General features: G+C 43.6%; 3 protein-coding genes across 11 annotated transcripts; 2 read left to right on the top strand and 1 right to left on the bottom strand.

Moving 5' to 3' along the window:
- Positions 1-126,983: 126,983 nt before the first annotated feature.
- RAF1 (Raf-1 proto-oncogene, serine/threonine kinase) lies at positions 126,984-242,806 on the top strand. Of its 7 annotated transcripts, XM_039547712.1 has the most exons (20): positions 127,335-127,462; positions 159,182-159,279; positions 167,199-167,251; positions 170,686-170,918; positions 174,693-174,805; positions 176,697-176,799; positions 179,021-179,178; positions 180,814-180,912; positions 182,587-182,740; positions 186,831-186,858; positions 186,956-187,083; positions 192,703-192,820; positions 219,084-219,168; positions 220,275-220,451; positions 222,646-222,692; positions 225,481-225,599; positions 234,925-235,056; positions 235,235-235,363; positions 237,126-237,260; positions 241,671-242,806. In XM_039547712.1, exons 4-20 carry the CDS (start codon positions 170,712-170,714, stop codon positions 241,809-241,811), a joined length of 2,073 nt encoding a protein of 690 aa, XP_039403646.1. In that variant the 5' UTR covers positions 127,335-127,462; positions 159,182-159,279; positions 167,199-167,251; positions 170,686-170,711; the 3' UTR covers positions 241,812-242,806. The 7 variants fall into 7 exon arrangements, with proteins under 7 accessions (XP_039403648.1, XP_039403647.1, XP_039403646.1 ...); XM_039547716.1 differs by lacking the exon at positions 159,182-159,279 and having other exon boundaries at positions 127,384-127,462; positions 235,238-235,363; XM_039547711.1 differs by lacking the exon at positions 159,182-159,279 and having other exon boundaries at positions 127,384-127,462.
- A 5,083-nt stretch (positions 242,807-247,889) lies between these two features.
- MKRN2 (makorin ring finger protein 2) lies at positions 247,890-269,653 on the bottom strand. Of its 3 annotated transcripts, none has more exons than XM_039546331.1 (8): positions 269,629-269,653; positions 268,254-268,382; positions 264,720-264,898; positions 262,272-262,579; positions 259,463-259,677; positions 256,856-256,966; positions 249,575-249,719; positions 247,890-248,506 (listed from the first exon to the last, which is right to left on the bottom strand). In XM_039546331.1, the coding sequence occupies exons 2-8, from the start codon at positions 268,373-268,375 to the stop codon at positions 248,366-248,368; spliced, it is 1,221 nt and encodes a 406-aa protein (XP_039402265.1). In that variant the 5' UTR covers positions 268,376-268,382; positions 269,629-269,653; the 3' UTR covers positions 247,890-248,365. The 3 variants fall into 3 exon arrangements, with proteins under 3 accessions (XP_039402265.1, XP_039402264.1, XP_039402266.1); XM_039546330.1 differs by lacking the exon at positions 269,629-269,653 and adding an exon at positions 269,153-269,337; XM_039546332.1 differs by lacking the exon at positions 269,629-269,653 and adding an exon at positions 269,157-269,335.
- Positions 269,654-271,697: 2,044 nt separating this feature from the next.
- On the top strand, positions 271,698-288,103 carry MKRN2OS (MKRN2 opposite strand). The gene is made up of 4 exons (XM_039546333.1): positions 271,698-271,948; positions 278,791-278,840; positions 280,092-280,254; positions 287,187-288,103. Exons 1-4 carry the CDS (start codon positions 271,731-271,733, stop codon positions 287,428-287,430), a joined length of 675 nt encoding a protein of 224 aa, XP_039402267.1. The 5' UTR covers positions 271,698-271,730; the 3' UTR covers positions 287,431-288,103.
- The last annotated feature ends 255 nt before the right edge of the window (positions 288,104-288,358 follow it).

Here is a 288,358-nt window from a genome sequence, read left to right as displayed (position 1 = left end):
GAACATTTCTTCTCAATACAACATGTTTTTGTTAATGGTAAAATAAATCTTATTCCATCTTGCAAGTAACATTTTTGCCAAATACAATAAACCAAGCAGAACCTAAAAACATTCAGTATGGATTATAGCTGACCTTCAGAAAATTATAAAACCCTACTGCTTTTATGTAATTGAAATATTGCTAATTTTAATCCCCATTTTAAAGAAAAAAAATATAATAAAGGGGAAAGGATTTGTGTCCAAATATTGACCAGTGACATTATCTAGCTGTCGTTATGCTCCTCAGAGTCTTTGTAACACACTTGGTCTTAAATCATAGTCTACAGGCTAGCACATATTGTTCCAAATTCTCATATGTGTGGTTCAGCAACACGCACATAGCTCACTTAGGAAGAACTGGCATCATTTGGTCCTGGGAGGCCAAGTAGCTTCAGGATATAGCTGCATCAGTGACCCTTACACAGAGAGTTTAAATAATATGCAGCATAGATAGAGGTTCTCAGAACTCAGTCCAAAGTATAAGCCTAGACCAGTGGATGCTGGTGGCATATGAAAGTGGAAAGCATAACTGACATATATCAGTATATTTAGAGCTAATGCCTAGCATAGTGATCACTGTATCTGGCTTTAAAACATGTTGGGTAAAGTCTACCTTAAGGAGCCTCTACTGGCCTGAAAAACCCGAAGTCTTTTGCTGCTCCTCTTGTCCCATTCTTAAAGAATTCATGGGGGAGAGGGGTGCACCTTTTCACTCCTCACTAATCAAGACATTTTAATCTCTCACCCTATTCCTATACTTTCTCACAATGGCATTTAGAAGCAGGAGCAGTTGCACCATGTTCTCATGGCCATTGATATGTGTAGGTCAGTCAGCCTGCATTTATTCAAATAGTTATATTACTCCTAGCCCAAATGATACATTTAAAAATACATTGGTGTTTGGTTTGACGGTATGACCACCATTAAAAATAATCATTCAGAGCATGATCCTGCAGCTCTTATTCACCAGAATAGTCCCGTTGAACTCCTTGGGACCACGCACATAAATAAGGACTGTAGACTAGCCTAGATAATCTGAAGTGTAATATAACATGGAGGCCATTCCATGATAATAATAAGACACAAAGTATGTTCATTTATTAATTCAAGACATATGATTTCTTCATAGAACTCTGACACCCCCAACACTTAAAGAGGATCTTCGACGAGAAAGTCAGATTTTGTAATGCTGTTGTGGCAGCTATCTCAATGTAATGTTCTAATGTTAAAACATTACAGTGCAGAACCAAGGTCATGAGGTAGTCTTGATTTTACAGATGAATGCATTGAAGCAGATGGAAGTATATTATCAGCTGTCAGACGCTAAAGCATCTGCTGCAGTCAATCTGTAGCCTTGGCTGCTTTCAAATACTTTTCTCTCCTAACCCAGTGATTAATACAAGTGATTCCAGAGCTCAAAATTTTGCTGAACCAGAAGCAGCAGATCAATATTCAATTTTTTTTTCTGAAACTATCTGACTCAAAGCAATTGTGAATGTTTTTGATCTTTGACTGTTAATTAAGATGCCCTCACTCTAAGAGCCTGATTCTCCTCTCATGTACATATCCGTTTAACACAAGTGCAACTTCATTTACTTCAGTGAAGTTACTCCTGATTTAGACCATCAGGAGAGGAGACTCAGACCCTATAGCTAAATCTTGCCTTTACTGGGCAGCTATGCTAACCTGTATAGACATAATCCTGGAGTCCTTTCCCAGGGTCCAATTCATGGTTGCTATCCCAGCTCTGCCAGCCTAAAGCTGCTGTATAGCCATTGTACCTGGGCACTGGAGAATTTTCCTGGTATAGAGGGACTCTTCAGATGGCTACTGTGGTAAAAGGGAGTTCCTGGAGGGGAAATATCATGGTCTGAGTGCTGCTGCAATCTAGATATTCCCAACTGCTAGACAGCCCCTTGGGACTACAGGTGGCTTAGTGCAAGGTAGAGAAGACGCTGAGTTCTGCTCTACCTCTGCTGCTGGTGGGTGAGATGTCTCCAGCCAACCCCAGAAGAGACATGAAAGTGAGGTCAAGTTCCCTTTGCCTTTCCTGTCCCCAGCCCTCCTTCTCCAGCCCTCCAACTCAGTTTGGTTGCAACAATAAGTTGGGTCTTCACTATTGACTAGACTTCAGTTGATTTCAGTGGGAGGAAGGCTGGGTAAGAACTTGGCCCTAGTTGTACCAGAAACTTTTAGCAATACTTGTTTACTCAATATATCCCATTATCTTTCTTGTTTATAGTCTGCTAAATTGAAATGAAAGGCGGCTATTTATTACTACATCTCAAACTGGTGAAATAACCCACCAGGAAACCATTTTACCTACTGATATTATGATGAAGACATTGCTTCTCTAAGAAAAGTTGATCAGCATGATAATGTAATGAAAAACATTATAGATACCTTCCTATCAAATACACACTCTACAAACAAGATGTTCATTTAATTGGTAAGAGGAAGTATGTTTCTGGTATTCATCTGTTGTGACAACTGTTAAAACGTGTTGTGCAAAGATTAATCTGACTTGTTGGCTTTAATCTTTTCAAGTTTGTTGTTTTACTTATATATACTCCAGGGGTCAGCAACCTTTCAGAAGTGGTGTGCCGAGTCTTCATTTATTCACTCTAATTTAAGGTTTTGCGTGCCAGCAATACATTTTAATGTTTGTAGAATGTCTCTTTCTATAAGTCTATAATATATAACTAAACTATTGTTGTATGTAAAGTAAATAAAGTTTAAAAAATGTTTAAGAAGCTTCATTTAAAATTGAATTAAAATGCAGAGCCCCTCGGACCAGTGGCCAGGACCCAGGCAGTGTGAGTGCCACTGAAAATCAGCTCGTGTGCCGCCTTCGGCACTCGTGCCATAGGTGGCCTACCCCTGATCTACTCTAAAGAGTGTAATAATTTAGGCAGCACAGAACAACATTCATAGATACAGTTCAATAAAGTTACACAAAGCTCTTACATTGTTGTGGGTATGAAATTGTATGTCCCTGTGACTACCACAAATGAATTTTTTTTAAGCCCTCACTAATACAAAGTCTCAATTGGTACCAAAAGGTTAGAATATTTTTTAAATTAGAAATGGTTAAAAAAGTAAGCATGTGTAAAGTATTTATAGTTATCTGTCTCATCCTATACCAGGGTGGTATGCTTTCAGTGAGTAAGCAGTGTGGGTAACTTCCAGGCAAGGTTGACATTTATTTAAAAATATAAATCTTAATATATATAACAACCCCCCCCCCCCGATTTTGTTAGAATACTTCCATGTTCATTTCAACCAAAAATGAAGACTATTAGGCTCTACCAACACAGATGAGGAAGAGTTTTGTAGTTCTTGCATATTTTGTATGCTAAAAATAGCCATGTTCTCATTTTAGTACCATGAGAAACCTCAAGCTGAGGGTTAGCAAAGGACCATAAAAAAGTGCATGATTAAGAGGTCAAAACAGCAACAGAGCAGACATGAAAAGTTAGGAGGGAGATGGGCAAGTCAGATATTCTGCATGATTGAGTTAATGGAGTTGCTTCATCGCCACAGCAAAATGCTTATAAACTAGACCAGAGGTGAGCAAACTATGGCCCACGTAACCCTCCTGCCTGGCCCCTGTGCTTCTGGCCCGGGAGGCTAGCCACCGGCCCTGCCCCTGCTGTTCCCCCTCCCCTGCGGCCTCAGCTTGCCCTGCCACTGGCGCGATGCTCTGGGCAGCGGGGCTGCAAGCTCCTGGGGCAGCGCAGCTGCAGAGCTGGGGCCTGACCCGGTGCTCTGTGCTGCACGGTGGCATGTCTGGCTCCAGCTGGGTGGTGAGGCTGCCTGTCTTGGTGCTCTGGGCGGCGCAGCTGTAGTGCTGCCAGCCACCAGTTCTCCAGGCAGTGCGGTACGGGGGCAGGGAGCGGGAGGGGGTGGGTGTTGATAGAGGGCAGGGGAGTTCAGGGTGGTGGTCAGGGGGCGGGGGTGTGGATAGGGGTCAGGGTGGTCAGAGGGCAGGGAACAGGGGGGTTGAATGGGGGCAGGGGTTCCCAGGGAGCAGTCAGGAAGGAGGGGGGGTTGGAGGGGGTGGTGGGGGGCAGTCAGGGGCAGGGGTTCCGGGGGTGGTCAGGGGACAGGGAGAAGGGGTGGTTGGATGGGGCAGGAGTCCCGGGGGGGCCGTCAGGGGCGAGAAGCAGGAGGGGTTGGATAGGGGGTGGGGCCAGGCCACACCTGGCTGTTTGGGGAGGCACAGCCTCCACTAACCAGTTCTCCATACAATTTTGGAAACCCAATGTGGCCCTCAGGCCAAAAAGTTTGTCCACCTCTGAACTAGACAGAGCTATGACATAGGTGAGGCAGCCATTAAAGCTCAAGAAAAAAAGAAGGTATGGCTCACCAGGAAACCAGAGGTGGTGTGTTTGGAGTAATAATATTTAAAAGTGTACAGAGGAATTAGGAAGACGCCTGTGAATAATCCCACTTTCTAGTTCTGGTGTAACAATTCCATCTAGTTTGTAGAAGGATGAAACGTATTTCCTTTAGTAATACAAAACTTTTGATACCGTCTCCCACAGTATTCTTTCCAGCAAGTTAAAAAAGTATGGATTGGATAAATGGACTATAAAATGGATAGAAAGCTGGCTAGATTGTCGGGCTCAACAGGTAGTGATCAATGGCTTGATATCTAGTTGGCAGACGGTATCAAGCGGATTGCCCCAGGGGTTGGTCCTGGGGCCGGTTTTGTTCAACATCTTTATTAATGATCTGGAAGATGGGATTAATTGCACCCCCAGCAAGTTTTCAAATGACACTAAGATGTGGGGAGAGGTAGATATGCTGGAGGGTAGGAATAGGGTCCAAAGTGACCTAGACAAATTGGAGGATTGGGCCAAAAGAAATCAGATGCGGTTCAATAAGGACAAGTACAGAGTCCTGCACTTAGGAAGAAAGAATCCCATGCACCATTACAGGCTGGGGACCGACTGGCTAAACAGCAGTTCTGCAGAAAAGGACCTGGGGATTACAGTGGACGAGAAGCTGGATATGAGTCAGCAGTGAGACCTCTTTGCCAAGAAGGCCAACAGCATATTGGGCTGTATTAGTAGGAGCACTGCCAGCAGATCGAGGGAAGTGATTATTCCCCTCTGTTCGACACTGACGAGGCCACACCTGGAGTATTGCACCCAGTTTTGGTCTCCCCACTACAGAAGGGATGTGGACAAATTGGAGAGAGTCCAGCAGAGGGCAACGAAAATGATTTCGGGGGCTGGGGCACATGACTTACGAGGAGAGCCTGAGGGAACTGGGGTTATTTAGTCTGCGGAAGAGAAGAGTGAGGGGGGAATTTGATAGCAGCCTTCAACTACCTGAAGGAGGGTTCCAAAGAGGATGGAGCTCGGCTGTTCTAAGTGGTGGCAGATGACAGAACAAGAAGCAATGGTCTCAAATTGCAGTGGGGGAGGTCTAGGTTGGATATTAGGAAACACTATTTCACTAGGAGCGTGGTGAAGCACTGGAATGGGTTACCTAGGGAGATGGTAGAATCTCCATCCTTAGAGGTTTTTAAGGTCCAGCTTGACAAAGCCTTGTCTGGGATGATTTAGTTCAGGGATTCTCAGACTTTTGTACTGGTGACCCCTTTCACACAGCAAGCCTCTAAGTGTGACCTCCCTTATACATTAAAAACACTTTTTTATATATTTAACACCATTATAAATGCTGGAGGCAAAGTGGGGTTTGGAGTGGAGGCTGACAGCTTGCGACCTCCCCATGTAATAACCTCATGACCCCTGAGGGGTCCTGACCCCCAGTTTGAGAACCCCTGATTTAGTTGGTGTTGGTCCTGCTTTGAGCAGGGGATTCAACAAGATGACCTCTTGAGGTATCTTCCAACCCTAATATTCTATGATTCTCTGAATAATTTACCAATGGCAAGGAATTCCCTAGTTCAGTAACACTGGTAACGAGGCTAACTTTATACATTCAGTTTATTGCTATAACTGGAGGAATTCCTTCAGTGTCAATTCTGTTTTTAATAAGTTATATTATCCTAAAAAAAGCCCACCCCAGTTTGTTTTCTGTGCTCTCAACACACAGCACCACACTCCAGTATTCCTCTATTGAAGAATCCTCCAATTGCATAGGGCTGTCACAGTTGGGTCCTATGCCCTATCCCCTCCCAGCTTAAAGGACACAGGCACAGTAAATGGGCATTACCAGGGTACAGGAATGTCCTAGTAGTTCCAGTTGCTGGGCAGCCAGGTCAGTAGCCCCAGGATCAGAGAAGTATAAAGTTGGCTTAAAGCTTAAAGTTTAGTTCAGGAATCTGGTCCATAGTCTTGCACTCTGCTTACTGCTGCTTCCAGTTAACATGAGTGCACATCAGTGATTTAAAAATAACTCACATACCAGCCATCCACAGCAAGGCACTATTTAGATTTACTATCCTGGGCCATTTACTGGTTAGCTTGTATCAAATCCAACATGGTGAACTTCTTTTCTCCTGCTAACACTGAACACATAAGTGATCTACATCTTAGCCAGTATTGTCACTCTATAGTCTCCACAAATTCATGTTTCTGCATCATTTTGAGGTATCCACTCTCTATGAGAAGCAGGGGAGATTGCTCTCTCATTTTCCTGCTCTTTGAATTGCTGATTCACAATGCCATGATGCATAAGGCACTTTATAAAATTTTGGAATGGTTTTATCTGAAACAACACAGTTTTATCTCAGTTCTTCTAAGTAAATCCATTCCTGGCTTTAAATGCAGGTACAGCTTCTGATTCATTCTTGACAATTCATATTTTTCTTGTCTGTATAAACACTTTTCAAAATACCTTTGCTCTACACACATTAAAACTGTGAAATTTACTACCTCATCTAGAAACATTCCAGTTACTGGCATTTAATTTCTAACTGCTGCTAGAACAAATTACCAGCCTATACATTTCAGAATTTATTCCTGAATGGTTTTTTTTTCCAAATCTAGCTCTTATTGCTGTCCCTGGATCTAGTTCCATTTTGAGATTTCTACCATTACATTTCAGTATCACAAGGTATAGGTATCTCTCACAATCTGCATTCATATCAGTGATTTCATTCTCTATAGTTTCTGTTTTACAGTCTCGGGAATGTGGAGAATTAGCAGAAAGTGATTTGTTGCCTGCTACTGTTATTGCTACAGTAGAAACACTGGGTTTCATTCAGCTCTGACATATACAAGTGTACTGCATTTAGTGGAGGTACTCCTGATTTAGTATAGCCAAAGCTGGTAGCCCTGCCTATTATTAAGACTGCTTGACACTTCCCATTATAAGACACTGTTTTCAGTTGCTCACTACTTTGCCAACCATTAACAGTTCAGACTAAAATTTTCCATGACGGGTGTCTGCCTCAGATTTGTTGTTGTTGTTGGTTAAGTTTCAGCAAAAATAGTTCTGCTGTTTCCAATACAGGAAAATATGTTTTTTGGCCCATGTTAAAAACTCTTACAATCATTTCAAGGGTGCTGGGACAACTTGTATAGGGGGGTGCTCAGAGCCATTAAACCAAACTGTAAACCTTGTATATGATGGAAATCACTTCAAGCCAGGGGCAGCAACGTCCCCCGCACCCTTAGTTCCAGCACTTATGAACCATTTAACTGACAAACTCTAGTACCCCTTGCCTTTTGAGCAAGTGCTTGAAATCTGGTCGAGGAGGCCTGCTGTCAGGGATGTGCCTTTTGTGTTCCTGTAAAAAATGACACAAGTTTGGCCAAGCTATAAGTCTTTGAAAAATTTCACTTCACACTTGCTGACATGCCCATGTTATGTGTTCCTTGTTACCCAGGTGTCCAAAATCAGGCTCTAGACATCCCAAATTGGGTATCCAAAATTACAGGCCATGTCTACGCCATAAACTTTGGTCAACACAAGTTACATTGATGCACAGATGCCAAAGTTAGTGTATCGCTTGTGCAAGTTTATGTTCTTGGCTTGCAGGGTTGGTGCTGAGCATACTCACCAGGAGTGCTTGCATCAATGTAAAGTGCAGTGCACCACAGGTAGGTATTCCACTGTGCCACACACTCCCATCTGGTGCAATGCCTTCTGGGAAGTTTTTGCAATGTGTTGTGGGATGGAAATAACTCATCCAAGGAACTCTGGGAACTAGGGATCAAGTCCCCAGCATTCAACTTTCTCCATCTCATATTACCATTCATATCCCATAACTTTCACACTTCTTTTTAATCCCACAAAGTCACCCAGCACCGTTCAGTGTCCAACATCTCTGACAGAAATATGGAGCCTACACAGCTATGCACTAGTGTTATGTATGTTGCAAATAGACAAAATTATCTGGTATTATCAGAGCCTGAGGAAGACCCACAGCAATGGGGGAAATGATTTCTTTGAGGACAGTTTGCTGAGGGACATAGTAAAAAAAAACAACAATTCAAGTTTGTTGATGGAGTTCACAAAGCAGATGCAGATGGTAGAGTGCTACTTCTGGACCTGAGGAACAAGAACTGACTGGTTGGATCACATTGTAATGCAGGTTTGGGACGACAAGCAGTAGCTACAGAGCCTTCAGACGTGAAAAGGCCCTATTCCTGGATCTGTGTGCTGAGTTTGTCCCAACACTTCAGTGGAGGGACACCAGAATGAGAGTTGCATTGACAAAGGAGAAGACAGTGGTGATTGCGCTCGGGAGTGCACGATTACTACTGATCAGTGGAAAAACATTTTGGAGTTGGAAAATCCACATTGGGGGCCATTTGTCATGCAAGTGTGCAGAGCCATTAATCATGTCCTGTGATGCACGACTATGCCTCTCATCAATGTGAGGACATAGAAGCAATGGGGCTCCTGAACTGCCATGGGGCAATAGATGGCACATATCTCTGTTTTGGCACCTGTCCACCTTGCTACAGAGTACTTCAGTAGAAAGGGCTACATTTTCATGGTTATGCAAGCACTTGGGGAAGCTTCACCAATATCAGTGTGGGCTGGTCAGGGAAGGTGCATGACACTCGCATCTTTAAGAACACAGGACTGTTCAGAAAGCAGCAAATGGCAACATTCTTTCCAGACCAGAGGATTGTCATCATCGCCAATGGTGAAATGCCAATAGTGATTCTGGCTCACGAAGTCATACATTGGCCACCTTGACAGCACCAAGGAAAGATTCAGCTACTTGCTCAGGTTCAGAATGACAGTTGAATAGGCTTTTGGTAGATTGAAGCGACATGGGTGGAGTTTACTCATAAGATTTGATCTAAGTGAGAACAAATATCCCGATAGCTATAGCTGCCTGTTGCATGCTGCATAATATATGTGAGGCAAAGGGAGAAATGCTGCTGCTGGTATGGAGGGTAGAGGTAGAGGCTGAGCAGATGTCTGCTGAGTTTGAACAGCCAGACACAAGGGCAATTACAAGAACCAAACATGGAGCAATGCGGTTGTGGGAGGCTTTGAAAGAGCACTTTAATGGTCAGCCACATTAACGTGCTGTGCTTGACTGCACCCTGGCCTTGAAAGTTTTTGGGCGGTTAGGAATTGTGTAGTGCTTTAGTGTACATATAATACAGTGTCTTACAATGAACCTATTAATTATTGTGTTTTGCTGTACATTTATAACTATTACATTGTCTTTCACTGAAACTATGAATAATGTGGCGCTTGCAGTACATTTACACGTATGACTGGTTGTTTTCTTGACCCTACAAGTCCTGTCTGTGGTGATGTACACTTACAAGCACTGGCTGCTTTGAGTACCGCAGTAGGTGTGGTGAACTAATTAATGTTTATTTATTTTAAAAAATAGTTTGACTGACAAAAGGAGTGAAAAAATATGCAAATAAAAAAGGGCAATGCAAATTTCAAACATAAATGAACCAAATGAAACTTTAAATTTAGAAAGGCAGCATTTCAGTGCACTAATGTAGTCCATTTTGATTACACAGACATTGACTTGTGAGAGGCATAGTTAGTTTGTGAAGCTGTGGTTGTCCACAGCTGGGGACAGGAAGGACGGGCAGGGGTAGGGATGAGACCCCGACGACATATGGAATGTTGCGGGTGTGTAAGGAGGTGTTGAAGTGTAGTTCTCCATTGGCTGTAGTGGGAGGCAAGCCCATGACTGTTGATAGCCTGTAGGTCAACAAGAGTTTGCAGCATTTATGTTTCCTAATGGAGAAGCCCCATTAAACCCTGGTGCAACTCCCTCTCTAACTCATGAACCTTTCCCTCTACATACCAGCTGTAATATTCACCATCCAGGGAGTCTGTTCACAGTATGGTGCAGCAATGACTTGCAGTATCTCACTGAACATATCCTCCTGTGTTCTCTTATTTCTTCTCCTCATGGTCAGCTGTTCTACAGATGTGGCGTGGGGTAGAACCGCTCAAGGCAGCTACAGATAACACACACAGAGGTGTCATCGTATTTATAGTCCCATCAGAAAGCAAATGTTAAGTTCCGGAACTCCCTTCCCTTGCTCCCCAAAAGTTTTAAACAAGGCATGATTATTGACATTTCAGCTGTGGAGCGTCTTGTCACAGCACCTCCCTCCAGTCTCAGTCATGGTGAGCATGGCCCAGCTGGAGGTTGGGGACAGGGAAAGAGGAGGGAATTAACATTTTCAGTTGCATAAAGTAGTAACATTTTGGTCCCTAGTTCCATGGGTACAAATAGAGAGCCATGGCACTGAAAATTGGCACTATTTTCCATAGGCAGTGATGATTTTATCTGGTATCTCACTTCTGACAGTAACAAAGGCACAGAGAGCACAGCTGCAGCTGGTGTCCTGAAGCTGCCGTGGCCCGTATGCCACTAGCCTCTTTACTGCAATGGTGCCAGCTGAACTCACTGGGAAGTGGTGTGGGAAAGTGTCCTACAGCAGAGGAAGAAATAAGGCAATCAACCCTAGAAACCCTCAGAAGAAGATTACAGAGTATGTCCATGACAATTTCATAGAGATCTCTTAAGAGTATTCAGGGGACAGTCCCCGCCACCCCAATCCTCCAAGGGAATGAAAAACAGATAACTCTACTTCTGTTTATTGTACCACTACCTCTTCTCATATGAGTAAAAAAAAAAGAAGAAGAAGAGTTGATACCTGTGTCTTGGTAACTTCAGGACAGGATGGGTGCCATCTTTACATCTAAACACTGTTAGGAAAAATGCATGCACACAGTTACCCAATGTTCCCTCTCCTGTATTGGGCTCATCCTTGTTTGGCTGTTGGGCATTGTGGGATAGCTGCTGGAGGGCTGTTGGTGACATAGTGCAAATGAAAGCACTACATGACCTGTGCCAACCACAGTACATCAACCATGACTTAAGGTCATTTGGGGAGGTGGTTTTACTGTGTTGCCATAATGGCGCTTACATCAGCAGGAGACAAATTTGAGGATAGACAGATGCATAAGTAGGTCAATGGAAGGTGTCTTGTGTTAACCTAACTTTATAAAGTAAACCAAGCCACACAGTTTTTTTCTCCTCAGCTTCACACCTGCCCCTCCTACCCTATCCTACCTTGCCTCCCCCTACCCTCTTTCCCTTCCTTTCTGTTGTCTTATACCTAGATTGTAAGCTCTTTGTAACAGGGACTGTCTTTTTGTTCTGTGTTTGTATAGCACCTAGCACAATAGAGTTCTGGTCCATGACTGGGACTTCTAGGTGCTATGATAATATAAATAATAATAATGATGGATACTTCTGACACTACTCTTTTGGAGCCTGTTAGCCATCTAAAATGGGAATAACAAGACCCCTTCATCTCCCAGAGGTGGTGTAACATAAATTCATGTTTGTGAACCACTCAGATGCTATAGTGATGAGTGTCATAGGATAGTCATGAGAAAAATAATACTATCTTCACAACAGAGTTTAATTAGCATGCAGTAAATAAGACAGGGGGCCACCCACTGAACAATGAGGATAAAACGAAACATTGAATAGCTGTTTATTCAGTGAGCACTGTCTATTCCATGCAGGGCCGCCCAGAGGATTCCGGGGACCTGGGGTCTTCGGCAGTGGGGGGCTCCTGCTTCGGTGGTAATTTGGCGGCGGGGGGTCCTTCCACTCCAAGACCCGCCGCCGAAGTGCCCCGAGGACCCGCCGCCGAATTACCGCCGAAGCGGGACCCAGTACTTCGGCAGTGGGTCCCGCTTCAGCGGTAATTTGGCGGCAGGGGGTCCCTGCCGCAGGTCTTTGGGGCACTTCGGCGGTGGGTCCCAGAGCGGAAGGACCCCCCCGCCGCTGCAGACCCGGAGCGGAAGAAGCTCCGGGGGCCCGGTCCCCGTGAGAATTTTCCAGGGCTCCCGGAGCGAGTGAAGGACCCCGAAAAATTCTCGTGGGGGCCCCTGCAGGGCCCAGGGCCTGGGGCAAATTGCCCCACATGCCCCCCCTCTGGGCGGCCCTGATTCCATGTGCTGAATAAGGCAGAGTGGAAAAATAGTATGTAACATTAAAAACTGTATCATTATGCATTTGCACGAGGGACAAATTAAGGTTGCATGGGCAACTGTTCTTAACTTTTGAGCACTTGAACCTTAATGTTCTTTTAACATAGTTTGTCTGTAATACAACCATAAGGCAGAGGAGAAACAGGCCTATTATCTTGTTAGAGTTTCTGGTGTGCGATGCTTCAGACCAGCCCTGGGGGCTTGGCTACACTTGCGAGTTAGAGCGCATGAAAGCAGCCCTGACCCCCTAACTCATGACACATCCACACTGGCAAGGCACGTAGAGCGCCCGGACTCTGCACCTGGAGCTCTCCTAGTAATCCACCTCGATGAGAAGCATAATGCTTGCTGCACCCCCGCTGGAGCGCCGCGACACCAATGTGGATGCCCTGATCTATGAATGCACTCTGATTGGCCTCCAGAAAGGTCCCACAATGCCTGTTCTAGTCATTCTGGCTATCATTTTGAACTCTACTGCCCTGCCCTCAGGTGACCAACCATCAGTCCCGCCCTTTAAATTCTCTGGGAATTTTGAAAATCCCCTTCCTGTTTGCTCAGCAAGGCATGGAGTGCTCTCAGTGAATCTTTCCAGGTGACCATGCCTCCACACACCAGGTGATCCTCAGTATGGAGCAATGGCAAGGTGATGGACCTCATCAGTGTTTGGGGGAAGGAAGCTGTCCAGTCCCAGCTGCACTCCAGCCATAGGAATTAGGATACCTTCGGGCAGATATCAAGGGACATGATGGAAAGGGACCATGACCGGGACGCACTGCAGTGCAGGGTTAAAGTGAAGGAGCTGCGGAATGCCTACCACAAAGCTCGCGAGGCAAACCGCTGCTCCGGTGCTGCCCCCACAACCTGCCAACCTGGTCGCAATACTTGGGGGAGACCCCACCTCCACTCTGAAGACCACCATGTACACTTCAGAGCCCAGTTCAACCAGGCAGGAGGAGGAGGAAAGCGGGAGCGAGGGTGCTGAGGAGGAGGGAGACAGTCCGGCATCCCTAGATGCGTGCAGCCAGGAGCTGTTTTCAAGCCAGGAGGAAGGTAGATAGTCACAGCGGACGGTGCTTGGGGATAAAAGATATCTTAGCCCAGGAAAGCAACAGGCACTGCAAGTCAGTGTATCATATGTAGCAAACACAGATTCCTACTAACATTGGAACCACTGCACTTCACTCCCGTGCAGGGCACCAAACATTACTGGTGGCTTTCAGGCTCAAATTGCTCCTTCAAGGCATCCCTAGCCCTTGCAGCCCCGTGCTGGGGCCTTCTAATAGCCCTGCTCTCTGGCTGTTCAAATTCAGCCCCCAGGTGTTGAACCTCCAAGGTCCACGCCTGAGTGAAGCTTTCACCCTTCCCTTCACAAATGTTATGGAGGGTACAGCACGTGGATATAACAGTGGGGATGTTGTCATCAGCCAGGTCCAGCTTCCCATACAGACAGCACCAGCGGCCCTTTAAATGGCCAAAAGCACACTCAAATAGTCATTCTGCACCGACTCAGCCTGTTGTTGAACTGCTCCTTGCTGCTGTCAAGGCTCCCTGTGTAGGGTTTCATGAGCCACGGCATTAAAGGGTAAGCGGAGTCTCCAAGGATCACAATGAGCATTTCGACTTCCTCTACTGTGATCTTCTGGTCTGGGAGGAAAGTCCCGGCTTGCAGCTTCCTGAACAGGCCTGTGTTCTGTAAGATGTGTGTATCATGCATCTTTCCAGACCAGCCTGTGTTAATGTCCATGAAACACCCACAGTGATCCACAAGCACCTGGAGAACCATAGGGAAATACCCCTTCCAATTTATGTATTCGGAGGCTAGGTGGTCTGGTGCCAGAATTGGAACATGCATCCCATCTATCGCCCCTCCACAGTTAGGGAAACCCATTTGTGCAAAGCCAGCCACAATATCATGTGCGTTACCCAGAGTCAAGGTTCTTCTAAGCAGGATGTGGTTAATGGCCCTGCAAACTTGCATCAACACGATTCCAACGGTCGACTTTCCCACTCCAAACTGGTTAGCGACCTATTGGTAGCTATCTGGAGTTGCCAGCTTCCAGATTGCAAGAGCCACCCGCTTCTCCACCAGCAGGGCAGCTCTCAATCTCGGGTCCTTGCGCCGCAGGGTGGGGGCGAGCTCAGCACAGTCCCATGAAAGTGGCTTTCCTCATCCGAAAGTTCTGCAGCCACTGCTCGTCATCCCAGACTTGCATGATGATGTGATCCCACCACTTAGTGCTTGTTTCCCGAGCCCAAAAGCAGCGTTCCACTGTGGTGAGCATGCCTGTGAATGCCACAAGCAATCTTGTGTCTTCTGCTTTATGCGAGTCAACATCATTGTTGGACTCCTCACTGTCACTTTGTAACTTAAGGAGTAACTCAACTGCAATTCGTGATGTGCTGGCGAGACCCATCAGCATATTCCTCACAAGTTCAGGATCCATTCCTGCAGACCGAAAGGGAAGACAGAGTGCACAGTACAAAAAACGTTGAAAGATGGCGCCAAATGCGGACGGAAGCACAGGGATTGCTGGGATGCAAAATGATGCTTCATGGGGCAATGGGACTGTACACAGAATGCCCCGCACCTCCCTGCCCTCTTCCCACAAGCCACAACACCAGAATGGGAAGAGGTGCTCTGTGGGATAGCTGCCCATAATGCAGCGCTCCGAATGCCACTGCAAGTGCCGCAAATGTGGTCACGCCACTGCGCTTGCAGCTGACAGTGTGAACACTCTGCAACACTTTCCGTGCTGTGGTCTCCGAGAGCTGCTTTAACTCACAGCGCTCTACATCTGCAAGTGTAGCTATGCCCTAATTCTTCTATTGACCTACTTGCATTTACACCAGCAGAGAGGCTGGCATAGCTGTGGTGCTCAGTGGGATTTTTCACATCCCTGAGCACTGCAGATATGTCAATCATAGGCTTTGTCTACACTGGCAACTGAACGACAAAACTGTTGTTGTTCAGAGGTGTTAAAAAACCACACACCCTGAAAGACAAAACTTTTGTCGATGAAAAGCACCAGTGTGAACAGCGCTTTGTTGGCAGGAGTGCTCTCCTGCCGACAAAGCTGCCACCACTCATTGGGAGTGGTAGTTTTTTGTCGGCAGGAGAGCTCTCTTCTGTCACCAAACAGTGGCTACACTGCGCACGTTTTAGCGGCATGGCTGTACAGGAAAGCTGTGTTGCTAAAAGGTGCGTAGTGTAGACATAGCCTAAGTGTTAAGGGTATTCCAGGCCTCAGCTCTCCAATTTCTCATGTATTCAGGCATCCCACACACTGAATTCTGTCACTGTTGAAAAGATAGTTTCCTAACTGATACGTTTTTTATTTTAAAGTTGCCATTTTGTTAGCCACTTATTCTTCATAATGATCTTTGGATGGAAAGGTACAGTAGGAGTGAATAGCTTCTCTTCTTTAGAGTGTGGCTTTCTTCAGCTAATGATCAGAATATGTGGATGAACAGAAACACTTGTGTCTACAAAGCTTCCCACCCAACTGATCCTCAAAGCAGGTGGAAGTTCTCCCAAAGGGGAATGATCAAGCAGGTGGTGCTTTTACATAATTAAAAATAAAATCACAAAAAAAGGTGACACCATCCCTAGCAAACCTATAACTGACCAACTGGCAATGGAAACCCAAATACTACTGCACATGGAGACATCATGCCTTTCTTTCTTCACAAGTTTGGGGTAAACAAGGCTAGCATGGTGCCCTGAAAGTCAACCATTCTGAGCTATGTATATGTTCTAATACAGGGGGTCCCTTCCTGGAGGGGTTTCTGTTAGAATTCCTCTTCTACATGGAGGACTCTGCAACATCTTTGCTGACTTCAGCTGTGGTGATAAAACACGAGGGAAGGCAGCCTCAGGCTGGCAGGCCCTAAACCATTTAGGACCTTGTAGACTGCGTGAATGGTGGAATTTACCTATTCCCTCAGAACTATGCTCCAGAATCTCAGCTTTCATTTTTAAGCATGTTTCTAGCCACTCTGGTTGTAGAGATAACTTTGAAGATGTGACGAGAGTACGAACATGCAGACTCTGCAGAGAGCATGGAACTATAGCTCAGAGGGGTGAACTCCCCCTTCATGGACTCTGCTGAGCAGTGATAATGGAATCTGGCCTTTTCCCAAGAGTCTTTTTTCAAATCAGCATCTTTTCCAGAAAGTTTCCCATTTTGCTGCAGTTAGGTACACATCCCACTTTCCTTGGTTTCCCTGCTACGACTTACCTGCAGTGGCTTCTTGCTCTCCACCTCTTCCCACTGGTGCACTAACGGAGAACAGGGCATGCTGCTTACAGTGTTACAGCTGGTCAAGGACCCACAGTTAGAGCCCAGCTTGTGACCAAACCTTTCTGCTCCTGATGGAGCCAATGAAGTCAGAAATGTAGGCTGGCCTGCTCAACTGCTGGATGAATAGTACAGCAGAAGAGGCCAAGGGAAATGAGCTGCTGAAGCTGACTACAAAGCTCCCTCCACCCTGAGGAAGGAGGCATGGGACTGGGCTGCCTGGATAACATCCTGGGAGCTGGGCACCAGGGAATAGGAGCCAGGCTTCTTGGTGAGCACAACAAGAAATCCCTCCTTAAAACTGGCCACTGCTGAAAGAAACCAATTAATCTTACATTAATTACCTTATTTTCAACTATGAGTGATAGCTGTGTGGGTTTGTAGTGGAGAAGAGGAATGGGAATAGAGAGTATTTCACGGCAATAGAATAAATGTTGCTGTGGAATTTATGGTTTGTTGCAATGGAGTATAAAAGGGGCCTGCTTATGTCTATCTTCTCCCCAAACCAGTAAGCTGCCAAAACAGATCATGGAGCACTAGTAACATTCTCCTAGGTGAGAATCCACTAGTTAAGCACCCTGCCACATTCTTCATCCACTTCAGTTTTCAGGTAGACTGAAGGAGTCACCACATAGAGCACTTTGCAAAATCAAACTCTGAGGTGAGGAGATGGGCAGGAATTATCAAGGAATTAGGTTCTCAGATTGGGAGAAAAGGCACTGTTACTTAGACTAGTCCTTTGTGATTATTTCACATTTACAACAGAAGTTTGGTTTCAAATGGCATTTACCTTGCTCTGATTGCGCAGCTTGGTTTTTAAATACTAATTATGTAAGTTAAAGGATAGTACATCCTTGACCTAAACGTTCATGGCCACCGGTATTGTGACATCCACATACTTTCATCGTGGTTTAGAAGCCCACATGTTTTCTCTTGCTCCACTAACAGAAATGACTATAATAGCAGTTGTGAAAGTGAATGAACTTAATACAGCAGTGTTTCTCAAATTGGGGTCGCCACTTGTGTAGGGAAAGCCCCTGTCCACAGGTCCAGCTGATCACGGCTCCCACTGGCCATGGTTTGCCGCTGCAAGCCAATGGGGCTGCTGGAAGTGGCGACCAGTAAGTCCCTCGGCCTGCACCGCTTCCAGCAGCTCCCACTGGCCTGGAGCAGCGAACCGCAACCAGTGGGAGCCCGATCAGCCAGACCCGCGGATGGGGCAGGTAAACAAACTGGCCCGGCCCACCAGGGGCTTTCCCTACACAAGAGACAACCCCAGTTTGAGAAACACTGTAATACAGTATTTTGTTAAAAGGGACAAACTCAAAATCTAGTCAAATTAAGAAGTGAGTTAAAAGTACTTTTAGGTACCAAACCTGCCCTTCGATCTAGCAGTTTTTGCAGGGACTTACAATAATGTTAAAATGTTTTTCTGTCCATTTGCTGCTGTGTGCAAGACCCACACATATATCAAGAGAAGCTATAAGGGGAATAACAGTAAAATGGATGACAAATCTTCAAAGTAAACAAACTGGGGGGAAATGGGGGTCTTTAGCTGTTACTTGCAACACTGGGTTTAAAAAAAATCAAAAGTACTTTGAGAGTATTTTTTAAATGAATGAAGAGGATTTATGGGATTGGCCTTGTAGAGTAATACTTTAGTCCATAAAAAGATATTTACTGCACTCAAAACAAATTCCATACATAAGAAACCTGGCTGAGATTCTCAAAGCCGCGTAGGGGATTTAAATGCCTCTCTCACTAAATTTAAATGGAAAGTGTGTCTAAAATAAATCTCCTAAACTGCTTTGATAATCTCAGCATATGTCTTCTCTTTCACTCAATCTCTGTTCTTCTGATTGTCAAAATGTTCAGTCGTACTCATGTGATCAGTCCATTGGGCCTGTCTGGTGTAGTCACTTCTGCCTGTGAAGCAAGTGTAAAATATTACACAATCAGAAAGTTAGCATTCTATACCTCCTTTGCACAGGAGTAATTAAGTGACTACCCAAGGTGCAAAGCAGGGATGAGGCAAGCCTCTGCCTTTGAAGTGGTAGGTTACATGATTACTAGTTTATTCCATTACCTAAACAATTAAAAAAAACATTTACAAGTCTTGGTTTTGAAATGGAAGAGATTTATCTAATGGTTCAAACTTAAGTATTTCAAAACATTTGAAAAAATCCTGTGTATGTATAAGACTCAGCACAACAGCAATAAGGCCATGTCTACACTAGAGAGCTTACAGTGGCACAGCTGTACTGATGCCGCTGCATCAATGTAAGATCTGGTTGTAGAGATAACCTTGAAGATATGACGAGAGTATGAACATGCAGACTCTGCAGAGAGCATGGAACTATAGCTCAGAGGGGTGTAAGATCTCCCATGCAGCTGCACCATGCCAACAGGAGAGAGCTCTCCTGTCGACATAATTAAACCCACCCCAACAAGTGGCGGTAGCTATGTCAGCAAGACAGTCTCCCACTGACATAGCATCCACACCGGCACTTCTGTCAATGTAACTTATATCATTCAGGCAGAGGCGGCTCTAGAAATCACGCTGCCCCAAGCAGCGCGGTGCGCTGCGCCGCCTTTCCCCGGTCCTGCGGCGGGTCCCTTCTTCCCGCGGCTCCGGTTGAGCTCCCGCTGCAGCAGGTCGACCGGAGCCCGGGACGAGTGGACCTGACGCAGGCATGACTGCGGCGGGTGCCGTGGTCCCGCGGCTCCGGTTGACCTGCCGCAGTCATGACGGTGGCAGGTCCGCCGGCCCAGACTCCCGCCCTCCCCGGCGGCAGGGGACGCCCCCTACATTTTGCCGCCCTAGGCACCAGCTTGTTTTGCTGGTGCCTAGAGCCGCCCCTGCATTCAGGGGTGTGAAACAAGTTATACCGAAAGAAGTGCTAGTGTAGACATAACCTAATACTTCACACTTCTACGGCATCTATCTTCAAGGATCTCTGTGTTCCACAAACGTTAGCAAGGCATTTCAGCCCCCCTGTGATGGAAGTGCAAGATAAATAGAATCCACCACTGAAGTACAAATACCTCTCAGGTAGGAAATGGCATCTGCTTAAAAGCTTCTGTAATTTGTTTTGACCAATATTTTATATTGTGATCCTTTTTAGGGGAAAAAATTGGCAATACAGGGTCATATATAATTTGATTTTCAAAAAAGCTCACAGCAAAGTTCTTTAATTGTATTTAATGTCAGGTACCGATGAAGGCAAGAAGATGGTGATTATTCATATCTCAAGAAGGGGATCCATATGAACAAAAGACAAGGTCACTGATCTATCCAATAAAGAGATAAAGGAGCTACAGCTGCACACAGACTTAACAGTTAAGGTATATTACACATGCAGCTCTTGCCTTCCGGAGATCTTTGATTTCAGACTAGCAGTACAAAACATATCTTATGCTTAAGATTGTTTCTTAAGTAAGCTTAGAGGTACGGTGGGAAAGAGTTACCTGCAAAGATACTGTTGGAACAGCATCCATCTATGGCATTCATTATTCTAGAACAGAATGGCATTTCCTCTTTGCCCAAGAGCATCTGTTTCCTGACTAAATTCTGACTTCACAAGGTCTTATTACAACAGAAGTTAACTATAAGGAGAAAAAAAAATCTAATTTATTTGGGGCTAACTTAGCCCCAAATAATCAGTAATAGCACCTTCCTTTATAGTTCTTGGTTAATGGTTTATTCAAAAATAAATTCTCCTTTTATCTTCAGTTCACTGAACTGTGAGAGTCTAGGTATACTTTACAAGTACAAATATCAACGAAGAGTCCTGTGGCACCTTATAGACTAACAGACGTATTGGAGCATAAGCTTTTGTGGGTGAATACCCACTTCGGCAGATGCATGTCAGCTTTTTACAGATCCAGACTAACACTTTGATACTAAGTACAAATATGTTGGTCAAAAACAAATACGTTTTCTAGTACAAGATTTTAACCATGCAAATGTGTAATTCCACAAGAGTACATTTCACCGGCCCTTTTTGGAAAGAGGCACAATGTTACTGACTAACAGAGTGTGGAGGGTGAAGGTACCTGACTTGTCTTACCTTCACACAAAGATATGCTAGGGTACGACTCAAAACTGAAGGATGAATAAAATTCATTGATAGCTGTAGTAAAAAATGGAAGCCAAGTATCCTTTCAGAAAAGCCACTGTATGCTGTCTTTTAAACTGCTGAAATTATGCTGAAATACTCGAGCCTACAGGGCAATGATTCTAGAAATGTTATTCAGAAGTCACTTTTCCTTGAAACAGCTCTCTCTGTATGGTCAGTTTTACTGTGAGAGGAGGAAAGCTAAGTGCTATCCAACACCAGGCAAACCAAAACTTTTGCTTATCTTACAATGAAAATAACCTTAGGTGTTACTTGCACCTACTATTGGTACAAAGTGTTCAGACAGTGACTTAAATTGACAGTGTAATGAGTGCATGAGTTAGGCAGCATACAGACCTGATGAACAGGTTTTTGATCATGAAACTCCAGCTTCAATAGGAGCTGAGCAGCTAAAACCTCCATGCATCTACTCTGGAATGCAGTCCAAGCTTTCAGGATCCACATAGTGTGGCTTACACAGTAGGTTAACTTCCATATATTTTCCTTTGCACAGCTGAAAGCTGCAGCATAGACAGCTGACAATTGAAATCTGTATTAGCTACATCACTGAGAGCAGCTTTGCCAGTATGTCTCAACTCCATAAAGGCAAAATGACATAGGGCCTGCAAGCCGCAGCAGGTTTTAAGTTTCAGGGGGGAGGGAGTGCACACACACTCACACTAACCAATTGGCTCCTCTATCTGCCTCCTGTATGGCCAACTTCATAGGCTTTAATGCAGATTTCTTCTCATTCACCAGTAGACTCAAATGTGCAAACAGCTGGAAGATGGACATGATGCTGGCCCACACCTGAACGGCCAAAGTACAGGAACAGCTGGATGCCCATCTTCCTGCAAGGCAGGTGATAAATACAAGGCGTGCTAGGCAGAATCCAAAGGCAGAATCCGGTATAGGTTGTGTTTGTTCAACACAAACCTCAAGAAGCACCTGTACGCTAGGTGCATCAGTGTGAAAATTTGCATCCTTGAGCTAGAGAGCAGCATATCAGTCTTTCTGGCCTAGGGAGGGGTTGATGGATGTGAGGGAGACCACAAAGTGAGGAGAAAGATCCAAGAGGGAGAGTAAAAAAGTTACCATCAACATAGCCATCCCATTACCAGCTTTACGGGGTGGGGGTGGGGGAGAAACGGAAGGGAGAAAAAATGGTATTAAAGTTAATAGGCCTGTTTTCAAATGGACTATTATAAACATCCAACACTACTTTCTCTAAAGTAGTGCATATTCTGTCCAAATATTCTGCTCCAGCAGACAGTTTTTGCGATTTATAACTGATGGCGCTCATGACCACCTGAGCGATGTAAATATAATGAAAGCCATCAGTCTATGGCTGTGATGGTTTTCATTATTATACTACTCAGGGTGGTTACAAACTCTGTACTACAGTTTAGAAGCCATGGTGTAATTTTCCAATCTTTGTATAAAAAAAGCCCCTCCTTCTCTTGAAAGCATCATTAAGCTCCACCCTAAACCAACACTATCATTACTACCATAGAAACTAAGTGGGAGGGGTGCGGAGCAGAGAAAAGTGTAAACAAATAAAAAGCAAAAAAGGCATGCTTAGTGTTTTTATTGCGCTTTTGGGGCAGCCATGTTATTCATGTAGCCTAGCCAATGCAGCAGAGATGGTTTTTCCAGACTCACGGCCATAAAAATCCTTTAAAGCACCAATATCATCTTTCTCTGTCATAGAGTTGCCACGTCTCAGTTTGCACAAGATAACCTTCTTCACAATTGGGCTGTCCAATGTCATTACAAGAAATTGGAAGAGCGGTCTTGCGCACAAGTTGCAGAGCAGGGTATCAGACCTGGACTCTATTCTTGGGACCACCCCGGTCTTGGTATGACCATAAGAAAGTTGTTTAAGCTGTGTGCCTCAGTTTCCCCATCTGTGAAGTGAGGGAAACGCCTGCTTTACAGCAGTGTTATGGGGTTGAATTCATTAACATCTGTAAAGTTTTAGGGTGGTAGCTACTATGGAAGTGCAAAGTGTTTAGATTTCTGATTATTTTATTTATTTCAAATCCTGAGTCTCAGGGGCTGATTCCACATCACATGGTGTTACTGGTGTCATGGGGTAGCAACACATCAGAGAATCACAACTCCATATTGTGTCATTATGAAAGAATGACTAAGACAGAGTTAACAAGGTGGCAACTGTACATTTCTGTGCTCTCTTTCCTCCATTCCCCTAATCCTGTGTTTTCTCTTCTGCTGTGCCACCTCCCTGCTCTTCTACAGCTGCCAGTCCTCTGCATCTCTCACTGTTTCTCAACTCTTCTTCTCCAGGACTCTCTCTCCTCTGATGTCCAATGATGCAACAGTAAAGTGTCCCCCCCGAAACAGCATCACCAGTAGGGGAAACTGAAGCACTGAGTCTAGACTATATGCCACCAAGGAGCTTCAGAACCATGATGACAGCAGAGCACTAGGAACAGACCAACTCATGGTTTGGGACCTTTGGGCCTGCTATTCAGCATCCTTGGCAGCCAAGGCCAGCCCTGGCACCAAGTGAAATTCGGTAGCTTTAGTCAGATTTAAACACTATTGATTCAGTGTATTTCACTGCTAAGCTGCTCATTAGGAGGAGAATGATAAAGATATGAGAAAAACTGGTTCAATTACAACAAGAACCAAACCTTCTCCTTACTGCCTGGCAACTCACTGAACCCATGTTTTTTCAGGTTAGAAAATGTTTTTCTTAAGGGGCTCCTCTCTCTCTCACTGAGACCCTGGGCTCCAGCCATGCCCCCCCCCCACCAGTCTCCTTTTTCCGCCCCTCCCCGCCCCCCCAAAAAAGGTTCTTGCGGCTCCCCTTCCTCTGAAAGCCAAAAGGTGAACTTAACCCTTCCCCATGCCAATCCTTCAATAGTTTCTTGGCTCTCCAGTAGGTGATGTGGTTCCCAGCTCTGAAATACAGCCCCCCCCACAGGCACTCCCTATCTGCAATCTCTCAACTCCAAATAGGCTTCCTTCCTCCTGCTCTGTTATCTCCTCTGCAGCCCTACTCCACTCCTTTGTCTGTCCTTGCCATCTCCTCCCCAACTTCCCCTTCCTCTTTCTAGTACCCTTCCAGTGCGTGACTCAACAGGCTGTAGTGACTTGACTTATACCTCTTTATTCCATACAGAACACAAGGCCTTCACTACTGCCTTCCATCTGTGACGGTCTCTTGCTGCAGCCTTAGCTTCTTCCTATGTCATTTTGAGAGCTTTCAGTGTTGCTTCTATTGTGCGGTTCTGTGTTGTCATTGGTCTACCTCATCACCTTTTACCTGGGGGTTCCTGTCTAACGCCTGTCTTATGCTATTTGTATCTTTCCTCCATGTGTGTCCTATCCATCGCATTTTCATCCTGTAATTTCCTATCTTATCAGTTTCTGTTTTGTCCTCCTCCAGAGTTCTTTGTTTATAACTTTTTTCTGGTAATCTGATACTGAAGATTTGTCTAAGGCAGTTTATGAAAGTTTGGAGTTTAGACAGTCAGATCTTAAGTCTCCAAGTTTCAGCACTATACAGTAAAGAAACTATAATGGTGTTAAATATTCTAAGTTTAGCTTGTAGGGCAAGAGTTCTGTTTCTTCAGATTGTTATGAAGGCATGTCTGGCTTTCATGATCCTCTGTTCCACTTACAATGCTGCTAAGATATGTGAAATGTCAGAGTTCTTCTACATCAGCTCCAGAAAAGGTTATGGATGTTTCTTGTTGCGTGTTGATTCCCAAGTTTTAGTTTTTTCACTGTTCGTTGGCAACCCTACTAATTGTGAATAGGACTGGAGATCATTTGTTTTGCCTTGTATGTCTCTATGGGCATAGGATAGCAAGCTGAGATCATCTACATAGTCAAGATCTTCTAACTCGTTTCCCAATCCACTACTAGTAAAGAGATCATGGGTCATATAAGGCATCCTTATCTGATGCTGGTAGTAACCTCTAATGGCTTAGTCAGTTCACTGTTCTGTATTATTTAGCATGTCATATTTTCACAGCAGCTCTGAATGATGTGGGGATTCCATAGTTCCACAAAATTGATCCATTTGATCTATACACGATTTCTCCTGTCTGAACCCTGCCTGTTCTTCCCATCATCTTGGGATCTTCCCATCAAACTTGAATCTACTGTGTTCTTTATTCTGTCTAGAATAATATGTGTAAATACCTGACAATAACTGAATGCGCCTCTATTTTTTTGATAGCTTCATCATATGACACTTTCTCCGCCTGTTTGTTATTTTTTTTCTTCCCATATCTTTTGTAACAGGCCTATCAAAATGTCTGTGTTCTTCAAGTCTGCCTTAAGAACCTCCACTGGGACCTGGTGCCTTTCCACTTTTTAACCAGTTGATTGCCCTCTCTACTCCTACTATGGTGATAGGCCTTAGTTAGATGTACAGATCTTCTCTGCCTGGAGGGTTGGTCACTGGCTCACCATTCAATAGTTGACTAAAGTTCATCTGTATAATGATATTGTACCGTGTCTTCATGTCACTTTGTGCTGCATCAGTCTGTGTATCTGTTGCCATTTTGTCTATCTATAAAATCTTGCTTGTCTTTCCTAGCACTCTTTTTGGCATCTTTGTTCTGCATAGCATATTCCTCCTAGAGTCATGGAGTCCGTGTACTTGACTGATTTAGTTTAAATTTCAGTCTCTATTTTCTGCCATGTATCCTCAGCTAACTATTCTTTGTGGTGTTTCTTCCTGAAGCCCAGTACTTTACAAACTTTCACTAAAGTTTCCTTTAAAAGGCAAATGAAAATACATACTGTTCCATCATCCTCATCCTCAAGCAACTGGTATCTATTTAGTGATGTTATAAAATGCTCAGATCTCTTTTTTGTTCTTATTTTTATTCTCAGTTTAGTTACTACTAAAGCATGGTCCATTTCTACATCTGCTCCATTTCTGCTTTTAAAGTTCGTCTCCATTTACACCAAACTGTAATGTGATCAATATGGTTCCTTGTTCTGTGATCTGGTGACCTCCAAGTTATATTATGAACTGTCTGGTGAGGGAAGATAGTACCTCCAATGACCAGGTGATTCATTCCACACAAATCAGCAAACGTTTCACCATTTTCATTCATTTCACCAAGGCCTTATTTCTTCCCTGCCAGTTTTGTTGCTTCCTACTTTAGTATTCATATCTCCCGTTACAAGGAGGGCATCTCTTTCGAGGACCTTATCTGTTATGTTCTGTAGCTGCTCATGGAAGTTCTTTTTTGTCTTGGCTTGCGTCATTAGTTGGAGCAGCACATTAAATACAAAACACTTTCTGGAACTTTGATATAAGTTGTACTATTATAATCCTCTCCAAAACTGGTGTCTATTCTATCAGATTTTGGCTGCCCTCCTTGATAGTATCAGACCCACACCATCTCTGTGTATATCACTGGCATTCAGTAGCCTAGAATATAGTAAATATGTCCAGCTGGCAAAGTTATTTGTCCTCATGTTACCCATCTTAGTACAGGCTGTGTTAGCATCATTAATATTTGAATGGAAAATACTTCTTGATATAACTTATTTCACAGCTAGGTATTTTATTCTGAAAGTCTTCTAAATAATTAGATTGCAGTTAGTAGCACATGAGTATCCAACTTCAATGTTCCACCTATTTAAAAAAAATGAGATCATTTTCTAGAACTGTAATTAGGATAAGCTACTAGCTGCTGTCTTTCTGGACACCTTACCAAGTCATTGTTAAGGGCAGTCTAACTTGTAACCCAAGCTTAGCTTGACTATTTTATTAAAAAAAAAATCTAAACTGAATCTGTGTATCAACCACAAGAGGGAGCAAATGGCATGAGGTAGAATGAAATCAGCTACTTAGGGCTTTGTCTACAGGCCAGGAAAAAGTTGCACAAGTTCAATTTAAGGTGCTATTTTAAATCAACTTATTTAAAACCAGTGCAAAATACTATATGGACACTCTTAGTTTAAAAATGGCTTATTGTTGTTCATTTGTTCATTTTAAATAGATTCCAGATTGACTTAGAGTAAGTCAAAAGGGCTTTTGTACTGGTTTAATAACATAGTTTTCAAAACCCATTTAAATTTAACCAGTTCAAAACCCATTTAAATTTAAATGCAGTTTTTGCATTTAGACAAGGCTTAAATCTGAAATATATTAAATAAGCTTAGAGATGTGTGAATTTGAAAACTTAACTTGAAAAGTAAATTGTGTTACATTCATTAGCAACTTCACACATATTCCCATCTTCAGAAGAAACTACTCACCTCCTCTTGAACTTTTCATACTGATTTTATTGTGTTTGGCATATTTCATAACAACTACATCTCAGAATACTGGAATTACTGTAAATACAGTGAGAGAGCCAGTCAGAGAGGGAGAGAGAAATTAGCAAGTAAAAACAACAGAGAAGAGATGTTCTATCCAAGGATTTTATGTTGCCACCCATTACCATCAGATCTGAGCACCTTCCATATTAAATTAACAGCAAAAGCAAAAATTTCTTGGAGTCTCTGGTAAATCTCCCTTTCTGGAGTAAAAATTCAGATTGGGGCAGAGTTTGTGTTTTTAGAAAATGTGTATGGTGGCAGGGGGATTAGTGTAGAAAGATCCATCAATATTAAGTGTTGTCTTATGGTGAAAAGCCTTTTACACAGAGGAAAGTTGTGATTTTCCTAAAGATTGTTGAACTCCTGATATATCTAATCTCCTCTGGATGTTTGATCCATAGCCAGACTCCACTTAAGTGATAATGCTTTGTCCCCAGTTCTCATGCATTTCCCCCTTAGCTTTGTGATTTGCATTGTCCCAGGGGAGCTCAGATGTCATGGCAGTTCATAGATCAAATTTAAGCCTTTACTGCAGCTTGGACTTGACCCATTAATTCCTTTGAAGATTATAACAAAAGCCTTAAGTTTCATATTTCAGACACCAGTTTAATCATGAGAGTCAAGGAGGCAGAGACACAGGAAAAGCTGTTCTAGATATTGAGAGGCAAAGGACGAAGCTATTGTACCCAGTGTGATAAGATTATATAGAAAGATACAGGAAACCACTATTAGAGAAGAGGAGGAAGTGGGGAGTAGAGCAAAGTAAGGTCTAAGGGAGGCTGAGGCGAGGCGACGGATAGATAGCTTTGAAAGCAAGAGGGTAGTTTTGAAATGGAACCTGAACTGAACGGAGGAGCCAGTGGAGTCTGAGAATGAGAATGATGTGGAATACTTTGTACTCATAAGTCAGACAATTGCATTCTCCATGTTTTGGAGTCAAGAATTTGGTGATAAAGCAAACTTACCAACAAGGGAAAGTAGGGTGACCGGATGTCCCGATTTTATAGGGACAGTGCCGATTTGGGGGGCTTTTTCTTATATAGGCACCTATTACCCCCCACCCTGTCCTGATTTTTTACACTTGCTGTCTGGTCGCCCTAAGGGAAAGGGAGAGAGTTCAGTGGGAGGATGTTAAGGAGGCAGATAATCTGAGTTCAGAAGGGAGCTAGAAGTGACAGCTCTATATTCCTTTTGACCACAAAAACTAGTGTTCTAGAATCATCAAGCTTCCTTCTGCTAGATCTAGGTATTTATTTGATCCCCATCAGCATAGCACCCAAGTAACTGAGATGGATCCACATTTATTGGGTCATGGCCAGCAAAGAAAATGGACGTGAAGGAGTCGTTAAGGTGTCAGATGTGTTTGGTACATTTCAGTATCATCAGCATGAAGATAGTTGGGTTATCTTGAGTCCACCCTTAATGCTAAAAGAAATAAATTAGAAAGTGAATAGACAAAAAAGTAGAGAATTAAAGAATATGTATGCTAGAGGCAGTGTTCTTAGAGCAGAGGTGAAACCAACAGAGCCAGAAGGGGAGTGTTTAGAATGAACACCCATTTAATTCATCCAGTTACTTCTAAAATAAGAGCTTTTTGATGATCAGTAAGGCTATGATTTTGTCATGGAGGTCACGGATTCCGTGACTTCTGCAGACCTCTGTGACTTCAGCCCTGGAGGCTGGGAGCTGCAGGGTCCTGCCGCCTCCCACAGTGGCAGGGAGCTATAAGGTACCCCCACTGCCTGAGGCAGCAGGCCCCAAAGCTCCCAGACACCATAGGCAGTTGGGGTACCCCACAGCTCCCGGCCTCTGTGGGGAACAGGGGAACCCTGACAGCTCCCTGTCACCAGGCAGGGGGACCCTGGCTGCTGCCCGCTGCCATGGGGCAGGGGGACCCTGACAGTTCCCTACTGCAGCCATGGGGCAGGGGGATTCTGGCAGTTCCCCTGTCGCTGCCACGGGGCAAGGGGACCCTGGCTGATCCTTCCCACCCCCCCGCCATCGCTGCCAGACAAGGGGACCCCAGCTGCTCCCCATGGCTGGGCAGGGGGAACCTGGCTGCTCCCCGCTGGGGGGCAGGAGGACTCAGGAAGCTCCTCATTGCCGCCATGGGGCTGGGGGACCCAAAGTTCACCTCTGCTGCAGGGGGGGGAGCAGGGGGACCTTCACAGCCCCTGGCCCCCATGGGGGGCAGGGGGACCCCCGCAGCTCCCCACTGCAGTGGTGGCAGGGGGGATTCCCACAGCTCACCACCACTGGGGAGGGGGAAGGGGGACCCTGCAGCTCCTATCCACCGCTGGGGGCAGTTGGACCCTGGAGCTCTGAGTCCCCATGGGTGGTGGGTGCCCCAGAGCTCCCAGCCACCCTGCAGCTGCTCAGTCCCTTCCCATTTTATCATGGATAATTTTAGTAAAAGTCAGGGACAGGTCACGGGCTTCTGTGAATTTTTCTTTATTGCCCATAACCTGTCCATGACTTTTACTAAAAATATCCATGACAAAATCTTAGCCTTAATTATCAGGAAGAGGCCAGATTAAGGCAGGGGCTTTAGGGGCTGCAGCCCAGGGCCCCAGCTTGAGGGGGGCCCACAAAAATAAATCACAGGCAGCGATCTCCAACTCCGGGCCGCTAAAAGTCCTGCAGTGCAGCAGGGCTCAGGCAGGTTGCCTGCCTGCCATAGCCCCATGCCGCTTCCGGAAGCGGCTGGCTGCTGCTAGCATGTCTCTGTGGCCCCTGGCAGGAGGGGGGCGGGAGGCAGCTCTGCTTGCTGACCCCACCCCCAGCACCATCCTCACAGCTCCCATTGACTGGAAACTGGCCAATGGGAACTATGGGGGGTGATGCTTGTGGGCACAGGCAGCGCGTGGAGACATGCTGTCCCCCTCCCCACAGGGGCCGCAGAGATGTGCTAGGAGCCAGCTGCTTCTGGGAGTAGCATGGGGCTATGGCAAGCAGGCAGCCTGCATGAGCCCTGCTGTACCGCCGGCCAGGAGCCGCTTGCAGTAAGCACCTCCTGGCCGGAGCCAGCACCTCACACCCCTTCCTAAAGCCCAACCCCCAGTCAGAATCCCCTCTCCTGCATCCCAACCCCCTGGCCCATCCCCCTCCTACACCCCAACCCCCTCCCAGGAAAAAGACTTGTATACAGGGGCCCCACAAAATCTAATAGCCCCAGGCCCACAGAAGAGTTAATCCAGCCCTGATCAGGAACATCAGCTTTGGTTTTTCCTGGTTTTGCCACAAGATTTGTTGGTCCACAGAGAATGAGTTGTTAGCCCGCAGACCTTCATTGAAGGGGCAGAGGTGCTGGATCTTCAAAGGCTTCTTTGCCATAAAATACTTAAATCATTGGTGTTAAGAACAAGGGGGGGGATTTTTTAGTCTAAAGCTCCCTTCTTGACTCGTGTGATGTCATAATTCAGCTAGTTCTCTAGTCAGAGTCTCCGAGTAAGACAGAACCTCAATTTCTAATATAACAAACTTCAGGCAAACTTGAGAGTAATGGTGGCAGAGAGTGCAGGTGGGAGGTGGGGAAAGGGCCAGGGTTGGGGCAGCTTTCATCAGAGATGAGAACGATGTGAATGTGGGGTGAAAGTGCAGGTAGAGTGGGTGGGAGCAATGATAGGATTTGGGTATGATGGAGGGGAGGGATGGAGGCTGTAGGAGAATGAAAGAGTTGAGGGAAGGAGTAGGATGGTAGAGGCTATATGTCAGAAGAGAAGTGTGGTAAGAGAAAGCCACAGGTGAGCAGCAGATAGAAGTGATTTCCAAACCCTCAAGCAGTGAATCAATAAGTCGGGTTAAATCTATCAGTAAATTGATAAGCAACCGGATGAAATAAGAAGTCATTTATTTCAGCTGACAGTCACACAATGAGTGGAGATGCAGTGAGCAGTCCGCTGAGTGGGACAGTGGTAGCCAATGAGGGATAGTTACTCTGAGATGATCAGGTGGCAGTTCAGAGAAAGCAGGAACCGACTGAGGCCAGCACTTAGAGGAAGTTTTTGGATGCAGCTGGGAGCTCAGCGGCAGGAGGTAGGGGCAGATGGTGGCCACTCTGAAGGGCCAAAAAGAGTCAGCCATGAAAGAGGTGAGATGGGACTGGGGCAGGTAGGAGAGGCCATTTGTATGGCAATGCAGTCAGATGACAGGATGTGGCGCAGCCAATGGGAGTAAAGGGAAGTTGGAAGGTGCTGATCTTGTAGGAGAAAAATCCTCTAAGGTTTGAAAAGGCTACAAATTGGGTGTGTAGCCCCTCCACTGCTGGATGGATGGTGTGAATTCTGACCCTCGGAGGGAGAGGGAAGAAAGCAGCCTGGCACAGGTACTCGGGAGTAACTGGGGCAGGGGGAGGCATGGGATGCAGACTGTCTCCCTGGGGCTTGTGAATCCCATTGCTGGAAAGTTGGAGAACAGCACAGCAGAATGCACGTGCAGCAGCTCGGACTGGCTGACCTTCCCCAGGAGGAAGAAGAAAAGGTATTGCCACTTTAATGTAACACATCAGTTCCTGCTGTTACAAAATTCAGACTGTGTTCCCATGAGTCTCTTCCATTTCACTGGTTAAAACTGAATGTTTCGTCTGCTTAAGGGGCCCAGAAGCTACCCAAGGGATTGGTTGTTACCGTTCAGTGGACCAAAAGCGCTGGTTTGAGCACTGGCCTGCTAACCCCTGGGTTGTGAGTTCAATCCTTGAGGGGGCCATTTAGGGAACTGGGGTAAAAAATCTGTCTAAGGATTGGTCCTGCTTTGAGCAGGGGGTTGGACTAGATAACCTCCTGAGGTCCCTTCCAACCCTGATATTCTATGATTCTACTATGCAGACCAGGAAAGAAATGTCCAGTCTTATTCTTCCCTTAAATCCTTCAAATGCAGTTCTTTTCTGATGCTTTCTGATTCCTTTCATTACTTCAAGAGCCAACACCAAACTTTGTATACCGTGGAGGCTTGATTCAGCCAATTTCATTAACACTCTGGTTAGAATTGTGTGGGAACTGGAATTTGTTCCCTGGAAAAATTTGCATTTCTGAAAAAAAAAACTGTTCCAAACTGGAAAACAGTCAGAAATGTAGCTACAGAACAGAAGTTTTCAGAAGAATGGAATTTTTCAAAGATTTCCAGACAGCTCCCCCCGCAGCCCAAGAAGCCTGGTGGGCTGGTAGGAAACTGAACATGCCTGCAGCCAACCCAGCCTGGTTTCATGAAAACTTTAGATACAGCAGATGCGGTCCTGCAGATCATTTAGATTCCACCCAGTCAACATTTTCTGATGGAAAACTGTCCCATGTACATTTTTCAACCAATTCTATCTGTGGCATTGGAAATATTAGGTACCACTTCTACATTCTTTAAATATTAGTTGCTGCTGATCATTTTCCATTACACATTTAGCTGCTACCATAGGAAATTATACAAGTTGTGATACATTTGGCAGACTAAGTGACAGAAGCTCAGGGGGAGGTAGAGTCTTTCTAAAACATTCCTAGGCAATTTTAGGTATTAGAATTACTCAGTATGGTTCTTACTATATATGAACTCCTATTATGAAAGTATTTTGTTCACTACTTACTAAGGGTATTTTCTATCCAAAGCACTGTCATAATGCACCTGGGTCATAATGTGCATATTGACTGATCATTATGTTCTAAGTTACAATAAAACGTTAACATACTACATTGTACATTACTTACTTAAGATCAGGTTAATATTCAGAGAACCTAACTAAAAATTCTGGCTTACTGGCCAGGGAGCCCTCCTTTTTTGAGTACACTACAAAGGATAACCACATTTCTAAATACCTATCCTCTTTTTGGCGCTTCTCTTATGTATGTACTTGGTGTGAAAACTTTTCCTTTACAAAGACACTCCCTATTTTACTGTACCACAATTCTATAGGAAGTCATCACATTTTTTTCAGTAATGTGCAATACAAAGTCTAGCTGCTAATAATAAAAAAAAGAAATTCACTTGTCATTCTGTTTAAAATGGAGAGCCTTTACTGGATCATTAAGTAAGCAGGTCAGGGGATCCTTAGGAAGCTGCAACCGTGTTTTCCTGCCAGCTTCATTTTTTCATTTGGAGAAATTAATCGACTGCATAACAATATATTAATTTGATCTTGTATTGGACAAAGTTGGCAAGGCTTGGTCATGTAACTAGTCCTACTAAAGCCTAAGGGGCTACTCGTGCAAAGGGGGAAGGATTTAGATCTTTAGAATAATATTTTCAAACTGGGTATGTACTTTTGAAATGCCTCAGTTATTGCATACAAAATATTTACAGCAGAGTAAATCCATAGTGGGACATTAGTGTCAGGATAAATGTTATGTAGGCATTACACTGTGTACCTCTATTTGATGCTGGGGCTGCAGGGAGGAGATTGGTAAAGCTAGACAGTTTTCAGAGATCTATCTTTTAATTAATTAATGGATTTACATTAGCAGGCTGACTGAATTCTTTTCTTATTGCTATTTTTTTTACTAGCAATTATTAGTCAGTGCTGCTCTTTTTCAGTTATTCAACTGCCAGCCATACAGATGGCTTGACACGTTTGCTTTCAGCAGCTGAGAAGATGAGTGTAAAAGCAGCTTAATTTCCCATAAGGCTTTTTTTTAACATTGGCAGTTAGACCACAAAATAAACCACATCTGACTAATTTTATAATACACCAAATATTTTCTTCATATGTACCACACACCATAGAGGTGAACAGGATACCATGATTCCTTACTCCCATACCCCCTTTCACAATCTCACACACACACTCCACAAATCACAGACACTAGAAGTTGCTAACCACAACTGTTTTCAGCAGTTGTGAAAATATCCTCAAAGCTAGTCCATGTTGTCCAAACCAACTCAGCCAGTTGTACCACCACAGCAGCTCGCGTTTGACACAGTAATACCAATCCTAAAAGACATCTAAAGATACATAGTCCTCTGGCTACATGTACAGTTCTGTCCACTCATTAATCTGAAGGAAGGACAGACAGATTGATCCTAATACATACACCAAACTTGTACATACACCTAGTACATACAGCAGCTCTCACTTGCTCTTTACATCTCCGTTGTCAGAGGACCTTCTTCAGTCTGTAGTCAGTAGAGCCAGCTCCTGTACTCTAGGAGCACTACTATAGTTAAGACTGAGGCCTAGTCTACACTATTCTATTAAACTATATTAAACTATAAGTTAAAGTGCTAACATCCACATGGTTACTGGGTGAGTCTTGAAAATTGCTGTACCTTTGGAGTCCAGGGCTGGATTAAGTCATTTGAACAAGGGTTTTCCCCAATACAGTCTCCATAAGAGAAAAAACAACTCATGGCATCAAATTACATTGTTTCTAACTTTTTGCCCACACCTGGGGCTCAAAATACGGCCTGCTACTAACCAAACTGCTCTAAACCACTCAGCCCTTGACTTTGAGGGTCTGGATACCCACTGCCCTTTTGGGGAAGCAATATTTAAAAAGTTACGTAAGGTAAAACTTGCATCTCAAGCCATGTTATCCATCCAGAGAAAGTCAGTTGTGCACATACAGCAGGATTAGGCCTCCACTGCAAACATTCTGGCATGCAACCAACTATTTCCTGGTATTCAGAGGTTTAAGTAAATGGGCATTCAATGTTCTGAAAGGGTACAAGGCACTGCCAGTCAGCCTTAACTGTGTAAAGTTTTTGGGCAGCTAATATGTATATTATAAACCAGGGGTCAGCAACCTTTCAGAAGTGCTGTGCCGAGTCTTCACTTATTCACTCTAATTTAAGGTCTTGCTAGCCAGTAATACATTTTAATGTTTTTAGAAGGTCTCTTTCTATAAGTCTATAATATATAACTAAACTATTGTTTTATGTAAAGTAAATAAGGTTTTTAAAATGTTTAAGAAGCTTCATTTAAAATTAAATTAAAATATAGAGCCCCCCGGACCGGTGGCCAGGACTTGGGCAATGTGAGTACCACTGAAAACCAGCTCGCGTGCCGCCTTCAGCACCCATGCCATAGGTTGCTTACCCCTGTTATAAACACTACTGTTCTAACTGGGCTGTCTTTTCCCAGGACTGTTTATTCATTTATCAGTGATGTTTGATATGATGTATGTCAACTTATTGACTTAACAAAATCACCATCTGCACTGAGAAAATGCACGTGTAACGATTGCTAAGTCTTCCCCTTGCATGTTGGGCAACCACAAGCTAGATATTGCTGTGCTTATTGGAGCTTCCCAAATCTTCAGTCCAAAGTTTGACCAGCTTTTTAGAAATAAAGGACCTCTTAATATAAATAGCTGAATATATAGTTAAAGTTGGTTTACTAATGGCATACTAATTAGATTGACTGATAAGAGGTTGATTGAGAGAGAAGGTAATGATGATGTCATAGTAACTGAGATAATTATGATGCAACTAGATGTGATGCTGTACCAAACATAATATACCTAAACCCCTGCCCTTCTGACCCGTGAACCCACTATGACATCCTTCCTTTCTAGTGCCTGGCCTATCCCTTTCAACCATCCTTACCAAAAGAGGGAAGCAACTAGGATTGGGTGTGGGGCCTAAGCCCCTAAACCAGTGACTGACCATCACGCCTGAAAATACAGAATCACAGCAAACAAGTTTTAAGATACTTGGAGAGACTTGTTAAGGACTATAGATTTTGTAAAGAAGCTCTACTAGAATCTAAAGGCTGTCTAAAATCCTAATGTATTTTCTTGCATGGATAATGGAAAAGTAAATTGTAAGAGACCTTATAATCTTTGATGCAAGTTATGTATATCTGCTTTTGAACAACAAAAAGCGTAATAAATGCAGTTCAGTTATTTTGAATTTCCTCACTCCTTCCAGGAAATGGCTAATGCTAGCTGGGACCAAACATTGTCATGGAGAAACAAAACACACATTTTACAGAAGACACAATCTAACCCCATAGTCTATACAAATGAGTCTGCATGAGCCAGTGTTAAAGAAAACCCTTTTTCTAGGCAGATCAAAGTAGTAGTATAATATCTAATTTGAGGCTACAACTAGTATATATATATATACATATATACACACACACACACACACACACACACACACAAGCTACTGTTTTGTTTTAAAGTGTTTGTACTGACTTGGTGGCTGCTTATAAATTCAAGTTATTGTAATTATGAGAAATAGGATGTTCTGTGCAGGTCTAATAATTTTAAGGTCTTCCATTCATACCTTTAAGAAACTATAGGCAGTAACAACTGAACAGCACCTAGAACAATGTTGTCCTGGTCCATGACTAGAGCTTCAAGGTGCTACAGTAATACAAATAAATAATCATTACAACAACTAGATTTTATTAAGATTTGTGTTAATTTTTGTTTTCCAATACAATCACAATGCAAAAAGAAAAAAAATGAAAATTATAACCTTAATTACTATCTACGTGGTTAGAAGTTATCCTCACCTATTTGAAAGCTCTACTCTGAACAAAACTGGCATAGGTCTCTCGATTGAGCTGGATCCAAGATGTCCAAAGCTGTCTTTTAAAATTGACAACTGTAGCAGGCACAGGCGGTAACCACTAGGAAACAGTTCTACTTTCCAGTTTAACAACCCCTCTTCAGTTGCTTTTAACTTTATTAAACAAATTCCTTTTTGGCTGAAACTTTCCATGCTTAGTCCTAGATCAAAGGCTAACTTTCTCTTTTGAAAGCCTGAATGAAATGAGTTGTCAGTTTTGAGTTATTCAAATGGGTGTGTGTGTGTGAGGGGGGAATGATACTATTATGTTGCGGTCAGAAATTTTGCATTCTGGTTACTCAAAAGCTGTTTAAGTAGTTTAAGATCCCCTAAGAAGCTTAAACAGTTTAATCCACTTTAACCGTCTATTCAGCAGTACATCTGGATTGTGGAAGATCAGTGAAATATGGTTTAGTTCAATAAAAATCAGTTTAAGTTGGCTTCAGGTCAGAGTCTCTTCTGTGTTCCAGTGCCTAGGCTACAGAGAGGCTGGTGTAAGTGTGCTATGAGGATCAGGGGCTGTGTCATGCTGTTTGGAGTAGCTCACGAATGTGAGTGTGTACCTCAGGGCAGACTGTCAGAAAACAGAACAGTCACCCCAAGCTCATGGTATGTTCTGTAACTAGATTCCACCAAGGCAGTAACAAATGTGAACTCCTGGATCACTGTACCAGTCATACCACAGAGTCACAGCAGCCCCCTTAGGCTTTGTCTATACTAACACTTTTGTCTGCAAACCTTTGGTCAGTCTGGGATGTGGGGAAAAAACAAACACCACCAAACAACATAAGTGTCACTGACAAAAGCACCGGTATGGACAGTGCTATGTCGCTGCTCGTTGGGGGTGGTTTAATGATGCCGGCACAGAGCGGCTACACAGGACACGTCATAGCGGTGCAGCTGCAGCAGTACAGCTGGGCTGTTGTAAGGTCTGTAGTATAGATATAGACTGGAGAGTCTAAGGGTATGTCTACACTACGAAATCAGGTCGAATTTATAGAAGTCGATTTTTTTAGAAATCGATTTTATACAGTCGATTGTGTGTGTCCCTACTTAAGACCATTAAGACCATTAACTCGGTGGAGTGTGTCCACAGTACCAAGGCTAGCGTCGACTTCCAGAGCATTGCACTGAGTAGCTATCCCACAGTTCCCGCAGTCTCCACCGCCCATTGGAATTCTAGGTTGAGCTCCCAATGCCTGATGGGGCAAAAATATTGTTGCAGGTAGTTCTAGGTAAATGTCGTCACCCCCCCCCCCCCCTGGTGAAAGCAATGGCAATAAATCATTTCTCGCCTTTTTTACTGGGTTACCCGTGCAGATGACATACCACGGCAAGCCTGGAGCCCGCCCAGCTCACAGTCACCGTATGTCTCCTGGGTGCTGCCAGACGTGGTACTGCATTGCTACACAGCAGCAGCTCCTTGCCTTTTGGCAGCAGACGGTGCATTATGACTGATAGCCATCATCATTGTCTCCTGGGTGCTCTTTTAGCCGACCTCAGTGAGGTCGGTCGGGGCACCTGGGCAGATATGTGTTCTCCTGGCTGGCCTCGATGAGGTTGGCTGGGAGCGCCTGGACATAAATGGGAGACAACAATGGCTAGCAGTCGTACTGCACTGTCTGCTGCCAGCCTAAGATGTGTAAGAGAGATGGAGTGGATCAAAACAATAAGAGACCAGATTTGTTTTGTATTCATTTGTATTCATTTGCTCCCCCTTCCCTCCCTCCCTCCCTCCATGAATAGTGGGGGGAGGGATAGCTCAGCGGTTTGAGCATTGGCCTGCTAAACCCAGGGTTATGAGCTCAATCCTTGAGGGGGCCATTCTGTGTGACAACCCTATAAGCCATGTCATCAGTCGCCGCTCCCTCCGTCAGAGCAACAGCAGACAATAGTTTCATGCCTTTTTTCAGTGCAGACGCCATAGCACAGCAAGCATGGAGCCCGCTCAGATCACCGCCGCAATTATGAGCACTGTAAACACCACACACATTATCTTGCAGTATATGCAGAACCAGAACCTGCAAAAGCAAAACCATTCGAGGCGGCGATGGCAGCACAGTGATGAGAACATGGACACAGACTTCTCTCAAAGTACGGGCCCCAGCAATGTGGACATCATGGTGGTAATGGGGCAGGTTCATGCCGTGGAACGCCAATTCTGGGCCTGGGAAACAAGCACAGACTGGTGGGACTGCATAGTGTTGCATGTCTGGGATGATTCCCAGTGGCTGTGAAACTTTTGCATGTGTAAGGGCACTTTCATGGAACTTTGTGACTTGCTTTCCCCTGCCCTGAAGCACAAGAATACCAAGACGAGAGCAGCCCTCACAGTTCACAAGTGAGTGGCGATAGCTCTGTGGAAGCTTGCAATGCCAGACAGCTACCGGTCAGTTGGGCATCAATTTGGAGTGGGCAAATCTACTGTGGGGGCTGCTGTGATCCAAGTAGCTAACACAATTAAAGAGCTGCTGATATCAATGGTAGTCCCGATATTTCACCTTTGTCATCTGGTCACCCTAGGGAGGAGGGAAGGACAAGGCCACACTGCACTTTAAAATTTATTGAATGCCAGCTTTCTGTTGCTTGGGCAGTCCTCTGGGGTGGAGTGGTTGGGTGCTTGGAGGCTCCCCCACCGCGTTCTGGGTGAGGAGGCTATGGAACTTGGGGAGGAGGGCAGTTGGTTACACAGGGGCTGTAGTGGCGGTCTGTGTTCCTGCTGCCTTTCCTGTGCTCAACCATATGCTGGAGCATATCAGTTTGTTCCTCCAGAAGCCTCAGCATTGCCTCTTGCCTTCTGTCACCAAGCTGACGCCACGTATCATCTTCAGCCTGCCACTTATTATATTCAGCCTGTCACCTGTCCTTGTGTTCATATTGTGTTTTTCTGGACTCTGACATTGTCTGCCTTCACACATTCTGCTGGGCTTCTTCAGTGTGGGAGGACTGCATGAGCTCAGAGAACATTTCATTGCGAGTGCGTTTTTTTCACCTTCTAATCTTCGCTAGCCTCTGGGAAGGAGAAGATAGTGTGGGCGTTGAAACATTAGCAGCTGGTGGAGGAAAAAAATGGGAGAGTGGTAGTTAAAAAGACACATTTTAGAGAAGAATGGGTACACTCCTTCACGGTAAACCTTGCTGTTAACATTACATAGCACATGTGCTTTTGGTACAAGGTCGCATTTTGCCTCTTATTGAGGGTATGCCAGTTTGGTGTGAGAGATCTTTCATGCAGGGCCAGGCAACAGAATTTGTCTTGCAGGCAGCCATGGTAAGACACAGTCTTTTGGCTTCTTTAACCTTCATAACATGTGGGAATGGTTTCAAACAGCAGCACCCTCATTTCCTATACCAAGCAGCCGGTGAGTTGGCCATTTAAAAGGAGGAGGGGCTGCACAGGTTAACGTGCAGCACAAACCCAACTAAACCCCCCACACACATCCCCAATTCTCTGGGATGATTGCTTCACTCCTCCCCGCACCGCATGGCTAACAGCGGGCAACATTTCTGTTCAGCCACAGGCAAACAGCCCAGTAGGAACGGGCACCTCTGAATGTCCCCTTAATAAAATCAACCTAGTTCAACCAGGTGACCAGGAATGATATCACTCTCCTGAGGATAACACAGAGAGATAAAGAACAGATGCTGTTTGAATGCCAGCAAACACTGGGACCATACGCTGCTATGCTTTGTTATGCAATGATTCCAGACTACGTGCTACTGGCCTGGCATGGTAAAGTGTCTTACCATGGAGGACGGAATAAGGCTGCCCTCCCCAGAAATCTTTTGCAAAGGCTTTGGGAGTACATCCAGGAGAACTTTATGGAACTGTCTCTGGAGGATTTCCGCTCCATCCCCAGACACGTTAACAGACTTTTCCAGTAGCTGTACTGGCCACGAATGCCAGGACAAATTAATCATTAAACACACTTGCTTTTAAACCACATATAATATTTACAAAGGTACACTCACCAGAGGTCCCTTCTCCGCCTGGCAGGTCCGGGAGGCAGCCTTGAGTGGGTTTGGGGGGTACTGACTCCAGGTCCAGGGTGAGAAACAGTTCCTGGCTGTCGGGAAAAACGGTTTCTCCGCTTCCTTGCTGTGAGCTATCTTCCTCATCCCCAAAACCCACATCCCTGTTGCGTGCTACTCCATTGACTGAGTCAAAGCACAGGGGTGGGTAGTGGTGGCTGCACCACCTAGAATGGCATGCAGCTCATCATAGAAGTGGCATGTCTGGGGCTCTGACCGGGAGCAGCCGTTTGCCTCTCTGGTTTTTTGGTAGGCTTGCCTCAGCTCCTTAAGTTTCATGCGGCACTGCTGCAGGTCCCTGTTATAGCCTCTGTCCTTCATGCCCTTTGAGATTTTTTCAAATGTTTGAGCATTTTGTCTTTTAGAACGGAGTTCTGATAGCACGGATTCATCTCCCCATTCAATGATCAGATCCCATACCTCCCGTTTGGTCCATGCTGGAGCTCTTTTGCAATTCTGGGACTCCATCATGGTCACCTCTGCTGATGAGATCTGCACTCACCTGCAGATCTCCATGCTGGCCAAACAGGAAATGAGATTCAAAAGTTCACGGGCCTTTTCCTGTCTACCTGGCCAGTGCATCGGAGTTGAGAGCGCTGTCCAGAGCGGTCACAATGGAGCACTCTGGGATAGCTCCCAGAGGCCAATACCGTTGAATTGCGACCACACTACCCCAAATTCGACCTGACAAGGTTGACTTCAGCGCTAATTCCTTTTAAGTTGAAAATAACGGCTTCTTCGTGTGGACGGGTGCAGGGTTAAATCAATCTAACGCTGCTAAATTTGACCTAAACTCATAGTGTAGACCAGGGCTAAGGCTATCTTGCCACCCAGACAAACTGGACTTTGTGATAAAAGGTCACTTAAACCAACTGCGCAGTGAACCACATCAGGTTGCTCCCAGTCCCAAGAGACTAGTCACTTACCCAGATCAATTGGCACTCTACATCTTACACCAAAGACAATGCTGGCAGCCAATTCTATAGACAACTAACTAAAGGTTTATTAGCTGAGAAAAGGAAATGAGAGTTACTGAGAGGTTAAAGCAGGTAAAATATATGCACAGGTGAGTCACAGTTCATAATTCAAAATGGTGGCAGTGATGTAATAAACTGCCAGTTTCCCTGACAACCACCCCAGTGTTGCACTGAGCAGATTTGCAAAGAACAGAATCTGGCCTTTTAAATCAAATAACTCCACCTTCAAGGTGATGCACAAACTCCCTCATCGGGAGAGCTCTAGATTTTCTTCTAAAGGGACGTTAAAAATGCAATACTAAGGGCTGGTCTACACTGGGGGGGGGGTAATCGATCTAAGATACGCAACTTCAGCTACGTGAATAGCGTAGCTGAAGTCGAAGTATCTTAGATCGATTTACCTCGGGTCTCACAGCGCGGGATCAATGTCCGCAGCTCCCCATGTCGACTCCGCTACCGCCGCTCGCTCCGGAGGAGTTCCGGAGTCGACGGGAGCACGTTCGGGGATCGATATATCGCGTCTAGATGAGACGCGATATATCGATCCCCGAAAAATCGACTGCTACCCGCCGATACAGCGGGTAGTCTGGACGTACCCTAAGATTGATTACTCAAAAGGGGGGCAATTCCAGAGTTCAGGTTGTTGCCACACGAACTTGCGCATATTTCCCTTTGTGATGCAAACCTCAATTATTATTGTTTGCTCTTAGGGTAGACCATAAAATATGCATGATGCACAATGTGGCAGAGCAACCTTGCGTTTGAGAATTTCCTGAATTGTGTACTTTGTATCTCCACCTTCGGGTGCATTGAAAAGAGAATTTTGCTTTTAGATTGCTATGTTCCCCCACACCTCTGTGTGCAGTGCCTATCTCACTTGATTCCACAGTGCTTCCATTACAAAGTTCCTCTTCTAGGCCATGAAGACATGGGACTAATGTAAATTGTAGCTTGTGTGGTGCAGCACCTAAGTCAGCAGTATGCACTTGGCCTTGTTAGACAGACTGGCTGAAGAAACAAAAAAAATATGCAAAGCAGTTCAGCTTGTTTTACCATGTGTGCAAAAGCCCAGTTACCCTTATGTAAAAAGCCCAAGGAGGAGGTGTAACCTGGAATTTAGGTCCAGTCTGAAAATAGCTAAAAGTATTTAGGTAATGTAATGAATCATAGATAATAGCTCTGGAAAAGACATAGCATATCCACACATGCAGGACGTACTTAGTCTCTTACCTTTCAGATCCCTGCCTGTGCCTTTAAAGAGATTGACATTCTGCATACCAGGGAGGTTGTCAGTCAGATAAACTAAAGCTATGCTGAACAATAGATGCCGACCAGAAAAACCTGCAAAGGAACAAGCCAGGTTTATATCAGGCATTTTCCATGTGGCATTTTGAAAAGTTACACTGCCCTAGACCTAAGAAACTGAGGAAACAGTACAGGCAATAATTGCACTTAGCAAGGTGTACAATAAACAGACTCAGTTAAAGTGCAGTTCTAATCTGAAAACTGATTGTAAAAGTGACATTGTGTGGTGTATTTCAGGCATCTGTCATTTATTTAATTAATAAATAAGCTTTATAAACGGCCTGTAACTGACAACCCGGCCAGTTCCCCCTGAGTGTATGTCTTCACTGCAGTTAACTTGGGCTCCTACCCAAGTTTTAGGCCCAAATCCCCTATTGTTCCCACACGCAACTCTTTAATCTGAATTAATACAAGCTTTGAACCCAAGCTTGCTGGCCCAACTAGGTCAGATGAGCATGCAGACTCATGAATGCTTATCTGAACTTTGAGCTTTTTCAGGTTTACTCATTATTTGTAATGCCAAAAGCATCTGGTGTTATAATGGAGTGTATACTAATTACATTGGGTTAGACTGCCTAGGTCTCTCTCTTAGGCTAGCTCAAATTGACCTACTTTGCAGTGTACACACAGCTGAAGCACAGCCTGTGGAGCCTGGTAGTCCTCCAATCCCATTTCATAATTCCCTGGACCTGTATTTTCCAGCCTATCTACTCACTTCCCACATGCCTCCTATGTGTCTGAAGCCATTACTGGTTATCACACATCTGATCAGCATAAAAATTCTCATTCTACATGACCTTCTCCATTTCTGCAAAGTTCATCTGAACACTGCACTAAGATGACATCTAGGGTTGCCAACTTTCTAATGGCACAAAAGTCAAAATGAACACCCTTGCCCCACCTTAGGCCCTGCCCCTTCTCCCAGGCCCTGCCCCCACCCTCACTCACTTTGGGTATTGGGGAGTGGGAGGGGGTGAAGGCTCCAGCTGGGGGTGCAGACTCCAGGGTGGGGCCAGAAATGAGGGGGTTCAGGGTGTGAAAGGGGGCTCCGGGCTGGGGCAGGGGAATAGGGTGCAGGAGGGGGTGTGGGCTGGGGCCAAGGGATTCAGAATGTGGGAGGGGGCTCAGGACTAGGGCGGGGTTCAGGAGAGGGTGTGGGCTTTGGTCTGGGGCTGAGGGGTTTGGAGTGTGGGAGGGTGCTCTGCACTGGGGCAGGGGGTTGGGGTGCAGGAGGAGGAGAGGACTCTGGCTGTGGGTGTGGGGTTTGGGCTGTGGCAGGGGATGAGGGATTTAGGGTGTAAGAGGGGGCTCTGAGCTGGGCCTGAGGGGTTCATGGTGCAGGACAGGGCTCAGGGCTGGGGCAGGGGGCTAGGGTGCAGGAATGGGTTTGGGGTGAGGGCTCTGGGAGGGAGTTTGGGTGTGGGAGCAGGCTCAGGGCTGAGGCAGGGGTGCGGGCTCCAGTCGGGCAGTGCTTACCTTGGGTGGCTCCCGGACACAACCAGCATGTCCCTCCAGCTTCTAGGCTCAGGGGCGACCAAGTGGCTCTGCACGCTGCCTCTGCCTGCAGGCACTGCTCCCACAGCTCCAACTGGCCGTGGTTCCCAGCCAACGGGAGCTGCAAAGTCAGCACTCAGGGTGGGGGCAGCACTCAGAGACTTGCTGGCCACCCCTGTGCCTAGGAGCCAGACATGCCGGCCGCTTCCAGGAGCCTGGGCAGGTAGGGAGCCTGCCTTACCCCGCTGCGCCGCCAACCGGACTTTTAGTGGTCTATTAAAATGTCCCAAATTACTTTCAACAGTCACCAGGAGATCAGTGCCAATTTCGGTAGACTCCTGGCCAGTCTGGGAGGGTTGGCAACCCTCATCCATCCCAGAGACCCTCATCCCAGCATGCACCTAGCTAGCCAGAGGATCACATCAGAGTTCTGGTTTCCCTCTGATGCAAGTACAGGAAAGCATATTGATCTGATTGCCCTAACCACCCCTCAACCAGACCCAAAAATTCTCTTAATTTTTTAAATGAAGAAAATCTGAAATACTCTACGGTAAGTATCTGGGGGCTGGTAACCTGCTCTGCATCAGCTCCTGAACAGGTTAGCCTGAGGAAATGAAATAAAGGCATACCAAGTATCAACTTTGGGCCTTGCCTCGATGCAGAAGATAAAAGGGGAAATTCTTTTCTTTCCATGGACAAAATATAATGTTCTTGCATTGTCTTGGCAGGACCGTCCACCTCAGATGGACTGAGGTACTCATGCAGGCCTCTGAGGAAAGGACCGTGATCGAACAAGGAACAAATAAAGTATACAGGGTTGATTTGCTGCAAGAAATGTTTAATGACTTTGGACACATGTCAGACCAGCACCTGGGGTACCAAAAGGAGAAGCGGGACAAGGAGAGAGCAGAGAAGGGCATGTAGAGTGAGGACAAAATGGCACGAAAGTACCTAGAGCACAACCAGAGGGTAAGGAAGAAGGATCAGCTGCCACAGAGGGAGTTGTTTGAGCAGCTGCTCACCCTGAGCATGCTCAGTAAGAAGTGCTTTATGCGACTGTGTTGGTGGGCTATGATCATTGCTGCACGAGGGCTCAGGAAGAACAGACTAGTTCTGACAGTACACTGCAAAACAATTCCCAGGTAAACTCTGCAGTGAAGACACCCGAGAGGCTTAAGTCAAGCTGGTTTCTTCATGGCTCATACATCACCACCAGTAGTATGGGGTTGCACAATTGTAATGTAGTTAACAGTTCTGTTGATAAACAGTAGGCACTGTCCCATAGCTGTGTCTGCTGTAGCGTTAACAGTAGTAGAAACTTATTTTTGTCTGAAGAGCAATTAGGCATGACTGAATACAGACGGAGTTGATTTCTAGGTATAGTTCTATCTATAACAGCACTTTAGGACTGGATTTTGAAGTGAGCATGACTAAAACCATGCAAGCAAAGTAAAGAAAATAGCTGCTACAGCTGAATCAACAGATGTCTCCTGTAGTACATTAGCCATCACAGATAGGGTAAACTCAGATTAGCTCATAAAAATCACAATGTTAAAAATGGTCAGAGGGTCTCCATAACACCAGTTGTATTTACTGTCCCATTCCTCCTGCAAATCAGTTGAGACTGATCATTGTAATTAATATATACTCTATTATAACACCATTCTTTCAGAACCATATGCTCTTGGCTTTATAAATAATGAGTAAACCTGAAAAAGCTCAAAGTTCAGATAAGCATTCATGAGTCTGCATGCTCATCTGATATTTAGGGCTAGCCCCGTGCTGCACAGGGTCTGCACACAACCTCTTGCCTTGCAGCAAGCCCTGCAACTCTCCCAACCTTCCTCTCTTAAAGGGCTCAGTTCCCCAGTACTTGGCAAGTTTAAATAAAGTAGTCAGCTAAGATACAGAACTCTTGTAGCAACAGTTCCTTAGAACTAATATATCTAAGAACCAAACATCATGATGTGATTTAGAAGAGCTTGCATGGAAGAAGGAGAGCTGATCAAAGGTCTGGCAGCAGTCTCTAACCTCACATTCTTAGCAAATTCATGTTTGTTGCTAAAGTCATATTTTAAAAGATAGCCAGTAGCCTTGTATAGCATTCTCTAGCTATGACTCAGTCCAGGGGAGTTCTGTTATGGTAGTAGCTCTCCTAAATTATACTTGTCTCAATATGCAATCCAGGCTCTGCATTTTTAAAGCAGCCCTGTAAAGTCAAAAGCTACCTGTTTTTGAAAAAAAGTTCATTGTTACTAGTAAATTAGATTAAGTGGTTAATTTCAGATTTAATAATGCACTGGTGTTTCTATCAGAATTTGTCTGCTTGGAGAATGAGGCTCGACTAGAAACAAATGACATTGACCAGACAGTTTCTAGTTCTCTTGCATTAGTTCAGTATTGCAATAGTTAATTTGCAAATACTGTAAAAGACTCTTTATATCCAGAAACTGTTTTAATGTACTTGATTTCCGGCTCTTCCTTTGCAAAATCTGAACATTGAACTTAAACAACTCAACAAAGCATACACATTTGGAAAACTTTTTCCCTCTCTTTACACGAGGGGAGGGCCAAGCTTGCCAAGGTAAGGGCTACAGAATCAGTCCCAATAGGGAAACATGTGAAGTCTCTACTTCTGGGCTGACAACAGGCAGGCTGAGGCAGGGGGAGCCACATGGGGGACAGAGATTTCCTTTACTCCCATTGCTGGAGCAAGGAGTTTTGGGACCTAAAGTGATTCTGATTTCAGAGTAGCTGCTATAGATACTAGAGACAAAGGCAAATACTTTCATGATACGGAACATGTTTCTCACGTTGACAGTTGCTGACATGATCCACACCTTATGGCTTTATCTTCCTAAGAGCTTTTAGTCCATCAGATTGGAGAGAACAGATAATGATTATAATCCTTAAAAAGTCTGAAAATCCTTGACCCACCAAATCTGGGTGAAGACCAATTTAGCAGACCCAGACATTCTACTTGGTGGTCTGGAGAGCTAAGTGATGTATGTCTAGTAGGGCTGTCAATTAATCGTAGTTAACTCACACGATTAACTGAAAAAATTAATCATGATGAATCACACTGTTAAACAATAGAATACCAATTGAAATTTATTAAATATTTTCGGATGTTCTTCTACATTTTCAAATATATTGATTTCTATTACAACACAGAATACAAAGTGTACCGTGCTCACTTTATATTATTATTTTTATTACAAATATTTGCACTATAAAAATGATTAAAAAAATAGTATTTTTCAATTCGCCTCATACAAGTACTGTAGTGCAATCTCTTTATCATGAAAGTGCAACTTACAAATGTAGATTTTTTTGTTTGTTACATAACTGCACTCAAAAACAAAACAATGTAAAACTTTAGCGCCTACAAGTCCACTCAGTCCTACTTGTCAGCCAATCGCTAAGAGAAACAAGTTTGTTTATATTTACGGAAGATAATGCTGCCTGCTTCTTATTTACAATGTCACCTGAAAGTGAGAACAGGTGTTCGCATGGCACTTCTGTAGCTGGCGTTGCAATGTTTTTATGTGCCAGATCTGCTAAACATTCGTATGCCCCTTCATGCTTCAGCATGGGAGCATCTCCTCTGGAATGGTGGCCGATGATGCGCGTTAAAAAATAATGCATTGATTAAATTTGTGACTGAATTCCTTGGGAGAGAACTGTATGTCTTCAGCTCTGTTTTACCCACATTCTGCCATATATTTCATGTTATAGCAGCCTTGCACGTTTGTTTTAAGAACACTTTCACAGCAGATTTGACAAAACTCAAAGAAGATACCAATGTGAGATTTCTAAAAATAGCTACAGCACTTGACCCAGGGTTTAAGAATCTGAAGTGCCTTCCAAAATCTGAGATGGACAAGGTGTGGAGCATCCTTTCAGAAATCTTAAAAGAGCAACACTCAAATGCGGAAACTACAGAACCTGAACCACCAAAAAAGAAAATCAACCTTCTGCTGGTGGCATCTGACTCAGAAAATGAACATGCATCGGTCTGCTCTGCTTTGGATCATTATCGAGCAGAACCCATCATCAGCATGGACACATGTCCTATGGAATGGTGGTTGAAGATGAAGGAACATATGAATCTTTAGCGCATCGGGCATGTAAATATCTTGCGACACTGGCTACAAGGTAGCATTATCTCCTGCAAATTGTAACCAAGTTTGTTTGTCTGAGCGATTGGCTGAAGTAGGACTGAATGGACTTGTAGGCTCTAAAGTTTTACATTGTTTTATTTTTCAACGCAGTTATTTTTTATACATAATTCTACATTTGTAAGTTCAACTTTCATGATTAAGAGATTCCACTACAGTACTTTTATGAGGTGAATTGAAAAATACTATTTATTTTGTTTTTTACAGTGCAAATATTTGTAATCAAAAATATAAAGTGAGCACTGTACACTTTGTATTCTGTGTTGTAATTGAAATCAATATATTTGAAAATGTAGAAAACATCCAAAAATATTTAAATAAATGGTATTCCATTATTGTTTAACAACGCGATTAATTGTGATTAATTTTTTTAACCGCTTGACAGATCTAATGTCTAGCATACAACATTCTCTGCCAAATTCTCAGGCTCTCTTAAAGTACCTGCAGTAGTAATACTCTGCACTTACCATATATACAGTAGTACTTCAGCCAGTGATCTCGAAATGTTTTACAAAGATTGACTAAGCTTCACACCATTCAGGAGCGCCGCCAGCTTTTTTGGCGCCCTAGGCGGCGGAAGGTCCCGCCCTGAAGTACCACCCCGACAGAGGTGGCGGAAGGTCTCGCCCCCCGAAATACCGCCGACGACCGGGGTGGCCAAAGATCTGGCCGCCACAGTCACCGCCCCCCAAATGTTAGCGCCCTAGGTGACCGCCTAGGTCGCCTAATGAGTTGCGCCGGCCCTGACACTATCTTAAGTACAGTAGAGTTCTGCTTACCTGAACCTCCTTTTCTAACAAATTGCCAGTTTTCTCTATTGATTTAGTTTTCCAAACTCTTGATTATCCAAACATATTTACTGCTGCTACACAAGCAGTTTCAAAAAGTGATTCTACTGTATTTTCCATTTTACAAATGGAGAAACTGGCAGAGAAGTTACGTGACTTGTCCCCACAATCACATGACAAGTCAGTTGCAGAGCGAAAACTAAAACCCAGAAGTCCTGGTTCACAGGCCCTTGCTTTAAATTAAATGTTACACCACAATGTTGAATTTGTCTGTTCATTAGTTTTTCTGATGCATAAAAAATAGAGAAGCCTATTACCTCCAGTATATTTCCTTCTGCATTGTTTATTCTATGCCATCATTTCCAGAATTATCTGTGTCCCAGACATTTATTAATCGTGGTTTGTCATTGAGTCACATTGGGTGATTTACCTCTTGGAAGTAGAAAGACAGAGCTTGGGTGACTATTCTAGAGATGATGTATCAGTCTGATTAGAATTCTCTTCCCAGCTCAGACTTGGTTCCCGTGTCTCTTATCTTGTGTGCCTCAGTTTCTCAGTCTGTAAAATGATAATGATATTTAATATAATTCTGAGAATTAGAGAGTATCAAGTACTTTGAAATCCTGTATGGAAGGTACTAGAGAAATTGTAAGTATTATAGCTGCTTTAGATACTACAGTGATCAATGCTATGGAAATTTGTATAAGAAGACCATGTAATTCTTGATGTGTATTTTTGCCCCCAAAACAAGCTAACCACTATTTTTTTCCTTAAAAACAAAACTTGTAGTAGGGCTGCTCACAGAGGCTAGCCAACAACAAAACCTGTTGGACTGATGGAATAAAATCCATTTTCATAAAAAGGAAGAATTTGATTAAGCTTCCAAGAGATTACAAAAAAAAAAAACAACCCTGAGAAAAAAGGATCAGACTATGAATTGTTATTTGGCCTTTTAATTAAGTTTTATCTTTAATCTCACTATCAGATTGTGGAATCTGAAAATTTATGTAGTAGATTTGCTATTTCTTTGCATCAGCAGATTTATACGCTTTGGTCCTGAAGCTAATCACACAATCAGGGTCCTTAACTGCTGCAGTTATCCAAGTCTGTCTGTCTGATGCCAGTCTCTATTCTTGAAAATGTGCACACTCCTCCCTGGCAGAAGAGCTTGTCTGACAGGTTGGTGGTCCTGATCCGAAGGAGCACGTGTAGGTCAGACTGAAAACTAATAGGATATTAACAAAGTAAAGAAACTACACCAAGAGTCACAAAGCATATGCAAGTCAGTGGCAAAGCTGTATGTTTGGAAATTAAGTTGCCTTTGTTTTATATAAGTCTTTGCAAATACAGTGTTCTTTTTGGTCACCAGAAAGGCCGGAGTCATTCTATTTGATGCAGTAATCTTCCTTTACTTAAGCAATTAGTTATGATGAAGTACAAAGTATGTTATGGTATTATAAAAAAAAATCTGTCAGTGTATTGACAAGAACAGACTAAGATAACTCTATATCCATAAATTATCAGAGTTTGAGAGAAGGCGAATATTTCTTAAGGCAAGAGTACATTCAAAGTCCTTCAGAATTGACAGTTTAAGTGGTCACTTTACAATATATCCATTCCCACATGTGGGAACATCCTGACATGTAACTACTTCAAAAGGTCTCTCCCCACTAGTAAGTGTGGGTGACCAGCATTCCATGTAAAATGTAAATCCTGAAGGCCAAAAATTAGCATAGAAGCAAAGGATTTACCCCCGTCTGAGCATACCTAGCTGGACTACATCTGGCTGTGTTGTGTGGGTATCACAGGACTTCTGTATAGTCCTTCACTCCAAGGTGGCAATGTTCCCCAGCCCTCATGTGGTAGCTCCAGAGGCACGCAAATATAGCCTTTCTTTGGACTTCTCACTCTTCCAGGATTGGGCTCCATAAGAGTAAGGAGTAATTCTGAATACAGTAACTCCTTGCTTAACGTTGTAGTTATGTTCTTGAAAAATGCGACTTTATGTGAAACGATTTTAAGTGAATCCAATTTCCCCATAAGAATTAATGTAAATGGGGGCAGGGGTTAGGTTCTAGGGAAATTTTTTTCAACAAACAAAAGACATTATAGATATATACAGTGTAAGTTTTAAACAGGTTCTAATCAGAGGATTATCTGGGGGCCTGCTCATGAGCTCCCTGAGCATCTCCTAAAGCAACTGTGCTAATATCAGGTGGGATATTTCCCAGGGAATGCCTTGCTGCTAAATGATGAACTAGCATTTGGCTGAGCCCTCAAGGGTTACTACGTTGTTGTTAATGTAGTTTCACACTCTACAAGGCAGCACCGAGGGAGGCAGGAGGAAGGAGACACAATAGATGCACCACAGCGACTGCAAACACTTCCCTGCGGAAACTGAATGTGATGATGAACCCATGCTATCCCACTGGAGCACACCACTCCCTCCTCTGGAGGGCGTATGCACGGCTGCACAGGTGCCGACTTTCCAAAGTGCCAGGGGGTGCTTAACCCCCAGCTCTGCCCCAGGCCCACCCCCACTCCACCCGCTCCCCCCGAGCGTGCCATGTCCTCACTCCTCTCCCCTCCCCCCCCCCCCGAGCCTCCTGAACCAAGCAAAACAGGTGATTGCTGGGGCAGGAGGCACAGAGACGGAGGGGGAAGTTGCTGATCCGCAGGGCTCACCAGCAGGCAGGAGGCGCTGGGAGTGGTGGAGGGGAGCTGAGAGGGGGGCTGCCAGACTACCCTGGTTCCAAGCCCCCCTACCCGTTAGCAGGTGGCAGCCAAACCATGTTAGAAGCAAACGTTGCACAACTTTAAACGAGTATGTCCTCTAATAGATGAGTGACATAACAACAAAACAATATTCACTGGGACGATGTTAAGTGCGGAGTTACTGTAGAGCCAGGTGCCATGCAAGCTTCCCTCCAGCCAATCTCTGAAGGCTGAAATCTGTCCCTAAATGGGCTAGTGTCATCTACAGTACACAATTTCCCTTGGCAGTTAAACAAAAAGATCCTGGACTGCTGAAGCTCTTTCAAATCAAGCACAGCATTGTTGGAATAGTTTAACTGTTAAATATAGATTTATACTTGCAAACATTATACTTCATTAATGAAGTGGTTAGTGTTGGTACGGTGCTCTGAAGCCTTAAGTGTTACTTATTTTTCATTTCCATTATTTTTGCTCCACTGATGGCCAAATTCTTTAAATTCAAAACTAGGATCAGATTCTGGGAGAGTCTAAGAGCCTCCTGTGAAGAGCGCATAAGAATAGCCATACTGGATCAGACCAATGGTTAAGGCTACGATTTAATAATGGATATTTTTAGTAAAAGTCATGGATAGGTCACAGACAAGAAACAAAATAATCACGGCCCATGACCTGTCCATGACTCATACCATAAATACCCCTGATTTAATCTTAGGAGGGTGCCAGGATGGGGGAGCTCCGGGGGGCCCGGGGCTGCTCTGTCCGCCACCAAAGGCAGGGAACCCTAGGGCCAGCCGCTGCTTCAGCTGCCCCAGGACCGCTGCCAGGAGCCACTGAGCTAAGGCTGCTCCCATTGCCCCTGGGCCACTCCTCAGGCAGTCCCCAAGGACAGCCACATTGGCCACTGCTTGGGCAGCTCTGGGGTCAGCCACACTGGCCACTGCAGAAGTCATGGAGGTCACAGGAAGTCACGGAATCCATGACTTCTGTGACCTCCATGACAAACACGGAGCCTTACCAATGGTTCATCTAGCCCAGTATCCTGTCTTCCGACAGTGGTCAGTGCCAGATGCTTCAGAGGGAATGGAAAGAACAGTGAAAAGAACAAATTTATCAAGTGATCCATCCCCTGTTCTCCAGTACAGAACCTTTGGAGACCCCACTAATTACCTCTCTCCACTCTGAAAACTGACCATTTATTCCTACCTGTTGTTTCTGTCTTTTAACTAGTTATTGATCTAGGAGAGGACCTTCCCTCTTATCCCACGACACCTTACTTTGCTCAGAGCCTTTGGTGAGGGACCTTGTCAAAGGCTTTCTGAAAGTCCAAGTACACTATATTACCCTTGTCCACGTGTTTGTTGACCCTCTAAAAGAACTCTAATAGTTTGGTGAGGCAAGATTTCCCTTTACAAAAGCCATGTTGACTCCACCCCAACATATAGCGTTCACAGAGACCACCTGTGCCTGCCAGTCGGGGGGACAGGGTGAGACAGACTGAGAGCTGCCAGCTTCAGCAGTGTTACTGAGTATGCTCTGTGTGAGCATGCTCAGTACAAGCCAAACAACAAATCTGAGGGGGCATGTGACCCCACATGTCCCTCCTGCCACGTCACCTCTCAGTGTTCACCTGCATATCTGATATTTCTGTTCTTTACTATGGTTTCAACCAGTTTGTATGATACTGTTGACTGTTGTCAGGCTTACCAGCCTGTAATTGCCAGGATCGCCTCTGGAACCTTTTTTGAAAAATTGGCATAATATTAGCAATCCACCAGTCATCTGGTACAGATGCTGATTTAAGCAGTAGGTTACATACCAGTTAGTAATGCAATTTGATATTTGAGTTCCTTCAGAATTCTCAGGTGAACACCAACTAGTCCTGGTGGCTTATTTCTGTTTAATTTATCAATCTGTTCCAAAACGTCCTCTATTGACACCTCAATTCAAGACACTTCCCCAGAATTGTCAGCTAAAAAGAATTGCTCAGGTGTGGGAATCTGCCTCAGATCCTCTGCAGTGAAGACTGATGCAAATAATTCATTTAGCTTCTCTGCAACGGTTTTGTCTTCCATGACTGCTCCTTTAGTACCTCAATTCTCCGCTGGTCCCAGCGATTGGCAGGCTTCCTGCTTCTGCTGTACTTACAAAAACTAGCTGCTAATTTTTATTCTATTTTGCTAGGTGCTCTTCAACTTCTTTTTTGGACTGCCTAATTATACTTTTACATTTGATTTGCTAGAATTTATGTTCCTTTCTATTTTCTTCAGTAGGATTTGACTTCCAGTTTTTAAAGGATGTCTTTGTTTCTATCCACCTCTTTCACTGTGTTGTTTAAACATTGTGGCTTTTTGGGGGGGTCCTTTCACAATTTTTTTTATTTGCGGTGCACATATGTATTTTGAAGCTCTATTATGGTGTTTTTAAAAAGTTTTGATGCAGCTTGCAGGCACCAATGCAAAGTGCTCAGTCATGCCTATGCATTTTGTACTGTTCTACTATGTCCTGGAAAGTCTCAGGTATGTCCTTCTGTCTCCAGTAGTTCCTCCAGTTCAGACACTTTGGTTTCAAGAGCCCACACTCTGAGGGCCATGAGCTGTGTGCCCCGAATACACACATATGCCACCTGCCAACAAGGCAGGTAATCACATATACGCCATTCAGCACAATAAACTGGATAGCCCCCACTCGGCTGCTGGACTTATGGATATAAGTGCTGGAACTAGAGGTCTGGGGGTGCTGCAGCACCCCTTGGCTTGAAATGGTTTCCATCATATACAGGGTTTACAATTTGATTCAATGGCTCTCAGCACTCCCACTATACAAATTGTTCCAGCAGCCCTGCTTCTACCTGCATTAGTTTTACTCTTGCTGAGGATTTTTTGTTTGTTCTTTGTGTGTGGGGGGGGGTTGTATTTTGGGGGGGATTTCTTGGGGGTGGGGTGTTATTGACCTAAGTTTAGAGAGTGTTTAGGTGTATCTTGCTTTCACATTTCATTCATTCTCCTGTTCTGCTGCTCCTGTTTGCTAGCTCGTCTGGTCATTTATGAGGTGGCTTTTTAAACTCTTGTTCTCCCTGAGTAAGCCCCAACCCCTCATCAAGGGATCCTAAGGGACTAGGGATCAAAGGATGGCAGGTTCGAGCCTCATTAGAGAGCTCATAACCTTGCCAAGCAGGCCACTAAGCTCAGTGCACAGCCCCCCCAAATAGATCACACTATAAACTTCAATCAAGCAGGCACACAGCAAGCAACCACACAACAATTAAAACTCACCCCAAGAGTCACATTGTTACTCTCCTTCACTTGGAGAACTCCCTTGCCAAACTCCCCTGTTTGCTTATGAGCTGACTGTTCTCCCTGAGTTAGCCTCATCCCCTCATCAAGAGATTCTAACGGGATTAGGGATCAACTCTCAGTGACCTCTGATTTGGAATTTTTGAATATTAATAAAATAAAAGCATGAGCTTAGTTTTATAGTAGATAAGTGACTTTCATACACCATGTTTTGCATTAACTGACCTAGATTTGAATTCTGCAACCACAGCAGGTGCAGATATTTATTGTATTGGTTAATATTTGATGGACATATAATTTCTCACCACCAATTAAAGAGAAGTGTGAACAGGTGCATTCCCCATTGGGGTCTAAAAGTCCATGCCTGCTTAAGTCAACTCACCTTTTCAGAGGGTTTGGCTCCATTAACAATAAGATCAGATAGCACTCAAGTTTTCTCCATTAGGATTTGTCAGCCTTTGCCAGAGATCCTCTCTAGGGAGAGACTCTCACCCATCTTATGTCAGAGTGGGGTCATGAGTCTGCCTTGTCAACATAAGCCTTTCACCCTCCCTCCATTAAAACCACCATGATGACTGCTTCAATGGTAGGAGCAATAGCATAGGCTGGGAGGGGGTGGGGGTTTCAAAAGCACTGAGGAGCCTAAGTCACTTAGGAACTTTTGAACATTTCACCCGAGGTACCTGCGGCCACAGGCATTTTAAATCAATGTCACCTAGACTTGCTCTGAGCAGGATTAGATGACTGGTTCCAGTTATCTAGATTCTAGTATTGGTGTCATCAATGCAGTATTCAGCAGAATACACTTAAGCCTTTCCCAAGAGGAGCAACAACATGCCAACAGGGTGTGGTACTACAGGCCTATTACCAGAAGGAAGAAATAGGAGATAGTGTTCTTATACCATTTTAAACAATTCAGCTACTGTTTCACAGCATAGCTTCAGTGTGACCTTTCATTTTAACTGTGCAAGATAAAAATCTCAGAGGAACAAGTATAGGTTTGTACCATGTCTAGCACAGAAGGGCTGGACGGCCTCTCGATGCTATTTTAATACAAGTAATAAGTATTGGTAGATGATACTGGGAGTAGAAGAGTATTCATCTGGGGTCCTGGAAAGGATGGGTGAGGAAAGACTGTAAATTGACAAAGATACTGTACAGGCATTTGCTCATCTTTGTCTATCATAACTCTTAATTTTGTAAGTTAGTGACAAGACCTATAGAAATACATGAGTTCAAACAGTCTTTACTATTGTAAAACTAAGTCTTTAAAAACTGGAATAATTTGCATTTTCAAGTGGTTTCTCCATGACATCTGCTGTTTTGTGTGCTTTATGTCATCTCCACAGTTTCCTTTTTAAACCAGCAACAGTTGCTAGGTACATGTCCTGGCTCAAATTAGTACTCTCATTGAGCTTGTTCTGATGATTGATGCTTGTACTATAAATATCCCAGGGCTTTTTTTTCAGTTTGAGTTCTATTAGAAGTAGCCTGAATTGGTTTCTCTAGATTAGAACACTCCAGCTCTCGACTGTGCAGCTGAATCCACCTCTCAGTATAAAGCCAGTGGCTTAATTATAGCCTATGTTTTGTGTTTCCCAAACTTTTGAAAGTTTACATGTGCCATACTAGTCAGACTTCCCTGCAATCCCTCCATGTGATGTTAAAGGCCTATCCATCTTACTTTATACAATCTTCTGCACTCCCCTCCCCACTAGTTCTTTACACCACCTCCCCACCATGTAGGAAGGTTCAGGTGGGTATTGTCAGTTGTTTCCTTCACTGCAGCCATTTTTAATCCATTCAGGTGTGACGGAAGTAGAGTGACCAGACGTCCTGATAAAATTGGGACTGTCCCAATATTTAGGTGTTTGTCCCAGCGCAGGTGAGGGATGTGCTGGCTGTGGCTTCCTGCCACCCCCATTGGCCTCGGACGGTGAACTGTGGCCAGTGGGAGCCGCCATCCGCCGAACCTGCTGATGCGGCAGGTAAACAAACTGGCCCAGCCCGCCAGGGTGCTTACCCTGGCGAGCCATGTGCCAGAGGTTGCTGACCCCGGCCCTAGACGGAAGTCAATGTGAGCTGTGTATATTCAAGAATAGACCTGGAACAGTTTATGACCAAGAAATTGAAAATTGAAGTTTGAATGATTTCAAATACAAAAACTATTCCTAAATTTCTGTCTGTTACCATGTTACAGAGCTCTCACTGGGGCAGCCTATAACAAACTCCTACTATCAATATAGTCACATTTAGTCAGATCTTGAGGTACTACATTTTGACTCAGCCCAAACCCCCACTGAAGCTTCTGTTTTGTCTCAAAGAGGACGGAGTCAGGAACTCACAATTTGGTCGTATCTTTTTTTTTTTCTTCTGAACCATGCAACTGCACCCTCAGTGGTATTTCTCCAGTTTCAGTTTAGAATCTCCTTTAGATACATAGTTTAAATCAGTAACGCTTAACTGAAATATAGTGAAACAAGTCTCTCAGGGGTTAAATATTAAGCAAATATCACCCCTTGCCTAGATTTCTAGTTCCCCTCTACTGCATCCAATCACTGGACAGGGAGAAGAAAGGTCACTCAGGGAAAGCTTATAACAAGTCTGTATACAAATGCAGGAAACATGACAGTGTGGGAAGCTATCTTTCCTAGAGATTAGTTTAAAGAAACTGTTTACTGAAGGAGATTACACAGCACAATGATTACGGTCACAACAAAACACACTCGCATTTGAGTGTATAACAGAAGAACTTATGTTTACCCTAATGCACAGGATTTGCCATCAACACTAGAAATATTTACATACACAGGGCTTACAGGCTTCTTGGGTGTCCAGCAGCTCTAACATAAATTCACCCCCTGTGGTTCTGTGTCAGAGGTGCTGTGATTTGCTCTGCTATAGAAATCATGGCCGTCACCGCTAACTCAGCTCTTATTGCTTGAGGCACTGATGATTTAACAACATTTGCACTGTCCTCAGGAACCTGCCTTAGGCCACAGTCCAAGCCTCCCAGCATATTTAGCTGCATTCCTACCCAGCACAAACATCAGTTTCCTTAGTGCAGCACCCAAAACTCACATGGTGAGAGCACTGCTATGTATAATCTGATGGCTCTGAAAAGATACCAAGTTAAAGGGCTCGCTTCAGGCAGACTGGCTAAAGTATGGAGGTGCAATATACACCTCCATACAACAGTCTGGCCCTCTGTATTACAGGGCATTAGCTGCTGCCATCCTCATTCTCCTGAGGGTTTCTGCCTGGCTAGGGCAGCCTTAAATTATAGTTTGGGATCTAAGAGCCCTGCTAGAAGAGGCTAATCTGGGAACGTGCTGATTCCAGGCATCCTCTACCAAAGTGGTCACACCCATTCCCTAGCCAGTACTACCCACTTTTAAGGTTGTGCTAATCCACACAGGTTCCCTCGTGGAGGAGAGTCTGTGGTTGCTTTCTACAACTGCAGTTTCACATAGCACAGGTCGGTGGGCTTTCTGCCCTGGGATCCTTCTCCAAAGTCTCAGCAAATACCCTCATAATATGGCTGTGGGACAACGTTAGAGCTTCTGAGCCTCCTGCTAGCAGCTACAGACTGGGCCCAGTGCCGGAGACCATAAAGGAGTTTCTAATCTACTAGAGTCTTCTAAAAAAAGTCAATTTTACCAGTTTAGGAATTTTTTCAAATACTCAGTAAATACCCAAACAGTATGGGTAGTGTCAACTTTGTTGATACAAGCCTTTAAAAAAGGGATCTACATTGTGCGTGTCTGTCCTGTTACATTACTAGAAGGGGAACTAGCTCTATTTTCTGTAAATATCGCTGGGCTTAGTTTTGATCACAGAAATCTACAGCACTTTGCATCTTTGATTTCTATTTACACACCACTAAACCTTCCCAGCTCTTCCTCTATGCCTTTTGATGAACTTCTCCTGATCCCTTTCCAGGTCCTGATGTAAGATAAATAGAGGATTCAGACTATTCGGTTTTAGCCAGTGCCAAGGTTTGTGCCCTTGGCAGCATGCTGATCATGGCTGCAATTCCTGGCTCTCAGGGGCTTGATATCTAGTTACATTTGCTGGCGTCAAGCAGACTGTACAGGCCACTGTGAAATCTAGAATCTAAAAATAAAATAGTGAAAAAGCATAAAACTAAAAAAAGGAGACTATTAAAATCCAGGGAAAACTGCAGGCAATTTTGGAAAAGACACAGTAAACTAGCTCAAGAGAAAATGCTAACATCTTGGGTTTAGTTTAAATTAAGATTGTGGGTTTGCCTTTTTTAGCTCTATCACCCATGTGACACTTAAGAGTTTAGTGTGTGGGGGTCCAGTGTCCAGGTATTTCTGCTAACAAAGAGTGCATGAGAGCCTTTTGGAAAGGCAAATCATTCTGACTGTCTCAGGCTATTCCCCTCATTCTCCCTTGTCTTAGAATTGTTAACCCTCTGTGTGCATCCTTCCAGTCACTTTGGGGCGCTTTCTCAGCCCTCTTGATTTCTCTCTCAGATCACAAAACAGGATGATGGCAGTAAATAGAAGCTTTTTTCTGCTAGCTATTGGGGGAAAGGAAGTTTCAGGCCTCCTTTGGTAAGTCTTACAGGGATGGATGGTAGGACTAATTTTTTGACTTCCATGTTTTAACAGGAGTTTGTTGGTTGTGAACTGACATAGAGAGGACAATTTCAGCTGGAAATTACCAAAGTTAAAGGTCAAAGATCATGACTAGGTGGGTGTTGAGTTTGTTTTGGAAAACTGGGAGGACGAGGCTGAGAAAAAGACAAGTGCTAGTCAGCAGCATATTTTTCTCCTTTCACTAAGTTTGGGGTTGCACCTTCCTGATCTTTAGGAAAAAATAAATGGGACAGGTCAAGTGATCTGTGAGGTTGTCTTTCCCTGTTTGAAGATTAAACCAGTAATAGGAATTAGCTTTTATGAAGCATATGCCCTTTTTTGTGCCTGTTTCTCTTCCCCCTAGTATGACTCCATTTTGAGATTTTATTAATAAAGCCCCATTTTTGAAAGGTTTATAACCAAACTGTAAGAATTCACTAAACAAGGTCTCATTGCAGAAGCAATTAAAAACAGTTACATCTTCAGTTAGCCCATGGCAGGGGTGAGCTGCAGCGGGTTCGCACGGGTTCGCGGGAACCCGTTGTTAAATTTTAGCAGCCATTTTAGAACCGCTTGTTAAGGGCTGCTAAATTTAACAAAAGTTCCCGCCCACTCCTCTCCTGCTCCGCCCCCTTCTCCTCCCCCTCCCCTGCTTCCCACGAATCAGATGTTCGCGGGAAGCCTGAACAAGCAGCATGGAGGCAGCCAGCAGGTAAGCTGGGGCACGGAGGGGGAGGGGAGGTGCGGCTGGCTCAGCAGCTCCCGGTCCCAGACCGCGGCTCCCTCCAGCCCAGCGCCCGGCCGAGTCGGGCCCAGCGGCTGCCGCCCGGCGGCCGGGCCCGGTGCTGGCCCGGGAGTCGGGCGGCGGCCGGGCCCCAGTGCCGGCCCGGCCGGTCGGGCCGAGCGGCTCGGCGGTCGGGCCCAGTGCCGGCCCGGCCAGCGAGTCGGGCCGAGCGGCCCGGCGAAGTCGGGCCCGGTGCCGGCCCGGCCGAGTCGGGCCGAGCGGCGCCGGTCGTGGTCCTGGCAGAGTGGACCCGGTCCCCAGGCAGTGTGGTAAGGGGGCAGGGAGGGTGGGTTGTGGGGGTGGATAGGGGTCAGGGCAGTCAGAGGGCAGGGAACAGGGGGATTGAATGGGGGCAAGGGTCCCGGGGAGCAGTCAGGAAACAGCAGGGTTGGATGAGGTGGTGGGGGCACTCAGGGACAGAGAGAAGGGGTAGTTGTATGGGGTAGGGGTTCTGGGGGGCCATTGAGAATGAGAGGAGGGGTTGGGTGGGGCGGCAAGGGGCAGTCAGGGGACAGGGAAGGGGGGGATGGGTTATGGGTCTCGGAGTGTGTGTGTTAAGGAACATGAGGGGTTGGATGGGGCACGACCCCCCCCCCACGGAGGGGGGGGGGAAGGAGGGAACCTGTTGTTAAATTTTGGAGGGAGGAGGGAACCCGTTGTTAAAAATTTGGCAGCTCATCACTGGCCCATGGTGTGCTGTGTCGCCTTGAAACTATAATAATGAAACGTCTGATACTGAGGTTTAAAAATAAGTGTGTGTTTACATAACCATTTATTGCTTATTCAGTGCTATGGCTCCATAACTGGAGTTGATTGCAGTAACAATGCATTCACAGTGGTAGCTCCTTTGGAAGTTTGCCTACAGGTTAGAGTTCTCCAAATGGTTTGCCAGATATAGATCTATTACTGGGTTCATTTTCATCAATCTGTGCAGAAATTTTGCTATGTGACTCATGGGAGTTGTGAAGTTATATCCCTGCATGCTAGACTGAAAATGCAGCCCTGCATGCACTGTAATCCTTCAGCACAGTTAAGTGAACTCAGGAGATTTCTAGGCTTAACTCTTAATCAAATTCCAGTTCTTTGCTGAAGGGGTTGTCTTAGTGGTCTAAACATCAGGTATGAAATATCTAGCTTCCCTACAAATCACAGGTTTGGATATTGTTAGAATCGACTTGGCCCCCTTTATCTTGAATACTGTAGCTCATGCTCTTTATTGCCTAAAGAAACTCTAAAATTAATCTTCCAAGCTATTTTGAATGAACATTAAAAATCCCATGGCTTTTTCAGTAAGGGTTAGGTCCAGTGTCCTCAGCTGAAACATAGCGGGGATGGGAGGTAACCTGCCATGTACTTCATATAAAGGATTTTCTTCTATAATGTTGTTTTGATTTTTAGTGGGAGATTAGAGAATTTAATTAGCCAAAACAATTCACTTTACTAAAATAGTCAGCATATTCCGTGTTAAACCTCTATTGGTAATCTGTTTCCCCTCCTTTCACCTTACTAACTCTGTGGAGTAGATTAGAACCATATGTTTTAACTTATGTTGTGGCGAAGCTAATACAACCATCAAGCAGTCATTTGGGGTTGGATTACTGTAGCTCACTGTGTGTTCTAAACATGAATCAACCTACACTAAGTTTGCAAACTATTTGGTACTTACATACACAAAAGGCCTTCCTCATTATCGTTCAATATAACACCAGGGTTCCAGCTTTACATCTGATATTAAGAGTAACTTTCAGTGTTGGATATTTGAGAGTACAAACAAGGGGCTAACTCACTTCTGTTACACTCATGCAACACACTGAGGACTGTGTAAATGAGGGCAGAGTTTGCCTTGAGGACTCCCATTTGCTAGTTACTACATAACAACGGTCCAAGCCAAGATCAAGGCCCATTTGTGCTTGGTGCTGTACATATACAGCTGAGGTGCAGTTTGTTGCACACCACCCTGTTGGGTGCCACTAATACCTGGACTATTAACCTGTCACCAGAGCAATCACCCTGCCAAATTTCAAGCACTTGCTTCATAGGCTGGAGGCAAGAGAACTTCTTAATGGAGCATTTGTAAGAACTTTTGATGTTGGGGGCGGGGAGGAAATTCCCCTACCTTGTCCTGAGAAACAGATTAACTTTTTGCTAAACTTTCCAGAAAGATTCAACCTGAGCAGAGACCCAACGAGGAAAATTTCAGCCCAAACAGTTAATGTTGGGCAAAGTTATAAGGAACTGAAAACAAAGTCTTATAATGGGAAGTGTAAGGCAACCTTAGCTAGAGGCATCACTACAGGTACCACTTATAATGCATAATTTATATTAATGCGCTGTTGTTTGTGGGGATGCTTTAAATTCCAGCTTACTATCTGCATATGCTTCAGGGATCATGCTTATCCTTGGTGCAAACTTCTGAAGACATTTTTTATGTCTTTGGAATGCACCAGATTGGCATTTATTAAATAAAACAAGAACCATCCTCCTCCAGAGAGGAGCAGGGAAAAGAGAGCTCCAGACTCCCTTCTAATGGTTTTATTACCCGCTGCCTCCTTCTCCTCTATTCATATTCAGAAGCATGTTAATGTTTAAAAACTAAGCATAAAGAAATCCAGAAACCGTGTGTGTTTGCTTTTATTTAAATGCGAGAACCAATCCATATGCTGACAAATCCTCCCTTCTGGCATTCAAGTTTTATCACCAAATAAAGTCATTCAGGATCAAAATGTTGGTAAGTCTGACTCATGTTTCTGGTTTGAAGGACAAAGTCCAGAGGGATGCATGCACAAGTGCTTTTTTTTGTGCAAATCAGGTTTTTTGCACATACAAATTTGGACAATTACAGAGGCTGAGTTGACACAACTTCAAGAATTTGTCCCTTTGGGTTTATGCAGTTACAGAGCTTCAATTTAAAGCACTGTGCATACTGGGAATTTGTTCTACTGTAGAGAAAACTCTTGAAAATAAAGATTTCTGCTAAATGATTGGTGGTAGACATGCCTCTATCCTACAGTAGCTTTGCATGCCATTGGAATTAGTGAAGGCTGGGAGTGGAGGAGGGAGAGAAATGCAGAGATATTGCTCAAACTGCTTATCAAAACATCTAAAAACCTGAGGATTGTGGGTACCAGGCTGGAATCTTGACAAGGTAAATTTAAATTGGTCCTTTTTGCTTTCCACCAGCTTTATTTTTGTTTTAATTTCTTTCCTTCCTGTCACTTATTGCCATGGAAGTTAATAGCAATTTTACAATTGATTTTAAAGGGACAAGCATTGGGCCTGTTTATCTCTTGCTTCAGCTGGTTATAGAGCTTCCTGAAAGGCAATACTGTTCTGTAATGGCTCCTTGTAAATGCACATTTTCCCTGATGACCTCTGAAAAGCAATTCAGGTTTTTTTGGTCAAGAAAGCCATAGAGAAGTTGAAGTGGAACTTGAGGGTAACAGGAAGTAAGGAATGTGAAACAGTTATAGATGCAGTCAGAGCTAATAGCACCATCTAGATTTAAAGGCTGTCCAAAATTTCCCATTATAAGGCCTTTTTTTCAGTTTCTTATAACTGCCACACTATTTGGAACTGAAATTTTTCATGCCAAGTATTTGTCTCTCAGGCTTTAAGTTTCAGCAAAAAAGGGGTTCAGTCTTTTGAGAATTTGATTAGGGAAAAATACATTCTCTTGAACACAGTAACATTTTTTTTTACAACAGTTTCATTGAGAAACTCTTGCACCTCCATGCTTTAGTGCAATGGCTTGAAATTTGACATGGGTTCTTTGGCATGGGCAACCTTAATTCTGTATTTCTTAGGCCTGGTCTACACTAGGACTTTAATTCGAATTTAGCAGCGTTAATTCGAATTAACCGCGCACCCGTCCACACCAGGAAGCCATTTAATTCGACCTAGAGGGTTCTTTAGTTCGAATTCTGTACTCCTCCCCGACGAGGGGAGTAGCGCTAAATTCGACATGGCCATGTCGAATTAGGCTAGGTGTGGATGCAAATCGAACTTAGTAGCTCCGGGAGCTATCCCACACTGCACCACTCTGTTGACGCTCTGGACAGCAGTCCGAGCTTGGATGCTCTGACCAGCCACACAGGAAACGACCCGGGAAAATTTGAATTCCTTTTCCTGTCTGGGCACTTTGAATCTCATGTCCTGGTTGGACATCGGGGCGAGCTCAGCAGCACCGGCAACGATGCAGAGCTCTCCAGCAGAGGAGTCCAGGCAATCCCAGAATAGAAAGAGGTCCCCAGCATGGACTGACTGGGAAGTCTTGGATCTGATCGGTGTGTGGGGCGATGAGTCTGTGCTTTCGGAGCTGCGCTCCAACAAACGGAATGCGAAGACCTACGAGAAGGTCTCCAAAGCCATGACAGACAGAGGATACAGCCGGGATGCAATGCAGTGCCGCGTGAAAGTCAAGGAGCTGAGACAAGGCTACCATAAAATCAAAGCAGCAAACGGACGCTCCGGAGCCCAGCCCCAGACATGCCGCTTCTACGAGGCACTGCATGCCATTCTCGGTGGGACTGCCACCACTGCCCCACCAGTATGCGTGGACTCTGACGAAGGGATAGTGTCGACAGCCAGTTCCTCATCGACGTTCGCAGATGGGGAAGATGAGGAAGGAGATGAGGAGGGGGAGGCAGTCGACAGCGCTTACAACGCTGATTTCCCCGACAGCCAGGATCTCTTCATCACCGTCACTGAGATCCCCTACCAACCCTCCGCAGCCGTTACCACGGACCCTGAATCAGGAGAAGGATCAGTCGGTAAGTGCTTTAAACATGTAAACTTTTATTATTAATGGAACAGGAAAATAGACTAGGCAAACAGAAGGTCTACATGCAGGGGACTGGAACAGGAATCTTCTGCGGAGATCTCCACGAAGCTCTCCTGGAGGTAGTCAAAAAGCCTATGGAGGAGGTTCCTGGGGAGAGCTGGCTTATTGGGTGCTCCGAGGTAGCACACTTTTCCACGCCACGCTCTCAGCTGGTACTCCGGGACCAGTGCCTTGATGAGCATCGCAGCATAGGGCCCTGGCTTGTGCTGGCGTTCATTCAGCATGCGCTCCCTGTCTCTCCGTGACACCCTCCTCAGGGTGATCTCGCGCGCAGACTCCTGCATGGAAGTAGAGTGATTTGTGTACTATTACTATTGGTAGTGCTTCACTGTTCCTTAGAACAACAAGAAGCGTCACTTTAGAGCCACGTGCTGGAGGCTACAGAGTGGCAGGGATCTTTTCCAAGGGAAAACCGCGAGGGGGTGGAACAGGGGCAGAGTTTATGCTTTCAGGATTGCCTGCAGCAAGAGGACAGAGCTGGACATTGACTTTTAAGCAGCCAAAAGCCTTTGGCTTACCATGCCTGGCTGCTCCACGGATTCAGCTTTCCTGCCCCGCTTGTCTGGTCTGCAGTGCAATACCCCAGGCAATGAAAGCGAATGCAGATAAATCGAACTTTCCCTGAGTGAGTGCTCAGGAGATAGGTGCCGTCCATGGTCTGGTTCACAGGCAATGAGTAGACTATGTTTCATTTTTAAGAAAAGGCATATTTGTAAGCAATTCACTCCCTTTTCCCCCTCACACAGCTGCAACAGTATCCTGACCTGCTCCACCATGCCCCTCACAGAGGCTGGCGCAAATTAGGTGTCGTAAGAAAAGGACCCGGGACAAGATGTTTGCAGAACTTATGGGCTGCTCCAGAGCAGAAGCGGACCAGCAGAGCCAGTGGAGGGAGAACCTCACACAGCAGCAGCGCTCACACAGCGAACGGGAGGACAGATGGCGTCAGGAGGACCAGCAGGCGACTCAAACGCTGCTTGGACTACTGAGGGAGCAAACGGACACGCTCAGGCGCCTTGTCGATGTTCTGCAGGACTGCAGGCAGGAGGACAGAGCCCCCCTGCACTGTGTCTGCAACCGCCCTCCCCCGCCACACACTCCAATACCCACCTCTCCCAGAATAACAAGAAGGAGGGGTACCAAGGGCCGTGAAAACTGTCACTGCACCACAGCGGACTGCTAAATTACCCAAAAGTTCTCAGTCCCTAGATTTTGAAAAGTTCTCACCTTTACTGTGTTGTCGAGTATTAAAAGTAGTTTGCTGTTAATTACTGTTTCTGTCCTGTTTGTTTGCTGAAGACTTTCTGTGAAAGGGGGAGAGGGATTTGGTAATTGCATAGGACAGTCACCATGAACAGGGTACAGACATGAGGGCAGGATCAACAGCAGGTTACTCACTGAGTGCAGTCACTAGGCACCCTGGTCAGTCTGTGAGGTGTTTTTAATGTTCTGTTCATAGGCGGCAGGTGCCCTGCTCCAGGTATACTTGGAGGTGGGTCTCTCCCCCGGCCCTGCCTGGATCGGGCCCTGGCCCACGCGGGTCTCCCCCCACCCCGTCAATTCCCTGCCTGGAGCAGGTCCCAGTGCCCACCTGCCACCCTTCCTCCGGCGTGTCCTCTCCCCGCCCCGCCCCCGGTGCTGCGTCCCTACCTGACAGTAGAGCGGCTACCGGCACAAATGCTGTCTGCTGCCCCAGGGTACTAGCACCTGCCATCCACAAATGGCAAGGCAGGTTGCCATCACCCTGCCCTTCTACCATTGCCCTGAGCCTCCACAATGCCCCAAACCCTCAGCCCCAGCCACAGCCCGCAACCCCCTACGCCTCCTCCCCTTCCCACACACCCCTCACCCCTTCCTACGCCCCCACCCCCAGCCCTGAGGCTGCACCCAAACTCCGTCCCAAAGCCTACACCCCTCACCCCTTCCTGCACACCCACCTGTAACCGTCCTCCCCCCAGAGACCGCTGTAGGAGCAGTAGGCTATCATTCCTAGAGTCTAGAAGCAGTCTCTACATCACTGCACACCCTACCTACCACAGTCCGCGTCCCTTTTTCAACCCTTTGACGCGAAATCATTATTAAAGAAAAGGTTTTTAAATAACAATGCTCCATTACCTTTATTTTTACATGTGTGTTGGAAGTGGGCAAACGGGGTGAACGGGGTATGAGACTGCAGAGGAGAGTCAACAGTAAATGGGTAAAGAAACAGGGGCAGGTTCAGCTTCTCTGTAAAGCAACTGGACAGTCATAGGTTACCCTGCTCTCTGAGGAACCTAGCTTTCAAAGCCTCCCGGATGCACAGCGCTTCCCGCTGGGATCTTCTAATGGCACGGGTGTCTGGCTGAGCGTAATCTGCAGCCAGGCGATTTGCCTCAATCTCCCAGCCCGCCATAAAGGTCTCCCCCTTGCTCTCACAGAGATTGTGGAGCACACAGCAAGCTGCAATAACAATGGGGATATTGTTTTCGATGAGATCCGAGCGAGTCAGTAAGCTCTGCCATCTCCCCTTGAGACATCCGAAAGCACACTCCACCACCATTCTGCACTTGCTCAGCCGGTAGTTGAAGAGTTCCTTCTCACTGTCCAAGGCGCCTGTATAGGGCTTCATGAGCCAGGGCATTAGCGGGTAGGCTGGGTCCCCGAGGATCACTGTAGGCATCTGCACATCCCCAACAGTTATTTTGTGGTCCGGGAAGAAAGTACCTGCCTGGAGGCGTTTAAACAGACCAGAGTTCCTGAACACACGCACGTCATGAACCTTGCCCGGCCACCCGACGTTGATGTTGGTAAAGCGTCCCCTATGGTCCACCAGTGCTTGCAGCACCATTGAAAAGTAGCCCTTTCGGTTAATGTACTGGCTGGCCTGGTGGTCCGGTCCCAGGATAGGGATGTGAGTCCCATCTATAGCCCCACCGCAGTTTGGGAATCCCATCGCAGCGAAGCCAGCTACGACGACCTGGACGTTTCCCAGGGTCACTACCTTCGAGAGCAGGAGTTCAACGATTGCGTTGGCTACTTGCATCACAGCAACCCCCACGGTAGATTTGCCCACGCCAAAGTGGTTCACTACTGACCGGTAGCTGTCTGGCATGGCAAGTTTCCAGAGGGCTATGGCCACTCACTTCTGCACTGTCAGGGCTGATCGCATCCTGGTGTCCTTGCGCTTCAGGGCAGGGGACAGCAAGTCACACAGTTCAAGGAAAGTGCCCTTACGCATCCTGAAGTTTAGCAGCCACTGTGATTCATCCCAGACCTGCAGCACTATGCGGTCCCACCAGTCCGTGCTTGTTTCCCGGGCCCAGAATTGCCGTTCCATAGCATGAACATGACCCAGTGCCACCATGATCTCCACGGCGCGGCGTCCCGTGCTTTCTGACAGGTCTGTGCCAGTCTGAGACTTCATGTCCTCACCGCGCTGCCGTTGCCTCCTTGCCCGATTTCTCAGCATCTGACTGCTGAGGAGGTGTACGATAAGGTGCGAGGAGTTGACAACGGCCATAAGTGCAGCGATGATCGCAGCGGGCTCCATAATCGCAGTGGAGTGCTGTGGCGTCCGCGCTGTCACTTATAACAGGAAAAGTGCGCGAACTGATTTCCCGCCAGCGGGAGTGACGGTTGAATGCTGACAGTTACCAAGGACCACCCTCGACACAGTTTTCCCCCCCAGCATGCACTGGGGGGAAATCCCAGAATTCCAATGGGCAGCGGGGAGTGCGGGAACTGTGGAATAGCTTCCCACAGTGCACCGCTTCCAAAGTCGACGTTTGCCCCATTACTATGGACTCACACAGTCGAATTAGTGTATTTAGTGTGGATACACAAATTCGACTTCATAAGGTCGATTCCACAAATTCGACTTAAGTTGATTCGAAATAGTCTTGTAGTGTAGACATACCTTTAGATTTTAAGTGCCTGATTTTGTAGCCTTAACATTTTTTAGTGTATTTTTGTATGCAATATATGTTGGGTTCCCATATTTCAGGTTCCCAAAAAGAGGACACTGCTGGGGGTAGGAAGAGAGCTGTGGGGTAGGTGCAGAAGGGGGGTTGTATGTACTGTGAAGGGATATTTGGGGGGTGCTGGAGGGGATACCTGCAGCCTCACTCTTGAAGTGGGGGGCAGTGTTGCTCCCTGACACAGTGGCGGGATGACTGGCGCTGTGTTCTTCGGGCCTCTCGCTCTTCCCAGGGCTGGGAGCAGGGGCCTGGGTTGGCAGGATCTGGCAGCTACGGCTGCAGGGAAGGGACTAATCGGGACACAGAGATAGTTCTTTTTGAGCTGCAACGTCTGCTCACAAAAATCCCAGACATTGCCTCTTATTTGAAAAATCCACCTGGACAAAGGGCAGAGGACCAAAAAAAGAGGAAATGTCCAGGAAAACCTAGACATATGGTAACCCTCTATATATAAGCATATTCAGTATGTATTTTCAGTTGGATCCTGCACGGATACATACCAAGCTACTCTTTGTGAATCACTTGTAGCAAGTCTCCAGTGCACCGCTAATAGTATGCAACAGGTCAACCCAGCAGAACATTGGTTACTCCACATACTACACAGGGCCTAACTGAGTTGCTATTGTCTGCAGATCCAGATAAGGGGGCGTGTTGGAGTGAGCGAGTGTCAGGCCAAAGGCCACTTTGCATGCTAAACATGGTAAATATATGGCTGCTTAGTATGCCACAAGTACTCCTCCTTCTTTTTAGTGGCTGAAGTCATTTCACACTCCCCACAACAGGCATTCTTTCCCACCCATGGCCATCTTGCCAAAGGGGCCTGTTGGCCGTCACCCCTATCCTCCTCCCAGGATTTCATACTTCCCCCTTGACTGGACTGAGAAGAGAAGACGAGCATGTTGTGAGGTTCTGTAGTGGGGTGGTCACCCCACTCCTGCCCAGAGGGGTTAAAAACAGCCCTGGAGAGGGCTGTGGCTGGGGAAAGGCTGATTGGGGAAGCAGCCTCAGCTGGGTCCACACCCCAGTCAGGTTAGAGCTAAATCAGTCTCTCTCTAGAGGTTGAGAGGGATGGGCCTGGCTGCTGTGGAGCTGAGCAGGGTAACTAGACTGTAGCAGTGCTGGGAAAAGGCCAGAGGAGCTGGGGAGCTCTGGCCTGGAAAACCCCCAGGCTGCAGGCTTGTTAAAGGCCAAGAAAGGTACTGGGGTTGCAGAGGGGCAGCCCAAGGGTAGGCAGAGGCAGCAGGTCCAGACCCTCCTTGCCAATGATGAGTGGCAATTATACTGCAGTCCACCCCAGTGAGTGGGGGCTAGATGGTGACTGGCAGTAGCCCCAGGCTGAGGCAAGGTGGGGATATGGGGTTGGGGGTTCTCTGGGGAGGAAGCAGCAAAGAATCCTGTGGCACCTTATAGACTAACAGACGTTTTGCAGCATGAGCTTTCGTGGGTGAATACCCACTTCTTCGGATGCAAGCAGTGGAAATTTCCAGGGGCAGGTGTATATATAAGCAAGCAAGAAGCAAGCTAGAGATAAGGAGGTTAGATCAATCAGGGAGGATGAGGCCCTGTTCCAGCAGCTGAGGTGTGAAAACCAAGGGAGGAGAAACTGGTTCTGTAATTGGCAAGCCATTCACAGTCTTTGTTTAGTCCTGAGCTGATGGTGTTAAATTTGCAGATGAACTGGAGCTCAGCAGTTTCTCTTTGAAGTCTGGTCCTAAAGTTTTTTTCCTGTAGGATGGCCACCTTAAAATCTGCTATTGTGTGGCCAGGAAGGTTGAAGTGTTCTCCTACAGGTTTTTGTATATTGCCATTCCTAATGTCTGATTTGTGTCCATTTATCCTTTTCCTTAGAGACTGTCCAGTTTGGCCGATGTACATAGCAGAGGGGCATTGCTGGCATATGATGGCATATATTACATTGGTGGACGTGCAGGTGAATGAACCGGTGATGGTGTGGCTGATCTGGTTAGGTCCTGTGATGGTGTTGCTGGTGTAGATATGTGGGCAGAGTTGGCATCGAGGTTTGTTGCATGGGTTGGTTCCTGAGCTAGAGTTACTATGGTGCGGTGTGCAGTTGCTGGTGAGAATATGCTTCAGGTTGGCAGGTTGTCTGTGGGCGAGGACTGGCCTGCCACCCAAGGCCTGTGAAAGTGTGGGATCATTGTCCAGGATGGGTTGTAGATCCCTGATGATGCGTTGGAGGGGTTTGAGCAGGGGACTGTATGTGATGGCCAGTGGAGTCCTGTTGGTTTCTTTCTTGGGTTTGTCTTGCAGTAGGAGGCTTCTGGGTACACATCTGGCTCTGTTGATCTGTTTCCTTATTTCCTCGTGTGGGTACTGTAGTCTTGAGAATGCTTGGTGGAGATTTTGTAGGTGTTGGTCTCTGTCTGCGGGGTTAGAGCAGATACGGTTGTATCTGGGGAGGGGAGACCCAGTGAGACTGCGGGGTACTGTAGGGGGCAGAAACTCTGAGCAAAGGGCACCAGGGGCCAGCAGCAAGGTGAGACACCGGCCTGCAGAGAGCACTCTGGCGGCTGGTGAGCTAATTCTCTGGACAACCAGCAGGAGGCGCCACAGCTGTGAGTCGTCGTGCCGCCACGGGTTCACTCTTCTTGTTAGAATTAACAAACAGTATCAAGTGGAAACATCAGATCTCTCTTGCCTGAGGATGTTACTGAAGCCTTCTCTCTACCTCGTAAATTGATACTTATATCAGGTAATGGCAACTCCCAATCTCAAATCACCTGCGGCAGATTAGGAATACCTTGGGTGTATCAGATACTGGATTTAACTTTGAGGAGGTGAGAAGAAGAATTACTGGTTAGTTAAGGAGTTCAGAAGGGGGGAAAATTGCAATGTAATTGGATCAGCCCATTATGAGCAATGCACCAAAACCAGCCTAACTACATTCTCTGATCTTTTCCAAATTCCATCAGATGACAGGAGGTAGAAGGTGCAATGGTAACTGTACATGTGCTACGTGTAAGTCTTTTAATGTAAAAACCATACAAATAATTTTATCTGGGGAAGATTCTTATCACTATTTTATTTGGGGTAATGTTCTGCAAGGTAAAAGGTAGCCCTGCTCTCCCTCAAGTCAGTATAGAGTGTAAATTCAGAAATCTCACTTTGGGAGGTAATTCTAATCTATTTGTCATAACCCCAAGAGTTTCAGAACCACCACAAATTTTATGAAGCATTTTTTAAAAAGCTATTCAAGCAGGGGCTGTCTTCTGTTCTAGGTATACAATGTGTGTAGTTATTTAATGTACAATGTGTTTTGTATATTACTAATTTAATATTCTAAGTGATAAAGCTATAGCTGGATATTGTAAATAACTTGAATTAAACATTAAATACCACACATAATACTGTTCATGATAAACAGTGTATTATCTGTGCTGTTAAATCCCATGATCTGGGAACATTAAAGTTATTAAAATAATACAGTTTTGAAATATTTGATTTGTGCACACATTCCTGAACCCCATTAGCAGCACTGACATAGCTTTGCCCATGCATTTGCACAATCTATGTATTTATTTCACAACATAGTGCTTATGCAAACATCTCTGTTATGATTGTCTATTGAAAATCGCTCTGCTCAGATTAGCCATCATCCTTAGACTCTTCCATCCATATACTAACAAAGATCCACCTAAACTTCTTTCCTCCCCAAATCTATTCCTCACATATTAAGCACAATTCAAATTTAATAGAGACTCAGAAGGGATGGAGGACCAACTGGTATGAAGTGTATTAAGAAGCAAGAAGGCGTATAATGGGAGAGAAAGCTGGGATTAAGCAGGTTGACAGTGTGGAAAGAAGATCTAAAATTGAGCAGACATTTGTGGGCATTTAGTGGAATTATGAGGGTAGCAGCAAGACAGAGCAGAGGGACTGTGGTAGCCAATGGGAAGGTGTGGGAAATTGGAGTTTGATTTGGGAGTGTTTCCTCTTGACAGAATGAGCAATTTGCCAGGTTTGGGGCAGGTCACACAAAATGGGGCATAACCCAGTTCCCAGAAGGGCAAGGGATCCTCACAGCAGAGCCCCAGAGCTTGCTTCCATAGGTTTCATTGCAGGAGGGAATGATCTTGCATCTTGGGCTTATAGAAAGCGCATCCTTTGATTATCACTGTTCCATTATACATGGATGACACTGTCTGAAGGACTGGAATATTAAGAATGCCCAAGTGAACACTGCACTGAGTTCACCTCAAATGCATACTGCAGATCGATGGACTACATTTTGAAGTCTTATACCATGAGACTCCATTCCTAGTAGTTTGGGAAGTTCACATGTGTATATCCAGAGCTCCAAAGTAAGTGTATTTAGCACCCTAGTAAGTTGTGAGGTAACCTATTTACCTGATCCACTAGCAAAGTCTTGCTCTGAGAAAACCAAAGCTGTGTTACTTAGAGAATGCTACCTCTAGGGGTATGTCTACATTGCTTAGAAAACGTGGGCTTGACTTGGGTTAAGCCCAAGCTTCTCTATCATTCATATACAAATCAGTCTGACTCATGCCAGAAAGTCCTTGGGATTGAGGCTCATGAACCTGGCCAGAAATATGGGTCCAAGCTTGAGTCCCGCTTTGAGGTGGGTCCAAGCCTATGCTCTTTGCAGCGTATACAGGGTGCAAATCAGGATCTTGGGAGTTTGCCAACACGATCCCACAATCCCCAGGGCCTGTGTTTCCCCATCCTATCCCAAAACTTCCCATTTGATTCCTAGGAACCAGACACAAGCACCTGGTTCAAATACACTGCTCAGCGTCTAACCCTTCATTTTCACCAGGAGTGCTCAGCTGGAAATGCAGTTAACCATGTGCGTGAGCTATGGCTGGCACTAACAAGAAGTTCTGCATCAAATGAACTACTAGCTGGTCAGAGAGACAGATTCTGATTAACCTCTGGGTGCAAGGCGAGCAAGACATTAGACTTCTTCAAAAGCACAAGAAGTGATCATGTTTACAAAGCTGTATCCAAGTGGTTGGCTGCTTTGGCGAGTCTATCAGACCAACAATCAATGCAGAGAGTGCAGCTCAAGACTGACTACTGCAAAGTCAAGGATGCTAATGGCACTTCTGGGTACTCCCCACCTTTGTCTCTAACATGATTAATGTGTTATGTTACCATTGAAAGGAAATCCCAGTTCAGGCCCATCAAACCCATATGACCCTCCTGAGCACACAAGCCTCAGCCTCCCACTCAGCTGTCTGGACTGAAGGTCTCTCCCTCAGACACTGTAATCGCTCAGCCCCTTTCTGGCTTCATCCAAAATCTCCTCTACCCCTTTCTGGGCTCAGTCTGAGACCATCCCTCAGACCCCTCTGGATTCATTCAGATTCCCTTGGACATTGTCAGAATCTGTCAGTGCCTTCCCCTAAGAGTCTGGTCAGTCACACAACCCAAAACAGCTGCTTTGCCTCAGTTTCTTTTTGCCCCTCCCCTGACCATAGGCACCAGTCCCACACAAAGTTAGGGGGTATGGTGAAACAGTAATCCTCTTCAATAAGCAATTAGATATTTAAACAATGAAATCCTAATTGTGTGAAATTCACACAACACATTTGGAACTGTTGTACTACTCCTAGCAGTTCACTGGCTTCCAATTTCAACACCAATTTCCTCCAAGATATAACTGCTTGGCTGCTTCTTGAAAGAAGTGACTCAAATTCCCAAGAGAGGTTCATGAAAAGTAAGGCTTTACACATGCAAAAAAAAGTTCTGCACATGTACAACTGACATTCAACTATCATATCCGCTGAGGTTTTAAACAGCTAGAGGAAAAAGAAATGGTCTCTTATAGTAAGTCAATACCAGAAAATTTAGGTCTTGGCTTAGTAAAAGACTAGAGCCTTCTTTGACTAAGGGAGCAAAGATGAGATGTAGCATAGACATGACAAATGAGCTCCCAAAAAGAACAGACCTAATTGATGCATGAAAGCATGTTCCCTGGTATCTAGCCAAACAGTGGGTTGAGACAGCATGGACTGATTAAGTAACAGTGATTTTAAGAATCACCAGTAAAAAACTCTCTGATTTTTATCAGGGTTTCACTTTAAATGAGTTTTCTAGAGTTAACTCACATGGGTTGGAATGATCCCCTAAAGTATCCTTGTTCAAGCATTCAGACTGCTTGACTTTTAAAGGATATTTATTCATATTTTAAATTGTGAATGTTATTTTATTAACTAGAACTTTTACATAAAAAATGAGAGCTGCAATGTTAGAATTAACAAAGGAACTTCACTCAAATAGATGTGCATTTATCTAAATATGAAGGGCTAGGTTATTCTCCCTGTGGAGAAAACCCAGGGAAGTGGGCAGAGGTAACTCAGCTGTGAGCATCTTCTCAGTTTTCATGTAACTTTCCATTTACCTGAGGGTACAAATTTAGAGAATATGGCCTCTCACCCATATAGATCCCAGGATCCCCAGGTCCAGAGAAAGATATAGACCACTTATTCAGCACTGCTCTGCTGGCCACCCTTCTTTCCACCAACTCCTTGATGAAGCCTGTTGGAAAAAAAATCCTAGTAAGTTTAAGGTTTACCATGACACTGTTTCCACACACGCATTCTTTTATTATTCCAAAGGCCACTTGCTGTTGGTTACATCCAAGGTACAAATATAAGCATATACATTCCTGTACTCTATGCCTTTGCAATAATACAGTTAAAAGTATTAGCTGAATATTCACAACCAAATCAGGCCCAGGAGACATCTTCCCATCATGGCATGACTCCAGAAGGTAAGGGAAAGCTCTGACAAAACCCCTAGAAAACCTTGCTTTTTATAATTAAAACAAGTAAGTGATGTCATTTCTGGTCATTGGACCTGAGCTAAAAAAAGCAGAAGCAGTTTAGGACTCTGCTCTCTTCAAAGTTCTGTCCCCTTATCTCTTTTTGTCATATTTCCCCACCACGCACACACACTACTAGACCAAGCATTTCTAACCAATTATTTACGGCACCTGGTGCCCTATTAACCATGCTTGCTTTATTTCTATTGCTTAGCCCAAACCTTAAATAAGATAACACTGGTGGGATCACATCATCATGCAGACCTGGAATGACCAGCAGTGGCTCCAGAACTTGTGCATGAAGAAGCAGATGTTCCTGCAGGCTTGTGATCAGCTTGCCCTGACCCTTCAGTACCATGACACATGCATGAGGGAGGCCATTCAACTCTGCTCCAACAATTGACTAGACACAGATTAAGGCAGAGAGCAAACTCTTGCTGTTTGCAACAGCTTATCCAAAAGAAACTCCATCCAAAAAGCATGGCATTTCTTCACCATCCCCCAGAAACCCCACCCCAACCAGCACCCCTGGACCCCACCCCTGCTCCCTGTCCCCTGACTGCCCCGACCCCTATCCACCCCCTTGCTGAGTCCTGACAGACTCCTGGGCATACGATCCAACCCCTGTTCCCTGTCCCCTGACTGGCCCCCAACCTCTGCCCCCTCCCGGTGCCCTGACAGTCCCTGGGACTCCCTGCCCCTTAGCCAAACCCCCCCCCCCCACCGCCCCATATCCCCGGCTCTCCCATCACCCGGCGCCGTAGCACATCCAGGAGCTTCCCTCGACAGCGGCAGCATGTCTCCAGCGGGGCCTGAGCTCCTCCCTGCTCAGAGCTGCGTGGTAACGGGGCGGGGCTGTGAGCTCCGGGCCAAGCAGAGGGAACTCAGGCCCCGCTGGAGCTCGCAGCCCCGCCCCCTGACCACGCCGCTCTGAGCGGGCCGGAGCTCAGGGGCCCCACCGTAGCCACGCTGCAGCGCTATCCAGGGACGCTGCTGGATGCGCTGAGGCTCCGGGAGAGGGGCGGAGACGGGGTCGGGTCGGGCTGGAGCTTGGGAGAGAGCCTCAGCGATTCTCGTGGGGGCCCCTGCAGAGCCCGGGGCCTGGGGCAAATTGCCCCATTTGCCCCCCCTCTGGGCGGCCCTGGCGCCACCCCCTGCAGCGCTTGTACTCACTGGGTGGTGCTTCAAGTCTTCGGCAGCGGCAGTGGCGGGGGGTCCTTCACTCGCTTCGCGTCTTCAGCAGCACTGAAGGACCCACTGCTGAAGTGCCGCCGAAGACCCGGACCGCCGCTGGGTAAGTAAAAATTAAAAAGGTGCCTCTAGCCAGGGAAGGGATTCTCGGCCAGGCTTGTGCAGCAGTGCTCTAATTGGTGCAGAACTGAGTGCCCCTGAACTCTCTGTCCTGCTAATCACTTTACCTTGCACCTACACTACACAGGATCAAACCCAAATAAAAAGATTGCTCTTTATAGTATCCAGGGCCACCCAGAAGAGGGGGCAAGTGGGGCCCAGGACCTGGGGCAAATTGCCCCACTTGCCCCCCTTCTGGGTGGCCCTGGATACTATAAAGTGCAATCTTTTTATTTGGGTTTGATCCTGTGTAGTGTAGGTGCAAGGTAAAGTGATTAGCAGGACAGAGAGTTCAGGGGCACTCAGTTCTGCACCAATTAGAGCACTGCTGCACAACCACCAAGTTACTCTAACAGGACTGACCCCCTAAGAAGAGGCCCTGTAACCTAAGTCCAGGTCTTGATTTGCTAATCACCCTTTTTTTTACCCTGTGCACTTTGGGCATGTGCAGGGCCGCCCAGAGGGGGGCACAAGAGGGGCAATTTGCCCCAGGCCCCGAGCCCCACAGGGGCCCCCACCAGAGTTTTTCGGGGCCCCTGGAGCGGGGTCCCCCACTCGCTCCGGGGGGCCCGGAAAACTCTTGTGGGGCCGGGCGCAGTAGCTTCTTCGCTCCCGGTCTTCGCCGGCGGGGTCCTTCGCTCCGGGCGGAAGGACCCCGCTGGCGAATTATCGCCCGAGCAGGCGGGACCCGCCGCCAACGTGCAGCCCGGTCTTTGGCGGTAATTCGGCGGCGGGGGACCCTTCCCTTCCGGGACCCGCCGCCGAAGTGCCCGGTAGACCAGCGGCGGGGGCCCCCCGCCGCAGAATTACCGCCGAAGACCGGGCTGCACTTCGGCAGCGGGTCCCGCTTCGGCGGTAATTCGGCGAGACTTACTACAGTTCACTGTTAACAATTCCTAGCTCATTAACTTGACTTCCCCAGGCATTCACACTTGTGAATGAAGCACACCAATCTTGCATGTGCTCCTGTGCACTGCAGGATTGCAAATTGCCCCACTTGCCCCCTCTTCTGGGTGGCCCTGGATACTATAAAGAGCAATCTTTTTATTTGGGTTTGATCCTGTGTAGTGTAGGTGCAAGGTAAAGTGATTAGCAGGACAGAGAGTTCAGGGGCACTCAGTTCTGCACCAATTAGAGCACTGCTGCACAACCACCAAGTTACTCTAACAGGACTGACCCCCTAAGAAGAGGCCCTGTAACCTAAGTCCAGGTCTTGATTTGCTAATCACCCTTTTTTTTACCCTGTGCACTTTGGGCATGTGCAGGGCCGCCCAGAGGGGGGCACAAGAGGGGCAATTTGCCCCAGGCCCCGAGCCCCACAGGGGCCCCCACCAGAGTTTTTCGGGGCCCCTGGAGCGGGGTCCTTCACTCGCTCTGGGGGCCCCGGAAAACTCTTGTGGGGCCGGGCGCAGGAGCTTCTTCGCTCCCGGTCTTCGCCGGCGGGGGGTCCTTCCGCTCCGGGGCGGAAGGACCCCCCGCTGGCGAATTACCGCCGAAGACGGAGCGGGACCCGCCGCCGAAGTGCAGCCCGGTCTTCGGCGGTAATTCGGCGGCGGGGGGCCCTTCCCTTCCGGGACCCGCCGCCGAAGTGCCCCGAAGACCCGCGGCGGGGGCCCCCCGCCGCAGAATTACCGCCGAAGACCGGGCTGCACTTCGGCAGCGGGTCCCGCTTCGGCGGTAATTCGGCGAGACTTACTACAGTTCACTGTTAACAATTCCTAGCTCATTAACTTGACTTCCCCAGGCATTCACACTTGTGAATGAAGCACACCAATCTTGCATGTGCTCCTGTGCACTGCAGGATCTTGCAACATGTAGTTCTTGTGGCAGTATATGATGTACTGACTACCAGCACTCCAGACTTCAAATATGAAACGCCTTTAATTTGAGAAATTGCCATATTTCATCTGAATACTATCACAATTAATGGGAAATCTCAGTCCCATCTACTGAATGCAATTAACATCATTCATTCATTCATGCCCGTCACCCCAACCGGGGTATGGGCCGCCAACAACAGATCTCCATAGTCTTCTATCCTGGGCCATTCGCTCTAGCTGGTTCCAGGTATAGCCCATTTTTTTGCTATCAACCTGAAGGTCGCGTCGCCAGGTATTTCTTGGGCGGCCTCTTTTCCGCTTGCCTTGGGGGTTCCACTGCAGTGCCTGTCTGGTGATGTTGGTTGGCTGCTTGCGTAGTGTATGTCCTATCCAGCCCCACCTTCTCCTTCTAATTTCTTCCTCTGCTGGGAGTTGATGGGTCCTCTCCAAGAGGTGGATGTTACTGATGGTGTCTGGCCAGCGGATCTGGAGAATCCTTCTGAGGCAGCTATTAATGAAGGTCTGGATCTTCCTTGTGGTTGTTTTGGTTGTCCTCCAGGTTTCAGCTCCATACAGTAAGACTGATTTCACGTTGGAGTTGAACAGTCGAATCTTTATTGCCAAAGACAGCTCTCTGGAGCTCCAGATGTTCTTGAGCTGTAAGAAGGCTGCTCTTGCCTTACCAATCCTTACTTTGATGTCTGCGTCTGTGCCACCCTGCTGGTCGATGATGCTACCTAGGTAGGTGAAGGACTGCACTTCTTCCAGGGAGCTTCCAGGTGAAGGACTGCACTTCTTCCATTCAGTGTGACTGGGTCGTTGCTGATGGAATTGATCCTAAGGATCTTGGTCTTGTCCTTGTGGATGTTGAGGCCAACCTGTGATGACGTGGCTGCCACTACGTTGGTCTTCTCTTGCATCTGCTGTTTACTGTGCGAAAGGAGTGCAAGGTCGTCGGCAAAGTCCAGGTCATCAAGCTGGGTCCACAATGACCATTGGATTCCATTCCTACGCTTGTAAGTGGATGTCTTCATAATCCAATCGATGACGAGAAGAAAGAGAAGTGGTGACAACAAGCATCCTTGTCTGACTCCGGTTCGCACCTGGAAGCTGTTTGTGAGCTGCCCTCCATGGATCACTCTACAGTGTATGCCGTCAGATGAATTCTTGATCAGGTTGACCACCTTTGCTGGGATGCCATAGTGCGAAGGAGCTTCCAGAGGGTCTCTCGATCCACGCTATCGAATGCTTTCTCATAGTCAACAAAGTTGATGTACAACGAGGAGTTCCACTCCATAGACTGCTCGACTATGATGCGGAGCGTTGCTATCTGGTCCGTGCATGATCTGTTCTGCCGAAACCTGCCTGTTCATCTCGTAGCTGTGGATCGACGGCATCCTTCATTCTCTCTAAGAGGACTCGGTTGAAGACCTTCCCTGGCACCGACAGGAGTGTGATTCCTCTATAGTTGGCACAGTTGCTGAGGTCTCCTTTCTTGGGGATTTTGATGAGATATCCCTCTTTCCAGTCAGCCGGAATCACTTCTTCTTCCCATATTTTCTCAAAGAGGGGGTACAGCATTTCCACTGAGGCATCCAGGTCTGCTTTCAGGGCCTCTGCTGGGATATCGTCAGGTCCAGCCGCCTTCCTGTTCTTCATCATGGTGATGGCTTTTCTGATCTCGTCTCTGGTTGGTTTATCGCAATTGATTGGGAGGTCCTCGTTGGCTGGGTCGATGTCTGGTGGATTTGGTGGTGCTGGTCTGTTCAGGAGTTCCTCAAAGTGCTCCGCCCATCTGTTCATCTGTAGTTCTATTCCTGTTATAGACTTTCCCTGCTTGTCTTTAACGGGACGTTCTGGCTTGCTGAACTTTCCAGACAGTCGCTTGGTAGTATCGTACAGCTGTTTCATGTTGCCGCTGTATGCTGCCTGCTCCGCTTCTGCTGCCAGTCCATCCACATAATCTCTCTTATCCTTCCTAATACTCCTCTTCACTACTCTGTGAGCTTCAGCATACTCTTTTTGAGCTTTGGCCTTTGCTGCTCTAGTCCTGCTGTTGTTGACTGCTGCCTTCTTCTTCTTTCTGTCTTCTATCTTTGTCAAGGACTCTGCTGTGATCCACTCTTTCTGCTGGTGTTTCTTAATTCCAAGCACTTCCTGGCATGCTGACCTAAGTGTGTCTCTCACTTTCTGCCATCTGTTGAGTACGCTGTCTTCCTCTTCCTCAGACCGATCCTGTAGTACTGAAAACTTATTCTTCAGCGTCAATCCAAAATCTTCCTTGGTCTTATGGTCCTTCAGAAGGTTGACGTTGTACTTCGCTCTTCTGTCTGACGCGTCTATCCAGTTCTTCTTCAGCTTCAGCTTCAATCTGGCCACCACTAAGTGATGGTCGGACGCCACGTCTGCTCCTCTTCTAACTCTAACGTCCTGCAAGGATCTTCTGAACTTCTTGCTAATGCAGACATGGTCGATCTGGTTTTCTGTGATGCCTGCTGGCGATACCCAGGTACTCTTGTGGATCCGCTTGTGAGGAAAGATGCTGCCTCCTATGACCAGGTTGTTAAGTGCACACAGATCCACAAATCTCTCTCCATTCTCACTCATCTCTCCCAGAGCATGGGTCCCCATGACTTGTTCGTATCCTGTGTTATCAGGTCCAATTTTGGCATTAAAGTCTCCCATAAGGATGGTAATGTCTTTGTCTGGGAGAGTCTCTAATATTTCCTGGAGTCTGTTGTAAAAGTAGTCTTTGTCCTCCTCTTCACTGTCATTGGTTGGAGCGTAGCACTGAACAACATTCATCTTAATCCTCTTCATTTTAGTTCTGAAGGATGCTGTGATGATCCTGGGACCATGTGCCTCCCAACCAATCAGTGCTCTCTGTGCCTGCTTGGACAACATGAAGCCTACTCCCTGTGTGTGGTGTGCGTTGCTCTCTTCATGTCCTGAATACAGCAACAGCTCTCCTGTCAACAGTCGTCTCTGTCCAGCTTGCGTCCATCTTGTCTCGCTAATGCCTAGTAGGGTCAGGTTGTTGCTCCTCATCTCTGCTGCAACCTGCGCCGTCTTTCCTGACTCGTACATGGTCCTCACGTTCCATGTGCCGATGGTAATCCTCCTGGCTGCAAGAAGGGTGATCGGCTTAGTGGCTTCCTCGCGGCTTTCACCACCCAGCGTCATGCATCTTCGAGTTGAAGACCCTTCTTTTTCCAGGCTAAAAGTCTCTGTTAACTCTATTGTTGGCGTTTCTGTAGCAAGCTGATTTTTACAGGGTGGAGTTGCTAGCCCCACGCCCAACCCTCCTCCTTTACCCTGACTTGGGACAGGCAGATGGCCCCAAAGGACCTCTCTGGTGGAGTTGCAATTAACATAGGTAATACTTAATCAGTAAGAAACATATATAAGCCTTCTCTTGTCTGAAAATAACTGAACTCTATATAGCGTATGAGTAATCTCAACATTGCATCTCAAAACAAGTGCAATTTATAGATGAGTAATCTCCACGTCTCTTTTGATTTTAATCTCTATATGACTAATTTTTACTTCTTCTGAATTGCATTAAATGTCTTCTCTACTTCCTGTCTGAAAACAATCTCTATTTTTTTCCTAAAAGTAATGATAGCATTTGTCAGCAGTGAACACTATGAGTCTGAAATATGGCTTCCATTCTAACTCCTCTCTTTCAGTTGTTCATAACTTTATCAAACACATTCCACTGGCACTGAAATCTTCTGTGCTTGGCCTCAGCCCTAAGATGACTTGTGTGCAGAAATTTTGAGCAGTTAATTACATGAACACGAAAAAGAATCCACTTCTCCCATTGGTTCTGAATTAAATTTGTGTTCATTTCAAAAACAAACATTTAACATTGGTAGCCTCATCTGTTCTGTTGTCTTCAACCGAACAGCTACTTCTGAATAACACTATGTGTATGCAAGCACTTAATGTGTGAACTGTGTGCTTGCATACACATAGTGTATGCAAGGCTCTGCAGGGGCCCCCACGAGAATCGCTGAGGCTCCCTCCCAAGCTCCAGCCCGACCCGACCCCGTCTCCGCCCCTCTCCCGGAGCCTCAGCGCATCCAGCAGCGTCCCTGGATAGCGCTGCAGCGTGGCTACGGTGGGGCCCCTGAGCTCCGGCCCGCTCAGAGCGGCGTGGTCAGGGGGCGGGGCTGCGAGCTCCAGCGGGGCCTGAGTTCCCTCTGCTTGGCCCGGAGCTCACAGCCCCGCCCCGTTACCACGCAGCTCTGAGCAGGGAGGAGCTCAGGCCCCGCTGGAGACACGCTGCCGCTGTCGAGGGAAGCTCCTGGATGTGCTAAGGCTCCGGGTGATGGGAGCGCCGGGGATAAGGGGCGGGGGGGGGGGGTTGGCTAAGGGGCAGGGAGTCCCGGGGACAGTCAGGGCACAGGGAGGGGGGCAGAGGTTGGGGGGGCAGTCAGGGGACAGGGAACAGGGGGGTTGGATCGTGGGCGTTCCAGGAGTCTGTCAGGACTCAGCAAGGGGGTGGATAGGGGTCGGGGCAGTCAGGGGACAGGGAGCAGGGGTGGGGTCCAGGGGTGCTGGTTGGGGGTGGGGTTTCTGGGGGATGGTGAGGGGACAAGGAGCAGGATGGGTCGGGGATTCTGAGGGAGGCAGTCGGGGGCAGGAAGTGGCTGGGGGTCGGATAGGGGCAGGGCCAGGCTGTTTGGGAGGCACAGCCTTCCCTACCCTAAAGCTCATTCAGCAGTGTGAAGCTTGCAGAAGAGCCAAGCTGTTGGCTTTTCCATTAGGGCTACCATCCCTTTCACTTCTCAAATGCCAAATTATAGTCTATATTTAACTTCAGTGCCATAGGGAGATTCATGTCAGGGGAGGGTAGCTTCATTTAAAATTAGCCACTGGGGGAGGGATCACATGAGAAGAGCAATGTTCTTCCCAACTCTACCAAGGGAGACCCCCCACACACATTCCCTGAGGCTCCAGAGGGGTTAATTCAGTGGTTCTCAAACTTTTATACTGGTGACCCCTTTCACATAGCAAACCTTTGAGTGTGACACCCCTCCCCTTATAAATTAAAAACACTTTTTTATATATTTAACACTATTATAAATGCTGGAGGCAAAGCAGGGTTTGAGGTGGAGGCTGACAGCTCATGACCCCCAGTAATAACTTCGTAACCCCCTAAGGGGTCCTGACCCCCAGTTTGAGAACCCCTGGGTTAATTTAATTTTAGCACCCTGTGTCCATTCACATGCATGTGCTATTTTGAGCATTTCAGTTTTCACAACATAGGCTCATCCCAGATTCTGGAACAAGCTCAAATGCTCAGTTCGTGGAGTATGTACATAAGCTATACTAAAGACAAACCCACAGTAACCTTCTCCAGTTTGCAAGAGACCCCATGGAGCCAGTCTCTAGGAAACAGATAAATTCATGGAGGTTAAGTTCATTAATAGCTGTTAGCCAGGATGGGTAAGGAATGGTGTTCCTAGCCTCTGTTTGTCAGAAGGTGGAGATGGATGGCAGGAGAGAGATCATTTGATCATTATCTGTTAGGTTTACTCTGTCTGGGGCACTTGGCATTGGCCATTGTTGGTAGACAGAATACTGGGCTGGATGGACCTTTGGTTTGACCCAGTATGGCTGTTCTTATATTCTAAGCTAAATGAACCCAAAGTTATGGAGACAGATATGAGTCAAGGAAGCCAGCAGAGTATCAGAAACCTGGAAAAATCTCTGACTGGATGAGCTCAGGCATTTGGTCACAAGCTGAGGTGGTTCAAAAGTTTTGGATTTTTTTTAAGCAGAATTTTTTTATTGTTTCTTTAAACAATCAAACATAGCAAGCAGCAAATATTTGGCCACACATTTCTGAAACCCCAAACCATGTTCAGGTTTTGGCAGACTAATTTCACCTTTTCAATTAAAAAAACCACAACAAATTTTGAAGGAAAGCAGACATTGTCCGTGATTTTTTTTCTGCTTTTTAAAACCCCCTAGTTTTCGATCCAGAAAAAGTTTTGACGGAAAATATTTGTCCAACCCTTTTAATGAGCTTTAGTGCCTTTTAGCACTAGCTGATGCTGAGAACCAGTGATACCTTGTAAAGAAGTTTTCTCAAAACTGGGTTTGTGCCGAGATGCAGAAGGTTTATTTTTCCCAGGGCCGCCCGTGGAGAGGGGAGCAAGTGGGGCAATTTGTGCCGGACCCCGCAGGGGCCCCCACGAGAATATAGTATTCTATAGTATTGCAATTTTTTTTATGGAAAGGGCCCCCAAAATTGCTTTGCCCCAGGCCCCTTGAATCCTCTGGGCAGCCCTGGGTGGCGCCTTTTTTTATGTCCGCTCCCCCGCTTTGCCACAGGCCCCCTGAATCCTCTGGGCGGCCCTGGGTGGCGCCTTTTTTTATGTCCGCTCCCCCGCTTTGCCCCAGGCCCCCTGAATCCTCTGGGCAGCCCTGATAGTATCTAACAGGTCTCAAAGGGAATCTAAATAAGATGCATGCATAATATGTACTAAATATCAGATGAGCTATAGCTATTCAGTCACAGAATCAAGTTTATTCTTATCGTAAATTATCCAACATGGGTTGTTTTACAGTTAAGGTTTTTTTAATTTACTAAGTATAGCAATACACCGTGTAGACACTAATGCTCTATGACCTTTTATATATGGCCCAGTAGGTGCATAAACTTTTACTTTCAAAGGGCACAATGGATCTCTGACTGACAACATTTAGCAAGACTCTATGGCACTGGCTCACCTCTGGGTCAACCTCTCTACCAAATTTTGAGTAGAGACACAGTTAAAAAGGTATTAGTCAATGATAAAATTAATGCCAAGGAGAAATTTCAACAAGAACCAAAGTTTAGACTTGCATCTGAAGAAGTGGGTATTCACCCACGAAAGCTCATGCTGCAAAACGTCTGTTAGTCTATAAGGTGCCACAGGATTCTTTGTTGCTTTTACAGATCCAGACTAACACGGCTACCCCTCTGAAAGTTTAGAGACTTTCTCTTAAGTGTGTGTGAAGTGAAACCAAATCAAAACTACATAGAAAAGCCAAAGCACATAGACATTAAGCCAGTGTGAAATTTCTCACCAATAGTAACATACTTTTAGAAAAGAACAGAAGTTCATGCTCCATTTTAGAATGCAACCCTAACTCTGGAATTACCACCAGAAGAATTCACAATACAAGAGAGGTGTGCGGGGTGCGTGTGTGTCTGCTGCTGTCTGAACTTACAAGACAGCATGCTGACATGCTTTCAGCCCCCCAAAACCCTACTCTCTCTCCTCCCACATACACACAACACACTCCGTCACACTCCACCCCATTCCCCCCCCCATTTGAAAAGCACGTTGCAGTCACTTGCATGCTGGGATAGCTGCCCATAATGCACCGCTCCCAGTGCCACTGCAAGTGCCACAAATGTGGCCATGCCCGTGCGCTTGAAGCTGTTAGTGAGGACAGACTGCAGCGCTTTCCCTACTGCACTCTACGAAGGCTGGCTTAACTCAAAGTGCTCTACATCTGCAAGTGTAGCCATGCCCTAAGAGAAAGGAGAGGTGTGAGTTGTCAGCAACTTCCCAAAAGGAAAATGCTAACAGAGATACACAGAGAGGGGAAAACTACAGCAATTAGTCCGACTCTCCCAGCCAGATATGGAGATAACTGGACTGAGGAGATGTGATGCCAGCAGACAAGGTGTCAGCGCATGCCAAGGCCCCCAGGCCTTACTGATCACTGACAAATACATAGCTGGAAACCAGTCTGGCTCACCTGTGTGTTATCATTATTAAAATCGATGTTAAGTTAATAAGAATGTGTTTGGTCTTGATGAAGTGCTTGTAGGATGCTGGATGTAGTGATCTCATTTATAACATCTGTAGACCATAGTATAAAGTTATACTGAGTGTTTGCATTGTAACCCCTGTAATTGTGCAACTCACCAAACAGGAAAGAAGCATTAATTAGAGTAATGTGCTGGTCCTGCACACAAGAGCCATTGAAACCAAATGAGCCATTCTGAAACATCAAAGTACAAAGACTTTGTTGATTGCTGCTGCAGTGCACCCCATAATTCCCCAACACACACCCATGATGATGAGGCAGGTGTTGACACTTGTTCCATCATTTTGAATTTGGGGGGAGGAGGGTGCGGTAAAAATGCCTGTCCAGAAGGAATTTGAAGGACAGTCTTTCTAAGCATAAGCAAGGGATCTCCAAGCTGCTTAGTCTGGGTTAGCGCTAAAGGACATAGAAAACTTGCACATCACAGCAGTTTCTATTACCTTTTGGAACCTAAGACTGTAACTCATGTGTGTGTGTATGTTTACCTGCTTTAATCTTATAGATAACTCATTTCTTTTTCTTAGAAAATAAATCTTTAATTAATATGATATGATTGGTTTGAGATCTGAAGTACAATTGATCTGGGAATACGCAAGGGACTGCCTGGGACTCCATGTTAAGGCTATTGACTTGAGGAGTTGCTACTCGGTTGGTGAAATCCAAGTTTAGACTCAGTTTGGGATTTGTACTCTGTTTCCTAGCAGTCTTCCCTGAGGTTGGCATTCACAGTCATGAGCCAGTCTAGACAGCTTGACAGGGGGCCTTACCAAAGCGTGCAAAGAAAGATTAAGGGTTAGGTAACAGAAAGGACTCGTAGGACTGTATTGTTTTACCTTTTTCTCTGATTGCTGTGCACCTTTAGGTGCACAAATAGGACATTTGTTTTGCAGAAACTATTTTAGTTACTTTATTCAGTTATTGGTCACAAGCTCCCAGAGAGAAGTTTCTTGCAGGAACCAAACACAGCTGGGAAATAAGGGACTGCAACCCAGAGTTCCAGTCCAAGGTGGTTGAAATGCAGCATTCTACTGTTGAGAGAGGTAAAGGAAGAAAAGCCTGTTGGCTGGGAGGAATTTGAAACATGTGACTAATCCCACTGAAATCAATGGAACTGCTCTATGTAAGTAAGTGCTTTACTGAATCTGGGCCTCAGTGACTTGAACAGAAATTGAATCTTGAGCTCTAGTGTCCCCGCCCAGTGCTTTAACCACAAGTCCATCTTTCCTCCCACAAAAATCTAAAACTTTTGCTATGTCACTGAGTGGATATGTCCTTGTTACTTTCCAACCATACTGATGGATGAACAGTGTCTAAGTTTTATGAACAGGCAGAAAATGCTATAAAGCATCAGGTTTGAGTATTTAAGCATTATAGAATAAAAGAGGTCATGGGAATGAAAGGAATAGAGCTGGCAATGGGACTTCCAAGAATTGACGGTCAAAGAGATGTTCTGCAGTTAGAGGATTCTATATTACAGACTTCCTCACAGATGTTGTGGCTGTAAGGCGAGAGAACACAGAGCCCAGTTTTTTTGCTTAATTTATGATCAAGAACAGTTTTGAAGGATGGACCTGGTAAGAAATGTGTAATTCTTAGCAGAAACTTTTTTCCTTTTTATTTAAAAGCAGTGACTCTAAAATTACATTTTTTTTTTCTGGATACATTCCATCTTGCAAGGAGCAATACTTCTCTCATGTGGCTTAAAATATCCAGTTATTTGGCCAATGATTTCATACACCAGAGCATATGAAATGAAGCTCTGCTTGTATTAGCATGTTGACATATGGAATGTAGCCATAAAGTCCCTTCTAGTGGAAATGGTTGCTTTACCTCTTCTGCTGACCTCCCCCAACTAGCAATGTGTAAGGATCATATATCTAACTGTTGGTTTTTTCCCCCAAAACATTTCAGATCTTGCAAATATTTATGCAGTAGTACACCACTGCACAAGCATGAGTGGAGGCAAGAAGATGGTTAAGCATGAGGCACAGCACAGCCCTCCACTCTGTTTCAGGTTTCTTGAATACCCTACCCCCTCTCTTACTTGCAAGGGTGCATGAAAGAAAAGGGGCTAGCAGAGAAGACATGTTTGAGGAGACATGGGACTCCTCATGAGGAACAAGTCTTATCATGTTAATGAAGTGCGTAACTATGCCATTTCTTCTTAGGTAAAAGTAATGAATTGGTGGCTGTATAACAGTGCTCTCAGTACAAGATGATTTTCCCATATGCTTCTTATCCTGCCCGGCAACTTTTATCTTGTACTTACAGGGTGCAGCATTGTGTACCTATATTTTGCAGCAGCAAGGCCAGCATAAGATCTTCTACAGCAGGACATTAATTTAAACAGGAAATGCATAAAGACAAATGACTGCTTCAATGGCCCACTTCAGGGCACTAAGGTTAGCTTGTCTCTGCTTAAAGTTTCTCCATGTAAAAAGTTCAGGTTGTTTGAAAGACTTATTTTGTTGTTTACATTACATCACTCCATGTGATTTCTGCTGGAGCTATTTTTGTATTCTGTGGTCACATCACTGAGTTCCTAGAATCAGGATGATAAATTTTAATGTTGTACATTTGTTTAATTATGTAGTAAACTTCTGTATTTTAACAGCAGAGTTCCTCTTTTTTTACTTCTCTTTTGAGGTTTGCATTTCTGTAAAGTCTATTTACTAGGCTTGGGTGGAGAATGTGACACTTCCCAGAATACCTGGATGACAAAATGTTGTTCCCACCCCTTTCTCTCCTGTAATTTTATCTAGAGACCTGGCATACAAAATCTCTATTTAGGAAGCAGGCTGGGATGACAGTGCTCTGTGTGCTATATTTTTACTCTATGCCATCAGTGTATATGGTGTGGTGTGTATTTCACACTGCTTCCATACATTGGTGTGATTGTCACAATAAAACAAAAAACACTAGACACAAACAAAAGCCCTGATGCAATCACTGCTTTGCAGCTTACATCCTCTGCATGTCTACACTGCAAAAGTGATCAAGAAAGCAGCCCCGGCTGCTCTGAAAAGTGCTACCCTTTGGAATGCACCTGTGCAGGGTACTCAGGACACAGAGTTTTTGTTTACATAGTACTTGACTCTTCTGGTTTTTAGATTAAACTATTTTTGATAGAAGTGGCAGTACTAAGAACTCATCTAACAAGCTTATGCCATACTGCTCAGTGGCAGAACATAGGCCTTTCAATTAAGGTCTGAGGTTCACATGTTAACTGTAGAGGGCCCAAACCAAAACCTTGCACACAAATGCTCCAGAACTTAGTGATGGTGTTTGGAGGCAGGCAGTGGGGCGAATCTGGGTCATAATTTTGCTAATAGACAAACAAAACCCTAGATCAAACATCCCCAGATTATGGGGTGTTAAAATACTGATCTGGATATGGATCTTGTATCTTTAAATCCTTGTTAGATTAGCTGCTGAATGTGATTGAGACTGGATGGATCCTTTTACCTACTTCTGTCAGTCAAACAGGGGCAGTCTATGGGATTATTTTTGTTTTGTGCCCTCAGAGCCACTGAATTTTCCTTCAGATTGAGCACTCTGCTTTTGAAGGAAAGAGAAAACCAGGCCCTCCAGCTCCTCCTTTAAAAGTAAAGTAATCCACTCCTTTATCCCACTGGGAGGGAGAGTCCAGACACATGGCATGCATAACTCCTGTCAGGAAAACAATTACAAAGTATAAAAGGGATTTTTATGAGATGTGTGGCCACCAGTTCTGCTGGAGTTCTGAAAATCAAGGGCCAGAAAACCCTGTGACAAACTGTTTCTATTTAGAAGTCAGAGGTTCATTTCAAAAAAATGTCTCTCATTTTCCCATTCTACCACCTTTGGTAATCAAAGACATTTCTGTGGATTTTCCCCCTCCCTATTTGTTTATTTAAATGATGTCCAATTTGGCACCCTTGGTGATGTCTGCATTTTGTGAAGGTTTGGATGAATTTCAAAACAGCTGTTTATACACTTCCCGGGGAAGTCTCCTCAAAGTATCTGTATCATTCCTCATACATATTTTTGTTAGAGAGGAATACAGGTTTTTGAGACCTAGTGGAAGGGGTGGGGTTATTCCAGACAACATCCTTTTCCCAGTTCATCTGTCATTAAGTAGTATCTGTATTTATTTCATTGATATATATGATAGAGCTTTACGTTTTTAAGATGATATATGATAGAGCTATTATCTGGATGAGACCGGAAGTTCTATCTCATTATCTACACTAGGCCAATCTAGAGATCTACATCAGCACCATAAAGAGATCATTTGGTGCACCTGCATCAATCTATTTTTATATTCAGTGATTCACTTTTGGCTTTGTTATGCCTATGTGGTCGCCACTTAAGGCTACATTTTCAAAACAATATGTGCTACCATGTTCCTCAAACATGTGACATTTTGTGCAAATTTGCATTTTCATGCTGCATGGAAGATGATATAAACAGATACCTTTAGTGTTTTGTAAGACTATAACAGGGTTCAAAAAAGAACTAGATAAGTTCATGGAGGATAGGTCTATCAATGGCTATTAGCCAGGATGGGCCGGGATGGTGTCCTAGCCTCTGTTTGCCAGAAGGTGGGAATGGGCAACAGGGGACGGATCATTTGATGACCTGTTCTGTTCATTCCCTCTGGCCACCTGGCATTGGCCACTTGTTATACCAATATAATAAAAACCAGCAGGATCTTATTAAGAGGGATAAGACAAAGATGCCACATTTATTGTAAATACCATAAGAAAACAAAAGACAGCAAAAGACAAAAGCAAACAACGTTTTGCTACTTATTTCTATCACTACTTATTCCTTATACACACACACACACACACACACATATTTATTCACACAATCATTCATTCAGGTTCTGTATAGATGTTATAGTTACCAGCCTAGACGTTGCTCATGCCAAGTTACTGGCCAGGTATCTTGGTCATGAGGATGGAGCCGAGTCTGTGTCAGATGCATCTGATGCTCCTGGAGGCTGGCAGCAGAACCATAGACTCAAAGTCCTCAGTCTTTAGAGTCCAGTTTTATAGGAATTTATTCCTATGTCAGTTCATGAGAGTTGCTTCATTTTGCTGTTGCTAAATCAATCAGCAGGTGGCTGGCTCCATGTTGTCAGATGCTTTGTTTTTCCTTCCTTTGAGGTGTGGTGGGTGGATTCCAGTTTGCCCTCCTGGGGTCATCTGGTTGATCCCACTTGACACCTTCTTCAGCTGACACTGAATTCTTCAGGCTGGTACCTCCCTAACCATTCATTCACATACATTCTCTATCTTAATCACATCTATTTCACTGTCTTTTTACCTTTTGGGATGTTACCAATTTATGTGAGACTCCCTGTCTTTTAACAAGCAAAGATAAAGTGAGATAAAAACTTACAGAGGGTGGGGGTCTCTATCTATACACTATAACAGCTACTGTTTTGGCTTACTTAAGAGTTAATTAATGTTTAGCAAGTTTTATACAAAATATTTCTTTGAGCTTAACAAGTTTTATACCAAGTATTTCTTTGAGCAGGCTTCACACAGACACAGCTGGTGGCTTGCAGGTTAGAGGCTAAATGTTGGGAATCACAAATTTACTTCTAACATAAACCATAAGTTATAAAGTATCAATTAACAATAAATCAATAAATCATTTCTCATATAAACCATGTTTAATATAAACCTTCTTTAATATCCCTACACACTGTCCGAAGACAGCATACTGGGATAGATGGACTTTTGGTCTGACCTAGTGTGGCCGTTCTTATGTGCTTATGTAACTAGTCTGACTCTTAAAACAGGGTGGATATTATAGGCAAACTTTGAATATACTGTAGAATATCAAATCAATGTTCCTGTAACTATTCATCCCATTCAGCTTTACCCAAAGGGCAACCTATGACAGTGAGGTTCTGTGGGGACTAGAATCCCAGGTCTGCAAGGTATGGGATGGCCAACACGTCCATGTCACTACCCAGCAGCTGTGATAGTGCCATATGCATTATCACATAGACCCAGTGGAGAAACATTTGACAGGAAGTACAACTTCAAAGGGCCAGACTGGTATTTTCCCTCATGGCCCCTGATGGGTACTGGCACTCCTTTAGCCCAGGAGGCGTTTCAGGAAATGTCCACGCAGCAAGGTGGACTTTCCCACCAATTGTAGTCACACACCTGTCTCTCAGCCCACTCTTGAACTCCTGACCCCAGCTTGGACCTGGGGCTTCTGCCCCTGAACTCTGACCCCCGATACCTGGTTTCAATACTTGAACTCTGACCCATCTTTGTCCTCTAGTTTCAGTGTTTGGTTCCTGACTTCAGCTCTGACCTTTAGCATTGTTCCTGGCCTCTGACTGTCACTGCTGTGACTGCCCAAGCCCCAGTCATGACAATGACCAAGAAATTAACTTCAATAGAAAATATGATTTAAATCAGGAATTACTCTAGTATTTCAGATCAGCTGTTCAGAAGTCTGTAGCTCTGGATCAAGAGGAAAACATGAGACAAGATCCCATAGGGGATTAACTGTTTGATGGGGGATATAACAGCTATTTCAGAAGTTTTAGGTAAACATACAAAAAAAAGTCCTTGGATTTCTGTAAAACTGCGTATGTCAAACATGGAGGTGCAATGCTGTAAGCTAATTGTGATGGCAACAATGCCACTACCTAGAAATCCAGTTCTGATAACTTTGCTGTCCTTTTTAGCTACAGCTGCAATAGCAGGCCTTGCCTGGTTTACATAAGACAAGGTATCAGTTCTCAGAACTTGAGAACAAACCCATGTAGATAATATGACTTTCTTTTTGAGGTTGAACAAATGATGATATAATAAACATTTTTGCTGTTGGCCAATGGCCAATGTTTCCATCACCCCTCACCCCAATACACTGCTGGCATTTGATAATTCCCAGACAAGGTTACAGCATTTACCATTAGTTCATTACCATGGCTACCCATGACCCTGTGACAGCCTCAGAAGTAAAAGAAGGCCTGGCAGTTGGCCTGGTATGGGGCCAGGGAGCCTCCAATAATATTTTGGCATGGCAGTACTGTTAAAGTGTAAGAGACAGAACACTTGTGTCTGGCAGAGACTGGTACAGCCTGCCAACCATGGGGAAGTATTCGTGGGAAACAAATTATCTTTGCAATATTTCACTCATTCAATAGAAGTGCATATTTCACTATGTGAGCAAGAATATGCAGTGTTGCATCTACTCTGGAGTGCCATATTTCAACAGTTCTGTCCATAGTTACATATAATGGGATCTATGGCAACCAGTATTACCAAACTCGAGATAAAAAATTAGGAGTTCCTCAAGATCAAAAATCATGGGTTAGATCCCCCAAGCATGAGATTGGCCCCATGAATCATGAAATTTTAAAAACATTCTCAAACCATGTTTTTAGTCTTTCTTTTTTTTTAAAACTAGTTTTGCCAAGAATCCCATAATATAAGAGATGTCCCATATATAAATAGGAAACAGTACAGGCTGCCTGTTATCTGATATTTCAACCAGGCACTTCACTTTGCAAAGTGCCACTGGCTGGCAACTTGACCTAGCACAGGGTCAAATTTGGCCCAGCTGCCCCTCTGTCTGAGCCAAACTTGAGTGGCATTACTAACAGAGGAGTATCAGCCAATTTTGAGTGGTGTTGCAACCTGGTGCATGGGGTTGCAATGCCATTCAAATATGCCCAGATGCCCCTCCATTCCTGGAACCCAGCTGAATGTTGCCCCTTGCAAATGGAACCCCTGCTGGTTGCAGCAAAGCCTCCTCCAGCTGCTCTTTCTCCAGTCCACACCCTTTCTTTCAGATCCCGTGGACAGCACCGCAGCAGGCAGAGACCAACAACTGCAACCTCTGATTCAGTGTTTGGCCAACCACATTGAACTGGAACAGGAGCTGCAGTGGCTGCACAGCCTAGCACCTGAGGCCCTGGGTCTTCTACAGTGCCCAGAGCTGGAGAGGGAATAGACCCCTAGGAAAGATGAGAGAGGAGATGGGACTTGCCCTCAGAGGCTCTAGTAAAGACTGGGGACATCCAAGGTCTGTCCTGCATTTTTGAAACACAGCATTGGCAGGCCTCTTTTTAACTCCCCTCTACTCTTCTGGCTATTTGTGAGTGATAATTTCAGATTGAAAAGTCAACCTTAAATGCATGCTTTCTCCAGGCTGCTCAGATGGAGTCTCCACCTCCCTCTCCTCACCCGTAAGATAGGGGCACTACCATACATTTCCTATTGCTGTCTTGACACCCTGCCTCATTGCCCCCTGGGGCATCTCCCTATGTAGGGAGAAAGTCCCAAAGCAGTGGGAGGCAGGATAGTGCTGCTGCTGGGTCTGAGGCTGGAGACCCAGTATCAGCTTTTTCCGACTCCCTCATCCACTGCCTTCTACTCCCCTAGGATCTTCAATCTGCTCTAGGGCCACACATGCAGGCAGGGCTCAGTGTTAGGACAGGTCTGTATCCTTAGCCCCAAGGCTCTACACAGAGCTCTGTCTGCATGCCGAGCCCTGAAAATCACAGGAGCAGGGAGCTTCTTGCATCAGGGTTATCCGTAAATTACATAATGCTTTAGGGACTGGGTGAGTCCTTAATTTTGCATGTTTTGTTTCAGTGTTAAAACATGCAAAACATGTTTGTTTCAGTGTTACAATGGGTGGGTGGGTCTTGAAAATCACCCAAAAATGTTATGTAACTTATGGGCAGCCCCTCATCACGACAGCTCCTCCTGCAGACTCCGAAGTCCTGTGACTCATTATCAGTTTGTAAGAGTTGACAACACTGTGCTCAGAGGGCACTCCACTTACCCTCCACTATCTCTGGGCTGGGAGAGCTGCCAGCAGATCCTCCATCACTATCCTCTACACTCCCCTCAGCCTCCTGCCACATCCCCTGCATCCTATTCCCCTGAACACCTAAATCTGCCTCCTATTCCCCCACTCGCCTCATTCCCTTTTCAGTGTCTCTGCTGCTCCTGTCTGTCCCTGTGTCCTGTCTAGCCTCCTGAACTATAGAGAGGCAGCCATTTTCCCTGTGGGCCTGGCTTCAAACTGTTTGAAAAGAGTGGGAGGTGGCAGCCTACTTTATTAAGGGCAGCCTTCCTTCCACATACCTATATATGCAGGGGTGAGCTGCAGATGGTTCGCAACGGTTCGCGCGAACCGTTTGCTAAAATTAGACGCTGGACAGCGAACCGGATGCTAAAGTTCTCTGTCCGGCGTCTAATTTTAGCAAACGGTTCGCGAACCGCTATGCAATTCTGCCTCCACCTCCTGCCATGAAGCTCCTCCTTGCTTCTCCTCCCCATGGCTTCCTGAGAATCAGCTGTTCGCGCGGGACGCCGGGGAGGGCTGATAAGCAAGCAGGCTTCCCCGGCCCCGGAAGAGGACCCTGAGCTAGGAAACTCGGGGAGGGGGAGGGGGAGGGGGCGTGTGCCCCGGCCGGTCCCTGGCCGCGGCCCGTCCCCGCCTCCCGGCCGCGACCCTGCCCGGCCCCGGCCCCCTGGCGCCCCCGGCCCGGGTCCCCGCCCGACCCTCACCGGCTGCGGCACGCCCCGCGTCCCCGGCCCGGCCGTGACCCTCCCGGCCCCGCATCCCGACTCCCCGAACCCCTCCCGGCCGTCCGGCTCGGCCGCACCCTCCCGGGTCCCCGCCCGACCCTCCTGGCCGCGCCCGCGTTCGGCCCCGCGTTCCCGGCCGCGACTCTGCCCGGCCCCCGCCCCGTCCCGGGTCCCCGCCCGACCCTCACCGGCTGCGGCACGGCCGCGTCCCGGACCCCGAACCTCCCCTCCCGGCCGCCCGGCTCGCCGCACCCCAGCCCTGCCGTGCCCCACCTACCAGGATGCTCGGCTCTGGACACGGCCCCCACCTCCAGCCCGGCCTGGCCCGTGGCTCCAGCCGCCCCTGCTGTTTTGCCAGGGGGCCGGGCTCCAGCAGCGCGGGTCTGGGCGTGGCGGCGGCCCCGGCTGCCCGGCTCCAGCTCTGGCCGCAGCCCTCCCTGGCTCCACCTGGCCAGCCACCTGGCTCCGGCCGCTGGGCTCCCGCCGCATCCTCCGGCTCTGGCCGCGACTCCTGTCCCGGCCCAGCCACGCCCAGGCAGCGGTAAGGGGGCAGGGAGGGGTGTTGGAGAGAGGGTAGGGAGTTTGGGGTGGGGTCAGAGGGCAGGAACAGGGGATTGAACGGGGCCAGGGTCCTGGGGGCAGTCAGAAAGGCTCAGGGGTTGGATGGGGCGGTGGGAGGCAGTCCGGGGCAAGGGTTCCAGGGGCAGTCAGGGGACAGAGAGAAGGGGTGGTTGGAGGGGGCAGGGGTCCTGGGGGTCCATCAGGAAGGAGAGGAGGGGGTGGATGGGGCGGTGGAGGGTACTCAGGGTACAGGGAAGGGGGTGGATGGGGCAGGGGTCCCTGGGGCGGCTGGGCCCGGTGCCAGCCCGGGAGTCGGGCTGGCGGCTGCCGCCGAGCAGTGCCTGCTCTGGTCCGGCCGGGCTCGGGAGTTGGGCCCGGGGTGCCGGTCGTGGTCCTGGCAGAGTGGACCCGGTCCCCAGGCAGTGTGGTAAGGGGGCAGGGAGGGTGGGTTGTGGGGAGGTGGATAGGGTCAGGGCAGTCAGAGGGCAGGGAACAGGGGGATTGAATGGGGCAAGGGTCCCGGGAGCAGTCAGGAAAGAGCAGGGGTGGATGAGGTGGGGGGGGCCCTCCGGGACAGAGAGAAGGGTAGTTGTATGGGGTAAGGGTTCTGGGGGGCCATTGAGACTGAGAGGAGGGGTTGGGTGGGGCAGCAAGGGGCAGTCAGGGGACAGGGAAGGGGGGGATGGGTCAGGGGTCTCGGAGTGTGTGTGTCAAGGAACATGAGGGGTTGGATGGGGCACGACCCCCCCCCCGGAGGGGGGGGAAGGAGGGAACCCGTTGTTAAAATTTTGGAGGGAGGAGGGAACCCGTTAAAAATTTGGCAGCTCATCACTGTATATATGTACTGTGAATTTCTTTGATATGGCTAAATAAGAATGTGTAAGACTATCATTATCTAGACTTCTTCAGAAATGGCTTAGACATGGAAACATAAGTCACTCCATATGTATTGTAAAGTTGAATTAATATTGTAGTCAGAGTTAAGTTTACTAGGTGAATTTTTATTTCTTCAACAAGTATTCTTTATGAAAGAGGAAGTGATTTCTTAAGTTTGTGAAAGAATCTTAACTCAGGATTTCCTGTATTCTTAGCACTTACATTATATAGCATGTCATCAACCTTAAGAGCATCTTAACACAATTTAGTATCTTGAAATATGATAGAAGGCTTCTCACTTCACTAAAAGGGGCTACATTTAAATATAAGTAACTGACCTAATATAATCAATCATTCATTAATAGGAAGTGACTTTCTAAAATCATTTTTAATTTTTTCAATACTATAGCATTACTATTAAGTAGATTTAGTTGACAAAGGGCTATTTATTATACCAAAACATTTTTTTCCTTCCACTGATGCATAGAATCATAGAAGTGTAGGACTGGAAAGGACCTCAATAGGTTATCTAAGCTAGTCCCATGCACTCAAGGCAGGACTAGGTAATAACTAAACTATTCCTGACAGGTGTTTGTCTAACTTGTTCTTTAAAACCTCCTGACGGAGATTCCACAACCTCCTAGGTAATTTGTTCCAGTGCCTAACTCCCCTGACAGTTAGGAAGTTTTTCCTAACGTCCATCCTAAACCTCCCTTGGTGCAATTTAAACTCACTGCTTCTTGTCGTATCAGAGGTAAACAAGAACAGTTTTTCTTCCTCCTCCTTGTAACAAATATTTATGTACTCAAAAACAGTTATGTGCACCCTCAGTCTTCTCTTCTCTTTTCCAGACTAAACAAACCCATTTTTTCAATCTTTCCTGATAGGTCATGTTTTTTAGACCTTTAATCATTCCTCTGGACTTTCTCCAATTTGTCCACATCTTTTTGTGAAACCCAGAACTGGACACAATACTTCAGTTAAGGCCTTATCAGCATGGAGTAGAGTGATATAATTACCTCTTGTATCTTATTTAAAACACTCCTGCTGATACAACCCAGAATATTTGCCTTTTTTTTTCAACATTGTTACACTGTTGACTCATATTTAACCTGTGACCGACTATGATCCCCAGATCCCTTTCTGCAGTACTCCTTCCTTGGCAGTCATTTCCCACTTTGTATGTGTGCAATTGATTGTTCCTTCCTAAGTGGAGTACGTTTGTCCTCATTGAATTTCATCCTATTTACTTCAGACCATTTCTCCAGTTTGCCCAGATCATTTTGAATTTTAATCCTATCCTCCATTCCAAAGCAGCTTGGTATCATCGCTAAACTTCATAAGTGTACTCTCTATGCCATTTTCTAAATCATTGATGAAGATATTGAACAGAACCGGGCCCATTACTGATCCCTGCAGGACCCCACTCGATATGACCTTCAAGCTTGACTGTGAACCACTGATAACTACTCCCTAGAAACAGTTTTCCAACCAGTTATACACCCACTTTATAGCAGCTCCATCTAGGTTGTATTTCCCTAGTTATGAGAAGGTCATGGGAGACGGTATCAAAAGCCTTATTGAAGTCAAGATATGTGTGAGGCTTCAGGAGAGTCTGACTGGTGAGAAGCAAGGCTGAGTATTAAAACAAGGATTAAAAGGCAAATTAGCAATGTTGTGTAAACTTAGTCTCTCCACTAGCCAGTTAACCAGTGCACAGGGAGAGAGAAGTGGAGAAACAGCCTCCTGTTTTAATAAAACTTTACCTTTTTTCAAATACAGGCACAGGAGAACTAGTATGAGCAGCAGTAGATTTAAATAAATGTCCTCGAAGGACTCTCTAATTTTTAAATTCCCAGAAAACTCCAAGATGCTGCACACAGCAAATGGTCTGCACATCTGAGGGCACAATCAAGGTTTGGACTGACACACTTTGGCACAAAGCACCCTGATGGTCTCCTCTTTCCTATTCAAATTATTCATCCAGAAGCAGAAGTAATATGTGTACGTGTGGAGTGGGGTTTGAGGCTCTGGCTGCTTAGAATATGAATATGCTGGGAGAACCAACAAGCACCAGAATTTGCCTCCCTACTTCATTAGCAACCTTAACTGACTTACAACTAAGCTAAGAGGTTACTATATGTATTTATTATTGCCCAGCACCTACTACAGTGGAGCCCTGATCCTACCTGGGCCTTTGGGCACTTATTGCAGTACAAACAATTATAATACAAATAAATACTTACTTAAAATTTACAGTTTAACATTTATCCAAAAGATGTTCAGCATCATCACTCCCATAACCATATTGGTTGTTGGGGCACCATCACTGATGAGCAATCAGCCAATTGTCTCCATCCCTGACAATTGTGTGTCAGTGCTTGAGTCTCCGCAAAGTCCATTCCTGTCCACTCTTTTATGTTGTCAATCCATCTCTTCTTCTGTCTACCTCTTCTACTTTTCCTCTGTACTGTCCCTTGGAGGATGATCTTGGATAGGCCAGATGATCTTGTTACATGTACCACTTCAGCTTGTGCTTTTTCACGGTTGTCAGGTCTTCATATGACCCAGAGCATTGAGTGATGATGTTGTGGACCTCTTCATTAGTGATGTGGTTGAAGTAGGAGATGTCCGGGATTTTACAGAAGTATCTCATCTCTACTACCTGTATTTTCTGTTTGGAAAAGATGTTGGGGATGCCCAATTATTTCCAGTTTCTGGATGATTGGAGCCATGCCAACTGGAGCCTCCACTGACCTAGCTACCACCTCTAGAGAAGAATCCCTCCTGTCAGCATTGGGAGTGTCTACACTGAAGCACTACAGCAGTGTAGCTGTGCTGCCGTAGCATGTTAAGTGTAGACAAGCCCTCAGTGAGAGTAGTTACAAAACTAATGTGACTCCTGCAGTCTGGCTCTATAAAATGAAAAAAACCACAGCAGCATTTAATGTATAGAAGAAAAAGTACAAGCTCAGTCTGTATTTAGCATTCTAACTGGGGAAACATGCAAGTTAGCTTGTATAAAATGCAGTGCAGGTGATGCAAGGAATATCTGGAGCTGAGGGAAGGGAACAACTGCAGTGTGGGAAAGGAAGATAGATTACAAAGGCATGAGACAGAAGTCTTCCTGGTAACAATGTACAAGAGCAGATCACAATCAACCACATCTGACAACAGATCTATAGTGTTAGTATCCTTTTTGCTACTTGTTTACTCTTGTATCATTTATGGAAAATCAAAATGACACATCTAGTCTTTAATTTAAAACACTGTTTAAATTGTTTGCAAATGCAGACTAACTGAAAATGAAGAAGTTGCAAAGGCAATAACCACTGCAGTATGATATCCTGGGTACTAGAATATACCATTGTTTATTCTGAGCTACTAGCGCAAGCCAGAGATTTATGCTTACGCTATATAAATAATCAGTTAAAAGAATGGTATTTTCATGTATTACCTTTTCAATACATTTCCCACTGTATTAAAACACCACAAAATACTGTATTATATTTCCCCTTCTGTGGTAGACACCCACAGGAGAGATTGGGGTCTTGAGAAACTACCTTTCTCACCTTTGAAAACCTGTTCCTCATCCAAGGAAACCTGAACCTGCAGACTTGGGGATAAAGGGGAGCCTGCCATAGTCCCTTGTTCTTCTCTTTTCCTCACTACCACAGGAGAGGGGCATAGAGCCCTATGTAAAAGCCACTGAACTTCCGATGGTTTTGTTCAGTAAACAATAAAAAGGTTACTAAAAGGAATATTTTATAATATGGCTTGACTTTTTCTGTTCTTATCCAGTGTCTTCCACGAAGCCTTACTACTTGAAACTAGGTTCAGAAAAGTTGCCCACAGACTGGGAGCTATGCAGAACAGTTTAATTTACTCTGCATATCAAGGTTATACAGAATTAGCTGCAACTAAGCAGTATTTTCTTACCTGAGAGTTTGAACTAGAAAGCAACAGTCAGCAGTATGCACTAGATCTTTGCCTAATTCTGTTCAATAAGCATTCCTTAACAAACAGTTTCTCTGATATTTTGTGTAGGTACTTTACTACAGAAACATTTTTGTCAGGGACCTAACTTAGAGATCAGGAATCTACACTATTATTTGTTTTTTTGACCCCTAATATTTAATGTTCTATATCACTACTCAGCAGTAGCATATTTTGATTTTTGTAGTGAATTCTTTCCATTACTCACAAAGCAACACAAACATCTTAGCACTTTCCTCAGAGAATTCTGCACTTCCTGTAAAAACAAGCAACAAAAAGCCATTAAGAAAAATAACCAGGAGGCTTTTAATCACTTGAGTCTGTACGCCACTCTCAAGTAAAAGAAAAAATTTGCCCCTTATCTTTGAGTGAATAACTAAGAGCAGTGCCTAAGCTATTGGTGGGTAACTGGGGGTATCCACATGGGCAGAGGGTATAATAGGCCAGGGGAGGCTCAGCCACCCTTGGCGCTGCTGTGGACACCAGACCCCCAGTTGTGAGGTTTTGGAGGGAAGTTTTTGATTTATTATGTCCCATGCAGGTCCTGGGGTGGCTGAGAACGCGGTATGAGCTATTCAGCTTCCTGGGTTCATCAGTAATCTCCCTGGACTCCAAGGAGATTACTGATGAACCTAGGAAGTTGAGTAGAAAATACTGCCGCCTCAGTTGCCCCAGAACTGGATGGGGCATATCAAAAGCTTCTTCTGGAGAAGAGTCGGAACGATGCTTTTCTCCGGGTGGCTTGGGGTCTGGGGAGGGGAGGCGTGGCGCAGCTTCTGCCGGCTCGGGGCTCCTCTGGGCGGGGGGCTCAGGGCTTCTCCAGGCAGGGCAGGTGGAGGGTGGGGCTTGCGGCTTCGGCTGGCCCAGGACTCCTTTGGCTTGGGGGAGGGGGCCCTTGGGTATAGTGCGAGAAACTGCTACCTGTAGGGCTTTGCTACTGTATCAGTTAATCATTTGTAAGGGATTGTAAAAAACTGCTATCTGATGTACAGGGCCGGCTCTAGGTTTTTTGCCACCCCAAGCAAAAAAATTTTTGGCTGCCCCCCACCCCAGCCCTGGGCTCTCACCCCCCACCACCACTGCCCTCCCCCACCCACACCCCCTGCTGCCCCAGCCCTGGGCTCTCTCTTCACCCCCCCTCACTTGCACCCCCTGCCGCCCCAGCGCTGGGCTCCCCCTCACCAGTGCTGACTCTGCCCACTCCCCCTTTGCCTCCAGCCGGTCTGGCGCTGGCAGGTTCGGGATAAGCAGCAGGGCTCCCGGGATGCGCCCAGAGTCCCTCCAGCCAGGGCTCCCGCCTCCAGGACCAGCCAGGACCCAAGAGGGCAGAGCCAGGGAACTGCCCCAGCAGGGGGCTGAGGAGCCGGGGCACGGGAGCCCCAGAGGAAGCAGAGCCCTGGAGAGTGGGACGCAGGCCCCGCATGGCAGCGCTCCGCGCTCTATGGCCCTGCTGCTGCTGCTTCTGGCCACCCTGCCGCAGTCCCTAGGTGGCTCGGGCCATTTTGCCCAGCCCCGGCTGCGGTGCTGCGGGGGCAGGGTCGCCCTGCGGCACTTGCAGGCTGCTCCATGTGCCCTGTGGGGCAGCCTCCAGCCCAAGTGTCCCCCACTCGGAGCCTGCCCAGCCCAGCCACAAGGGGCGGGTGCTGCTCCCTGCGGCGCAAACTGCAGTGGCCCCATGGCACCCCCCACTTATGATGTGCTGCTGCCGCCAGGCCAGAAGCAAAAAAAAAAAAATGGCTGGAATGCCGTCCCTGAAAATGTGCCGCCCCAAGCATGTGCTTGGTTTGCTGGTGCCTAGAGCCAGTCCTGCTGATGTAGCAAATTCCTACAAATAGCAGTTTCTCACACTACACCGACCGTGGGGGTGGGGATGGGATTTCGGGGATCCTCAGGTGGCGGGGGTCTCAGGGAGGTTCCACTCACCACTAATGGATATCCAGATATCTTCCAGGAGTACATCAGCTCATCTAGATCAGTATTTCTCAACTTGGGGGTCATGGGATGGGTTTAGGGGGGTTGCACGTGTAGGGCCAGCATTAGTGGGTGGTAAGCAGGACAATTGCTGGGGACCTCATGCCTCAGGGGGCCCTGCAAAGCTAAGTTACATGCCTCAGCCCTGGTTGACGGGATTCAGGCTTCAGACTCCTGAAAGGGATACAGTAGTCTGGAAAGGTTGAGAACCGCTGAATTAGATAACCTCTGTGTTTTTAGTTGGTTGTAATATTCTGAGTGTTAGCTAGACTGCCCTGAAACACACTTTCAACCTTAACTTGCCTAACAAAATTTTGTTTATATAGAAATTGAAAATCCCTGTTTACTAACTGCCAGGAAAGGTCTTTAAATCAATTCCATTCTACCATATATTTATATCCTTGGGGACCCAGCCTATGCCTTGGGGACCCAGCCTACCCCTTAATGCCATGGCTCATGAAGCCATACACAGGCACCCTGGACAGTAGTAAGATGTTCAACTATAGGCTGAGCAAGTGCAGAATGGTGGTATAATGTGCATTTGGATGTTTAAAAGCACACTGGCGCAGTTTACTGACTTGGTTAGATCTCAGCGAAACCAATATTCCAATTGTTATTGCTGCTTGCTGTGTGCTCCACAATATCTGTGAGAGTAAGGGGGGTGGGAGAGTATGGCAGGGTGGGAGGTTGAGGCAAATCACCTGTCCGCTGATTACATGCAGCCAGACACCAGGGCGATTAGAAGAGCACAGCAGGGCACGCTGCACATCAGAGAAGCTTTGAAAACCAGTTTCATGACTGGCCAGGCTATGGTGTGAAAGTTCTGTTTGTTTCTCCTTGATGAAAACCCACCCCCTTGTTTCACTCTACTTCCCTGTAAGCCAACCGCCCTCCCCACTTTGATCACCACTTTCAGAGGCAATAAAATCATTATTGTTTTAAAATCATGCATTCTTTATTAATTCATCACATAAATAGGGGATAACTGCCAAGGTAGCCCAGGAGGGGTGGGGGAGAAGGGAAGCACCGGGTGGGGTGGTGGAGGAGGGAAGGACAAGGCCACACTGCACTTCAAAACTTATTGAATGCCAGCCTTCTGTTGCTTGGGCAGTCCTTTGGGGTGGAGTGGTTGGGTGCCTGGAGGGCCTCCTCCCCCTCCCCCCCATGTTCTTGGGCATCTGGCTGAGGAGGCAATGGAACTTGGGGAGGGGGGCGGTTGGTTACACAGGGGCAGCAGCAGCGGTCTATGCTCCTGCTGCCTTTCCTTCAGCTTCACCAGATGCCAGAGCATATCAGTTTGATCCCCCAGTAGCCTCAGCATTGCATCCAGTCTCCACTCATCACACTGCTGCCATCTCTCATCTTGCTCCCGCCACATTTCATCTCATTCATCCCTCCTGTCCTTGTGTTCATTTTCTGCTTTCCTGGACTCTGACATTGTTTGCCTCCAAGCATTCTGCTGAGCAGTTTCAGTGCAGGAGGACTGCATGAGCTCAGAGAACATTTAATCATGAGTGCATTTTTTTCACCTTCTTATCTGTAGCCTCTGGGATGGAGATGATAGGGAGAGCGTTGAAACATTTGCAGCTGTGGGAGGAAAAAAAGGGAGAGTATTATTTAAAAAGACACATTTTAGAGAACAATGGGTAAACTCTTTCACGGTGAACCAAGCTGTTAACATTACATAGCACATGTGCTTTCGTACAAGGTTGCATTTTGCCTCTTATATTGAGGGCCTGCTGGTTTGGTGTGAGAGATCACACACGCAGGGCTGGGCAACAAATTCGGCTTGCAGGCAGCCATGGTAAGCCACAGTCTTTCAGCTTCTTCAACCTTCATAACATGTGGGAATGGTTTCAAACAGCAGCGCCCTCCTTTCCCATACCAAGCACCTATTGGGTTGGCCATTTAAAAGGAGAGGCTGTACAGGCCACTAATGCATCCCAAATCTTCAGGGCAAATTAATCATTAAACATGCTTGCTTTTAAATCATGCATTATATTTACAAAGGTACACTCACCAGAGGTGCCTTCTCTGGCTTCATGGTCTGTGAACCCACCTTGGGAGGGTTGGGAGGGTATTGGCTTGTAGCAGGGGGTTTTAAGGGGTTTGAAAGCAGCTTGGCAGGGCTAGAGAGCTGCTACTCTCAAGCTGGGCTGATTGGGGAGGTAGCTGCAGCTGGGCCACACCCCATCAGGCCACAGCTGGCCCCTATAAAAGGCTATGAGCCAGGAGCCCAGGCAGTCTCTCTCTGGCTATAGAGAGAGATGGGTCTGGCTGCTTAGGAGCTTGAGATTGGATACCTGAGTGCAGCAGGACTGGGGAAGGCTGGGGAGCTCCAGCCTAGAAAGCCCCAGGCTGCAGCCTAGCAGTGGGCCAACGGGTACTGTGGGTTGCAGAGGGCAATCTAGGGGTAGGCCAAGGCAGCAGGTCCAAACCCAACTTTGCCTGTGATGAGTAGGCTGATACTGCAGTCTGCCCCAGAGTGTGGGGCTAGACAATGACTGGCAGTAGCCAAATACTGAGGCAAGGTAGGGATAGAGGGTGGAGGTTCCCTGAGACAGAAGGGGAGACCCAGAGAAAGGGGTTACTGCTAGGGGGCAGCACCCCATGTAAAAGGGCACTGGGTCCAGGGAGGGCCACGGGGGGCCTAAGAACAGGTGGATCACCAGCCTGCAGAGGGTGCTGCAGGGCTGGACTGAGCTAACTTCGGAGAGCAACCAGTAGGAGGCGCCGCAGGGGTGAGTTGACCCGTTTACATGGCTCCAGGGTGATAAACAGTTTCTGGCCATCGGGGAGAATGGTTTCTCCGTTTGCATGCTCTGCACTATCCTCCTCCTCATCTTCCTCATCCCCAAAATCCTCATCCCTGTTGCATGAAACTCCCCCCTTGCAGGTGTCCACGGACAGGAGTGGGGTAGTGGTAGGCCCCCCCTAGAATTGCTGAGTGGCCCATTAACACCTCTGCAGTCATGGGACAAAAAAGTGTTGGTATTCCGTTAATCTGCCATCCTCCACTCTTCCAGGCAAGGTGAGACCCCTTAACATTTGTGTGTGTGTGTATAATATATATATGTAAGATAATGCATTTGCATAATAACTTTCCCATAACCTGGCAGCTATATTATAAAATTTACCGGTATTAACACTTTTACAGCTCCAAATTATGCAGACTGATAAAGGTTCAAAAAGAGTTATGATAGATTGTCACTAGTGATTTTCTGATTATACAGAGTATAAATAGTTCTTTCTTGAAAAAATCTTTCAGAGCTTAGTGAATGTATAATTGTTCAGGTACAGAGGACTTTTGTTTATTTCTCACTAATCTCTGTATACTGCAAGAATGTCAGTGCTTAGTATTATTAATGTTTTTAAGTGCCTTCATTTTAATCTATACTGTGTGTAAAAGAAGACACAATGAGATGTGCCAAGCCTCAGTGCAAGTATATTTTCATACAACTAAAAGTACAGCGGCATATATCTGAAACAGCCTGAAAGCAAAACAGAATAGAACAGACACACTTGGAGGAGGTAAACTTTTCTTATACTTTTTCTACCTTTAAAAAAAATACTATGGGCAAATTCTGTCCCTAGATACTTGCATATGCCTCCCCTTGTCTTCTGCAAGCATTATTTGGCCCTACTATTTCAATTTTGGGGCTCCCTTGCATCTGTGCAGTGCTGGTTTTCCACCAGTGTAACAAAGTAGATTTGGACTCTATTTATACCAACATATCTTTTCAGAAAATTTGGAAGTAAATTAAAGTTAAGGATAGATATAAGTTTAGGCAAGATAAGTATGATATATTCCATGGTCTTCAGTTGTTCGTCCAGGAATTAACGTGGTCCAGTGTATGTTACACAATTCTTGTTAAAGTTTTCTAATAGTGAAAAATGACACTTTTCCTTGCATCTCTGTTAGTTAAAACCATGTTGCTAACAAGCACCATAATCCTACATGAAAAAATAATGCATCACAAACTATGTGTTACATGGGAAATAACATACTGCTGATTTGTATTAAATGTTTCACCAAGAACTTAGTCTGTAAACCTAAAAACTAGATTTAGTCACCAAAACTAGGAGAAAACACCTTATCAAAGCACTCCACCCAGTGTGTGCTGCATTAGGGGAAAAAGACTTTAGTGTAAAGCCACATATTTCTGGTTTTAAAACCACTCTGCATTTTTACTGGTAGTCCTCTGAAAAATGTGTGCACTAACTCTGAGATGTTCCTGGTCCTAGTACCTCTTATCAGTGCTGCATAGCTCATCAATTTCACACCATAGTAAGGTGAGACACTGAGGCCTGGTCTACACTACGCGTTTAAACCGGTTTAAGGAGCGTAAAACCGATTTAACGCCACACCCGTCCACACTAAGAGGCCCTTTATATCGATATAAAGGGCTCTTTAAATTGATTTCTGTACTCCTCCCTAACGAGAGGAGTAGCGCTAGTATCGGAATGACCATATCAGATTAGGGTTAGTGTGGCCGCAGATCGACAGTATTGGCCTCCGGGTGGTATCCCACAGTGCATCACTGACTGCTCTGGACAGCAATCTGAACTCGGATGCAGTGGCCAGGTAGACAGGAAAAGCCCCGCGAACTTTTGAATATTTCCTGTTTGCCCAGCGTGGAGCTCCGATCAGCACGTGTGGCGATGCAGTTAAAAATCAAAATTAAAAAAGAGCTCCAGCATGGACCATGCGGATGTAATCGCTGCAAGGGCAGGCAAATGTGTTCTATTAGCGCTCTGTTACAGAAGACGAAATTCAAAATCATTTTTAAAAATTCTCCACACAGACGCCATAGCAGGGACTCGGCGCACTGCTGCGTGACAAGCGTAACGGAAAGCCAAAGAATCAAATGGACGCTCATGGAGGGAGGGAGTGGGGACTGGAGGACTCAAGCAATCCCACAGTTCCTGCAGTCTCCAAAAAGCATTTGCATTCCTGGCTGAGCTCCAAATGCTTCTAGGGTCAAACACAGTGTCTGCGGTGGTTCAGGGCATAGCTCGGCAATTTATGCCCCCACCCCCCGAAAGTGAAAGGGAAAACAATCCTCTCTTGACTCTTTTACATGTCACCCTATCTTTACTGAATGCTGCAGATAGACGCGATGCTGCAGCAGTCAACACCAACATCCTCACTCCCCCCCCGCCATGGGTGGCTGATGATGATGATGGATATCAGCCATATTGCACCATCAGCCTTTTGGCACATGAGGCAGTGCAAAAGGACTGGTAACCATGCCGACTAGCATCCAGTGAGGTCGACCATGGGCGCCTGTGTAAAAAAAACTCCTAATTTTTTCTGGTAGATGGTGCAGTATGGCTGGTAACCGTCTTCATCATAGCAACAGGGGGCTGAGCTCCATCAGCCCCCGCCCTTCATCTGTAAAGAAAAGATTCAATTGTCCCTGGACTAGCAGAGGGATGCTGGGCTCCTCTCCCCCACACTGCTTAATGTCCTGTCTGGAGTATCATAGCAGCTAGAGGCTGCCTTCCACTCATTTCTCACTAACAAGTCACTGTGTCTTATTCCTGCATTCTTTATTACTTCATCACACAAGTGGGGGGACACTGCTACGGTAGCCCAGGAAGGCTGGGGGAGAACGGAATCAACAGGTGGGGTTGTTGCAGGAGCACCCCCTGTGAATAGCATACAGCTCATAATTTCTGCGGGATCTGACACAGATCAGCTGTGCTCTTTGGTTCTATGATACACTGGTTCTCTAGTACACTTGCCCCATATTCTAGGCAGGACTGATTCTATTTTTAGATACCAAAAAGGAGGGATTGACTCAGGGAGTCATTCCCAAGTTTGGCTTTTGCGCCCCCGGCTGTTCTCAGCCAGGGGCACTTATGACAGCAGCAGATGGTGCAGTGCAAAAGGACTGGTAACCATGATCATCTTATTGCCAATTTATGGCATGGTAGATGGTACAGTATGGCTGATAACCATCTCTGCTGTCATGCAAAAGCATGCTGCTGTGTAGCGCTGCTGAATCGCCTCTGTCAGCGGCATCTAGTACACATACGGTGACAGTCACAAAAGGCAAAACAGGCTCCATGATTGCCATGCTATGGCGTCTGCCAGGGCAATCCAGGGAAAAAAGGCGCGAAATGCTTGTCTGCCGTTGCTTTCCCAGAGGAAGGAGTGACTGACGACATTTACCCAGAACCACCCGCGACAATGATTTTTGCCCCATCAGGCACTGGGATCTCAACCCGGAAATTCCAAGGGGCAGGGGAGGCTGCGGGAACTATGGGATAGCTACGGAATAGCTACCCACAGTGCAACACTCCAGAAATCGACGCTAGCCTCGGATCGTGGACGCACACCACCGATTTAATGTGTTTAGTGTGGCCGTGTGCACTCGATTTTATACAATCTGTTTTGCTAAACTGGTTTATGTAAATTCGGAATAATCCTGTAGTGTAGACGTATCCTGACAACAAGAGGCAGAGCAATCAAGAACAAATTTGTATTGTGTCCAATAAAGATACTGATGAAACACCCACCTACAGTAATACAAAACAATGGAGGTTTTTATTAAATGGTTTGGGGCTTATTTAGAGAGACACATTATTGACTTTTCAGTATCAGGGTGACAGTGCCCTGAGATGCCATTTTGCTGTAATTTACTGTGCCTACATCTACAGGGGAAATTAGTGAGTAATACAATGTTTATTATGGACTTTGGAAAATAAGAGAGATCAAACGAAAATGGCTTGTTCCTGAGAAGAAATGAGCACTTGCAAGTCCATTTGAAGTGAGTGAGAGCTGAAAAAGCTTAGCTTTAGTTGTCAAAGACTGCTTTGAAGGAAGAATATCCTTATTGAGCATGTCTGCTCAATCAATGGGATATAGGGAAGGGCAGATTCAGATAATTAGGTGCCAGATATTACATAACTTCAGTGATTTAATTAAACATCACTGCATTTGTAAACAAACTAGATAGCCAGTGCATGTAGCGGTGACTGGAGTCAACTGACACTGACCCAGTCATAAGGCTGGATCAATCAGCCTTTTGTAACTTGAGCCATGTCTAAAGACTGGGGCCAGGAAAAGTTGTCTCTTAACAACACCTGTGTCACAATTTCATTACAAGATATCAGAAGAAAACTAAATCTTGGCAAAAATAGAACGAATCTATCTGAATCCTGTAGTCTAGAAGGGAGTCTGGAAGAGAACTGGATGAGGTGGTTGCAATGTTTCCAAATTTTCCTAGAAGCAAGTGGCATTGCACTGAAATCTAATAAATCCTCCATGCTGCTACATGTAACAAGCCCAGAGCCACTGGATATCTACAATATCCTACTGTGATGTTCTGTACCTCAGAGGAACACTCAGCACCCCCATGTTCATCCTTATAATATGACTGTGTGGTATCTAATGCAAAGTTTGTCATGTTGGGTGTCTTCGGTAGGCTCATGACATACTGAGCATTGTTGTTATGGTAATGTTATAGTCATCATTGTTATAGTAATGTTAGAGGCTGTAATTTCATGTATATAGTTATGAGGCTGAAAATGTATCCTCATGGCTTAAAGCAAGCCCAGGCAAAAACTCTCCAGAAGCAGAGGGGCAGTTCACACCTCAACAGAGAATGTATGGGACAAACCCAGCCCAGCTTCACAGGAACAAAGGGATCTGTTGGTCTCTCGAGTGAGTCACCCCCCTTCCTTTGGTCAGTTTGGCTAGTGTCATTCGGTTGCACAGCTTACATGCTAGACCCTGTGTGTGAACAGCCCAGGAGTGGGGGTTCTCACAGCAGAGCAGGGTAATGCTGGCTCTCAGAGTCAAAGATTGGAGTGACCTAGCCGATCACCAGTCCAGATAACACCAGAGGGGAACGTTGCACATACCTTTTAGTGACAGCACGCAGAGGACTGCAAACTGGTAGACAAAGTCATTAAAAAAATTCAAGAATATTCTGATTCATGTAAGACTATCATTTGGGGGAAATGCACTTTATTTACAAGAAACCACCTGCAATGGAAGCTTTTGGTCACTGTTATAGACCTACATAATAAATCTGAAGGCTGTTATACACAAATCTTTGCAATGTCAAATCGATTTCTTTCCAGCCTTAGAGGCACTTAGTTATCAGTTTTATCAAACAAGTCCTCTGATTTTTATCACCTTCACCTTGATTGATCGGTCCTTCGGCCCATGTATAGATTTTGCTGATCACAATAAGTCTTCCAATCTTCTTGGATCCTGGCCTTCCTTCTCCATGTGCAGCCATGTCTTTTCACAATAAAATCTCATCTCTTTGGAGGTCGGCTGAGTGGTTGTTTCAGTTCCCATGGGTACCACTCAGTGACGGCTACAGTCCATCAATTGTCAGTGAGCCTCACTATATGCCCGGCCCATTGCATTTCACTATGCCTACTCTCAACAATGACATCCTGCACTCCATTCTGCTGTCTGATCACTTCATTGGGGACCCAGTGGCAGATTGAAATTCCCAGAATTCTTCTTTTCATTGCCCCCTCCATGACAGACAGTTGCTGCTCCTCTGTATTCGTCAGTGCCCATGTTTTGCTGCCATACAACATTACTGGCAGTACCGTTGAGTTGAAGAGGCTGGTGCATGTGGCCTTGTTGATTTTTTTCCTTGGAGGACATCCTTGATAGAATTGAATACGCACCAACCCGCTTTCTTTCTTTGTAAGAGTTCACCTTCCTGATCGTGGCACAGGTTACTTTCTTGGCCCAAATAGACATATTGCTCAATTTCTTTATTTGTTCTCCCTGGATTGTTATTTGGGCTTTTGGCAAGGTATCAGACCACATAAATTTAGTTTTGGAGTGGTTAATTTTCAGTCCTAGTTGGCTGCTTTTTGTGTTGAGTTCTTGCAGCATTTTCTGTAGTTTGACAGTATTTTTGGTGATCAACACAATATTGTCCTCGAATCTGAGATGTTTAACTGCTCTCCGTTGATGTTGATTCCACCCTTCCAATTCATCCGACTCATTACTATTTAGAGGCAGGCTGTGAAGAGTTTCGGTGAAACCGTGTCTCCTTGTTTCACACCTTTCTTAACTGGGATGCGAAGGGGAGTATCAAATAGTTATCTGTAGTGCAGTCAGAATTTTCTTCCTTTAATAGTTTTGATATAGTTTGTGCTGATGGCCTGCTCTGCAAGAGCTTTCAACACTGCATTGATCTTTACACTGTTGAATGCTTTTTCATCGTTGACAAAGGCAATACATAAAGGGAATTTGTATTCCCTTGAGTGTTCCAATAGCTAGTTTATAGTGAAAATATGGTCCATTGTGCTTAAATTCCTTTGAAAGCCTGCCTGCTCTCTCGGCTGCTGCTCGTCCAGACTCTGAGAGTCAGTTTATTATTTTGGTGAACAGCTTGCAGACATGTGAAGGCAGGCATATTGAATGATAGTTCTTTAGATCTTCATGATCGCCCTTCTTCTACAGCAGAATGGTGTTGGACTCCTTCCAGCTAGATATCTTCTGTAATTCTAAGTAATGGCTAAACCTCTGAGCAAGGGTTTCCCAGAGGTCTTGGCCTCGAGCTCTTTTCATTTGGATTGTCAGCCCATCTTTACTTGGGGCTTTTCCTTCCTTCATTTGGTGAACTGCATGTCGAACTTCGCTGACAAAGACTGGGAGTACATGCTCATTGGTCTGCTGAAATGTTGGTACTGGGACATTTATCTGAGACGTGAACAATTCAGTGTAGAAATCTTTGCAGACCACTTCCATCCCTGTTCTTTCAATTACTGGTTTTCTGTCCCTGTTCTTCAATGCCACTATTGTTGACCTGTACAGTGTCAGTTCCCTTTTGCATTTTTTGAGGTTTCTGTGATCTTCAGCCATCTTTAAGAGCCTTTCATTTTTGGTACTTTTCAAAGTCCTCCTTTAGTCTTCTTCTTATCAACTTGCAGAGGAGGGAGTACTCAAGTTTGTCACCATCATTTCGCTTCCTATTCCTCCGCTTCTCTAGCAAGTTCTGCGTTTCCTCCAAGATTCTTCCCTTCGCTCTTTTCAGTCTTTCTTGAATAATTTCATGCATTGCCTCAACTTATTAGTGAAGTTTATATAATCCTCATCACAGTTATCTATAAGATTCCAGTATTCCTTGGAAATGTTCACTTTCAAGATTGCCTCGTTGAATATTTTTGGCCACTGTCTCTGATTTGCCATCTGTAGAGCTTTCTTCTCCATTTTTTTTGTTGAAGTTGAGCCGTGCTCTCAGCAAGCAATGGTCACTACCAATGTTAAATAATGGTACTACTGAGGAGGTCTTGTACAATGCACCACTTATCGATCAGAATATAGTCAATTTCGTTCTTGTTCTTCACACTGGGCACAATGAATATCCACCTCCTCTTGGCTGCCTTCTTAAACCAGGTGTTAGCAATTAACATTTCTTTTGTCTCCACCAGAGTTGCCAATTGCTGTACTCGTGAATTCCGTTTGCCGATACCATACCTTACAATGAACTTTTTACCTTTTTTCTCTCTTCCAACTTTGGCACTGAAATCTCCCATCACGATCGTATATACGATGTGGATTTTTGAGCGAGGGTTTTCTCGAGCTCCTGATAGAATTCTTCCACTTCATCATCTTCACTTGTGCTTGTGGGAGCATATATCTGAATAATCTTTAGAGTGCTGTTCTTGTTCAGTTGGAGGTCTAGCACTCCAATGTGTGATGATTTGAACTTGCAGGAGATTATTTTTCAAGACCATTCGCTGTTGATGAAGCTGATTCCTCCAACGGTTCTTGTGCTGTCTCCTTTTCCCAACATGTTGGTCCTTTCATCTCTCCACTTCACTTTCATCTCCTTTCTTCGTTGTGTTTCAAAGAGACCAAGGATGTCACAGGCTATCCTTGCCTTCTCCTCTATTAGATGATCGAATCGTCTCTGTGTCTTTCAGTTATAAGTGCACCCTGAAGGCAGTCCTTTTCCTGGCCCTGGAGATTCTTAACAGCCTTTCGTCGACTGAACTCCCCACCACTGTCATAGAACAGATCAAGGGGAGCACAAGGAGTTGGGGCCCATTTATCTGTGTTGTTTTAGCCATTTCTTCATCCATCTGCTAGCTATGCTGTCAGTGGTGCATTTACCTCCTCAACTTAGCTAGCACCCAACCTCAAGAAGGAAGACGGCTATCTTCTCCCTGGGTTGGTGGATTTTATAATCCATCATATTCACATGACTCAGGGGATCCACACGAACTTTCACCAAACTATCTAAATCAGTTTTAATTCATACTTTCTCTTACTTTTGTAAAAGTCTGTGTAGAGACATTATTTTAGTCTCCTATTTCAATATACCTTGGCAAAATTTAAATCAGAACACTTCTAGTCTGAAATAAGTGTCCATACAGACTTGCACTGAAATAAATCTCTTCTAATTAACACTTTAAAGAGATTTTGGTGCATGTTTGTGTGTAGACCATCTCTGAATCATGTGAATATGAACACTTAACATGTGGATTATAAAATCAGAGCTGGAATAGCTTTGGTTAAACTAATAACCAAGTTCAAGTCAGACTGTAATATCAAGTCCATTTATTTTCAAAGAACATTGCGTACAGCTGCAGGGATAGTGAAAAATGTATTTTCCAAGTGAAAGAATTAACAGGCAGTGAAAGAACTGAAGTACATCTAACTAAAATGGGCATAAAGACCAAGAATACAATGGTCAGTAAATGAAGAGAAGTTTTGCTTGCAATAAATGTGGAGGTAATTGCAATACAATGCAAAGGTGTCTAGCACAAGAGGTCGTGGCATCATGTATGTAGTAAAAGCAACCGTCTGGCAAGAGCATTGTCCTCCACACAAGTTAGAGAAATATAAAGGTCATGAAAATACATCCAGAGATCTGGTGCAGAAAGTGTTCTTTGCTAAGTCTCGAGATAAACAAGGTACTAAAACAAATTGGTTTGACACTAGAAATGCATTTTAAAAATAGGGCTGTTAAGTGATTAAAAAAATTAATCGCAATTAATCATGAGATTAAAAAATTAATCATGATTAATCACACCGTTAGTATTAGAATACCATTTATTTAAAAATTTTGGGGGGTTTCTATATTTCCAAATATAGGCTGGGGGCTCGGGGCATCAGCCCTCCTCGGGGCTCCAGGCTTCTGGTTCCCCCCCCCCCCCCGCCCCACAGAGCTACAGACTGGGGCTTCAGCCCCTCTACAGCCCGCCCCTCTACAGCCCACCCAGCCTGCAGAGCTCTGGGCTGGGGCTTCAGCACCTCTGCCACCGATGCCTCCCTCCCCACCCACAGATATGCGATTAATGCGTTAATTTTGTTTTCAGTAAATTCACAGGCATTAACTGCAATTAATTGACAGCCCTATAAAAATCTATTTCAAAATATACACTGGAGTGGAGTTCAATGTAACTATAGCAACCATATAAAATTGATGGACTGTTATACCTAAGCTTGTCTCATAAGGGCCATGTGGCAAAGCTAAACTGTGTAGAAGGGCATATTTTACTTAGAGGACCTAAAGCATGAGATTTCTCTATTCTTATAGCACATAACTATAGCAACATAGATTGTGAGTTAAATGGGTCCTTACTTAAAAAAAAAATCTTTTGGGGTTAGATCCTGCAAATGGATCTGCCCAGGTACACCTGTGTGGAGTCTGTCTTAAATGGGCTCTGGATGACTGCAGGAGTCTGCCCACATGGATCCATTTGCAGGTTCTAGTCTTATCGTGAAGGTAATGGGAGTTGTGGGTGAAGGAAGATTGCAGAATTTAACCCACCACTGATGATAAATTTTAGATTGTAAACTCTCTTGGAGAGAGGATGCCTAAAATGTGCTAGGTGCCATTTTAATAAAATAACAGTCCTCTTTAAGATCTAGCTGTCGTGACTCACCATGGGAGAAAAAGTATATACTGCACATAACCCAAACAGCAATTATTCATGTGAGTATCAATTACTTTAAAAGTTTAGCGTTGCAATATTCTTATTTTTCTTTACTCTTACCACCAGGACATTTTGAGATGAACCAATATGAATTGCTTATTCCATTTTTTTCCATTCCAGAAATATCAAGCTTGCTGCCTTGATAGTAGCTTCATATTTAGGATGTCCCATTGCTGTACATTAAACATGCATGCAATCTAAATTTAAAATGGGGGGGGAGGGGGCAGGGCGGGAGGAATAGTTACTCTTCCATTATCTTTTACCATACCAAATACTTAAGGGCCATAAAACCCTTTTAAGGCCTAGCTGTAAAATATAACAAGGCTACAAATAACTGCAATAAGCAGCTCCTTCTTAGTCTGTCATAGCTTTTTTTTTTTTTTTTTTGAATAGCTTACCTTTTAGATTTTTATTGCTTGGTTTAATGCCTTGATTTGTTCGAGATGCTTTCTTTACAACCTATTTACCTTGGTCTTCTTTTGTACCCAGTGATAAAAATACTGTAGGCCGAAGGTAAAAGTGAAGTACTGTTATAGCCATTCCTCCCTGATAACTTTGTGTACGCATTTATTTGTCTTTGCTTTGTTACTTTTTTCACCTTGCCCTGGTACACATTTAAAATATAGATTAACCTAGCTGTGTTCTCCAGGGCATGAAAAATTCCACACCCCCCCCCAGTTAAGCCAACCTAACACCTGTGGCAGATGCCCCTAGATTGATGGAAGAATTCTTTTGTCAACCTAGCTACTGCCACTCAGAGAGGTGGCTTACCTACATCAATGGAAAAACCCCTTCCACTGATGTAGGCAATCTACATCAGGATAATACAGCAACATAGCTGCAGCTGTGCCACTGTAGCGTAGATATGCTCTAACAGTAGTCTTCTCTTTGTTGTTCCTTCTAGTTTATCCATATTTGTTTTTATCTATTAATTTAAATGCAGTGAAATTGCAATTAAATGGTGTGGAAAGTTTAAGACTTTGAGGATCTTAAAGCAGTTTAGAAACTAAATCTTATAATCCCAGTCAAGTAGATTAAAAATATATGTACTGATACTGCACATAGTAAACTGAGGCACAGAAGATAATTCTCAAGATCACACAATGATTAGTGGCATTCCTGGGAATGGAACTCAGGAGTGCTGACTTCCATTCTTTCTTTCTAATCACTGGCCACACTACTGCTCACATTTGTACATAGCTTCAGACAGAATATCACAGAAGATCTCACTATGTGTCTGGACACATAAGAGCATGACACACATCAACTGAGAGACTCTGTATTGTACTGTCAACCTAAGCGAACATGAAACAAATCAACCCAGAATGACACTAACTTCTACTTTATTTTGACTGGTTTGTTTTTTTTATTTTTGCTTCTATTTTTGTGTTGTGATAATTTTGTTTTGTTGCTCAATTTCCTTGTTCTGTGTTTCTTTTTCTGTGCAGTGGCTACATTACTTTACAATGCTTCACTGTTTAGCAATTTGGAATTTGGCTTAGTTTCTTCCCTACATATGTTCACTTGTTCTGTGACTGTGTCGTCTTCTCTCTCCTATAACAGTAGGCTTTGTGTGGCTTCTTCTCTCTATTACAAGTTTAAAAATTAATCAGCAGTCTCTTATCAATATCAATTATCGTGGGATGATTTTCTCCTTTTTTCACTATTTTTTCTTTGATTTCTTTTGTCTCATGTTGTCTTGTTTATCTAATATTTTACAACTCTTTATATAAAGTGCACAGTGTAGGCTCTGCCAAAACCTGCCTCCTTAACACAATATTATACAAATTAAGTATGTCTGTATAACTAATGCTTAAATGGCTTAAAATTGCTTGTTTTTCTGGGCCAGATTTTGCAGTCAGATGTGCATACAACTCTCAAGGCCTTAATAGGAGTTGTATACATGCATCTGAGGGCAAAACAGGACACAAGGTTTAATATAACAATTTAACAAACTACAGGAAAAGTACAGTTCATGTTTATAAAACATGCCTTTTGGTGTGTGTCAGGGTCTTGCCCTTTGGAGATATCACATCAGTTTTATTTGTTGGTATTTTTTCTTTTTGCAGGGTAAGCCTGTGGCAGTGGGAAAGAAGGGAGAATAAAGGCATGTCTACATGTGAAAATTTTACCAGTTATACTAATATAGTTAAACTGTTATAATGCCCCATGTGAATGCATTTTCTGGTATGAGTGCCTTTTTATTTTTTGATTGATCTTAAACCCTCACCAAAGTGACATAAATGAAACTAAAATAAGACACTTAGGCCATGACTACACTAGAAAATTTTGCTGTTATCACAATGTTGGTAAGGAGGGTGATTATTACATTTTTATACCAGAAAAAAACTAATGTAGATGCAGTTATACTGGCTAATAATTATATCTAGCTGTTATATAGTGCTTTTCAACAGTAGATCTCAAAGTGCTTCACAATCTTTTAATGTATTTATTCTCAAAGTGTATTTACCAGTATAGCTTACTTTGTTCCGACAACTGGTATGTTGTCAAAAGCACGGTTTTGCTAGTAGAAACTGCATCTTCACTGGGAGAGTTTGCTGGCATATCTATACCAGTAAAGCTTTTCTAGTGTAAGTTAGGCCTTACGCTGGCATAAGTTTCCAGACATAGAAGTATATTGCTATACTGGTTTAAATTCACACCTTAGTTGTTTATACTGGTATTTTCCTGTGTACACAAGCCCTAAATATGACTGATTGGAAAAAATCTCCATGCCACCACAGGCCTATTTAGACAAGAGTTATTGGTGTTGAGTTAACTGATCTGCAGTTAACATGACTGTAAATGCAAACATATATACGCTACAAAGCATTGTTCCAGGAGACAAAAGAGGCTGAGACTTGGCTTACGTTAGAAAATTAGGTTGGTTTAACTATGTTGGTCAGGGGTTTGAAAAATCTACACCCCTAAGTGGCAAAGTTAAGCTGACCTAAGTCTCTGTGTAGACAGCGCTAGGTTGACAGAAGAATTCTTCTGCTGACCTAGCTCTTGCCTCTTGGGGAGGTGGATTACCTAGCTAAAGGGAGAATCCCTCCTGTTGCCATACCTAGTGTCTACACTGAAACACTACAGGGGGCCACTGTAGCATTGTAAGTGTAGACAAGCTCTGAGCCTTTGGGCTTGTTTCCATTACATGTTTATACCGTGAGTTAATTGACTGCTAATTAACTTGAGGTACTTAACACATTTGCACACTCTTACACACTCTCCATACATTTGTTCTAGCTACAACTGTTGCTCAGCTTGTAAAGTTTACAAACTTTAAGCCTCGCAATCCCAGTCTGCTAGATACAAGAAATATATTGATATTACAGATCTGTAAACTGGTAAAGAACAAACATTTGCAGCCCAGAACAAACATGTGAAAAGTAATACCTGTTAGTAATACATAGCTCTTCTATTATGCTTTTCATCAGTAGATCTCAAAGCATTTGTCAATTGTAATGTATCTATGCTTGCAACACCCCTGTGCAGGAAGGGCTTACCTAACATCACACAGGAAATCTGTGGTGATCAGGGAATTGAATGCAGGCTTCCCATGGCTTAAGCTAGTGCCCTAACCACTGAACAATCCTTCTTCCTCTTAAGTCTGTGTACAGACAGGAAAATGGTTCAGCTTGGAAAAGAGAAGACTAAGGGGGAACATGATAGAGGTATATAAAATCATGAGTGATGTTGAGAAAGTGGATAAGGAAAAGTTATTTACTTATTCCCATAATACAAGAACTAGGGGTCACCAAATGAAATTAATAGGCAGCAGGTTTAAAACAAATAGAAGGAAGTTCTTCTTCACGCAGCGCACAGTCAACTTGTGGAACTCCTTACCTGAGGAGGTTGTGAAGGCTAGGACTATAACAATGTTTAAAAGGGGACTGGATAAATTCATGGTGGCTAAGTCCATAAATGGCTATTAGCCAGAATGGGTAAGAATGGTGTCCCTAGCCTCTGTTCGTCAGAGGATGGAGATGGATGGCAGGAGAGAGATCACTTGATCATTGCCTGTTAGATTCACTCCCTCTGGGGCACCTGGCATTGGCCACTGTCGGTAGACAGATACTGGGCTAGATGGACCTTTGGTCTGACCCGGTACGGCCTTTCTTATGTTCTTATGGTATTAACACAGGTTAATGTGTACATACAAATGGCTGGAGGGAGAGTAATGCAGTGTTGCCACCTCTCACAATTTTTTCATTAATCGTGAGTTTGGCCCGGGCTGGAGTGAGGCCATGTCTACACTACAAACTGTGGTTGACACAAGTTATGTAGGCATACAGCTGCCAAAGTTTGTATATCACTCAAGTGCTTGCATACTTGGCGGCTTGCTTTGGTACAGTATGTATTCACCTGGCATGCTTGTGTCCATGTAAAGTGCAGTGCTCCACAGATAAGTATCCTGGTCCAGTGTGCCACATGCTGCCGTCTACTGCAATGTCTTTTTTGCGAATTTTTCACATGTTGTGGGATAGAAAGGATTTGCCCAGGGATGTCTGGAGCTTCGGGTAAAGTTCCTAGCATGCAAATTTATCCATCCCATAATGCCATCCAAATCCCACAATTTTCATGCCTTTAAAAAAATCCCACAAACCTCCATAGCACTTTTCATTGTCTCTCATTTCTGACAGAAGCATGGAGCCTGCAGAGTTCTGCACTATTCTCATGAATATTGCAAATACAGGATGCATGATTCTCCTGTATTTACAGACCCACAGGAAGTACTGCAACAATGGGGAACATGTAGATTTCTTCGCAGTTTGCTGAGGAACAGAGAAAAACAATTCAAGGTTGTTGGTGGCATTCACAGGAGTGCTGCTTCTGGGGCCGAGAAATGAGCACTGACTGGTGGGATCACATCATAATGAAGGTTTGAGATGATGAGCAGTGGTTGCAAGACTTTTGGATGCAAAAGGCCACATTTTAGATCTGTGTGCCAAGTGTGTCCCAATCTGCCAGCATATAGACACCAGAATGCGACCTCCATTAACAATGCAGAAGCAAGAAGTGATCACACTCTGGTAGCAATCCTATACTGAAAGCTTCCAGTCAGTGGGAAATCATTTTGGAGTTGGAAAATCCTCAACTATGGTGGCAGCCATCATCATACAAGCATGTAGGGCCATTAACCATCTCCTGCTAATGCAGGCCTGTGACCCTCAGCAACATGCAGAGAATAATGGATGGATTTTCAAAAATGGGGTTCCCGAACTGCAGTGGGGCAACAGACTGGATAGGCATGCATATCCTTATATTTGGCAGCAGCCCACTTTGCTACAGAGTAAACCAACAGAAAAGGCTACTTTTCTATGGTTATGCAAGCATTGGTGGATCACGGGGGGGATGTGTCATCAATATCAATGGGGGCTAGTCAAGGAAGGGGAATGACGTTTGCATTTTTGAGAACTCGGGAATGTCTAGAAAGTTGCAAGCAGGGATGTTTTTTCTTGACTTGCGGATTACCACTGGCAATATCGAAATGCCAATAGTGATTCTGTGTGACCCAGACTCCCATTGTTCTCCTGGCTCATGAAGCTGTACACTGGCCACCTTAACAGCACCAAGGAAAGATTCAACTACTGGCTCAGCAAGTGCAGAATGACAATATGCTTTTGGTGGATTGAAGAGACACTGGCAGTGTTTATTCACTAGAATGGATTTCAGTAAGAAAAATATCCCAATGGTTATAGCTGCCTGTTGTCCTGCATAATGTTGATGAATATGATTTTGCTACAGTAAAATCAAGCAAATTTCACAGAACAATCATGGGGAAAAATTTACAAAATCAGGGTATGATTATGGTAGAGCTGAAGCCAAAGCCTGAGCTCTGCTGCCTGGGGCTGAAGCTGAAGAAGACATGGAGATCTGTTACTCATGGAATCTGTGACCGCTGTGACCAAATTGTATCCTTAATAATGTCTCTGAGGGACAAGGGGAAAAGCTACTGCCAGGGTGAAGGGAAGATGTGGTGCTGCTGTCTGCTGAGTTTGAATAGCCAGACACAAGGGCTATTACAAGAGCCCAACATAGAGCTATGTAATTGACAGAGGCTTTGAAAGAGCAATTTAATAGTCAGAGACAGTATTGTTCTGTGGTGGAATTGTCTGGACCTGCAGCTTTGGGTGCTACTAAGAACTGTGTAGTGCTTGATATACATTTATAAATATGACTGTCTTCCTAAAGCTCTGAATTGTGTTTTTTTTTTATTGTGCACTTACAAGTATTGTTTGTTCTGACAACCACTATGCATTCTGCAAAATCTGTTGTGAACTAATAAAGATAATATGATTCTCCAAAAACTAGAATTTTATTGAGTGTGGGGGTGGAGAGGAGTGCAGAAATACAATGTGCACAATAAAATCTAAAGGCAACATATACATTGAAAATTTTGTAATGGGATGAAAATTTAAAATTAGAAAGGAAATAAATGCTTATGTCCATTTGCATGCACACATGTAGCCTATTATTGCGACACATAAATTTACCTGTGTGAACCACAGTTGTCATATGTGAAGCAGTGGTTTTCCTTGCTGTTTCCTGGCATGCAGTCGTAGGGGTAGTAATGTGACATGTGATATGTTGGGGGATATAGTGAATGGCAAACATGGAGTCCTCCAAGGACTACAGAGAGTGGAGAGTCTGGGATTTTTGGATCTACAGAGGTCAATGAAGGTCTGTAGCATTTAAGATTGCTGCCCAAGAAGACCCTTTATGTCTTGGGGGCATTTTCCTCTCCTTATCCTGTTGGGACTCCTGGGCCCTGTTTCTTCTCCTCTTTCTCTATGCTCTTGGTTATATTGGCCCTCTAAGCCGTTTGTTCACAGTCCAATGCAGCACTGGCTTGACATGTTCTGCAAGATTCTGCTTCCCTCATCCTCTTCTTTCTTCTCCTCCTCAGGGTCAAGTGTTCTACAGGCAAGGAGGGGCACCCTTCAAGGCTGCCATGCCAGATATGCCATTGGATTTACAGTCACAATGCAAAGGGAAAATGTTTCAAAACTCGCTTCCCTTATTCCCATCAGGGGCGGCTCCAGGCACCAACACGCCAAGCGTGTGCCTGGGGCGGCAAGCCATGAGGGGCGCTCTGCTGGTCGCCGCAAGGGCAGGTTGCCTTCGGCGGCATGCCTGCAGAGGGTCCGCTGGTCCCACGGCTTCGGTGGACCTCCCGCAGGCAAGCCGCCGAATCCGTGGGACCGGGGACCTCCCGCAGGCAAGCCGCTGAAGGCAGCCTGCCTGCCGTGCTTGGGGCGGCAAAATACCTAGAGCAGCCCCTGATTCCCATAAATACTTTGAATAAGAAATGCTGATTGACACTTTAGCTTCAGAGTGTCTTGGGCACAGCACTGCTTTCCAGCCCCAACCATGTACAGCCTACCATGGATTGGGGTGGGGAGGAGGGATTTTCTGTTACATGAGGCTATAAAACTTTGGTCCCAATGGGTCTAGGGCAATGGCAGTGAATGTTGGCACTATTTCCACAGGCGGTGGTGATTTTAGCTGATCTCACTCCTGACTGTGTCAAAGGCACAGAGAACACAGCTGCTACTGGTTTCCTGATGCCACTGGGGCCCATATACCATGAGCCTGTTTACTGCAATAGTGCCAGCTAAACTCATCACAGAGTGGCATGGAAAAGTATCCTACCATGGAGGAAGAAATAAGGCAGCTATCCTTAGAAAACATTGGGAGAGGATTGCAGAGAATCTCCATGAAAATTGAACTGAAATCTCTAGGAGGATAAAACAGATATCCTGATGTACATAAACAAAGTGCTTGCATGGCCCCTCTCCAGCCTACCCCCAATAGGGGAAAGACTGGGGGAGGGATAGCTCAGTGATTTGAGCATTGTCCTGCTAAACCCAGGGTTGTGAGTTCAATCCTTGAGGGGGCCACTTAGGGATCTGGGGCAAAAAATCAGTACTTGGTCCTGCTAGTATAGGCAGGGGGCTGGACTCCATGACCTTTCAAGGTCCCTTCCAGTTCTAGGAGATAGGTATATCTCCAATTATTTTATTTTTTATTTTATTTTAAAGAAAAGCAGTTGCCAACTTTACCTCTGTTTGTTATGTCTCTACTTCTTCTCATAAGAGTAAAACAATGGCACTATCTTTCATCTTGTTAACTTGGGGATGGGTGCCATCTTTAAATTTAAACATTGTAATGAAAAATTAATAGACATACTTACCCAAGTTCCCTTCCCCTTCATCAGGCTCATCTGCATTTGACTGGTGACACTGGCTAGACTGTAGCAGTCTCAAATAGCTCCTGGCTTCCATGACTGGAATCCTCCACCACATCTCCCTCCTTCCCGCTGTTCAAAGCAGCGGTCTTTGTTTCATGGTCCTTCAGGTATCCACAGTGGTCTGGAGCATGCTGGTGGGGGTCTCTGCAAAGCATGGCATATAGTTCCTTGCAGAAACAGAAAGTCTGTGGTGAAGCACCCAGATCTACTGTTGTGCTCCCTCACCTTGTGGTTTCCCTGATGTATGGCCTTTGCTTTCACACTGCACTGCTCCTGATTCCTGTCATACCCCTTTGACTGTGTAATCTGCTCATGTGTAAAATGTTCACATTTCTACAGGTGGCCTGTAGCTGTGAATGCACAGAACCACTAGTTCCTGTTTGATTCAGGCAGGAGCATAACTAGTGCATAGTGCTGCCATGGTCAGCTGGGTGGTTGCACACAACAAAGGTGAGCTGCTAGCAGAGGTGAAAGTGGGCCAATACAGTGTACCAGCAAGAAGTGGCCGCCGGTACAGGCCTGTACATAGCCAATGTTAAAATGCTGCTGTGGCAGTGTTTTAAGGACACTCCTGGGAGGAGGGGACAAAAGGGGCAGCTACTCTGGGGCCTGGTGATTTAAAAGGGCCCAAGGCTCCCGCAGCAGTGACTGGAGCCACAGGCAGTGCTGTAGGGCTAGCTGGTGGAGGCTGACCCCCCCAGCTTTGCCCCTTCTGGGGGCCCAGAGCCAGGCCCCTGTCCTGGTAAGAGTTTTGTTACTTTCACTCCTGGCTACTAGGTATGCTTGCCAAGGTGGGCAATCAGGAAAAGGCATTTCAAAAACACAAGGGAGGTTGTAAAGGCAGACGGGTGGTTTCTGGTTGGTGAGCCTTGAGCAGTGGAGTTTAAAAATGTGACTAGCACAGTTCATGTAACAGGGAATGGAGCAGTGTGGGACAGCTGCTGGAAGACTGGGAGGGTAAACACAGGTCCTGCAGTGGCTACACATGCTCTGCGTCTTCCTCAGTCTAAGGTCGATGATGCCTCTACAATGTTGAGGTGGTTTTCCTGTATATTGCAGCTACAGGGGCTGGAGAAAAATTTGAGCACAGACACATCCACAAATAGGTCACCGCAAGGGAACGTGCAGCGCCTAAACTTGCTAGGGGAACCTAGGCTCTCACGCTAACAGAAGCAGCGCCAGCTACATCCAAAACTGCAACTGCTGGGGCGGGTGCGGGGGTGACACCCCACTGCCAGGCTACTTCCCCCACGGCCCTGCCCCCAGGCGAAGAGCAGCGAGCTCAGCAGAGCTCCGGCAGGCCACCCGAGCTCGCCTCTCCTCCCTGCAAGCAGCGAGGGGCCCTGCTCCCCGGTTTCTAAGGCGAAGGGAGCAGAAAGAAGCGAGTCAAGGCAGCCTGCTGTGAGTAAAGGGATTCGGATCCTGCTGCAGCCGCTCCCGGAGAAGGGCGAGCCCCGGCCCCCAGGCGGCGCAGTGAAGGTGGGGCAAGTCGCACTGATTGTCACAGAAGAGGGGCGGGCAGGGGCCGTTGTCAGATCAGCTCCCCCGCACTATCCACGTAGAGCTGGGGTCTTCCACCCGCTCCGGCTTCCCCTACTCTCAAATGGCGGCTTGGGTCGCACAGGGGGCGGGGCAGAAGGTGGGTCTCATCGACGGCTCGGCGGTCTGGGCTGGCGGCGGGGGGAGGAGGAGCCGAGCGCCGGCCCGATCGATGGGCTCGCGAGAAATGTCTCGCGGAGGGTGAGGCCGCCATTTTAGATGGGGAACGGAACGAACGGCGCTGAGTGAGGAGCGAGTCCGGGGGAGCCGCGGAGCCTGCGTGGAGGAGGTACGGGCAGTGCGGGGGCCAAGGCCATTGAGGGGGGCGGAGTAACGGGGGTCCCCCTCCCCCGGCCGCGCTCCCCTTCCCCGGAGCGGACTCAGCGGTTCTCTGCCCCATCGCTGAACCCCGGGGACGCTGACCCGCCCGGGGAGGAGACGCCGCCGCCCCGCTGGAGAGCGGGTGTCAGCGAGGAGACCCTCTCTTCCCCCGACATAGGCGGCGGGCCCTGGGCTGCCCCTGCGCCAGGAGTGGGGACGGGACCGGACGAGGGCAGCCCGGTGTCCCTTCAGGGTGAGGGGACCCCGGTTGGAGCCGTTGGTAGCTGGGTCCCTGCCCGGCCTGAGCCCTGAGCGGGGCGCTCCAGGCGCAGAACAGGCTGTGCAGTGGCCTGGACCCAGCACCGAGGAAGGTGCCAGGGAGGGGGAAGGGGGCTCCTCCGTCCGTAGGCGGGGGGGGGGGGGTGGCCAGTCCCGGCCGGCCTCTTTCGTCTGGCGGTGTCAATGGGAGCCCCCCAGAGGTGACTGGGAATAGGGGGAGTTTTCTCTCCGGCAGGGAGAGACGCTGGAGAGCGGGGCTGTAGCAAGGGGCTTGTCGGGGGTGACGTTAGCCAAGTGGCTGAGCAGTGTGGGGCGTGCCATGTAGCTGATGAGTTTGTACAGCCCTTCCTATTTTAGTTTGTTCCTCCTCCTCCATGGGTTTTTTTTAAATCCCTCCCGCACTGTTTACTAGGTCTGGCGGGACACCTGAAATGCTACCCTGATAAAGTGTGGTATGCTGTTCTGTATTTATCTGTACTTAAACGATCTACTTGGAGCTATACTAGTACTGCATAGAACTGGGGACTCTTGTGTCAGGTAGCTAGTGATGTACAGCACTAGCCCACTAAATCTTACAGTCACCTTGATCTGCTGCACTGAGAATAGAAAGTGTATGTATCTCTCATATGGTTAAATGAATCCGTTTTTAAACACTGCAAACCACTGTTTGGACATTGGTATTTCAGTTTTGATGCTACATACTTTGGTTTAGCTTAAACCAGTTCTCAGTTGAGTTAAGCGCAAATTAAATACACCGTTTGTAAACTGCAAGGAGTGTGTCTTTGCAGGGATTTTTTTTTTTAGTGATTTAACTAAATATGTTTAAAATTATGACTTTTGTTAAACTGGGGCAACTTTGCCATGTAGACAAGGCCTTTCTCTGGAGCAGTACCTCATGATAGAGCCCATTTAGCTAAGGTTCTGGTAGGTATACAAATGATCTTCCTCTAAATAGCATTTTCTTGTATAGTTGTAAATTTCAGAATCTGTGCCAAAAGACATGACATGTCTGATGTTGCCTTCTACCCTAATAGCCTTGGAATGGCATCCATAAATGAAAGGAATTGGTCAGATGCTCTGGGGCCTCAGAACCAATTGAAGTGGGATTGTCAAGCTGGGGATGTGTTCCAGGCCTGTAAGAAGCAGTTGGAGATTGTCTTATGCATGTAAAGAAGAGGAGGAAACTAAGTGGGCCCTTGCACATCTTACTTGCCTGGGGCTCTACAGAAACTGAGGCCAGCTATGGTGGATGGAAAATACTTGAAAAGAGGATTAAAAATGATCATCTGTCTTGAAAAGCTTGTAAATAGCTAATATATAGATAGTGGCCTACAAACATTGACTAATGAATGGGTCTGTTTGTTGTGTACAAGATGAAGTATGCTTGTGGTGAGTTTACATAGGGACATTCAAGAAAATTAATCCAAATTAGCTAGAATTGTGAATTTAAAGCAGATTAGTTAAAACCCTGTGTGGATGCTCTCGTTCAGAATTAATGTGGTCTTGATTTAGTTTTAGTAGTTAATGTCTCTCTGTAGACAAACTCTTAGATTACTCGTGGTCACTAAATTGTGTTGATACACATAAGATCTTTAACCTGTTTCATGAGTGTAATTTCTTTAATAATACAAACCTGGCAAAATTGTGGTGGTAACATAGATCTGCAAAGATTGCCTGTAATGGATTATTAAATTTGAAGCACACTCATCATGCAGTTTATGTACATACTTAATATCTCCAAGACTAGATACGCCTCTAACCTGGTATAACGTGCTAAAGCAGTGCTCCGGGGGGGAGAGCAGGGCTGCGCACTTCGGCGGATCAAAGCAAGTTCGACATAACGTGGTTTCACCTATAACGTGGTAAGATTTTTTTTGGCTCCCGAGGACAGCGTTATATTGGGGTAGAGGTGTATTTTATTTCACAACAGCAGTAATTTACCTTACTTTAATGTTTGCCCTACTTCAGTATCAGGGAGAAATGTGCTACTGTTTCCAGTCCAGTCATATCAACTTGATACATACTGTTTGTAATGACAGGGTCAAAGTGAGGTACTTATAAGAGTTTATTTTAATCCCATATCCATATTTTGTGACGTTTGTTGTAAGAAAACTCTCTAAAGCAGAAATATGAGATGTTGAATACGTATATAGGAAAAGTTCTCTCAGAAGACTGACTAGAATCCTGAGCTGATAATTCATGTCACTGATCAAATATAACAACAGAGTTCAGTGAGGCAAAAATGCTTCCTTTTCGGTCTTTATAAAATTAACTTGACTCTTTTTAGAAATGGGTATGAATTAGCTGCTTTCACAGGTTTGAGATAATTTGCAGTTGGTATGGTATGCCTTGCATAATTGAATAAGTGAATAATCTCGGTATGCATTCAGTTATGTATTTGCTCTAGTACTGCTAAAAGAAAAGGTGGAATTTAGACAGACAAAATTTTGTGAACAGTTAATTCTCAGTGGCTTACTGGCCCTTGCTATTTGCATAGAATTTTTTTTTGTAAATAACTATTTTATTTTGGAAAGCATCTGCTGTGTGTTTACTTATTTAGTCTCGTGAATATTGTGTTTATACTATAAATGTCATCTATTTCATGCAAAGGTGATTTTGTTGGAATTCTGGATGCTAACATTTTATAGTTAAATGGAACATGCCCTTTTTTTGTGTATTAAAACCCTACTGTGGTTACATTAGTCTAATAAAATGAAATACTGTCAGACCCAGTCTATGCTACAAACTTACATTGGTATAACTATGTCACTCGGGTATGAAAAATCCACACCCCTGAATGACAAGATTATATTCACACCCCTCCCCCCAGTGTAGACAGCACTATACCCATCGACATAGCTACTGCCTCTCATGGAGGTGGATTAATTATGCCTCCTGGAGAAGCTCTGCCATCGACTTAGTAGTGTCTTCATTAAAGTTGCTGTAGCTTTTTAAGTGTAACCTGCCCTCTGTGAGAATTTTTGATTGGGTATAGCCATGATCTCTCAGTAGAGTTCAAAGCTAAGAAATGTAACAACCATGGGTACATAGATTTTAATCAGTGGACATTTGATTTCATGGGATATAGTCAATGTTGATTGACTCTTTATTTGTGGTGTGGAAAATTTAGCTTTTCAAAACTAGGATTGCAATACAAAAATTGTCTAGACTCTCTCATGAGCAATACAAAACATATCCATCTCACTTTGTTTACAGTTGCAGGTGTGTCTAAGTTTTGCCATTCTTCTCTAGTGCCTGCACCGAAAACAGATATCCTGCCTATTGAAATAAATGGAGCAGAGCATACTTTCAGACCAGTCAAAGCTGATGTGTTTTAACTTTAGACAAAACAGCTTAGGCAATAGGCCTTTCATGTAATGTACTAATATATATGGCAATACTGGTTTGTTTCCTTTCCACTCTTGGGGAAATAAGATTTAGGTTTGTATCTGGTATCAGAGGGGTAGCCGTGTTAGTCTGGTTCTGTAAAAGCAGCAAAGAATCCTGTGGCACCTTATAGACTAACAGACGTTTTTGCAGCATGAGCTTTCGTGGGTGAATACCCACTTCTTCGGATGCAAGTTTGTATCTGGAGACCATTCTATATTTAGCCTGAACTTTCTGTTCTGCAATTTTTATTCCATTTTACACTTCTGTTGAATCGTTTCACTGGCTATACTATATGAGGCCTGCTATCTGCATATTTCAGTTATGTACTTCAGTGCTGCCTAGCTTCTCCTCTTTTTATTGTTGTATTAGATTGTTCCAATTCAGATTCCAAATTGGGTGTTGCATTGCATCTTTGTTATTGGTTTGACTCAAAATGTTTCTGTTCTTTTGTAAATTACTCACAAAGGGGTTTTAATTTGTATTGCATTCCAGTTGATATACATAGTATCACTTAAGAACAGTTGGGACATCTTATAAGTATATTTTTAGATCACAAACTGAAGGAGGTTGCTTCACTGACTTGTAGCTGGGTGTGGTGAAGGGTTAACCATATTAATTAAAGTTGGCTCAGAATTTTAGACTTTTAAGATAATCGAGGCTCAGAATTGCTTTTCTTAATGCTCTTTAATGGAGAGCAAGCTAGAATTTTGAAAATCATTGTTTAGGGAATGTTGAGAAAATTGCCCAATGGAGATGCAAAGCTAGAGACTTAGCAAGAAAGAAATAGACAGGCATTGCCTTGCTTCAAGGAGTGAGGAGGTCCCCTCTTTTCTTATCCTACTTCCTGGCTGACTTGGGGAGAATGGGAACTCCATTCTGTGTTGCACTCCTACTGCTAAACTCTTTTCTCACTCCTCAGAGAGGAAGGGTATTGTGGCTTTTATTTTCTGATCACTGCTCCTTGCTCTGTTTAAATCTTATGGGTAAACCAGACAGTGGCTTGCTGAGGTGGTGGAAGGACTGTTTGTATTAATTGCTTGTAAAGCATGCCAGATAATTACTAGCTTGTGGTAGGTATGAAAGGAGGGAACCAACAGGGTCCAGGAGGAGGGCAATGCTCTGATGAGAGGCCAGCTACATGGGAATGAGAGGATATTAAGATTTCTATTAAGCTGCTGTCTCTAGGCTCTGGTATGGGGGTCTCCTTCATATCAGCATTTGGTAATACATATATTAAGGACTTTTTGCCTTCCTCCCTGTAGTTTCCGGAAGGAAGATGGAGCTTACTCCTACCCCCCGGCGTCTTGGCTGCTACAAGGGAAGTAGCTATCCAGTGCTGCTGTACTGTTCCATCAGCCCAGGCTCCTCACTGCTGCAAGGGAAGGAAGAATAGTTTTTAATTAGTAATTTTTTTGGTCCATGTCTCCTGTGAATACACCTTGTGTCTGCTGATACTGCTGTCCAGAGTTTCCCAAGCAACAACAGTAGCTCAGATGACATGATTCTTAAGTTTCACTGACGCCCATAGGATTCTGAATAGCAACAGTGACATGAGTCTTAACTTCATTGAGGTCTTACTTGACAAATTGGTGAGCAACAGTTGAGGCACACTTGTTGCCTTTAGGCTTAAGAAGGCAAAACTGCCTGGTTCTGATTCAGTTTGTGTTTGAAAGGTTATCTTTGCAACTGAAGGTTTTAGAAACTTTGTAAAAATGAAAGCTTAGGCCTGGTCTACACTAGGCGTTTAAACCGGTTTTAGGAGCGTAAAACCGATTTAACGCCACACCCGTCCACACTGAGAGGCCCTTTATATCGGTATAAAGGGCTCTTTAAACCGGTTTCTGTACTCCTCCCTAACGAGAGGAGTAGCGCTAATATCAGTATTACCATATCGGATTAGGGTTAGTGTGGCCGCAGATCGACGGTATTGGCCTCCGGGCGGTATCCCACAGTGCACCACTGACCGCTCTGGACAGCAATCTGAACTCGGATGCAGTGGCCAAGTAGACAGGAAAAGCCCCGCGAACTTTTGAATATTTCCTGTTTGCCCAGCGTGGAGCTCCGATCAGCACGTGTGGTGATGCAGTTAAAAATCAAAATAAAGAAAGAGCTCCCGCATGGACCATGCGGATGTGATCGCTGTAAGGGCAGGCAAATCTGTTCTATCAGCGCTCCGTTACAGAAGACGAAATTCAAAATAATTTCTAAAAAATCTCCACACAGACGCCATAGCAGGGACTCAGCGCACTGCTGCGTGACGAGCGTAACGGAAAGCCAAAGAATCAAATGGACGCTCATGGACTGGAGGACTCAAGCTATCCCACAGTTCCTGCAGTCTCCGAAAAGAATTTGCATTCTTGGCTGAGCTCCAAATGCTTCTAGGGTCAAACACAGTGTCCGTGGTGGGTCAGGGCATAGCTTGGCAATTTACGCACCCCCCCCCCACCCACCCCCAGAAGTGAAAGGGAAAACAATCCTCTCTTGACTCTTTAACATGTCACCCTCTCTCTACTGAATGCTGCAGATAGACCCGGTGCTGCAGCACTTAACACCAACATCCTTGCTCCCCCCCGCCATGGGTGGCTGATGGTGCAATATGACTGGTATCCGTCCTCATCATCAGCCTATTGGCACATGGGGCAGTGCAAAAGGACTGGTTAACCATGCCGACTAGCATCCGTGAGGTCTGTCAAGGGCGCCTGGCCCTAATTTTTCCTGGTAGATGGTGCAGTATGGCTGGTAACCATCGTCATCATAGCAACAGGGGGCTGAGCTCCATCAGCCCCCACCCTTCATGTGTAAAGAAAAGATTCAGTTGCCCCTGGACTAGCAGAGGGATGCTGGGCTCCTCTCCTCCACACTCCTTACTGTCCTGTCTGGACTATCATAGCAGCTGGAGGCTGCCTTCCACTCATTTCTCACTAACAAGTCACTGTCTTATTCCTGCATTCTTTATTACTTCATCACACAAGTGGGGGGACAATGCTATGGTAGCCCAGTAAGGCTGGGGGAAGAACGGAATCAACAGGTGGGGTTGTTGCAGGAGCACCTCCTGTGAATAGCATACACCTCATAATTTCTGCAGGATCTGACACAGAGCAGCTGTGCTCTCTGGTTCTATGATACAGTGGTTCTCTAGTACACTTGCCCATATTCTAGGCAGGACTGATTCTATTTTTAGATACCAAAAAGGAGGGATTGACTCAGGGAGTCATTCCCAATTTTGGCTTTTGCGCCCCTGGCTGATTAGCCAGGGGCACTTATGACAGCAGCAAATGGCACAGTGCAAAAGGACTGGTAACCATGATCATCTTATTACCAATTTATGGTATGGTAGATGGTACAGTATGGCTGGTAACCATCTCTGCTGTCATGCTAAAGCAAAAGCATGCTTCTGTGTAGCGCTGCTGAATCGCCTCTGTGAGCGGCATCTAGTACACATACGGTGATAGTCACAAAAGGCAAAACAGGCTCCATGATTGCCATGCTATGGCATCTGCCAGGGCAATTCAGAGAAAAAAGGCGCGAAATGCTTGTCTGCCGTTGCTTTCCCAGAGGAAGGAGTGACTGACGACATTTACCCAGAACCACCCGCGACAATGATTTTTGCCCCATCAGGCACTGGGATCTCAACCCGGAAATTCCAAGGGGGAGGCTGCGGGAACTATGGGATAGCTACGGAATAGCTACCCACAGTGCAACGCTCCAGAAGTCGATGCTAGCCTCGGACCTTGGACGCACACCACCGAGTTAATGTGTTTAGTGTGGCCGCGCACACTCGATTTTATACAATCTGTTTTGCTAAACCGGTTTATGTAAATTCGGAATAATCCCGTAGTGTAGACGTACCCTTAGATTGTGCAGAAATTGATAGAGGGCCTCCTGCTCGTCAGAACAAACTTCGCACTCACTGTGGACATCTGGATTTTTTAGTTGGCTGTGTACATCTGTTTACCAGTCTGACCTGCCAATGCAAGTGTGTGTCATGAAATAGAGAATTAAGGATCTGAGGAGTTAAAAGAAAACTGTATGGATTTTGTTTAGCCTAGCAAAGTCAGATATTACTTACACGAAGAAATTATATGTACTTGAAAATATTTTAATATCAATTGGCATATTAGAGGTTTGGCATTTGCAATTTTATCTAATAAAATGGCTGTTTTAAAGTTTTGAGTCTTTCTAGTCTCCGCAAATATTTTTTGTATTATTTAAATGGGTTTCTCTCTGTCCTCCCCTGGTTGTTTTTTAGTTGTAATCTTCCCCGTCAACTCACTAATTGTTTGTGAAAGTTGCTGGTCTGTTTGACATCAGTAAAAGTCTGGAAAAGTCCTTGATTTATGTAGAAAATAGTATCATGTACAGAAGCTTCTATTAACTTGCAAAATGCCTTGCCCCAATCTGTACTATCTCTGGGGTTGAGAACATAGTTCAATCTCCATGGCCAACTAGGTATTTATAAGTTTAAAGTTCCATATCCAATTATTAATCTGCCTATTTTTCTAAATTCTTATGTCCCTTATTCTACTAATCTTTTCCTTCCCCTTTTTGAATCTCTCTTTAATTTAGGGCATTTCTGTAATGCATCACTTTCTTATTTTAGTCTTCTTACCTAGAAGATCTTGGATTATGGATACTTCATTGCTGAAGAACTGGACATGGTTCTCTCTGCAGTGTTTAGTATGGTCCTTTCAGTCTGCTTGAGAGGATTGCTAGAGAAAACATAAGATATACTTCACTTCATACCTCCTTCCATTCTCTGTCCTGTTCCTCTCCTGGGATGAGTCCCTTCATAATGCAGCCACTTACTGCCCATTGGACTGATGAGTGATGTACCACAGTCTTTGTTTTCTGGTAAAATTCTTCTTCTTTTCCCTGCTGCCTAGTTTGTAGAGCACTATGGTAGCGTAAGGAGAAACTTGCCTTTGCTGTTTGTGTGCCACTTCCTTTGTGGCTGGAGCACAGAGAAAACAGATGAGGAATAAGTAGTCCTCTTCAGCTCACCATAGCTGAATAAATGTTATGTTCAGGAGCACAGGTGGGCTAGTTTCACAGGGTAATGTAACAAATGCAGGAAAGATTGGTGTGGAATGGAAGGAGACTGTATTTTCACTATGTTGCATGTAAACTGGCCACAAATTGAAAAATGTATTAATGATAAGAATTGGATTTTTTTTTTAATCTGTTGGTCACTTTTTTACTGAAAATTGACCTCATTTGTAACAGAGGATGTGGGCCTGATGTTAGGTTGAAAACCAGTTTCTATTTGCAATTCTAAAACCCGAAAATTAACTTCAAAGTTGTAAAATATTTACCGTAAAACAACTTTGAAATTGACCTATCAGTGGATTCTGATGGAATCTGAGTTTTCTCAGTTGTAATCTACTTTTAACCTTTGCATTTTAAGTTCATCATCGTATTTTATATGGTTAAATTACTATCTCTTGATTGTGATTTTAGTGGTTAGAATATCTTTTGGTACATTGCAATGTTCTTTTAAACCAAATCCGTAAAGTTAGACAGAGGATGACAAACATGCCAAAACCTCTTCTCCCCCCTCGACCTCCCCCTTCCCTCAGAAAAGCTTAGTGTAACCTCTTTAGAGCAGAGAATATCTTTCTGTATGATTGGACAGGCTTGATTCATTGTGCGTGCTATTGGAATACAAATAATAAATATTTAAAAAAACAGTGTTAGTCATCAGTCTTAATCAGAGTTAAATGCCATCACGTTGAGTGTAGGGCCTCAGCCACTATTAAAGCTTCTTTTCATCTTTCTTGGATAAACAAACAATGCAAAAATATTGTTTGTCATGTGATACATTTGGAACATTGCTACATCCAGTGAATTCCAAAATTTCAGGGAATGGTTTACGTATTGGGGCAGAACCTTACTCATTTTGATGAAAATCAGAAAACCAGGAGGAGGAAATGGGGGACCTAGCAGCTTCAACCACTCTTGTCTATAGATCAGCTATTAACACTTTCCACTATAATACCTCACCCCATCATTTCTCAGTCCTGCCCATGGTTCCTACAGGGTTTAAAATGTTAACACCATGAATGACTTACTTCCCAGGCAGAAAGAAAAGAAATAATGTTGGGAGAGGGAATAGAGAATGGGGGTGAGCACATAAAGCAGAGGGATGTAGTGGGGATTGCAGGGAGTCCCTGAAATAGAAAAGGAGGGAATGGAGGAATACAAGGGACTCCTGTGTGTGTAGAGTGAGCTTCTCTTACATAAGCAGAGCATTTTGACCCTCTTGTTTTATGGTTTGTTTATCTCAAATAACAAAATATAAGGTTCTAGACTCGTATAATTTTATGAAACGATAGGAATGTCAGTGCAGAACTCGCAGATAGACAATAATGCTTTGCTGGAAAAAAGTATACAGGGCGCAGTAATGTAGTAGATTTAAATTTAACTGAAGGTGAATTACTTTCCGGTCTTACTTTTCTAGTCTCAAGCTTTAAGTTTAGTGTGTAGCACATGCATAGGCAGTTAAGTTATGAAAAGAGAGCCAGCTTATGTTGCAATCTAAGCAGTGGCCATATAGTGGAAAGATTTCCCTTTGGCATGTTCATTAGTGCTATTTTTACCTATTCCAGTAAGATCTGCCCTTATGATTTTAAACTACAGGACAGTAACTGGAATTACTTATGAGATTGTTTACCAGATGCTGCCAACCTAAAATCACATATGTCAGAACATAGTTTATATTGTCACAAATAAAATGACCACTACAGCTGAAAGAAATACTTTTCTCCATTTATTTTGTTTGTGTACTTTGCATTTGACAGAAGCTTGTCAATAGTCAGTTTTAGAGATTCCCTTGTATGTTGAATTTCCCGTGTGTGTTAGTTTTCTCCCGGAGCATCTAGAGAGAAACATTTTTAAAAGGAGGCAATATGATTGTAAAACAACAATTGGCCTCGTGACACAGGAATGGGCATATAGTGTCTGAAACTGTTAACCTGAAATTTAAGTCAATTAAAAAAAAGTTTATATTCTGCAAAATCTATATCTTAAGATTCTTCATTCACTAGGGAAAATGTTCCACACTGTGAGTAGATTTTTCAAGTCCTGCCAGAGATGAAACACTTCAGAAGACTGATAATAGTGAAAACTGGCGCATATAATGAAAACGCTACTTCTGTTATCATTGTAGTGTTGCAAAAGTAGTAGGCTAATAGAAAATACCATATATATAATATATATATACACACACACAAGTTATTGCCATGTAACCATAACTTTGATTTTTCTAACTTTCATGATTATGTAATCTGAACTACAACACTGCACTGCTGTGGTTTTTGAATTTATTAAATATAATATGCCTTTATTTTGAATAGATGTGCTTCTTTCTAATAGTGTTGGCAGGTATTCTGATTTAAAACTTTACTGATTGCAAACTGTTGGGCATGCTATTTTTGGACTTTAGAAATGTATATTTAAGGTAAGCAGAATTTTCAAAGTTACAATATCAGGTAAAAAATCAAATAAGTTTAAATACATTTTTTTAAATGCAAAGTGATGAACTTATAGAAGGAAACCAGTAGTCTATTTTGCTTTTATAATGAACGTACTGAGTTGATTTTTAAACAAGAACATTACAAGAAGTTTTTATTAAAATGGTCTTTATTTCTCTTTAGTTGGTACAGACAAAATTGTTAAGAACAAAATGTTAATTTTTCTCAAATTAATATGCAATGTTGCTTTAATTTACAAAGTTGTTGATGTGATTAAACAAATGGCTTGTGTCTGTATGCATCTGTTGGTTCCCATTGCAAACCAAGAACAGGCTGGCTTTTTTGGTCTGCATTTATGTTTTCATTGTAAAACATGCATACAGCCAGCCTCCTGAAATGCTTGTGTTTGTAGCAAAGTGTGTGCGGTTTGAAATTGGAAAAATGTACATGTCAAAACTGGCAGGTAAATAGGTCAGTTCGGTTTTAACCTGCTTTCAAAATAAGCAGACTTTCTGACTTGAAAAACAATAAATAATTTTTCTAATTGTGTGTGTTGTCTGGAGTTTGCTGCTTCAGAGTAGTGTCCTGCAGTTTTCAGCTGTTCAGGTGATAGAAGGGAGCTCATCTTTGGCTAGAAACATCCTGGGATTACAAAGTCCTATCTTTGGAATTCTGTTTCTCTTCTACTTCCTGGTCTTCCATGGGATTTTTACCCTCTAACTCAGGTCTTGTCTACACTGACAATTTACAGCACTGCAACTTTCTCGCTCAGGGGTGTGCAAAAACACCCCCCTGAGCGCAGCAAGTTTCAGCCAGTATAGACAGTGCTCCAGTGCTGTGAGCCATGCCCTTTGTGGAGGTGGCTTTTTTTAGAGTACTGGAAGATCTTTCCCAGCACTCTGCCATGCTCACACGAGCCAAGTTAAAGCGCTACCAGTGTAGATTAGCCCTCAATCAGTGTTGGATTATTTTAGGAAGTGTATGCTAGTCCAGGATGGGGATTCTGGGGCCAAAATTTATTTTCACTCCTTTTAGTTTTCCAGCAGCACTGATGAGAACTTACAGCTTTTCTGGTTGATGCTTGGTTTACGGTTCTTCCTTTGCCCAATCTGAGCCTCATGTCTTAATTATTAAGACCTGTCTGGGTTTCCTAGAAATTTTTTCTCTTCAAGAGCAGGTTTAAGAATTATAACTACTTTTATGCCCTCAAAGTTCTACGTTTGGTACTGCATTTTCTTGAACCAGTGCTTGGCAACAATAGCCCCAATTCAGCAAGGTGCTTAATTGTAGGAACTTTAAAAAGGAGTAATCCTATTGCTAATCAGCAAAGCATAAGATTAGCAAGTGCTTGACTTGACTTCAGTGAGATTTAATCATGATACTTTGAGTAAAAGTGAGATTAATTAAGGGTTTAAGCATCATGCTGAATTGGGGACAGTATTACAATTCATTGTGTGATATGTGGAGACCAATCTAGCCTTATAAATTCACCGTCTTTCTGCTGAAATGTTGCCTAAAATGACTGACAACTCCTTCCCTAAGGCTTAGGTCAGGGGTTCTCAGACTTTTGTACTGGTGACCCCTTTCACACAGCAAGCCTCTGAGTGCGACCCTCCCCCCCCTTATACATTAAAAACACTTTTTAAAAATATATTTAACACCATTATAAATGCTGGAGACAAAGCGGGGTTTGGGGTGGGGGCTCACAGCTCATGACCCCCCCATGTAATAACCTCGTGACCCCCTGAGGGGTCCCGACCCCCAGTTTGAGAACCCTTGGCTTAGGCCCTGAACACTTGCCATAATAGTGTAGGAGGAAATAAAATTAACTCCTATATTAAGGTAATACTTGTAATATCCAAGTAATGGTTTCAGTGTGGTGTATTATATAGCTGTCAGTTTTGTTTTTGAATACCTCTGCTTTTTGTTTATTTTCACCAGGTGTTGTACCTCAGGGTTTCATTCCATAGGACTCCAGTCACTTTACTAAAGATTAAAGGTATAGATTCCTTTTCTATTCCACATGAGTCCTGGGTCACTTTCCTGTAGAAAGGGCATCTCTTCAGTGTCATTTGCTATGCATGCACTCTTTAGCTACTGAATAAAATGTGGCTCGTGGCTTTTCAGAAATGCCTGACGTCTGATATGATAGCTATAGTTGTGCAGATTTGTGTTTTGTAAGAAATACACAGTTTGGGTGAAGTGCAATGTAAACATAGTTTTTAATCAATCTTGTACAATATTTTGCTTTGTGCACATGATAGTGCAGAAGGTTAGTTTTGTCTCTTATTTACATGTTCTCTTTCTCTTGATAGCATCTATCTTTCTGCACAAGTATAGGTCTGTCACAAATAATAGTAAGCCTCATGAACTCACAATTTGATTTTCCAGACTTGCCATAAATCCTGGTTGCATCAGCATTTTATAAGTGGACATTGCTCTTCCTGTGGACCAAGAAGTCTATTATGAGGAAGACCTCTTTTGAAGTGGAGTTTGCAGTTAGGTTCATGGAATTGGAGCCATTGTATAAGCATCCCTATAAAAAAAAATCTTTATAGTTCAGGAAAATGTGTGCATGAGATGGTGTGGGCATCTGGCTTGCCAAATAGAGGTGGAATTCTTTGACAACACCCTCTAGAACATACTTTCTGGATACTTGAGAGGATATATTTAACAAATGATTGACAGAATAGCAAACAACTTTTTCACATGTAGGATCTGGAGCTTCTAATTGAATCAAGTACTTGTTTACCATTTTATGTAGGCTGTTTTGTTCACCTGTCTGGTATGGTAAGCTGTAAAATAAGAATAAAAGTAGTTATAGAGCTGTCCAAACAGTTTGGAGCTAATAAAACTCTAGAGTATTATCATGTATTAGGTTCCGCCTAGGTTGTAGAAACATATCTTGACCCATGCCCAGATGTATTTTAAAAGCAATTAATGTAGAAGAATGTGAAAACTCTCTTGTTCTTTCTACTTTGACTCAGGAAAATAGTTAATTGTGAGTGAGTTGTTCATTGCATCCTATTTTGTGTTGATATGTAGACATAAAAATATACTATAGTGTCTAGTGATTTGTAAGTATCATAGTAGTAAGGCTTTTCTTTGACTGTATTGTATCCTAACTATTTTTTATTTGCTCCCTATTTTTTGTAAGATGTGGTGCTATATTTTATCTTTGTATTATTGGCATGCTTTGTAAACAAACAGTCCCATTTGACTGAGTTGTAGTTTCAAGAACACAAACATCAACTTCGAACAAATAGATTTCTGGCTTTTTTTAGTGTGAAAGGGCTATAAAAATTGACTAATCTTATTTCTATGAAATATTTACTCATATGAGCTTTATTTTATGTTTTAGAAACATCTCTATCTCTTAACACCTGGTTGTTTTAAAAAGTGATAACATTTTTGTTCTTATGAAGTTAAAGCAATATATTATACTGCAGTGGGCTCTTCTCAGCTAATTAAGGTCTGGATAAATGGAAGTCTTGCATTGCTTCCTGAAGCTCACCAAACTTAGTTTTTAAAAAAGAAAACCAAAAAACAACCATCTTGGGTGGTGGTAAAGGAGACCGGAGGAATAATTAAAAAGTGGATTTGCACCATTTTCTGTTTGCCCCCCCCCCCACTTTTAATTTAAAAAAAAAAGTGGCCTGAAAGATCCCTGTAAAAAGAAAGTTATTTGCTTTTACCTTAGGTCTTGCCTACACTTAATTTTACCAGCACAGCTATATGTTGGTAAGGGGTGTTCTTATTCCCCCCCCCACAAAGTTATTCAGCGACAAGCCCTAGTATAGATAGCTATACTGATATAAAATGCTTTATATTGATATAGCTTCTTTTGGTTCCTAAATCTGAAGAAGTTCTATTCGTAGAAGCACTTCTATACTGATGTAAGAACATCCAGAATAGTGATGTTTTTACCACTTTAATAATGCCAGCATAGTTAAGGCAGCAAAACTTTTAAGTGTAGACAAACTCTTAGAAATATGAGGAAATAAATTCTGGCCATCCCTGGGTTTTGCCCTTGTGGATGGTTTGGAACAGGTGTATTGTTAAATTTTGCCTCTTACGTGGATGGACAATGGTGAAAAGATAGTTATTGCAGTTAAATAGAGCTAGCAAAAATGAAAACTGATGTTTTGAATAGTGTGACCACTATGACCTTCATAGCTTAATTTTCACTCTTTTTGTGATGTGGACACTTCTCTAATTCCAGTCATCTTAGTTTTCCAGGTGAGATAGGACCTGAATTTGTAACTTTAAAAAAGAAAAGAAAAAGAAAACCAAGCAGGAGGGGGGAAAAACCTCTTGAAAGAATTTGGAGGGAACCCCTTTCACCATCTTTATACATCATAAAGAAGCAAGAGAGTAATAAGCCCAATTTTTCCTTTGCAATTCACTTAGTGTGTTAGTGCCTTCTTATGCTCCTTCTTGATCTTTGTTAAATGGAGTTTGTGTATTGTGTCTAAATTCTTCTCCATTGAAAAGTCTGAAAATTGTTTCTATTTTTGGTAAATAAAAATCCTTTCCCAAACAGCTCTTAGAAATGTAATGGAATTTAACCTTTTTATGCATAATGTAAACATGTTAAAAGAGAACAAAGAACACAGAAGGAAAGAGGAAAACCACCAACCACCCTGGAAATAAAGTTAAAGAAGTAATGAACATCAAAAATCAAATCTCTTCCCATCAGTAAAAGTATAAAAATGCAAAAATCCAGCCTGCTCCTCTTCTCTATGAGATCATAGGGCTAGACCAGAGCTTGAGAGATCAACAAGTCTAACCCCCTGCATTGAGGCAGGACCGTGTAAACGGAGACCATCCCTGATAGATATTTATCCAACCTCTTCTTAAAAACCTCCAATGATGGGGATTCTAAAACCTCCCTTGAAGCCTATTCCAGAGTTTAACTGCCCTTTTTAGTTAGAAATGGTTTCCTATGATCCAATCTAAATCTCTCTTGCTGCAGATTAAGCCCATTATTTCTTATCTTACCTTCAGTGGAAATGGAGAACAATTGATCACTGTACTCTTTATAACAGCCCTTAACGTACTTGAAGACTGTTATCCCATCCCCTTTAGTCTTTTTTTCAATACTAAACATGTCCATTTTTTTTTAACTTTTCCTCATTGGCCATGTGTGTGGGTTTTTTTTTAAAACCTTTTGTCATTTTTTTCTCTCTTCTGGACGGTATCCAATTTGTCCACATATTTCCTAAAGTGTGGCATCCAGAATTGGACACTGTACTACAGCTGAGGCCTCATCACTGTGAGCAGAGCAGGAAAATTATCTCCTGCATCTTACATACATACTTTATCTACCTGTATGCACAGGGTAGGGAGAGAGTAATTCCACTCCCCGCCCTGGCCAGAGAGACCCTCTCCTTTGCTGGCTGTATTGCTGCTAGAGGAGCTGTAATTTGGAATTTGCTGTGTGCCAGTGCTGATTTTGTTTGTGATGAAGGACTGACGAAACCTCTTACCATCTGTATAGACTCCCACAATGAGTTAATCTGCCATGTCCTGAGCCTGGTACACTTGATTTGAGTGGCCATAATGTACCATGTGAGAGCTTTAAACTAGATAATTCTAGGGAAATTATTTTTGTTACCTTGAAATTACTTTCCATCTAGAATATCCTGTCTATTTGTTTTCTGGCTTGTAAAAGGTAAATGTTTAGTCTGAACAGCTAATAATTTCACACTCCCTCGTAAAGGAGTGTTTAGTCTGGTGATCAAGAAGTCTGGAAGCTCTCATTATGTATAGTTAATATGAAATTTGAGATTTGTAAAATGCCTTGTCCCTTCTCTCTTTTTTTTTTTTTACTGTTGTACAAAGATTTAAATATAACTTTTTCCCATAACTGGTCCCTTCCACCTGGTTAGCCAACTGATAAAGTCACACATGGTTTTTAATCAAACATGTTGGTACAAAAGGGGAAAACATAGAAGATGAACACTTTGAAACAAAATCTGTTTAAATATAAGATTTTTCTAGGAGGCATGAAGGTTTAACAAAACAAAACCAGTTGCTGTCTCTGAGGCATAAAGATCACCAAATTATCCATCAGCATCTTTGGTTGTTTAGTTTAAGTCTGTGGTCTTTTTTTGATGATACATTTTTTGTTTCTTCAGTGTAAAAGTTAAAAATGGATGGTGATGGTATAGAGGGGTACAGAAAAGCTTTGAACACTTACTACTTCAGTGTTTATTTTCTTATTATGCAAGATATAACACATACTTTTTAAATTTATTTTTAAACTATGAATGTTGACAGATGAGACTAAAGGCTTTGGTATAGAAAATGTTTTAAATATAATTATAGTGCATGAGTTTTGTTCAAATGAACTGTATGAATCTAAAAACTGAGCATATTTGAGAAACTCACTTTTTAAAAAAATCTTGGGATGTTCCCTATTTGGGCAAAACAATTAGAACTGGTGTAAATACACAAACAATATCCATCTTCAGTAAGGCATTTGTTTTCATTAGACAGTGATAATAGTTACTGAAGACTGCACACTTAACTTTAGGTGTGTAAGTGTTAATTTTGACCTTTATCCATCAGACGGCTTTCTTTTTGCTTATAATATTGTAATTCAATTGATAATTGTTAATGTATTTATTCTGGTTCAGAAATATGAACAAATCATAGAAATGCAGGACTGGATTATAGCTCAATCCCTTTAAGTTTTTTAAATGTATTTACTCTGAATCAGTATCTTAGGGAATGTCTACACTAGAAATGCTACAGTAGCACAGCTGCATCACTGAAGCTGTAATTCTATAGCATAGATTCTACCGTGATGGAAGGAGTTCTTCAATCACTGTAGTAAATCCACCTCTCCAAGAGGTGGCAGCTAGTTTGACAGAAGAATTCGTCCTTCAACCCAATACTGTCTTTGCTGAAGCTTAGGTCAGCTTAGCTACATCTCTCAAGCAATATAGCTAGGTCAACCTAGTTCTCTAGTGTAGACCAGCCCTTAATGCAGGGGTGGGCAAAGTTACTGGCCCAAGGGCCACATCTGGGAATAGAAATTGTATGGTGGGCCATGAATGCTCACAAAATTGGGGTTGGGTGCGGGAGGAGGTGAGGGCTCTGGTTGGGGGTGCGGGCTCTGGGGTGGGGCCAGAAATGAGTTCAGGGTGCAGGAGGGTGCTCAGGGAGCTCCGGGCTGGGGTGGGGGAAAAGTGTGCCGGAGGGAAGGGGAATGAGGGCTCCGGTGCAGTGGAGGTGCAGGCTCTGGAGTGGGGCTGGGGATGAAGGGTTTGGGGTGCAGGAGGGTGCTCTGGGCTGGGATGGAGGGGTTCAAAGGGCAAGAGAACGATCGGGGTTGGGGCACAGGGAGAGGCTCAGGGGTGCAGGCTACAGGATTAAAACGACTGGCGGGCCAGATTTTGCCTACAGGCCATAGTTTGCCCACCTCTGCCTTAATCAGTTCTTCAGCCCATTATGCTGCTACTATGCCTTCAAGGAATCTTTCTTTTTAAAGTTATGCCACTTCATTCAAGTTTTATTGTTTTTTTCCACCAGCTGCTCTGTTTTCTACCAGCAGCACAATTGAGGGGGCAGGTGTTCAGCCTTGGGTGTGGCACAATTCAGGTATGATGGACCTTAAAATAATTGTGGTCTTTTCTGATCTTCACTCATCACAACAGTTTTACAGTCCTAAAATTGTAAATGTAAGTGTATATTCTGGAAAATATGGAAGCAATACTGAGAGAGGTTGCACTTTTACTGATTTTTAATGTCTGCTTTTATATATATCTTTTGGGAAGGGCTAGAAAAAATTATAGGACACCTGCTAAATATAGGAGTGAATATCCTAGCCAGAGTTAGGTATAGAATGGGAGGAGATGTGCAAGGTCTTGTGGTTCCACCAAGCTTTTGATGAGAAACAGTCTTTTCCCTCAACTTCAGTTGCTGGGAAGGGAAGAGTGCTGGTTCTGAGATTATTATAAGGGTTCTGTTTAGGCTGGGGTGGGCAAACTTTTTTGCTCAAGGGCCACATCTGGGTATGTAAATTGTATGGTGGGCCATGAATGCTCAAGAAATTGGGGGTTGAGGTACAGGTGAATGTGAGGGCTCCCACTTGGAGTGTGGGCTATGGGGTGGGACTGGACATGAGGAGTTGGGGCTGCAGGAGGGTGCTCCGGGCTGGGACCAAGGGGTTTGGAGGGCAGGAGGGAGATCAGGGCTGGGGCAGGAGGTTGGGGCATAGCGGGATCCAGGGGTGCAGGCTTACTTCAAGCAGCGGCATGTCCCTCCTCCGCCTCCTACACGGAGGCATGGCCAGGTGCTCTGCGCGCTGTCCCATCCTCAGGCACTGTGGTTCCTGTCCAATGGGAGCTGTGGGGGTGGCACTTGGTGCAGGGGCGGCGTACAGAGCCCCCTGGCTGCCCCTACACGTGGGAGCTGGAAGGGGGATATGCTGTCGCTTGTGGGAGCCGTGCTGAGTAAAGCAAGCCCTTGACACTGCTTCCCAGCTGGAGTACCGGAGTGGGGCAAGCCCTGGACCCCACTCCCCAGCAGGAGCTCAAAGGCTGGATTAAAATGTCTGAAGGGCCAGATGCAGCCCCCAGGCCATAGTTTGCCCATTCCTGGTCTAGGCCCTGCTTATGGTTCTGTCTTCTGGCTAGCAGATATCTGTAATTTTCATGCTTTCCCCAGCCTTGGCTGCTGGAAGGGTTTCCTTATCTTCCTTCCTGTAACTCCAGAGCCTGCTGGCTGTTCAGCTAGGGTCTGTGTGGAAGGGTTGTCTGTGTTATGCTACTCTTCTCCCAGAGTTCTAGCTACTATAAGTGTCATGGTTACTTGTTCTAATGCAGTGGCTCTCAAATCTTTTTACTGGTGACCCCTTTCACATAGCAAGTCTCTGAGTGTGACCCCCCCATATACATTAAAAACACTTTTTTTATATATTTAACACCATTATAAATGCTGGAGGCAAAGTGGGGTTTGGGGTGGAGGTTGACAACTTGCGACTCCCCCCGTGTAATAACCTTGCGATCCCCTGAGGGGTCCTGACCCCCAGTTTGAGAACCCCTGTTCTAATGAATCTATTGCTCACTTAGTTTGGTTTCTCCTTTCCCATGAGTAACTCCAGTGCCAGACTACTGCTGCTTTGAGGTTTCTCAAGCAGCAGCAAAGTGAAATCAACATGATTCTTTCCATGAGAGTTTCACCATTGTCCTCCAGGGTTCTGAAAAGCAGTAGTGAAACCCACTGAAGTCTTCACTGGCTTTCATTCTGCTGCTGCTTGGCAAAGCAGTGAGCATTAACAGAGGCACTTAGTCTGTCTGCAGACTCATAACCCAGTAGTACAGCTTTCTGTGTGGGTTACTTTTTGGAAGTTTATCAATACATCTATAAAGGTAGTTTATTAATATTGTTTAAATTAAAGTTTTAATTCTGCAGAAATGGATGGCTTTCTCGTAATATTTAGAGGAGGGAGAGTGCTTCATTTTTTGTTCTCTACATTGATTTTTTCCTAATGCTGGAGTTAGCACTAAGCTTTGGAGGGAACACAAGTCTCAACCACTTCATTTCTTGTTGCATTGTGATGGGGGAGGGGTTTCAAAGCCATCCCTCCCCAAAGCAAAAAATCCTAAATCATAAGAATTCAGTGTTTGCTGGCTGAACATTTTTTCTTAATGTGGGTGAAGTACTATAGCTGACTGCACTTGCTTCCCTGCTAAATGCTTACAAAATTGCAGTTTAAAATAGCAAAGAATCCTGTGGCACCTTATAGACTAACAGACATTTTGGAGCATGAGCTTTCGTGGGTGAATACCCACTTCGTCGGATGCATATAGTGCTTCTTGCTTGCATATATATACCTGCCCCTGGAAATTTCCACTACATGCATCCGACGAAGTGGGTATTCACCCATGAAAGCTCATGCTCCAAAACGTCTGTTAGTCTATAAGGTGCCACAGGATTCTTTGCTGCTTTTACAGATCCAGACTAACAAGGCTACCCCTTTGATACTTGACAGTTTAAAATAGTGTATGGCAAGAGGTGGTAGGGAGAGCCGTAAGGACACCTGAATTTTGGTATTGCATCTTGGACTTTGACAGCAATTGATTTTACAACTATGTGAACTTTGCAAACATGGGTACAGTAGGGCATGGAGTGTAAAACCTCCCCTGAATCTTGTTTCAAAGCTTTTCTCTTTAGTATTGAATAGCTTACTAACGCAGTTCTTGAAAGTTGCATAAAGTATGCTGTATGCTAGATTTTTGTTCATTTTGTTATACCTGTAATCTTAAAATTGGTACTGTTTTTTTTTTTTTTTCCCCAGGGATTCAGAAATATTGTGTCTGAGGCTGTGTTTAAGTCTTCAATGTTAAACATTATGTGGTTAATTCTGGTTTATTGGTTAAAAATACAAAAAATAACACCCCCTCCCTGACTGTATTGTAAATTATTTCTTATCTGAACTGAGCATACCACACCGCATAATGTTTTCATGTTCAATCAGATTTGTTGTTTCTTAGCAGTAATATGGTAACAGCCTCACAACTGCATCCTGTTCCAAGAAGAAAAAAGTGTGTTAAGCAAGGGAGTGTGCTGTAGAGGTGGGGCTAAAAGATGGTTTCTATCAACATGCAGAGGCTGCAGAGAGGAATCAGCTAGAGATTCCAGCCAGAAGGTGCAGCTGCAGAAACAGCCAAAGCAGGGATTCTGGGGGTTAGGGTTGGGGGGGCGGGGAGGGAAGAGGGGGAATGGAATAAAATGGTGGCCACACCAATCCCAGCGTACGCTCAGACTTAGAACTGTACAGGGAGCAGCTGTAGAAGCAGCCAAAGGGAAGACCATCAGACGTTCAGAGAACTTTCTACAGTTTTGACTGGACTTTGTGCCTTGTGCTGTTCAACAGTTTGTCCAACTCTCCCTCAGTCTCTTCAACTCAGCTTTACTCCATATCTGTCCTTACCCTCATCTTGCTCCCCTTTCCTACCTTCACATTTCTTGCCACTTTATCCCCTCCTAACTAAACCTACCGTTCCCTCTCCCCCCCTCCCCCCGAAAAAAAAATCTTGGAATTGATATAACATTTGTTGCCATCACATGGTTTACTTTGGTTGTGTATAGGGTAACCAGATGTCCCGATTTTATAGGGACAGTCCCGATTTTTGGGTCTTTTTCTTATATAGGCTCCTATTACCCTCCACCCCCGTCCTGATTTTTCACACTTGCTGTCTGGTTACCCTAGTTGTGTATTATATTACACACACACACAAGTTACATTAAAATATTAAGTTTGCAAAGTAAAGCACTCAAAAGTTAGGAAATGCCAGTATTAAGGTTGCCTTAATTCAGCCCCCCTGTGTTTGTGCATTATGCTACAGCCGTGACAAAGTACTATTTTTTCCACTATTCTCTGGGGAAATCAGGGTTGTGTACTGAAGGAGGTTGTTGTCTGTAGGGTCCTTGCCTCATTTATTAGAAAAGTTGGGAAGTGTGTAAGACTGAAGTGGGGATTGGAGGAGGACTATCTCAGACTTAAGGCTGATAAATGCTTTCCTGGAGAACTGGATTTGTTCCCTGCTTCTGCCACAGAATTCCTGTGCGATGCTAGGCAAGTTACTTAAACCAGACTTCTCACAATTGTGTGTTCCTCACTTTCTGGGTGCCCATCTTGAGACTCTGTGGTCAGACCTGCAGAAATGTTGATCACTCCAGCAGCAACTGAAGTCAATGGAAATTGTGCTTTGAACATATGAAGTACTACATAAATGCTGAGTACTTTGAAAAATCAGGTCCTAGGTATCCCAAATTGGTTAATGTTTGGCAAAGTTATAAGGAACTTAAATCAAGGTCTTATAATGGGAAGTTTTGGGCAACCTTAATAATAGTTGTTACCAACTCCATTTATAGTTCTCTCCCCCCCCCCCCCCCCCCCGTCTTGTCAATTTTGATTGTAAACTCTTAAAGGCAAGGACCATGTGCTACTCTGTACAGTGGCTAGCATAGTGGGGCCCTATTCCTAGTTTGTCCTGCTGTAATAAACATGATTAGAGTCTGCATGTGGTCGGATTCGACACTCTCCATATCTGGCTTTGGAGTGGGAGTTTCAGGGCTGCTCAATAAATATTTTCCACGATCTAGAAACTAATAAATTAGGCATGCAAAATACAAGCTTCTTTTGTGCTTTCAGTTTCAGTGTGCAGATAGCTAAGATGATGATTTTTGCACGATTAGAGTTGACTTTGCAATCCTGATAACTATGGCATAAGCAAAAATCAAGACCGTATTTATGCACCTAATTTTTTTTAAACATGAGTCCCAATATCAACTCTGCTTGAAAGGTATAATTCTGGGCTAGGGGGAGGGAAGAAAGAATGGTATAAACAAAGTAATAAAATATGAGATACAGTTCTCCTTTTGATTGAGGTTTGTTTGCCATGTTAGGAAAATCTTCTATAATTGCCTGCAGACTATACCAAACTCTAGCTTGGAATCATGGTTTTTGAGAGCCCAAAGATAACAGTTTTGATATTGTTAGTATTCACTTCCAGTAATATGCACACAGTCAACGATAATTTCTGTGTACATTAAGAGCTTATTTTTTTAAATATTAAAAATAATTAAATATAAATAAACAATGTAGGGGAGCAATTAATAAGTAGAGAGTACAGCAATATATATGAAAACATAAACTGGCAATACAATCTATGAGAAGGGCACTTAAATGATATTTAATTCAGGATAATGCTGAAATATTTGCAAAATATAAAATCAACTGCCATTTGGAGGAGAAAGGAAATCTACTGATGCAGGAATGAGTGTAAACTGAGGGACAGCTATTTGTGATGGCATAGGTATAAACCTCCCTCTCCCAAAATAATTGCTGTAAAATAAATGCGCTTCTGACTGAAACCTATCAAAGATCTTTTCGCTGGAATGAATTTGTATGGACCTTGGAAAAAATCCATTTAGTTTCAACAAAGTTGAAATACTTAGAGATACTAGCTGGGGCAAAAAAGTATTCTACAGTAGAACCTCAGAGTTACAAACACCTCAGGAGTGGAGGTTGTTCCTAACTCTGAAATGTTTGTAACTGTGAAAAAATCGTGATTGTTCTTTCGAAAGTTTATAACTGAACATTAATTCGGTTTTGAAATTTTACTATGGAGAAGAAAAATGCTGTTTTTAACCATCTTAATTTAAATGAAACACGCACAGAAACAGTTTCCTTATCTTGTCAAATCTTTTTAAAAAACCTTTTCCCTTTATTTTTTTAGTAATTTACATTTAACATAGTACTATATTGTATTTTCTTTTTTTGTGTCTCTGTTACTGTCTGCGTACTTTCGGTTCCAAGTGAGGTGTGTTGTTGACTGGGGAGTTCGTAACTCTGAGAGTCTACTGTAAATAATTGCTTGCCTTATGTGATTTTAAGATTTGTCTCCCCTGAAACAGAAGGATAGATTATTTGGGCCAAAATTTAAACTGATCTGTTTTCAATGTGAATGATTAATTTTTTTTGGTAGAGGTTGGATCAGAATTGATACTGAGTCTGTCTACCTGCATACTTTACAGCGGCACAGCTGTAAGGACTCCCATGAAGCTACTCTTTGCCAGCAGGCTAGAGCTCTCCTGCCAGAAAAATAAAACCACCCCCAACAAGCAGCGGTAGTTTTGTTGGTAGGAGAGCATCTCCCGCCAACAAAAAGCCGTCCATACTGGTGCTTTTTGTTGGTCGGGGTGTGTGTGGATTTTCCACATCCCTGCAGACAAAAGTGCAGTGTAGTCATAGCCTAACAGCAACACTAAAATAACAAAATGAATATGTGACAGAATAAACCATTTACTAAGTTACCTAATTTCATTTTCAAGATGGTAGGAGTTTATTCTAAACCAGTGGTTCTCTACCAAGGGTCCAGGACCCACTGGAGGGCCACGAGCAGGTTTCAGGGGGGACACCAAGCAGGGCCAGTGTTAAACTTGCTGGGGCCCGGGGCAGAAAGACGAAGCCCCATTACATGGGACTGAAGCCTGGGGCCCTGAGTCCCACTGCCTGGGGCTGAAGCTAAAGTCTGAGCAATGTAGCTTCACCGGGGCCCCTGTGGCATGGGTCTCAGGCAATTGCCCTGCTTGCTACCCGCTAATGCCAACCTTGACTTTTATATGCAGAAAACCAGTTATTGTGGTACAGGTGGGCTGTGGAGTTTTTACAGCATGTTGGTGGGGGCCTCAGAAGGAAAAAGGTTGAAAACCCTGTTCTAAACCATGTATTAAAATGTATATATAATTTTCACCCTCTGAAATTCTTCAGTACATTCACAATATAAGATTATCAAGTTAATGTTTAATGATACTGTGTAATTGGACCTGGCATAGAGATTTTCCAACAAAGGCTTCAGATATCAGTATGTACATACTGCTCTAAGCCTAGAAATTGTGACTTAAACAGAATGATTATACTAACAATAAAAGACATAGGTGCACATTACGGCACCCTGGAATGCAAATGATATAGTGCAGATTTTTTTTATTTTGGTATGGTAAGAGAAATAACTGTATTCCAGATACTGTGAAATAGTTAAACATTTATTACTGTATATACTCGATCATAAGTCAAATTTTTTTAGTAAAAAAGGGAAGCACCAGAGAAGGGGGTCGACTTATGAACGGGTGTAGAGAGGGAGAGGTGGGACACAGCCCCTCTCCCCAACAGAGGGAGAAAGGAGAGGCAGCAGAGCCAGAAGGGAAGAGGTGGGGCCAGAGTGTCTCCGCTTCTGGCCACGCTGCTCTCCCCCCAGCCTCTGAAGCAGCTGCAGCTCCGGGGCTGGCAGGCTGAAGCCGTACCGCTCGGCCCTACCCCCCAGAGCAGGCTGTGGCCATGCCACCCAGCCCGCTGGAGCATGCTGCGGCTGCACTGCCCAGCTTGCTAGAGCAGCTCCAGCCAGGCCAGAGACATCCTCCCCAGATAAGGTGGGAAGGGATGGGATGGGGAGAGTGTGGGGGTCCCAGGCTAGGGATGGGGTCATGTGGGGGGTGGTCACAGGGGTTACTCCTCTGACCCCCAGCTCCACCCCCCCCCCCCCCAAATTTCCCCACCAGTTGCTGTCCCAGCCCTCCAGGGTAAGCAGCTGGCCCACCAGGACACATTGTTTACTTAGGTTTACCTCCGTGCCTGCAGGCGCTCGAGGTAAATAAAATATCTTGGCCCGCCAGTAGCTTATCCTGATGGCCTGGGAGCCAGAGTTTGCTGACCCCTGAATTATAGGGTCAGCTTATGAATGGATCATAAAACTTTTCCATTTTTACTTATCCATCTTGGGGTCGGCTTATAAACGAACCGGCTTATGATCGAGTATATATGATAGTCTCAGCACTACTATATTCAAAGTGACCTATTATACCTGTTACATATGACAGCGTCATGTGGTATATTTTTCAGCAGTCCAATAATTAGAAAGCTCCTCTTTTCTCTTGTTTGACTTGTGGGGGATTTCTTCTGTCTGTGTGCAGTTTGAAGCCTTTTGGAATCAGAAAGTGGTTTTCAGATTACTCGTTTCAATCTGCCACTGAAACGCTCTTCATTCAAAGCTATAGGAGAACTGCTTCAGGAGTCAGTGTTAATTTAAAGGCAGCTTGCAAAGAATAATGGAGAGGGGTTTTGTACTCCAGTTTTGCCACATTTGCAATGTATAAAGGTTTGGTCAGTTTTATGCTTTTTTAATGTTACAAATCCAACCATAGAAAGAGCAGACTTTTTACTTTCCTGTTTTTTCTAAGGTAAAAACAAGAAGATAAGTGGGGGTGGGGGAAGTGGGAATACATTTTTTTGTAGATCACCTTTATCAATACCTGAGACCATGGAAGTCTCTGTTGCACAATGACAATGCCCAGAGCAATAACAACGAATATTGTTATGGTTGAGAAATAAGAATGTATAGTCACAAGAAAGTTCTTTTGATGCTTCTGTAATTCCTATTAGTGATAATGGAAGTCAGGTATGTGTGTACCTGAAGGGGACAGTAGGCTCCTTAGGCTGTTTAAGCTAATTAAAAGCATTCTTTGTTTTTTCAAGTTAGAACACAACATAATATCCATATGAAACTACTACGTTAAAAGAACATTAAGGTTGCAAACAAAAACACTCAAGTCATGAAATAATAAAACTAAAGCAGCTTGTGCAATTATAACTGTCACCTTGTGTCTGTTATGATCACCTACTATTTTTCCTCAGAACCTTGGCCTTATTCAATGTGCAGTTTGAAAAGTGCTTGAGGAGTGACAACTGCCTGTTCTAATCATTTCACCCCATATTTCATTTATTGCACCCCATCCAGCTCCTTCACTAAATAAGGAAACTACTTTTCAGATGGTTACCGGGCTAGCAGTACCTCTGTCCCCTTTCTGGTCTTTGAAGGCACCCCTTCAGGTCTAAAGCGTCATGCCTTTCCTATCACAGGATGGAATTCTGCACTTCTCCCACTCTGTCCGTGCCCTGAGCTACAGTACTCTGTATCAACTGAGCTTATCCAGCCAGTCCAACTGTGTTTGGACCCCTGCGGTTCTTCCCTTCAGGAGCCTGTAACCACTGGTACACAGTGATAAAACAGCCTTCTTAAAACTAAAGAATTTTTTATTTTAGTAGGTACAGAGCATAAGAGGGGAAAAAAGGATTTTAAAACAGTCTACACCAGTGGTTTTCATTCTGTGGTCCATGTACCCCTGGAGGTCCGCATACTGTGTCTAATGGGTCAGCAAAGGGTGACTATGAAAATCAAGTGTCAGATCCCCAGAAAGAACAGGAGTACTTGTGGCACCTTAAAGACTAACAAATTTATTTTAGCATGAGCTTTCGTGAGCTACAGCTCACTTCTTCGGATGCATAGAATGGAACACACAGACAGGAGATATTTATACATACAGAGAACATGAAAAGGTGGAAAATCTGATTTTGAAAAAACAGATTGACAGAGCCAGAAGAGTACCCAGAAGCCACCTACTACAGGACAGGCCTAAAAAAGAAAATAACAGAATGCCACTAGCCATCACCTACAGCCCCCAACTAAAACCTCTCCAGCGCATCTTCAAAGATTTACAACCTATCCTTAAAGATGATCCCTCACTCTCACAGATCTTGGGAGACAGGCCAGTCCTCGCTTATAGACAGCCTCCCAACCTGAAGCAAATACTCACCTGCAACCGCACACCATACAACATAAACACTAACCCAGGAACCTGTCCTTGCAACAAAGCCCGATGCCAGCTCTGTCCACATATCCATTCAAGTGACACCATCATAGGACCTAATCACATCAGACACACCATCAGGGGCTTGTACACTTGCACATCTACCAACGTGATATATGCCAGCAATGCCCCTCTGCCATGTCCATTGGCCAAACCGGACAGTCTCTACGCAAAAGAATAAATGGACACAAATCTGACATCAGGAATCATAACATTCAAAAACCAGTGGGAGAACACTTCAACCGCTCTAACCACTCAGTGACAGACTTGAAGGTGGCAGTTTTGCAACAAAAAAACTTCAAAAACAGACTCCAAAGAGAAACTGCTGAACTCAAATTAATATGCAAATTAGATACAATTAACACTGGCCTAAACAGAGACTGGGAATGGTTGGGTCATTACACTAATTGAATCTATTTCCCTATGTTAAGTTCTCCTCACACCTTCTATGGGCCATCTTAATTATCACTTCAAAATTTTTTTTTCCTCCTGGTGATGATAGCTCATCTCAATTGATTAGACTTTTCCTGTTGTTATGCATACTTCCACCTTTTCATGTTCTCTGTATGTATAAATATCTCCTGTCTGTGTGTTCCATTCTGTGCATCCGAAGAAGTGAGCTGTAGCTCACGAAAGCTCATGCTAAAATAAATTTGTTAGTCTTTAAGGTGCCACAAGTACTCCTGTTCTTTTTGCGGATACAGACTAACACGGCTGCTACTCAGATCCCCAAAAGGCATTCAATTGTTCTGATCAAGCAAAAGTATGTGAATATCCCCACCTACTGGTCAAAACCTGGAAGTCTTGTCGTTACCATAAAAGCTCACAGTTTAATGCCTTTTTCACGCTGCATCAAGTGCTGTGCCAGGCATGTGCAACATTTATAGTTGAATTCTGTTCCATCCGTTTTCAGTCTAAGGCGGGGGGGGCAAACTTTTTGGCCTAAGGGCTGCATCGGGTTTCGTAAATTGTATGAAGGGCTGGTTAGGGGAGGAGGTTGTGGCCTGGCCCCCACCTCCTATCTCCCCCCACCCCCCCGGACTCCTGCCCCATCCACACACCCCCACTCCCTGTCCCCTGACTGCCCCTAGACCCCCGCCACCCCATCCAACCCCTCCTCTCATATCTGACAGCCCCCGCCGGGACCCCTGCCCCATCCAACCATCCCTTTTCCCCATTCCCTGACTACCCCTGAAACTCCTGCCCCTTGCCGCCCCATCCAACCCCCCCTCCTTCCTGACTGCCCCCCGGGACCCCTGCCCCCATTCAACTCCGTTTCCACCCCAACCACCATCCACTTCCCCGCCCCCTGACCACCACCCCAAACTCCCCTGCCCTCTATCCACCCCTCCCTGCTTCCTGCCTCCTTACCGCGCTGCTTGGAGCACTGGTGGCTGGCGACGCTACAGCCGCGCCTCCCGGCTGGAGCTGGGCCACGCTGCCACCACGCAGCACAGAGACCGGGTCAGGCGGGGCTCCCCAGGAGTTCACAGCCCCACTGCCCAGAGCATTGCGCCAGCAGCAGAGCGAGCGAGCTGAGGCTGTGGGGGAGGGGGAATAGCCTCCTGGGCCAGGAGCTCGGGGGCCGGGCAGGACGGTCCCACGGGCTGTAGTTTGCCCACCCCTGGTCTAAGGCTATGTCTACATTACGGACTTTACAGCGACAGAGCTGTACTACTGCAGCTGCACTGCTGTATGGTCTCCTGTGTAGCCGCTCTATTCTGATGAGAGAGAGCTTTCCCACCGGCATAATTAAACCACCCACAAAGAGCAGTGGTAGCTATGTCGGTGGGAGCATGTCTCCCACTGACATAGTGCTGTCTACACTGGCGCTTTTGTCAGTGAAACGTGCTTCAGTCAAGGGTGTGGGTTTTTTTCACACCCCTGACCGACAAAAGTTTTGCCGACAAAAGTGCTAGTGTAGACATAGCCCAAGACTTGTATGGTATGGGATGCACACTACAGACTGAATTTCTAAAGAGGTCTGCACCTCCATTTGAACATTTTTAGGGGTCCGCAAATGAAAAGTTGAAAACCACTGGAGTACATGAATGTGTGTCTTACCTAGACAGTCTTAACTTCTTCAGACATCCCCAGCAGTCTTCCTCTGGTTCCCCCAAACAACTTCCCCTCTCTTGAGACAGTGTTCCTTTTTTAACCTGCCACAACTTTTGATCTTCAGTGTGTGAGGACCTTTTTCTGTCCTGACATTCTCTCTTAACTCTCAAGTGTTTGTGGAGAAGTGGAATATCTTGAGACTTTGTTTTTCCTTCCTGCTTGTTTTTCCTTACAGCCTCTGATTAGATTAAACCAACATATTCATACTGTTAACATCCTAATACCCAGATCAACATACAGTATTCTTAAATGACTACACAGTGGCTCTGATTCTGTCTCAGATTTTTTTTTCTAGATTTTTTTTTCTATGGCTGTCATAACTGTAGTATATCTTGATTAATTTATTCCCAGAACATCCCCATAGGACCAGGAAGGACCTTATTACTACCATTTTACAGATGTGGCACTGAGGCACAGGTTAAGATTCCAGAATTCAGTAAAACTATTAAGAATGTGCTTAACTTCAGGCATACGAGTAATCTCCTCAAATTCAGTGGAAATATACCAGTGCTTAAAGTTAAGTATGTGCTAAGTGCTTTGCTGAATCAGGGTCTAAATGAGTTGCCCAAGGTCACATGAGAAGTCTGCAGCGGAGGCAGGAATAGAACCCATATTGCTAGGTTCCTAGTCCAGTGCATTAGTTACAAAGGTATTTATTCTTTTCCAGCAGAATCCTGCTTCATTTGCTACAGGCCTTAAAACTTTTACAGTGAATCCCAGGCTTATGCATGACACTCTAGCCAATTAGTGCAGTGCATAAGAGGGGTGCTTTGGACCCCTCAACAAATGCACTCCATAACCTTGCTTTATTGTCCAATGTTCTAAGGGTCCAAAGGCAAGGGTTTTGAGGAAAAATGTAGGTGAACATGTAATTGAAGACTTGTATTGTAGGGGAAGCTGGTTGCAATCCCCATATTTACACTGCCTAACACTTTCTATTATAAGATTCTTGCGATCTTTATGGATTCTCATGATCTTTACTTGACAGCCTCTCACTATTCCTTGGTACGCAGTAGGCTTTTCATATTTGGCAGGAGGAATGCCCTTGGGCTGGGGAAGTGCTTTTTCTTTGTCCCATGAAATTTTGTTCAGCTTTTGGCAAGATACAAGTTTAAAAAATTGCCTTTTCCTGTCTCTTTTATATTCCTCAAAAATGTTGGTAGCATGCCTAAAAATAATAATAAAAAAAGGAACATTTTAATTCTTAGATTGGTACCACCACCGCCACACGCGCTGCACAAAGGAATACCTGTGAGCTGCTGGAGCAGCTGAAAAGAGATTTCAGGAGGCGTGGGGAGAGAAGAAAGTAAGCTTGTCCCATCCCCCAATCACAGCACATGGCCCATTTCTCCTCATTCTTGCCTCCCAAACCCAAAACCCCACCTCCTGGTGGAGAAGGGGAAAAGAGGTGGACAAAGCTTGGCTACCCTTTCCTCCCCCGCCCCCAATCTTCACTATGAGATAGCCTTCTACTTGTGCCAGCTAATATAATTAATCCTTTAGCTCATGTGGTGGCTATCTTCGGTTAGAGGTTTTTCTAGTTGCACATAATAGTATTTGTTTGTACCTTTTTTCTTAAAACCCCCCCCCCCAACCTATCTAGGAAATTACATTTAGATAAAATATAGGGTCACATGCTTCATTGCTTCTCTAGGCTGAGTGCATTGCCCTCACCAGACAATTTCTCATGCCCCCAATTTCTCCTTTCTACTCCATGCCAGGTTCCCCCATTCCGTCTGTGTGCCATGGGTTCTGTGTGCCTCCTTCATTCTACTTCCTATGTTAGTGGTTCTGTGTGCATCACCATCTCCCTTCAAAACCACCATTCTTTATTTTCTTTCTATTTCGGGGTGTCAACATTTTAAAACGGTATTGTGAGAATTGGCAGAACTAATCAGGTGTATTGCCAGGGAATTCCACGTGTCCTCCATTTTCCTTTTTTGTTTTTTCCCATTTCCACCAAAATCAGTAGGTTCTGCCCATTGACACCTAGAACAGTCCCTGAACTCTTGGAATTGAATGGATGTAGCATTCAGAAGTTATGTTACATCCAAACAGAGAAATGCCATTAAGTTAAGTGTTAGGCCTTGCAAATTCAGTCGATACATTAAAAGAATGGTATTTAGATTGCAAAGTCAAAGCACTTCAAAGTTGGGAAATGCCAGATTTATGTTTGTCAGTGGAAACTTAATTCTTTCTCCTTGTGCATATGCATTATATGACACAGTCTTTAGTTGCATGCTCACATTCTATTTTTTCTACAGGACCTTGCCTCATTCAGTGCACAGGATAGACATGCAGTGGGGCAGATATAACTTGGCAAAGGTAACCGTGAATGTGGCATTTCCTGACTTATCTGTGCCTGATTTTGCAACAAATATTCTTTTAATATAGTTTATTGTATTTCATACATATACTATATAAGGAGAATGTATATGCATATAAGGTAGCAGGGTTAAGATTGCACATGCAACTTTAATTTTTGTCACTTCCTGACTGTTGATGGGGTCAGTTTGCAATTTGAATGTCTTTAATGCAGTTCTTTTGTATAGATTTTCCTACTTTTAAAAAAAGAAAAATGAAAAAACACATTTTACTGAATGCTGCTATTCAGTAGACATGAGTACAGTGCTGTGTATTGCACATATGCAGTAAATGAGGCGGGAGGCCTTGTCAGATTAGATTTCCACCTTTCTCTATCATGTGGAAGAAAGGCCTCCTTTGGCATTCCTTTTTTTAAATTTTTTAAATTTTTTTTAATGCACATCCATAGCACAATTCAGTGCCCAACTGATTATAACTGAAATATTGTTCCACTTTGACTATACTTGTGTATATCCTGTAGAATCCTGAGATGACCTCTTTTTGATTGAGATTCCACCATGTCTGTTTACAAATACATGCAGTGTCAGATGAAGGAACTTTGGGAGCGTATTAGTTTTAATGGTTTAATCTTGTATTCATACACTAAATACATTAAAAAACCCTTTTATAATTCAGCCACAACAAATCAAGTTTTCACGAGACTTGTGAAAGGAACACCTACAAACTAAGGACTCCTCATTATCATTGTGTGTTTGCATCAACTTCCATCGAGCTGTTACAAGTGTTCAAAAAGCGGTTACAAGATTTTTTTATTTTTTGGAAAAACTGATTATTTTTTTAATTGTGCTCAAAAACAGCTTAACTATTTCAGTAAAAGTCAAATGCAGCAGTGCGACGCGCACATGATTCTGGGCAGTTGCGTTGCTCCCTCAGAATTTTTGGGGCATCAGTGAAACTGACTGGAATCATGTCATTGTCACTTTGCTGCCTCCCAGGGAAGTCTGGAAGAGGATTGAAAAATAGAGGTGGTGGGGAGAGAGAGGGTAGACTAGTTAAGAATCTCCACCACCCCAGCAGCATATAAGGGAACAGGGGAAGGTGAGTAGCAGGTACTACTTCCTTCACTTGAAGAAAGCTTTTGGGGTGAGGTGGGGAGAGCACTCTTTCTGTACAGGTGGGGGTTGGAAATGACTGGGATTTAATCACATCTGTGGTGCTACAAAGAGCATGGAGAGCACCCTCTTCTTCCCAGCAGCTGGAAGTTGGCGAGTGTCTAGCTTTCTGCGCTCCTGGATCTCACTGATGGTAGAAGCTCCCCCCTCAAAAATCTTTCTTATAGGCCTCTTGTTATTGATGCCTGGTAAATTGTTAAAGCCCTATGTACAACCTAAGGATGTGACATCATGTGCCCAGTGATATAATTCTAGAAAGTCAAAATAATGTTTGCAGCATTTCTCTTTAAAGGCAATACATAGCTGGAAGGCATTGTAAAACCAGCATAGTAATACCAAGTCTTTTAATATTCATATTCAGTAGCGTGTATATTTTGCATATCAGAATCAAAGGCTTTTATGAATGCTTCTTAAATTGATTAGAAATAACAGGAAATTATTGCATCCATCGATTTGTCTTCGTTCTACATTTTTGTGTGTAACTTGGTGGGACTCTTATGTATCAGTTGCATTTTTAACTGTGATAGGTTAATGTAGAGTCTACCTGATCTTAACAAATTTGTTGTCCTGAAGTTTGGCAAGGTTGGGGAAAACTATTAGTTGGTATTTCAGTGCTAAGGAAAACAAGTACAACATCAAGTTGAGATTTTATGGGAAATAAGTGTAGAGGATGTATGCTCCCTGACATCTGTCCTCAGGGGGAGGGGGGGAGTAAATGATTGATCTTGATCCGGATTGGCTAAGCAGTTTATCAGTTTAAGTTAGACAGCCACTCTAACTATAAAAGCTGTTGTAATTTACTTGCTGCATTAGTCTCCTTTCCTGTTTGATTCTCCTAAGTTGGATCCAAATACAAGACCAGTCTCATTTATGCATGCTAGGTAAATTTTCATAAGTGCCTTAGTCCCATTAACTTTCAGTGGGATTTGAGCTCCTTACTTAGGTACTTTTGAAAATTTTTCAACCCTTTGATACTACAACATCTGGGATATCCTATTGCTTTTGGCACAGTTTGAAGGAGAGGATTGCTTAATGTTACAATAGAACCAGTTTAGTGCTGATATTTGATAGAGAATTCAATCAGCACACATTCTCATTTTGTACTCTACAAATCATCATTAAAACAGGAATGTGTGAAGGGTGAAAACATTTGTAATGTGTTTAAATCTAAACAAACTGCTCGTAGCCAAGCTATAGTTACGTAAAATGTTCTCTTTATTTTTTTATTCTTTAGATTACCAAGTGCTGCTCTTATGCATCAAACTAGAGCTGTAGACTTGCGAAAGAGAGCGATAAATGTTGGTGTCCCATTCCATTCCCTTTTGATCTCGTACATGAGCGAGCACACACACATTCTAGCCATAATTTTCTGTGGAACATCAGTAAAAATGAATGGACTGCTGGCATGAGGTGAAAGGGGGGTATGTGCGAATGGGAGTGCACACCACCTCTGTTACGGGTGGGGAGAATGGGGGACTCTGGCATTGCGGAGAAAGGATGAAATAGGGTACACACGAGCCACTGGCATGAGGTGGAAGGCAGGAATGGGGCAGGTACAGCCAGTGCCATGAGGGAGGAGGGGTTGCAGGGAGTACCTGAAATAGGAGGAGATGGAAGGGGTGGCTGGCACACACAGCTTGTGGAGATGGGGCGAAAGAAAGGTGCCCCTAGTGCATGCAGAGTTCAGGCTACAGAAGCAACAAAGTGTGCGACCCTCTAGGTACCCAAGTTGGAATTTGTCTAGGATGTAAGGGCTGACATCCCTCTTCTTCTAAATAGAAAAAATAAAATAAACTATAGCTGAAAATAAATTTGCCTTTATTGAAGATTGTAATCTGGAGGATGGCATGTCTCACAGCATGGTACCTCAGCGCCTTGCCTAGTAGAGTGATTCAGTAGTGACTCAGAAGAAAGACTGCCATCTGCAGTATGGAATCGCCAGCACCACTGGTACTTCCTGGGATTTCCTTTGCTTTTCTGTCCAAGTACTGACTCTGCTTAGTTTATGAAATCTGACCATCTTTCAGACTAATGTTATATGGCTGCAGCCCATAACAGAGATTTCCAATAATATTAGGAAAGAGGCTTCAGAGAGTCCGAGGCATAAATTTAAACTGGAGAAAAATGATTTTATATCTCTTTTTAATAAAGACAACGTAGAGAGTAGGCCAAGAAAAAATAATTATAATGCAGTAAACTGTCCAAATTGACCTATTGCATATTGGTTTTCTATAGAATTGACTCACTGGCACATCTCTTCTGTTGCTGTACTCCCTTGAAAATGTAAAATGGTAACCTGACCTAACTCCCTCCCTCTTGATTCTTTTTGAGCAGTATTAATTTTTGAGTTGGTTGCTGAGGACTGGCAAGAGAGCACTCAGTTCAAAGTGAGAGGATGTAAAAAGGTTGCAACTTCAGCATTTATATATTGGGGTGTGATCACTGCTATAGATACCACAGCTAAAACATTTGATCGTGGGCAAATATTCTGCGGGTAAACTTAAACTAGAATTTCACAAGCTGCTTGTGTATTTAATCATGATCTGAGTCTGATTTTATCGCAGCTATTAAGATGTGTGCTAGGTACAAATGATTCCTTGATTTTTTTTTTTTCTTTTTTCAAAGGTTACTTTTGCTCCTGTCATTGATTACAGGCAGGGCTCATAGTGCTGCTTGTTGTTAAGGTTACCTGACTCTTCCTATTGTAGGACCCCTTTTCAGTTGCTAATAACGTTGCTGAACTTTAGCCATTTGGGCTGATATTTTCTATGCTGGTTGTCTCAGGCTGAATTATTTTGGAACGTGTCAACCAAAATAGTTCAGTTTCCAAAAACGGCTAGAGAAAAATGTTTCAGGGCATTTTTTAAAAAGTAATTCTGGTGACCTTTTCTTTGAGAAGTTCTAGCACCCACATAAAGTAGGGATTTAAAATTTGGCAGCGAGTGGCCTTTGAGTCAGGGATATGTCTCTTGTAATTACTGTGCAGATCCACCCAAATTTGGCTAAATTATATGACTTTGAAAAATTGTACTTTGCACGTGCTCAGTAAATACTTAAAATTTAGTGGCTAAAATCTGTAAAGATTCTATCTTTCTGGGGCATGCTTCATTAGCTCTTAGTGCTGACCAAACTCTACATGCGCTGTCCTAACAAAGTGACTGAGCATGCTCTGTTCCTAGGGCTAAGGGGGCAAAGCTGAACTTTTCCTGTAGTTGCAGCTTCCAGTAGCTGTGACCTGGGCTAGAGCTGGGTACTGGAACTGAGACCAGAGAACCTGTCTTTCCTCTACTCTGATTTCCACTCTGCTGGCATCTCGGAGCACAGAGGAGGAAGTTGTCTGACTTGAAACCCGAGGGGATAAAAGGAGACCGAGGAAGAAGGGGAGTAGATTGAGACAAGGATCCTGGTGAGACTGGGACTAGAGCAAAACTATAAGTGCTAGCTAGAGCGGGGGCGGGGGGGAAACTGCTGGTTGGATAAGGAGACTGGGTTTGAGAGCCAGAGGGGGGTGGGCTGGTTGGGCAAGAAAATTGGGACTAGGAGCTGGTGCGGGAGTGGGAAACACAGATCAGACAAAGAGCTTGGTTGGAGGAGAAGGTCTGGGACTGGCTGGATAAGGAGACTGGGATTGAAAACCAGTGTGTTGGGGAATGGGGCTGGGAGGTGATAAAAGACATGGAGCCAGGGAAAAACTTGGCAATGAGACCTGGGTCAAGCAGCCGGGGAGGGGGGGATACTGAGGCCTTGTCTACACTACAGGGGAAATTCAATCTAAGCTATGCAATTTAAGTTACATGAATAGCGTAGCTTAGACCTACTTACTGTGGGGTCCACACTACGTGATGTCGACAGGAGACGCTCTTCCATTGACTCCCCCTACTCTTCTCGATCCGGTGGAGTACAGGAGTCAACGGGAGAGCGATTTGAGGTTGATTTAGTGGGTCTTCTCTAGACAATCTAAATTGACCACCGATGCATCAATCGTTGCTCGTAGATCCCTTGGTAAGTGTAGACAAGCCCTGAGACAAGGAGGTGGGTGTGGGGGAACAGAGCTGGGGGCAGCTGGAACCCAAGAGGGGAGTGAGAGAATGAATGAGGATCTGTGATGGGGGGAATGAGACTGGCTGGACAAGGAGTTTGGGATGGTGATGAGAAGCCTGAGAAGAGACTGGGACTAGGAGGTGGGGGTGGGGAAGGATAGGAATTGGACTGGGACAGATTGGAAGTGATACGGCTTGGTGTCAACAGGCAGAAGAGTATCTGACCTCTAGAGAACCTCTCCTCCAGAGCCTGAAATGGAATCCCAGGGCTTGGCTACACTTACGGTTTGCAGCGCTGGTAGTTTGCAGCGCTGGTCATCCAGCTGTGTAGGAGTAGCGCTGGTGTGTGGCCACACTCACAGCTACCAGCGCTGGTGTGTGGCCACATTTGCAGCATTTGCAGCGCTGTTGGGAGTGCTGCATTATGGGCAGCTATCCCAGCATTCAAGGGGCAGCAACGTGCTTTTCAAAAGAGGGGGGTGGAGGGTGGTGTATTGTGACAGGGAGCGGGGAAGAGAGAGAGAGTGGGTTTTTGGAGCCAACACTTTAGCTTCCTGGATTGAAAAATCACAAAATGTTTGCGAGCCCTTAGTCTTAACTCTTAATTGCAAACAGCCTGCCTCCAACACGGACTCCCCGCTGTTTCACTCACTCCCTGTGGTGTACTGTGACAGGGAGCGGGGAAGAGAGAGAGAGTGGATTTTTGGAGCCAACACTTTAGCTTCCTGGATTGAAAAATCACAATGTTCAGGAGCCCTTGGTCTTAATTGCAAACAGCCTGCCTCCAACGCTGTTTCTCTGTCAAGCAAACATTCTCTCCCTGCCTCTCATTTGATCGTTCACAGCCAGGTACAGATAGCTCCTGTTTGCTGTGATCAGTGTTTGTTTTTTAGATAAGCAGTTCAATGGAGCTCAGCTCCAATCGGAGTTCACAACAAAACAAAGAGAGGCTGCATAACAAAACAAAGAGAGTAATTTAGTTAAAAGCTTTCTGGGATATCTCCTTATTCCCTGGAGGCCAATAAAAGCGCTGGTGTGTGTCCACACTTGATGAGCAGCGCTGGATCGCCAGCGCTGCAATCGCTACACCCCAACCTGGCCAGGTGTACAGCCAGCACTGCAGCCAAGGAGTTGCAGCGCTGGATGTGCCTTGCAGGTGTGGACGGTTACTAATTGCAGTGCTGGAAAGCCTCTACCAGCGCTGCAACTTGCAAGTGTAGCCAAGCCCCTAGATTTCTGAGTTTCATCATTCCTCTGCTGTCAGTAAATACCTGTGAAACCCACTAGCAAAGTGTCTTATCCCCCTCTAGTGCTGGTCCACGTAGAGGATGAAAACCTATTATAGCTGTCACTTATTCTATTAACTCAAGTGGCAGAGGTCTATCCAGTGCATCTAAAGTTTCCAGCCCTGTTGATAACCCGTGTAAGTGTGATGCCATGTGATTGAATTCCCCCCCCCCCCCCGCCAAGTTTTCTCTTGAAAAGTCTGGGAAATTGCACACACAACCTCTTCTCCTCCACCCCCTCCCTACCCAACCCCATTAACAGAACACTATTAAGGTTGCAAAGTTGAGCACACAGAAGTTAGGAAATGTCAGAGTTTATGCTTATGTAACTTTAATTCATCCCCTTTCTATATGTGTATTATGATATGGTCTTTATGTGATCACATACTGTTTTTTCCACAGGACCCTGGCCTAAGTCACTGCACAGGATGGACCTGCTCTGGGGATGAATCAAGGTAGTATAGTACATAAGAACATAAGAAAGGCCGTACCGGGTCAGACCAAAGGTCCATCTAGCCCAGTATCTGTCTACCGACAGTGGCCAATGCCAGGTGCCCCAGAGGGAGTGAATCTAACAGGCAATGATCAAGTGATCTCTCTCCTGCCATCCATCTCCATCCTCTGACAAACAGAGGCTAGGGACACCATTCTTACCCATTCTGGCTAATAGCCATTTATGGACTTAGCCACCATGAATTTATCCAGTCCCCTTTTAAACATTGTTATAGTCCTAGCCTTCACAACCTCCTCAGGTAAGGAGTTCCACAAGTTGACTGTGCGCTGCGTGAAGAAGAACTTCCTTTTATTTGTTTTAAACCTGCTGCCTATTAATTTCATTTGGTGACCCCTAGTTCTTGTATTATGGGAATAAGTAAATAACTTTTCCTTATCCACTTTCTCAACATCACTCATGATTTTATATACCTCTATTATGTCCCCCCTTAGTCTTCTCTTTTCCAAGCTGAAGAGTCCTAGCTTCTTTAATCTTTCCTCGTATGGGACCCTCTCTAAACCCCTAATCATTTTAGTTGCCCTTTTCTGAACCTTTTCTAGTGCTAGAATATCTTTTTTGAGGGGAGGAGACCACATCTGTACACAGTATTCGAGATGTGGGCGTACCATGGATTTATATAAGGGCAATAATATAGTCTCAGTCTTATTCTCTATCCCCTTTTTAATGAATCCTAACATCCTGTTTGCTTTTTTGACCGCCTCTGCACACTGCGTGGACATCTTCAGAGAACTATCCACGATGATGCCAAGATCTTTTTCCTGACTCGTTGTAGCTAAATTAGCCCCCATCATGTTGTATGTATAGTTGGGGTTATTTTTTCCAATGTGCATTACTTTACATTTATCCACATTAAATTTCATTTGCCATTTTGTTGCCCAATCACTTAGTTTTGTGAGATCTTTTTGAAGTTCTTCACAATCTGCTTTGGTCTTAACTATCTTGAGAAGTTTAGTATCATCTGCAAACTTGGCCACCTCACTGTTTACCCCTTTCTCCAGATCATTTATGAATAAATTGAATAGGATTGGTCCGAGGACTGACCCTTGGGGAACACCACTAGATACCCCTCTCCATTCTGAGAATTTACCATTAATTCCTACCCTTTGTTCCCTGTCCTTTAACCAGTTCTCAATCCATGAAAGGACCTTCCCTTTTATCCCATGACCGCTTAATTTACGTAAGAGCCTTTGGTGAGGGACCTTGTCAAAGGCTTTCTGGAAATCCAAGTACACTACGTCCACCGGATTCCCCTTGTCCACATGTTTGTTGACCCCTTCAAAGAATTCTAATAGATTAGTAAGACACGATTTCCCTTTACAGAAACCATGTTGACTGTTGCTCAAGAGTTTGTTTTTCTATGTGTCTGACAATTTTATTCTTTACTATTGTTTCAACTAATTTGCCCGGTACCGACGTTAGACTTACCGGTCTGTAATTGCCGGGATCACCCCTAGAGCCCTTTTTAAATATTGGCATTACATTAGCTAACTTCCAGTCATTGGGTACCGAAGCCGATTTAAAGGACAGGTTACAAACCTTAGTTCATAGTTCCGCAACTTCACATTTGAGTTCTTTCAGAACTCTTGGGTGAATGCCATCTGGTCCCGGTGACTTGTTAATGTTGAGTTTATCAATTAATTCCAAAACCTCCTCTAGTGACACTTCAATCTGTGACAGTTCCTTAGATTTGTCACCTACAAAAGCCAGCTCAGGTTTGGGAATCTCCCTAACATCCTCAGCCGTGAAGACTGAAGCAAAGAATCCATTTAGTTTCTCCGCAATGACTTTATCGTCTTTAAGCGCTCCTTTTGTATTTTGATCATCAAGGGGCCCCACTGGTTGTTTAGCAGGCTTCCTGCTTCTGATGTACTTAAAAAACATTTTGTTATTACCTTTGGAGTTTTTGGCTAGCCGTTCTTCAAACTCCTCTTTGGCTTTTCTTATTACACTCTTGCACTTAAGTTGGCAGTGTTTATGCTCCTTTCTATTTGCCTCACTAGGATTTGACTTCCACTTTTTAAAGGAAGTCTTTTTCTCTCTCACTGCTTCTTTTACATGGTTAAGCCACGGTGGCTCTTTTTTAGTTCTTTTACTGTTTTTCTTAGTGATGGAGGCTATTGTCTCTAGGCCTCCTGCTTCATTAGTTGCGGAAGTTTGGAAGATGTAGTGAATGAGCATGAAATTGCTTAAAGTGAGAGGATGGTCTCATGCAGGCAGTTAAATGCTGCCATGGAGAACTAGATTCTATCCTATCCTATCCTCTGCCACAGAGTTCCGATGTGATGCTAAGCAAGTCATTTAAATCAAATTTTTCACACATGGTCTGTAATTATGCATTCTTCAATTTCTGGATACCTTACTTGAGATCCTGGAGTCTGATTTGTAGAAGGGCTGAGCACTCACAGCTGCAACTGACGTCAGTGAGGGGAGGTGTGCTTTGAACTTAAATAATGCTGAGTACTCATTAATAGTGATGAGTACCATCGTAAAACCCATGAGAAAATTAAATAATTCTGCCTTCGGAACAGGGTTTATGAAGTGAAAACTGTCCATTTTATGTACTGAATGAGACAAGAATCCTTTGGAGGGAAAAATGTGATCATATAATTGAAGACTGTCATAATGCATATGTACAAGAGGGCTGAATTAAGGTTGCACAGATAGCCTTAATTATAATACTTCCTACCTCTTGGGTGCTTGACTTTTCAGTCTTAATGTTTTAACATGGTTTTGTGTATAAAGAATATTAAGATTGTCAGTTTTATTTGGCAATAATCTCTCTTACTGTAACTTGGTTAGCTTGCATTGTTTAATTGTAAAGCCCTATGCTCACCTTCTTGGTTGGGGGGAATACATGCTTAATTTTGTTTCTTCTCAGTTTTTGGAAAGCTTGTTAATTTAAAAAAAAATGAACAGAAAAAAGACTTCACACTTCAAATATATTTATACTTTAAGTCAGACCTTTTAGTTTCAAACTTAGCGTGTACTTAGCCATGAGTGAGGAAAGTATACTTCAATTTGGGAGGGAAAAATCCCATCAGAAATGTAAGTATGCACTGAATGTGCTGCTTTCGAGGTTCACAGGAATGTGTGTGCACATCTAAACTTAGCTGAGTTTGCTGTAAATACATTTTTATGAATTTGTTGTAATAAAACACGGACAATGGCATTCTGCTTAAATGTTATTTGTATAATTTTACAAAATGACTAGGGCATGATACCATGGTTGTAAAGCACTTGAGATCTACTGATGAAAAATACTGTATAAAGCATAAGGTGGTATTATTATTTATTATATTGTTTGGTCTTTACTGTATTTGCTTACAGATTTGGCTCTGAGAATGTTGTAATTCTTTTGTCTGTACTTCATTTCAGATTTTACTGTTCCTTAGGCTGTATCAATGGAGCACATTCAAGGAGCTTGGAAGACCATCAGTAATGGTTTTGGATTCAAGGATTCTGTCTTTGATGGATCAAACTGTATTTCACCTACTATTGTTCAGCCGTTTGGCTCTCAACGCCGAGCTTCTGATGATGGCAAGCTCTCAGATATGTCTAAGACTAGTAATACCATTCGGGTTTTCTTGCCTAACAAGCAACGCACCGTGGTAAGTCCACGCAAGCCTCATGTACGTCTACATTACTCTCTACTGGCAATGCTGTGTAGTGGAAGTGTAGCTACACGCTGCAGTCAAAAGCATACCACATCCACACTGCAGTATGTAGCTACACATGTCAGTGACAGGCGCTGGCAGAGGGGAGGCAGCAGGGAAAGCTTCAGTAGCTGCCTTTCGCTCTCCAGAGAAAAAGCTCTGGCCGAGGGGAGGTAGCAGGGAAAAGCTTCACCTCTGCCAGAGCCTTACCCTGTGGCAAGGAATGGCTGTAGTAGCAGGGAGCTGCTGGAGCCTTTCCCTGCTGCCAGAGTCTTTTCCTGCAGTGGGGAAGAGCTTCAGAAGCAGGGAGGCCGTGGGATGCTACATGGCTAAAAATAACAACGTAGACTGGGAGGGATGGCTTGGGCGACTAGAGATCCTTGTAGGGCAGGGGTGGGCAAACTGCTTCCCCAAACAGCCTGCCTCCCGCCCCCTCCCACTTCCTGCCCCCTGACTACCCCCCTCAGAACCTCCTGACCCATCCAACCCCCCCCCACTCCTTGTCCCCTGACCGTCCTGTCCCGAGACCCCCCAACCCTAACCGCTCCCCTGGGTCCCCACCCCCTATCCAACCTCCCTGCTTCCTGTTCCCTGACTGCCCTGAGCCCTATCCACAACCCTGTCCCCTGATAGGCCTCTTGGGACTCCCGCACCTATCCAACCCCCACCCCCACCCCCCTGGTCCCCTGATCATACCCCCCAGAACCACTGACCCATCCAACCCCCCCTGCTCCTTGTCCCCTGACTGCTCCCCAGAACCTCCTGCCCCTTATCCAACCCCCTGGCCCCAGCCCCCTTACCATGCAGCTCAGAGCAGCATGTCTGGCAGCTTAGCCGGAGCCTGCCGCACTGCCCTGCCGGAGCATGCAGCCCTGCCGCCCAGAGCGCTGTCTGTGTGGTGGCGCAGCTGTGGGGGAGGGGCTGGGGGCTAGCCTCTCCGGCTGGGAGCTCAAGGGCTGGGCGGGATGGTCCCGTGGGCTGGATGTAGCCCGTGGGCTGTAGTTTGCCCACCTCTGATGTAGGGTGTGTGCTTGAGTCTACTTCAGGTGTATCGGTAGTTTACTCACCTAAGCAATGCCTCACAGTCTATACTGCTATTTTTACCTGCCGTAGGGGGACTGCATTTACGTACACTTCACGCTGCCAAAAGAAGGGTGCAGAGCTGAAGCATCCTATGAGATATTATAGACTTTTACTATTGTTAATGTATATGTGGTAACAGAAATGTTTAAAAAACAAAACAAAACTGGAAGGTTGGTCCATGTCTAGGAAAGTCATTGTTAGTCCTTTAAACATAAAGGCTATATTTTAAAAATAGTATCATTATATTCTGGTGCAATGTTCTACAATATATAGGTGTAGATTACATTCAAATATTTAATAGCAAGATATTTCAGTAGTGGGCTACTTAGTTCTGCAACAGTACTGTAAATTATCCTAGCCTATATAAACTCAAATATGTGATGATTTTTGTCACAGGTTGCTTCAGCATGGATCTCCACAATGAAATATATTGAAGATAGATTGAACTTAAACATCTCTTGGTCTTTGTTTCAAGCTGAGCATTCCAATAATATGATAAAACTCAATAACATTGCTTGAAATCCTAGTTCGTTTTTCCCTTCCCTCAACATAATGCCACCCACCCACTCAGTGCTATCATTTCTGTCTGCATATGTGTCAAGTATAAAACATTCTGTCCAGCATAAAAACAGTAAACTGCAACAAAATTTTCTTACTCAAGTTTATATGTTATTGTGGGTGTGACAGAAAATATGCCTGTCTGGCCTGTAAGCACAGTATGCCATGAGTCAAAACATTTAAGGCCCAGCAAGTCAATTGTTGCATACCACAAGTTAACTTTTGTAGACAAACCTTCAAAAGTGAACTGTAATGCAAGTTGGGTTTTTTTTCGTTTTTTTTTTTGTTTTTTTGGAGTGGAATGGATCCTTTGGTCTATATAACTGCCTCAAACATTTTCTGAAAAGCTTTTTTTCTGCTTCTACATTAGGAATATCTGGTCCTGACTTACTGCTTTTCCTGTGGAGGACCTGGAATGTGACATCATAGCTGGAGGCAGAAACTTGAAAAGGAGGAAAGGTTGAGACTTAGGCTGAGAGAGCTGTAGCTCAAATTTCAACCTCCAATTAAAACATCACATTCCAAGCCCAACTACTACCAGTGTTTCTTAGGGAAAAAGAAATATATCTGATATTTCTTATGTTAAGCAAGCAGAATTTTTTTCTTAAATCTAAGGCAGTCTTTTCTCATAATAAAGGAATATTCAGAACAATTTTTGATGGTATGAAAAACAAACTTAGCCACAGTAAATATAGCAAACCGTTACAATAAAGTGATTGTCGCAATCACCAAAATTCCTCTTTCCAAAACTGATTAGAAAATACTGACAAACTCAGAATGCCATACATAAAACCTGTATCATCTGCTTTCATTTTGGCTTCTCTTTTGGTCAAGATCAAGTGGCATGTTGAGCCAAAGGGTCATACAGGCATAATTCCTGAGCCTATTGTAGATCAAATGGTAGGGATGCAGCATTAAAAAGTTACATCCAGAGAAATGCCATCCAGTTGAGCATAAGACATCACAAACTTGTCCAGTGCGCTCATGGACATGTAGATTCAAACATGCAACCTTACATTTCACTTCCTTTAATATCAAGGCAAACAAATGAAGCAAACAGTGGCTTAACTTCTTACTTTCTGCTGACCTTCATAGAAATCAAAATAACTATTAAAATGAAACTTTTGTATGGAAGGATAAATTTTCTTTATCTTGAATTTTAAACCCTCACAAGCCCAGAAGTTGAATAGTCACCATATGCTGCAACCATAATTTCTACTAAGCATAGTAGTTTGTTCTTAAACATTTAGGGAGGATAGCAAAGGCAGGTCTGCCCCTTTTAAATGAGGGTGAATATACCATTTGTTAAGGAGGTTCACAACTGGAGATGCCTTTGGATCATGAGGTAGCATTGATGGCCAAAAAGCACTGATATGTACATCTGATCAGACTTACAGCTTTTCAGCTTGAAGGGAGACCTAGCCACAGTTACCCGTGCCTTTATCATATCGAGATTTGACAATGCATTAGAAGACCATTCTGAAGTTGCAGCCAATGAGAAAGCAGCAATATCAGCTATTGGCATTGGCTGCTGATTTGCTTTTGAGTGCCATTCTGTGTAGTGTTTGATCTTATATAGTCCTATATGTATGGTTTGGGATCTGGCTACTTAAGAGATTGCCTTTGTGTCTCCATTGTCACACCACCTCAAATCAGCTGAGGTACTCTCAGTTTCTGGATTAGGATGATTGAGTTCACTACTCTTTCACACATTGAACTGAGAGTTCCAGATGTGTTTACATTAAAGGCATGATGTAAGGCTCATTTGTTTTCTAGGGAAAGCTATATTGGATGGATTTTTGGATGGACCTGTTCAGTTAAATTCTGAAGGAAATAATCTTTTATTAACCTGTTTTAGCATTGCTCCTAGAAATGCTTGTACATGTCATCAGTGTGGCATGTTAGGCACATTTTTTTCAAATTTCAAACTCTATTAATAAAAGTGCTACTAAGTCTAGTTTTACTGTAGTGATGTGTAGAATGTGATGTGTGTAGTCTTTTGTAGAATATGAAGATCAGAAAAATGGTATTTTAAACCTTTTTATGTCCTCATTAGAGTTTTAAATTAAAATTGGCTCTTGTCCACAGGTAAATGTGCGGAATGGGATGACCTTACATGATTGTCTTATGAAGGCGCTCAAAGTCAGAGGTCTGCAGCCAGAATGCTGTGCAGTTTTTCGACTTTTTAATGAACAAAAAGGGTAAGAAGCTGTGTACTAAATCAGAGAAACAATTTTAACATCCTGTTGGATTTTTCAAATCCTGGTTTTAAACTAGCAGCAACTGCGGTTTCTTCCCCCATTTTTGCTAATTTCTTTAGAAGTCTAACGTGGCTGTGAAGACTCTCTTCATGCTTTCTTTGCTTTTCTCAAATTTCTTATTCAAAAAGCCACTCTTTAAGCATGCTGAAATGATGTAAGAAATTCAATGTTAGTTTTATTTAAATGCTCATACTCCTGGGGGATTTCTACGCAACTGTGTATGTGCAGTTTTTTTCGCTTCCCTGCAGAAAAATGACTTTCTGATGGGGAAGCAAAGGGAAGCCTCGAGCGGTTATGTGCCCTCCCCAGCAGTGTGGGCACATTGTTTTGCGTGCCTGGAGCAGCCGGTGGAGAGGTAAATCACCGCAGGGGTGGGGTGAGGCCCTGGGGAGACTCCAACCGATGGCTCCTACCCTGTGTCAGGTTCAGCTGGTAGTCCCAGCTGGGCTGCGGGCAGGGGAGGACGGGACTTCCTCTTCCCTGCAAGGAGCAGCCAGGGCTGGGTCAGACCCACCCCCAGAAACCTCCCCTCACTCTAGGAACCCCCAACAAGCTCTTGTGCATTCAGATCCCCCCCACCCGAACCACCCAGTGATTTATCCACACCCAGATTTCCCCACACAGAACCCTCTCACCCCTCCACATTATATCCTGCCAGGCTCAGCCTGTCTACCCACACCTGGTGTGCCTGGTGCAGAGGGGAAAGGCCAGCCTTTGTGCAGTGTCAGGGATGGGTGCAGCCTCAACACCAAGTCCATGTCCAGGGGGTAGGGTTCAGGGTGATCTCTCACCTCCATGCAGCCAGTGGCCTGTGCTCCGCACTGCCATGCTGGAACCTCCACATTTTTTATTGTCAATAAAATTTGCAAAATTTTGCAGAATTTTAAAATGTGTGCAGAATTTTTATTTTTTGGCACAGAATTTTTAATTTTTTGGTGCAGGATTCCCTCAGGAATAATGCAAAGGATTTTATATACACCATAAAAAATGCCTGCACTTCTGTCTCAAAACTGAAGAAGGAAAAACCCCCGTTAGCTGCTTTTTACAGATTTCTTTTTTATCACTCTAATCTAGCTAGATGGTGTTCAAATTTGAACACACAATGTCTTCTTCCTGCATTTGAAGATAGCTCACTTCAGCATGTGCTTGACTCCCCCAAATAAGGATCCTTGTATTCAATTTTAATGTTATAAATTCCTCTGAAAATTTTAAAATGTTATGGATTTAAGTCTCATCTCAGGAATTCCTTTGCGTTTTGTAGGGCCAGGGAGGTGCTGCTATTAAATATCAAATGATTATTTTACAAGCTGAGAGAGTGACGGTATCTTGTTTGAGTTAATGTATTAACTTCACACCTCGGAAGACTTGGGCTCAGTGCTTTTTGAAGCCACAATCATGAGACAGTCATTTGTGGGTATTCATCTCTGTGTAACTGAGTCTGCATTGAGGTCTCAAGTAACTTTGGAGCTAAAGCACATAATATGGTTTCTATACCACTAAATTTGCCGTTTATAATTTGGTACATTTGTTTATAAAGATATTTCTATGGTGCCCATCACCATAGCATCTGGATGCCTTATATCTTATAAAAACAATCAAAATATATGACAACCCATGTAGGGTATTTAAACTGCTATTGCTGAAAAATTGGAAATCACTTACAATTCTGTTTTGTTTTGTTTTTTGTGTTTAAAAAAAAAAAAACTACTGAAATACAACCAACCTCTTAGAATGAATGGTATTTGTTTTCATGTTACAGGAGCATGTATTACAATTTACATTATTGAATAGACCTGTTTATTCTCACTTCTCAATTTTTTTCCCTTTTTAGCAAAAAAGCACGCTTGGATTGGAATACAGATGCTGCCTCCTTGATTGGAGAGGAACTGCAAGTAGATTTCCTTGATCATGTTCCACTTACAACACACAACTTTGTAAGTTTAGTTTTATTCTGTATTTTGAATGCAGGATGCTGGTTCAGTTGACTTTCTAAACATGGGAAGCAACTTTAGATCTTGATGCTACAATATCATCTCTCCCAATAAAATACACCTCTACCCCGATATAACGCTGTCCTTGGGAGCCAAAAAATCTTACCATGTTAAAGGTGAAACCGCGTTATATCGAACTTGATTTGATCCGCTGGAGTGCGCAGCCCCACTCCCCTGGAGCACTGCTTTACCGCATTATGTCCAAATTCATGTTATATCGGGTCGCGTTATATCGAAGTAGAGGTGTATGTTAATTAATAAAAAAAGAATGACAACAACCACCCCAGATTATTTACAGGTGTTAGTCCCCTGATCTCAGTGATTTTTCAGACCTGGCCTAGAACATGTGGCAACACCTTTTTTCATTTACAATAGTAGTAATGAAATAAAATTCTGATCCTCTGTCAGGTTGTTAAGCAGAGTTTTCTTTACACTCCAGTTGACAGTATTTTCTAATCCCAAAACAGAATGGATGTCTTCACCTTAGTCTTTAGTTCAGAAAATTGAATAATTTCTCTTACATGTTCAGTAAAATGTGCACCACTTATGCAAAGAGAAAGTATTAATCGTTTCTTTGGCACGCATGTTCACTTGTTTTGAAGGTATCAGCTGGACAATGATTGTTACTAGAATAAGGTGTTGCTTTTTGGGCTAGCTATAGTCCTAAACAAATTAATGAAATGCCTGTATCTGGTGACTGACTGTCTTCATCACCTGGGTTTATCCTGTGTATCAATATGTGCATGATTGGCTTCTAAGGATATGGCCTCAGGGGTGGTTCAGGTTCTGAAAATGACTTGCTTTAGGAGCATGTGGGTCCTTCGGTCAAAAAAATCAATGATGAAACCCACTTAGAGTCTGTTATAGAGACTTGTTGTTTTTTTCAGGGTGTTAAGCATGTTGATGTCCTGCAAATTCATGACATCTCTTTGCCAGGCTGTATATGAGGCTATGTTCACAATTTGACAGAATTTTGTTCTCTCAGGAGGTGAGAGACTCTTTGATTATAGTTTCTTCCCAACAGCATGCTGTGGGATTCCTTTGCTTGAGATCCAGTCAATACTCTACTCAGTAGAGATAGGACAACAGATATATCCAAACAGGGTTGGAGTTCTGATCTATGTCAACTCTAAGTCTGTGGTACTTAGAAGCAAAAGAAAGCCAGGCTACGTTTAATTGTGTGGGAGGGGAGAGCAATAAGGTTAGCTCTCAAGGTCGGTCTTCCTTCTATCAAGATGGAATATGGCAAAAAATTTTCACAATGTGACCATGCATTATCTAAACTGATGGGCAACTTCATTCCAATCTTCTCTGTCAAGATTTGATTTTTCCATAGGGATACTGAATAAAGACTGAAACCCTTCTGATACGTCAGGCAGGACTAACATTCTTTAGCAGATTATGTCAGTTAGAAAGGTGATTGACACAAGGATGCACCATTTATTTGATCTGTTTGGGGTAGGCCACAAGTGGACTTGTTTGTGACCAGACAGAACAGAAAGTGCAAAACCTTTTACTCCAGAGTGGGCAGGGACCCAGATTTGGATCCTGCCCTTATTGTACATCGTGGGGGAAAGGACTGTTGTATGTCTTGCTTCCCAAAAGTCTTGGTAAAAGAGATGTCAAGATGCTTAAAAACCACCAGAGTTCACCTAAAAAGAAATTTGCCATAAGGAATATAACTACTAAATATCATTCTTTTGTGCATAGCTTATATACTTATATACACACAATTCTATAACTATTTAAAAAAAAAAAAAGTCCAAGGTGATGTGATTGGTGCTTTACATGAAGGAAGTTTTAGACTCTTAATTGAAGTCAGTGTCAAAACTCCCAAGCACCTTATTGGCAACAAGGTGGTGCTCTGAATCTTTCAAGGATACGTTTAAATTTCAGTATTAAATAGCTAGGTAAAGAGCTCACCAGATGTCTACAAAATATCCATAATTGTAACAGCACAAATCCACAAACTTTCTCAAGTGTAGTGTTAAGTTCAGTATTTGGTTTGGAGCAGTTTTATAGTAAGTTTTCATTCATGATTTTACAGTTCATTTTTGCCAGATCCTTAGGTATTCATCTGAGCCACTTGAAAGAGCAGTTACCATAATGGGGGAGGGGTGTGTGTGTGTGTGTACACATTTTAATCATTTATCTTGTGTTCTAGGCTCGGAAGACATTTCTAAAGCTTGCCTTCTGTGACATATGCCAGAAGTTCCTGCTAAATGGGTTCCGGTGTCAGACGTGTGGCTACAAATTCCATGAACACTGCAGCACTAAAGTCCCAACTATGTGTGTGGACTGGAGCAATATCAGGCAACTCTTGTAAGAGCTTTTAATTACTAATACTAACAGTCTCTGTGACTAAAGAATCTCAGACTCCGTCTCAATATCAGTGAGTGTTATGGTTTGTTGAGCAATGTAATATGTAAAAAGATTTGTGTATTGACGTGATGAAATAACCATCAGTATCTGCTCCCAGCCAGTTTATACAGTAAGACTATTGCCATGAAATATATTAGGCTCTTTTTATAAAACAATATTCTGGGACAAGCAGACAAAGACATGGCAAATGTCCAGCTAATTTCTTTAGTGTCACCTCAAAGTTCATTCAACATGGAAGTATGCAAGAGTTCCTTGTACAACTCATTTTTGTCTAAGGAAAAAAAAACCCTTTTGACATAGAGTACTATTGGTACTACAGGGCTTTTGAAAATTTTACCCCAGATCTCATAGTCCTTTTGAAACTCAATGAAATTTAGGCTTCTAAGGCCATGTCTACTGTAGTCCTTACATCAGCAAAACTTTTCTCGCCCAGGGGTGGGTGGGTGTGGGTAAGTCTATACTCACCATCCGGGTCGACGCGGTGAGTTTGACTTCTCGGAGTTCGAACTATCGCGTCTAATCAAGACGCGATAGTTCGAACTCCCCGCGCGCTCCGGTCGATTCCGGAACTCCACCACCGCGAACGGCGGTGGCGGAGTCGACCTTGGAGCCGCGGAGTTCGACCCCGCCGCGTCTGGACGGGTAAGTCAGTCAAACTAGGGTACTTCGAGTTCAGCTACGCTATTCGCGTAGCTGAACTTGCGTACCCTAGCTCGACCCCCCCCCTTAGTGTAGACCAGGCCTGTGTGTCTCCCTCTTCACCCCCCCCCCCCCCACGACATAAGTTTTGCCAGCATAAGCACTCATGTGCACTGTGCTATATTGATGGGAGACACTCTCCTGCCAGCATAGCTACCACCGCTCATTGAGCTGGTTTTATGGTGTCGACAGGAGAGCTCTCTCCCCTTGGCATAACGCAGTTACTTGAGCACTCTTACAGCGTGTACAGCTGTGCTGCTGTAAACTTGTAAGTGTAGATTTGGCCTAAGTCGTTAAGAGGTTTCTGAAAATTTTATCCTTGGTTCATATTAGGAAGCTGCACCAGTGTAACTAAATCAACTTAAAATAAATTTAATTATACTGCTACAGAATCCTAGTGCAGATGGAAATAAGCCCATTTTAATGAATAAAATGGTTCAAGTACATCTACATTAGTAGTTTGTATTAGTTTAACTAAATTTAGTTGCGTAGGTACACACTTTCAAATGTAGAGCAGCCCAAAGATAAACTGTAGGATTCAGTGCTAACTTCTAAACCATTAGCTCCTTTGCACTAGCAGTTTGGTGTTGAATGTCATGCCAGGAAAGGCTAATACCCAAAGTTTAATTTAGAAGTAACACTTTGAAAAAATCATTAGGTCTGTAAGGACATATAGGAGTTTATTCGTCATGGAGCACACCATAAGTTTAAAGACAGAGCAGGAAAACAAACTTTGTATAAATATGGATAAATATAATATTTTGCATGGTAGCAGTCAACCATAATGCAAAAACAGAAACCTAAAATCATACCTTTTTCTGTAGCATTGATCAGGATGTAATGTAGTACTTGTAATTCTTTTTGTTGATATTTCAGATTGTTTCCTAATTCAAATATCAGTGACAGTGGTGTCCCTGCACTACCTCCCTTGACAATGCGACGGATGCGTGAGTCTGTCTCCCGGATGCCTGTTAGGTAAGCTATTTCCACTACTTTTTGTTTTGGGAAGTATAGTTTTAATAAAATGCAATGATCATGTAATACTGATAATGGACAGAATACGCTAAAACATCATCACTTTGGTTTTAAGGCTGAAATGCTAATATCTGTTTGCATATAGAAATTGTAAATAAGATGTGTAATATCCCCCTTTTCTACAGTTCCTAGAATTAAGAGACACTTGCACCTGGGATTGCCGGCTTTGAATTTTTAGTCTTGAAGTTTTAAATCAGATCATTAAAAGTGTGGGGGTTTTTTGTTTTTGTTTTTAAAATATTTTTGATACTGATATTTTTAAAGACACAGTAGTATCAAAAAGTAATATGCTGTAGAATATAGGTTCCTTCAGACAGTATTGTGCCAGTAGCCCCATTAGGCACAACCAGTCATGTAGTACATGTGTGAAAACGGATGATTAGTTTGTTTTGCATGAGTCATATATAGAAGTTTTTAAAATACCATCAGTTTTGATACTACTACTACTACTACTACTATATTCTTACTGTTTAACCTAAATAGAGGAGTTTTAAAAGGAAACAGTGTATAATAGGTTAAAGAAAATATACCACCCTTGAAATTCTGAAAATTGAAATGTGTGTGGATTTAGATGCTAAATGCATATTCTCCATCCATGCAGCATGTCTTCTGACCCTTACTTCACACTTGGGTCCCTTTCCCTGCGGTATTAGAGACTGATGAGGTTAGACCAGGCCAGAGGTGTATGCCCCTCAACTTCCTCCTGACAAGACTGTCTGCTCAAGAGTTGTGCAAGCCCATTTCTGTGATCTCAGCATGTTAACTTGAAACATTTTCTTTTGGGGGATCTGCAGTGGTAACTCATTCCTTCTTATCCCTTTGATCTCTTTGTCTTGACCTCCTATCCCACTTGCAACCCAGGTAATAGCAAATGAATTAGGGGTGAATCCTTGTTATCTTTTGTGAATAGTTAGAGTTACTTCCCTCTGGCTATTCATGCGATTAAAGTAAACAGGATTTGGTTGGCCTTTAGTCCTGATTGGTAATTCTTTGCTTCAGCTGTAATCCAGTATTGGCCATATGTTAGAGAAATTACATTCTTTGTTTAACCACTGTTGTTTGATTTCTATAGAACTGTATTGGGCTCCTTTTAGCTGGTATTAGGATCCATGACTTCCTTGTAAGCTGTTCTGTGTGAACAGATGAACAGTCCCAGCAATCTATTTCCCCTTCCCAAACTATAATTCTCACAACAAATTAAAACTATTTTTTAAACTCCTAAAAATTGACTAGGCTTGAAAGAAGGGTCTTGCTTAAATTTCACAGATCTGAATTAATTCTAACTGAGCTAGTATTTTAACAACTGATTAAATATGAGTTGGCAGGAGTTGAGATGAGGAGTAACAAATTAAATAATGGCAAAAATACCACAGATTGCTGCTGAATGTGCCAAGCAGGTATTGCCAACTGTTAAAACCTTGCTTAAAACTCTTTGATTTTGTTCCTAAATTAAACTGGGCAAAATCCAGCTGGCTAAATAGCTTAGGCAGCAAATAGTACTAATCCTTCCTGGAGTCTGTGTGTTTGTTTTTAGGCAAGATGTACTATGCGGTAATTTACAACTAGTATAGAAAGAAAAATGAACTGTGATTTTTCTCCCTCTCCTCATGTTAGTTCCCAGCACAGATATTCTACGCCTCATGCCTTCACATTCAACACATCACATCCTTCCTCTGAGGGCTCCCTTTCCCAAAGACAGAGATCTACATCCACCCCAAATGTCCATATGGTCAGCACTACCATGCCTGTAGACAACAGGATAATTGAGGTAATATGCTGAATAAAAAATTGTGTAGAGCTCATCTAGAACTACTACTGGTTATTTAACCAGTATTTTAATTGTTCATGTTGTTGCTGTTTTCTGCTTAACATCTTCCCTTAGTTTGGTAAGTGGTGAAAGCGCAGGGTGACCAATGTCTGCCTAGAGATTTAAGTATCTTATCTTTCATGCTTGCAGCCTCTCACCTTTGCTAAAGTTTTTAACAGGTTTTGTGCTGCTTTACAAAGAATTGGTGGAGCCTAATGTTAAGAAGTTTAACAGATCAACCTTACTGCGCAAGAGCATGACCAGATTTGCTGCACAGCTGCTTACTGTTGGTCCTTTGGAATGTGTTCTTTGCCATTTAAAAAACATAAACTCACATGCAAATTGATAAATCAGTCAGATGGTGGTGCATATCTGCATGCCAGTTGCAAAGAATGAATATTAAAGGCAATGCCTCTTGTGCTATGCAGCCCATTAGGCCTATACTTAGGGTATGTCTTCACTACCTGCTGGATCGGCGGGCAGCGTTCGATCCAGCGGGGATTAATTTATTGTGTCTAGTCTAGATGCGATAAATCGATCCCCGAGTGCTCTCCCCTCGACTCCTGTACTCCAGTTCAGGCAGAGTCTACAGGGGAGACACCACGGTAAGTCGATCTAAGTACGTCGACTTGCATAACTTAGATCGTCGTTTTTCCCCACCACCACCACCACTCGGTGTAGACCAGGCCTTAGTATTAAGGACCCTAGAATTACATGGTAAGGTTCAGCACAGCTGAGATTCTCCCTCCTTCTACTTCCTTTCAAACTTCTATTCTTTTTGTAGATTGGCAGTGCAGTCAAGCCTGAAACAGGAGCTCTAGTTGCTATTAGGTGCTATTACTGTTAAAACTCACTGGGGCGGGGAGAGGCTTGCAGGAAGAGGAGCATGACCTGCACAACTTCTACCAACCAGAGCCTTTATTCTGATAGTTTTTGGAACTTCTCAGGACACATCCCTAGCTGCAGAGCTGTAAAATACACAGGCTTGCTGCCTTTAGTTCCTCTCTGGCACACCTCCAAAAGGGCTCATGAGGGAGCTTCTCTTCTGAGCACCTTTGGACTCTATAGCTGGGGAAAGATGCCTGTATGTCAGAGCTTCTAAGCTCGTTTTGGAGCAGAAGCTATGTTTAAGGTGGGCTTTATAGGGGAAGTACCTTTCCTTTTTTTGGTTTTGTTTTCCTTGTCCACTGTCTCATTCCCTCTTCACCAAGCTCCATTGCTGACCGTATTTATGTCACAAAAATTACTCACAGGGTAGTTTTACAAATAGGCAAATTAATTATATAACCATCTGCATTTCCTAATAATTGTGTAGTACACAGGGCTTTGACGGATACACTGTCATCTTTGTGTTTCATATGATGTAATGATGAGATGCCACTCTTTCTCCCTTCCCACCTTTTTAATATCTTAAAAGGATTGTGGATGGAGTAATGTAAATGTGCAGTCTTCCAGAAACAAATAGCTTTTTACATAATCTCTGGAAGGGGTTTCACACAGTGTTGAATGGAAAAGACTGGCTTTTAATAAAGTAGTTTTCAAAAATGTGGGCATTAATATTCTCACTGTAGTTTAAAACGATACTTACTAGAGAGAAAAATAGAACCTGCACAAAGCTAATGAATAAAGCTGCTTTTTCTTTCCTTGAGTTCCTGATCGTTTGTTTTTATTCATTCATCTTAGAACTGAAAACTATTATTTTTTACTACTTCCTCTGTTCTTTTCTTTATTTCTCATTGCTTTGTATTAGAACAACAGCTTGAATGCTTCTCCCAGTTCCTGGTGCAGACGATTTTGTTTGAGGGGAAGAGTAGGTATTTTTCTTCATGCCTTTACTTTCTTGCAATTAACAGCATTTGTAAGACTGTAAACCACAGTAATGGCAAAGTGAAATTATTAATCTAAAATTGGTTTAATAAAGATGTTGGTGTGGCATGTCTGTTTTGGTTCAGTTCTAATATGTGAGTATGGTAGTTGGAGGTGATACCTGGGCAGAATAGTTTCAGTCAGGGTTAAGTTGATAATTCTACAGACAGTGAAATTCATCCTTTGTGTTAACCCATTCACTTTAGTAGGTCTACACTAAAGAAGCATTGGGCCCACTATGTTTAAAATAAAATCTTGTCTCAAACACGTCCTTTTAATGTACTGTCTGGCCTTTTCTCTGGGAATTGTTTTGGTGAATTATAGCATGGCCACACCAAGATGATATAGCCAAGTAGAAACCAAGATTAAATAAATAGTGTGCTCATAGAGTCACATTGCTTGAGGCCAGAAGGTACCGCCAGACCATCTAGTCTGACCTCCTGTATATCACAGGCCACCAACACCACCTAGTACCCATGTACAAAGTCCAACAACCATAATTAGATCAAAGTATTGCAGCCCACAGGAGACTAGACTATTAGGTGCCACAGCCAGAGAATAGGAAAGACTGAGCTGAACCTGTACCCAAAGCCCCTGCAGCGGCAGAGAGATGATTGTCAGGTGTACCCAGATAATCCTGACAAGTGATCCACCTTACACTATGTGTACTTCACATAAAGATTAGGTGTAAATGACAAATTATAGTGCTGGTGGATAATATATATAATTACCCAAAAGAGCAACTATATTATTTCCTTAACTAAAAAGATTCAGCAGAGGTTAATATTTTCCCTTTAGCCCAAACTGAGATAAAATAAAAGTATTGAAGTGCAGTAGAAGTGCTTTTTTCCTTAGAAGTCAGGTGGATCTATATGTAAATCTAAAAATATAACTTCTTTTAAAATGGCTTTCTTTAAAGTAGCTGAGTTTTTCAACTCATTTGACTGAAATTACACTCCTGGGCAGCTGTGTGAATGTTTTGATTCAAAACACAGGTCATAGATCAAAGTTTGTTACTAGCCATGATAGCATCCCTTTCTGAATGAATCTTTAGGAATTATAATTAGGACAACTCTTTAAAAATGTGTTGCTTATCTTAATAGAATTAGTATGGATCATTCATAAACCTTCATGTAGGGTACTTGTAGGTTGTTCTGCCCTGCCATGAAATCTAAATGTCATCTGTGGATAGTTGGTTGGAAGATTTGAATTGACTTCTATTTTTTGACACTTTTTTTTTTAAATATTTGACATTTCTGTAGTGCATGTTCTTGCTTTGTATAGTACTTAGCCATTTTGCCATTCCTATATTTACTTTGGGATATGGTTTATTAGAAGGAACAAGTTGTAAAAGTTGCTTCTGCCAGAACTGACCCTGTGCATGACTATAGAATTAAGTGCTGTAAAGTTTGTGTGGCATGAGGAGAAACACTGCACCAGAGTTGGCCTAACAACCTATTTTTAGCCCATTTGTAGAGTTGTATTTTGGTCAGCGCTGTAAATCTTGTGAGAACTTACTTACTTTGGTATTAGAGTGCAAATCTCAATCTTTTGCAGTATCACATGGTACAGTGGGTTTATGTACTTCCAAAGTGTCTACTGGTTTTAAAGTTTGTTCACATTCTAACAATATTCCCTGTTATATAAAGAAGGAATCTCTCTCAATGCAGAACCAAAATAGTGATTTTCTGAATGCACTCACTGTAGGTAGTAGACCACGGTAGGAATTATGTACCTATCTGAAATTCAGGGGTGCATAATAGTTTCACAAGACAGTACAATGGCTGGGAATATAAAAAACATGTTTCGTATTTTCTTTGACAAGGAGGTTCTTATTCAGCGGGAGCGATTGGATAGCAATATAGTTTAACTTCCCCATGAAAATCATGTAAATTAACTATGAAAGCTCATGATTAGAGCCAGGTTGAAAAGGGGGCAAACTAGATGTTTTCAGCAAGTTAACAGCTGGATTCTTGTGACTTCTAAAATATCTAAACCATTCTCTTTTGGAATATACTGGTCAGTAATCTTGTGCCCTGAATCAAAGCTCTTTAGCACCATTTCAAGGGTGATCTACTTTTTCTGATATCTGATTTCCAGACCCCTTTCCTCCCTCCACACCTTGTGTCTGACATCTTACTGAAATGTTGATTTTTTTTTTAATTTATTTTCTCTCCTGTTTTAGGATGCAATTCGAAGCCACAGTGAGTCAGGTAAGGTTTCTGTACATAAAATAGTTAGAATTCTTTCTTTTACTCTACATTTATTTTCTCTTGTTCATAATTTCCTGTTTTGCTTTTGTGTATTAAGCTTCACCATCAGCTCTGTCTGGAAGTCCCAACAATATAAGCCCAACTGGCTGGTCTCAACCCAAAACCCCAGTGCCAGCCCAAAGAGAGAGAGCTCCTGGATCCAACACACAAGAAAAAAACAAAATTGTAAGTACTGTAGTATTTGTTCTTCTTCAAGTGATTGCTCATGCGTATTTCACAGTAGGTGTGTGTGCTTGCCATGTGCACTGGTGCCAGAAGATTTTCCCCTAGCAGTGCCTGTAGGGGAGTGCCCTAGCAACCCCTGGAGTGGTGCCTACATGGCACGGTATAAGGGGCGCTGTGCTCTCCCCCCACCCTCAGTTCCTTCTTGCGGTCAGTGAAGGTGCTTCGGAACTGCTCTGCTCCAGCTTTGCTGTAGCTTGTTCCCAAAACTGTTTGTTCATTCAGTGTATGGTACCTGTAGCTAGTTAGTTGTTTAGTTTAGCTAGATCCCCCGGGCTAGGGCATGCCCTGTGCCCCGGGTTTTAAGTCTTGCCACTGAGTGATCCACACGCGGACTGTCTATGCTGTTTGGGGGAAACCTATCTCAGCGATGGCTGCAAGATTTGCAAGTCATTTAAGCTTCGGACCAAGAGAGAAAGGGACATTAGGCTCTGGGCTATTCTGATGGAGTCGGCGCTGACCCTGGCTCCGGCGCGCCGCTCCAAGTCGGCACTGGGCAACACGGTGTTGGTGTGTGGCGACCCTTTGGCACCATTGACTAGTTGGCACCACTCCTCATCCACGGAGCATGCCAAGAGGGCTAGAAAGAGGCCTCCTTCACCGCGACACCGGAGTAAACCCAGGACAGAGACTAGACCCATGTTGGGCAGTCCTCAATCCCCACAGGCCTCTAGGCCTCCGACTCAAGTCGAGCGGAGTAGCCCGGCCCATTCAGAGCAGGTCTCCCTGGATGTCCAGATGCCCTCCACGCCGGAGGCTCTGCAGGCGGCCTGGGATGTTATGTCCATGCCAGTACCAGGAGCAGTGATTTCCTGTAGGATATCCCGGTCCCTCTCTCTGTATTGGGGCGCTATCTCCGATGCCTTCCTCCAGTCCTGGTCAAGCCAGTTTCTCTATGCCTTTCTCCCATTCCCGCTGATTGGCAAGGTCCTGGAAAAGATAGTCGGACAAGGCCCGGGTCCTTCTGATTGCCCTGGCATGGCCCAGGCAGCATTGGTACGGAACCCTCACGGGCCTGATGGTCGCCTGCCGTGGTCGTTGCCGTCCCGCCCGGACCTGCTTTCCCAGGACCAGGGCCCCCTCCACCCCAACCTAGTAGCACTCCACCTCATGGTGTGGCTGCTCAATGGTTAGGTAGGGAGGAAAGGACATGCTCGGAAGGGGTTCAGCACATCCTCCTAGAAAGCAGGTGCCCCTCTATGCGCCGAGCCTACTTGGCGAAGTGGTCTTGGTTCTCCAGATGGGTGGACGAGCAGGGCATTTCCCCAGTGGCCGCCCCGATCCAGTTTATTCTGGACTGCCTCCTTCACCTTAAAGCCCAGGGCCTGGCACCCTCGTCAGTCAAGGTGCTCCTGGCAGCCATATTGGCCTTCCATCCGCTGGTGCAGGGCCACACGGTATTCTCCCATGCAATGACTGGCCAATTCCTTAAGGGGTTGGATTGTCTCTTCCCATATGTTAGGCCTCTCCCGCAGTGTGACCTAAACCTGGTGTTGGCCTGTCTCATGGAGCCTCCATTTGAGCTGCTAGCCATGTGCTCCTGGTCACACCTCTCATGGAAGGTGGCTTTCCTGGTTGCGATCATGTCAGCTAGGTGGGTTTCGGAACTCAGGACCCTGACCTCCGAGCCCCCGTACACGGTATTTAATAAGGTTCAGCTCCACCCACACCCTTCGTTCCTCCCGAAGGTGGCTTCCGCCTGTCATATGGGTCAGGACATTTTTCTGCCAGTCCTCTGCCTCAAGCCCCATGCGTTCAGTGAGGAGCTCTGCCTCCACACACTGGATGTGAGACGGCCTCTGGCTTTCTACCTGAAGTGGACTAAGCCATTCAGAAAGTCCTTGCAACTGTTCATCACCTTGGCTGAGCACATGAAAGGTCGGGCAATCTCCACTCAGCGCCTCTCCAACTGGATCACCTCATGCATCCGTATGTGTTATGGCCTGGCGGGAATCCCTCCACCACCAATTGTGAAGGCGCACTCGACTCGGGAGCAGGCCTCGGCTGCCTTTTTGGCCCATGTCCTCATCCAGGACATTTGTAGGGCTGCTACGTGGTCTTCAGTTCACACTTTCACCTCGCATTATGTGACTGTCTCCCAAACGGCTGTTCACAAATTCTCAGGATGGAGAACTCCTACCCACCTCCAACAGATATAGCTTGGAATCACCTACTGTGGAATACACATGAGCAATCACTCCAAGAAGAAAAGACAGTTACCTTTTCCATAACTGGTGTTCTTTGAGATATGTTGCTCATGTCTATTCCACATCCCGCCCTCCTTCCCCTCTGTCGGAGTTGTCTGGACAAGAAGGAACTGAGGGTGGGGGGAGTGCGCAGTGTCCCTTATACTGCCTCATGGATACGCCACTCCAGGGGTCGCTGGAGCACTCCCCTACAGTACTGCTAGGGGGAAAACTTCCAGCACCAGTGCATGTGGTGGGCACACACACCTACTGTGGAATAGACATGAGCAACACATCTTGAAGAACACCAGTTACAGAAAAGGTAACTGTTGTTTTTCAGACTAATCCTTAAGGAGAAAAACCCCTGGTCTACACAGGGGGGTATAGGAGGGAGATCGATCTAAGTTACGCAACTTCAGCTACATGAATAACATAGCTGAAGTCGACATACTTAGACCTACTCACCGCGGTGTCTTCACTGCAGTGAGTTGACTGCTGCCGCTCCTTCATTGACTCCACCTGCGCCTCTCGTGGCAGTGGAGTACAGGAGTCGATGGGAGAGTGCTCGGGGGGTCGATTATCGCATCTAGACTAGACGCGATAAATTGACCCCCCCGCTGGATCGATCACTGCCTGCCGATCCAGCAGGTAGTATAGACATACCCAAAGAGGGACCTTGGGACAAAATTCCAGTTTTTGAAGGACATAACTGGTGATAAACTGTTGGGAATGTTCTATTCATTTTGTGTTGAAATGAGATCACCTTGTACTTTAAATTCCCATAACAAATCACTGTGTGTAACTTCAATTTCACATCCCACGTTAAAATGTTTGTAGTACTGATTCAAGCATCATCATCTGAGTTTTTCTAAAGGTCCATATATTTTTTGAAAGATACAAGATTTTTAAGATTGTTGTTGTTTGTCTTCATTTAAAACTCACTGCCATGGCTTTCATTGAAAAATGATGTTGACAGTGTCTGTTCAATTTAGTAAGTGGTTAAATGAAATTTTTTATGAAAATTGAATTTAACAAAATGCAAGTGTTCTTTTAAAATCTTGGTCTAGTAGTTTAGGCCTCAGATTGTACCTAAGATTTCCTAACTGAAATAAATCCCTGCAACTCTTAGGCTACGTCTACACTACAGACCTTAGAACGGCACTTACTGCTGCAACTGTGCTGCTATGAGGTCTCCTTTGTAGTCGCTCTATACCAATGGGAGAGCGCTCTCCTGCCAGCATAATTCAACTATTCTCAATGAGCAGCAGTAGCTATGTTGACGGGAGAGCATCTCCTGCCAACCTAGTGCTGTCCACGCTGGTGCTTTTGTCAGTTAAACTTATGTCAGTCGGGTGTCAAGAATGATCTCATGCACTGCTCTTGAGGAGCTCTCTTGCCCTTTCATTTGGCTCTGTAAGAGAGTATTTACTAGTAACATATGTATCCTGCTTTAATGTAAGTCTTGCTCATAAACTAAGCTATGCGCTTACATGATGGTCATGGTGCAAACGTATTACTTTAAATTATGCACCAAGTGTAGTGTTCATGTGTTGTTAACAACTCAGAGCTGCTGTGTTCAGTTTTAGGGAAAAAAAGATTTGGAATCAGGAATGCATTTTTCATTATGATATACATTTTAAGATGCATGAAGTATGAGGATTAAATCACTTTGTAGCATCCTTTTAAATGTAAGGGATGTCAGTCTGGTGTGAAAGGTGATTCACCATAGAGCTGTTATCTTAACATGAAAGGGCAATTTGAATTATTTTGAATTAGGAGGTAGAGTGATCTTGTAGTTTTAGGTCTTGGTCTGGGACTTGGGAGGTCTGGGTTCAGTTCCTGGCTCTGCCACAGATTTCCTTTGTAACCATGGACAAGTCCCTTGGTGGTCCTCTTTCATACCTCCGTGTTTCTGAGGATTAATTGATGCTTGTGAGGTACTCAGATACTGCAATGAAGGTCTTATCTAGATGTATGTATTTTGTACACTTCCCCAAACTTCCTAATCAATGCTGTTCTACTTGTGCTGTTTGTGGTCATTGGGTACTTTTCCTTAACAGTTGCTGGAGACACTGTCAGTACCTTAAATATCTTTTAAAAAAAATATTGTGTTCCAATTTCAAACTGTCCAGTTACATATTTCATGTGAACAGGAACAGATTGCAATAAAGAAGATAACTAGATATGTATTTTGTCAATAGCTTCAGCAAAATATTGACCAGTGGATGGTATGCACATACATGACTCATTGTCCAAAGCATTTAAGTCCCATTGAAATGGAACTTGTGCTCCTAAGTCACTTAAGGGCTTCTAAAAATGCCACCATAGTATCTTGTCAGTTACCATGGGCAATGGGTAGGGCCGTACCAAATTCACAGTAATGAAAAATGCATCACGGACCGTGAAATCTGGTCTTTTGTGTACTTTTACCCTATATTATACAGATTACATGGGGAGACCAGCATTTCTCAAAATGGGGCTTCCTACCCAAAAGAGGGTTGTGGGGGTGGGGGAGTCGCAAGGTTATTGTAGGGGGGTCGTGGTATTGCCACTCTTACTTCTGCGCTGCCTTCAGAGTTTGGTGGCCGGAGAACAGCAGCTGCTGGCCAAGTGCCCAGATCTAAAGGCAATACAATACCATGCCAATACCATACCATGCCACCCTTTCTGCTGCGCTGCTGCCTTCAGAGTTGGGTCAGGACCCCATCAGTTACAACACTGTGAAAATTCAGATTTAAATATCTGAAATCATTGCATTTGATTTTTAAAATCCTGTGACCGTGAAATTGACCAAAATGGACCATGAATTTGGTAGGGCCCTAGCAATGGGTGCCTTTTGAAATGCATTTAATAAATATTTACCTTTTATTCAGGAGTATTTTTAATCAGTAGCTGCTCTTATAATTTTTAAGAAGTTGATAGGGTCTGTAAACATTACATTACATTTCATTAATTAAAAAAAAATTCTTTACTCAATTGTCTTTGAAGATGTAATATCACAATTCTGCTTTTCCCTTGCAACAGTTGATAACATAAGCAGCCAAAATCATCCAGGTAAATGTTGTCTACCTGTTTTGGGCTTTGAGGTTATCAGCTGCTGTAAGAGGAACATTGAATCCTGAAATGGATCTGGAAAGAAAATGGATGAACGAACTGGTATGTGTTAGAATACAAGATAACATATTGGCAATTATCTTTGCATTTAGTCAAAGATCACCCAGAGTGTTGCAGTTCTGCAATTCATCTTTTTAAGTTGAGTATATTTTTAGGTGCAATCCTTGAAACATATTGTCCAGGCAGCTAGCCATGTTAACACTTAAGAGAGCTGTCCAAATGGTTGACATGCTTGTGCCTTAAATATGTATTTGTGTTCCAGAGGCCTCGTGGACAGAGAGATTCAAGTTATTATTGGGAAATAGAAGCAAGTGAAGTCATGCTCTCGACCAGAATAGGGTCAGGTTCTTTTGGAACGGTTTACAAAGGCAAATGGCATGGTAAGTACTAAAAACTTAGTTTCGTGGGTTTTTTTAAATGTTGATACTGTAAAATGGCAGCTATCCAGACAAAGAGAAACTCTGTAATAACACTCTGCACATTTAGTACTTTTGGTCCGTAGATATGCACCAAACATTAATTTTCTTGTTTAGTAACTGGTGAAACTGAGGCACAGCAAAGTCATGACTTTTCCGTGGTCATGTAGCAAGTCCATGTCAGAACTGGGAATAGAATCCAAATCTCGCAACTCCACTGTGTGTTCAATATGCTAGAACAGACTTGCCTTATCTAATATGCGACACAATAGCTTTTTTCCTGAAAAGGATATTTAGTTGCTAGTAATGGAGTTTGTATGAAGAAATTCCATATCCTGATGCTAAAGACACTAGTCTTAATTAAAATTCAGTTGGTGAAAATTCAGTATCTTAGTCATCTTGGTGATCTCAGAGAAAGGAAACAAGCATGTATAACATTTGCAATGGAATTTGGATATGGATGGGAAAACATCTGTTTACATGAGTTTTACTATATGGTATATAAAAATAGCTACAGTGCTTGTAAATGCCAAGTCAATTTAGATCTCAAATGTAGGGTTTGTGTTTAAAAAAAAAAAAAAAAAAGCCAATCAATCGCAATTTTTCCATAGTTAAAAGAAAAATTAGATTTAAAAATATTTTCAAGGAAAAATATTCCCTGTATATTTTACAGCTCAAATGTTGCATCATCATAAATGAGGACTGGGCAGTTAAACTGTATAGCAGTTGGTTATAAATAATTAAACTGATTAATTTTCATTGTCCAATTCAAGTGAAATATAGAAACAAACCATTATAACTGGAGAGAGTCAATGTTTAAAATGTCCTTTAATGTAAAATTTTATGAAGAATCTTTTTTGCTTTTGTTTTTTTACCTGACATATGCCCTTTACTGAGTTACTTCATGGACCAGATTTTCAGGAAGTTTGGTTTTGTGTTTACACCTTTAAATATATATGTTGTGTGCACAATATAGGTAAAGTTGTACATGCAGTCAATTATATAACAATAAATGGTTATTTTTATGCTCATCAACTAATAGGGTCTCACACTTGTGCTAGCTGCATGAGAAAATTTGCCCTATTTTTAATAGATCTTTTCAACTATACTAAATAGTAACAAAATTACTTTTTTCTCTTCAGTTATATATAAGTAAAAGTTAAATCTAGTGAGATACAACAGAAGTCACTACGTAGGATCCAGTTTGGTTCTAACTGATTGTCAGTGAAATCAAAATCAGCCTTGTTTACTTGACTTAGGTCTGATTTGGGGTATGTCACTGACTTTGTTAAAGAGCTTTCTGGGAGAGCATATTTTGGCACACATCCTTTTTAATGCAGTTAAATATTGTGATCTTAAATCATTGAGATGGGTTATTTTCCTTTGCTGTATAGGTTTGAGGAAACAGCAACACGGGCCTCTCTATGTCAAATTGTTTTGATAGTATAATCATTGCACTAAAAGCTTCCAAGCAGGAGCCAAATAAAGGGAGACAAAATGGGCAGATTGCTGTAACCTAAATAGCGTTTCCAGACCAAGCTAGAGGCACCATAAGCGTTGCTGATTTGCTCAAGAATAGGAGTGTGATGATTTGGGGAATCTGTACAATTTATGAATTCTGGTTGATACTAATGAAGTTGTTTATAAAATTGCTGCATCAGAGAGTGCCTCTATTTGGCTGTGGAATCCACCACTTGCTGACATGGGCTGAAGCATCCATGTACCAGACAAAGGACTATGGAGAGTCGATAAACTTAAATATCTGTACTCTGATTGAACTGTTGGCATAGTATGGAGATTAGCTGGAACTGGGAGAAGATACTCCAACTTGTCTTAGGCATCTGGTGAAGTGGAGAGTGAGGAAGAAAAATTAGCAACAGAACAAAGGAACTGGTGGGGAAGGGTAGGAGGACATCTACATTTGAGAGCCTCACTGAGACTGGAACTATAAGCTTTGGACAGAAAGGGGAAAAGAGAGGCATACTTTCGTAGCAGGGTTGCCCTGTTTAGCCACGCTCAGAGAAAACTAGCTGAGCTGAAAGACTCCATGCTTCAGAAGAAAAGTTGAGAGCTGCTGGGGAAGTATTCTGGGCACCCCAAATGACTGTCCAAGCCTAAAAAACTCTCCAGAGTGGTGAGGAAACTGAAGTAGGAGAAATGTGTATTCCTCTAGATTTGCGTTATCTTATGCTGTTAAGGAAAGAACAATGGTGTGTTAGATAGACCTGGCATGAGATTCTGTCTCTCTGCTGGCTTTAACTTTGCATGGTCCTAAAGAGGTAAATTGTAAATCAAGAGTGCGCACACAGCTCAAGTTCTGGCAGAGCATGTGTTTAAGTTACAGTACAGACTCTCGGAAGATGGTGCTATAACAGAGGATCTGCATCTTGAGAGTGTTCATAGAGACTCCAAGCCAGGATGGTGCCTGGACTGTGTTGAGATTCTGAAGGCTTAAAGCACCCAGGGCCCAGCAATCTGAGTGTCCAACTGGGGTAACTTTACTAGATCTGTAATAAGAGGCTTGCTGACCAATGGACCAAGGGCTATGTTGTGAGATTCTCTGAAAAAATGTCCTAGGCTTACTTAACTCTTCTTGCTTTGCCTTCAAGGAAAAAGGTGAAAATATCTATGGATTTCAAGTATATACGAGCATTTGCAGTGTTTTACACCTCTACCCCGATATAATGCGACCCGATATAACACAAATTCAGATTATAACGTGGTAATGCACCACTCCAGGGGGTGGGGCTGCGCACTCCGGCAGATCAAAGCAAGTTCGATATAACGCGGTAAGATTTTTTTGGCTCCTGAGGACAGTGTTTTATCGGGGTAGAGGTGTATTATAGTTCTCTTAAGGTAGTCTTACAATGAGGAATGCATGCTTAACTGGATGAATATCCTGTATTTTTCCAGAATGTTCTGATGAAAGGTTTAAGTATTAGTTTTTATATTAGCACCACTTCTGTTACAGACTGTCACAGTCCATTTGGATCCTGTAGTGTCCTGCTAACATGCCTCTAGCTTTAAAAGGAAGAAAGAGAGCACAGGTAGCTTAAAGTGAATTGGAAACCTGCCTATCATAGACTATCACATTTCCTCCTTGGCCCTGATAAAGGCATTTTGACAAAAAATGATCAGTTCTAGATTTAGATGGCTCTTTGAGGTTGGTGGGAGGTGGAAAGGTGACCTATCTAGAGCAGGGGTGGCCAGCCTGAGAAGGAGCCAGAATTTACCAATTAACATTGCCAAAGAGCCACAGTAGTATATCAGCAGCCCCCCATCCGTTACCCCCCGGCAGTCCTGAGCGCCTCCCGCCCACTGGCAGCCCCACCAATCAGCGCCTCCCTCCCCACGCCTCCCGCCTGCTGCAGTCAGCTGTTTTGCAGTGTGCAGGAGGCTCTGGTGGGGAGGGGGAAGGAGCAAGGGCATGGCAGGCTCGGGGGAAGGAGCAGGGGTCTTGGGTGAAGGGGTAGAGTGATGGCAGGACCTGGAGCAGAGCAGGGGGTTGAGTGGTGAGCACGTCACAGCACATTGGAAAGTTAGTATCTTGGAGCCTCGGAGTCAGTGCCTATGCAAGGAGCTGCATATTAACCTCTGAAGAGCCGCATGCGGCTCTGGAGCCACAGGTTCGCCACCCCTGATCTTGAGTATGTTACACAAAAGTGCTTGCTCCTGTTAAATATTTTTCTGCGGAGAAACCTGCCTTAAGGTCAATGTTTGCCTTCACTAGTAGATGTCACACCAGCTATTGGTTCTATTAGACTTTAAAAGACAAGGTGCCTGTTGCAAAAAGTTAAGGCATGTTTTTATAAAATACAAATGGGAAATGTCTATTAACTGATGGAACAATTCCATATTCTAAAAAGTCATATTGAGAATAATTTTAATTTGTTTGGCTTTGTAATCACTGGTTACTGCATCTCTGCCTGGTTGTGTTATATCTGATGATATCCCTCCATAAATCCTTTTTAAATAAAAGAATTTCAGCTCAGTATTGTTAAACTTCTGGCTTCATAACATACATCAACCGCAGTTACAGCAGGATCCAGTCACTTAATAGCCTGTTGTGTACAGTGTAGAATTTTGGTGTTTAGGAGAACAATATACATCTGTAAGCTACAGAATAAACTGCATACTAAAAATATGAAAATAGCTCTCAGCTGAAGGTTTCTAGGGAGTGTAATGGGAGAAGTATACGGCACTTACTGAAATTACAAGGAATCTGACAAAGAAAATAGGATAGCACTTTCTACCATCAGTATGTTTTCTGAATCAGATTCCAGATTAATGGCAAACAGAAATTAAAGAGATGTCTGCAGTGACTAAAATTGGAAGATAACTGCAGTCTAGTCTCAGTGAATCCCTTGGTATTTTTTAAGCTTGCTTAAAAATTGGGGAAAATTTAGAATGTTTTAGTTCTTCTTTGAGTGCTTGTTCACATCACGTGCACGGTTGTCGGAAAATTTCCCTTAGCAGCTCCTGTTGGGTCAGCTGTGGAGCCCGTAGAGTGGCGCCTTCACGGCACTCAATATATGACCCTGCCAATCCAACTCCCCTTCAGTTCCTTCTTACTGTTCATGACGGCTGTTGGAACAGTGCTCACTTGCTCAGCAAGCGCTCCCTTAGCGTTCTTCTGTTAGTCATTAGTGTTTCTAGTTAGTGTTGTAGTTAATTTAGTATAGATAGTTCAGATAGTAGGTTGGGAGCAGGGTCTCTCCCCAATCCCTAACCCCCCTCAGGCTCCAGGGCATGCCATAAGCCCAAGGCTTTAAGTCCATCAGTGACCCACCCCGACTTTTGTTTAAAGTGTCTGGGGGAAGCACACCAAACAGACAGGTGCAAAATCTGCAGGGCTTTTCGGCCAAGAACCAAAAAGGAGCGTGATTTCTGCCTAAGCAACCGGAATCCTCTCTACACCCACAACTGACTGCAGATGTCCAGGATTCGGCACTGGGCGCATCTGTACGGAGACCCTTTGCACCGGTGCTTTCCGGCATCGCATCCAGGGATAGCGGCCCAGTACCTCTTGACTTCCCCAGTGCCACACAAGAAGGCCGAAAGAGGTGCTCACCAGCCCCGAGACCCACGGGCCCATCAGGGGATGCACAGGTGCTCCCCAGAAAGGACCCAGTGCCAAGTCCGCACAAGTTGGTGCCGTTGACTTCAGTGCCTCAGAGGGGACCATTGAGTCTGGAATGTAGCGACTCTCCAGCAGGGCAGTGCCAAGTGGAGGTGTTAGAGCCACTCTCCACCCTGGACACTTTTGAAGCCGCCAGAGACTTCATCGAGATGACGGCTGCACAGCCCCAGGTTCTCGGATCAAGCCTCCAGTGCTGATAAGACCAGTACCGTCTAGAGGCAAGCCAGCTATCATGCAGCGCTTGCAGTCCCCGGCTCAACATCATACCTGGCACCGCTCTCAGTCGTCTTCGCTGCGGCACTGTTCCCCGGCACCGAGCCCCACGACAGCACCTCCAACGACGTGACACTCCCCCTTCCCGGCACCAAGGCCATGCTGGTACCTGTGGTAGCCCCCGGCACAGTGGCCCTTTTGGACCCCTTGGGCTTACCATCAGGCCCAGGGTACCTTTTCAAGGGGGTTGAGATTGGTAGCCTCAGAACACTGGCCCCCCCACTCTCCTAGGGACAGGCCTACGCCTTGGGGATCCGAGGCCACTCTGTCCCAACCGTCCCTTCAGACTCTGGTCGAGGCAGATGCCACTCCAGCACAGAACCAGCTGCAGAGTTCGGCTACAGCCTCGTAGGCTGTAACCACCGCGGGGGGCGTGCACTAACCAAGAGGAGGTCAGGTAGCCGGAGGGGCAGGAGGACCCGGTACCCCCTCTGGCCACCTCATCCTCTTCCCCGATGAAACTGTGGCACAGGCGTCAGCTTCTGGCCCTCCTCCAATTGACCACAGGGCACACCAGGACCTCCTTAGGCAGATTGCCTGCTACTTGAGGTTACAAGCAGAGGAGGTGGTCGAGGCCGAGAACCCCATGGTGGATATTCTCACTCCCGAAGGTCCATCGTGGGTAGGTCTTCCTTTGATCAAGACTGTTCAAAACAACATAAAGACCCTGTGGCAGACCCCAGTCTTGATTCCGCAGATCGCCGGGGGTGTGGAGCGTAAATACTTTGTCCCTTCCAAGGGCTGTGAATGCTTATTCTCACACCCGCAGCCATGCTCTCTGGTCGTGTCGGTGGTTAACAAGAGGGAGAGCATCAGGGACAGCAAGGACCAACCCCCAAGTCTAAGGAGGGAAAAAGGATTGACCTATTCAGTAGAAAGGTTTATGCCACGAGGGCCTCCAGCTGAGGATAGCTAACCAGTAGGCTATCCTCAATAGGTATAACTGCAATTCATGGACCTCCATGTTGAAGTCCAAAGAGCTGATCCCTGCAGTCTCTAAGGCTGAATTCTCTGCCATCATAGAGGAAGGGAAGGCAGTAACACGGACCTCTCTACAGGCATCCCTAGACTTGGCGGATTTGGCCGCCCGTATCCTCTCCTCAGGCATAGCCATGAGGAGAACATCATGGCTTCAAGCATCTGGGGTACCCCTGGAAGTACAGCAAACCCTGCAGGACCTTCCCTTTGAGGGCGCGGGGCTCTTCTAGGAGCAAACAGACTCCAAGCTGCACAGCTTGAAAAACTCCAGGGCGACCATGAACTCATTGGGAATGTATACGCCAGCAACCCAACACAAGCAGTTTAAGCCCCAACCACAACAACAATGCTTATATCCTCCTCGGCCAAGGCAGAATTTTTATAGATGAATGGCAGGCGAAAACTTTCCAATCTCCCTTCGTGGCAAGGTCATGCCAGTCCAAACCTTCATGAGACTCTAAATAAGCCTTTTGAAGGTGCGTCCGAGGATGGCACACCCGCCACACCACCAGATCCATGTTTTATGAATTGTCTATCCCACTTCTACCGTGCTTGGTCCCAAATAACATCAGATCGCTGGGTTCTTCGCACGGAAGAAGTGGGCTATTCTCTCTAATTCTGCTCTTCCTCTCCCTCTCATCCCTCTTCAAGGACCCGTCTCATGAGCAACTCCTTATCCAGGAGGTGCAATCACTCCTCGCCATAGGGGCAGTGGAGGAGGTTCCTCAGGAGCTGTGGGGCAAGGGTTTCTATTCCCGTTATTTCCTAATCCCCAAGGCAAAGTGTGGGGGGGTGGTGGTGGTGGTGGTTCCTCAGACCTATTTTAGACCTGCGAGGACTCAACCAGCTCGTGGTGAAGTTGAAGTTCCGCATGGTATCCCTGAGCACTATTATCCCTTCCCTGGATCATGGAGACTGGTACGCCGCCCTCAACATGAAAGACACATACTTTCACATAGCCATTCGACCTGTGCAGAGATGTTTTCTCTGGTTTGTGGCCAACCAGAGATACTATCAGTTCACGATCCTCCCTTTCAGTTTGTCGACAGCCCCCTGAGTATTCACCAAGTGAATGTCGGTCGTAGCAGCCTTCTTCTGGAGGAGGCAAGTGCAGCTATATCCATACCTAGACGACTGGCTGCTCAGGGCTGTACCATGGAGCAGGTAGCGTCTCGTGTACGATTGGTCAGGTCCACCTTCAAGAGATTACGGGGACTCCTCAACATGAAGAAGTCAACCTTATCTCTGAGCCAAAGACTAGAATTCATCAGAGACCCTTTTCCAGGCCATGACACGTTATTCAAAGCCTCAGGCGGTACCCGACCACTATTGCAAGGGGATGCCTGAGTCTCCTTGACACATGGCGGCCTGCACATACGTTTTCAGGCATGCCAGAATGAGGCTCAGACCCCTCCAAGCGTGGCTTGCCCAGATATACCACCTGGGGTGCGACAGGCCGGACTCAGTAGTGATGGTGCCACAACACATACTTGAGTCCCTACATTGGTGGCTCAACCCCCAGATGGTATGCGAATGTGTCCCCTTGAACAGCTCACCGCCCTCCTTGTCCCTAGTAATGGACGCGTCACATCTGGGTCGGGAGGCACATTTGGGAGAACTCCAAACACAGGGCCTGTGGTCGCAGGACGAGCTCTCCCTTCGTATCAATATCAGAGAGCTCAGAGCAGTGCAGCTGGCATGCCAAACTTTCCAGTCCCGGCTGCAAGGCCAGAGCCTGGCAGTGATGATGGACAACACCACGGCTATGTTTTACATCAACAGACAGGGAGGAGCCTGTTCCACCCCTCTATGTCGAGAAGTCCTCCAACTATGGGAGTTCTGCATAGCCCACTCCATTCACCTGGAGGCATCCTATCTCCGAGGAGTGCAGAACGAGCTAGTGGATCACCTCAGCAGATCATTCTGCAACCACAAATGCTTTGTCCGTCCAGATGTTCTTCCACCCATCTTCCAAAGGTGGGGATTTTGCTAGGTCGACCTATTCGCCATCCGGAGCAACAAGAAGTGCCCAATATTCTGCTCCTTCCAGAAACACAGCCTGGGTTCAATCACGGATGTGTTTCTGCTATCCTGGGGAGACTGTTTCACATATGCCTTCCCACTGGTCCCACTTGTACACAAGGTGCTGCTCAAGATCCGCAGGGACAAAGTGTAGGTGATTCTGCTGGTCCCAGCGTGGCCCTGTCAACACTGGTACACCACGCTTCTGGAGCTCTCAATGGACACCCCGACGGGGCAGAGTGATAGCACGAATCTAATCATTCAGGAGCACGGCCCCCTCCAATCCTTCCACTTCACAGCCTGGAAGCTTCATGGTTAACCATCCACCAGAGCTACTTATCTAGCCAAATGGAAGAGATTGACTTGCTGGTGTGCCCAGCAACACACACCTCCACTCCAGGCGTCTATACCACTCATCCTGGAGTACCTTCTGCATCTCAAACAGCAGGGCCTAGCAGCGTCATCCATCAGGATGTACCTTGCTGCTATCTCAGCCTTCCACCCAGGAGCATTTGGATGCTCTGTGTTTGCTGACCCCATGGTAGGACATTTCCTCAAGGGCTTGCAATGCCTATAGCCACAGATTAGGTAACCGGTTCCCGCATGGGACCTTAATCTAGTCCTCTCCAGTCTCATGTGGGCCCCTGTTGAACCGCTGGAGACTTGCGCCCTGCTCTATTTGTCGTGGAAGGTGTCCTTCCTGGTAGCCATCAGATCAGCCAGGAAGGCGTCCGAATTGAAGGCTCTGACATCTGGCCCACCCTACGCAGTCTTTCACAAGGACAGGGTGTAGCTCAGGCCTCACCCAGCCTTCCTTCCCAAAGTAGTGTCACTATTCCACACTGGTCAAGACATTTTTATGCCTGTCTTCTATCCTAAGCTGCACACCAGTACCCAAGAGCAGAGGCTGCACTTACAGAATGTTCGGAGAGTGCTAGCATTCTACATCAAGCGCATGAAACCATTTGGGAAGTCAAGCCAACTGTTTGTGGTGGTAGCAGACCAGATGAAAGGACTCCCGGTCTCATCTCAAAGAATATCTTCCTGGATCCCATCCTGGATCAGCACATGTTACGAGTTAGCCAAGCTCCCAATCCCAACTCTTACTGCACATTCCACAAGGGCACAAGCCTCGTCAGCTGCATTCCAGGCCCAGGTCCCGATACAAGAGATTTGCAAGTCAGCAACTTGGTCATCGGTGCATACGTTAATCTCTCACTGTGCTATCACCCAACATGCCAGAGATGATGCAGCAATCAGCAGGGCCGTGCTCCAATCAGCGATTCCTCAGCTCAGACCTGACCTCTGGGGTACAGCTTGGGAGTCACCTGATTGGAATTGACGTGAAGAAGCACTTGAAGAAAAACGGTTACTCATCTTCTCGTAACTGTTCTTCGAGGTGTAGTTTTCACATCCATTTTAATACCCACCGAGGTTCCCATCTGTTGGAGTAGCTGGCAAGAAGGAACTGAAGGGGAGTTGGGTTGGCAGAGTCATATATTGAGCACCATGAAGGCACCACTCCAGGGGGCTCCACAGCTGACCCAACGGGAGCTACTAAGGGAAATCTTTCCGATGACCATGCACATGGCGTGTGCACACACCTGATTGGAATCAACATCTCTTAATGGTTACAAGAAGGTGAATAACCGTTTTAATTAAATTATGGGTTAATACCATAGGTCTTTGAATTACCAGTTTGCATATGCCTCATGCTTTCTTTGACATAATCTGCTATAGATGAAACAGTTGGTTTCCATCATTTATTCAATTCATATGCCACATATCAGAATACGTGTCAACTGTAATTTTTAAAGTATATCCTAAAAAAAGACTCCTGTAAGCTAAAAACTCCTGTAAACCTTCATAAAGGTTTTCTGATAGGTCCCTTTTGTCTAATACTGACAAGCAGGGAGGATCTTGGTAGTTTTTAAAAGCATGTAATTTAAAATTATGTGATGATTAAACCAAAGTGGATGAAGGCTAGGATGACATTCTAGTAAATGAGAAGGGAAGGAGAGAAAGGTGTTGAAGAATTCTGGCTTTTCTTTTTTAATGTGAGGATCATATAAGTAATTGCCAGTTGTTTACTTTGTTTTGGTGCCCCTGAGTAATTTTCCCTTCTTGGAGTAGTGTGCCTATGGGTGCGCCACTGTAGGAGTGTATGTGTAGGAGTGTATGGGATAAAACTTCAGTAGCAGTCAATTCTGCCTGTACATGCGCTTCTCCTCGCCTGCCATGAGGCTAGCCAGCATGTGCAGGCAACCCTCTTCAGTTCCTCTCAACCGCTCAGGCTAGAGATAGAGCTAGAGCTGTTTGCAGATCATGAACTCCCTTTAGATTTGCTAATTTTAGCTCCCTTGAAGCTTTTTTCTTTACTTTGTTTACATTTTATTGGGCTGTGCCTAAAAAAATGAAGAAGAAAGGTTTGCCTCCTGCCAACCCTGGTGGCAGGGGCATAGGCGCCAACTCCGTGGGTGCTCCGGGGCTGGAGCACCCACAGAAAAAAAATTGGTGGGTGCTCAGCACCAACCAGCAGCTCCCCGCCCCATCCCCCTGCTCCAGCTTGCCTCTGCCTCCTCTGCGAGCACGCTTCTTGCTTCTCCCCCCTCCCTCCTTCCCAGCGCTTGCACCATGAAACAGCTAATTTGCAGGGCAGGGAGGGTGGGGGGAGGAGAGGGAACGCGGCACTCTGGGGGAAGAGGTGGGGCCAGGGCAGGGATTTGCAGAAGGGATACAATAGGGGCAGGGAGGGGGCAGAGTTAGGGCAGGGACTTCGGGGATGGGGTTGGAATGTGGGTGGGGCCAAGGTGGGGAAAGGGTGGGGGCGGGGCCAGGGACAGAGGGGCGCGGGCACCCACCGGCGCTGGAGAAAGTTGGCGACTATGGGCAGGGGTACTTCAAAAAGTTCCTCAGTTGAGGGAGGAGGGGAGCACATTCCACAGAAGTGTGGCTTGTGCCAACAGCTGAAGCCCAGGTCCAGGAAAGACAGAGCAGTAAGGCTCAAACTCCTCATGGAGTTGGCCCTTCAACAGCCAGAGTCCTGGCGGGAACTCTCACCGCAGCCTTCTACTTCGAAGGGAGGTGAGCCCAGAGAGACGAGACAGTCACACAAGACCACTCAGAGAAGGTCTGTGAGTCCCCATAGCAAGCCCCAGTCAAGCCAGAAACAATCCCTGGTTCCATCAATATCATTGGTACCAATGGCTCTGAAGCCGCCTGAAACTGGTACCCAGGGCATGCATGGTTCTGAGGTGACAGAACAAGTTGGACTGCCCAAAGACCCGATGGGAGGATTGTGAACTGACAGCACCATCCAGACCCCAGATTTCGGCCAGACATTGCCTCCAGCTCTTGGGGCACACGGCCATGGGCACATTAGTTATTGTTCATGCCAGACTACACGAGATGTCTCCAAGCATGGTTTGGTTTAGTTTACAGGCCAAACAGAGACAACATAAGCAAACTTCTCTCTCTGCCCACCAGAGTCAAGCAATCCACAAACTGATAGAAGGACCCAGTAAATGTCTGTATGGGAATCCCATTTGTTCAGTCTTCCCCATCTCTACTCCTGCCCACTGATGCATTCCTCTTAGGATGGGGTGTGCATATCAATGGTTGCACAATACAGGGCAAATGGTCTCCAGCAGAGGCATGCCTCCACATCAACCTGCTCAAACTCACAGCGGTCAGAAATGCGTGTGCTCACTTCCTCCTGCTGATCAAAGACACACAAATGGGTCATGATGGACTATATGGCGTGCATGTGTTACATAAACTGACAGGGAGGCACCAGGTTTCATTCCCTGTGCGTAAAGGCATTAAAACTATGGAACTGATATTTCTCCCACAATATCTTAATATGAGCAGGAGTACATCTTAATATGTACCAGGAGTACACAACACGACGGTGGACAGTCTCAGCCACAAATTCCCACACTGACCACGAATGAGAGAGAGATTTGGTGCTACTCTGACATATTTTGACAATTGGGGACATTGGTAATAGACCTGTTCGCTACTTAATGGAACAAGAAATGTCCACAATATTGCTCCAGAGTGGGGATTGGACAACACTCTAAGAGATACTCTCCTCCTCCCATGGGACAAGGACCTTCTTTATGCCTTTCCCTCATTCCTTCTATTACTGAAAATCCTGTTGAAAGTGAAAAGAGAAAAAGCAAACATACTGATTGCTCCCACATGGTCCAGACAGACGTGGTACCCTTACTTGCAACAGCTGGCATTATGTCCACTGATGACTCTTCCAGTCACTCCTTACCTCCTGTTTCAGATCAAGAGATGCACTCTCCATCCCAAACTATGGATTCTGTGCACCAGGTGTGGGTGGGCAGGCACAGTCCAGAAGGATCCCAATATGGAGGGGCTTAGTATTGGGGGAGGGCAGGTGTGGGCAGGGAGAGGTTTCTGTGTGGGGCAGTCTGGGTGCAGGCAGCTCAGTGGGACATCTGGATGCACAGAGGCTTTTTGGGGAGGTTCTGGGTGCAGAGGCAATGGAAGTCTGCAGGGGATCCAGGTGAATGTGGTTGTGGCTTAGCAGGGGGGGTCTGGGTGTGGGGAGATGGGGCTTAGTGGGGAGGTCTGGGGAGCTTGGGAGCGGGTCTGAGTGCTGGGGGAGTGGGGCTTGATGGAGTGGGGGTCCTGGGGAAGCTGGTTGGGGCTCAGTGGGATAGAGGTCTGGGGGTGGGGGTCTTTTGGGGGCCCAGGTGTAGGGGGTAGAGCTTGTCAGGGTGAGAGTTCAATGGTCTTGCTTAACGGGGGAGCCCTAGCTGCTGCTGAAGGGATGCTACATGCTGGGCTCCTGCTTGCCTCCATGATTCCCTTATCCCCTTTTCTTCCCCCATCTCTTCTCCCTCCCCATGCCTCCCCTCCCCTTTCCTCCCCTCCAGGGATGCTGGAACAATTTATATAGTGGGGGTGCTGAGAGCCATTAAACCAAACTGTAAACCCTGTATATAATGAAAACCACTTGTAACTGTGCTTCAGTGGGTCATAACTGAGAGTGCCAAATTCAGGACAAACTGCTGAGAAATAGGGCAAACACGACCCCAAACTGGTGGTTATTCTTCCATAAGATACACCAAACGAGCAACAAAAGTGAGAGTATGTTTACACTACGAAATTAGGTCAGTTTTATAGAAGTCGGTTTTTAGAAATCGATTTTATACAGTCAATTTCATATGTCCACACTAAGCGCATTAAGTCGGCAGAGTGTGTCCTCACTACTGTGGCTAGCATCGACTTACGGAGCGGTGCACTGTGCGTAGCTGTCCCACAGTTCCTGCAGTCTCCGCTGCCCATTGGAATTCTGGGTTAAGCTCCCAATGCCTGATGGGGCAAAAACATTCATAGATTCATGGACTTTTGTCTTGGGTGGTTTTGGGTACATGTCAGCAGTCGCCCATCCCTCCGTGAAAGCAATGGCAGACAATCATTTTGCTTATTTTTTCCTGGGTTACCTGTGCAGATGCCATATCACTGCAAGCATGGAGCCTGCTCAGCTCACTGTCACCGTTGCTGTTGTGGGCAAGTCTGCTGTGGGGGCTGCTGTGATCCAAGTAGCCAATGCAATCATTGAGGTTCTGTTATCAAGGGTAGTGACTCTGAGAAATGTGTGGGCCTTTTTAGATTTTAGGTGCATCATATTCCTGTCCTTTGTCGCTGGTGAAGAAGTCTTGCAGCCATACATTCCAGTCCAGTCGGCACTGTAACACCCCATAGCACTTCTGTGGTTGATGCATATAACGGCTCCAGGGGTCTTACTCTTTTGCCTTGGCCGAGGTTCCTTGCCCTACCTGGACCTCCAAGTATTTGACACAGAAGCACCTGCAGCAGCTCCTTGCCTTCACAGCAGATGGTGCAGTAGGACTGCTAATCGTCATCATCCACCGTTTCTGCGGCAACTCTGCTCTCCTGCTCCCCAGTGACGAGCTCAGGGGATCCATACTGGTCCTCCTGGGTGCTGCTGGCAGCAGACGGTGCAGTAGGACTGGTAACTGTCCTCGTCGGACATGTAGCTTGGCTGGGGGTTCTGGGAACATCTTCCTTGCCCAGCTCCCAGCAACCTCCAGGGCATGGTGTATGGCTCCATCACTTCCCATGCAGCTCTGCTCTCCTGCTCCCCAGCGACGAGCTTGGGGGATCCGTTCATGAAGCCTGGACAGTAGTAAGGAGCAGTTCAACTATAGGCTGAGCAAGTGCAGAATAGTGGTAGAATGTGCCTTTGGACATTTAAAAGCTCATTGGTGCTGTTGGTCAGACCTCAGCGCAACCAACATTCCCATTGTTATTGCTGCTTGCTGTGTGCTCCATAATATCTGTGAGAGTAAGGGGGAGACGTTTATGACGAGGTGGGAGGTTGAGGCAAATTGCCTGGTGTCAGATTTTGAGCAGCCAGACCCCAGGGCGATTAGAAGAGCACAGCAAGGTGCGCTGCGCATCAGAGAGGCTTTGAAAACCAGTTTAATGATTGGCCAGGCTTCTGTGTGACAGTTGTGTGTTTCTCCTTGATGTAAACCCGCCCCCTTTGTTGATTTTAATTTCCTGTAAGCCAGCCACCCTCCCCGCTTTAAATAAAGTAACTATTGTTTTGAAACCATGCATTCTTTCTTTATTAATTTAAAAAAAAAAAGAGAACAGACAAGGTAGCCCGGCTGGGATGGGGGCAGAGGGAAGGACAAGGCCACATTGCTTATTGTAGCCACACTAAAAATCAAACTGTTTGAATGACAGCCTTCTGTTGCTTGGACCATCCTCTGGAGTAGAATGGCTGGGTGCCCGGAGCAACCCCTCCTCCACCCCCCGCATTCCTGGGCATCTGGGTGAGGAGGCTATGGAACATGGGGAGGAGAGTAGGCAGTTATACAGTGGATGCAGCAGGGGTCTCTGCTCTTGTTGGCTTTCCTGCAGCCCCAACAGACGCTTCATCATGTCCGTTTGCTCCCCCATTAGCCTCAGCATTGTGTCCTGCCTCCATTCTTCACGCTCACTTAATTCTTTCCTGGCCTCTGCCACTGAATGCCTCCATGCATTAAGCTGTGCCCTATCAGTGTGGGCGGACTGCATAAGCTCGGAAAACATGTCATGGCGAGTGCATTTTTTTGCCTTCTAATCTGCGATAACCTCAGGGATGGAGATGATAGGGGGAGCGTAGAGACATTCTGTGTGCTACGATTCTGGGTCACAATTGTGCTGCTGAGTTCGCCACACTGATCAAACAGGAAATGAAATTCAAAAGTTCCCAGGGCTTTTCCTGTATACCTGGCTAGTGCATCGGAGTTCAAAGTGCTGTCCAGAGCGGTCACAATGGAGCCCTCTGGGATAGCTCCTGGAGGCCAATACCGTCAATTTGTGTCCCCACTACCCCAAATTCAAACCAGCAAAGTTGATTTTAGCGCTACTCCCCTCGCTCGGGAGGAGTACAGAAGTCGATTTTAAGAGCTCTTTAGGTCAACGTTACAGGGTTGGTTGTGTGGACGCATTCGTTTTTAAATCGACCTAACACGGCTAAATTTGACCTAACCAGCAGTGTGCCCTTGTTGCCAAGAAGACTAATAGCATATTGGGCTGCATTAGTAGGAGCATTGCCAGCAGATCGAGGGAAGTGATTATTCCCCTCTATTCAGCACTGGTGAGGCCACATCTGGAGTATTGCGTCCAGTTTTGGTCCCCCCACTACAGAGGGGATGTGCACAAATTGGAGAGAGTCCAGTGGAGGGCAACGAAAATGATCAGGGGGCTGGGGCACATGACTTGTGAGAAGAGGCTGAGGGAATTGGGCTTGTTTAGTCTGCAGAAGAGAAGAGTGAGGGGGGATTTGATAGCAATCTTCAACTACCTGAAGGGGGCTTCCAAAGAGGATGGAGCTTGGCTGTTCTCAGTGGTGGCAGATGACAGAACAAGAAGCAATGGTCTCAAGTTGCAGTGGGGAAGGTCTAGGTTGGATATTAGGAAACAGTATTTCACTAGGAGGGTGGTGAAGCACTGGAATGGGTTACCTAGGGCGATGGTGGAATCTCCATCCTTAGAGGTTTTTAAGGCCCAGCTTGACAGAGCCCTGGCTGGGATGATTTAGTTGGTGTTGGTCCCCCTTTGAGCAGGGGGTTGGACTAGATGACCTCATGAGGTCTCTTCCAACCCTAATCTTCTCTGATTCTATAACTTATATCTTACCCAACAATCACGCTGATTGCCAGTTCTTTAGTATCTAAAATCTAAAGGTTTATTCATAAAAAGAAAGGTGAGAGCTAAAATTGGTTAAAGGAATCAAATACATACAGTAATTGCAAAGTTCTTGGTTTAGGCTTGTAGCAGTGATGGAATAAACTGCTGGCTTGATAAGTCTCTGGTTGCTTCCCAATCATTGGAAGGTCCTCAGTCCACTGGTTAGAATGTTCCCATTAACAGAAGTTCATAGTCCAGAGGCTTGAGCAGGAATGAGGCTGGAGCAGGATAGAGGCAAAATGGAGGTGTTTCCAGGGCCTTTTATATCTTCTGCCCTGTGGAGGGAATCCCATTTTTCTTGCTGTGGAAAATTACAGTAACGAGATGGTGTTTGGAGTCACATGGGCAAGTTATATGTCCATGCATAATTTTGCATTGTCACAGCAGGAAATCATTACCTATACCAGGGGTAGGCAACCTATGGCACGCATGCCAAAGTTGGCACACGAGCCGATTTTCAGTGGCACTCACACTGCCCGGGTCCTGGCCACCGGTCCAGGGGGCTCTGCATTTTAATTTAATTTTAAATGAAGCTTCTTAAACATTTTAAGAACCTTTTTTACTTTATACAACAATAGTTTAGTTATATATTATAGACTTATAGAAAGAGACCTTCTAAAAACATTTAAATGTATTACTGGCACGCGAAACCTTAAATTAGAGTGAATAAATGAAGACTCGGCACACCACTTCTGAAAGGTTGCCGACCCCTGACCTATACCCCAGACAGAAGGTTTACAGGACAGTCCATTCAGTGTATATGGGTTTCTCCCATGGTCCATTGTCAGTTAAGTGTTTCTTGATGAGCCACTTAATTTGAATAGTCCCTCCAAGATGTGCAGGCTAAATACCTTGTGGACGTTACCCCAGGAGCAAACATTTGAAATCCAGGTATAGAGCTAATTCTTATAACTTCAAATACAAAAATATGTGCATACAGATAGCATAATCATAACCAGCAAATCATAACCTTTTCATAGATATCTTACATGCCACATTTTGTACAAGGTTTGTTGCAAATATGTAACAGTGGTTGCAACAGTTATCTTAGGGTATGGCTACACTTACAAGTTGCAGCGCTGGGAGTTGCAGCGCTGGTCATGCAGCTGTGTAGGGGCCAGCACTGGAGTGTGGCCACACTGACAGCTACCAGCGCTGCAGTGTGGCCACACTTGCAGCACTTTCCAGCGCTGTATTGAGAGGTGCATTGTGGGCAGCTATCCCACAGAACACCTCGTCCCGTTTTGGCGCCGTTTTGGCGCTGAGTATTGTGGGAAGGGGAAGGAAGTGTGTGGGTCATTCCGCTTCCTGTTCCAACTCCCCGTGGTGCATCGCTTCACATCCCAGCATTCTGTCTTTCCGGCAACGTTTGGCGCCATTGTGAGTGTCTTTCTGTTTTACTCTGTGTGTGAATCGCGATTTCTGTGGGAAATGGAGCCCGAGCTGCTGAGGACTGTGCTGATGAGTGTCGCCAGCACAACACGTTTGGCAGTCGAGCTATTCCTTCAGCTCCAAAGTGACAGCGAGGAGTCTGACTATGATATCGATATCGATTCTCCTGCCACGTGTGACACCAAAGTGCTTGTGGCATTCACAGAAATGCTCAGCACCGTTGAACGCCGCTTTTGGGCTCGGGAAACAAGCACTGAGTGGTGGGATCACATCGTCATGGAAGTCTGGGATGACGAGCAGTGGCTGCAGAACTTTCGTATGAGAAAAGCCACTTTCATGGGACTGTGTGCTGAGCTCGCCCCCACTCTGCGGCGCAAGGACACAAGATTGAGAGCTGCCCTGACGGTGGAAAAGCGGGTGGCTATTGCAATCTGGAAGCTAGCAAATCCAGACAGCTACCGGTCGGTCGGGAACCAGTTTGGAGTGGGAAAGTCGACCGTTGGAATCGTTTTGATGCAAGTTTGCAAGGCAATTAATCGCATCCTGCTAAGAAAGACCGTGACTCTGGGAGCGTGCAGGACATGGTGGATGGCTTTGCACAAATGGGTTTCCTAACTGTGGAGGGGCAATAGATGGGACGCATATTCCTATTCTGGCCCCCACCTGGCATCAGAGTACGTTAATCGAAAGGGGTATTTCTCTATGGTTCTCCAGGCGCTTGTGGATCACCGCGGGCGGTGCATGGACCTTTACACAGGCTAGCCGGGAAAGGTGCCTGATGCACGCATCTTTCTGAACAGTGGCCCGTTCAGGAAGATGCAGGCAGGGACTTTTTTCCCAGACAGGAAGATCACAGTAGGGGACGTCGAAATGCCCATTGTGATCCTTGGAGACCCCGCTTACCCGTTACTGCCTTGGCTCATGAAACCCTATACAGGGAAGCTTGACAGGAGCAAGGACCGGTTCAACTACAGGCTGAGCCGGTGCCGAATGACTGTGGAGTGTGCTTTTGGCCGTTTAAAGGCACGCTGGCGTTGCTTGTATGGGAAGCTAGACTTGGGGGGAAAGCAGCATCCCCGCGGTTATATCCGCTTGCTGTACCCTCCATAATATTTGTGAAGGGAAGGGTGAAACATTCAGTGAGGCATGGACCACCGAGGTTCAAGTCCTGGAGGCTGAATATGCACAGCCAGAGAGCAGGGCTAATAGAGAGGCCCAGCACAGGGCTTCAAGGATTAGGGATGCCTTGAGGGAAGAATTTGAGGCTGAAAGCCAACAGTAATGTTTGCTGACTTGCATGGGAGTGAATTGCACTGTTTACACTGTTATTCTATTATCCCTAAAATGATTTGCAGTGCCTCTTTCTTTACTGGGCTAAGGTATCTTTCACTATCTGCTATAATAAAGACTGTTTTCAAAGCCAAGAATTGTTTTATTGTAAAGAAAAAAAATTCCTTGACAGACAGACAGACAGACACACAACATTTCATGAACACAAGAGGGAAGGGGTGTGGGTTGGTGAACTGTACAGTCACAAGTTTGCATATGTCCTGTCTGGAGTGCTGTTTAACGATTCCTGCACTTCAGGGTGCATATACTGCATGGTTATGGGGGTTGAGTGCAGAGGGTAAGGGTGGTAGGTATCAGGGCTGGTTGGTGAACGTACAGGTGTTGGAGGCAGCTGGTGGTGGTAAGAAGCTGAATGCTGGGGAAAGGCGGTTTGAGCTGACATTGGGGCACAAGGAAAAAAGCTTTGGGACGGGGGGGGCTGTGGGGCAGCACGGGACTGCTCTGCCTGCATGGCTACGATTGCCTTGAGAGAGTCCGCTTGGCTCGACAGGATCTCTAGCAGCTGGTTTGTGCTTCTCTTCTTTGCCACAGCGTTTCTACGCCAATGTCTCTGGCGGATCATGCTTTCCTTCTCTCGCCACTCCTTCAGTTCCTTTCTCTCTGCAGCAGAGTGATGAAGAACAGTCTTCAGCATGTCCTCTTTGCTCTTTCGGGGATTTCTTCTCAAATTTTGTAGCTTCTGTGCTGTGGAACATCTGCCCACTCCAGGAGTCAAGGTCACTGTAGAAATGAAACATTTAACAGGGGCAGCATTGTATCCACTATCTCCAGACATGAATTGTTACACTGAGGGAGTTCGCACTTTAACATTGTTTTCCCACACGCATAAGCCACGAAATGGTGAGTGAGGGGTGCTTATAGAAGGAGAAGTGGGGCTTGATTGATAGAGGGGGGCTGGTTGCTTCGGGTAATCTGGAGTGATAGAGGGGTTGAGTGAAGATGCAGCTGCAGGGGTGATCTTCACTATCTACCTATCTCTTCACTAAAGAGTCTCCCAACATTTTTCACAGGAGTTAATCCTGCAAGATATCTCCCTGCTGCGAGTCACTAGGGGACAGCGGGAGGCTCTTTTACAGCAATGTGGATTCCGCCCGGGACCCTACGCGGCTTCCCTGTGTTCAGAAATGATTCCCCCCCCACTCGCGGAACAGTGGCGCGGACGCGTCAGCGTGACTGGGACAAGAAACACAGTGGCTCTCCCTATAAACCTGCGCAGGCATATTGCCCACGCTCTGGCTGAAACTTTTGCTGAGATAACTGAAGCAGATTACCGCGACGTGATAGACCACATCAACGGGCTATTCCACATCTAGAGGCTGGCATGCATGCAACCATAACCCCCCTTCCTCTCCAGAAACATTTCCACCCAGAAAATAAAAGCCGCTTACCGTTAACCCGCTCCTCTGCTTGTCCTTCTGCAACTGCTGGCTGCTGCGATTGGGTACTTTCCTCCTGGCTTGAGAAGAGCTCCTGGCTGCATGCCCACTCTGGGGTGTCTTCCCCCATCCCAGTAGCTTCACTCGTGGTTTCCACCACCCCCCGCCTCCGCCGCCTCCTCCTCCTGTCCCCCAGCCTGCTCAGAAGTGTCCATCGTTATCCTGGGATTGGCAGTGGGGTCACCCCCAAGTATCTCGTCCATCTCCCTGTAAAAACGGCAGGTCGTGGGGGCAGCTCCGGATCGGCGATTACCCTCGCGGGCTTTGTAATAGGCACTCCGCAGCTCCTTAACTTTCACCCTGCATTGCAGTGCGTCCCGATCATGGCCCCTATCCAGCATGGACCTTGATATCTGCTCAAAGATATCGTAATTCCTACGGCCGGAGCGCAGCTGTGCCTGCACTGATTCCTCCCCCCAAACACTGATGAGGTCCAACAGCTCGCCATTGCTCCATGCTGGGGCTCGTTTGCCACGTGGAGGCATGGTCACCTGGAAAGATTAACTGATTGCACTCCACACCTGGCTGCAGCAAACAGGAAGGAGATTTTTAAAATTCCCGGGGCATTTAAAGGGCTGGTCACCTGAGGCAAGAGCAGTAGAGTGCAAACTGATGAGCAGAGTGGCTGAACAGGAATTCTGGGATAGCTCCTTATTCCCTGGAGGACAGGTAAAGCGCTGGTGAGTGTCCACACCTGCTGAGCAGCGCTGGATCACCAGCGCTGCACTCCTTATACCCCTGCCGGGATGGGTTTTCAGCCAGCGCTGCAACCAGGGAGTTGCAGCGCTGGTTGTGCCCTGCAAGTGTGGACGGGGTGTAATTGCAGCGCTGGAAAGCCTCCACCAGCGCTGCAACTTGTAAGTGTAGCCAAGCCCTATATGGTCATATTTTAGTCAGATAACATCACACCACTTCAAGCCAGAGGGGCGGGAGAGGGGGTGAGATCTAGTTTAGGCCCAACATTTAGATAGACCATAGTTCCAGCACCTATGCCTCACTCCCACATTCCCCTCCCCTTCCCTATTCCACCCCCTCTTCCTTCTCCACTGCCTCTTCCCCATAGCTCCTCACCTCCCCCCATTTTCCCCCCCCCGTCCTTACCCAGCCCTACACAGGCACTCACTGTTGCACAAAAAACAAGAAGGCTCCCCATACAAAGAAGGGGAGCATGACTGGCATTAGGATCCAGGAGGCAGCATTCAGCTGCAAAGTCAGCAGAACCAAAATGCAGCCTCCTTCAGCTGGGCAGCTCTGCGCTTGCAGAAGTGAGCAGGGGTTGGTGGGGAGGGCAGTGGCACATAACCCCATGTGTCTTCTTATGCCTTACCTCTGTTTGGGGAGGCAGTCCCCCCCCCCCCAAACTGTGCCCGTGGTAGTCTCCTCCCCCACATCCTCCTGCAGGCGCAGCTTTCCTTCCATTTTCTGCAAGGAAGCACAGGAATTCTGTGGGCGGGGAAGGGCAGTTCCTGCGGTCGCACAGTCAACAGAATTTCCCCAGGAGTAGTGAAGTTGGTAAATTCCAGCACATGCTTTATAGGTACTGTAAAACACCACATCAAGTTTAAACTGTCAAAAATAAAGTAATGTGTATGCGCACACAATAGCCACTCGTTCATGACCACTTAACCAGTTCCGTCCCTCACTTAGCAAACTTCCTAGTTTTGTTCCTTCCCCTTTCCATTTACAAATTCATCGCTATTTAGAGAGAATTTTTCCATCATATTGGTCCATTTTTTGGTTAAGTATTGTAGATTTCCCTGCAGATTTTTTGTTTACTTTGAGAATAAATTTAACTTTGATTCTCTTATTTTCCCTTGCTGACTTATGAGAGGTGAGTGCAAAAGTCAGAATATGGATTCTGTTAGTTTAGAAATTCTGCAATTCTTTTAGAAGTGATGCAAGTCATTTGTATTTAGTAGCTACCAAAGTAAGGAATCAAGTCTACCATAACTACACCTCTACCTGATATAACGTGATCTGATATAACACGGGTTTGCATACAACATGGTAAAGCTCTGATACACTGCTCTGAGCAGTGTGTTAAGGGTGGGCCGAGGGGTTGGATAAGGGGCAGAGGGTCAGGGGCTCCCCCCCCAGGGTCCAGGAGGCAGGAGCTGTGGGGGGGGGGGCAATTTTGGGTGCCCTGCAGTCCCAGAGTGGCCCAGGGGATTAGCGGGAGGCCGGGAACAGCTCTGCTTCCCTCGCCCTGGGGAGAAGGCTTGGGGGAAGGGATCCGCCCCGCCCCCCCCCCCGCACTCACTGGCAGCGGCGGAAGCAGAGCAGCCCGGCCCCAGCGTTCGGCGCTCCGCTTCCCGCCGCAGGTGAGTGTGGGACCTCTTCCCCCTCTTCCCCCCCCCCACCCCGGTGACATGGCTGGGGCTGGGACTGGGGCCACATCGCTCTACTTCCCGCCACAGGTGAATGCAGAAGGGTGTCCTTTCCCCAACCTCCTTTCACTCAGCAGCAGCGGGAAGCAGAGCAGCCCAGCCCTAGCCCACTCTACTCCTCCAGCTCCCAGACGCGGCGCTCCACTTCCTGCCAAAGGTGAGTACGGGGGGGACATCCTTTCCCCAACCTCCCCGCACTCACTGGCGGCGGGAAGTGGAGCGCTGCGTCTGGGAGGTGGCGGAGTGGAGTGGGCTGGGGCCACGTTGCTCCGCTTCCCACCGCTGCTGGTGAGTGCCTGTCAGGGGGCGGGGGGCATGGATAGTGGTCAGAGCAGTCAGGGGACAGGGAGCAGGGGGGTTGGATGGGGGTGGGGTCCTGGGGGTGATTAGAAACAGGGGTCTCTGTAGAGGGCAGTCAGGGAACAAGGAACGGGGGGGCAAAGCAAGTTCGATATAACGTGGTCTCACCTATAAAGCGGTGAGATTTTTTGTCGCCCAAGGACTGCGTTATATCAGGGTAGAGGTGTACTTGAGGAGAACATCACGAGGGAGAAAGCAACATCTTGAAAGCTTCCATGTTTGACTAAATACATAGTGGTAAAATTTTCTGTCACCTATTTTCCTTCCTCCTTTATCACTTTTCTCTCCCACCTCCTTTTTTCTACTTTTATATCTATATTAAGGGTGGCATTTTCCCCACAGAAATAGGAATAGATTTAGGAGCAAGAGTGGATAAATGTTATGATAAAAGGGCTCCATTGTGAAGCCATGTTATAGATCTGAACTGCAACTGTTAGTGATAGTATAATGGATGCCCTGTTTTTAGTACTGTGTGTGAGAGAGGAGGGCAGAGGAAAAAGGGGGTTAGTTGGAGGCTGCGAAAGCTTCCATTGGGATTCTTTACAAAAAAGCTCTAGCAGGAAGATATTGGTAGATATTGCTGCAGTACTGTAGCTAATTAAAAAAATACATGAGTTAAGTAGAGAAGTTGTTCAGCCAACAAATGGATTACTTTTCTTGTGTTGTATCCATGGGCGGCGGGTATCGTAGGCAGGGGTAGGCTGTGCCTTCCCAAACAGCCCTGCGTTGCCCTGCCCATGCTCTGCCCCCAACCCAGGCCCCCTCCTGTGGTTCCCAGAGTGATCTGCCTTGGGGGCTGGCTGGCTGGCCTGCCTCCTATAGTGAGGAGTCAGGGCGGCTGGGCCCGTGCTCCCCGGAGCACTGGGGTTGGCCGACCCGCCTGGCCGCCAGGAGCACTGGGGCCAGGAACACTGTTGCCTGGCTGCCCTGAGCAGCAGGTTGGGAGCGCTGCTGGCCGGAGCACCTGGGGGCAGATGGGGAGGGAGGCAAGGCCTTGGGTACAAGGGGAGGATCTGGGGGCTAGCCTCCCCCAACCGCCGGGTCACCAACCACCCGTGGTTGTATCCCTTTCCCCCTTTCTTTTATTTCTTTCTTTCTAGATTGAAGGCTCCTCAGACCAACGAGACTCTTCATATATGTTTGTATAGCACTTAGCAGAATGGAGCCCCAATCCCGGGTGGGGCCTCTGGTCACTACAGTAATACAAATGATGATGATTTAAAATAACATACAAAACATGAAAAATACTATTAATATCCATTTCTATTTATGGAACACCTGCTGGGTAGCTAAAAGGGACTTTTCCTCAAAGAACCCGTCAGAACTTTTGGAGATCAATCTTTTTCTAAAGGCAAGAAAGACCATCTTGGAAAAATCATTAATTTGCCATTATAATTGCAGATAACCCTGTGCATGTTAGGGCTTTGTTTAATGTAGGTGGTTTGGCAATGTTAAACAGGAGTAACCTTAAAATTGTGAGAGATGCTATAAACAGGCCTATCATCAAGCAGGTCCTTAGGTTTACTTATGTACAGATTAGTCCAGCCAGCTTCCCTGCAGTTCTGTTTGGCAAGGGGATTACAACCATTACAACAACCAGGGCCTCATGAGGCCCTGCCAATACAAGATTATTCCCTCCAGCCGTATTCTAAAGTGCAATGTCCAGTTTAATGTTAAATGAGTGTAACTTTCACTACTTCCCTGGAGGGACTGATGGTCCCTGCTTTAAAAATTTCTCCTTACATTCATTTGCTCAGCTTCATACCATTATTGTTGTACTTTGTTAAATCATATTCCTCTCCCTCTTTGTAATATAATTATAAAGAGCTGACACTGGATACCAGTCCTCCCATACATAAACTAAATTGCTGCTTAACTTTGGTCTTTGTTTATATTCCCGCAGCAGGTGCAGAATCCAAAGCAGATGCTCACATTCAAGTTAATTTGAATTCACTTTTCAAGTAATACTTTGCAATATGCTGTATCAAATGGTTAAAGAACTGATGCGCTATTACGCTTCCTTTGCCACTAACTGTAATTCAAACATTAAAATCATGGTTTATTCTGCTGTTCTCTAGACATTAATTTTGAGGGAATGAAAGTCTAATTCTATTAATTTAATAGATAATTTTTCTGTACTAAAACTGGGAAGAGGGAAGAGAAATGAGAATTTGGGTTCCTGATGGAAATCTGTTGAATACAGTGGATACAGTGCTTGAAACAAAGTGCTGAGGATGCATTTCTCCCCAAATAGCTTTTATTTAGAAAAACAACTTAATTGTTTCCCCCTAGGTTAATAACTAAGATGTTTATACCTTCAGATTTCTGTATGTTGTAGAGTGGCCTTTGCTTAATATCACACATGTGGTCCCATCAGCTGGTTCCTAGCCATTTAATAATGAAAAACCCTTTTCAAGTAATTAGAAAAATGATTGATCTTTTATTTGGGGTTACATGATACCATCTCCACCAAATGAATTGTATGAAAATACAAAAGTCTGTTTTGTTTGTGGACCTCCCGGTGTACAAATTACCAAAGATGTATTGTGCAGAAATTTCAGAATTTTTAAGTGTAGAGGTGATAATGCTCCTCTAAAAGACTGTTACAGTGTTGTTGGTAACCTTTATGTTAAATGTATTTGCAGGAGATGTAGCAGTGAAGATATTAAAGGTTGTAAATCCAACCCCAGAACAGTTTCAGGCCTTCAGAAATGAAGTGGCTGTATTAAGGTGAGCTGATAACATGGATTTGCATAATTTTGCATTTACTAATTTTAATGCATTTTTGACCCTTCCAAAAGTGAATGTCACAGGTTGACTGAATTTTCAGTATAGTAAGTGGTACAGTGTTACCTGCTATGGACTGTAAATTTACTGTCTTTCAGTGCCACCCTATCACATGGTGCAGGATAATAGAAGTACTGATCAGTTTTGAGACCTTTATAATTTTTAATACCTCATTCATTATCCATTGAACTCTTTTTTCTAAGCTAAATAGTATTAACATTTGTAATCCCTTGCCATAATTTTGTTGCCATTCTCTGGAACTCTTGAATCTCATCACTTTTAGGTAAGGTGATGGATACTGGACAGAATATTTGAGATTAAGGTGTGCCTTTTTATTATAACGTCGTAGTATTTTCTGTACTTTTAAAATCCATTCCCTAGTCAACTCAGGAAACCTCTTTGCTTTAATTACTGCCTGTGCAATGTCCAATAATTAAGAGCTATTTTATGTGTATGAGAATAGCTTTTTTTGCCTCTATTTAATTATTTTACACTACACAAGTTAAATTTCTGTCGTCATGCTGCATAATGCTCCAGTGTATTTAAATCTGTCATTTTTTCATGTCTCCATAGTATTTTCTATGAACCAGAACAATTTAATGTCAACTGCAAACTGCAGCTGGACCTTTTGATAGATTTCAATTAACTTTTCCAAAGTACTTTAACATAGAAGAGAGGGATAATTTGCCTTTATGGAAGCTGTAGTAGTTTGATTCTGCCATGTTATACTTAAGTATTATATTAATCTGTCTTTACTTGGACTCTGAAATAACCTTCTTGAAACTAAGAAGAAACATTTTAAAGTTAATAATTGCATGTTTTTTTTTTTAAAAATGCCTGCTAACTTTCCTGTTTTTAAGAGGTAACTGTGATATGTTGTTTTCTAAAAATAACATCTTGCACACATGCATCCACATGCTCCTCAAATAATTTTGTAAACTCTAGATCTAAATACTTTGATGTCTCCTTAGGCAAGAATACATTTCAGGGAACTTTACAAATATTTAAAAGAAGATGTTTGTTCTTTTCCTTTCCACTTCTTCCATTAGGAAGACCCGACATGTTAATATTTTGCTGTTCATGGGCTACATGACTAAAGACAATCTGGCTATTGTTACGCAGTGGTGCGAAGGGAGCAGCCTGTATAAGCACCTGCATGTACAAGAGACCAAGTTCCAAATGTTCCAGCTCATTGATATTGCCCGACAGACAGCACAAGGAATGGAGTGAGTAGGATTAGAAATTGTCTATTCTGGTCTGCCGATCTTCTTCAGGAGCAACTAATACATACAAGAAACATTGTCCTAATGTATAATATATATTAACATGGTACCAAACCCTCAAAGAGTTACAGTAGAATCTCAGAGTTACGAACAGTTCGGGAATGGAGGTTGTTCGTAATTCTGAACAAAACATTATGGTGGTTCTTTCAAAAGTTTTCAGCTGAACATTGACTTAATACAGATTTGAAACTTTACTATGTAGAAGAAAAATGCTGCTTTCCCTTTATTTTTTTGAGTAATTTACGTTTAACACAATACTGTACTGTATTTGCTCTTTTTTTGGGTCACTGCTGCTTGATTGTGTACTTCCAATTCCAAATGAAGAGTGTGTGGTTGACTGGTCAGTTTGTAACTCTGAGGCTCTACTGTATACAAGTTATTAGGGAAGATAATGTTGACTGAGGACTGAAAGTCTGAATAACATTTCTGAAATTTTAATGTTTCAGAGCTTCTTAAAAATACAATTAAAAATCCTTCTGGTCATATCATTTTAAAATGTACATTTTTTATTATACACAAAATTGGAGAAAAATAGTATGTGATCATGTAATCAAAGACAGTATCCTAATGCATATGCACAAGACGATTGAATTAAGGTTGCATGGGAAATCTTAATTCTGGCATTTCCTAATGTTTGAGTGCCCGATTCTGCAAATTTAGTATTTTTCTAATGTAGGGTTTTTTTGTAATTTCCAAGGCTTTTAAAAAAGTGAACTGAAAAAATAAAGTCCACCATGTGGCATTATATTGATACGTGTGCGTATTCTCAGCAGCGGTAGAACTTTTTAGATCTACCACTCAGACCTCTGCCGCTTGAGCTAATAGAGAAGAACCTATTATTGCTACTAGTTACTCCATGTGCACCAGCACAAGAGGAGGTGGAGCATAGGCTTTGCCATGGGGTTTCACAGATATTTTCTGACACCAAAGGAAATTGTTTCTAGTAGTCAGAGACTCTTCTACCCCATCCCCTCAAGCCTGTGGCTGTCCTGTCTCTGTCCCACCCCAGTCCATTCTGTTTGCCTAACCAGTCCACACTTCTCATGCTTCTCATCCCAGTATGCTTACCCAGCCAGTCCTAGTCTCCCTGTGTGGGTTCTATCGAAAATCAAATCCATTTTTCTATATATATAGAAAAGTATCTTAAACTAGTAACCCTTTATGTAATAAAAATTAACAAGTTAATTTGATTTTAAAAACAAAGTGAAGTATATTTTCAGTTTTTGCTAGGCATATACTTGTAAATTTTGGCTCAGAATAAATTTTAAAACCAAATTATAAGCAACTAAAATAATATAGAAAAGCCCTGCAGTTTCTTATATATTTACAGTGGTGCCAGTATGCCTTTATAATTATCTGTCAGCATGGATTGCAGGAAGACTACTAAGTCTAAAAATTCTTGACAATGCTACGTGAGATTTAGATAATCTTTTCTTTCTTGCTCTTAAATCTGAGACACAAGATAACACTGTCATACAGCCTTTCAGAGATGGGGGCAGTTCAAATATTGCACACATTGCTAATTACAAACCTACTGAAAATGTTTGTTTTGCTTCCCAGAGAAGAAGCTAGAAGATATAGTTTAACCTTTAGTTTATTGGCAGACAATTTTAAGCTGATTTCAACCTCACTAGTGTAATTTTGGGTTGATGTAGGTTAATGGAATGCAATATTAGGTAAAGATAATTTTACATTAGTGGTGAGTTGCATTCCTTTCTATGGCTGTTCTAAAAGAAATGATACTGACCAATTCATGTGGAAAGGAATGACACAGTTCTTATAGTATTTTCTCATTATTGAAGGCAAATGTTGATACATAAACAGCAAATGGAGCATAAGCATAAAAATAGCTTTATGAAGGACCTACAGAAATGATGGTTATTTTCTTTTTTTAGTCTTGTGGACTGGTAAAATTAAATACACACTATCAAGCCAAAGGGCAGTTAGCACCAAGTTTTAAGCTTAGAACAAGTTGAACTATGGCCCTAAAACACTTAGAGGTAAAATTTTATAATTTATTCAGGTAGCTTTTGTAAAAAAAATTTATTTAGACTAATTTTGGTTTGCCAAATTAATATGTATGAATAAATAAATAACAATAGATATATTTTTAAAAACATTTTTTTTCTTTTCACAGCTATTTACATGCAAAGAATATCATCCACAGAGACATGAAATCAAATAGTATCCTTTCTCTAATTAGTCAAATTTCCTTTAACTGTTTAAATTGGTATCAGACTGATGACTAAATATAAATACTGTGAAGGTCTTTTTGTGAAGTTGAAACATCCTAGTTAAAATTACAACAATTTAAAAACAAAATAAAATCGGTCTCTTTAGTGATCAAAAGGAAGTCCTTCCCCAGCAAGGTAAAGATGTATGGAATATATATTTATACACTTACTCTTTCTTACCTGTGTTCATATGCAATCTTGGGATGCAAACCTGACCTATTTTAATCTAATTGACTGACTTCCAATATATCCCTAGCTTCAAAAGATTATTTAGGACAGAAATTAGACTCTTATTTTGATTACTTTCATATGGGATTAGATGACCAAAAACACAAAAGAGATGGAAACTTTTGGTGGAAACTGAGCCAAAAATCTTCTTGATTCTAAAATTGGGAAGGGAAAATGTATAATGAACTTGACTAATATGTTCCTAGCAGCATACCTATTGAATAATTCGTACTGAATAAAGATTCTGCACTTTCCTTTTGCATGTCACTTTTATTTTCTTGATATGTGAGGCTTATGTGTAGGTAATTTTAAAAAAAATGTCTATTCTAGGAGCTCAGCTTATGAACTGAATATATGGCAAGTCTCTGGTTTATGAACTTTAAGCAAGTCTCTGGCTTTGAAACTACCAAGCAGAATGTTGATTGAAATTGGCAAAATAACAAACTGAAACATGCCTCAGCAGAATGTGTGGAGGGGGACTGTTTTCTCAAGGGGCAGAATTTCTACAAAAATAACTTCAGTTGTTCAGTAAACAAATGAGTGTTCATGTTTTCAATGAGGATGAAAGACTAATAATTTTAAGTGTAAAATTGCTGTTGATACATTTATAATCATAACTATCTTTTATATCATTAACTTATTTGTCTGCTTTTCCCCTCAAGTTCACTAGATAGCATAAGAAGAGTAAGGAATATCTCTTTTTGACACATCTATAGAATCTTTCAGAATATTAGATTTTTTCAATTAATTATTGAATTAGATTTTGAAGTGTTTTTTCCTTCTGGAACAATACCACTACTAAAGGACATATTGGAGCTGTTAATGGTGGGGGTATACTGTATAAAGCTTATATCCTATGCTACAAACTGTAGAGCTCCCAATTGAGTGACATTCCTAAATTAAGCCTCTTGGTGCACACCCCCAACAATGAGCACCAGATAGATACATTTAATTTGGTATCTGTTTCCAGTGATAAATGCTTCCACTTATTTTGAACTCTGTGATAAACGGTGAGCTTTATTCATCTACTTAGGTATATACGCAGATACAGACAAAAACTGTTGTGAGAGTTATGATCTAAACTTAGCTATGGTAGAAGTGAAAGCCTAGTTACTCCAGGGGGAATTCAGTGCCACTGTGTGTGCATAATTAATGAGCCACACATTTTTTTGCACAGAAAAAAGCTTCTGCTGGAAAATTGCTGCAGTTTCACCTTTTGCACACCAGAGGGTGCTGTGGCACTAGAACAGAGCAGCTGCTCCCAGCCAGCTGGGGAAGAGAGAGAGCCTGCCTTCTTCGTAGTGCCTATCGGGCTAGGTCAGGAGACAGGCTATGGGGAGACAGTGTGCATGGGGCTGCTGGGGGGTCAGACGAGCTCATAAGGGCTACTGGGGGAGGACAGACTGAGGCGGGCTGAATGGGAGTGGAGGTGCAGGGTCACATGGTGATGGGGGAGGGGGTACAGGGCCACATAGGGACGGGGGTGGCTGAGCGGGAGCACAGAGACACATGGGGATGGGGGAGGGAGTGTCTGGGGGTGAAGGGACATGTGGCCAAGGGGGTGCAAGGACACATGGGGATGGGGGGAGTGCGTGTCTGAGTGGGGGTGGAGGGACACGTGGACGGGGCAGATGTCTGACTGAACGGGAGAGACTAGGAGTCAGTCATGGTCTGCATGGGGGAAGCTCCCTAACAATCCCTCCCTGCCCCCACCCCCCCCAAAAAAAACCCAACAACCACCTGTTCCATACTTTTCCCACCCAAACCCAATAACCCTCCAAGTTCACACTCAGGCTCGTTCCCAGCAATTACTTCCTTCTCCCATAGCTCCTCTGTTACCCCGACTCCCCCAAGCCTTTGCACTGCTTCTGATGGGTGTGGGAAATATGGTTCTGTATTGTAGTTTAAATGAATTATTACTCCAAGTTCTGTATTAATATGAGTAGTAAGGAATCTGTTTGTCAAAAAACATTTCCTCAATCTTTTTTGTTGTCTGTATTGTTACAGACATACTTGCTGAAATAAATGACCAAAGATAATTGAAACAGGTGCGATTATATAGTGTTATTTTGACAAATAAAATATGCAGAATTTTTCAGAATTTGAAAATATTGTCCGCAGAAATTTTAATTTTTTGGCGCAGAATTCCCCCAGGAGTAGCTAGTACACTAAAAAATAATACTGAGCTGTCTCATAATTATTCCAGCCTCTCTGCTAAAATATTTGCATTTTCCCTGAGTGTTAGCTATGTTAGTGTAGGCGTAATAAATATGAATAAAATGAAAGGGGAGTGATTTGGGATTATATTTATCTCAAAACTAGGAAAATGTTTTTAACTACCACCTATTGAGGTCATGCATGAAGTGAATCAGATCAAATACAGAAACTGAGCAAAACTCTTTGCACACTGACTGGTATATGAGAAAAAAATAAACCATTTTGTAAAGGTGATAGAAAATCCAGTCTGATTTACACAAATTTTCTTCAGAAGTTCCTAAACAACCTTTTAGATATATTTCTTCATGAAGGCCTCACAGTGAAAATAGGAGATTTTGGTCTGGCAACAGTAAAATCCAGATGGAGTGGATCTCAGCAGGTGGAGCAGCCGTCTGGTTCAGTCCTCTGGATGGTAAGAAAAATACTTGATGATTTTTTAAATTCTGCCTCATTTGTGTGCAAATTCAAATTGTTTTCTCAATGGGAGAATACTGTGGTTCAAACTGTTTTGACAAAGCAATATTAAAATTCTTATTAATTATATTTTGCTTTGGTTAATTAGTTAATTGCCTAATCAAAGGTACTTTGTTGTTCCAAAGTATGTAAGTTTCTTTGGGTACTTGATCTCCTAATCCATGGAGATATGGGTGTCACGTGTTTCCTTGTTTTTGGTGCTCACTTCTGAGAGTGGTTTACCAGCATAAAGTAATGCTGCTGTCAGTTCTGCAAGTGTCATTTTTTAAAGATGGTTTTGTTAGGACAGCAAAATATTTGCTTTACCTAAAGGTTTGAAAGTGTCAGAATTCTTTAGAACTTGTTTGGCATTTTGCTTGTATTGTGCTTCAAAATAAATATATATTTTTAAACAATCCATTCTGGCACATCAGGCTCCAGTAAGCTTCAGCCATTGCCATATAACACAAAAGTTAATTATTCTAATTTTTAGAAAATATGCTGATTATTAAAATTATTAATTTTTTGTTCCCTGGTGTGATGGGATTTTTTAAAATGTCGAGTGTTGCTGGATTAGTATTTTATTATGTTTCTGTAAAGCCCCTGTCGGGATTTTGTTGGCACTATTTTAAAAATATCATTCTAGGTGACTTTGAGCAAATGAGTGTCTTTACCTTTCAGTCAACTCGTAAGGAATATCCTGTGCTACTATATAGATAATTCTTTTTATAAAGCTACTCATGGGCAATCCCTGTTGCTAATATACATACTTGCATATTCTTGTAATGTATATCCCTGCTGCATACATTCAATATAGTAGACTTGGCAGGGCATGAGAATTTTTTTGTTTCCCGACTCAGCATCTGTGGAGTATATTTGTTTTTTTACTTTTTATATTAAATTGGAAATATTTTTTTCCTGAATCACTTGGAGGGAGTAACACATGTATAACTTACTGTACCTTTGAAAGTGGGTCTCACTATGGGGGAAATAGTCACATGTGTCCTCCTTTGATGCTCTATTTACTACTTAAATGCATTTTGCTAATACATCTGTTTTAGTTTCCCCCATTTGATTTTGCAAAGAAGTTGTAAGGTGCTGTGTAAAGGATATGATATTGCCCCCAACACATGGTGGTGATTTCATTACTGGATCAAACAGAGTGAAGTGAGAGAGGGTGTGTGCTTATTAATGTACACATCTTGAATAATAGCAAGAGAGAAATAGAAATAATAGTAAAGTGAATTGCTTTTTATCTAAATATTCTATCTCAAATATGAAATTACCTATTTACACAGTTCCTATGTTCGGTTATATTGATCAGTTCACTTAATTCTGATTCATGGCTCTAGCCATTTTCTTACCGTTTCCAATGTTTGCTACTTGTATATACTGTTTTCTAACAAACTGAAACCAATAAATGATTTTTTTTAAAAAGGAATTGTAATTCCTGTTAGCACTATGGACCAAAACTACCCTGGAGTCAATAGCTGATATATAAGAGGACACTTATAGCATATATTGACAGAAGAGGGTATAATTAACACTATTTAGGAATCCCATGCTTCTATTAAGATTCCTGTCTGTAAAACTGGGATATAGAATAGTAAGTGTTGTCTTTTTTCTTTGATACAAGCAAGAGTAACAATACCTTATAAAGTGTTTCTCTACCATTAAATGCCAGTTCTAAGGAAATACAGACAAAGAAGTATTAAATTTGAAACTTACAAGTAAGGAACAGAAATTAAGGCTTCCTCTCTATCCTTTTCACACCCTGTTGTTCATAGAAATTTCACCACGCACACTGATGGTCCCCTTCTTTACCTAGGCATAATGCAACAAGTCATTATATCCCCACCCTTGCTTTTGTGGCTTGCATCAGCTGCTAAATGTTATTTGAGCATAGGATTTTGTTAGCACTTTGGCATAATGCTTGCGGCATGTTCACTGCTTGCAATGGACTGGAAAAATTGGACTCCTGTTGAAGATGGATGTAAGTTTACTTAAGTGTTACATAACTTTGTTCTTGGCTAATGGCAGAACATGCAATATCAGGCAGCTGGACATAGACTACTTTAAAACTGCATACTATATAATCATGCAATCCATATGTAACAAACAAAATGAATGTGAATTCAAATAACTGCAGTTTAGCCGTGAAAAGCGTCAACTGCCTTTTGGCCCTGATCTTGCAATCCCCCTACTCATTCAAGCAGTCCTTACTCATGAAAAAATACTCTCTACATTAATTCAGTGGCGGTACTTGTTTAAGGACTGATCATCTGAGTAACGCTTTGCAGAGTTGGGCCCTTTACAGTCTAATGATTGCATAGTTTCACACTTCCTTAAACTTAGAAAACGTGTGCTCTGGATTTTGTATTCAACTGTACAGTTTAGGTTTTTGTATGTTCTTGGTATATCTTGTGTATTTCAGTCAACCAGAACTGTAAGATTGTGAAGATAGAGAGTTCTCCCTTCCTTTAAGTAGTTTTTAATGTGTAGAGTGCTGTATTGGTATCAAATTTACAAATAAAATATAAATTAATTTTACTAGACAGTTATTGCTCTGACATTGGAAAGCTCATGTGCTATGATTGTTCATTTTGAATGAGGATTTTCAGCTACATCACGACTTCAAGATAGCACAGTTTTGCCTTCTCTGAGATTATAGTCCAATACTTTATGGGTTGCTATATTTCAACGTTCCTTGCAAAGCTGAACCTCTTACTAGGCTATAATGTTTTAACAGTTAATTAACTCCTTTTCTGTCTTTTTTTTTTTTTTTTTTTAAATTCATGTCCAGGATTATCATGCCCTATATTAATTTTAATGCTAAATACATATTTTCGTAGCATCAAAAACTTGACTAAAGAGTCCTAAATAATTGGGTACTACAATGATGAGCACTATAGAAAACCAATAGAATATGGCTGAACATTTAGGATTGACAATTTTTGGCAATTAGAGTTTTAACTTTAATGATAAAAGAGCAAGGATTATATGAAGTTTTCTTTAGCATCTGGCGTTCAGCTGATACCTGTTTTCTCATAAACATTTCAATTTTTTAAATCGATAGGTTTAAATTAGTTTTAGGAAATACAAATATTACACAAAAGAAAGGAGGAGTAAAGCTTTTATGAAGCATTGAATTTTTGGTGCAATTTCCTGTTGGCTTTTGTTTTAGATTATTTGTATACTTATCTTCCATAAACAAATCTTAGCCAAGCATCCTTGTATTCTTAACAAACATTTCCTGGTTTTTCTCAGAACACAAATATAGAGTAACAATGAAGACTGCCAGCCCATATTAACACCAAGAGCATACGTTTAAAGTAACACTTGCAGGTAGTCTAATACTAAAATTCGGGACTGTTAAAATATGTTAATTAAAATATTTAAAATTCAATACATAATCTTTGAGTTAAATTATTCCCATGCAGTGTGAATCTTTCAGCATTGTTTTAGAACATAATCTGGAAAATGATACTGACCAATCTTTTTTCATTGTGAAAACTGAGTGAAGGTTTTAAAAAACAAACAAACAAAAAAAAACAAACAAAGAATATAAATGATGAAAGTGAAATACTCTTTTAAAATGTTTCAAATTAATACTCTGAGGTGTCAGGTAAGAAACTTTGTTGTGTATTTTTCAAATTCCTTTTTACCTGATAATGGACGTTTATGATTAAAGGACCACTGCAATTTTTATATTTAGTGCTCTTAGGAACTCTGTTTGATTTGACGTATTTGACATGTTCCAGTGCGATTTATTTTGCTAGATTTCACTTTACGAAGGAAAGACGTAAAACTGAATTTCTAACACTGGCAAAAGTGAAACTTTAAGACTGTTGTCTGAAATTTTCCTTTCAATTTGGCTTAGACTTTACAAAACACCAACAAAGTAAATTTTCTAAACTTTCCTATAGGACTTAGATTAAATTCAGATATCTATTCTGATGATTTTATGTCAGAATCGGTAAGTTATAGTCTGGCAAATTCTCAGCCAGGAATCATTACTTGCAACTCTCTTGCAGGAGCTGAAAAGGTTTCCGTTATGCATAAAGGGCCTGATTTAGGGTTCGATCCTGCTCCTGTTGATAGCAGTGCAAGTGGGAACAAGGCCTTTACTGAGATTTTATTGTTGCTGTCATAACTACAATTTTCTGTTTTAATGAGCACACTTTGTTCATTTACTCTGAAAGGAAAGAAAATACTTGACTGTGATTTGAGTGGCAAAAGACCACTGATTTAAGTGGCAAAAGACTAAATGCTTCAGTTTCTGCCTATATATTCCAAATAACCCACACTTAGAAACTGAAATAATATAGAAGGAACACTTGATTTTGAAAAAAAAATTCTCTGCAACTGTAGAGGAATTCACAAGGATGAGTCTGGCTTCTCAGACTTTATGAAGTGGGGCCAAGATTTGGGCAGTTCCTAGTTCTTATTTTAGACTGTTTACAGATTCAGGAAGACAGCACTATATTGATGGATTTGGTTCACACTTGGAACATTATCTTTGTAACCATGAGGGGTAGAAACATGAAAGCTTAGGTTATTCAGCAATTTCTGTTAAGCCCTTATTAGCAACTAGCTCAGGGGTGGGCAAACTTTCTGGCCTGATGGCCACATCTGGAAATAGAAATTGTATGGCAGGCCATTAATGCTCACAAAATAGGGGTTGGGGTGTGTGAGGGGGTGCGGGCTCTGGGGTGGGGCCAGAAATGAGGAGTTTGGGATGCAGGAGGGGGCTCCGGGCTGGGGGTTGGCAGAGTGAGGGCTCCATCTGGAGGGGTAGGGCTGGGGATGAGGGGTTTGGGGTGCAGGAGGGTGCTCTGGGCTGGGATCAAGGGGTTCAGAGGGTAGGAGTGGGATCGGGGGTTGAGGTGCAGGGAGAGGCTCAGGGCTGCAGGCTCTGGGCAGCGCTTACCTCAAGCGGCTCCTGGAAGCAGTGGCATGTCCCTTCTCTGGCTCCTACGCGAGGTGTGTTCCAGCAGCTCTACATGCTGCCCTGTCTGCAGGCACCGCCACTGCAGCTCCCATTGGCTGTGGTTTCAATGGGAGCTGCAGGGGCGGTGCTTGGGGTGGGGCAGCATGCAGAGTGGTGGCCCCTGGCTGCCCCTACGCATATGAGCTGGAGGGGGCGCCATGCCGCTGCTTCTGGGAGCAGTGTGGCACGGTCCCTGACCCTGCTTCCCAGCTGGAGCACCAGAGCAGGGCAAGCCCCAGACTCCGCTCCCCAGCGGACACTCGAGGGTCGGATTAAAACGGCTGGCGGGCTGTATCTGACCATGGGCTGTAGTTTGCCAACCCCTGAACTAACTGTTGGCAAGTGGATTTGTCAGGCTCTGTTGAGAAAGCAAGTTATACAGATAAATATGGTGCTACTCTTAGAGCATACAGCTTTTAATACTAAAGTATATTAGCCTTCAGATACTCTTTAAAGAACTTCTAGAATTAAACATAGGTATATGTAAATTTATGACTTTCTGGATTTATTCACTAATGAATAACTTCGGGCATGGCTACACTTGCAGTTGTACAGCGCTGGGAGTTAAACCTGTCTTCGTACAGCTGAGTAGGGAAAGCGCTGCAGTCTGTCCACACTGACAGCTGCCAGAGCACTGTCGTAGCCACATTTGCAGCATCTGCAGCGACATTGGGAGCGGTGCATTATGGGCAGCTATCCCAGCGTTCAAGTGCCTGCAACTTGTTTTTCAAAAGAGGGGGGTGGGGTGGAGTGTGACAGGGAGCGTGGGGGAGATAGAGAGTGGATTTTTGGAGCCGAGACACTGTCAGCAGCTGCCTTGCGAGTTCCAACCCCCTCCCCCACCCCTCTCTCACTCACTGAAAGCACAGACCAGATAAGCAGCCTCCCTGAAACGGACCCCCGCTCCCTCCCTCCCGCGCGCCGTGCTGCTTCTCTCCTCAAGCCCCCACTCTTCCCCTCTCTTCAAGCAAACACTAGCTGTGGGCATTCCAAAGAGAGCCCCCTGCCTGCCTCTGCTCATTCACAGCAAACAGTAGCTGTTTTTGTTTTTTTGATAAGCAGCTTTGGGAGCCCGGATTTCGCAACAAAATAGAGAGGCATCACAACAAACAGAGTAATCTTTACTTAAAAGGATTATGGGAAGCTTCCGGAGGTCAGTTACGGCGTACTAAGATTATTCCCTGTTTACACTGGCACTCCAGCGCTGCAGCAGCAGCGCTATACTCTTTATTCCTCTCGTGGAGGTGGAGTACAAGCAGCGCTATAGCCAGGGAGATACAGCGCTGTATGTGCCTTGCCAGTGTGGACAGGGAGTGAGTTACAGCACTATAAAGCCACTAACAGCGCTGTAACTCTCAAGTGTAGCCAAGGCCTTCATAGTATTGTTAGCAAACCTGATGATGGAATGTTTTCCACAGAATAGAGGGCTGATTTCATCAAGATGGAGCATTGTATACTGGGTTTGGTAGCCTCCACTAGTCACACCTTATAATAAAGCTTGAGGGCAGTTGTGGCTTGCACTTTGACTGTCTCTGTTGTCAAGACTCATGGAAATATCAGTATTCCTGTGGGATTTTTTGGTTATACCAACATTTTTAGGGGGGCATATTCATCTTTGGTGTAGATTAGGTGAGACCTGCCCTTACTTTGAGGAATATCGTTGTTTATATCTGTTCCTACAGTATTGGCCCTTTGTGGTAGCTGATATCCCCATGCATGTCAGTGACGTGACAGTTTTTTCTGAACAGTAATACCTATTTTGCCACTGTTACACACTGCTGTGGAACTTTGGAATCGGTCCCTGTCATGCAGCAGTTCTCAAACCTGGGGGTCGGGACCCCTCAGGGGGTCACGAGCTGTCAGCCTCCACCCCAAACCCCACTTTGCCTCCAGCATTTATAATGGTGTTAAATATATAAAAAGTGTTTTTAATTTATAAGGAGGGGTCGCACTCAGAGGCTTTCTATGTGGAAGGAGTCACCAGTACAAAAGTTTGAGAACCACTGTTATGTGTGTCTAATGTTATCGTTAGGGGTCTGCTTATTCTGCAGCTGCAGAATTCACATTTGCTAAAAAGTTCTGCCACAGAATCCAAGATTTTTTTTTTAATTTTTAAAACAAAAACATCCATGTTTCTAGTCCTCATGATTGCGAAAAAAATCGGGAAAACGTGAATGGAGTATAAACCACCACAAGTCTGCAGCCCACCTGAAACAATAGCACTGAGAATTTTCAAGTGCCCCATTCATTTCAACAGGTAACTTAGAAATGTAAAAAAATGACAGTGAGGTGGAAACATATATCATTGTGTCAATACTTCAATTCCAAATAGCTTCCCCCTCCTCTTCAAGTGTGAAAAGCTCCAGCTTTCTTAATTCCACTGATGAATTCTGTAATACATTTAATGCAAAAAATAGCTGTGTGGATATTGTGGATCGGGTGACTGCTTGGGCTCTCTCAAGCCCACATGACCCCATGGCTCTGAGTTTGGGTGGCTAGCCTGAGTCTCTGCTTCAGCTGCAATATCCACATTGGTATTTTTAGCATGCTTGTCTACTTTGGCTGGCAGGCTCAATCCCAGCAACAACCTGTTTGGCTCCCTACCCCTCCCCCAGACCAAAAAAAAAGTTGTTTGGTAGAAGGTTTCTGAGGAAATTGATCAAGGAAAGCTATTTTAGTGGCTTATGTCTGGGTTTATGAGAGCAGAATCATTCAACCATGTTTCTTTTCATTAGTTTCTGGCTGCATTTGTCAGAGCACAAGTTTATTTTATTTGTGTTTTGCAGTGGCTCTAGCATACCATATGTGTTTTTTCAACCCTAACTTTACATTCTTTACATACATTTCTGCATTGTTAAATATTTGCAATATAAATTCTATTAGGGAATAAAAGTCTGCTGATTATATCAACAGCTGATTTGTGACTAGGAGTGCATGTAGTCACAGAGAAGCCACATACTGATGGTATTTGTCGTCATGAAAAAAGAATTGGAGCTTTGATTAGTCAATCAAGTTGAGAATCACATTTCTGAAACTTGTATGCCTACATTTATTACAAATAACATATTAAATGCTTATACCTGAAAGAGATTGGTGGTGCTGGGAAAGGAACATTTCTTTTGTTTGTTAACTTTGCACATTTTTGTGTGTTAGGAAAGCAGAAAAACCTTGGAAGTTTTTTGAAACAGAATTTAAAAGCTTCCCCTACACACTCTTCTGTATATCTTATTTAGGGGGTAGGTGCTGTCAAACTTAAAATGAGTCAATTTTTAAAAATTCAATTGATAATGTTCCTTTTAAATACAGTGTCCTGTGGTCTCTGGCATCAGGGTGCTAAAACAAAAAGACAGTTTCTATCATGGGAATCCACTCCTCCATCAGGCTTGGAACTATTGGATTTTCTGCCTTTTCCCCCCAAGTCTTGGAGGCTGGTACATGGTTCTTCTTTCTTCCAACCTCTTTTAAGAACAAGTACACAGGCCAAAGAATGGTACCTATGAATCACAACACAAGCGCTAATTCTATTAGTTTTTAAATGAGTGATTAAGACACAAAAAACTTCCTTAAAATATAACATTTGGTGTTTATATGAAAAAACGAAAAGAAAAGCAAGGAAATAGGTTAAGTACAAAGATGTGTTTGGCTTCCACAGGGAATGTGGGTGTATTATTTTAGTTCATGTCCACTGTTAGGAAAAACTCCCATCTTTCACTCCACCTTCTCAGTAGCTTTAAAAGATTAGTAAAATGTCCTCACGTCTGCATTATGTTCTTCTCTGATCCCAAACCTGATCAATATATGTCAATGATATGTGAAAATACATATGTTTGTGGCAAAGTGAGAAATTCTGCAGAGATTTTTTTTTGGTTTTTGTTTGCCTGTCTGGACATCAGGACCTGTGTAGATTTACTGAAATCATGTACAGGCTGCTGTTCTTTTCAGCAAAGCAGATTGCTCCTTCTGTCTTACTGGTTATTTTAGTTTATAAATTGACAGTGATGGAACTGAGCCAGTAGTTATGTTTAATTTTGCCACTTTCCACATACAACAGTATACTAGAGTAAGAATAGTAAGTATTTTACCTAGTGGTAAACTGATAAATGTGAATGTTGTTTCTCTGTTAGTTACCATCCAGTGTAGTGGGTTTGATCCACTGTGGAGTAAATTGCGTAGTTACCAATAGCCAATATCTATTTTTAAAATTCCTTTACTAGAGTAGAAAGTTAACTTATCCTGTCTTATGCTAATATTGTTTTCTTCCAGTTAATGTAGCTGTTAATTATTTTTTTTAAAGGCACCAGAGGTGATCCGGATGCAGGATAATAACCCATTTAGTTTTCAATCAGATGTCTACTCCTATGGAATAGTATTATATGAACTGATGACAGGAGAACTGCCATACTCCCATATTAACAACAGAGATCAGGTGAGAAACATTCAACTCTGGTATAATGCATTGTATTTCTGGGGAATATGCAATCTGTTTACTGAATGTGTGCAACAAGTGTTTACATCTTATGTTTATAACTTGTATTAGGATTTCCCCTGGGATATAGTTTATGTAGACTATAATAATGTGGTAAATCATCTTAAATTAATACCAGCAGTGTCAATGCACAGCTAGCCACATCCGAGGGTCGTGCTGGCCGCCGCTTCCCGCAGCCCCCATTGGCCTGGAATGGCGAACTGCGGCCAGTGGAAGCTGCGATCGGCCGAACCTGCAGACGCTGCAGGTAAAGAAACTGTCTCAGCCCACCAGCGGATTTCCCTGATGGGCTGCGTGTGAAAGGTTGCCAATCCCTGATCTATACCCTGGACAGTATACTTCCTGATATACTAGAACTTTTAAAGTGCTCCGTGGATTTATTGGAGTGATCAGTATTATATTTTATTAGAGTAGTAAAGTTGCAGCAGAGTTCTGTAGTGAATTATCATACTGCTGTTGAATCTTTGCAGAGAAGTGAGAACTCCTCTAATTTCAATTATGGGCCTTTTGGCCTAATGAAGTTCTAGTTTGAGCCTGTTTATAAAGAAAAAAATTTTATTAATTGCAGTTGTCTAGATTTCTACCAGGAAGGTAGCACATTAATATCTAGAAATTGATAATTATCCTGAAATTTACTGAACTGAAAACAAATTAGTAAAAAAAAAAAATTCTCTCTTCCTGAATGTTTTGCCAATTTCAAGTATTGTATTAATTAATGAATTTGTTTCCCCCAGTGGTCTGTACTGGCGTGGTATGGACTTGAACTCATAGGACAACTTTCTGTAGTGTCTTTTGATCTGAGTTGTCTTTTTGAAGCTTGAGTAATGGAAGAAAACTAGTTAAACTGTTGACTAAAAAGATCTAGAATAACTTATAGTCCATACTCCAAACCACAGCAAGGCCACATTTGTTGCTCTTAAACTGTAACTACTTTGAACATCAAATTTTATTTTTTATTTTTTTTTAAACAATCCCATTAAATTCTTAGTATGCCATTATACTTGAATTATGTGGAAGCTTTGAACATCCATCCCTGTTGTAAAACATTGGCCTGTCAGTAGTATTAACATGGTTGTCTTGTTACCATTCAAATAAATACAATATTTATTTCTGAAATAGATGGAACGTTTCCCCATGTACTGTAGGAGCACTCTCATTTCAGCAACTTTATTTAATGTTAGGCAGCTAGTTTCCTCTTTGGGAACTTTAGCAGTTTTGAGTAATATTTAATTGTGATACAGTTGTTGCAATATTTTTATTAAGCTATATGTACAAACCAAATCCTGAGTTATAATATTAGCTTAACCTGGGCCAAGATATCACTAGATGTCTGTTAGCCACCTTGATCACATTGGTAAGGTTCATTAAAGCCTGAGTAACAGTGTTGCTAAAGCCGAGTCAATATTCTGCTAATCAGGAAGAAACACAACCTGCAGACACTGTTTTGCATTTTAGCTCACAGTCTAAGAAAACTGAAGGTTATCTTCAGAAAAAAAAAATTCCTTCACAGTTAAATATTTTAAGAGGCCTTCTTCCGCTTTATAGTTCCCTCTAAATGGATATGTGGTCTGACAAGGAGTTTTTAGTTAAACATAAAAATGCTGTTTTGTGTTGATCAATCAAAATGTATTGGTAGATTAATGAGTAATCACATAAATTGGACACTTTCTGGCTGGATTTAGGGTTCTTTGTCACTTGAAGCCTTCAACTCCAGCAAGTTGTGTCAGGAAATACTCTAGACTCTGGTCTTGTTGCTATTATAAATTATATAAAAATTAATACATGAAGAAATTCTGAACTAACTATGCAGTGTCACTTAGATGTTAGACTGGTCATCTCATCCATTGGAAAAGCAGGACCACAATTGTTTATTAATTTTGACAAACATTTGACTACAGTAGGACCACCAGCCTGCCTTCAGTATTTCCACATTAAAGACTGTATTAAAGGGCAGTGAAATAATTCACACCAATGGTGTTCAGATTACCTGTTTGTGCCTCCTTGTTTAGATCATTTTTATGGTTGGTCGAGGTTATGCATCTCCAGACCTCAGTAAATTGTACAAGAACTGTCCCAAAGCTATGAAGAGGCTTGTAGCAGATTGTGTGAAGAAAGTTAAGGAGGAAAGACCTCTATTTCCACAGGTAGGAGTCTGTTTTGTATTCAGTTTGATTTTTAAACAAGTCCTAGAAATATCGATTGCATATTCTCTGTTTCACAAAAAGACTCTGTAGAAATATTATTAAGAATATGAAGTTCTGTAGTGAAAATGGAAGATAAATCCACTGAAAACTAAGGGATAGCACAGAAGTGCTACTTGTATCCTATTCTTGGTATATATTTTTGAGACCCATGCCCTGCATGAGCCTGTTTCCATATGCACTTGACAATTAATAACCTAAACTGCACTTAATTTTGCAAATGTCATTAAAAAAAACCTCATTTTACATACACTGATATAGATACTTAGTTGGGCAGCATTAAAACTGTTTACTTCTAGATGACTGGTTTATTCACATTTGAATGTATTTGTTTGCATTAACTTTGCCAGTTTGCCTTATCCGTATTTAAATCTACATGTTTTTTTCTTCAGTATCACTCCAAAATAAACCTGCTCTGGGTAGTTTCATGAGGCCATTTTTTAGTATTTTGACAAAGATGTCTTCCCTCAGCTTCCCAATAGAAGGGTTCAGAAGTTACATGCTTTCCCTTAGCCACTGGATTTTTTGTTTTGGCCTGGGTGGGATTTTATAAAAATATCCATGTTTCTGATTTAAAATAAAACTTTTTTGTTGAGGATATTTATTCTGATTCTTAAATTCTAAAACTAGGCAGAGCGTACAATTCTCCCCACCATCTCCCTTTTCAGAGACAAAATTTAGAGACACTATAAATGGCTGCTGATTGAGCAGCTAGTCTTGGAACCCACAAGGGGAGAGGCAATTCTTGATATAGTTCTAAATGGAACACAAAATCTGGTCCAAGAGGTGACTATGGGTGAACTGCTTGGTAATAGTGACTATAATATAATTAAATTTAGCATCCTTGTAGGTGGGAAATTACACACACACACCCTCCCCCCCAAAAAGGCAACCCCACCACAGTAACATGTAACTTTGAAAAACTAGTTAGATGTCACAAAGGTAAAATGCTTGCAAGCAACATAGAGACTGCTTAAAAACAACATAATAGATTCTTGGACTAAATCTATACCCCTAGTGTTAAAAAAAAAAAAAAAAAAAAAAAGTAGGATCACCAAAGAACAGAGTAATGGAGGCTGTTAAAGGCAAAAAGACATCCTTTAAAATTTGGAAGTCCAAAAGGTAATAAAGAAAATAGGACCACAAACTCTAACAAGTAAAATGTACAAGTACAGTAACTCCTCGCTTAATGTTGTAGTTATGTTCCTGAAAAATGCGATTTTAAGCAAAATGATGTTAAGCGAATCCAATTTCCCTGTAAGAATTAATGTAAATGGGGGAGGTTAGGTTCCAGGGAATTCCTTCCCCCCCCCCCCCCCCCGACAAAAACCTATAGATTATATAGATACACACAGTACACGTTTTAAACAAACAATTTAATACTGTTCACAGCTATGATGATTGTGAAGCTTGGTTGAGGTGGTGACGTAAGAGGGTGGGATATTTCCCAGGGAATGCCTTGCTGCTAAATGATGAACTAGCACTCAGCTAAGCCTTCAAGGGTTAACACGTTGTTAATGTAGCCTCACAAACAAGGCAGCAGGAACAGGAGGGAGGGGAGACAGCATAGCAGACAAAGACCGACACACACCTTGTGTGTGGGAGAGAGAGAGATGCACACTGCCCCTTTAAGTAAGCTGACCTATTTTTAAGTGCATTGTCTTTTTAACTGGATCAGGAAGTTGAGACAGCAGCTGCTGCCTCTGTCTCTCTCCGTCTGTGTCCCCTCCCTGCTCTATATGGAGGAGTAAGTGGGGTGTAGGGGGGAGGGGGACACCCTGACATTAGGGCAGCCCCCCACCCAGCAAACAGGAGTCTCTGGGAGCAGCTCTAAGGCAGAGGGCAGGAGCAGGACATGGCAGTGGGGGAAGGGACAGCTGAACTGCCGATTGATAGCCTGCTGGGTGGTTGCAGCACAGGGAACTTAGGGGAGCGGGGAGCTGATAGGGGGGCTGCTGGTCCACCCTGGTTACAAGCCCCCACCAGCTAGCTGCAACGGGTTGCTCTTTCTGCAAGTAGTGGACAAAGCAGATGGCTGCCAAATGATGATAGAAGGGAGCATTGCACAACTTTAAACGAGCATGTTCCCTAATTGATCAGCAACAAAACAACGTTAACTGGGACGACTTTAAGTGAGGAGCTACTGTATAATAAGGTAGGCCAGGAAAGAATTTGAAAAGCAACTTGCTAAGATGCAAAAACAAACATTGGTTTGTTTGTTTTTTTTAAAGTACATCAGAAGCTGGAAGTCTGCCAAACAGACAGTGGAGGCCATTTGATGATAAAGGTGTTAAAGCACTCAAGGAAGACAGTGCCATTGCAGTGAAATTAAGTGAATCATTGGCGTTGTTCTTCACTAAAAAGGATGTGGGGCAGATACCTACATCAGAGCTATTCTTTTTGGGTGACAGACTGAGGTCTTGTCCCAAATTGATGTCAGTAGAAGACTTTTTAGAACAAATTGATAAGCTAAAGTGTAACAAGTCACAAGGATCAGTTAGTTATTCACCCAAGAGTTCTGAAGGAATTCAAATATAAAACTGCAGAACTACTAACTGTGGTATGTAATTTATGATCAGCCTTTGTACCAGATGACTGGAGGGTAGCTAATGTAGTGCTTAGTTTTAAAAAGGGCTTAGAAGAGATTCTGGCTTTTACAGGCTGGTGATCCTAACTTTACCTGGAAAATTGGAAGAAATTAATAAAAAACAGAATTATCAGACACATAGATAAACATGGTTTGTTGGGGAAGAGTCAGCACAGCTTTTGTAAAGATAAGTCATGCCTTACCAATCTACTAGAATTCAAGGGAATCCGCAAGCATGTGGAAAAGGTGACCCAGTTGATACACTGTACTTGGACTTTCTAAAATTCATTGACAAAGTCTCTCACCAACATCTCTTAAGGAAGCTAATAGCCAGGGGATAAGAAGGAAGGTCCTCTCCTGGATCAGTAACTGTTTGTAAAATAGGAAACAAAGGGTAGGAATAAATGGTTAGTTTTCACAGTGGAAAGAGGTGAACTGCAGAATCTGTATTGGGACCTGTGCTATCCAGCATATTCACTAATGATCTGAGAAGTGGCAAAGTTTGCAGATTCTACACAATTATTTGAGATAGTTAAGTCCAAAGCTGACTGTGAAGAGTTACAAAGGGATCTCACAAAATTGCAACAAAATAGCAGATTAAATTCAATGTAGATAAGTGGAAATAATGCACATTGGAAAAAATAAACTGAACTATACAAATGCAATCAGTTCTAAATTAGCTGTTACCACCCAGGAAAGAGATCTTGGGGTCACTGTGGATTGTTCTCTGAAAACTTCTGCTCCATGTGTAGCAGTTGTTAAAATGGCTAACAGTATGCTAGGAAAAGGATAGAAAACAAGACAGAAAATATGCCATTATATAAATCCATGGTGTACCCACACCTTGAATACTATGTCCAATTCTGATTGTTGCATTTCAAAAAAGATATAGTGGAATTGGAAAAGGTTCAGAGAAGGGGAACAAAGATGATCAGGGGTATGGAGCGGCTTCCATATGAGAGATGGGGAAAAAAATAGGGCTCTTCATCTTAGAAAAGAGACATCTAATCACGAAAGGTGTGGGAGAAGTGTTGATCCTTTCACACAATAAAAAAAAAAAACAGGGGTCACAGGATGAAATTAATAGGCAGCAGGTTTAATACAAACAAGAGGAAGTACTCTTCACACAACTAACCTGTGGAGCTGCTTGCCATGGGATGTTGTAATAGTCAAAAGTATAACTGGTTTCAAAAAAGATCTAGATAAATTCATGGACGATAGGTCCATCAATAGCTATTAGCCAAATTGTTGGGGATGCTGCAACACCATGCTTGTGGTGACCCTAAACCTCTGACTGCCAGAAGCCTGGAGTGGAAGACAGATGAATGACTCCATAATTGCACTGTTCTGTACATGCCCCCTGAAGCTCTGGTATGTGCCACTGTCAGAGACAGGATACTGGGGAAGATGGACCAAGGTCTGATCCAATGTGGCAGGTTTTATATTCTTAACTTGCAGATCATCACATGGAAAAACTAAAGGAAGGAATCCCACCACTCTGCAGTTAAAGGTTTATAATAGCAACGAAAACCTATGTAGCATAGTCCTTTCAGCTTGATATGCTGTGCTTTGACTACTCAAATGGCAGGTTACTATAACTTGACAATTCTAACTAGTGTTCCAATGAAAGCAAATTACTGATCTTGAAGGACACTCTCATCCCATAATAAACTGAGGTTTGGGATTAAAAATAGATTTTCAGGCAGGTTGTTTCTGACAAACCTTCTTGAAATAAGTTTCCTTTTGGTGTTCATTTTTTTTTCCAGATACTGTCTTCCATTGAATTGCTGCAGCATTCTTTACCCAAAATCAACCGTAGCGCTTCTGAACCTTCGCTGCATCGTGCAGCCCACACAGAGGACATCAATTCATGCACATTAACATCCACAAGACTACCTGTTTTTTAGGATTGCACGCTCTCTCCCTTGCTCTAACCAGTAATGAGAAAGAACAGTCATAGCAGTTGTGCTTTTAATGCCTCAATCTACAGGATTGCAATGCCAGCAGGATTCTGTCTCCCAGTTTTCAGAACAAGCTGCTAAGGATTTCTACAGTTTTAATCCTACAGGGACATTTCTCCACATTGCCTTTTTCTACCATTTCTTTTATTGGGATAGAGTTAACTGAGACTGTAATCAAGAAAATCTATTACTATTTTTTTAATAGATGCACTTGAGCCTTATTTTCCCGTAAACAGAAAAGATGGACATTTTCTTTGGCAGTTTTGTGTCTGATTTTGTTTAATAAATTGGTATTTTTATAGCAAGGCTGGTTCAGCATTTGAGGAAAGAAATATTGCAGATTGGTACTGTTCTTTGGATGTCCCATGCCATGTCCCACTGTAAAGTTGGGGGATTTTGACTAAAATGGCCATCTACAAACAAGACTGATGAAAGAGGAAGAATTCTGGCGATCAGCTTCTGCAAAGAGTACTCATGAAGCAGATGAAATCTGTTATAATGAATTGCTAAGTCAACACAAAAATAGTTTTGCACATAGAAGAAAAACTTCTGCAGAGGAGTGGAATATATTCTGAATAGTACTGCTCAGAGAAGGAAGCTAGCACAATCTTGCTATGGTCCTCTCCAGTAACTTAAGAAGCTTTTTTGGTACTATTGACTTGTTTCTTACAGCCCAATGAGGTATCAAGTGCGGAATGACAGGCTTTTTTGGATGAGGAAAGGCTAAGTAACATTATTAGTATATTTCTGCAAAACACGCAGCAACTTCAACCCATTTGAAGCTGTCTTCCGAGAGATGCACTATAAAAGAGGAAACTGAGTGTATACAGTTTTTCTTTCTGATTTGGGTTTTAATTTTGTTTTTATTGCTCCCAAGAAAATGCCTTTATTGTAAACCAAGGTTCCTCTGATTCTTATTTTAATAAAATAAATTAAATTTAGGTTTAAGCTTCAGTGTCATTCTTCAGTGCAATAGCTTACAATTCTAAGATGTCTAGATGCATGTAGTTCTGCGATCGTGTGCCCATTTAGACATCAGTGTCTTAAATTATCTCTGGAAATTCTAAATGATCACAAATACTCTTCACTATATTGACCACAATAGGTGGGATGCACAAGTTTTCAAACACTTTGCATGTACTTTAATATGTATGTGAATGATTTATAATAAGAAGTTAGCAATTCTGAGCTGCTTGTCCAGTGTCACTTTACAGAACATTGTGGTAATCCAGAGGTTCCCAAACATTTAATATGTTGACCATTTCTCCTATATGCATAATATCCCTAGGCAACTATAGCAGTGCTTACACATGCACATATTAGGAATGGATGTCATGTATTTTAAGTGTTTTGATTAGGGAAGAATAGACACTAGTTGTAGGGACCATGTGTACCATTTTGGGCCTTGGCTGCTATAGTAGTACATTATGCTCCTGTTTTTTCCCTAACTTAATTTTCAGTTACCCTGAAATGTACTCTCTTCCAGTTAAGAGGGATAAGCAGTTATGCAATTCCCTGTATGCTAATGATTGCATAAATCTGAAACCAGCAACTACTTTATCTTTGGCATATAGCAGAACCTCAGAGTTATGAACAGCTTGGGAATGGAGATTGTTCTTAACTCTGAACGAAACATTACGGTTGTTCTTTCAAAAGTTTACAACTGAACATACAGAATGCTGCTTTCCTTTATTTTTTTTTAGTAGTTTACGTTAAACACGGTACTGTATTTGTGTTTGTGTGTCTGCTGCTGCCTGATTGTATACTTCCCGGTTCCAAATTAGGTGTGTGGTTGACTGGTCAGTTCATAACTCTGGTGTTCGTAACTCTGAGGTTCTGCTGTACCATCTAGAATTCCCTAGCCTGACACTTTGTTAGCTGAAGTGGGAATAATTTGCTAAATGGTAGTTATTCTGCTGTGAATTATGCAAACCTCTCTACTCAGTTTTTCAAATTGTTTGCCAGCACCAGACTACTGCCCTCACCTTATTCCATCAGCTGATTTACTCTAAAGCCTTCATGAGAGGGGAGAGAAGAATTACTCAAACACAAAGCAAAGGAGCTGTCAAAATTCTGATGTACACTTTTTTTTAATTTTTACTCCCTGCAGATCAGCAAGGTTCTTGTTACTAGAATAAATGTTGTTCCCACACAAAAAAGCCTTAGCTTAACAATAAGGCTGAAGTAGTTTTGTATAACCATTACAAAATTTCAGCATTACAAAGACTAAACGAGCAGTGAAGTGAAATTACCCTTAATGTTCAAATGTTTGGTTAAATTCAGCTCGATCATTCTGACATCTTAAGCATCACCCTAATCCACAACACATTGTTGCTAACAAAGTATGAACTATTTTGTTCTGTTCTACAGCTACCAGTCCTTAAATATGTTTTACAAGAAAAAAATTCTAAGAAGATTGGAAAAATACAACATGCTTTGGGTTTCAAGAAGGAATAATTTAAGTTCCAAACCAACTAACAGATTCACTCGTAACTTAATAAAATTTTAAATCTTTACCCTAAGATTAAGGGGTGTGTAACTTTGATTGTAATAAACATTTTACTCCAGGAGTGAAAGGCTAGTACACCAAGTCATGATTCCATCTAGCCCCTACAAAATGTATATGTTCTAAAGGGCACTTGGGTGCTAATTTTAATGGAAATTGGGCATCAAAGTTCCCTAGATGACATTGAAAATTTAGCCATAGTTGTCTTGTTTGTTTAATAAATACTACAGCATATGGCATCGCCTGCTGCCTTGCTGACAAAGATAAATAAGGAATTGTCCTGCTTTAAGGATTTCACAATTAAAGCAAACAAAAGCAGGACAGTGCTGCAGTTTGGTTACCTATGATATGGTTTTTATGGGAGGAGCTACTCTTCAGTACTGGAAATAATGCAGATATCCATTCCAAAACTTAACATGCAGCAGAATGCTGAAACGAAGTCACAGAAAGGTAGTGGCACAGTTGTTTGTATAGAAAAAGTGAATGTTCGAAGGTCTATAGATGATTGGCATGGGACTCTTGGTTACATTGTTAATCTTACAGTACAAGCCTGACTATCTTGCTGAATGTAGCTTGTCTATGCTGGCATACATTCTTGTTGCTGTTTCCTTCATTCTCTTTCCCATTGTTTGTTACTCCTGCTATTTTTCTCTGTTTAGATTGTAATTTCTGGAGGGACACGGACTGCCATTTTACTCTAGTTGAATAGACCTGATCCTAATGGGGGCCTCTAGGCATTAAAATAAGTAGAAACGTGGGTCAAAAATACTTGGAGGAGCCGGGCACAGGAAAAGTTTCATAGTAATTGTGATCTTACTATCCAGACATAGTTAAATTACAACTTTTTCCAGTGAAATTAAGTTTAGTATCCTGAGCTACAAATAAAGGACAGCACTGCACATTCTCTAGTTGTGGAACAGATAGTTGAAGCTTCCCTATTCTTTTGTGTAAAAATGGTGCCTAATGAAGTCCATGTAAATTTTCTTCAGGCTTGTTCTAAGTATGCAATCCCAATATCCTAAATTGGATGTGGGGTGCTGCCTCTGAGGGGAGTAAGTGTGAGCTTTCTCTTCAAGTTATTAACTATCTGTCTCCACCTGTTCCCTGTGCCACTTTACTTGCTCCTTCTTTGTACATGAAGCTCTGTTTGAAAAACTACTTATACTGAAGATATTGGTTATAGAACTGGTTCGCAACTAGGAGAATGCGTACCCCTGGGGGTATGCAGAGGTAGGGTGACCACACATCCTGTTTTGGTCTGGATAGTCCCCTTTTTCAGCTGTCCTGGCTATCCCTACTTTTTCACCAAAACCGGGCATTTGTCCCAGAGAAATTAGATGCTGGTGGGCAGCACTGCCTTCAGAGCTGACCCCCTCAGTGGGGCTCAGGAGGTCACCCCCTGCCTGTCCTCTCTTTACTTTAAGAAAAATGGTCACCCTACATGCGTCTTTCAAGGAGTACATCAACTTATCTAGATATTGGCCAAGTTTTACAACAGGCTACATAAAATGAACTAGTGATGTCAACACAGCTAACTAAAAATTCATATAATGACATATGTATACTGCTCTATCCTATACACTGAAAGTACAATATTTATATTCCCATTGATTTATTTTATAATTATATGGTAAAAATGAGAAAGTAAGCAATTTTTCAGTAATAGTGTTGACACTTTTATATCTGATTTTGTAAGCAAATAGTTCAATTATGGGAAATGTGGGGTATGTAAGACAAACTTCTAGAAGGGGTAAAGTAGTCTGGAAAGGTTGAGAGCCTCTGGGCGGTAGTGCTGGCATTTCATTGTTTACTCTGTCCATTTAATCTAAACTTTCAGCCAGACATGTTCACTTGTGTGAAGTTCACCTAATCAATTTTGTAAGTTAGTACACTTAAATTATCTGCAGGAATAAGCTAGCACAACCTGCACAAAGTCAGTGAAAGTAACTTATACCACCCACTACCGGAAAATAATTACCTTCTCCATCAATCTGCAATAGGTGCATATGTGTACACATGCCCAGAAGCACTGACATTCTCTAAATGGCTTCTCCCTTTTAACTTGGAGCAGAGGCCAGAAAGGGGAAAAAAGCATAGAAGTGCCTTCTGGATAGAGCATGTAGAACTTAAAAGTGAAAGCTACATATGCCAACATTAGAACGAGAGTAGAACCTTGGAGTTACAAACACCTTGGAAGTGGAGGTTGTTCCTAATGCTAAAAAAAAAAAAAAAAGTGGTTCTTTCAAAAGTTTACAAGCAAACATTGACATTTTACTATGCAGAAGAAAACTGCTGCTCTTAACCATCTTAATTTAAATGAAACCAGCACAAAGTTTCCATACCATGTCAAATCTTTTGTCATTTTTTGTAGTAGTTTACATGTAACAATACTGTACCATAGCTGCTTTTTTTGGTCACTGCTGTTGCCTGATTGTGTACTTCCAGATCCAAATGAGGTGTGTGGTTGACTTCAGTTTGTAAGTCTGAGGTTCTGCTGTATGAGCAAGACTATGGTCTGAGAAGGCTCGGGTAATAAATGCAGTAGTAGGGGCTTAAGGGATCCATTGCAACCATGCAGAGGTTATTCAGACCATTATAGTGACCTCTTTAGCATCTAGTTTCTTGGAGACATTGTAAGATGTGTAACTTTCATCTCAAGTCTGACAAAGGGATGTATGTAAATTGCTTCTGGAATAAGTTACTGTATTTAATTTTAAGAGAAATTTAGTTTGTTTTTGTAATTGAAATCCAGTACATAGTTAAATTGCCACTGATCATGGCAATTGTGGTGGCTTAGGCAACATGTTCTAGTGGATTATAGAGCAGTCTAATTCATTCTAGTATCAGGGGGGTAGCCGTGTTAGTCTAGATCTGTAAAAGCAGCAAAGAGTCGGATGCATCTGACAAAATGAGTATTCACCCACGAAAGCTCATGCTCCAATATGTCTGTTTGTCTATAAGGTGCCACAGGACTCTTTGCTGCTAATTCATTCTAGAGTCAGTAAAATATGACTAATCAAAATGTTGATCATTCTTGCATATATCTTCAGTTTGAAAACTGCAATATTGCTACATATATTCAAACACTCTTTTCACTTCACTACTTGCATTGAATCAATGTCAGAATAAAGAGGGTAATCTTTATTTTATTTTGCCTAATTTATTGCTATGGTTCTTTATTCAATTAGTACAGTTTGCTGTCCAAATTGGATATTGTGCAAAATGCAGGATTTCTACTACAAAGCAGGTATAGCCACACCTGCAACCATGTACTGCAATTCTGTCAGCTCAACTTGTTTGTGTGAATCAGTCCATGGATGTACTTGCTGCAAGAAATGGTGGTGGGAACAAGGCTGGTTGAAGTGCTTTCTCTTGGATTAGCTGTCAAACCAAGCCCCTCGAGTTAAGTTTTTAGGACTAGGGCAACAATGTCTTGGGCAAATTAGTCTGAAAAACTCAGCAAGGTACAAGTCTGTCTTCCTACTGTGATGTACTTTTACAATGGGATTATAGATTCACTTGTAACTAGGTTTTATCTGTTCTAGCTATACTACTTGCTTTTCATAGATTAAAAGTCAAACTACTGGTGTATTTCACCATGCAGCCTTTTACTTTCAGAAAGACAAGGTGGGTGGGAGTACAGCTTCCTGGACCCACTCCTGTTTTGTGAAAGAGAGAGATAATGTCTTCTAAGTGTTCGCTGTGTAAGGCCCAGAATATTAAAGAACTAGGCATTAAAAACAGCCAGTTGCCAAACTTTTTTGAAGAGGTATGTACAAAATCACCCCCAAAGCTCCCTTTCCCCATACACCTGTTAGTTTCTTTTATTTAATATCCTTCTGTATTGTTTGTATACAGATTATATAAAAGTTCTACAAGGACCTGACCAGTAAGCCATATTACTTTGTACTGCTTGCTGTAAAAACTAAAACCTCCTTTAAGTAAACAGCTGGATTTAGTACAGAAGAAAACAACATTTGTTCCTTAGTTCCCTTTATTGAGTAGCAGACTCTTGATCTGCTCCTGAGAGGTGCATGAAAAGTTCTCCAAGCTCAGTCACTTCATCTTCAGCATTGGGTATAGTCCTACTTTCTCTGTCTTCAATAAAATCCCAGAGCCGAACAGAATTGAAGAACTGTAAAAACAATAATATTTACCTCATTTTTCTTATTTTGGAGACTGCATTAGATGTCTGCACTTATACCAGTGTACAGCTTTTCCCAAAGCACTCAGGTCAAAACTATCTACTTTAGTGTATTAAAACAAGAATATAGGTGAAATGAAAAGCATTTTTACTTCCCCTTTTTTTCTGATGTTGATAATCAAACTTGACAGGGGAAGATATACTCAAACACTTCCCCAACCCTTTTTTTAAATTTAGGCATAGCTTTTTACTATTACCATTAACTAGTGCTCATGGTGAAGCCTGCTTTGTATGTGAGCAAAAACACCAACAGCTTGGGCAGGGGAGGTGTAACACCAGCAATGTTTTCTGACATACAATGTCAAATTTTGACAATCAGGACAATTTCTACCACTGTCAAGTTGGAGCTGGAGCTGTGATCTAGAAGGGCTATATGCAGGCACAGCTGAAGTTTGTTAAACAGGCCCACTATCGTAAAGCACAAGCTTAGACAGTAAGCCCAGACTGTCCCCTCAGAACATTTTCTACAATTCTTTGGAGATACAGCCATGCAAGGATAATAGCACTGAGTCATGGCCCACTGAGCTGGTCTTAACTTCTCCTTACAAATAGCTCTTATGTGCTGGAGGAGTTAACACAGATGAATTTAAGCATATTTTTGCAGCATAAATGAGGGCGCTGATCCTACAATATTTCCCCATGTGTAACTCCCATCAAAGACAATGGGATATGTGGGCAACAGCTACATGATCAGGAATTTGCAAAAAGATGACGTTTTGAGTACTATGGGACAGAGTGTTCTCCCATAGAGGTCTTGAAAAATGTTAAAATGTAAAAAATTCATTCCAATTTTCAAGCAAATTCACAATCAGTGTCAAGTTGGGCACCCAAAATTCAAGTCAGTTAATTTTGAAAATCTTTGCTCTAAAAACACCTTTTAGAGCAAAGTTCTTTTCCAAAATTTGCCTCAGCCTAGAGAGAAATCATGCCCTTCTATAAAAGGGCAGCTTATATTCAAGTGGGGCTTTCAAGTAAATGAATGGTTAAATGTCTGCTTACCCGCACAGTCCCCTCTGAGCTGAGCTGTTTTCGTGGTTTCTCAGGTTCAGCTCGTGTCCCATCAGGGTAAGCATGAAGGTAAAGGCATTTTCCTCCAAATGGGCAGGTTCCCTTTCCTTGTTCAAAGTATTTGCAGGCCTTTTTCCTGAAAGAGTAACTAGTTCCATTAGATGATGGTAAAAATGAAAGCTGCTTCTTGGAGACAGGAGAATGAACTGAGAAGCTTTTCCAGGGCTATTATCACCTCCTCAAGAAGGCCCTGTATCAGATGACTTCTCCTAGTCAAGCAGGATCAGCTCAATACTTCCAGAACCAGACACTACAGTCAATGCAGTATCTGAAAGGATTTTTTAAAAGATACTCTGTACCGATATCAGTCCCTGCTGACCTACATTTAAATACTCTAATCTTTATCATAAAGCAAGCAAAAAAAAAAACACAACACCTCTTGTTCTAGGAGGTGAAGCCAAGTCATGACACTGCAATGACCACAGCAACAGCTGAAGGAGAAAGCTCAGGGGAAGTCAAGTTTACTCCTTCAAAACTACAATGATAGAAACCTTAGTAGTTATCACATTCAGTGAGTACCTTGGGGGGGGGGGGGGGGGAAAGAAAGGAAACCAAAACACAATTTAACCTTCAGTATTAACCTGGAACCAGCTAGAGCGAATGGCCCAGGATAGAAGACTATGGAGATCTGTGGTTGGCGGCCCATACCCCAGTTGGGGTGACGGGCATGAATGAATGAATTAAATGAAAACAAAAGGATTTGCCTGCTGAAAACAACAGCTGAGTATTATAATTTATACATATGGGGGGAAGAGGCACTTAACTTTTCTGGTGAGACTGATTCAGTTCCTAAACTAACAGATAAAACATGCACTTTAACATTGCAGCCAGAATAATCCTTCATCTGTGTTTGTCACTTAAGATACCTGCTTTGCTGTATAAAAGATTACATTGCCCAGTAACAGATTAAGACAAAAAGTGGCTCTCATCAGTTTATTATCTAATGTACTTTAGCCAAATTATAAAGGATATCTGAAGAACTACATGTCCTTTTATGTACTTCAAGTCTAATGATTTTAACTAAAAGTTATGTCATTTATAAATCAGTAACAGGAACATATTTCCCTACAGACTTACATTAAGTAAAAATGAATGAAAGCAAGTGCAAATTTTACTTCAAACATGCATTTCTCCTTTATGCAGCAATTAAATTTGTGTTTTTTCAAACACCAATGGCTATATACAATCATAGGTCAGACAGATTATTGCCAAATTGTTTTTCCCCTTTGTACTTGTACAACCCAAGAAATGTTTGGGGGAAGTGTCACCTTTCACTTTTCCACACAAATAAGCAATACACCCTACAGTAAAACTACACAAAGCAAGCCAAAAAGTACTGAGCTGGTTGTTAGTTATTAGTCAGCAGCTGCATGTTCCAGACCCTGATGGAGTGTACATGTAACACCAACAGGACCTGGTTGTCAGGAGGCAGGATTGAACCAGGGACCTCTGGAGCTTAGTGCATGAGCCTCTACAGCATGAGCTAAAAGCCAACTGGCTCTTAGCTAAGGCTGTAGAGCAGACTCATTTTTTCTCTCTTTAAGGTGGTCTTGGTGCCACTACATGGGACAGAACACCACATCCTGGCAGGGTGTGTTACATTGTGTGTATTTTCTCTCTATGTATGTAAACCAGGCCTTTGGAGCTGTACTCCAGCTCCACTGCTCTGGCGCCGCTCCAAAGCTCTGCTGTAAACAACAAAAACTTGGCATTCTCTGGAGCAAACAAAGTTCTACAGTGAAGGTCACAGAACCTTACAGCTGATATTTTTTTAGTGTAACATTTAACTGAATACTAGATAATGATTTTTAACAAACCATTGATTCACTGTTAGTTCATAGACAAACAAATGTATTAGCCTTCATGAACTAGTATTAGAGTGTTTGACTATATTTGTCTCACGTTTACTTGCATTCACACATGTAGGTGGCCTTATAAAGGAGAGGGGCTTTTCTCCAAAGACAATTTCAGATTTCCAGTTAGACAAACAGATTTCTTTTAATATTTTAGAGTTAGAGAGAAAAGCCAAGGGAATAGCTCTCCCCAGTTTTAATTTGTTGCTTCCTCTCAGATTTGAATGAAGATCACCATTCCACACTGCTCCAGGGAATCACATTTTTTGATAACACCACCACAAGCATTGTGCAAGAGTGCAGGCTGTGTTCTTCAGAGCATGAAAGTACTTAAGGGAACATTCCCTCAAACCTTCAGGGCACAGATAGAAAAAATATTCTCCTAAATTAGTAGGAATGCAAGTTTAGAAACATCTCACTGCACAGTTCTTTTCTTAATTTAGTTTTGGTTTCTGACGATCAACATCAGTGGAAATGCAGCAAAGAGTCCTGTGGCACCTTATAGACTAACAGACGTATTGGAGCATGAGCTTTCGTGGGTGATGCACCTGACGAAGTAGGTATTCACCCACGAAAGCTCATGCTCCAATACGTCTGTTAGTCTATAAGGTGCCACAGGACTCTCTGCTGTTTTTACAGATCCAGACTAACACGGCTACCCCTCTGATACTTGACATCAGTGGAAATGACAGACAATGCAAGTTACTGAACAGACATCCACCAACCATTTTCAATACCATGCTTCAGGGCTTGCTTTTCTATAATGATGATGAGCAAAGAAAATACATCACCTGCCTACTTCAAAAACTTAAACATATTAATGTATCAATCACAGTTGATCTACTGTATAATAAATCTAAAATCCAAGGAGACAAAAGTTATGACAACCAAAAATACATGCCCTCTCTCCAACACCGAGAGACAAACTTCACCACTAGCAAAACCACAACATTAATTCTGCCCCACCACTGATGTCAATCTTCCAGCATCCCCATTCCCACTTTCAACCCACCCTTCTTATTGTCCCTTCTGGACAGTTTTGTGAAACTACCTAAAAGGTTGGGGGTGGTATAACGAGTACATATTGTTAGCCTTAACTATTCATTTCCCTGCTTTATAGGTTTTGTTAAGGTTACTTCATACATGTAATATAAAGTGCACTGTTCATGTACTAATTTGTGTGTTTGTTTTTCAAAGATGGATCAATAAACAAAGCACAAACTCCTTTTATGATGAGCAAGGATTGTATTAGACTTCAGCACACTGAGGAGCTCTACACCTGAATCAGTTGAACAGTAGAACTGGTTGAAAAGCCACCATCATCAAGTGTCCTCCCTCTCCCACACATTTTTTAAAGCAAAAAGTAGCTTAAATTAAGAAATATAAAAAAATAAATAAAACTTGTCAGAAAAATTTTCATCAGCTCTATTGCTCAGTTGATTCAGGTGGAGCCAGCTGAACAATTTAATGAGGAGCAGGCTCTTTTGACATATAATCTGCAATGGTTTTAAATTGGAGTCAACTGAGTACTTTGTTGAAGATCCTGCTCTTCACAAACAAGCATTCTATTGAAGGAAATCAGAAAAGGAAAACCGTGAGAGAAAATAATTTAGCAGTTTTACAAAACAAATATTCAGTTATGGTGTAACTCAATTCTTTATGATCTAACTGTAAATATAATGGATGAGGACCAGCTGAACAAGCAAGCTCAGTGATACTATATTTAAACAAGCTGTTGTCAGGATTACAAAACAAAAACAAGCAGAGGTAATAAACATACCTAGTGTATTTGGCTTTACAGTAGAAAATAACTGGTCTTTACTTCCTGCTGTTCATTTTCCAGGACTTGCTGCTTTCTTTTGTTCTACAACTGTTTGGTTTTTTGTTTGGTGGTTTTTTTTTTAAACTAGACAACTTTTAATGAAGAATGAATCTTTTGGAGCTTATCTATTGCCAGCTGAGTTCCTTGGCTAAGAAATGGATATATTCAGTATAAATAACTTAGGTTTTAATAATGTAAAATACATCAGTAAAGTTTACCTGTGTAAACTGATAATGTTTAAGCAAAAAAAACTTTTAAAAAGATATGTTTGATTTACAGATAATATAGAGGTAGAGTTAATTCCTTGAAAAAGAGGACATGGTGAAATTCAAAACCTCGTTGCTAATCTAGAGAAAACTGATATTGAAGTTATTTACAGCATAAACTTCCAATTGTCTGAGAAAAGTACCCATCTAACCGTGTGTTAAAAAGCCTTAATCATATATTGATACTGCCAGGCACTACACTTCTTCAACCTTGGATTAAGTCTTCCAAGATCTGTTCTTACTTTTCTTTTTTAGGGTAGTGTCTTGATGCAATTTCTACCAAACACTGTAGTGTTCACACATTTGAAAGCCCAGAAATTAAGAATTACCTAGAATTGGGATAAAATTTGCAAAGTTGTTTAAGTCCTATTTACTTTTAATGAGACAAACTCCTAAGCTGCTTTTGAAAATTTTACACTGGGTCTTCTAATAGAAAGCTAGTTAGTTAAAACCTTAAGGCCCAATTCGGCAAACACTTACTACAAGGCATAGTCCTTACTAACTGAAAAATTCACTGTTTAGGTTGAAATTTCTCCCACTAGTCTTAGCCTAAAGGTGATTTTGTACAGAAAGTGTGGTTAAAAACTATTCTAGTACTTAAATCACCATACCATACTTTGGATTCTGATCATAATGCCACTGATATTTATGCAGTTATTAATATTAAAATGGAAAACTCATGTCTGTCATATGGGCAATGTCTTCTTACAAAAAAACAAGATAGAGAAAAAATATTTAAAATAGGCTACTTTTTACATGATCAGCTCTGCAAAAGACTCCATGACAGACTAACATCTAAATCAAATATGATCTACCAATCTTACTTTTCCACTTGTATTGCATCATCATCAAGTTGTATGCTCAACTTTCTACAGAAACCCCTGCTGGAAGTAATGAACAGAAACAGGTATGAAGTTTTACTTAAGTAATAAATACATGCCATGTCACTGTCTTGCCTGTCACTCACTATTTGTACCTTTAACATGAAATAGCTTTTAAAAGTTTACACTTACACAACTAGGTCCAAAATTTAGATTCTGCAAAACCAAAACTCAGATCTGTAACACTTGCAACCCAAATATTACAGATTATACTAGTGAAAGTCAGGAAATGATATCCCGTAGTTTCATGTTTGTCCAGGCTCAAAAAAAGACAAATGGCAAATGAACGACAAAAGTGGTGAAATAGAAAAAAAAATATATTAAAGCATTTCAAAGAAGTAATAGTCCAGTATTTGTTTATGGAGAGACTTTTCTCGTTCCATGCTTAATATTGAAGCTACTATCATTAAGTTGCACATGTTATTTTATAATCAGGACAGAATTTTATGGAGGCAAATCAAAAATATGGTTTGGAACGGTGTAGTTTTTTTTTAAATTAGGTGTTGGTACTTCTTGAAGTTTTCCTTTTAAGAAAAGCTAATGGTTATCTAAAAATCAAATAAAAAACTAAATTTGTTTTCACCTGTTGGCTGTGGCAAGCACTAGTTAGCCTTTGATTCTTTCAGGGTCCATGATGGCTGGATTTTTTGAATTAGATGAATTTCAAGACATTCTTGTGGTCTCTTTACTGGCACAAGAACCTCATGGATTCAGGCAGAACTTCTGATCCTGAAGAGTTACGGACCAGTGAACATGGCATTCCCAGGTTGGCATCACAACTGCTGCATCAGGCATATCTTAGAAAGTCGGTCCTATTATGATCCAGATTTATGGCATTATAGATGTCCTGATGAAAACCCATGCATTTATTAAATGCAGAGTAGATAGGGTATCACAGGAATCTGGCAAAACCTACTGAAAAACCTAATGAAATTCCCAGACAAAATTAAGTTAGGGCTGATCTTAAAGTTAAGCCTCCAGAACTGCAGGAAAAAAAATAAACAGCATATTTTAAACAAATTGAGAAGACAGAAAATTCTAAATTTAACTTACACTTTTTAAAGTGTTTAAATTAAATGAATAAAAAGGCACTGTTAGTGTCACCCTAATAGCTTAACTCTGCCTACATCTACAGTGAAACACCATCCAAAATCAGGAGACCACCCTATGAGCAAAGACATGTCTTCTATAAAAACAAGACTCATGAGATCAACCCAACACTACCACTTCTAACCTGGACATCTGCCCTCTTGTTATATCAAAGCTAGAAGAAGGGATCTCCTGGGCTACTACTAACAGAGATAGTTAATATTTTCCTGAAAGAACGCAAGCAACCCTTAAACAAGTGCCATCACCACCCCTTCTCTAAGCTGCCTTCCTTGTGAAAGGTGATGCTCCCCCATGCTAGGCAAATTGAACAAGGAGCATCCAGGTACTAACACGATGGGTGCTCTGGAAATGTATGTCACACACTTGTTGACAATGCCAAGTAAACACCCAGGTTTTTTATGGAACATTCCAGAACAAGCACCATAAACAGTGTGTCTCCAGGGGATGAATGCACTTCAGGTAGTATATCATCACTCAGCCTTTAGCATTCCAAAATGGGTCGAAAATTTACTAGCCCAATGCAAAGATGCATTTCCTCACCCTTTATTTAATGGCAATCAATGATAATGAAAGTAGCAATGATTCTTTTTTTGATGAGAGGGTAAAGTAACTCATTTATCCCAGACAAGTGAGCAAGCAGAGTTTTGCTAGGTTGATATAGCACCATCCTTTACTGCATACCTCCAGTGTTCTGACCACCAGTCAAGTCTAATTGTTCAAGATGGCATTACAACAACAACAAATCCCTCAAACCGGTGAAGTTTTACAGATAAGAAAATGGAGAAAAAGAAACAAGGATCATAAAAGTCTGTTTAGTGACAACTTTGATTTTTCCCCCTCAACGATACAAGAGTATGATAATCCAGGTAGTTATAGCTGAGTAATAAAAGTCAGCAGACATTACTAATTGTAGTTTTAGGAAGTGAACGAAAATACCCTCAGCTAATTTTGAAAAGTAGAATTACTAACATTCCACCTGGAGCTTGGGGAATTTCTAATTTAATCATGATGGATATTTTCAGAGGCCATTAGCCTAGCTGAAATGAAAATTAAATTCATGTTATTCAGGGGAAGACCAGAGTTGGATACCAGTTCCTTCAACTACCACTGAAGTCACTGGATATGAATACATTGTGTGTACACACACATTACATTCCAAAAGGTATGTTTTGTATGGTATTAAAGAAAACGTTTTAAAAAGAGGCTACTGAATACCTTGATCTACAACCTTTTCAGTTTATTTAAGAAAAACAAAAAATAATTATGGCTAGTGAACTTACCCCATTCCCTGCTTAAATGCCTCAATCAGCTTATTTTTCTTGTTCTGGTCTTCTACCCAGTATACACTAGGAATTACAAATTCTGATGTCACTCGGCACTGCGGGCAGGATCTTAAATGGGTAATGAAAAGAAAATAAATGTACATACACCTTGATATTTCTCAACAACTAGCCACAAACAGCAAGTGGAGAAAGGGGAATTGGATCTTTCATGTTGAAGCATCAAAGTGTATCATAGCTGATTACAGTGTATACCAGGGGTGGGCAAACTTTTTTCCCCGTGTAGGAGGGGGAGGAAGAACATGCTGCTGCTTCCAGGAGCTGCATGAAGCCATGGCATGCATGGAGCAGGATTAAAAGGTCTGACGGGCTGGACATGGGCTGTAGTTTGCCCATCCCTGGTGTATACTGTACTTACAAGTTTTTATAATTAAAGTTTCAACTGAAGTAAACCAATTCAACCCAATCAGATTTGGTCGAAACTACAGTTAAATCAATGTTTGAATAGTTAGCATGCTTTTCCTGATCAGTGTAGACAATGATTTTTTCCTTGAGATCTAAGCTCACATTAGACACAATTCAGGTACCTCAATCCTTGTTCTGTAGAACTACAGCAGCCAAATAAGGCAAAGGAGAAGATCGATACTTGACCTGTCTACTACGATTGCAATAAGCAGGCCAGTTTAACTAGTGGTCTTGTGAGATGGACACTCTCATTAGAACCAGATCAAGAACCCAAGTGATTTCACAGGGAACACCCAACAGCCATCAGATAATTTCTAGTGTCTACCAACAGGCTGGCAAAAGGCTTTTATGTCCCATTATCAGCCCAATGAACCATCCAGTCTTTCAGCCAGAACTTCTTTTAAGATTTCATTCCCTTTTCCAAATATCTTTTCAGAAGGCTGATGAGGACACAAGTGGTTTAAGAGTTTCGGATCTACCGTATATACTCATTCATAAGCCAAATTTTTTTTAGTAAAAAATGGGAGCACCAGATAAGAGGGTCAGCTTATGAACAGGTATAGAGAGGGAGAGGTGCGACACAGCCCAACAGAGGGAGCAAGGAGAGGCAGTACAGCCAGCAGACACAGAAGGGAAGAGGCAGGGCCAGAGTCTCTCCGCTTCTGGCCACGCTGCTCTCCCCCCAGCCTCCAAAGCAGCTGCAGCTGTGCCACCTGGTCTGGCCCGCCGGAGCAGGCTGCAGCCAGGTCAGAGACGCCCTCCCCAGATAAGGTGGGAAGGAATGGGGTGGGGTCATGTGGGGGGTGGTCACAGAGGTTACTCCCTTGACTCCCAGCTTCTCCCCCCTCCAAAAATTTCCCCACCAGTTGCTGTCCCAGCCCACCAGGGTAAGCAGCTGTCCCACTGGGACATTTTGTTTACTTAGTTTGTTTACCTCAAACGACTGAGGTTTGCACAGAGGCAACCTATCTCAGCCCCCCCCAGTGGCTTATCCTGATGGCCTGAGAGCCGAAGTTTGCTGATCCCTGAATTATAAGGTCAGCTTATAAAATTTTTCCATTTTTACTTATCCATCGGGGGAGGGGGGAGAGTCGGCTTATAAACGAACCAGCTTATGATCAAATATATACGGTACTTTCTAAAAAATGTTGAAAACATTTGCCAATATTGGCTCAGGGGGACTACTGTAAAAACCATTTGGCAGCAACAGCCTCATTTCTTGTCACAGACCAAGCTTCTCGGTGAATGCCCATTGGGAGCATTACTACAAGCAGCTTCCAGTATGCTGGATTTCACTGTAGCAAACTCATTGTGAAGGCTAAAATATTTTTCAAAAAGTTTTCCCTGAAACATCTGTAGCTTTCTAAGGAGTTCCGGGGAAAAAGGCAAATTTCCTCTTTTGTGATATCAGTTGGATTCTTAAAATTTCCTGTATTTCTGTTCTAAAGAGAATCAAGCTTTAATGCATTTATATAGGAGCTAAAACAGCAGATACAACAAAGGCATTGGCCAGATAATAATAAATGCATGATCAATGGAATATCCAAATGAACATTCAGAGTGAGCATGACAATAGCTAGCATTTATGCGCAATCCAGTAACAATGTGTACAAACAAGGCTACAACAGTTTTCAATTCTTAACTAAGGCCATGTCTACATTTACCGGAGATCAAGGCTGCTGTGATCGATGCTGCGGGGGTTGATTTAGTGGTTCTGGTGAAGACCTGCTAAATGGACGGCAGAGCCCTGTCCGGTTGACTCCAGTATTCCACCAGAACGAGAAGAGTAAGATAAGTCAATGGGAGAGCGTCTCCCGTCAACTCCAGTTATGTTATTCACAAAGCTGGAGTAGCGTAATTTAGGTCCACTTACCGTGGTAGTGTATACCAGGCCTAAGATACTCTACCTCCTTGGCATGTGGAGTCAGGATTTTCATGACAATCTCAGTATTGGACACATTAGCATTTTAGGCCCATAGAATTTCTCTTTGTGAACATAGTTTGATATGAAAGAGATACTTTTTGACTCGACAGTGCTATAGAAGAGAACACTTGAATGACACAAACTATAATAGACAGTGTGATCTGGGTGGATGCAAGTCCAACTGGTTGAGCTCTTGCACAGAGTTAACATACACTTACTTTATGATTAGATTCTCAAACTGTTTGGCACACCTCCACTGCCGGATGCAGGACAAACAGTAGGTGTGATTGCAGTTGGAAAGGATTCCGAACCTTCTCTCCGAAGCCGATGGTTTCTCATACACCACTTCCATGCAGATACTGCATACTTTGTCCTGACTTGCCTGAAAGGCAAAGGCCTTCTCCATCTCATGTTCAAATGCTGCCATGCACATCTAGGTCATAAAACAGAAAGGAAAGAAGCAAAGAGTTACTTTGGGTCTCTGCCATATTTGCACAATGCTTCTACCTTGTAAAACACAAACAAATATCTATGAAAGGCATGTATAAAGAAAAAAAACATAGTACTAGTACATCTAACTCTAAAGAAGGTAGCTCATGCCTTTTGTTTTATAAAACATCCCCAAAAATACATTAAAAGAGCACTAAGGTTGCAAATTCCAGCCCACAAAAGTTAAAACACACCAGAATTTAGATTGCTGTGCAACCTTAATTCACACCCCTTGAGTATGCATTAGGATACAGCCTTTAATTACATGATCACAATCTGTTTTTTCCCACAGGACACAGGCCTTACTCAATGCACAGAATTATGGTGCTTACTAAATGAGCAGCTTTCAATATTATTTTATGCTTGTTCACTGTGTGGCCCCAGGCCTTATTTACTGCAGACTATTTAAACCTCTTCTGAATACAGAATTATTCATTTTTTCCACGGTGTTTTCTATAGTGTTCATCACTATGATATCTGAGTGCTTCACAAACATTGATTTATTCTCATAAATATTCCTGTGAAGCAAGGTGGTATTACTTTTCCCAGGCATTTTGTAAATTGAATGCTTGTCTTTACAACCGTAACATTCTGTTAATTTTTTCGATGCAATTTCCTAGGTGATTTGATTAAAAAAAAAAAAAATTATAGAAATTCCAACATGTGGCATCATATTGACCCCCGCCCCATAGGCCATCAGCCAGGCTGGAACCATTGCACAGACCTCAGCCATTTGAGTAACAGAATAAATGATAATAGCAGTAGGGCTGTCATCCTTTATGTGAGCCAGCACTAAAGGGAGATGAGGGACGCTTTGCCAGTGGGTTTTACAGGTATTTGTTGACGACAGAGGAATATTGAGACTCAGGAATCTCAGGTTCCATTCCAGATTCTGAAGGGAACTGTATTCTGGTGGTTACAAACCCTTCTGCCCCCTGAAACCTGAACTCTCCTGTCCATCCACAGGCTTCTTTTTTCAGTCTCCCCACTCTGGCTCCTCATTCCAGTCCCAACCCCCTTACCCAGCCAATTCTTGTCTCCCACCAGCTGCCAGTACTAATCTACTCCCTCCATCTCCCTGGCCCAGATCCAGCTCTTGTCAACTCTGATTCTAATCACGCTTTTCCCGCACTATGCTGCCTCAATGCCAGTAGAGGGAACATTGAGGAGATAAGTGTTTGTCTTTGGCTCTCATTTCCAGTGCCCCATGCCACAGAAGCACACAGTAATTGATGGGCAAATGACTGCTCCCACCCCCACCCCGGAGCATACTCAATATAGAAGGAATCTTATTTGAAGAATTCAGCTGCCTAACTAACAATTCCTTACTGAGCGTGTGCAACATGAGATTTTTTTTTTCCAAAGACTTATAACTTGAACAAATTTACCCTTCCCCCACGCCCCCCAGGAACAACAAAACCACATCCTTAAGAAAGGTAATCTCCCTGCCAAATTCCAAGCCCTTGCTCAAAGCACGGAGCCCCTAGAGAGAGTCTCAGCAAAACAGCTGTAAGAATTTTTAATATATTTTCCCGATTTCATTCTCTGAAACAGCTGAATCGTTTTTGCTGAAATTTTCCTAAAAAACTAAGCTTGAGGGAGATACCCAATATGGAAAATTTCAGCCAAACAGTTACAGTTTGGCAAAGTTAAAAGCTGCTGAAAACAGGGGCTTATAATGAAAAGTGTTAAGCATTCTTAGCTATATGCAGTGCTACCAGCTCTACCTATAATACAACTGTATTTAAACTTGGCACAGCAAAAATGCCCGCTGCTAGTTGATGGAGAATACAATTATAAAACCAAAAGGCCACAGTGATTTTTTTTTTTTTAAAAGAAAGAACAGCTTTTACTAATGAAGCTACAGTATGTGCAAGAGAACCAACTGTACTATGAGCAGCTGACTTGCCTCTGATTAATAGATTTGGATGACAAAGGTTACAGAGAGCTCAATATAACTGGATAGGATTTTAGGCTCAGTTCACTTCAAATTTGGATTGGATGGCTCAGGAGAGTAGCAGTGGGATGCAGCAACTTTCCTGACCTCAAATTACAGCGAATATCAGCGGTGACTGGAAGTTACCATCTGACTGCATCACGGCGGACTATGTGAAATGAGTTGGTTGTCTCAGGTCAGTGTGGTCTGGAAGAAGGAGTACAAGTAGAGTTTAGAGAACCTGGTGACCCTTTAGGCATGCTGCAAAAGCCATCTGTTTGAGAGGGTTTTTGGAGAGAGCCAAGAGGATTCTTCCCAGAATGATGAAAAAGGTGAAAAGGAGTGTCTATAGATGGCTGGCTGAATTCCTGTTGGATGATTATTTTAATGCAGCTGGTATTTTGTTGTATGAACGACATGTTCGGGTGTCTAGAGCCTTCAATAGGTCTCTTAATTATTTTAGATCTAAATTAAATAAGTATATACACAAATGCTCTTTAAAGCACTAAAGTTAGCCAGTAACACACAAGTGTTTGTGGGCTTTAGAACAAGCATATTTATAGCATGTTTTAGACCCAAGTTTAATTTACGTTAATCTTTACCTTCTCATGAGCCTTCCTCTGCTCTGGGTCAAAGGGATGAAGTACTTGCAATTCACAGATTTCACACACATCTCCATGGAGGTAAAGACACCGGTCACCAAACTGGCATTCACCAGCTGCTGCATAGGGACATAGCTGCTGTCCATCAGCATAGGAACTTCCAGCCACTGAATCATCTTCGAGCCCACTGCAAATAGCTTCTAAATATGAATGGGGCTTCACTTCCAGATTATCATTTTTGTCACTACAACACACTGGGTCACTCACGGCACTGTGTCTCACCTGTTCTTCACTCAAACCACATAAATCTTAAAAAAGAAAAAGCATAGTATGTACCATGAAAGACCACAGGAGCATAAAAACAGCTGCTACCTCTTGAATGATAGTTTCCTTGTTAAAAGTTAAACCCTTTCACCTGCTGATATCATATTTAGCAGCTTCCATCTCCAAATTATCCAGCTTTACAGCCTTAAACTACCCACTGTAAAGCTTGAAGATACCAGATACAGCATATCATGCATTTTCATTTTAAAGTATTATAGAAGCCAAGCTAAAACTGCACAGATTTGCAATTAAAAAAACGTGAAATAGAACTTTAAACATGTTCTAAGTGATTGAATTCATTCACCCACAATTAACACATGGTCCCTCCATTGGCTAACTGCATATTCTATTTTTTGGGAGGCGGAGTTTGGCAGAGGGATATCAGGGGTTTTAATTCTGATACTGTCATCGGTTTCCCCTGCCAATGAGCCTTTTGTTATCTAGGGGAACCTGAAATTTCCCAATTGTCAGGCTCCTCTAGATACAAGATCAGCAATCAGAAACCCCCAACAACTTCCCACACACATTCATTCCCACATCATCTCCGACACCGTCCACTTCAATTTAAACACAAAGCTATGCCCCTCATACAGAAATAAAACAGTTTACAATGAAAAGAAAAACAGATTACGGTCTAGTTACTATTTCTGTTCTCTGACACTGCTATCCAGCTTTCCTGAGCATCCAGGTGACCTTAGCACAGAGACCCTGGGTAGGAAGACTGGGCAGCAAAGGAAATCTGGGGTTCTGCAGGGCTGTGATGAGGAGGATTCAGCCCTGCAATCTCAGAGGATTGTGAATGGGGATGCACAGAGGGAGAGGTAGGTGGGGCAGGGGAGTTGGTGAGACCAGGCTGGGTGTGTGTGTAGTAAAGGAGGTCTGGGGCAAGTTGGAGCTCAGTCCCTCTGTGCTGGGGCATCAGCAATGGAAAGGCTCCCTTAATGCTGGTGCCTGAGGGGCATAGGAAGGTCATCAGGGGAATGTGTGGGGCAAAAGTTGACTGTTCACATGAGTAAAGTTACTAACATGCATTAATGATCTGGAGGATGGCGTGGACTGCACCCTCAGCAAGTTTGCAGATGACACTAAACTGGGAGGAGTGGTAGATACGCTGGAGGGTAGGGATAGGATACAGAGGGACTTATACAAATTAGAGGATTGGGGCAAAAGAAATTTGATGAGGTTCAACAAGGACAAGTGCAGAGTCCTGCACTTAGGATGGAAGAATCCCATGCACTGCTACAAACTAGGGACCAAATGGCTAGGCAGCAGTTCTGCAGAAAAGGACCTAGGGGTTACAGTGGATGAGAAGCTGGATATGAGTTGACAGCGTGCCCTTGTTGCGAAGAAGGCTAACAGCATTTTGGGCTGTATAAGTAGGGGTACTGCCAGCAGATCGACGGACGTTATCATTCCCCTCTATTAGACATTGGTGAGGCCTCATCTGGAGTACTGTGTCCAGTTTTGAGCCCCATTACAAGAAGGATGTAGAAAAATTGGAAAGAGTCCAGCGGAGGGCAACAAAAATGGTTAGGGGGCTGGAGCACATGACTTATGAGGAGAGGCTGAGGGAACTGGGATTGTTTAGTCTGCAGAAGAATGAGGGGGGGATTTGATAGCTGCTTTCAACTACATGAAAGGGGGTTCCAAAGAGGATGGATCCAGACTGTTCTCAGTGGTAGCAGATGACAGAACAAAGAGTAATGGTCTCAAGTTGCAGTGGGGGAGGTTTAGGTTTGATATTAGAAAAAGCTTTTTCATTAGGAGGGTGGTGAGACACTGGAATGGGTTACCTGGGGAGGTGGTGGAATCTCCTTCCTTAGAGGTTTTTACGGTCATGCTTGACAAAGCCCTGACTGGGATGATTTAGTTGGGAATTGGTCCTGCTTTGAGCATGGGGTTGGACTAGACCTCCTGAGGTCCCTTCCAACCCTGATATTCTGTGATTCTATGCAATGTTTGTAGGATTATGCCCTATGCATGTTACAAATGCAAAACACACCCTTTATAGCCATCACTGAAATGAAAGTGATGAAAAGCAAAGAATGGAAAGCAACAGAACTATTGCTAAAAGTCATCAAGCCAGGAACAGTGAAGAGACTGACATTAACTGCTCCTACTCACCTCTATCCCTAAGCACTAACGTTCTTTTTTTGCGTTTTCCGGGCTCATGTGTTTTGCTCTTGATTACAGGCATGTTATGCTCTGGCAGAGGGTTAGGGCTGTTGAACGATGGTGAAGAACGGCTGGGTGGCACAGTACCCACTGCACCACCAGACCCAGATGGTCTGGTGTGATCATATCTAAAAAGAGAAAACAACATAATAAAGTGCCACAAAAACGAAGATCTAGTTCAATGCACAATCATTGTTATTCCAGGAAGCTAACAGATAATGTGGCAAACTCTTGATTTCCATTAATGAGCCTGTTTATTCAATATATTAGCTTATGGATCACGATCTGTTCAGATACAACATGGATGATGATACTACTACTATGGATTTCTACAGAACATTTCAACGATCTCAAAGCACTTTACAAACATTAAGCCTTATAACAGCCTTGCGAGATGGGATTCCCATTTTACACAGACGTTAAGGCCTACATTTTGGACAACCTGCTGGATTTTAGCTACCCAGCAGCTTTGAAAATCAAGTCATACATCTTGCATATTGGGCATGGAAAGACTGAGGAACCCCATGTCAGACGCTTTTGAAAATGTAGATTTAAAATGATTTCTCCAAAGTTGCAAAACAATGCTGAAAGGACAATATTCTTAAAGCGTGTGTGTTCAATTTAATACTACTATTCCATTACAAAAAAACGTTTGCTGATGTTTATTCAGATGTGGTAACATCAAAATATTGTGTGCACTGCCAGTTTGTGATCGGTCCTGTTTGCTAATGGACAGCAGCAGCAACACTCTGCGCTCTTATTCACACATACAAATATGGTGTATGCATGTGTGTATACATAGAAAAACACACACACACGAATTTTTCAAAAGCACACAGCATTGGCCTAACTCTGCTCCCACTGAAATCAATGGGAATTTTAGTCTATAGATAACAGCATGTTCATATCAGTTCTGTGTTCTTGGGGAACCAGGGTGCAGTACCCAGTTTGACTCACGAAAGACACCCCCACGCCAGCCTCTGCTTGAACCAAAGCCGATCAGAAGAAAGACTTACAAAAAACAATGAAAAGGCAGTGGAACACATACCTAAAACCTTTGGACAAGGGTGACGGGATTAAGGAAACTCCCCTCTCCTCAACTGCATCAAAGATGGGACAGGGAGGCATCTCCATTAGCATACAGAATGGAGAACAGAGATTCCAAGGCAAGAACTGCGCGACCAGAAATGCAGGAAAGCACTGTATGATGGGGAAATCTCTGCTCCAGCTGTTAATGAACACACTTGCACACACCCAGCTCAGTAGTTATCAGACCAATTCTAGTAATAAATCCTTTATTGGTATCCAAAATACTGAAGCTGCCTGATTGCATTGTGAGCTCCCTGGAAGGACCACCACCTATAGCTAAGAATAATCTGTTCCTATTGGCTAGCCTGAACAGAATAACTTTGGTATACTCCCTTGAGCCATCAGTTTACCCACAAACAAATCTAGTGTTCTCCCTTGAACCATTGTTCTTTCCCTACAAAAACACCTACCCATGCTCAAGTAAGTGCTCTGATGCCTGGATCCAAAATCTGCATCAGTTCCATTGGGACTTCATCTTCTCCTGACTGGTCATGCTGGGGCTCTGCCAGTCTCCAGCACTCCGGACCCTCAGCTACCACTACCACCTGGGAACTCGGATCGATTCAAGCTTCACAGAGTGGTGAGAAGCCATCTCTCTCTCTCTTTCTAGCCTTCTGACCCTGACTTGTGTGATCAGTTATAGTTTTCTAAACCGAACTTTTGTAATCAAATTTAAATTAGATTTATTATAACTAACTGTTCTGTTTGTCCACCATAAGAGGGCAGGAACATTTACTCTGGGAAGGTCAATTACAAAACATGATGTCTGAACTTGGCAGATAGTACTTTGCTAGCCAATGCTGCAGAGTTCTTACTGCGAGTCAAGCACAAAGAGTTACACATAGCTGAGGCCATGAGTTCCATCAGTCTGAGAAACAGCATTACTGTCTGGCTGGAGTTCTCTTAAGGTCTGAACAGAGGAGATTGAATTTTCAGAATCGTTCCTCTTGAAGGAAGGTTCTTCCTGCTGTAAACCAAACCTTAAGCCTAGGTTCCAAGAGTGTTTTTGCATTGCTCGGAGATGTCTCCCAACGATACACAGAACGATGCTGGGCTCTGCTAACAGGAGACATATTTAGCGCCATACTCTTCTGCAGATGCAAAAGTGTGCTCCCACTAGCACTGACTCTGCTAACAAAGGCCAACACCCACAGGGTTTCATTGTGTCTTGAACTTGGATTTGACAGCTTAGGATCCTTCAGTATCTAAGGTTTTGCCTTCACTTCAGGAGCAAAGGACAGTACTTTCAGCAGGATATACTTTTTATTCCCTTAGAGTTGAGAGCTGACACAGGCCTCTCAGTACTCATAGAGCCAGTGGCTATAGAACTGGAGGGTTTATCTGCTAGTGCATCCTGAAGCAGTAAGGCTTGGAGCGGATGCTCTTTGCAAGCTATTGGGGTGAAGGTACTGCAAAACGAGTGCTGTGAAGGTGGTCGACCTTCCCCCCTGCATCACATATGGGCGTCCAAAGTGGGGAATACGGCAGGACAAGATGCACACCTCTTAAATCCTACCCACTTCCCCTTTGGGTCCACCATAGTATCTGCACACCCACACCAACATGAGTGAACAAAAACTAATAAAAATACTTTATAAAGAAAACACACTAAAATTTCTAACATTAATACTAATTGAGAAATCTAAACTAAATTCAAAGTGGTCAGATGTAGGATGGATCAAGCTGGAAAGGTTCCTACTGATTAATGGTGCATGAACAGTACTGATATCTGACAAGACAATATTTTAATTTCTATATCACCACTTATTTAAGGAACTCAAAGCAATCAGCCTGGTGAGGTCAGATTATCCCTATTTTACAAGAGGTTAAGGCCTAAACTTCGTATTAAAAACATTAAAATTCCTATCACACAAATCAAGAAGTTCAACATAAAAGTTCCACAGCAACCTTAACTCGGTCCCCTTTTCCCCCACAGCATCTGAACAAACAACAGTTAGGCATAACTCCACAATTTATTATTTGTATTACAGTAGCAGTCAGGGACCCAAATTAAGACCAAGCCACCATAGTATTCAACACTACAGACATGAGACGGCATGGTCTCCTAACTAAAAGGAACTTGCTGTCTTTAAAAAAAAAAAAAAAAAACACTACAAACCTCAAGGACAAAAAGCCATAGGATCATTAAGGTTCATGCAGAGCACAATGATACAAAACCAGGAAACTGCTGAGTACCCAATTTATCCATCAGGAGTACAATGTTTGCCTTTCATATTGGTTTTACAAGCCTTTCATTATCTTACTCTTTTTTGTAAATGCATCCAATGTATCTTTGTTGCTGTTCCTTTATTTCCTAGAGTGTACAAACCTATTATCTGCATCTTTTCTAGTTGTGGGGAACATACACTATACTAGAAGAGTGGCAATTTTTACCTGCAGCGAGCTCCATAGGCACACTGTCCTTTCTGGTAGTATCTGCAGACAGTAGAGGGTTTGCTTGTAGTTAAGTCATGTGAAAACAAACACCTGCTTCCTTCACGACACACCCCTTGCATATAATACCTGAAGGGATAAATGGTTACAGCCACAGAGATCTGTTACATACTGTAAACTAGGACAAACACTTATTTTCTAGAGAAAGATTTTGAAGAGCATTTCTCTCTCAATCCTGCCCTTTGTTCTCCATTGTAAGAAAAATCCCAGATAAAGGATTACACATCGGGAAAAGCAGTTCTCTATAATCCTAACTCCAGCTGGAAACTTAAATTAGCCACTTTAATCACATTATGCAACGCTTCTGGTTAACACCTTCATAAAAGGTCCTGTTGGTAAATCACTAAATACTTTTAAATAGGTGCAGCTGAAATACATAGATTCTTGGTCACTGAAACCAAATATTTCCTTTTTGCATTTGTTTTTTTTTAAACGGTAGCAGTAATTAGCACTACAAGGAGATGACCGCTTGTCCACCCAGCTCGGCTAAGGCTGAGGGGCCCGGGCCGACAAACGGCCGTTTCCAGGCAGCCCCGTACGGCCCCGCGCGCCGGGCAGCGCGACTCGCCAGGGACGGGCCGTCCCGGGGCTCCGGGCCTGGCGCCGCGCGGCCAGTCAGACCAACGGCAACGCTTGGGCGCCATTTCCAGCCGCTGCGGCCCCAGCCCGGGCCGCTCCAGAGCCGGCTCTAGCTGCGGCCCCGCCGCACTCCTGGCACGTAGGCTCAGTGGGCCCCGCATCCAGAGCCGCGGGGCAGAGAGCGAATCCCGGCGGCCCGGTGCGAGAGCGGGGCGGGGGTCGAGGGCAATGCCGGGACCCTGCCTCACCCCCACTCTCACCTACAGGTCACCTCCTTGGTGCTCATGTCTCCGCTCCCCGGCCGCCCCGCCGGCAGCCGCGCTCCCCCCGCGCCGCTCGCTCTTGGTTGGTTCCGCTGAGCTCCCCCCTCCCCCCCCGGACTCCTTCTGAGGGAACTAACGCCCACTGGGAACCTATTCACAGCGCAATGAACTATGGGGGGAGGGGGGGGCAGAGCGTCGCTTCCATGAACCATAGAGATGCAGGGAGCCAGAGCGTTTCCCTCCTCAGCTATAAACACAGTGTGGGGCGTGCTCCGCTCAGACCACAGACGTCAGGATGAGGAAACCGTCCCCAAGACCATGAATCCAGGGTATCATAGAGAGGCCGGCGGAGAGGAGAGCAGAGCGGAGCGCTCCCCCTCCCCTGACATGGCTGGATGCAGAACGCTCCACCTGTGCCCTAGGCAAGGGGGCACGGTTCAGTGCCTAGGCAGGAGTAGCAGAGTCAAAGGTACCTGGTTCAGGTGGTGCCCTCGGGTCTCCGTGGCAGGCACAGTGAGGCCGGGGGGAAAGTTTCCTGTTTGAGGTATCAGCAGTGTCCAGCCTGAGTCCCCCCCGGTTACTGGGGGATTAATTCCTGGATACCCAGGAGCGGCGCCAGGGTTTTTGGCGCCCTAGGTGGGGGTCCTTCCGCGCTCCCGGTCTTCGGGGCACTTCGGCGGCGGGTCCCAGAGCGAGTGAAGGATCCACCACAGAATTACCGCCGAAGACCCCGAGCGCAGAAGGACCCCCGCCGCCGCCGAATTGCTGCTGAGGGCGGCAAAATGCTGCCCCCCCCCCAATCCTGGCGCCCTAGGCGATCGCCTAGGTCGCCTAAATGGAAGTTCTGGCCCTGTGGATACCTCAGTGATGTTCTGTGAGCACCACACACCTTGGGGTTACCAGTTTTGGTTGGATGTATTCCTGGAAGTTTCATCAGGTCAATTTTTAATTCTAGGACTCCTGGACAATCCTGAAAATTTGGCAACCCTAGGTGGGGGAGGTGGGTCTTTAACAAAGGCTTTCTTTATCCAAACCATTCACTGGTCATTGGAGTTCATGAGGAAATAGCACAAACCAGGAGTTTAAAACTTACTGACAAAAAATCCTACGCTTTCCAAGTTGCTCAACTTTGGTTTATCAAAATTTTGTGATGTTGCCCTTTCAACAGTTCTCTATCATGGTGGAGACTTTCAGGCTAAACAGGACCTGATTTATTAATATAAAAAGCAAGTAGGGTTAAAAAAAGAAAAACCATAACAAAACCCTCCCAGTTCAGGCTTTTTTTACTCCATTATGGAAAAAGTAAAAAAGGCAAACTCAGTATAATTTCCTTTTGCAGGTTATCCTCAGGGACACACATGTGTAAATTCTGTTCTCACTACCTCTGCCCCAGATTTCATTCTTATTTTGTTTAGTGACTGTAATTTAAAAGGAGCTGTATGGGTGTCACTCGGGACAGAATTCAGGCCAGGCTTCATCCTGCAATTTTTACAGTAGTGAAGAAATATCCAGTGCAAGGAATAATAATAAAAAAACAAACTCTAAAGCAATGGTCTGGAATTTAGAAATAAAGAATTCTGTCTAAAGATGGCTTAACTCTGTGTCAAGCTTAGGATATTGGTAAAAGGTGTTACAGCAAGTTCATGTAGGAGCAACAGAGTGATCAAAGAGCTTGTTTATTAAGTTCTTATGTAGAAAACAAAGCAGTCACTGGAATTAGTTCTGTTACATATTGTGAGGAAACAGCTATTACTGGTATTTATTCATAAAGCAACGTGGAAATTAGCTGTACACAAGGCACAGAATGAATACAGTACCTGCCTAGAAGAGCTCACAACCTAGAAGTCAAAAGGAAGAAGATAATGACTGCATTGAGAAACCCAGAGCAAGGGTTAATTACTAACTTGAGAGGGTGGAGTCACACCAGGGTTAAGTTTGACCCTGTAATTTATAAATCATATGATAGTGAAGATTACTACATATACATACACAGAATTCAGAGCTAAAATAGAGAAAACAGGTATGACTTATTACTAGAAAAGCAGCACAGATAGAGATAACAGTACCATTCTCAGAACTAAGAAAAACACATTTTTTTAGAATCTACAGAGAGGAAATGATGCAAACACAATTCAGCTTTAATACCTGTAAGCAACACATGAGCCTGTATTTTCTTCACTGTTGAAGAGCATTGTGTTGGATATGTACTTTGTATTCTAAGCTGCTAATTGTAAAACCTACAGATACACAGAGCTAGAGGGGATGATCAAGAACTGAGCCAAAGCAAAACTGTGTATATCATCTCACTGAAAAAACTCTCAACCCAATTCTTAATGTAGCATAATATTAAAGTGAACACTGGCTCTTTAAGAGGTTGTCCAAACATTATGTCTCCAGTTACTAGTTATCCTAACAGTGAGTGGTTAAGTGGGCTGTCATTCTAAATGACATCACTGAATAACATCCATTCCTAATCCAGTGATCCACCTGGGCTCTGGGTGAGACTGTGATAGGCTGCAAAATAAGGTAGTTTCAGAAAGCTTCCCTCTATTTGCACAAGTAGTTGGCTGAAACAATGCAGTCCTTGGACTCAGAGAAAGGCTTAATCAAATTCAGCCATTGTAAGAAGGACATATTTTGTTCCTACGTGCCCAAGCTGTGCCCTGTTTGTGGGCAGAGTCTAAACTACAGGAGACTGGAAGATGCACCTGTCAGCATTCCTAGCCCATTTGTCAACGGGCATAGGCAGAAATGTTCATTTTTACTTAAACCTACTACAGGAACATTTCTTAGGTATGGATATTTTGTTTTGTTACCATTGCTAAATGAAGTGTTTCCAAATGTTTGCTTATAGCATTTGCTTACATTAAATGTATTTACTGCTTCCAGTGACCTGATCCTACAAGTAGAGTTCCACCAATGCCACTGGAACTACTCAGGTGTGCAAAACCTACCTGATTAAGGCCTTGCAGGATCAGGGAAACTCCCAGTTAATTCAATGAGAGTTTTGCCTGAGTAGAAATTGAGTAAAATCCTCAGGATTTGTCTCTTTCATGGTAATTTTTCTAATATGTATCAAACTGAACACCGGTGTTTGTATATACACAGGAACATGGCTGGTTTGGTTTTTTAAGATTGCTTGGACCATATTATGTTATTGATTACATAGGGGAGTTCTAATTTAAAATCTTATATAAAATTACATGACATTTTATTCAGACACTAGAATTAAAGATGATGATGAAAGATTCTGTATATGTAAAACAATGAGTTATACATGTATACCAGTTTTCTCCCTTAGAGGGAAAGATGCCAGTGTTTACTACTTTTAAAGAATGAGTTTTCAATTAAATCAAACTGAATGAAGTTCCTCTCCCAGAACCTCCTTCTGTCAGTTTTAGTGTCAGAGGCAATCTTGGCCTTGATTTTTCATCTCTGAGTGTGCCAAAGCTCTGCAGTGTGAGATGTACACTATGATTCTGGGGTTATTGTTCTGCTCATCCCTCCCTTGTTGCTGGGTTTTTCATTTAAATACATTTTTCTTTTAAAGATAAACTTCCTTGAAATTGACAGCCTTTTTTAAGGCCTAAGCATGCTACAGTCTATTAAAATAATTCAAATTAAATAATAAAAAAAAAACAACACACCAGGCATTACATGTTTTCTGCCAAAGCTTTAAAAAAAGTCAAAGCACAGAACTGGTGGAAGTCACTGGCTAAGTACCTGGGACCAGTTTACTGAAGTGCAATACCAGCTTTTGACAGCGGTTGCCTCTTCTGCAGATAAAATGTTTTCTTCATTTCAGTTTATTCAACTAGTTCCTTGCACTGGCTAGATCTCTGGTGGGCAACCCGCAGGCCGCCTGCGGCCCATCAGGGTAATCTGATTGCAGGCCATGAGACGCTTTATGTTGACTATCCGCAGGCATGGCCCTGGCCAATGGGAGCTGCAGGGGGCCATGCCTGTGAACGGTCAACGTCAGCAAAATGTCTCGTGACCTGCAATCAGATTACCCTGATGGGCTGCATGTGGGCCACAGGTTGTCCACCACTGGACTAGATCACTCAAAGTTGAAAAACCAACTGGGAGTTGAAATTTTTTTTTCCTCTCCACTCTATGAATAAAAACAAGGTGAGAGAGGATGAGATCTATTATAGGCATGCAAAAACAACAAGGAGTCCGGCGGCACCTTAAAGATTAACAGACTTATTTGGGCATAAGCTTTCATGGGTACGCAGCAATTCTCCAAAAAGAGCCATATCTTGGGAGTTTAGTGTATCCACCTTAAGCTTTCAAATTATATATGATGTGTATGTTATTTGTTTAGATGAGGTATGATTTGGAGTTGGCAAGGGGTGCCATACGTCCATAGGCGAGATGAAACAATATAAAAAATTATAGCAATTTTTGTACTGTTCCAGGAACACTGCAATATGACTGACTGTAGTTTTTACTGTGCAAGTTAATTTCAATACCTTAATGTTATTGGTCAAAGCTACCAAACAAAAATGCATTACAAGATTTTTATTGGTTTTGCATGGGCAATTTTTTTTTAAATGAAGCAACTGTTTAGCATGTGGCAAAAATGGTGATCATCAATATTTTCAGTATACTTATATGAAATGTTTTCACATTGCATATTCTTGTCAAAGTAGCTTACAAATTATTACAATAGTTTTCTATATTTTCAGCTGAAATTTGCTGACCAGATTAGTCTCACAATGAAGGTTGTGCACAGTTGGAGTAGATTGTTGTGCCCATAGTTTATACTATACATAGTGGATAGATATAAATATATATGAGTTCCTAATATAATGCTTCTTCATTTGTTAGCTTTTGTACTTACAATGTAGCTGTTAGTCTGCCTGATACTGTTTTAATATGCAACTGCCTATGCATGCAGTACTAACCTTTGAAATATTCTATAAACTAGCTTTTTAATTCAGTGACACTTAAGTATTAGTATTAGTGTTAGATGACAATATGCAGCTTCCTACTGTGATTCAATCAATCAAAATGTTCAGTAAACAAAAATGGCAATTTTGATACTAACATAGATCTACTGTAACAAGTCTGTATACTTGTACAAAATGCAAAATTGGTGGTGGTGGTAGTAATGCCGGCAATATTCTTTGGGAATTTTACCTCTACAAGGAAGTTATAATACATGAAGACACGGAGAATACAAACCCCTTAAAGCATCCATCAAAGAGAAAAAGACTGTCAAAAGCCACCAGTGTTGGACAGTATTCTGTGATACTGGCAGCAGAATCCAGGGGAGAGGAACTGTACTGAAGACTACTGTATAAGTCTTCTAGTTTAGATGATAGGCCACCCATACTCTATCACAGGGGTTGCTTTCAGAAATACATAAGCAAGTGGAATTTGGCACGTCAGAGTTGTATTGAATCTAGAAAAGAAAGCTCTGAATCTGATCAGAGAACATCATGTTCAACCTGCTTCTATAGCCACCAGAGAAAACACATCCTCCAGTGATTAGTCCTGTTGTATTGTTCACTTGAGAAAAACACACAGAAAAGACAAGCAACTTCATAAAATAGAAATACTTGAGAAAGCAACTAATCTAAGGAAGTCAGCACTTCAAAGAGCAAATGATGACATGTTTGCACAGAATATCTGTGGAAGACTTGATTTCTAAGATGCGGTTTATCACTCTACCTGCCTTTCTTAAAGCAAAACCATCTAGTTTCTCTGCAACAATACAGTCCCCTTATGATTTTTCATTTTATCAGCTGATTGAAGAGATAAGATCATTGTCTATGTACAACAAGAAGGCTCTTCTGTCCTAGCTATCAAGCTCTACTTCCCTCAGATGTAGAAACTGCAAGCTATTCCAGTAGCAAATTACATGCCAGATTAGAAAAAACACTGTGGTTCTGCAATTTCATTCCATGCAAAGCATGGAAAAAGCAAATCAACCATTGTTCTAGGCAATGCAGTAATATTAGCTGACACTATTCAAGTTGCTAGTAATCTGAAGCAGGAACTTAAATCATCTAATTGTTTTATGGATCTTCTTCCGAGTGGGCTTGATGAACAGCTTTCAAATTAACAAGTTTTGAATAATGCCACTTCAATCCTGTCATAAACAGATAGTTACGAGTTAGTGTCTCTTACCTGTAAAGGGTTAAAAAGCTCAGTAAACCTGGCTGACACCTGACCAGAGGACCAATAAGGGGACAAGATACTTTCAAATCTTGGTGGAGGGAAGTCTTTGTTTTGTGCTCTTTGTTTTGGGGGTTGTTCGCTCTTGGGACTAAGAGGGACCAGATGTCAATCCAGGCTCTCCAAATCTTTCTGAATCAGTCTCTCATGTTTCAAACTTGTAAGTAGCACAGGCAAGGCGTGTTAGTCTTATGTTTGTTTTCTCAACCTGTAAATGTTCCTTTATGCTGAGAGGATTTTACCTCTATTTGCTGTAACTTTGAACCTAAGGCTAGAGGGGTTTTCTCTAGGCTATATAAATCTAAGTACCCTGTAAAGTATTTTCCATCCTGATTTTACAGAGATGATTTTTACCTTTCTTCTTTAATTAAAAGTTGTTGTTTTTTTTGTTTTTTTTTTAAGAACCTGATTGATTTTCCTTGTTTTAAGATCCAAGCGGATTGGATCTGGACTCACCAGGAATTGGTGGGGGGAAAGGAGGGGGAATGGTTAATTTCTCCTTGTTTTAAGATCCAAGGGGTTTGGATCTGTGTTCACCAGAAAATTGGTGAAGTCCCTCAAGGCAGCCCAGGGAGGGGAAGGTTTGGGGGGGGGACAGGGAGTGCGCCAGACACTGAATTTCTGGCTGGTGGCAGCGTTACCAGATCTAAGCTAGAAATTAAGCTTAGAAGGGTCCATGCAGGTCCCCACATCTGTACCCTAAAGTTCAGAGTGGGGGAGGAAACCTTGACAAATCCTTTGGTCTGAAATAGCGAAAATGAAAGCCTCAGAATATTACTTAAAGCCAGGTAATTGTAGTTTACAGTGATCAGCTACTTTTGTGCCCCATTGGTGCAGGAGTTTGTCTTTTGGTTGCTAGATATTCATTCTATCTTCCTTCAGAAGACATTCAAAGAAGGTGCCTCTCAATTGCGGAGTGCATAGTATTTCACAGTTCCAAAATTATCACACCACTGCTCATAAGTAAGAGTGCAAGTCTGTCACAGAAGTCTCGGATTCTGTGATTTTTTTTCCCAAGACCTCTGTGACTTCTGCAACAGCCGGTGTGGTTGACTGGGGGCCGCCTGAGCAGCTCGGTCAGCCCATGGGCCAGCCACATCGGCCACTGCTGGGGCAGTCTCAGGCCACCAGTGTTGGGGCAAGGGCTTGGGGCACGGGTTCTGGGTGGCACTTACCTTGGGGGGTCTCCCAGGAAGCGGCAACATGTCCCTTGGCTCCGTTCTAGGCGAAGATGTGGCCAGCCAGCTCTGTGCACTGCCTCCGCCCGCAAACGCCGCCCCCACAGCTCCTATTGGCCATGGTTCCCAGCCAATGGGAACTACAGAGCTGGCACTCAGGGTGGGGGAAGTACGCAGAGCCTCCCTGGCCATGCTTCTGCCTAGGAGCTGAGGGATATGTCACTGCTTCTGAGGAGTCACGCAGAGTCAGGGAACCTGCCAGTCCTGCCAACCCCTCGCCCCCTAGCAGCTGAGGGGGTCCCAGGCTATGCACTGCTGCCCGCCCTCCCCCCCCCCCCCGAGCACCTGCAGCACCCTCGAGCAGCCCCGGAGCACCCAAGATTTAGTCAGGGGTATAAAACACATGTCATGGACAGGTCACGGGCCGTGAATTTTTGTTTACTGCTCTGACCTGTCCATGACTTTTACTAAAAATACCTGTGACTAAAATGCAGCCTTACTCGTAAATCTTGCTGCATAGCTAGACTATGAATTTGGGTCACACAATTTAATTGACATACTACACCTTAATGGATTCTGCATCAATTACTAGTTCTGCAAAAACTGACTACAGGCAGGTGTGTGCATTCTAAATTGAATTGTATCACTTCCTGCTGGTGGAAATCTCATTCGTGAAGGAGATGATAATATAGACATCATAGAGATAACTGATGGGAAGAATACCTTCCATTCAATGGCTAGAGTGTTATTTCAACAACAGTATGTAGATAGTGAAGCATCACAAAAAATATCACTGAAGCATGGGAAAGAAAAGTCACTTACTCTCCATGGACAATCCAAGTCTCTTATGCAGTGTGCAGTATTAGAAAAACTTAGACCACACTCTGAACCAACGAGCCATGAAAAAATACTTGAGAAAAATCAACTGTCTGTAGTCAGAACAATCTTCCCTGCACAGAACTTTGTACATGCCCAGGCAATAGACTGTGGTAACCCATGCACACTTAACAGAGATCACAATGATGAATAAGATGATGATAATGATATTAATTAGAAATGTCACCTGCACTATTACATTTCAAGGATACCTGTGCAAATTTATTATTATATTTTGTTTTACCCTTTAAATTGTGATGCTTTGAGGTCACCAAAAAATCCAATTTTATGACTTGAAATAATACATAGTCATGAAACTAACACAAATTAATGCAAATATTTTGAAGATGTCATTTAAACATGTTGATGCCATTGTTTATCCCAAATCTATGATAATAGCATCACTTGACCACTCCACAACATACCTCATCTTAAAGTAGACATATTAAGCTTTCAAATGACGTGCATGTGCGTAGGGAGGGTACATTAAGTCAACCAAATTGGTAGTATCTGCCACTCACCTACTAGTTCTAAAATCTTAAAAGGCATGGTGGCCAGAAGCTATCAGTTCAGTTCACTAACTACAAATATACTTCCTTTGTTTAATAAATTGTTTGTAACTGAACAAAATATTATGGTTGTTCTTTCAAAAGTTTACAATGGAACATTGACTTAATACAGCTTTGAAACTTTACTATTCAAAAGAAAAATGCTGTTTTAACCATCTTAATTTAAATGAAAAGCACAGAAACAGTTTCCTTACCTTTGTCAAATCTTTTTTAAAAACTTCCCCTTTTTAAAAAGTAGTTTGTTTAACACAATACATGCTTTTTTGTTTGGTCTTTGTTGCCTGATTGCATGCTTCCAGGTGTGTGGCTAACCAGTCATTTTGTAACTCTGAGATTCTGCTGTATTGAATTACACCAGCCAACAAGAATCAACCTTTCGTTAGGAAAATAGCTAAAAAGAGTACAGATGCAAAACAAGATTAAAATTGATTATTACATAAAAGCTTCCTGCTTGTTGATTTAAGTCATGATTAAAATTGGTGATTTAAATGACTTATTTAAATCAGTCCTTCCTGTTTTGTCCTAATCAGAGATGAGTGAACGTGTTTGAATAAAATAAAACCTTTGTACAAAACCTAAACCTTTTCTGGGAATGAATACATTTGTCTAAGTTTTTCATGGTGGTGTTTGTTCATTTCCATGTGTTTGTCCACATCCTGTTATTAGTTGGGAATCCAAAATACCAAAAGAGAAAAGAGCCTTTTCAGGTTATTTTTAATAGGCCAGAAGGGGAAAGTGGTAGAAATGTTTGCGTACCAGATCTAAAGCCAAGCAATACCTACAAGAAATAACATTTTCAGTCATGAAACCATTATTTTTCTTTCAGAGAGTATGATGGAAGCTCTGATCTCCATGTCGGAATATCCAACACTAATGGTAATACAGGCATTGCAATTAATTTATCTTTTTAAAAATGTTGTGTATCTCTAATGTATCTCCAGTACCTTACTAGGATTTGCACTATATATTTAATATTTGGCTTTACTCCTCTCTACCTGCTTGGACCCAACATTTGGGGCTAAAGAAGTCTTACTGGCTGAGGGCTGAATGGCCAGTCGTCAATTCTGAATTGCTGTAGTGACACATGAAGCTTGCTGTTAAAAAAAAACATCCTCCCCTTTACTACAAGAGACCTGCAATGAAATCCTGGCCCTACTGAAGTTAATGGAAGTTTTACCATTGACTTTAATGGCATTAAGATTTCACCAAGACTGAGAATTTGAATCCAGGATTCTGTCTTGACATTGCAGTACAGAGCAGAGACGACCCCAAAACAGAACCATTTATCATTATCCTCCCCAGACCCCACACATTTTGGCAGTGTGGACAAAAATGGAACCCACATTCAAAACCAAGCACAGCCCCAGTTTGTCCATCTCTAGCACAAAGAACTAACAAGTAGGCAGCCCACTGTACTATGGACTTTTAACGAGATTAAGTATGCTGAACTGTTTTTGCTGATTTTTAAGCACATACTAATCTTAAAGGGACAACTGTCAGATTAAAAATATTTTGTAAAAGAAGTCGTTGCCTACATGCTATAATAATCCCTCTGATTATTAAAATTATAGAATTATAAAAATCTAATTTATCAGTGTCAGTGCTGTTTACTTTTTGCATTTTTTCTCATCTTGGACAATGAAAATAGATGTCAGTTTTACTTTAATTTATAGTCTTTCTGGATTATTTCATTTTCAGGTTCTAATGTACTAGCACCATGCTGCCATATTAGGGTTGCAAACATGGCAGAGGAACAATTATTTATTTTAAAAGAAAATCTGTTTCATCTGGAGTTTAAAGAAAACCGTTGTTGTTTAGGTTTTGCGAAAGGTTATTTTTCAAAATCTAAGTTTTAGATCAAATTTATCTTTCCACTTACTTTTTAACCAATGCAAAGTGAAAATACAGTATAAAAAAGAACTATTTCATGATCAAGATTAGACATGTCATAATTTGATGTTTTAGGGGGAAAACAAGTGATCTGCAGGCTGCAGTAATTACTGTACTGTCATAAATAATGCCATTAGGGAAGGTAATATTGTTGTAACTAGCTGTCTCATCTTAGAACAGTGGACTTTTGTTTCTGATTCTCCTCCCTTGCTGACAATCTGCTGCTTATGTTTTCAGAGTTGGTGTATAGTTACAATGAAACAGGCATTCATAGAGTTGAACTTGGGTGGGAGCAATGCATTAGTATCCCACTAGTGCAGCCAGACATGTACGGACTGCTTCAACAATGGGATAAATACCTAGAAGAATTCTCTACTGGAGAGGCCTGGTTTTTTCACAGGTATGTGGTTTAGCAGATAGATGTACTAGAATAGTAATTATTAAAGGATGATGAACTGGGATATTCAGCTTTGGATTCTGCTGAACTTGTGGCTCACAGCTGAGAGTGATTTACCCAGTCATACAGGAGCCAGTCTGAATTACCCCTTCCTACAAAACCACCACTTGAAAATCGACACCTTTGTTAACAGAAAAGGGTATTTTGAGGTAATTATTGAAGTAACAGACAACCCTGATGGAATGCAGAACCTCTAGAGCATTTTAAGGTCAATTCTTTAGCAATATGAATTTGTGCACTACTGATAACATTCTTATCACCAAGTCATGGCTCCTGAAGAATGTATGGTTGGTTGTGGAAAGAGAATCACCGACTTTTCCCAGTTCAGTAGTCAAAGAATCACTGGTTATGGGATTCAACCCTCTAGCTACCTTTTGATCTACAGGGTGAAATCCTGACCTTACTGAAGTCTGGGAGTTTTGCTATTGACTTCAGTGGGCTCAGGCTTTCATCCACATTGTATTTCCAGATGATGTACTTCATGTCAATAGTCAGAAATGGAAAAAATATACTATCAGGCTTATCTCCAGCAGTTCCAGCTAGTTTGCAATGTTGTTCTTTTGCTAATTAACTAGTGAAAGATGTCAGCAGACTTTGAACAAAACCATCATGTTCAGCATAGTATGCTTCATTCTCTTTTTAACTTCCATTGAGGCTTATGGCTGACAACAGCATTATCAGTGATGTGGTCAGGCTGGAACATGCATCTCACCTCACCAGGCATACGGGCAAGCAACAAACTTACTGCTTCAAAGGAGAAGGCTAATGCTCTAAATGTTCATTTTAAAAAGTGAATTTACTAAATATCCTATTTGGATCTAATAGCGTGAAATGCTGAAGTCAATGGGAGGGCACTTGGTACTTTGTCAAACCAAGCTCAATTTTAACCACTGTATGTTGGGCTGATGTAGTGGTGTATTTAAACATTTGTTTGAGTCTTCCTTGTCTTTTTGGCTCAAATAAAAAGGATTTGATTTCAAGTTAAATTTTCAAAAGCAACTAAGGCCTGGTCTACACGGGGGGGCAGGGAGGAGAAATCGATCTAAGTTATGCAACTTCAGCTACATAAATAACATAGCTGAAGTCGACGTACTTAGATCTACTTACCACAGTGTCTTCACTACAGTGAGTCGACTGCTGCGCTCCCCTATCGACTCTGCCTGCACCTCTCGCCGAGCTGGGGTACAGGAGTCGATGGGGGAGCGCTCAGGGATCAATTTATCGCATCTAGACTAGATGCAATAAATCGATCCCCACTGGATCGATCGCTGCTCGCCGATCCAGCCAGTAGTGAAGATATACCCTAAGTGACTTCAGAAAGTGAGTCCTATTGACTTCCAATTACTCTGGCACTTTTTAAAATTCCCACCCATAAGTGTTTCTTCTTAAAAGTAATTTGATGTCAAACAAAATGATGGAGAGGGGGGTAGGTATTTACACTTTTTTCTACAAGCCTTTTTGATAGCAAGAATATTTAATTCAGACAGCTTACTCACAAAAGTAAGTGACCTACTAGTCCTAAATATGCCTGCAGTCACTCTGTCCATGTACACCCAATCTAAATAGTGGCATATTGAGCTTTCTAGATATTCTAATACAATAGATAGAAATTTTATACAGATGTTTCAGATCACTAACCAAAACTATGCAGATTCAAAAACAAATGTTAAAAAATTGGTCATGCAGTTAAGTTTTGTAGTGAACTTGTTTTATTACTGCATTCTGAGCCTCAAGCAAGCATTGGGCCAACTAGTTCTAATTCCAGTTCTTTAATTTGCTTCCAGATGACTGGCAGGCACATAAGCAAAGTCTTGAAATGGAGCTGAAGCAAATTAATTCACTTGCTGACAAATGTTTTTCTTGAAATAACTATAACAAAGTAAAGACCTTCATTTTAAATCATTCTAAAATCTGCATAACCTTTTAAAGTAGCTATAGACGTTACATTCTACCTTTTTGTTATACAGACTAGTCCTGTGATGACTAAGTGTATTTTCTGCTCCCCCTGCTGCAATAACTGTAAGCCACTGGTTTTGTCTGAGACAGATAATATGCATTTACGGTTTTGGTTTCTCTCTCATTACTAAAGACAGTGTGTGATTTTTAGCCATTATAATTTCATATCCTGAGAATTTAATTCACTCAAACAGTAAAGCATAGATGACTATAATGTGTTAAGACACCAACTATGTGAATGATCTTGGGCTTCAGCATGAAAAATCTGATTTAATATGTCCTTTCCCAAGACCTGAAAGGAAATCAGTCATGCTTCCAAGTTACAAATCAGATACACAGATCCCAGGAGTGGTCTCTACTGGGATCATTACTTGATCTGTGGAAAGTAAGTAGAGGCAGCAAGTGAAGAGTAAAAATGTATCCAAGGAATATTTGTGATTTCACTGGGAGCAGCTCCGTAGGAAAAGAATAAATCACCATCTGAACTCAATTTTTAAAATAAGCCATGCTGTCTCAGCTTTGCTTCTAAATTAAAGGTTATAAAACATTTGTGGGAAAAGACTCACGTGTTGTAAGGGAGCCCACACACTTTGTTTATTGCCTAGGAATGTAGAGGAGGCTATAAAATACCTAATTCTCTCTCTTAATTTAAATTCAGTTATCTGCGGGGGGACACTGAACTATACCTTGATTTTTATTGGAAGAGTCTTAGGGCTTGGCTACACTCGAAACTTCAAAGCGCTGCCGCAGGAGCACTGCCGCGGGAGCACTTTGAAGTGTGAGTGTGGCCGCAGCGCCAGCGCTGGGAGAGTCGCTGCAGGTACTCCACCTCCCCGTGGGGATTAGCTTGCAGCGCTGGGAGCTGCGCTTCCAGCGCTGTGGCACTGTTTACACTGGCGCTTTACAGTGCTGTATCTTGCAGCGCTCAGGGGGGTGTTGTTTTTCCACACCCCTGAGCGAGAAACTTGCAGTGCTGTTTTTCCACACCCGAGCGAGAAACTTGCAGTGCTGTTAAGCACCAGTGTAGCCACGGCTTTAGGGCTTGGCTACACTTGAAAGCTGCAGCACTGGTGGAGGCTTTCCAGCGCTGCAATTAGTAACTGTCCACACCTGCAAGGCACATCCGGCGCTGCAACTCCCTGGCTGCAGCGCTGGCTGAACACCTGGTCTGGTTGGGGTGTAGCGATTGCAGCGCTGGTGCTGCAGCACTGCTCGTCAAGTGTGGACACACACCAGCGCTGTTATTGGCCTCCAGGGTATTAGCAGATATCCCAGAATCCTTTTATAAATTACTCTTTGTTTTGTTATGCAGCCTCTCTTTGTTTTGTTGTGAACTCGGAGCAGAGCTGCTTATCTACAAACACAGCTCCTGTTTGCTGTGATCAATCTGTGAACAATCAAATGAGATAATGAGGCAGGGAGTGAGTGTTTGCTTGACAGAAACAGGGCAGAGGGAGTGCGTTGGCTGCAGGCTGTTTGAAGTTAAGGGTAAGGGATCGGGAACATGTTCTGATTTTTCAAGACAGGAAGGTAACAGTGTTGGCTCCAAAAATCCACTCTCTCTCTCTCGCCCGCTCCCTGTCACAGTACGCCCCACCCCACCCCCTCTTTTGAAAAGCACGTTGCTGCCACTTGAACGCTGGGATAGCTGCCCATAATGCATCACTCCCAACAGCGCTGCAACCGCTGCAAATGTGGCCACACACCAGCGCTGGTAGCTGTGAGTGTGGCCACACACCAGCGCTGTCCCTACACAGCTGCACGACCAGCGCTGTAACTCCCAGTGCTGCAACTTTCAAGTTTAGCCAAGCCCTTAGTGTCCACGCTTCCGCCTCTTCCCATCCATGTTCTGACCCTTCCCGCAGGCTCCCACCACAGCTGGCTGCTGCAGCCTTGAGAGTCTTCCTCCAGCGGGGATCTAGTACTTAAAAGTGAAAAAGCCTTCCAGACCTATTAACATAACATTGAAGCTGTTAAAGGGCTTCATTACCACTTGAATGGCTCTTTAACAGCTATTTGCCAACCTCCAGGTATTCAGTATCTGAATTTACCGACACCCAGTTGTGCATTACTGTAATATTTACTCAGAACATGTTAGTTTACAGGACCTTAGTTTAAAATTTACTTTAAAAATATTTCATTAGTGAGTTGCTGAAGACTATAAAATCACATCTCTAAAAAAAAAATAATCTTTGCATAGATTTTTAGATGCACAATCTGAGTATTCATCTTTCGCCTTAAAGGCTTGGATCTTCAGACATAAATAAATCCTTCAAAAGACCACCCTGATCTAAAATACACATGCGAGCAGGGCTGCTGCCAGGCATAGGGCCCCATAAATCCTAAGGATGGCCCTGAACATGTTTGATAGTGATGAAGGTGATAAAGGGTCATTTGTTAGAAATACAATGGCAAACTAAAATCCCCCAAGTTATCTTCACTAAAACAGCAAGGGAACCTATTTTCTGTTACAATGCTATGCCCCCATTTTGACCTTGTTTCAGCAAAAACACTTAAGCATGTGCTTTGCTGGGTTGGGCACAAGCAGACTAATTTTAGGCATTCAAACATTTTAGATTTGGACTAGGACTAGTTAGAAAATTGCACTGGGGTTTCCCAGCTGTTGTGCAGTACAGCATATCTGCTTATACTTACTTAACTAAAACAATAAGCTATGGTGAAGCAAGTATATTCAGGCAATAACATGCTTAGCAAACCAGAAGTCAGAGGTCACTATAAATACATCGTGCACCAAAGCAAAAGAGCTCTGAAGAGAAATAGCAGGATACTTTGAACTAGGCTCAGTCCTCCATGTTACAAGTCTGCAGAAGACTGGATGTTGCAAAAGAATGTTGTAAATGCCCAGGAGTAACAAGCAAGTCTTGTGCATTCATAGGTCCCCTTGCCAGGAGATATACAGTATATAATATATGGAACAGAAGTGACAGCTATACAGAAGGCAAGAGCGGGAGGGTCAAAGGACTAGGAGAAGCAAGATTTCTGTAGGAATGGGAGGTGGTTATGGAAAGGGCATAGAATCAGGTAGGGGACAGAGCAGTAGGTCTGTGCAGGGGTTTACAGAAGGGCAGTGCAGTAGTAAGGGTGGGAGAGAGCGAGAAGGGGCAGTAAGAAGACAAGGGCTGTGCAGGAGGAGGAAGAAATAAGATATATTCAAGTTAACTAGTATTGCTGTAAAAATTCTTAGGATACATATTAACAACTTATAGGAGAGGTTGAGAAACATTACCAAGACAGATAATTGAAAAGACAGATAATTGCAGCCTACTTTTGACTTAGGGGGTTCCATAGGACAGTCCAACTTGAAGAACAATATTCTTGTTAAAATGGGGAAAAGAACATACAAGAGTTAATTTGTCTTTAAAATGTTCTTAACGCCATTTCAATTTCTGCCCTTGTGATACATCTGCAATTTATTATTGTCAATGGGAGTTTGCCAGGCAGAGTATATGCCCCTAGATCAACATTAATAATAGCATTTAATTGGTTTAAACTGTGCTTCCAAAGAAATACCACAGTGAAAGATGTATGTTGTGGCACAATTCACATCACTGCTGCAGGTGACAGCTTTCTGGACAGGATCATAGTACAGCAATTAACAAGGGGACGACTAACTTGGTAAAAGCTATCCATCTTTTTATTTTAAACACTGGAATTTGTTATTGCATATGCTAGAGCAGGGGTTCTCATAAGAAAAATCTTTGATGGCCTTTGAGTGCGGCCACCAACTATTGCTTGGGGCTGCTCTGATAATTTTTCCTAAAATACTTAGTTAACTTTAGGAAAAACAAATATATGCACATATACATGTCCAAATCATTGTAATTTATTTATGTAGGTTTTTTCACAGACTCAATAAAAATGTACAGTTTTCTTTGTTCTTTACTAGACCTAAACAGAAGACACACAAATAATGTGCTTTGCACATTCTTGTCCCTTTTTGTTGTTTCTTTTGCTTTTTTGGTTGTTTTTTTTTTTTTAAAGACTTGCTAGCTAGTAAGTCTGTTTCTGTGAAAAGTGAAATTTGTATTTTGTTTATCACTTTTCACAGCAGCAGACTTGCTAGCTAGCAGGGAGGCAGTGAAAAGTGATAGTAACAAACATACAAATATCACTTTTCACAACAGACTTACTCAGCCCTGGCAAGCTGGGGGACAAATTAAGCCCTGGATGGAGAGGTGGGTAGGGAGGCAGCTCAGGGCCAGGGGTGACAGGAGCAAGAGTCTGGGGACTGGAGCCCAGCAGCTGTGCACTGGGGCCAGAGGTTGAAGTGGGGGCCAGGGGCAATGTGTGTGTGTTTGGGGCGGGGGGGTGAGCTTGGGGCCAGCAGTCAATGCTGCACGGCTGGGGCTGGATCACGTGGCTGGGGGTCAGAGCCCACTGCTGCACAGCCGTAGCCCAGAGCCAGAGGAGGCAGCGGGCTGGGCGTGGGGTGGGGGAGGGTGGGCGTGGGGCCAGGGCTCAAAGCCTGTGGCCAGGGGAATGAGCCTGCCACCCACCACCCCAAGTCTGAAGCCTGACCCCCACTGCCTGCCTGACCCTCCAGCATTTGTGGCTCCAGAGGGGGACAGGGCCCAACCCCTACTGGCAGTCCTGGGGGGAGCCCCTCCCCCCCCAAACCAAGGAGGATGTGGCTGCACGAAAAGCCTGGTGGCCACATCTGAGAAACGCTGTGCTAGTGCTTAGAATCTGTACTTTTTTTTATGCCCACAATTTTCCAGCATCTGTGAGCATCAGAGGGACAATCATCATTACAGGTGCATTTAAGTTCTAGCATTAAGAGAATTTTAGCATTTTTGGAAGGTGTATGGTTCTTTATCTCAGCCAATAAAATATCTCCAATTTACACATACTATTTAAAGAACTAGTTTGTCTCATTAACCTGGTTATCTGTTTCACAGGTATGATGAACACTACCACAATTGTTATACTTATGCACTGGCATTTATTAACTGTGTTTTGACTGCACAAGGTAAGCAGCCAATGAGTAAAAGTAAATTCACAGAAAGATTTGTGATACCACAGACAAGGAAAGCTTCCAAGTATATCACTGTCTACCGGGAGATAGCCGAAAATCACTTCTACATTGGTGACAGCCCTGATCAAGAACAGAACAATTCCGAAGAGGACAAATTGTTACATTAAAACACACATGCAATGCTGTGAAAACAAATCCCTAAATAGGAAATCTTTGGGTCCAAGCTTCACTTCTCCCTCTATATACCGGACATGCCTTCCTGCAATATTTGAAAACTAACAGTAGAACTCTGATGCGTCTGAGACACATATATATCTCTTACGAGACATTAACATGACACAAGAAGGAAAAGACTTGTATGAGTTTTCTGGGCGTTTTAAAATTTTGCAGTCTGCAACTAGCTAACTTTGAGCACTATCACATGGGAAGTTATATGCATTCCTGTTTGCTATATCATACTAAAAGTTGTATGAGTGCAGTCATGTTTTGTAGTAGACAACGTAAGTGTTGTAAATTAAAATAACAAATGTAGATAACCTTTTGACCAGGGTCAGAAAAACAAAGTTTGAGACAAAAAAAACCAAACAAAACCAACGGTGACACTTGTTCACTATTCTCCACTAAAACACTACAATTACTGGTCACATGCACTATCTTCCTCACTTGCAATATTCACTTTGTACCTTACGTCAGGCATTTGAATAAGTTTTAACTTTACCAGCAAGTGGCACTGTTCCTTCAGTTCCTTGTAAAACTATAGGACTATCATAATAAATGCTACATTGTACCTCCATATTTTTACTACGGTTGCAAAAAATAAATAGCTTGAGTAAAACTATACTCCTCTCGCTCTCTCTCTCTCTCTCTCTCTAGAAGGGCTATTTTCCAGTAAAGTATCTGCAAGTATTCAGTACTTTACCGGAAACATTTTATACTAGCCAACAGATTTTGCAGGGTGTTGTGTCTATAACTAGCAGTGGACTCATCAGAATGTCCCCCAACAAGAAATTAAAGGATTTGAAAAGACTGAACAGCAGTTTTACAAATAGAGCATGATTGCAGAAACAGACCTGTTATGGGCCAACTTCTGCTAGT

The sequence above is a fragment of the Mauremys reevesii genome, linkage group 7, assembly GCF_016161935.1.
Source record: "Mauremys reevesii isolate NIE-2019 linkage group 7, ASM1616193v1, whole genome shotgun sequence".
NCBI classification, from domain to species: domain Eukaryota; kingdom Metazoa; phylum Chordata; order Testudines; family Geoemydidae; genus Mauremys; species Mauremys reevesii.
Note: the sequence above shows the minus strand (reverse complement) of the source record. Positions and strands in the feature narration are given on the sequence as shown.

Coding starts and splice junctions, on each gene's coding strand:
- MKRN2OS (XM_039546333.1), top strand. CDS start 271,731: ATGCAGTCCTTGGACTCAGAGAAAGGCTTAATCAAATTCAGCCATTGT. Junction 271,949..278,790: donor ACTACAGGAACATTTCTTAG/GTATGGATATTT, acceptor TTTTTCTTTCAG/AGAGTATGATGGAAGCTCTG. Junction 280,255..287,186: donor GAGGCCTGGTTTTTTCACAG/GTATGTGGTTTA, acceptor TCTGTTTCACAG/GTATGATGAACACTACCACA.
- RAF1 (XM_039547714.1), top strand. CDS start 170,712: ATGGAGCACATTCAAGGAGCTTGGAAGACCATCAGTAATGGTTTTGGA. Junction 180,913..182,586: donor GTCTCCCGGATGCCTGTTAG/GTAAGCTATTTC, acceptor TCCTCATGTTAG/TTCCCAGCACAGATATTCTA. Junction 222,693..225,480: donor CAGAGACATGAAATCAAATA/GTATCCTTTCTC, acceptor ACAACCTTTTAG/ATATATTTCTTCATGAAGGC.
- MKRN2 (XM_039546330.1), bottom strand. CDS start 269,178: ATGAGCACCAAGGAGGTGACCTGTAG. Junction 264,899..268,253: donor GCCTATGGAGCTCGCTGCAG/GTAAAAATTGCC, acceptor TTCTCTTTTTAG/ATATGATCACACCAGACCAT. Junction 256,967..259,462: donor TTTGAGAATCTAATCATAAA/GTAAGTGTATGT, acceptor TACCCATTTAAG/ATCCTGCCCGCAGTGCCGAG.